The following is a 269869-nucleotide window of genomic DNA, read 5'->3' as shown; positions in this document are numbered from 1 at the left end:
GCCAAACCGGTTTCGGCGATAATGTGGATTTTGAAATACCGGCTGGCTTTATCGCTCTTTGCCACACCACATGGAGAGCATGGAGAGTCACCTTATACCCGGTGCTCCAAGTGCTTAAGAGCTGAAATCCAATTCATCCTTGGAAACTACAGGAAATTCGTTGAGTGACTTTGTTCACAATCCTAAAATGTGACTTCTATGTTCGTTAAGGGAGCTGGGCCATCTTACTGTGTTGAGGTCTTTTTGTGGCAAGAGAATGGAGTACATTTTTAATGATGTGGGGAGCACGTCAAGAGTTCAAATACCAATGTGATTGCTGCATCCCCTGACCACCAGGGTTAGGAAATACTTGATTTTTAAAATAGGTTGGGAAGCCCTAGCTGGTTTGGCTCAGTGGATAAAGCGTTGGCCCGTGGACCGAAGGATCCTGGGTTTGATTCTGGTCAAAGGCACGTATCTTGATTGCAGGCTCCTCCCTGTCCTGGGCCCTGGTTGAGGCACGTGCAAGGAGCCAACCAATAGATGTGTATCAATTACGTTAATATTTCTCTGTGTCTTTCCCTCTTTCTTCCACTCTCTATGAAAATCACTGGAAAAATATCCTCGGGTGAGGATTATAAAAACACACAAACAACAATAACAACAACGAACAACAACAAAAAATAGGTTGGGAAGAAGTTATAGTTACTGCCATATGCTTGTTAAATCCTGGTGAATTGGCAGCTGTCTGCTATGTGACCGGTAATGACAGAGGAATGTGGCTGGAGAATATGGGGACCAACCTAAAAACATGAGCTTCTACCCAGAACCAATGGCTGTTAGAGCAGGAAGGGAACATGACAGTCAGATCTCTAGCCCCTGGGTTTCAGATAAGGACTTCCAAATCTTGAGTAGGTCCCAAACCTTAGGATGCTATAAAATGCAGAGTCCTAGGTCTCCAACACTAGAAATTTTTATTCAGTTGCTCTGGGATGGCATCTGCACCTTTAACAAGGACCTGAGATAACAGGCTGATGGTCCAAAGACTCCACTACCTGTATGCATGTATGCATAACCCATGGACGCAGACTGTGGGGTGGAGAGGGCTTGCGGCAGGAGTGGGCTGGAGGGAGTGGATGGGAGAGAAAAGGGGACATATATAATTCTTACAACAATAAAGATTTAAAAAGTAAAACCTGGCAGTTAAAAAAAAAAAAGACTGCACTGGACCTATTGTCATTAGAGCTAGCCCAAGATCAGTAAGGAGACGGGCAGCCAGGCCCTGATTCCCTGCCCACTGGGCCACCCTGTGCCGGATCCGTAGTCCCTGACATGTAATATAGTTGACATGTAGTCTAATTGAAAGGTCATTGCATTGGGTGTAATGCCTGGACCAAGAGGTCCTACATTCCAGGGAGCCTTCTGAGAGGGAGGGCCTCGCACAGAGAGGATCTCACTTGCCCAGGGATGTTCCACCGCTGCCCTCTCCCTGGGACGGTAGGGGGAGCCTACACATCCATAATGAATATACGTCAATATTTGCTTCACTATTTGTCTGCATGTATTCATCTTGTCTTCAAGATAAAATCAGGGAAAAGGTATGCTGGACTATCTCCATCTAAAAGTAGAGAATCATTGATGAGAGAATCATTGATCGGCTGCCTCCTGGACACCCCCATTGGAGGTTGAGCCCGCAACCCAGGCATGTGCTCTGACCAGGAATTAAACCCTGGACCCTTCAGTCCACAGGCCGACGCTCTATCCACTGAGCCAAACCAGCTGGGGTGCCATTATTTTCTTGCTTAAGCTTTGTCATTCCCTGGAGTTCTAAGAACTAGCGAGACACCTGTGGTTGAGATTGCTCCACAAGGCAGATTTACGGCAGGAGTAGTTTATCAAGAAAGAAGCCTATTTCTTGGGCAGAGAGCCAAACCATTCTGAAAGGGTAGAAAGAAATAGTCAGATTTGTCTTCAAACAGGCTCTGATTGCCTCACAGGTGTGGCTCAGTGGTTGAGCATTGACCTATAAACCAACAGGTCACGGTTGGATTCCTGGTTAGGGCACATGCCTGGGTTATGGGATCCATCCCCAGTGTGAGGTGTGCAGGAGGCTCTCTCATCATTGATGATGTTTCTATCTCTCCCTCTCCCTTCCTCTCTGAAATCAATGAAAAAACAAGACAAAAACAGGCTCTGATGCATTGTCAGCCTCCACTGAACTGGTTACATGTATTTTGGGAGACTGTGTGTGTGTGTGTGTGTGTGTGTGAGCATGGAGGGTGGTGTGGGTGTGTGCACACGCACTTGTGCACACCTATGCAGCAGGAATAGTTTTTCATTAACTTTGGAGGGAAGATGGAGAAGTACTTGAGGCATGGAATATGTAAAATATTTAAAATAACTGTCACCACTTCTGGCTGAGATGCTGCAGAATCTGGATTGTCCATCTTTATTGGAAATCCCTGCCCTCTGGTTGGCTAGTGATGACAAGCTTCGTACCTATAGAAGGAAGACTGAGGAGCTGAGAGAGCCACCTGGGCTGTGAGTGTTCAGTACCCTGATTTGTCCTTTATTGTACAAGAATCTCTGCATTGTATTCATGCTAATATATTAATAAAGGAAGTAAAGGGTGCTCTCATTCCTGATTTTACGTGGGAACCATGGGTAATTTGCCCAAAATAAGAAGGTTTCAGCCCAGGTATGAGGGTCAATAATATGGAAGACAGTCCTCACACAGTTAATCTTCCAGATTATGTGAGAGTTTGGGTGTTCATTAAGCAGACTATTCACCTTCTTTGTTTTCTCCCTCCTGCTGCCTGTCTTTTAGTCTTTACTTGGTTCATTTGCAATTTATCAGAGGCAGCAACAGAAGACAGAACCAAATCAGTTAATTCGGGCTTCCTAAGTAGTTTTGACAAGTAACTGAGTGGGAGAGGGGTGGCTAAAATTAGATTCTAAAAGTATCTGTGATTTTAATTTGTCACTTATGTGCATTATCCATTGCTCTCCCCGATAACTTAAAATAGACTGAAAGCTGCCCAGAGCCCCAGCAGGCAGGAAGCTGCAATGTGAGGAGAGCTTCTCAAGTGTGAGGCCTGCCAGCAAAATTCCAGAAGGGCCTTCAGCAGTGGCACCAAGATGTGGAAGACACAGAAAGGCCAGTCTTGTCATCGAATTTTATTTTAAAGCCCGAGGACTGTTGGTGTGTTACATGGCTCTCTGGTGCGTTTTCTAAGGTTTGGGCCTTGGGCTCCTGCTCTGTTGGGTCCACCAGCTTTGTGGCTGGTACCTGATTTGAAGTTTGTGTCTTCTCTCATGCGTCTATCTATTTCCAGAGACCTTTTTAGTAGAAGTTTCATAAAGAAAAGAATTTTTTAAAGTCTTTTTTGCTCTCAGGTATGTCTCCCAAAACCTAAAACAGAGGCCTAGCATAGAGAAAACAGTCAATAAATATTTGCTGAATGAATGATGATTCTCACTGAACTGATGAGGGAATTGCAGGATAGGGAGATTAACTGCCCAGATTTCTGTGTAGTTTGTTCTCTCCAAGTTTCAAGTAACAGAAATCGGTTTGAGCTTAAAAGGAGGGAGGTATCATACAGGTTCAGGAGAGTCTCGGGGACCCCATGGTCTTCACGAACTGACCCCGGACCTCTGGCTGCTCTGCGCCTCCTCTCGTGGCCCCATGGCTGGCTTCCCTGTGTGTTCTGCAGATCAGCTTCTCTGCCCCTCACAGGGGAAACAGATCAGCCGACAGCGTCGGAGTTAACAAGCTGCAGTTCTAGCCATGAGAAGTGACTCAGAATCTCTTGACCCTTAGCTCCCAGGCTCTCTCCACCATCCCAAGACAATGAAGTGGAGGGGTTGAAGGATTCATGGAAGTGCGAGGAGCCACTCCATCCTCATCCATTTCTCTGCTGAAGGTTGGATAATGGGAGAACGCTTAATCCAGCTTGTTATTGTGCATGGAAACCCCCTAAGTACTTTTCCCCTAGGAATGTTGGTGAGAAGTCCTTGATTTGTGAAAATGCATAATTATGGTACAAGTCCTTAGCTTTTCAAGAGGTAAAGGCCCGGGCCCATTACTGTGAAAGGAAGCCTCCTGCTCCCTAAATAACTTCAGGGTGAGATAAATACCGTTTGTCTGTCTGATAGCGTCAAGGGACTCAAGTTACTAAGCAGACGACTAGACTAGACCCAGGGACCACCCAGACTGACATTCCACCATACAGATTTAGTAGTTTTTAATATTGAGCTCTATTCCTGTTAATGATTTAAATATATCTTCCCTGTGACAGTAGTATTAATTGCTTCCTTCATGGTTTTCCTAGTTTTTCAAGGTCTGAGCACATGCCAAGAAAAACCTGAGTAGGATAAGGATTGCTAAGACTTTTCTGTAAATGTTCCACAGCTTGCGAGGGGCAATGCTGAAAACGTTGACAGTTTACATAAGCCCTGTGGCCAGCTGAGAACACGCGCCATCCGGCCTTCAGACCTTGGGCTGTGGACCAGCTGAAAACATTTGGAAAGTAGGAAGTAACTGCACTCCACTCACCCTGGAAGGTGCTGTGTTCCCTTCCTCATTTTATTTTCTGACTGGATCTGACTGCCGGTCTGGTTTCGGCTGCAGCTCTATCTGGCCACACGGTGTCGCTGTTTCATAAATTATAGCCAAATGCCTGTGGCTCACGTCACAGTTCAAAAGTGGGGCAGTGGGGACCTTGTGGATTGATAACAGAAACAGAATCTGGACAGCAGCAAAGTCTTATATTTTTCATTGGGTCAATTTGGGGAAGTTAGGCCAGTGTTTTTATTACTTATTTTTAAAAGATTGAGTGTGGAAGGTAGTATAGATGAGAAAACCATGAGTGAAATGCCTACTGCTCAGCTGGGTCACCGAGACCTCAAAGATGACAATGGATCATGGGCTTCAGAAGTGCCTGTGTAACAGGTATATGATTCACCATGTTTATTCTCTGCTTCTGAACAGTTTCCAGGAAGCCGGATACTTTGCATACTTGAAGGTTATCCTTGTAGAGGTGAGGATAATTACAGCTACCATTTATCAAGTGCTTACTGTATACCAGCTGCTTTGCATATATTATACTGCATAATTCCCTCAGCACCTCTGCACCGTAGGCATTATTATCCACATGTTACAGATGGGAAAACTAGGACTCAGAGGTTAAGTAATGCCATTTGACTCACACAGCTGGTAATTGATGCTGATTCCAGAGCTCTTTCTCAGTGGGTTTCTGGGTAATTACAGGATCTAGTCACCTGAAATAAGAGGTGCCCATTTCCTTCTAAGCATCAAGGTGTGTAAATAATCTCCCCCATCTTGCCGCCATGAATTTTTAATAAGGAGTGACTAGGGAAATTCTCTTGATCAAGGCACATACACGGCAGAGGGAACATGGCGATCCCAAATGAAAGATAAAAGGACAAAGCGTACAGGGCCAGTGTCATAGAAAATTATGCACCAAGTTGAGAGAATATATATATATATATATATATATATATATATATGATTTTTTAAATTAATTTCAGAGAAGAAGGGAGAGGGAGAGAGAGATAGAAACATCAATGGTGAAAATCATTGATCAGCTGCCTCTGCACATTCCTGGGGATCAAGTCTGCAACCTGGGCATCGAACTATGACCTCCTGGTTCATAGGTTGACACTCAACCACTGAGCCACACTGGCTGGTGAAGAGAGTATATTGACATACATGTTGAAACAGAAGGAGAGCTGGTGGAGTGCTGAGCTTGGGGAGTGCCACGCCTGGGACCAGGGAATTAACTGGGTGACTCCACTCGAATTAAGAGCTGCCTCATGGTAGTTCATTTTACACAGGAGAATTGTTTGGTTTTGGTTTGTTTTTTTTCCTCTGAACATTTAAATTTGTTCTTGGCAATGTAACTAACACAGCAGGATAAGCAAGACATGTTGACCCTTGGAGAAAGCACCAAGGCAGCGGCAGGAGGCAGTAAGATGGACTCCTAGCAGGAAAGGAATGAGCCACATGCTGAACTATGGGAAGGTTTTAGATGTCAGGGCCTGAGCAATAAGAAGGGTAAGGAAGGACTCCTCCAGCCTTAACCTGGTGCTTTAAAAGACAAAATAGCCCAGCCAGTGTAGCTCAGTGGTTCAGCGTCGACCTATGAACCAGGGGGTCATGGTTTGATTCCTGGTCAGGGCACATGCTTGATCTCTAATGGGGGGACATGCAGGAGGCAGCCAATCAATGATTCTCTCTCATGACTGATGTTTCTACCTCTCCCTCTCCCTTCCTCCCTGAAATAAAAAAATAAAAACATGTATTTTTTTTTTTAAAGACAAAATACTCCCCTTCAATTATTAGGGAGAGGTCTGAGGTGGAGGAGCAGGCTTCTAATTGCTTTCCCCTCCAGGGACCGTAGGATCTGAGCACAAAGGAAAACAATGGACTCAGCTGGTGGGAAGAGGGTCACACAGTTCCTGAGTCCATGGCTTCAGCCACCAGGCCCGGAGCAGCATTTCTTCCCTCTGGCGAGGTCACCTGTGCTCGTAAGCCTGGGAATGCCAGCTTTCGTATTTCTAGTTGTTGAAACTCCCTTGTGTCTCAAAGGCTTTGGAGCAGTTAAATATCTCTCCATGATTTCCCCCATGTTGGTGAGCAGCCAGTCCTTTGGCAGAATTGTCCAGTCAAGCGTAGAAATTGCATGTTGCCCTGGAAAGAGGAGCTGGGGCCCGGGACACGGCGGTAGGAAGTGGAGGCAGGTATGACTCCCGCTTCCCCGGGTGCCCCCTGAGGGTGCAAGAGCCGGACCAGCGGCTCCTGCTGCTGCCTCAGAGCTCTGGCCTGGGCTCTTGGTTCAAAGCAGGAGAGGGGTCGGGTGTAGGTGTTAGAACACATGTGTCAAACACAAGGCCCGCGGGCCAAATCCAGCCCGCCAGGCCTTGCAATGTGGCCCGCACCGCGCTGTCATCACTGCACTCCGCTGTCAGTTTATGACATTGTCAGTTTATGACTGTTCAGTAAACCATTCGGCCCGCGATTTAGGCTGGATTTTAGATTTTGGCCCCTTCTCTGATTGAGTTCAACACCCCTATGTTAGAAGAAAGCGATTCGGTGAACAGCTCTTGGGGCTCCTCAGTCTCTATCTGCTCAAAGAGAAACGAGCCAGGTCAAAGCATGAGGTGTTCATGTGTTTGGGCAAGCAAGCTGAGGTGGACATTTAGCAGAGCTTGGATTACAGCTAGGGCTGAGTCTGAAGCCGTATTTTAATGTGTGCAAATGGCAAGAGTGGTATTTTCCCACCCTGTTGGTGGCCAGTAAGGAGGGAGTTTGTTGCTTGCCCTTGATTCAGCTGAATTAAAATCATGGTGTGCCCTGACTGGTTCGGCTCAGTGGATAGAGCGTCCGCTTGCAGACTCAAGAGTCCCAGGTTCAATTCCAGTCAAGGACATGTACCCTGGTTGCGGACACATCCCCAGTGTGGGGTGTGCAAGAGGCAGCTGATTGATATTTCTCTCTCGTCAGTGTTTCTAACTCTTTATCCCTCTCCCTTCCTCTCTGTAAAAAAATCAATAAAATATATTTTAAAAAATAATAAAATAACATAAAATCACCTGGTAACATTTTAAAAATCAGACTCCCAGACCCAGAGCTACAGATGCTGATTGAATGAGTCTGGGTTGGGGCCTGGGAATCTGTGTTTTAGAAGATGCCTTGGGTGAGTCTGCTCAGAAGAGGGTTGGGAACTGCTGATCTCAGTAAACCTTCCAGATGGCGAGAGGGCTGTTTTCAGGAAGAGATGATCTTAGGGGAAGTGTGACCAGGGCCTCAGCCTGGTAGAGGTCAGAGGGTGAGGATTCTGAGTAAGTTATCGACGTCTACACCAAGTGCGTCAAACTTGCCGCCAGTGGGCCGCATATTTAAAGGAGGCATGCGGCCCACCGGCCGCGAGTTTGACACGCTTGGTCTACACACTCAAGGCTGACCCTGGGGGAGGGAATGGTGAGCTGTCCTGAATTAGTTTCCCAGGAGATTAAAATCAGTACAGTCAGTGCTGAGTTCCACCAAATAAGATGTGCAAACATAACTTCCTGGGCCTGCTTTTAATCTGCACTGTGGTCGGCTGCACCACATTATCTGATTTGGTGAGGGGGGGAGTTTTTTAGGCACACCTGAGGCCTAAGCTTGGCCTGTGTTTTTGTCTTCTCTAACTTTGGACAAATGCACAAGACACGAAGTGCATCGAAGTGGCATTGTGTAGCTCAGTTGGTTGGGCGTCGTGTCATGCACCATGAGGTCACTGGTTAGATTCTCAGTCAGGGCACATGCCTGTGTTTCTCTCTCTCTCTCTCTCTCTCTCTCTCTCTCTCTCTCTCTCTCTCTCTCTCCCTCCCTCCACCCCCTTTCCTCTCTCTCCAAAGTCAATAAAAAAGCATATCCTCAGGTGAGGATTTTTTTTCCTCCAAGTGGCATTGCACCAAGATGGTACAAAGCCACAGGGTTTGCATGTAAGACTGGACAGACCCGATGGACTACAGCTCAAGAAAAGCCTCTGCGCATTGCTGGTTCCCAGGCAGGCCTGAGCAGGGAAAGCCAGCAACTGCTCAGTTCACAGCCGGCTGGCTCTGCCCCAGGACCAGCCAGCCCAAGCCAACTGGGGCTTCGTGTTCCCTGTAAGCGAAGCCCCGGGGGAGCGTCTCTGTTCCTGCCAGCACAGTCCTGAATTCAGGGCACCGAATTAAGAACTCAGTGTGAATTCTCGGTGGGCACAGAGACATGCCTTTTAAATTCCAGGGTCAGAGACCAGAATCTAGCCCAGCTCTGGATGAAGCATCAGGCTCCCAAGCTTTAGTTTGCTTATCACCCTGGCGCTGAGGCCGGCTCTGCCGCCCTCAGGGGTCCTGTGAGGCCTAGCTGCCAGGGAAGATGAGGAAGGAATATGGAAAATGTACACAATCCCGGCCTCGAGGTACTATTTAGTTAGTTATTATTTCAGTTGTGCTGCAGACTACTGTGAACTGACCCTGAAATCACCAGCTAGCTCCTTGTTTTTTAAGTCCTTTATTGTGTTTTCTCAACGGAGTAGTAAAAACACTTTTTCTGCCAAATAAACTTTTTTTTTGTAATAAAAGGAACCAAGGTGGAAATAAAGATGTCTTTCTAATCAGAGAGAGGCTATTTGTCACCAGGACAGGTAACTGAGAGTTACAGATCCCGTTCCCCAGGGAAGATTAAGAACAAAGAGGCATTTCAATGTTTCCGATAATTTAGTGGAGTCTGGACATTCCCTGGAGACTCGTTTTAGCTCCCGGACTCTGGGTCCTGCCTCCCTGAGGGGAGTTACCCAACCTCTAAAGCCATCATCAGCACGGACACAGATATGGCTGGCGCACAGACCAGCCAACTCAGGCAGATTCCTTAGCAACAAAACAGGTAAGGCTATCTTTACCTCCAGTGAGATAATAATGGATATAAAAGCGATTTGTAAAACACAAACCTTTAACATAGTAAGATGTTGGTATAGATACCTTGAGCTTGTATTAAGGCAAGATCAAAGAAAACATTTTTTTTAAGTGCAAGATTATGACATGTAAAATCTTGGGAATCATCTCTTGATTAAAGCCAACTACAAACACAAGGACTCTGACCCAGATTTGTCAGGTCTTGGGTACGCCCAGAAATCTACCATTCTTCCCTAGGTCCAAATGGGTCTTTCCTGCGAGGGCCACTAACTGAAAAATGAGTGAAAAATCCCATTCCTCTTCAAAAGGGACCCAGTTTTTAAATTTCCAGTCCATTTGCCATTGTTTTTAGGGTACAAAGACCTCAGGAAGCTTCAGAAGATCAAAGAAACGTTGATCAGAAGCATAAGGAAGCAGGCCTATCCCTGGGGAGCTCAGCGATGCGGAGGGAGCCAGATCCTCCAGGATTTCTGGGGTTAGCTCTGCCCTCGTGGTGCTTGGCTACCCATGCCCAGCTCCTTCTGCTCTGACTCTCACCCCACACCATGGCAGCCACACTGAGGGCTGAGCTGGAGAAGGCCCCACCCAGGGTGTGTGACAGGAAAGCGTCCTAGGTCTCAAGTTAGAAGTTGGGAGGCATTTTCTGAGGGGTCAGTGTTCACCACCCGGTAGAGTTGTTATTACCATTATACAGTCCTTGATTTCAGGGACACAAGCAGTTCTTTCAGGCTATTCTGAATAATAAAGGTTACACATGCCCTTGTTTATCTGGGGAAGTGCTTTCCAGTTCTAAACAATGGACTTATAAATCTCTTGCTCAGAACAATGCTCATTCATAGGTTGGGGACATTCTGTCCAAGTGATGGCTGACTGGGCAGTCACAGTTCTTAGGGGAGGAAGGAGGTAGGGTGTCACCCCTACAGAGTGGATTATGCTTCGAAATTCAAGTCCCAGTGTTTGCTAGGAACACCCCAGGGACACACCCTGTGCATGTGACAGTCACAGGTCCTGCCAGTGCCACTCAACCTTCCCTCTGAGCCAAAGGAGATTTAGGACCTTACTCGACCAAGGTCCTAGTAACACACAGTCAGATATTGTCAGGGCCAAAAATTTTTTAAATTTTGCTTCCAGATGAAGAAACACTTATTGTTCTTATCTTTTACTAATACAGGGGCAGGGAAATTGTTTGGAGATCAAAATACTGAGGCTTATTGGTTTGGTTTGCATTGCATGTAAAAAACTATTTCCTTTATTTATTTGTATTTCAGTGGCTGAGATATCATTGACATACAGCACCTGGGAGTTCAGGGTGTGCAGCTTAACGACATGACTTACGTCTGCTGTGACATGCTTGCCACAGAGAGTTACAAAAGAAACAGAAAGAGATTTTTCCTCATGATGAGAATTTTTAGGATCTGCTCTGTTGCAATGGCAGTCCAGCAGTGTTGTCAGCCGTCACTGTGTTGTACACCATGTCCCAGGACCCCAGCTGGTGGAGTTCCAGGTGGAGGCGGAGGAAACTCCTGGGCCTGCAGGTCGCATGGCCAGGGATGGGGAATGTGGGGAAGCGCACACAGCGATGGGCAGGGCCTTACAAGGCCTGCGGCTCCTGCTGCGTTCGGTTCGTGGAGGACCCAGCTCTGGTTCCAGGGGAACATCCGGAAGGTTCCCTGTAAATGCAGCCGCACGGAGCTTCCCATGATGGTCCCTAAAGCACTCTCACTCCTTGATCTGAGCTCCGGGTTTTCCCAACAAGGTCACTCAGTTAAAACCCTCTGGCGGAAAGGCTCCCTCACATCACGGTTACAGACCTTCCTCAGGAGGCCCCCCAGCCAGACCATCTTCTCCCCATTTTGGCTGCTGTCCTCCCGCCACTTTGGGGCCCCTCTGCAAAGGCACTGGGGACAGAGTCACATGCTACCATGTCCTCTTGTCCCATCTGCGACAGCAAACTCGGCCGTGTCACAGCCCATCAGGCTGGCCACCTCCCTGGGACCTGTCGTACCCTCATTTCTTTATTACCGGCAGCTCCAAAGTCTATATGGCCTCTCCACCCCACCCCTCCACCCCTGCTGTGCCAGCGTGCCTCAGGCCTGCCCTGGGTCTCTTCACACCCCTTTGCCTGAACTGCTCACCCTCTCCAGTCTTCATTCTACTTTCTCCTGTACAGTCCAGTCCTTTCCACCCCGCTCTGCCAGCACCTCAAATTCCCTTTCCCCCGGACCTCCTGTTTAAGGGCACCCTGCCCAGCAGCCTGGGAGTCACTAGGGTAAAGGTGGCAGAAGCCAGCCCTTAGGAAGCACACTCTCCTTTCTCCCCCACTGGGACACAGCCTTCTCGCAGCTGTGAAGCAATCTGACTCCTGACCCCCATGGGGTAATAGCAGAATCTGGCATCTGAAGGCACCCAGCTTTTGTAAGCGCCAGGCGCTGAGTGGGCGTGGCCTCCCCTGCTTCCCCCCTCCCCTGGGCCAGCCGCTGTCTAATTGCTCTCTCCTCTTTTCTCCTGTGCAGTTTCCTGGGGAAAGTCACACATCCGGGCCAGTTCTCCTCATGATATATCCAGATTTCCTGACCTCAGAGGTCTTCACCGCCCTGCTCCTAAGCTGTGTCCCTTTCCCTTCTGTGGTCCCTCTCCTACCCCCGCCCTGCGGTCCTCTCTGCCACCCATGCTCTGCTCTTGCTGCAAAGTGTCATAATTTTGCCACTCCTCTCCCTTCTTGCTCCAAACTTGTCAGTCACTTCACTCTTCGTCCCTGAGATCCTTTGCTATAGAGAAGAGAGAATTCCAGGTTCCTGAGGTGGCGTTTTGTTCAGAGCCCCCACAAGATTCCCTCACTATAGCTGTAGAGTTGTCTGCAAATCCATTTAGTCTCTTAAAATCACGAGAGGAAAAGCAGGAAAGTGTCCTCTTCCTCCGCTTGCCTCGCCCAGGCCTGGTCTACCTTCCCACGTGGGCCCACTGATCTGCTCCCCTGTGGACCTCCTGAGGAACATAAAGAACCACAAGCCTCCTTTGAGTTAAGAAAGCGAAGTGCAGACGAGGAGTGCATTTGCAGTGCCAAAGGAATGCAGTAGCGTCAGTCCAGGAAAGTAGTACGGGGTCAGGAGAGCAGGGGAGGACATTGAAGCAGCAAACAGGTGCCTGGACAGATGGCCTTTAAGCTCTCCACCTGCCCTGACAGTTCCTTTCCCACTAGCACCAGCGCAGCACCTACACGCTCTGTCATCCCAGGCAACCCACCGTTGTCTTCCGTCAAATGCAGATCACAGTGTCTTCCTTCTCCCCTCAGGAGGCTCAATGAGCCAATGCACGTGAAACCACAAAAGTCTCATTTTTTAAAGAATTCTCACCAATGATATGTTTTATTAATTTGAGAGAAAGGGAGAGAGAAACATCGATGTGAGAGAGAAACATTGATTGGTTGCCTCCCCTAGGTACCCTGACAGAGGGGTCAAACCCACAACCTGGATATGTGCCCTGGTGCAGAATCGAATCCATTACCTTTCCGTATATAGGACAATACTCCAACTAACAGAGCCAGGGCTCAATTTTTATTAATATGCTAGAAGCAAGGGCATCAGAGTATTTAAAGCTCTCCCTCTCTCTCTCTCTCTCTCTCTCTCTCTCTCTCTCTCTCTACCTCAGTGGGAGATCCCTCCTTAAGGCTACAGTTGGACCTGCCAGTCACCCCTGTCCTGGTGAGGGATCAGCACTGGAAGGAAGGGCCTGGTGTATTTAGTGATTCACTCATATGCATGTTAAATTATATGCTTGCCAAAGGCAGCGACTGTGTCTGTCAGGTGCAGCACCAGTTCACCATTGGGCTGCCAGGAGCAAGCACAGTGCTGACTCATGTGAAGAGGGATGGAAAGGAAGGGAGGGAGGGAGAGGTGGAGGGTGGAGGGAGGAAGGAAAGAACTTAGGGGTAAAATGGGTGTAGGGATGCAGCCCTGCTCAGAGCCAGCAGAGGTGCAGAATGCCAAACTGCTGAGAAGGGCCTCGAAAGGCAAGCAAGATGAAGGAATGCAGCATCAGTCTGTGACAATAAGTGAGGACCTTTTTTCTTTTTCCCCTCAGTTTTATTTTTTAATTTCCAGTGCCCACATAGTAATATTTTGTGCAGACCTTTATATTCGTGGCAGAAGAGGGTGGTGGAGAGGGCAAAGAAAACGACTGACCATGCCCCTACTTTTACAACCACAGGAGGGTGAGTCATGAACAGGTTGGGGAAGATGTGTGTGTAACCCTTTAAAGAATTCACAAGAGCAAATTCAGAATTTCACACACACCTGTACATCTGTATTTATCTGTGTCTTTATGTATTAGGAATCATGAGTTCACACTGATGCCTGTTTTCTAATTTGACACCGTCAAGTTCATTCTCATTTCCCCCCTTTTCCTTCTCTGACAATGAGAAACCTGGCTCCTGTGGGGCGTACTTTGAAAAGCTGAAAAAAATAAAAAGGAAGTGATAGGTCACCACAGCCCTCACTCCTCTGTGCCAACCCTGCTGCAATGCCTCTGAGGGGGAGGGCGGACTAGGGCAGAGGGAGGCTGAGCAGACCAGCTGGGTGGCGGAGTGCCCCAGGGTGTAAGAAGGCCCAGAAGTGTCGGTGCTTGTCAGTAGTGATTTAGGACTTCCATAAATACACACCAGGGCAGAGCTGATTCAAGGCCACCTGTAGCCTTTGTAGTTTTATTGACCCCAAACCCAGGAATATGAGCTATGATTTGGGTCAGAATGGTATCAGATTAATTTTGATATCTGAGGGAAATGGGAAAGTAGGAGAGAAAGAGAAAAAAGAGAAAGTAACAAGTGTAAAATCACTTTAAACTTTAAAGTTTAAAGCATTAATAAAGATTGACAAAGTTGACTGTATATAAATTTAAAATTTCCACATGACAAAAATAGGTAAGAGCAAAAAGATAAGCAATAAGTGCGGAAATATTTGCATTACATCCCATGATGAAATGCTGATTTCATCACATGCAAAGTACACTTAAAAGTCAATAAGATTATCAACTCAAAAGAAAAATGAACCAAGGAATTTTTAAAAATCATAGAAGAAATAAGCATGACTTTCAAACACACGAAAAGGTGTGCATCCCCATTTCTAACAAAAGAAATAGAAAGTTAAACTAGAAGATATGTAATTTTTCAGGTGAGTAAAGATGAATAATTTTGATAAACTGTGTGGGAGATAATGTGAAGTAGGTACTCCATGCATTGCTAGTGCAAGTAAAAACTGCACCATATGGAAAATAGAGATAAAGGAAGATATAAACAAGTGGAAGAATATATCATGTTCATAGAATTAACATCATTAAAATGTCCATACTGTTCAAAGCAATCTATAGATTCAATGCAATCCTTATTAAAATACCAACAGCATATTTCACAGATCTAGAACAAATACTCTAATAGTTTATATGGAACCCAAAAAGAGCCTGAATAATCACAGCCATCTTGAAAAAGAAGAACAAAGTTGGAAGGATCATAACTTTGTGATATCAAGTTATACTACAAAGCCACTGTAATCAAAACATCCTGGTACTGGCAGAAAAACAGGCATAGAGATTAATGGAACAGAACAGAGGACCCAGAAATAGACCCAAACCATTATGCTCAATTAATATTTGACAAAGGATGCAAAAGCATACAATAGACTCAAGACAATCTCTTCAATAAATGATGTTGGGAAAATTGGACAGATACATGCAGAAAAAGAAAGAAACTAGACCACCAACTTACAACATACACAAGAATAAACTCAAAATGGGGAAGAGATTTAAATATAAGTTGTGAAACCATAAAAATCCTAGGAAAAAAAACATAGGCAGAAAAATCTCAGACATCTCTTGTAACAATATGTTTTCAGACGCATCTCCTAGGGCAGTGGTCGGCAAACCGCGGCTTGCAAGCCACATGCGGCTCTTTGTCCCCTTGAGTGTTCTAACACCACTTCTTCAAAATAGACTCGCCCAGGCCGAAAACCGACTTCTGTGCCTAGGCCACGAAGTTTCCATCGCACTGTATGTGCGCGCCCACACGTGGAATTTTGTGGAAGAGCCACACTCAAGGGGCCAAAGAGCTCGCAAGCCACGGTTTGCCGACCACTGTCCTAGGGCAAAGGAAACTAAGGAGAAAATAAACAAATGGAACTACATCAAAATAAAAAGCTTCTGCACAGTAAAAGTAACCATCAACAAAATGAAAAGTGAGCCCACTGTATGGGAAAACGTATTTGGCAATGATATAATAAATCTGACAAAGGGTTAATATCCCAAATATATAAGGAACTCATATAACTTAACAAAAGGAAGACAAACAATCCAATTAAAAAATGGGCAAAGGAGCTAAATAGATACTTCTCCAAAGTGGACATAGAGAAGGCCAAGAGAAACATGAAAAAATGCTCAAAGTCACAGATCATCAGAGAGATGCAAATTAAAGCAAGGTATCACCTCACACCTGTCAGAATGGCCACCATCAACAAATCAACAAATGACAAGTGTTAGTGAGGATGTGGTGAAAAGGAATCCTAGTACACTGCTGATGGGAATGCAGATTTGTGCAGCCACTGTGGAAAACAGTATGAAACTCCCCCAAAAATTAAATATGGAATTTCCATTTGACCCAGTGACCCCACTTCTAGGAATATATCCTAAGAAACAAAACACAGAAAGAATACATGCACCCCTATATTTAGAGCAGGGCAATTTATTGTACAATAGCTAAGATCTGGAAACCGCCCAAGTGCCCATCAGTAGATGAGTGGATAAAAAACTGTGGTACATTTACACCATGAAATACTATGCAGCAGTAAAAAATAAATAAGTAAAATTAAAAAATAAAATAAAATAAAATAAAATAAAATAAAAAGATCTCTTACCCTTTAAGACAGTATGGAGGAACCTGGAGAGTATTATGCTAAGTGAAATAAGCCAGTCAGAGGAAGACAAGTATCACATGATCTCACTCATATGTGGAATTTAAAGAACAAAATAAACTGATGAACAAAATAGATCCAGAGACATAGAAGCATGGAACAGACTGAGGAATCTTTGAGGGAAGGCAGGGTTGGGTGTGTGAGTGACAAGAAATTAATCAAAGAACTTGCATGCATATATGCATAACCCCATGGATACAGACAATAGTGTGGTGAAGGCCTGGGGTGGGTGGTGGGTGCAGGCTAGAAGGGGGTTAATAGGGGGGGGAAAGTAATACTTTCAATAATAAAGATTAAAAAAAAACTGCATTGCTTCTTTATTTTTTAAAATATATTTTTACAGAGAGAAAGGCAGAGGGATAGATAGTTAGAAATATCAATGAGAGAGAACCATCAATCAGCTGCCTCCTGCACACCCCCCTACCAGGGATGTGCCTGCAACCAAGGTACATGCCCTTGACCAGAATCGAACCTGGGACCCTTCAGTCCATGGGCCAACGCTTTATTCACTGAGCCAAACCAGTCAGAGCTGCACTGCTTCTATAGAACAGTCTATCAAAATTGAAACTGTGTATGTCCTTTGATCCAATAAACACACTTCTACAAAACGTTCATATACGTATGCTCTTTCATGTGCACAAAGATGTATGTGCAAGAAATTTCCTGCAGCATTGTCATCAAAGAGTAAAGGTCTGAAAGAATCTAGCCCTGGCTGGATAGCTCAGTTGGTGAGAGCGAGACTCGATATGTCAAGGCTGCAGGTTAGATCCTTGGTCAGGGCACATACAAGAATCAACCAATGAATGCATAAATAAGTGGGACAACAAATCACTGTGTATCCCCCTCCCTTTTATCTCTCTCTTCTTCTCTCTCTCTAAAAATCAATGAATTTAAAAAAAAAATTTAAAGAACCTAAATGCCTGCCAGTAGAGGGAATGAATATTAAACATGGCTATTATGTAAGTTTTAAAAAATCACACAAAACAATACTATGGGTTGTTCTCAGACACATACTGGTACTATGTATGCGGTCTGAAAAGCTATAACAAATTCATGATAGTGTTCACTCCGGGGACAGCAGGGGAACAGGATCCGCTGTGAAGATCACAGAATATTTGAACTTTATCTGTAACATTTTACTTCTTTCATGTAAGAAACAAAACAGATACGGCTAAACTGCCCTTATCAGCTCTGGATGGTGGGAACTTTGCATATGACCTTCTTGCCTTTCTGTATTTTTCTAAAAGGCACGGTACAATTCAGTGGTTTAAGATCAGATCTTTGTGGGAAAAGGTGCTTGTTTACATGGGGACTGTCTGGAAAGAGAGACAAGGCGACAGTGGCTGACTGTGGAAGGGGAACAAGGAAGTGTACTACTTAAAAATAACAATTATAAGGAGCAAACAAAAAGCATAGATTGAGAAAGAGCCTGCTATGCTTGGAGAGGAGGGTTAGTACAGGCCGGCCCTCCAGGCCAGGAGTACCTCGTGTTCCTAGGAGAAGAAAGGGCTTCTTTTGGTTTTTCTGAATCTTTGCTGCAGGGGGTAAAGGGGGCAGAGTGGAGGGATAGAGAGAGACATGCAGGCTAAGAGCGGGAGCAGCCAACAACACACCGATTATGTAATGGACGAGGCCGGAGAAAGCACTGAAGTATCCAGGGTGGCAGAGATAGGTCTATTTTAGGGTGGTGAGACGGGAGCCCTGTGGCCAGGAAAACTTTCAGGTGGTTACCCTGTGTTCAAAGTCAGAGTGCTCAGCAAGGAAACAAAAAACAAACAGTTCAATTGATAGAAAACAGCCTGGAAAAAATCTAACAACAAACATGGGTGAACCTTGAAGACATGGTGCTAAGTGGAATAAGCCAATCAGAACAGGACAGATAGCATGTGATTCCACTTCTCTGAAATGCCTAGATTACAGGGGTCTTCAAACTACGGCCCGCGGGCCACATGCGGCCCGCAGAGGAGTCTGATCCGGCCCGCCAGGTTTTTTGGGCAGTGAGCGCAGCCGAGGTGTTACAGTAGGAATTAGTAGTTCATATAGTCCGGCCCTCCAGCTCTCTGAGGGACTGTGATCTGGCCCCCACTTTAAAAAGTTTGAGGACCCCTGGCCTAGAATACCTAATTCAAAGAGACAGAAAGTAGAGTGGTGGCGGCCAAGGAATGGGGGGCGGGGAGTGGGAGTGTTTAATGGGGACAGTTTCCTTTGCAGAAAATGAAAAGTTGTGGAGATGGACGGTGGTGATGGTTGCACAGCAGTGTGAATGTACACAATGCCACTGAACTATACACATAAAAATTATTAGAGTGGTACATTTTGTTACATTAATGTTTTTAAAAAGTTACCCATCGAGTTGACTGGCAATTTTGACAAGCCTAAAACCTTTAACTGCACATTTTTAAGGTACAATGCTTAACCATCTTATTATTGCCTCATGGTGTTTAACCAAACCCATCTTTATTTTTCCCTATAAATTTTCTGCCAAGAGTGTGAAATAAACTTTGGCATTCATATATATGTAAGTGCATATATAACACACATGCATTACTAACAACACATAATGCAACAACAAAATAAACTGACCAAACTAAAAACAACCCTTAGGAGAGGGAGTCTTACTCAGGTTTCCTCCACGCAAGGTGGAGACATCTAATAAAAACATTTCTGTTTTCTGCAATGGCCGCCAGGAGAAAAGCTGCAGCTATGAGCTCTGCCCCCTGCGCCACACACACACACACACACACACACACACACACACACCACACACCTTCCATGCAAAGCTACACCTCTTGCTAGCATTCAGGTGAATGGCATTTCTCTGCTTTTTGACCTTTGCACCAGTGTTCTGAGCTGCTGCTTCTTCTTTTTTTTTTTTTTTTTCAAAGACAGTGTCATAATATGTGAGTGGTGTATCTCAAGTTCTGGGCTGAAGGGAGAGTCCTGGGTTTTGGCCTCTGAACAGAACTAGGGCAGAGGGAGTCTGGTATCTGGAAGAGATATTGCTGCCTTACGCCATCAAACACTGGTTTTGTAACATTCTGCAGCGATGGTCCAAACCCTGCGAGCCCCAGTGCTGATCAGCCCTCCTGATTCTGGTCTCCTTAGGAATTAACAGTCTGAGTGAGTCCAAGTGCCCTGTGGCCTGTCACCCCACCAGCCCCACCAATGAGAGGACCCTCCGCTGCGCCCAGAGGGGGCCTGTCCTCTGGATCTCAAGCCTCCGCACTCAGCGCCACAGGATCAGCACCAGGCTAAGGTTCATGAAAATGTCACGGCCATCAGATTCAGATGACGATGGAGAAATGGAAACACCGACACTGACTGGGAAATCTAGCTAAAATATTCCTAATCTGACTTGATGCTTGTCTAGAAGAATTTTTACTTAGCTGTAGTTTATTTGGCTGGCAAATAGGAGCTCTGGCTTAGGGTGAGGGTTGGGGAGAAGTAGACTATTATAATTGGGTACAATTTGAACCCTTGACACTTTTTTTTTTTTTTTGCTTCTATCACCTTCAAATACTCTCCAATAAATTGCCAGGAACATTACAACCTCTTGCTTTCACAGACCAAAGAACCCCTCACCAGAAAAAAAAAAATCTTTTTCTGGTGTTAACAAAAACACACACAAGCCTCATTCTGAAGTCTTATACATCTCCAAAAACAGAGGCTGGAAGTGGTATTGGACTTCTTTGAATCTGACTCTCTTCCTGGCAGAACTTGAAGAGACAAATGCTAATATCACATTCCTTCTGCGGGCTGGGAGTCTGAGTGAAGGGAACCAGCTCCCGAACAGGGGAGAATAAACCAAGACAGGAAGGGAGCCCGCGGGCCTGCTCGGGCCCTCAGCAGTTCTCCTTGGAGACTTGGTCTGGAGGCAAAAGACTCTTCACCTGGGGAGAACCACGGTACCACCGTCTCTTCCCTCACTTTCAGCTTCATCAGTGCCTTTATGTGTTTGCTGCACACACTGGCACCCTCCCCTCTTGTTTATTCCCTCTATTTTTATCCTCCCTCTTTTCACCGTAGGATATATAGGGCTTCAAAAAAAGAAAAAAGAAAAAGGTCAATGGAGGAAATCCCAACGATGTGTTCCGACACCATGCATTAATAGAGCACATACTTTAGAAAGCACTACAGGTTTAGACTTTGTTCCATTAACTTAAGAATTAAATTTTCTGCAATGGCCGCCAGGAGAAAAGCTGCAACTATAACACACACTCCAACCCCCCAGCCCCCGCACCCCGCCCCCCCCCACACACACAATCCTTCCACTCAAAGCTACACGCCCCGCTAGCATTCAGGTGGATGGCATTTCACTGCTTTGTGACCTTCTCACCAGTGTCCTAACCAAACCTTTTCCCCCTGGGTGGAGTGGCACAGGTGGTTGGGTGTTGTCCTGTGCACTGAGAGGTTGCTGGTTCAACTCCAGGTCAGGGCTCGATAGAAGGCATGCACATCGATGTTGTTCTCTCTCTCTTTTCCCCTCTCTCAAAAAATCAATACAATTTTTTTTTAAAAAGCAAAGAGATAATATAATTTTTAAATTTAATTAATTGGGGTAGCATTGTTTAATAGAATTGCATAGGTTTTAGGTATACGATTCTACAATACGTCGTGTATTGTGTGTTCCCCTCAAGTACGATTTACACCTCATTTGAAAATACTTCAACTAAATTATACTTTTCCCCTAAAAATATGTTTTTACAGATTTCAGAGAGAGGAAGGGAGAGGGAGAGAAAGAAACATCAATGCTGAGAGAGAATCACTGACTGGCGGCCTCCTGCACACTCCCTATCAGTACTGGGGATCAAGCCTGCAATCCAGGCATGTGCCCTGACCCCGGAGGTGAGCCATGACCTCCTGGCTCATAGGTTGATGCTCAACCACTGAGTCACATCAGCCAGGCTATCATTTTTTTTTTTTCCAGTATGAAGTTGGTGTGTTATCAGATGATGCCTGGTACTGACTCATGAGTGCAGAGGGCCAATACACCTGCCGCTGGTGAAAGGTCAGCCACGTTGCGCTCACTATAATGACGTAGTCCTGTAAGTGCAGAGCTCATTGTAACATGTGGTTCTCCACCACAGCACCAATGTCTCCATCTGGAAGTGGGAGCAGCATAGCTTTTCCCTGAGATTCAGCTGTGCTTACGTTTTCACGTTTTAAAAACATTTTAAAGTAAATAAATAACATTTTAAGTTTACCAATATAGCAAAAAAAAAGACATTGTTTCTTCCCACTAAGTCTTCTAGATCCTAAAAGGGGATGTTCCCAGAGACCCAGGTCTCCACCAGGCCCATACCAGATTCACAGTAGGAATTAGAAGTACATCGCTTCAGCGGCTTTGGGCTACGATCAAGCGTAGGAATAAGTACACAAAAACTTCAACCTAAGTCCCTCTGCTGCGTGGATGATGAAAGGGGTTCTGGGGAAAGTAACCTCACAGGATGATCTGATCCTAAATTCCTACCTGGGCAGGTCTTAGTGTGTAGTCATGCCCCAGGCATATGTGTAAGTTCTTTAGTAGTAAAAGGCCATCTTTGCCTTAAGTAAGCCTTGTTCATTGTTTCTGTGCACCCAGGTTAATACCTCTTTAAAACGCCTCTTCTCAGACCCTCTTTCTAAAGATGACCACTTTCAAGAAAACACAATCCTGCTAACTAACCTGTAATTGGATTCCACTTTGTTTTCTCCCACATTCATGTGATCTTCTCTACATTCCACCATAGTTTCCAATGCATAAAAGAAGCTGCAAACTGTCATCTCCTAGAAGCATTTTTCTCAGTTCTATTGAGATCTTGCTCCCAGGCATATCCTGTTTGACTCAGATTAAGTCAAAGCATTCGGTACAGGTTTGGGTGGTTCTTACATCATTGACAGCTGTCATCTGGTTCCCCGGGGCTCTGCTGATCTCTCCCTAGTTCTCTCATGTTGATACCTTAGAGCTGGCTTTTTACTTGGTTTCCCTAACAAGGCTTCCAGTTTCTTGCTGAGATTAGAGACTGTAGTGCTTATGCCTGCCCCGTGTTGGTTCCTTTAGCCACCCCTCACTAGTTTTATGTGCTTCTCCCTCTTAATCCTCAGATGGTTGAGTGTGAGTCTGTGACCTAGCATGAATAGTCAGAGGATTCTGTCCCCCATGGCTGTGGTGGCAAGTTCAGGGAGAGCTATAGAGCCATGCCTGACAAATCAGAGCCTTCTTAGACGTTTTCTTTTAAAACTAAAGTTACTGGGGAAATTGGTCTCTGTGCATTAGGGCTGCTAAGCTTGGAGAAGGTGAAACAGGGACAGCTAACAGCCATCTTGCCCTTGGCAACAAAGCCTGCAAGCAGGGCAAAGCCAAGCAGAGATAGCCAAGTTCAGAGATAGTGTTTGGATTGTATTATTTCTTGCAACTTCCCACTGTCTTTCTAAAGAAATATATGGAGAGATCTATTTATCTATCATCTATCATCTACTGTCTACCTAACCTTTTGCCATGTGACTTTGCAGTGCCTCCCAGTGACTAGAGTAAAGGGAATATACTGCCCTTCCCATTAACTTTGGACTTAGCCATGTGACTTGCTTTGACCAACAGATTGTGGATGGAAATGACCAGTGAGCCCAGTCTAAGCTGAGGCCTTAAGAGTTTCCAGCAACCATTTTGTACCTTCTGTTCTCTGTCATGAGAAGAACAGGCCCTAGAAAACTGTTCATCATTCTGCTTTGGATGAAGACATGAAGCACACCTGTGGTTAACTTGAAGCCTGAACTCCAGCTGAGTCCAGCCAACCCAAATCAATACAGTGTTAGCTTAATCATAGCCAATCTGTGGACCCATGAGCATGAAATAAATGTATGTTGTTATGCGCCATTGAGATTTTGAGGTTACTTGTTACATAGCATAGAGATTTAGGGCCTACTCGCTACATAGTATGATTATAGCAAGCCTGACTAACATAGATGATAAGTGAAGATCAGTTCTCACTACATCATTTACCTCTCTGGATCCCACTGCATCTGAAGTCAATGCTACCCAATTATTGAGTTTCTGTTGTTAGGAGCCAAACAAGTCCTCATCAATGCAAAAATCTTTTCTAAGCTCCTAGATGTCTAATCATTATCAAATCCCTCTCCCAGAATGTTGGCTCTGTATACCAGCTGAGATTCCGACATAAATGGTCAGATCATCAGCTATTATACTGCTGCCACCGCCTTACCTTTAATCTCACTCAATAACACTCCTAACCCAGTGACTGTTTCCAACTGTCTGTAATCACATGTCCCTTGACCTCAGGGCTGACATCTGCACTAACTATAGCTGAACTCGTATTACCCCTGGATGTCACCCTTTTCAGGTCCAGCCTCTGCAGCTGAGCCTGTTTCTCCAGCTACTTTGGTCTACTTAGTATTTGGCTACACCCTTGCCCACAAACATACACATCTCAAACAGAATCCATTCTTACTGTGAGAAGGTCAATATGATAAATATCAAAATATAAGTGCTAGATAAAGCCCAGTCGGCATGGTTGAGTGTCAATCTATGAACCAGGAGGTCATGGTTCAATTCCTGGTCAGGGCACATGCCCAGGCTGCAGGCTCAATCAACATTGTAGGGTGTGCAGGAGGCAGCTGATTAATGATTCTCTCTCATCATTGATGTTTCTCTCTCTCTCTCCCTCTCCCTTCCTCTCTGAAATAAATAAAAATATATTTTAAATAAATAAATAAATAAATAAATAAATAAATAAATAAATGCTAGATAAATATTTCTCCTTAATTTAGGATATGATTTTTGACTTTGCTTCAAATAGAATGTTTCTTTCTAACCTACCTGAATACTATTCTGGAGTTAAAATCGTGAAGATAGAAAAATCTGAAAATGTGGATCCATTTTGTCAGAATCTAGAAATGGAAGAATGGAGAGCAAAGATGGTGTGTGTTCCTCCTTGGAGCAGGTGCGTGGCACCAATAAAACTTGTATCTTAGCCCTAGTCAATTTGGCTTGGTGGATGGAATGTGGCCTGTGCACTGAATGGTCCCAGGTTTGATTCCAGCCAAGGGCATGTACTTCATACCTTGGTTGCAGGATCAGACTCCAGTCCAGGTTGAGGCCTGTGCGGGAGGTGACCAATCCATGTGTCTCTCTCACACCAATGTTTCTCTGTGTCTCTTCCCCTCCCTTCCACATTCTCTAAAAAAATTCAATGAAAAAAATGTCCTTGGGTGAGGATTAACAAACAAACAAAATTCATATCTAGCAGGGGATATTTATATAACATATTGTAGATGACTTAGGCCAAAATTATAGATTGCTCTTCAGACTCCAAAGCCCATCTGGTGTAGCTCAGCTAGTTGAGTGTTGTCCCATGCATGGAAAGGCCATCAGTTCGATTTCCAGACATGCCCAGGTTGCAGGTTCGATCCCTAATCAGGGTAGTGTGGAGGCAACCTACTGATGTTTTGCTCTTATATAGATGTTTCTCTCTCTCCTTTCCTTTCTTTCTAAAAAAATCAATTAAAAAAAGAGTAAAAATAAAAATTTAAGTGCAGATAATAATATAAGAAACACAATTATCACAATGTCTTTATTCTCCCAATCCAAGATTTCTAAGGGTTACACTCATATGTGCCTCATCTTTTCTTCTCTGAAGAAATAAAACATTATGGATGTAGCTAAAAGTCCTTTTTACCACCACTCTTGGTCCTATTTCCTTTCTGTCTTCATGCTATGAGCAGATATGTTTTTCTTTCTATTTTGAATTGATACTTTTTTACTGTTAACGTTTTGTTGTTGTTTTTCATGTTGTTTTGCAACTTGTTTTTAGTCCATTATGTTTGAGATCTGTGCAGACTGATCCACATAGACCTAATTTATTCCTCTTAATGAGACACAATATTACAATGTATGCATATACCATAATTTACATATCCTTTCATCTACTGTAGCAATTCTCAACCTTTCATTTCATGGCAAACAAACTAATTAAATTCTGCAGCACACCAAAAACTATATTATAATTTTTGCCGATCTGAAAAAAAAAAAAGGTATAATTTTGGGTCATTCACACTGGACAGCTATTGTTTGGGCTGCTACCATTATTTTTTATTTTTATAATCTAAGGGAAAAGAGGTCAGTGTTCCTGACTAAATAGTCAGGTATTGTATGTTTTAAAAATTCTTTCAGCCGAAACCGGTTTGGCTCAGTGGTAGAGCGTCGGTCTGCGGACTGAAAGGTCCCGGGTTCGATTCCGGTCAAGGGCATGTACCTTGGTTGCGGGCACATCCCCGGTAGGGGGTGTGCAAGAGGCAGCTGGTCGATGTTTCTCTCACATCGACGTTTCTAGCTCTCTCTCTCTCCCTTCCTCTCTGTAAAAAATCAATAAAATATATTTAAAAAAAAAAAATTCTTTCAGTCCTGGGAGGTATGGCTCAGTTTGTTGTTCATTGTCCTGTGCACCAAAAGGTTGTAAGTTCAATTCCCAGTCAGGGCACATGCCCAGGTTGCAGGCTGGATCTCTGGTAAGGGATTGTAGAGGAGGTACAAGAGGCAGATGATGGATGTTTCAGTCTCTCATTATGTTTCTCTTTCTCTCTTCCTCTCCCTCCCTCTCTAAAACTCAATAAAAATGTTTTTTAAAATTATTGTTCATCTGTCCAGTCTAATTAGCATATTATGCTTTTATTATTATAGATTTTTTTTTTTAAATCCTCACCCAAGGAATTTTCCCATTGATGTTTAGAGAAACACATTGATTTTTTTTTTTTTTTCCTCTTTCATGAGCCCAGATCAGGGCCTGGGCCAGGGAGGAGCCTGCAATCAAGGTGCATGCCCTTGACCAGAATTGAATCTGGGACTTTTTGGTCCACAGGCTGACACTCTATCCACTGAGCCAAACCACCTAGGGCTACATTTCATTTTTAAAATTGAGCTACCAGATGTTAAAGTGTGTGTTCATATTTTTTTAAAATATATTTTATTGATTTTTTACAGAGAGGAAGAGAGAGGGATACAGAGTTGGAAACATCAATGAGAGAGATTCATCGATCAGCTGCCTCTTGCACACCCCCCACTGGGGATGTGCCCGCAACCAAGGTACACGCCCTTGACCGGAATTGAACCCGGTACCCTTCAGTCCACAGACCAATGCTCTACCACTGAGCCAAACCGGTTTTGGCTGTGTTCATTTAAAAAAAACTTTTTTTGAGACACCCTGTATCTACACTAATAAAAGAGTAAGATGCAAATTGACCATACCTTCGTGATACCCACCAGCCAATCAGGAATGAATATGCAAGTTAACTCAACAAAGATGGTGGGTTAAGAAATTAGAAACACCAATCAGAAAAGATATATGCACCCCTATGTTCATAGCAGCACAATCTACAATAGCTAGAATTTGGAAACAGCCTAGGTGCTCCTCAGCAAATGATTGGATCAAAAAACTATGGTACATGTACACAATGGAATACTATGCTGCCATAAAAAGAAGGAATTCTCATCATTTGCAGCAACCTGGATAGAATTAGAGAACATCATGCTGAGTGAAATAAGCCAGTCAATGAAAGAGAAATACCACATGACCTCACTCATTTATAGATATTAAAGAACATTATAAACTGATGAACCAAAAGGCAGATATAAAGACAGTAAAGCAACAAGCAGACTGACAAATTACAGCAGGGAGGGTAGGGAGATCTGGGGGAGATAAGAGATCAACCGAAGGACTTGTATACATGCATATAAGTACAACCAATGGGCACAAAACTCTGGGGAGGGAGGGTATGTATGGCAGGGAGGGGGCAATGTTAAAATATGTACACAGCCGAAACCGGTTTGGCTCAGCGGTAGAGAGTCGGTCTGCAGACTGAAAGGTCCCAGGTTTGATTCCAGTCAAGGGCATGTACCTTGGTTGCGGGCACATCCCCAGTAAGTGGTGTGCAAGAGGCAGCTGATGGATGATTCTCTCTCATCGATGTTTCTAACTCTCTGTCCCTCTTCCTCTCTGTGAAAAATCAATAAAATATATTTTAAAAAAAATGTACACAGATAATAATTTAATAATAAAAAAAAGATGGTGGGTTAATTTGCATACACAGGTGCCCAGGGGCAGGGCAGGACACTTGCATCATCACCATGGTGACAACACAGGCATTCCACAACACCCTAGCTGCTCTGGGCCTCTAGGCAGCTTAGAAGATGGAAAGACAGCTCCGGCCAGAGTGTAGGCAGTGCCAGCAGCCAGGAGAAGGAAGGCCCATTCTTGCACAAATCTTTGTGCATCAGGCCTTTAGTATTTAATAAAGACCTAGTATATAGACTGTATAAAGAAATCTTGGAACTATGCAATAAAAAGACAAATAGTTCAATTAAAAAATGGGTAAAGGATTTAAATTGACATTTCTCCAAAGAAGATGTACAAATGTCCAATAAGCACATGAAAATATGCTCAACAACTTAGTTCTTAGAGAAATGTAAGTCAAAACAATAATGAGATACCACTTTACACACAGAATGACTATAATTAAAAAATGAAAACAAACATTCTGGTTAAGATGGCAGTATAGGTAAATATGGTACTCACATCCTCCCACAACCACATCAAAATTACAACTAAACCACAGAACAACCATCATTTAGAACTGCCTGAAATCTGGCTGAATGGAAGTCCTACAACTAAAGAATTAAAGAATAAGCCATATTGAGACTGGTAAGAGGTGAGAAGGTATGGAATGGGCTGAGACCTACATATGGTGTTTTTTTTTTTTTTAATCAGGAGAGATATCTTGGCTGTGGAGGTCTACACGAGGAGTCAGAAGTCCCAGCCTCACACCAGACTCTTCAGCCTGGGGTTCCAGTGCTTGGAAGAGAAGTCCCCACGACTTTGGGCAGAAAGAAACAGTGGGAATCGTGGGTGAGTGACATAGAGGCTTCTGGAGTCCCAGGTGTTCCTCTTAAAGGGCTGGCACAATGAGTTACATACTTCCTCTGAGCTCCAGGGCTGAGGCAGCAGCTTGAAAGGGTTCAGGGACATATGGGGAGGAACTGAATTGTCTGGCATCAGGGCAAGAACTGGGGAGCAGCTTTCTTCCAAACAAAAGTGCTGACAGAGGTCATTGTTTCTATGCTGAAACCTCCCCTGCAACAGAGATGATGGGCAGGTACCATATCTGAGTCTCCATCAACCTGGCTCACACTATTCACATGGTCGTTGTGACTTCCTGAGAACCTGCCCCACCTAATTTTCAGCCCCACCCAAGTTGTTTGCAGTGGTCCTTCCACATGAATAGCTTGTCCTGGCTAGGCTTCAGACTTTTCTAAAATCTTTCAAACAAGCAGCAGCTGGCCTTAGAGTGCCCCATACATATCAATTAGAGGCCCCATACATATCAATAAGAGGCCCCATGCCAGGCACTAACAGCAACTTGCCTTGATTCACCGCTTGGTCTCTCCTGGGCACCTCTACACCAACACAAGTAGCAGCCATCTTCAGATCGCTCAGTAGCTCATGTCAGGTGGCCCCAGACAGGGCACAGGCAGTAGTTATCTTTGAACATCCCAGGAGGTCTCAGAGCCAGTGCTCCTGGTGATCAGCTTCAGACCATGCCAGATTACAACCCTACTATATCCATGAGCAACACACTCAAAGGTCAGATTTGGAGAGTACCAAAGCCCCACTGAAACAAGTCCTGCTCCATAGGAGTGTCACCTGCACAATAGTTCTTCCACTTAGTCGCAGCTTGTACACACAGCCAATTGGCCTGGAGGTCAATCCCTCCCAGTGATGCCAACAGAAAACAAGGCTCAATTACAACAAGACAGTGCATGCATCCCACACAGGGTGCACCTAGAGTACCCACTCAGGTGGCTGGGGAGGCTGAGCCACTGGGTCCTACAGGACATTTACTACACAAGGCCACTCTACCAATTCCAGGGGTCATAGCAGCTCTATCTATTGTAATACACAGAAACAAACACAGGGAAGCAGCCAAAATGTGGAGACAAAGAAATGTCACAAATGAAAGAAGAAGAGAAATATCCAGAAAAAAACAGAAGCAAGCAAATAGATACAAAGTTCAAAAGAATGATTATAATGATCCTCTTAATGAGAACTGCAAGGGACTTAGTGACAACTTCAAGGAACTTAGAGAGTAAGTCAACATCATAGAAAGTATCATAAAACATCATTAAAAAGTTATAAATTAAGCATAAACTAATTGAAATGAAGAATAATTACAAGGACTCAATAGTAGAATAGAGGACACAAAGAATCAAATCAGCTATTTGGAATATAAGGAAGCAAAAAATTACCCAATCATAATAGCAAAAAGAAAAAAGAATCCTCCTCTTCCTCCTGATAAAAAAAAAGGATAATGTAAGGAGCCTCTGGGAAAACTTCAAGCATATCAACACTTGCATCATAGGGGTACTGTATGGAGATGAGAGGAAGCAAGAAATTTAAAACCTGTTTGAAAAAATGACAGAAAACTTCCTTTACCTGTGAAAGAAACAGACATACAAGTCCAGGAAGCAGAGAGTCCAAAACAAGATGAACTCAAAGAGGCCCACACCAAGACACATCATAATTACAATGCAAAAAGTTAAAGACAAACAGAATCTTAAAAGCTATAAGAGAAAAGCAGTTGGTTACCTACAAAGATGCCCCCATATGACTGACAGCTGATATTTCAACAGAAACTTTGTAGGCTAGAAGGGAGCAGCAAAAATATTCAAAGTGATTAAAAGCAAGGACCTACAACCAAGATTACCTACTCTGCAAAGCTATTATTTAGAATTGAAAGTCAGATAGAGAGCTTCCCAGATAAGAAAAAGTTAAAGGAATTCATCACCACCAAAGCAGTATTACATGAAATATTAAAGGGTCTTTTTTAAGAAGGAGAAAAAAAAGATAAAAAACATGGACAGTAAAATGGCAATAAATACATATCTAACAACAATTGAATCTACAAACAAAGTGGACAGTATAACAGAAACAGACTCATACATACAGAAAACTTTTTGTTGGTTGCCAGAGGGGAAAGGGGTTGAAAGTGGGTGCATGAAAAGGTGAAGGAATGAAGAAGTACAAATTAGTTGTTACAGAATAGTCACGGGTATGTAAGTACAGCATAGGGAATATGGTCAATAATATTATAGCCAGGCCTATGTGGCTCAGTGGTCGAACATGGACCTATGAACTAGGAGGTCACAATTCAATTCCCCATCGGGGTACATGCCCCAGTTGAGGACTCTATTCCCAGTGTGGGGTGTGCAGGAGACAGCCAATCAATGATTCTTTCTCCTCACTGATGCTTCTAGCTCTCTCTCCCTCTCTTTTCCTCTCTCTAGAATCAATAAAAATATTTTTTTAAAGGAAGTATGAAGGCATATAACAGGGATAATGTCTGACAGAGGCTCAGAGCTGTTAAATTGACAAAAGCTTAATTGTAGTTATTAACCAAACTGAGGTCAAGAGAAGAAGCCAATATAAACACGTGACCGAATTCTCTAGAGCTAAGTCGCTCCCAATGGAGGGGCATTATAAACTCTTAGACGTACTATTTATAAAATGTCATCTAATTAGCCTTGAACCAGCTGGAGCTCTCCTGTGGCCAAACCTAGGCTTGAAAAGCATGTATCAGTGTGGTTTGAGAAATGGTTTTAAAACAGAGAGATCCAACAACTGTTTTTAGGGTATCAGAGTTTTAAGTAGTCTTCTACTATTTGCTTCTATTGTTAACAAGATCTTCTATAATCATTTCTTTGGAGTTTCTATCTACAGATTTTTTTTAAAAATTAATTTTTATTCTCACCTGAAGATATTTTTCCATTGATTTTTTTTTTTTTTTTTTTTTTTTTTTTAGAGAGAGAGTGGAAGGGAGGAAGGTGGGGAAAAGAAAGAGTGAGAGAAAGAGAGAGAGAGAGAGAAAGACAGAGAGAGAGAGAGAGAGAGAGAGAGAGAGAGAGAGAGAGAGAGAGAGAGAGAGAGAGAGAGGAACATCTATGTGAGAGAGACACATTGATTGGTTGCCTTCTATTCGCACCATGGTCTGGGGTTATGCCTGCAATTGAGTACATGCCCTTGATCAGAAATTGAACTGGTGACCTTTCACTCCAAGAGCCAATGCTCTAACCACTGAGAAAACTTGCCAGGGCCCATCTCCAAATTTCTTAGGCTAATTCAATCACCTTTCCCTACTGGGCTCGATATCCAATCAGCATGGTGGCAATATAAATTAAATATTGTCCCGATTTGCACTTGTTTCACACAACTATGGTATGTTACTTGTTTCTTTTCTTTTCTTTTCGTTCTTTCTTTCTTTCTTTTTCTTTCTTTCTTTCTTTCTTTCCTTCTTTCTTTCTTTTTTTTTTTTTTTTAAAAATATATTTGATTGATTTTTTTTACAAAGAGGAAGAGAGAGGGATAGTTAGAAATATCGATGAGAGAGAATCACTGATCAGCTGCCTCTTGCACACCCCCTTACTGGGGATGTGCCCGTAACCAAGGTACATGCCCTTGACTGGAATCGAAACTGTGACCCTTGAGTCCGCAGGCCGATGCTCTATCCACTGAGCCAAACCGGTTTCGGTATAACTTGTTTCTTAATTGGCTAGATTTAAAGGAACATGAGCTAGTTAGAGATGCCACACTATTTTTTTGATGAGTAATCTAATGAAAAGCAATAGGTCTATGAAGCTAAGAAATTTATTGCAGAACTCGAATAACTTGATTTGAGAATGGATGATTAAGATGTGGGTGTGGCCAAAACCGGTTTGGCTCAATGGATAGAGCGTTGGCTTGGGGACTGAAAGGTCCTGGGTTCGATTCAGGGCATGTACCTTGGTTGCAGGCATATCCCCAGTAGGGGGTGTGCAAGAGGCAGCTGATTGATGACTCTCTCTCATCGATGTTTCTAACTCTCTATCTCTCTCCCTTCCTCTCTGTACAAAATCAATAAAATATATTTAAAAAAAAAAAAGATGTGGGTGTGGAGAGAGGAGGTGATTAGAGAAGAAAGAATCTGGAAAGTAAAGGCAAATATGCAGTTCCCTCACCAAATCTGCAACATCTATATTGATTTTGCTTCCAACCTTTACATATTCCTTTGTGTGCTTCTTTAATTGCTAGTTTTACTCATTATCTGACAACTGGATTTTCACATATTTTACATTTTTGTGTGTATTTATTTTATAGTAACTTTCAAATTCATACCCTTGATGTCTAGCATAGCTCTTATTACATAGTAAGTATTCAACAAATATTATTAAATAAATGAATGAGTGAATGCTATTAAAAAAGTTGAATATTTTGAAATCACATTTAGACACTACTAAAAGGCATTAAGATACTTTTGCCTTCCTTTTCTCCCTTTCCTCTCCCTATCAGCATTTATTGAGCACCCAGTACAAGCCAAGGACCATGTTATATGCTGGAAACTACTGTGATTTACTCTTCCACCTTTACATAATTTGGCAGTTGATGAAAACCTGTAATGTTTGTTATTTAAAAGTAGCCAGTTCTATAAAAACATGATCAAAGTAACTAATCATCCAAGAGATGCAAATTAAAGCAACAATGAGATAATATCTCACACCTGCCAGAATGGCTATCATCAACAAATCAACAAAAGTGCTGGAGAGGATGTGGAGAAAAAGGAACCCTCGTGCACTGCTGGTGAGAATGCAGACTGCTGCAGCCACTGTGGAGGACAGTATGGAGTTTCCTGAAAAAGTTAAAAATGAAACTTCCATTTGACCCAGTAATCCCGCTTCTAGGAATATATCCCAAGAAACCAGAAACACCAATCAGAAAGGATATATGCACCCCTATGTTCATAGCAGCACTATTTACAATAGCTAAGATTTGGAAACAGCCTAAGTGCCCATCAGCAGATGAGTGGATTAAAACACTGTGGTACATCTACATAATGGAATACTAAGCCACTATAAAAAAAAAAAAAAAAAAAAAAGGAACTTTTACCATTTGCAACAGCATGGATGGAGCTGGAGAGCATTATGCTCAGCAAAATAAGCCAGTCAGAGAAAGATAAATATCACATGATCTCACTCATATGTGGGATATGATGATCAACATAAACTGATGAATAAGAACAGATCCAGAGACAAATGGGGGGTGGAGGGGTTAGAGAGCAACCAAAGGACTTGTATGCATATTAGCATAACCAATGCACACATGGACACAGACACTGGGGTGGTGGGGGGTGAGGGGTCAATTGGGGGAAAAGAAGACATATGTAAAACTTTGGACAATAAAAAAAAAAAGAGAGAAAAAGTAGCCAGTTCCTTTTTTCTTTTTTAAATTAAATTTAATTTTATTGCTTAAAGTAGGGGTGTCGAACTCAATCAGAGAAGGGGCCAAAATCTAAAATCCAGACTAAATCGTGGGCCGAATGGTTTACTGAACAGTCATAAACTGACAATGTCATAAACTGACAGCGGAGTGCAGTGATGACAGCGCGGTGCGGGCCACATTGCAAGGCCTGGCGGGCTGGATTTGGCCCGCGGGCCTTGTGTTTGACACATGTGGCTTAAAGTATTACAAATGGTAGTACGTATGTCTTCTGTTTTTCACCATTGACCCCCCCTTCCTCCCCGCCTCCCCTACTCCCCCCTTCTCCCCTGCATATGCCCTCACCCCCGCCCCCTGGGTCTTGCGTTTATTGGTTATGCTTATATGCATGCATACAAGTTCTTCAATTGATCTCTTACCCACCCCTAGCTCTCCCCTGCCTTTCCACTATAGTTTGACAGTCTGTTTGATGCTTCTTTGCCTCTGTATCTATTTTTGTTCATCAGTTTATAATGTTCTTTATATTCCACAAATCAGTGAGATCATGTGGTATTTATCTTTCACTGACTGGCTTATTCTTGGCGGCTCACTCTAAGGAGCATGCCCATGCCTCTCTCTCTCTCTCCCTCCCCCTAGGTATGTTCTTTTTCTTCATCTCTTTCTCCTATGCTCCATGGGCCCTTCTTTTGCCTCTGTAACTTGTTTCCTGAGCCAATTTCTTTTACAGCTCACTTCTTCGACCTCTGTGACTAAAAATAGAACCTTCTTGCAGGGCCAGCATAGCTTATTGGTTTAGCGCTAATCATGAACCAGAAGGTCAAGATTCGTTTCCAGTCAGGGTACATTCCTGGGTTGCAGCCTCTATCCCCATTGCAGGGAGGGGGATGCGAGAGGCAGCTGAGCAATGATTCTCTATCTTCATTGGTATATTTCTCTCTCTCTCTCTCTCTCTCTCTCTCTCTCTCTCTCTCTCTCTCTCTCTCTCTCTCTTCCTCTCTGAAATCAATAAAAATATATTTTAAAAGTTTCAGATATATACATATTGCTAGTTCTTGGATTTGATGACACAGACAGTGCAAGTGTAAGGCTTACAGTTTTATTATTGCTCTGAAGTCCACATTTCATAGAGCCATTAGATTAAAAAAAATGTTTTTATAGTGATAGTTGTTTTACAATTTCAAGCCACCAGTGCCTGGAATAGACATCTTTATCCTGGATTGAGTCATGCAGGTAAATGTACACTCCTAGAGGAGCAGGGGACATCTTCGGGAAGCTTGTATATTTATTTCTCCTGAAAATGTTAATAGCGACTCTGTTTGCTTTGCTACATAGTCTAGTGGTCACGTTCTTGGGTAATTAATAATTATAGTCCTTTTGTTTTAGTCCTGGCTCTGCTGCTTAATAGCTGTGTGATCTTAAACAAGTAACTTCACCCCTCTGCTTCAGTTTCCTCATCTGTAAAATGGAGATAACATTAGTTCTATGTCATATACATGTATGTAATCCTCACCACAACCCCATGGCATAGTACTATTGTACATATATAATTCAGAAAATGCTCAGCACATAGTATTCTTTCTATATTAACTATTGTTATTACAATTATTATGCAGTTGTGGCATTGATTATAATAATGGTGAAAATTGTGATGACTTAAATCTTCCTAAAGCCACTGAAAACTGAAGAGTGAATGAAAATGAACAACTATAAGGAGTGTTGAATAACCAGCTGACCATCCCAGGTATTGCTAAGACAGCCTTTTCCTCCTCATTCTATTTAAGGCAGCCAGATTCTTAAGCCTGGGGAATCTAACTTGACTTCTGAGATGAATTAGGTTGAATTAGAATGGCAAAAACAATATGCTTTTTAGATTCACTAAAATGTATATTGATTCTATTTTTTAGCCTGGATGGAACTGAGTCATTACCATGGTTCTGTGGTTTATTTTATTCCCGGAAACGCACATTGCTGATGCTCTCCCAGTGATAAACAATGATGGGGAAATGTTAACCTTTGATTAGCCGTCCTAAAGCTTCTCTCTTCCAGTTCTACCACATACAATTAGAGAAACGATTTGTTTAAGGCGCCATTTCCACATACCGACTTCCACTGCTGAAAGGGTTCGTCGAATTAGATTAGGTTAGAATTTATTCCAAAGGTTTTTAACTTTTCCTAGCTTTACATGACCAAAGCTTTCTTTAGATAATTGAATTTCAGGGTTATCTGTTTACCTTTGTTGGGTCAATTTTGCCTTCTCAAATACCCGAGAGTGATTTCTTTCCCCCATGTATTATTTTTGAGGTCTCCCCTTTTTTCCCATTTTCCTCTATTTTTCTTTATCCCTTCCTTGCACAAATAACTGCCAATTCTCACAATGACTGCCCCTGGGAATCTGCTTTCTACAATGGCTGCTTCTCTCCCTGGGCTCTGCCTCTGGAAGCAGAGCCACTTGGGAACTCCTAACCCGAGTGCCAAGGAGAAATTGCGCAGTTATTCTATTCAGATGCTGGCTGTCTAGCGGACTTAGAATCCAATAGACCTATGGATCACTGCTTGAACTTTTTTAAGAGTGGAAGATTGAAGTATAAGGCCTAACTCCTATGGCAGTGTTTTTAATTTAATTAAATACTTTTTTTTATTATAAAGAGGGAGAACATGCCTATTGCCTTGTGTGTGGTTTTTTAAACATTTTAAAAAATATATTTTATTGATTTTTTACAGAGAGGAAGGGAGAGAGATAGAGAGCCAGAAATGTCAATGAGAGAGAAACATTGACTAGCTGCCTCTTGCACACCTCCTACCGGGGACGCGCCCGCAACCAAGGCACATGCCCCTGACTGGAATCGAACCCGGGACCTTTCAGTCCGCAGACCGATGCTCTACCACTGAGCCAAACCGGTTTTTGCTGCCTTGTATTTTTAATTTAATTTAATTTTTTTGCTGATCCTCACCCGAGGATATTTTTTTCCATTGATTTTTAGAGAGAATAGAAGGGAGGGAGGAAGGGAGGGAAAGAGAGAGAGAGAGAGAGAGAGAGAGAGAGAAAGAGAGAGAGAGAGAGAGAGAGATATGAGACACATTGATTGGTTGCTTCCTACAACCCTGGTACATGCCCTTGACCAGGAATCAAACCTGCAACCCTTCTGCCAAAGTTCTAACCATTGTAAAACACGGTGTATTTTTGTTTGTTTGTTTGTTTGTTTGTTTGTATTGCTTTCAGAGAAGGGAGAGGTAGAGAGAGATAGAAACATAAAGGATGAGACAGAATCATTGATTGGCTCCCTCCTGCACGCCCACACTGAGGATACAGCCCACAAGCCTGACCAGGAATCAAACTGTGACTTCCTGGTTCATAGATCAATGTTCAACCACTGAGCCATGCCAGCTGGGCCCCGTGTAAACAAGGGGCCTCTTGTTCAAAGTTAGTAAGAACTTCAAGTCTGCGACAAGAGAGCATTAAACCCAGTGGCGGGCCCTTTTGCTCACAGAGCCCTGCGGAATTGCACCCGCTGTGGGTCCGTGAAGCCCCGCCTGCGAGGAGCCCATAGCATCAGAGTCTCTGGAATCTGACTGGTGAAGGTCTGATTTCTGGGTCCTACAAGAGAATTAATGAATTGGAAACTCTGGGGATAATGTTTGGGAATGGACATTCTTAATATTCCCAGAGGTTCATTTTGTACATAAAAGTTTGAAAATCTGTTTTATTTATTTGATTGGAAATTGGAAAAAGCAATTCTGTATTTTAAAAGTATTTGGCTTGCTTTCCTAGGTAGCTATAGGAGCAGCTGAGAGCACCTATCTTGCACCAAGAGCTTTCTTTTCTGCTCTTTCACACTCTTTAGTCTTTAAAAAGTTATTTTTATTTTTATATATTGATTTTTTTCCTGGTATCTGTTCTGCCAATTGGCTTTCTCAGCAGTGCCTGTCACAGGCATCTGAAGACCATTGTGAAAATAGACATCCCCGCTTATTTATTGATTTTAGAGAGAGAAAGGAAGGGAGAGAGAAACATCGATTTGTTGTTCCACTTATTTATCCATTCATTGGTTGATTCTTGTATGTGCCCTGATGGGGGATTGAACCTGCAACCTTCATGTATCAAAACAATGCTCTAACCAACCAAGCTAAGGGCTCCCACTCCTTATTCTTCTTTCTTCCCTTTCCTCTTCTGTTCTGTGTTTGTTTGGGACCTGTCAGTTGTACCCCGGGCATGGTTAAACTTGATTGATGACACCCAAGGCATATAAATTATTTAACAAAGAGAAAGTTCAAGAGGAAGAAGTAAGACTTTCGGTAGTCTGGGCACTTTTTCTATAGGAATTATGTCTTTTTGTCAGAGCCCCCTTTTCTTAACCAGTTTGTTAGGTGGTGGGTGGGGGTGGAGTGCGGGTATCAGAGAAACAAAGTTATGTGAACAACGCCGATTCCAGTCTCACCCTCAGTGACTATTTGGTCACATTCATTGGGCCAGTTGGGTTTCCTCAACACTAAATGCCTGCCAGTTCTGGGAACTTATTCCTGCAAATTGTCACTTGACCGAATCGTAACCCCAAGGGCTCAGTACTCCATCCCGGATAACTCGAGGAAATACTTTTATCAAGTTACCCTGACTAAGCACTTGGTTGTGAATTCTGAATTTAGCTGTATATCATTAAGATATTTCAAAGTTAATAAACCTCATTATATTATGGATTTTGAAGTTTAGCTAAAAAAATGCTCTTCTTTTTCTCACAGTTTCTGTGTGTAAGTTATTGCTTGAGTAGTCACTAAGCAGAACAATTGCTGTCTTGAATTTTTCCTTAATTAAAAGGTACTTTGAAATTACTTATAAAATTGTTTCTTTATTGATTTTAACTTCTTATTTAAAAATATATGTTTTTATTGATTTTAGAGACAGAGGAAGGGAGAGGGGGATAAAACATCGATGAGCATGGCTGGCATGGCTCAATGCTGAGTGTCAACCTGCGAACCAGGTCATGGTTCCATTCCTGGACAGGGCACATGCTTGGGTTGTGGACTTGATCCCCAGTGGGAGAATGTGAGACACAGCAGATCAATGTTTCTCTATCCTTGATATTTCTCTCTCTCTCCCTCTTTCTTCCTCTCTGAAATCAATATAAATATATTTTTAAAAACCTTTGAGAAATAAATATCAATCAGCTACCTTCTTCACAACCCCTACTGGGGATGGAACCTGAAACCCTGCCAAATGCCCTGACCAAGAATCGAACCAGCAACCTCTTGGTGCATAGGATGATGTTCAATCCATTGAACCACACCAGCCAGGCTGATTTTAACTCCTATTTCCTATTCCCCCTACCAATATTTGTAGCTCCCTAAAACAAAGCTTTATTACTCTATATTTTTAAAGTAATAAAATCTTTTGTGTTTCTATTTCTATTCTTGTAGCAAGTGAGAGACTAAATGGAAACAATCCTTTATAACTTTGAAATATCATATAACCCTGGAGTTCTTAAAAATTCTTTTCTGCCTTGGCTGGTATGGTTCAGTTGGTTGGACACTGTCCCATGCACCAAAAGATTGCCGGTTTGATTCCTCATCCGGGCACATGCTAAGGTTGTGTGGACTCCAACCCCAATAGGGGTAGTGCAGGAGGCAGCCTTTTGATGTTTCTCTCTCTCCCTCTCCCTTCTTCTCTCTCTCAAAAATCAATAACAATTTTTCTGTTTGCTTTTTATTTTGGGAAAGTACTTATTGTGCACAGAACTCTTATAATTCAATAATAAGAAGGAAAAAAACAAATTGTTCAATAGGCAAAACATTTAAATAGGTTATATCACAGAGTCAAGATAAGAATGGTAAAGATAAGCACATTAAGAAGTTTCAACATCGGCCCGACCTGGTTGGCTCAGTGGTTGAGCATCGACCTATGAACCCGAGTAACTTTTACTTGGTTTTTAGAGCTTGTATGCTGTTTCTTTTTTAACCTATTTTTATTGATTTCAGAGAGGAAAGGAGAGAGAAAGAGAGAGAGAGAGAGAGAGAGAGAGAAAGAGAGAGAGAGAGAGAGAGAGAGAGAGAGAGAAACCTAAATGAGAAGAATCATTGATTGGCTGTATCCTGCATGTCCTCTACTGGGGGTTGAGCCTGTAACAGAGCCTGTTCCCTGACCAGGAATCAAACCCAGGCCTCCTGGTTCATAGGTTGACACCCAACCACTGAACCACACCAGGCAGACATGTCTGCTGTTTCTTAAAATTAACTGGCCTGGTCCTAGCTGTTTGGCTCAGTGGATAGAGTGTTGGCTGGAGGACTGAAGGGTCTTGAATTCAATTCTGGTCAAGGGCACATACCTTGTTTGCAGGCTCGATCCCTGACCCCTGTTAGGGTGCATGCAAGAGGCAACTAATTGATGTGTCTCTGTTTGTTGTATCAATGTTTCTCTCTCTCTCTCCCTCCCTTCCACACTCTAAAATCAATGGAAAAATACCATCAGGTGAGGATTAACAAACTAACTGGCCTAAAAGAATTAAAAACAAACAAACAAACAAACAAACAAACAAAAAACACCAAAAACTACTGACCTAAAAGAATTCTAAGCTAAAAAGACATATTTTGGGCTGACAAATTCTATTTCCCTACAGTTACTAAGCCAAAAACTTGTTCAGCATGTTACTAGACTGAATACTATAGGCAACTGAATCACAATGATAAGTATTTGTGTAATGCATTGTGATACAATGTTAAGAGGTCTATGATTTATGACCTCACTAGGTGATAGGAATTTTTTAGTTCCACAGGAGCACTATGGTATATGTGGTCCCTCATGAATTAAACATCAAAACAATTGAAAAATGGGATTTTCAAGGGAGACTGGAGGAACCAAACTGCCATCCTAGGTTTCCTATGGGATATTTATTTAATTTACAACCACTGTTTACCCAAAAAACATAAAATTTTTTCAGTCACCTATTTTACAAAGCTTCCTTGCAATTTAGCATAAAAACAAATCTTTTTATGTATTCCAGTGACCCTTCTGGAACATCCTAAAGTCATTCTTACATATATTGAGATTTTAATTATAAAAACTGCAATTTCTAAGAAAACAATGAAAAAAAAAAACCTTTCAATTTCTAAATGAAAACTAAAATGTAAACAATTAGCATTCGTTATCTTAGCAGATTTAAGAAGACATTTTATAACCTCTAGAGTCTAGACATATTTCACAGACATCAAAGTCAATTATTTTTAATATATTTTATTGATTTTTCACAGAGAGGAAGGGAGAGGAATAGAGAGCTAGAAATATCAATGAAAGAGAAACATCGGTCAGCGGCCTCCTGCACATCCCCCACAGTGGATGTGCCCGCAACCGACATATATACCCCTGACAGGAATCAAACCTGGGACCCTTCAGTCCGCAGGCCAATGCTCTATCCACTGATCCAAACCGGTTTTGGCATCAAAGTCAATTATTAATATAAACTTATTTTTTGTAAACCTGGGTAAAATATAAATATTACATTTATATAAACAACTTGAAAGAGGTGTCTGTTCTACTTAAACCACCAAACTTAAACTAGCTTTTGCTTACTAAGAATTAATCTTAGATCGTGTGAACTTGAAAAGCACTTCAGCTAGTTTCTATTTCTGAGTTTTAGAAATTCTTACAAGGGCCTGATTTTAAATTAATTTTAATAATACCATCTGAAGGTAAAAAGTTATTTTACATTTATTTATTTTTAAATATATTTTTATTGATTTCAGAGAAGAAGGAAAAGGGAGAGAGGGGATAGAAACATCAATGCTGAGAGAGAATCATTGATCAGCTGCCTCCAGCACACCCTGCACTGGGGACCGAGCCCACAACCCGGGCATGTGCCCTTGACTGGAACCGAACCCGGGTTCCTTCAGTCCACAGTGGATACTCTATCCATTGAGCCAAACCAGCTAAGGCACATTAAAATATGGATAGACACATATAGGTAGATGCAGACATTCTAGCCATGAATAGTTATACCAAAATTGTTTTGGAAGAAACTCACTAGTTTATAGTATAAGATTAGTTGGATCTAAATTTTGTTTTGGAGGCATTTATAATTTATATCTGTCCTTAACAAGTCCAGTTTCAAATTACCTCCCCCCTTTAAAATAAGGAAAGCTGTTGTTAATACCTTAAAAGAATTGTGCTGATATCATAGGTTGATTCATTTTATAGCAAGCTTTTTCTAATTGTGCACACAAAATATTTAGAAGTATCAAAGGTCCCTATCTTTGCCATCTTAGTATTAATGGGAGACTGACTATCCTTCGGCTCAAAGGCATAATTTTTCTGTGAGATCTGTAGGGTCTCAACAAAGTTCTAGGAAAAATCAACCTTTATGTGCATAACTCCATATGACTCAAATGCAGTGAATATCCCTTGTCAAACCTAAGTACATCCTAGCTTGTTGAGAATTTTTATAATAATTTACTTGGGCCACAAGAAGCTATGTCTAGAAACAAGATCTCCACAGACAAACATAAATCTTCCAAGAAATAAGTTTGTAGCTTTTCTATGCATTTGAAATTAAGGAGGGAACATAAGGACGATTACATGAAGGAGGGAGAAAGCAAGGCAGGGATCAAATTACAAGATAGACAAGAAGATTATGTGTTCTCTAGAAGTGGTCATGCTTTAGAAGGGGACTGAAAGGATGTATTTCAAAGGTATGTTAACCTAGATGCACAGAAACAATGGACAGGGCTTGCTAAAGGCAAAAATAAGCCTTTCCTAAGCCGCTTATAGGTGTGGGAGATGACTACACACCCTGTCCTGCCCTGTCAGGAATTTATGATCAGATGACCCTTTGAGGTTACCTTCTGTCTATTCCCTATACCACATGTGTCAAACACAAGGCCCGCGGGCCAAATCCAGCCCGCCAGGCCTTGCAATGTGGCCCACACCGCGCTGTCATCACTGCACTCCGCTGTCAGTTTATGACATTGTCAGTTTATGACTGTTCAGTAAACCATTCAGCCCGCGATTTAGGCTGGATTTTAGATTTTGGCCCCTTCTCTGATTGAGTTCGACACCCCTACCCTATACTATAGGGCCTATAGGATTGTTTCATGCCCTGGAGGAAATTTTTCACTATGAACCCCAGAAAAATGCTTATTCACCTAAGAATGCCTGAGCAAGGGCTAGTGAGAATTTCCTGGATGCCACCAGAACTATAATGCTTTCCAAGGCAGACCCTTCTCTCCGGGCATTTGCCCTTGAAGAACTCTCCCTTCTGCCAGCTCTTCAGCTTTCAGTGTGTTACCCTGTTTCCCCGAAAATAAGACAGTGTCTTATATTAATTTTTGCTCCCAAAGATGCACTAGGTCTTATTTTCAGGGGATGTCTTATTTTTCCATGAAGAAGAATACGGTACACATTTATTGTTAAATGAAAATAAAGGAAATTTATTACCTGTATATGGTACGGTAGTACGGTAGTTGTCAACACAAACCAGACAAACTGTGAATCCTACAGTATCTAGAATTTACTCATTTATTCAATGACAATCATGTCATCATCTTCTGGAACATCATCATAACAATCCAATTCCTGATTTCCTGGTGAATTTCTTGTGACTCCATTTCTTTCAGAATCAGTGGACCAAATTTCTCATGTTTAGCAATAGCATTCTGAGACAGAGCCTAGGGGGATGCCTTATATTTCACCCAGAAGGAAACCTGTAAGTAGGTCTTATTTTCGGGGAAACATGGTACCGTACTGGATCTGTGAGGAGCCCATCTCACCACTCGAATTCGAGAATCTGCAAGAACCATTGCCACCCATTGGCTATTCTAGCTGGGAAAGCAAGTGCCAGCCGAAACCGGTTTGGCTCAGTGGATAGAGCGTCAGCCTGCTGATTGAAACGTCCCAGGTTTGATCCCGGTCAAGGGCATGTACCTGGGTTGTGGGCCCATCCCCAGTAGGAGGTGTGCAAGAGGCAGCTGATTGATGATTCTCTCTTATCGATATTTCTAACTATCCATCTCCTGTCCTCTCTGTAAAAAAATCAATAAAATATATTTTAAAAAAAGAAAGAAAAGAAAGAAAGCAAGTGCCATACCTATTTTGGAGTTAAAAAGAATTGGGTCTCTCATGTAACCAGCAAAGATTTTGTTCAGTCTCCGTAAGCAATCCACTAAAAAGCTGAAATTAAAAGCAGTCATCCACCAAAACCAGTTTGGCTCAGCGGTAGAGTGTCAGCCTGCAGACTGAAAGGTCCCAGGTTCTATTCCGGTCAAGGGCATGTAAGTTGGTTGCAGGCACATCCCCGGTGGGGGGTGTGCAAGAGGCAGCTGGTGGATGTTTCTGTCTCGTCGACTTTTCTAGCTCTCTATCTCTCTCCCTTCCTCTCTGTAAAAAATCAATAAAATATATTTTAAAAAAATAAAATAAAATAAAAACAGTCATCCATTGTTTTCTTCTTTCCCTGGCTAATCTCAACCTTATTCATTTTGATGATTTAAAAAAAACTGATTTTAGAGACCAAGGAAAGGAGAGAGAGAAACATAGAATTGTTGTTCCACTTATTTATGCATTCATTGGTTGTTCTTCTTGTATATGCCCTGACCTGGCATCAAACCCACAACATTCAGAGAGAAGGTGGTGAGGTGGGTGAGAGATCAACCAAAGGTGGGAATGACTGGGGGGAGGGAGGGAAGAGGTCACTGAGGGGAAAAGGAGATATACGTTATACTTTAAACAAAGAATTAAATAAGAAGGAAGGAAGGAAGGACAGAAGGAAGGAAGGAAGAAAGAAAAATTAGAAAGAAAAATAGAAAGAAAGAATGTCTATGTATCCAGACCACCCAATGACCATGAGTAGACTTCCTGGAGTCCACCTGAGACAGGCTAGTAAATCAGAAAAAGTGGATTAGGGAAACTGAGACAGATAAAAGGCCAGCAGTTACAGCCATCTAGTGAACTGAAAAATCCTATCTTCCCTAACCAAGGTCACTTAAGAATAAACTAGAGGCCCGGTGCACAAATTCATGCATCTTCCCCTTGGTGGTCAGTGTGCATCATAGCAACCAGTCATTCAATCACTTAAGCTTTTATATATAGAGATGGGAAACATAAGAGTAAATGGAGTAAAGTTTATTTTCTTGGCTATCCCAAAGTTGGGTGCGAAGATGTCAATGCCCGGAGGCAGACTTCACTCCAGGCTCCACCTTACAGCGACTGCCTGGGGCTGGAGATCGGGGTCAGGGATTCCTTGGTCCTCAGGTTCATCTGAACCTGGTGGGGAGATGGTGTAAGGGGAGGGCCTGCCACCAGCTCTCTTCCTGCTGGGATTCAGGGATTCGCACAGCACTCACCTCCAGCAGCCGGTGCCTCTCCCTCTCGCTCTTCAGTTCCTCCCAGATGTCCATTAGCTTACTTCTGCAGACAAGAGAATGAGGGAAAGGGGTGGGTCAGCCCTGCCCTTCTCCTTCCCACACCCTCTGAATCCTCCCCGACTTACTCTAGCTGCTCCCCCATCAGCTCCAGGGCCTTCCTTAAAGACTCCACCTCCTCCTGTAGCTTTGTGACCTCCTCTTTGTCATCTTTGCTGACCGTGGGATTTTGTGGGACCTGTGAAGGAAGGGTGGGAGTTCCTTGAGGGCCTGGAGTCAGCTTGGTAGGGTGTGGATGCTTTTGAGCAAGGGCTACCTTTTCGGGGGGTGCCTCCTCTTTGGGGGTCGTTTCATCCTTCGCAGGAGTCTTCTCCTGGAGGGTGGTGGGCTCTTCCCAGGGTTGGACCAGATTCTCAAGGGGCCCGGGCGTAGCCTCCAATTGGAGTGCAGAGCTGTCCCTCTTATCAAGGGGGTGTTCCTCTGGCTTGTGGACCAAGGAAGACTTGCCCTTGGTCTTGGACTTGGACGGGGCTGAGTCCGGAAAGGGATGGGGCTGAGTGTTGTCCCCAGAAGAGGTCTCTTCAGAGAACATCTGCTCAAAGGTCAAGGCCTTTTCTAGGGACAAGGCCTTGACCCCAGCAGAAACCAGCTTTGAGGAAAGGGCTTCATCTTCAGGAGAGACACCTTGAGCAGGGGCTTCATCCAAAGAAAAGACCCCTTCTGGACTGGGGGCCTTGCGTGGAGGCAGGGTGAGTGTCTTGCCCAGAGTAACAGTTTTACTCACGGGAGGGGCCTTTGGGGTGAGTGTCTTGCCCAGAGTAACAGTTTTATTCACGGGAGGGACCTTTGGGGTGAGTGTCTTGCCCAGAGTAGCAGTTTTATTCACGGGAGGGGCCTTTGGGGTGAGTGTCTTGCCCAGAGTAGCAGTTTTATTCACAGGAGGGGCCTTTGCTCGGCTTTTCCGCTCTTCCTCCTGTGGTGATGAGGATAAGGTCTCAGCTGAGGGCTCTCCTCGGCCTGGGATCCTTCACCCGCACATGCCCTACCCCTGGGAAGCAGACTGCTCAGCCTCCCACTCCGCCATATTGCGTGCCTCTCACCCGAGTGTTTGCTGGTCGTTGCCGGGTAGCCTGGGTTCTGGATCGCTTTCTGCCAGTGTGGACTGGACCCCCACCCAAGAGGCTGACTCTGGAGCCTATGAGAGCAGAATGTCAGGAGTCCAGACGTAGTAAGACGCCAAGTCTCTCCCCATCCGTCACCCAACTGAGAGAGGCAGCCAGACTTACCCAAGTCTCGGGAGAGGCGCTTCTGACCATCTCCACCAGGTGGCCTGCAACATATCCCCATCAGACCCAGGGGGGTGACAGGCACAGCATTTCCTCTGCACCCTCACCCTTCCCCCAACCCCACCCTGCACCTTACTTGGCTTTGCTGGGCCCACCGTGGACTGTCATCAGCTTCTTGACTGCAGGGAGGGCTGTTTTGGGCATCATCTTTTTTGATTCCTTAACAGGAGCTGGGAAGGAAGAGGTGAGTGCAGCACTTGTTCTCACTTATCCATCCACCTGGGAGCCCCTGGCCCTGCCCTGTGCTGTGCACAGGGATCAGGGACAGGTGGTGAATCATGTGTGATTCCGCCTCTTGGGAGCTCTGGGGAAGCTGACCACCTTCATGCCACAAAGGCATAGGGGACTGTGGGAGCACCCCAAAAAAGTGGTCTTCGTGGGGGAGATGGCTCCAAATACTGGAAGTTTTTCAATCCATGCTTTTCTAAGGCCTGTCCCTGCTTAGTGTCATGACTGGTTCAGACTTTATTTCTGTCCTGGATCATGGCAAGACCTTCTAGTTCACCCTCCCTTAAACTCCTTCGTCTTTCCATTTCATTTACTCCCTAAGAATTCCACCCAGTCCTAGCTGGTTTGGCTTGGTGAACAGAGCATCAGCATGCGGACTTAAGGATCCCCAGGAGGCAGCCAATCAATGATTCTCTCTCATTATTGATGTTTCTATCTCTCCCTCCTGCTTCCTTCCTCTCTGAAATCAATAAAAATATATATATTTAAAAAGAAAATAAAAAGAGTAAATGGAGGCCCTGGCCAGGTAGTTCAGTTAGTTAGAGAATTGTCCTGATATGCCAAGGCTGTGGGTTTGATCCCTGATCCAGATACATACAAGAATCAACCAATAAACACATAAGTGGAACAACAAATCAATCTCTCTCAAAAATCAATAAAAACATTAAAAAAAAATAGTTTACACCTCTTCCCAACCAAAGGATAAATCACCCTATTCTGGGAGATAAATTTTAAAAAAATCCAATTTGTGCCATAGGTGTCAGCCACACCCAAAGAAGAATGAAGTCAGGGAATAAATCTCATTTTGGTGCATCAGTATAAAGCTGATGAATATTCTATTGAGATCCTCCCCTGAGAACCTCCCCTAAAATTCTTTCCTTTATAAAACAGATAAGAACCTTTAAGACAAAGACCCACCTATCTCTGGAGCATGTCCATGCCTTTCTTCCCCCTCAGGCAGGCATATTTACTTTCTCTCTAAAGTCCTTGCTAGATTTGCACACCATGGCTTACTTTTTTCCTAAATGTTTCTTGAGAGCCAAAGCAGAGCATTGCCTTGGTTCTCTCCTATTGCTTCTTCTACCCTAACTCCTTCCTTTGTTTCATTGTCCCCAGCTTTAATAAACATACCCTCAAAATCACCTGGACTTGTGTTATGAAATCTTTCCTTCAGGAAATCAAGAACCCACACACTACCGGCCAGCCAGAGGCAGGCCTGCTCCAAGCCTGGTCCCTTTCCAGTGACACATCCTCCAGATCAACTGACATCCGTCATTCAGACCTACTGACATCTGGCTGATAACTCTCCTGCTTCAATTCTAAGGCTAAAGAATCATTTGTTATTATCAAGAATAAACTTTTTACTATAACAACTCTTAACCTTTGCCCTAACCAGTTTGGCTCAGTGGATAGAGTGCCGGCCTGTGGACTGAAGGGTCCCAGGTTAGATTCCGGTCAAGGGCATGTACGAGGTTGCAGGCACATACCCAGTAGGGAGTGTGCAGGAGGCAGCTGATGGATGTTGTTTCTAACTCTCTATCCTTCCCCTTCATCTCTGTGAAAAAATCAATAATTTTTTTTTTTATTTTTATTTTTTTAGAACTCTTAACCTTCCTTTCTTGTTTGGAATATTTCTGGGCTTTTGCTTTTCTGTGTTTCTGGTTTGTAAAACCTAAGACCCTTGAATAAATCCTTATCATTTATTTCTAGTCATTTAACACATCCATCACCTCAGAAGGATATTCTTATTGTGGATGAAAAGGGCACTATAATAAGTTTAACTGAAATAAACTCACCGGGTAATCTGAATATAAATTTCTATCTGGTGCCGAGACCGGTTTGGCTCAATGGATAGAGCGTCGGCTTGGGGACTGAAGGGACCCGGGTTCGATTCCGGTCAAGGGCATGTACCTTGGTTGCGGGCATATCCCCAGTAGGGGGTGTGCAAGAGGCAGCTGATCGATGACTCTCTCTCATGGATGTTTCTAGCTTTCTATCTCTCTCCCTTCCTCTCTGTACAAAATCAATAAAATATATTAAAATAAATAAATAAATAAATAAATAAATAAATAAATAAATAAATAAATTTCTATCTGGGAAGGCCATGGTAGGTAGTCTCACCCTCGGCATATAACTTCTTTAGTAAAAAGTTTATTTTTGCCTTATGTAAGCCCTTTCCACTATTCTTGTGCATCTAGATTAACACACCTTTGAAATGCTAAGTAATCTTCTTTTTCAGACCCCTCGAAGGATGACTACCTTCAATAGAGCACACGATCTCTAATTAACAATACTGTAATTATTGTTACAGTACCCCGTCTAGCTTTTCCCCCCTGCCTTCACATAATCTTATTTATGTTCCTTTCTTAATTCCAAATGCATATAAGAAACTAAAAATTGCATTATCTGAAGCACTTTGCTCAGTCCCTTGACATCTTGCTCTCAAGATCCTCTTGTATACTCTGCTTGACTGAAACAAATTTATAAAAATTCTCTACAGTTTGGAAGTTTTTCTATTAACATTATCACAAGAGGCTGAAGTTGATGCCAAATGAACCTGTACAAAGAAACTTATTAAAAGTAGTCATGGCCCTGCCTCTAGCCAGGTAGCTCAGTTGGTTAGAGCATTGCCCAGATATGCCAGATAGTGAGTCAATCCATGGTCAGGGCACATACAAGAATCAACCAATGAATGCATAAATAAGTGGAACAACAAATTGATGTTTCCCTTTCTCTTCCTTCCCCTATCTCTCTAAAAATCAATAAAAATAGAAGAGAGAACAAAAATGGCGGCATAGGTAACCACCTGTACTGGCCGCCTCCCACAACCACACCAAAATTACAACTAAAATCCAAAAAACTATCATTCAGAACCACCTGGAAGCTGGCTTAATGGCAGTCCTACAACTAGAGAAGTATAGAAGAAAGCACATCGAGACTGGTAGGAGGGGCAGAGGAGCATAATGGGCTGGTCTGACACCCATGTGTGCCATTTTTTTAATTGGGAGGGAGATTGTCTCTGCCGAGGCTACCTGTGAGGAGCAAGGGATGCTCACTCCACCCCAAACCCCCAGCCCAGGATTCCAGAGCTGGAAAGAGAAGTCCCCACAACTATGGGCTATAAAAACCATAGGGATTGTGGCTGAGGGACCCAGAGGCTGCTGGAGACCCATGTATCCCATTTAAAGGTCTGGCATGCACAAACTTACTTGGACTCTCTGCACCAGGTGACAATGGGGGACCCAGACACGTATTGGGAGGAACTGGATTGTCTGGCATCAGGGCAGGAATTCGGGGTGGCTCTATTCCAGAGGGGAGTGCTCTCAGGGGTCATTTTTCCTGTTCTGGGACTGCCCCAATGGCAGGGCTAACTGACAGCCATATCCAAGTCTCCATCAGCTTGGAGTACACTGTTTGCTGCTCCTCCCTGGTGATTCTCTGAGCTCCCACCCCATCCAATTTGCAGCCCTACCCAAACTGTTTGCAGCAGCGTTTCCATATGAATGGCGTGTCTTGGCTCAGGCTTCAGACTTTCCTAAAATCTCCCAAACAAGTGGCAGCTGGTGACAACATGCCCCAAACCTATCAATAAAAGATCCAAGAACCAGCACTAGTACCAGTCTGTCTTGCTTCACAACTGGGCCTCACCTAGGCACCTCGAAGCCCAATACAAATAGCAGAGAGCAATCACCTAAAGATCCCTCTGTAGCTCCTGCCAGATGGCCCCAGATAGTGGCTGACTTTGAACCTTCCTGGAGGCTCTAGAGCCAGTGCACCTGGTGGACAGCTTCAGACCACACCAGATTATAACTCTACACATCCACAAGCAACACACTCAAAAGGAAGACTCAGTGAGTACTAAAGCCTCACTGAAGCAAGTCCTGTTCCATAGGGGTGTTTCCTGCACAGAAACTCTCCCACTGTAGTCCAACTGGTCCCCCTAGCCAATTGGCCTGGAGATCAACTACTCCCAATGATAACAGCAATCAAGGCTCAACTACAAGACTGTACTCACAACCCACACAAGGGCACATCTGGAGTGCCAAACTCAGGTGACTGGGGAGGCTAAGCCATTAGGCCCTACAATACCTACTACACAAGGCCACTCTACCAATTATAGGAGACCTAATCTCTACCTAATACATAGAAACAAATACAGGGCAGCAGTCAAAATGAGGAGACAAAGAATCATGTCACAAATGAAAGACATGGAAGCAAGCAAACTACTGGATACAGAGTTCAAAACCATGGTTATAAGGTTACTCAAGGATCTTCATGAGACTTTTAAGGATCTTAGTGAGAATATCAGAGAAATAAAAAAGGATCTGTCAGAAATTAAGCATATACTAATTGAAATAAGGGATAATTTACAGGGATTCAACAGTAGAGGAGTCTGAGAATCAAATAACTGATTTGGAATATGGGGAAGCAAGAGCAAAAAGAAAAATGAATTCAAAAAGTTGAAGATAGTGTAAGGAGCCTCTGGGACAACTTCAAGCATACCAACATTCATATTATGGTAGTTACAGAAGAAGACAGAGAGCAAAATATTGAAAACCTACTTGAAGAAATAATAAAAAAAACTTCCCCTACCTGGTGAAAGAAATATACTTACAAGTCCAGGAAGCACTGGGAGTCCCAAACAAGAGGAACTTAAAGAGGACCACACAAACAAACATCATAATTAAAATTCCAAGGGCTAAAGACAAAAAGAATCTTAAAAGCAGCAAGAGGAAAGCAGTTAGTTATCTGCAAAGGAACACCTATATGACTGCCAGCTGATTTCTTAACAGAAACTTTGCAGGCCAGAAGGGAGTGACAGAAAATATTCAAAGTGATGAATAGTAAGGACCTACAATCAAGATTACTCTACCCAGCAAAGCTCTTACTTATAATTGAGGTTCAGATAAAAAGCTTCACAAATAAGAAAAAGTTAAAGGAGTTCACCACCAAACCAGTGTTACATGAAATGTTGAAAGGTATTCTTTAAGAAGAGGAAGATGGCCCTTCGGGTCCGAGCTGACCCTGAGGAGGGCAGTGTCCTCTCGCAGGCGCTGTGGAGACCTCCACCCCAGGACAGCTCCTCCTCCCCCAGCTGGTCCCCTCTTGCCCGCGAGTCCCGAGTCCCCTTGCCTCTAGGACTTGCCAGATCTGACATTGTGGGCGGAGGTGCAGGCAGGCCCGGGGAGGAGAGATTGTAGCGAAGGAGCCTCATTCCCGATCAAGATGATAGAGGTCCTCACAACAACTGACTCTCAGAAACTGCTACACCAGCTGAACGCCTGTTGGAACAGGAGCCGAAATGCCAGCCAAAGGTCTGTGGCCTGAGAGTCATTGAATCCGCTTATGATAAAGGCCTCAGGATGACTGACTGCAAGACTAAGGGACTTTGAAGTGAAGGATCTCCTTAGTCTAACTCAGTTCTTCGGCTTTGACACAGAGACATTTTCTCTAGCTGTGAATTTACTGGACAGGTTCCTGTCCAAAATGAAGGTACAATCCAAGCACCTTGGGTGTGTTGGACTAAGCTGCTTCTACCTGGCAGTAAAATCAATAGAAGAGGAAAGGAATGTCCCATTGGCAAGTGACTTGATACGAATAAGCCAGTACAGGTTCACAGTTTCAGACCTGATGAGGATGGAGAAGATTGTCTTGGAGAAAGTGTGCTGGAAAGTGAAAGCTACTTCAATTTCTGCTACTCTATTATTCACTCATTCAAGAGAATTTACCATTTGAAAGGAGGAATAGCCTTAATTTTGAAAGATTAGAATCTCAACTTAAGGCATGCCACTGCAGGATCCTATTTTCTAAAACAAGGCCTTCTGTGTTGGCATTGTCTATCATTGCACTGGAGATCCACGCACAGAAGTGTGTAGAGTTAACAGAAGTCGTAGAATGTCTTCAGAAACATTCCAAGATAAATGGCAGAGATTTGACCTTCTGGCAAGAACTCGTATCCAAGTGTTTAACTGAATATTCATCAAACAAGTGCTCCAAACCAAATGTTCAGAAGTTGAAATGGATTGTTTCTGGGCAAACTGCATGGCAATTGAAGCATAGTTACTACAGAATAACCCACCTTCCAACAATTCCTGAAACGGTTCCTTAATTGGGTTATTCCAGCAACAAAAACTTCTCTGAAGCCTTTCACCACAATTCTGAAGGATGGATTCCATACTGTAATAGTGGATTTAAGCTGTAAATTCTCAAAACATCATAACTGGATTAGTATTGATGTTCTCAGATTTGGGAAAACTGCCTAATTAACATTATGCCACAGTGGAATTATGCTTAAATTTGAATTCAGCTGAGGCATACAAACAAAGCCAAGTCCATAATGTGAAATGTTAAAGAAAAGTCTGGGAAGGTAAACTGTGAATCTTCATTTCTAACATTGATCCAACTTTCTATACTGGGTCAGTATATTTAGGAGGTATTAAAAATGGTAACCTACTCAACTTAAATTTTAAATTATGGGGTTTACATCAAAGCCAATATTTCACAAATGAACTTTTAAGACATTATAAGGGTCACTATTTTAGACAGTGAATATGGTTACTTAACACCCATAATGCAATTAATAGGTTATCCAGAGATGTGGACTTGATTTCTACATGGGAATTACATTCACATTTTATATAAAGCAAAACTACATTCCTGTTAATATTGGAGTATTATCTTTTAACATTTTTACTATAAGACAGGTAATGTTTGTGTCCAGGGAAAAAAGTTTTTATGCAAAATCTGCTTCAATATAGTCATATTGAGAAAATTCATTTTATTGTACTAGTGACTCAAATTAATATCACTCTGAAAACTTGATTGAACACTCCAGAAGTTTTTACTAAGGACTGTTTTTATAAAACTGCCATTGCTTCAATTTACAATTCTGTTTAAAATGAAGGGAATATACTTTCACTAATTTTTCCCTACTGTGCCAACAGAAGGTCTTAAGTAAATACTCATCTTTATAATTATGAGGTCGCTGAGATAGTGTTCAGGACTTGCTAGTAAGACAGTGAATATAAGAAATCTACAGTGTTAAAAGTGTTAGAAACCAGTCGGTGCAATGTGTAGCCCGAGACAATCCAAGATGATTGTGCCCAATGCTGACATCATGTTATGGATAAATATGCACTGGAAAATAAACCAAAGAATCACAGTATATCTCATACTTTTGTAAAGAGTATGTTTTGTAGATAACTTTTCAGTTTTCCCAAAAGGCTGATAGATTTCAATATTTTAATTACATCCATGTAATTCTGAGTTTGCAGAGGTAACCTAACCAACTACCATTATGTTTTAGTACTAAGGATGTACATTTCAATAAAATTATTGAAATGCATTGATATACTTTTCAATAAAGTGATTGAAATGCAAAAAAAGAAGAAGATGAAGAAGGAGAAGAAGAAATAAAAAAATATGAACAATAAATTGGTAACAAATACATATCTATCAACAATTGAATTTAAAAATAAAAAATGAAGAAATCTAATGAACAAAATAAACTGGTGAATAAAATGGAGTCAGAGGCATGGAAGCATGGAACATATTGAGGAAACTCAGAGGGTTGTGGGGAGAGGGACAGGAAGAGATTAACCAAAGCTTTTATATGCATACTAGAGACCCCTGGCCTGCACACTATTGCAATCTGGGACCCCTAGGGGGATGTTGGACCACTGGTTTTGTCCTGATCCCCTCAGGCCAGGCAAAGGTACCCCACCAGTGCACAAATCTGTGCACTGGGCCTTTAGTATGCATGTAAGGTCTTTGGTTAATCTCTTTCTGTCCTCCCTACTCTCTTCTTCCCTCTGAGATTTATCAGTCTGTTCCATATTTCCATGCCTGTGTGTTGAGCATTGCCCCCTGGTGGTCAGTGGGTGTCATAACTACCAGTTGAATGGTTGGATGGTCGCTTAGACTTTTATATGTATAGATTAGAGGCCTAGTGCACAGATTCGAATGGGGTCCCTTGGCTTGGCCTGTGGAGATCGGGCCAAAACTGGCTCTACAACATCTCCTGAGGGGTCCCAGATTGCAAGAGGGAGGTTCTCAGGTGACTCACCCTAGAATTAGGCTTCCTCCTCTCTGATTCTGAGTGGGTCACCCAAGAACCACAGCTGCCAAGTCACTGCAGCTCGTCAGCTCTTGCATTGAGTGTCTGCCCCCTGGTGGTCAATGCGCATCATAGTTACTGGTCAGCCAGTCAAAAGGTCAGCCTGTTGGCAGGTCACTTAGGCTTTTATATCAATAGATATGCATTTCCTATGGACATAGACCATGGGGGAAGGCCTGAGGCAGAGTGGGAACTGGGTGGAGGGGGGCAATGGGAGAAAAAGGGAGACATCTGTAATACTCTCAACAATAAAGAGTTTAAAAAATAAAGTCAATAAAAGTTAAAAATAATAAATAAAAGAATAAAGTACCCTCAAACTCTCATTAGTTCCTCCTGTATACTTCCTAGTCATTGTCCTATAGTTTACTGTCCTTAGTCCAAGTCCTTTTGCTTTGTCACATCCCCACAATTTTCCATTCATTTTGTGAAAAGGCTTATAAGCTGTTGAGACTAGCTGCTTCTTTGGGTCTTCATTTTCCTTTTAAAGACCCCTGTGTGTAGATAAAAATATTAAATAAACTTACAAGTTTTTCTCCTATTAATCTGTCTTATGTCAGCTTAATTCTTAGGCTAGCTTCAGTTTCTAAGAGGGTGGAAGGAAGTTTTCCTCTACTACAACATACATAGAAGACAATCACAGAGACTGATTTGACAGTTCTTGCTCTTTTCTGGTCCATTTTCATTTTGTCCTTTAGGCTAGTTTTAAGTATTTTGTAATTATGAAGCTGTTAATTTCCCTTTGTAATTTTTTTTGGAAAAGTTGTAGACACAGCACAAAGAAGATTAGTAATTTTGGTTTTCATTAGCCAAATAATTTGGTTTGTTTTTTCTTCTTAAAATAGTAATTTTGTTAAAAATAATAAATAAAATCTTTTTTTTTTTTCTTTAAGGGAGAAGCAACAAAAACTAGTTACGATCCAAGTTAAATTCACAATGGGGTCTAGGCTTTTAAAAAAAATTTTAAAAAAATATATTTTATTGATTTTGTACAGAGAGGAAGGGAGAGAGAGAATTAGAAACATCGATGAGAGAGAGTCATCGATCAGCTGCCTCTTGCACACCCCCTACTGGGGATATGCCCGCAACCAAGGTACATGCCCTTGACCGGAATCGAACCCGGGACCTTTCAGTCCCCAAGCCGACGCTCTATCCATTGAGCCAAACCGGTTTCGGCAGGTCTAGGATTTTTTTTTTTTTTTTTTTTTTTTACCTTTAAGAATTTGAAAGCTTCAATTCCATTTGCTTGCTGCTTTAGATCAGCAATTTTCAACCTTTTTCATCTCCTGGCACATATAAATTAATTACTAAAATTTTGCAGCACCCCGCCCCCCCCCATTTTTTGCCAATCTGACAAAAAATAGGTATAATTTTGATTGATTTACAAAATAACAATGATGTAATTACCTATCCTTTTTGCTCCAAATAACTTGTCCCTGACTAAGTAGTCAGGTATTGCAGGTTTTAATAATACTTGTGGCATACCTGTTGACAATTGCTGTTTTAGATACATCTCCAATTCTCATTGGCTAATGGCTTGCATATCACAATGGAGGATAAGTCTGCCCCTAGACCCAGCCGAATATCATCATTTCAGCAACATATCATACTGCTGCTGAAGTCTCCTTCTGGGATATCTGCAACTGGATTATGAATGTTACTCACCCAGTGATGTGGTCGCCTTGTCAACATCTGGTAATTGTGCAGGTGACTACATCAGTCTAGCTGTGCCACAGAGCACTGTTGGGTCACTGGTGGCTTGTATGGGGAGCAGGGTGAAAAGAACTTTTCCCTTGGTGCTGCAGAAGATGTAGCACCAAGGTGCTCCACTCCTGTGGAGAAGTGTGACATCATAAAAATGGATCCTCAGATGACACTGGAGGATATAAGATTTTACTGATTCCCTTTGGTTTTAGTCAGAAGAAAGCCTATAAAGATTAGTAGCTGAGAGAAGCCTGAAAAAAAAAATCTGCTTTGGAACATGTAATGGTGGCATCTAGGTATGGGATATGGTGAAGGAAGCCATAGATGTGGGATTGTCCCTCAGGCTAGGGATGGTGGCAACATTCTCATTAGCTGAAAAGGGGTTGGGGTCCAGGTGACAGAGAATGATAGGTAAAATCTTGATGGGAAATATTAAGGCTCATTCTCACATGTTGTAGCACACAACGGAGTGTTCCAGAGGAAGCTCTTTGAGTTAAGTGCATTGTTTTGTCAAAGCAAGACTGAGAGAACTATGCAGAAAAGATTCGAAATCCCCAAATGACCTCTTTCTTAATTGTCTTTTTTCATATAGTCTGTCATCTTTAATAGACCTCTTATTAAGCCTCAGGTTCTTGTTCTCTTTTGTGCCCTATGTGAGTTTGCATACTGGGTCAGATTTTCTATTCAAAGACACCGTATTCTGTTTCTGATTATTGTGGAGGTATATGTCTTCCTTGATTTCAATCTCAAAACTTTGTTTTTACCTAAGAAAATAGATGATGTTATTGTTATGTCTTTACAAATTATGAAAATTAAAAAACATAATTAATATTTTCAACATAAACTACTACTTGAAGGGAATTAGTTCCTTTAAATTTAGTTCTATAATTTTATTTATACTAATTTTATCTTCCAAACTCATCTGGGTGGCCTTTAGCTCTCAAATACCTGTGTTAAGACCACATTGTTCATGTTTTTTTGTGATTTTAGTAAGTTTAATAACTTCTTAGAATTTACATTTCCAGGTTGAAGAGTTCTCCATTTTTATTTTTTCCGCATATGTCAGACTCAAGGTCTTAAACTGATAGGAAGCTTTTTTGTGAAGCTTCTTCGGGCATCCTTTGTTTTCTCTTGCTGTGGTCCAATGGAAGCACAAGCCATGGGCATAGATGTTCTTGAAAGCTATGGATTTCATTTAGTCAATAACAAGAGTTTTGACAATTAAGACAATGACCTCTTCAGAGTATGATAAATTCCTCTTAGAACTGAATGTGAAGAAAACATTTCTCTATGCCAGCTCCTGTACTGTACTTCCTTTTTTCACAGAATAACTATGTAACCAAACCTGCTCTTGTTTTCTAAGATAGAGCTCAATTAAAAGCTCACATGTAGAAAAAAAAAAATGACTCATCTTGGGTAAACAGGCACAGTATTTAATGTTGAAACAGGTCCTGATCTGCTATACATGAAAAACATTTAAAAAATCGTTCTGAATTGTATTTAAGAGTGAGTGGCTCACGTTGATTTTTAGAAGTAGTAGGACATAAATCATAATACCTTAGAAGGCAATAACAGGCAAACGCTTTTGTTTTGGGAAAGATTCGGCTAATGCTTTCGGACTTATTCCCGAAGCTTTCACAGACGCCGTCTAACAATACATTGGCCACTGGCAGAAACACACGATCTAGTCAAAACCCCTACATTTTGGCTTCTGCTCAAGCTGTGAAACCCGTATCCACAGAGACTGGGAAAAGCGTCCACGAGCTAGGAAGGCCTCCGCTTCTTCTGACCTAAACTGCTTTCCTTATCGGTGGGAGGGAAAACAGCCAAGGGAATTTATGTGAGCCCCAGCGGAGCGGTTCCTCTCGTGCCCTCGACGCGCAGAACCGCTTTCATCGAGCCCCAGGCTGAACCACAACTCCCAGGATGCACTCCGGTCCTAGGCGGTCGGAGAAGCAGCTTCCGGTTTTCGCCAGTGCGGCTGCGCTCAAGATGCGGTCTCATTGGGTCCCACCGCCTCGCGTGCGACTCACGGCGACGTGCGGCCGTGGGGTCGGGCGGACGGTCTGAGACTCGGTATCGCGGCGGCGGCAGCGGCACGGCTACACCGAGTTGGGCTCCTTCCCTGTCTGCCCTCCCCTCTCCCCCTCCCCTCACCTGTGGCTCCCGAGGCGGCCGGGACGTGCGGCGAGGCGGCGACCAGCTCTGGGTGAGGGTCTCCGGAGCGGGAGCGCCTTTTCCCGGGCGGAGAGGCAGAGCTCGGGTCGGGAGGACGTGACGGCTGCGGGGACGAGTGTCCGGGTGTGGGCCGGGGAGCGTGCCTTCGTCCCAGCCCTGAACTTGGCCTCTTCACCTGCTCCGCCCGCCCGGGACGGTGTGTCATGAGGGGCCTGGGTCCGCCCTCCTTTCTGCCTCCGCCCGCCTCGCCCCTCTCGGCAGAGGGTCCAGAACCCCCCTCTCTCCTCCCTTCGCCTGCAGTTGCCGTTCCTTGCTCCCCGCAGGGAGAGTCTGCCTTCCGCGTTCTCCTGTCCGTCTCTTTGGTCACTTCTAGTACTTTCCTCGGTGCCGGCGTCGAATGGGTCCTGCTTAGCACTCCGTGGACGGTGTAAGGAGTGGGAACATGTTCCTCACCTGCTCTGGGGCGGCGATCCGGGCCACCCGGTCGGCGGAGTAACTTGGGCTCTGTTTTCCCAATGGGCTGTTCCTCTCTCGGCGTGCTGCCTTTAAAACTGTTGATAACAGGGTGTAAGTCAGTGTTAGGGGATCAGTGAGAGACTTCGGATGGAAAACTGATAGGCACCTTAACCCTCCTCCTGGCTTCTGACCTTATTGAAACGTTTGCTTTTGGAATCTTGACACTTAACGTGATAGCCCAGTAGTGAATTTTGGCAGAAAGTACTCAAATGTCCACCTGGGGTTTTAGTGGTTGATTTGTCTTCATTGCAGGTTGCTGCCATTTTTTTTTTAATAGAATGATTTTTTTTTTTTTTTTTTTAGTAAGATGACTTTATTATTATTTTTTTGTCAATCCTCACCCGAGGATATTTTTTTTTCCCTGTGGGTTTTTAGATAGAGTGGAAGAGAGCGTGAGAGACAGCGAGAGAGAAACACAGATGTGAGAAAGACATCAGCTGGTTCCCCTGAGGGCCGGGAGTGGGGATTCAGCCTGCAACTGAGGTAGTGCCCTTGACCGGAATCGAACCTGGGTCTCTTTAGTCCGCAGGCTGACGCTCCGACCACTGAACCAAACTGGCTAGGGCAGTAGAATGATTAAAAAAAATTAATTTCATAGAGAGAGAGAAAGAGAGAGGAGAGAGAGAACATCGATTGGTTGCCTCCAGTAGAAAACCTGAAACCTGAGTATGTGCCCAGACCATAAGTTAAACCCACCACCTTTTGGTGTATTGATGGAGCAATGCTCCAACCAGCTGAGCCACACAGGCCAGGGCTAGAATGATTTTTAATATTTTTATTTTAGACATAATTCCTCAGCCCTTACCTTAGTCCTATTATATCTTTTTCTAAAACAGTCTTTCCTAAACCATTAGAAACTCCAAGAAAGTAGTCACATTTAAAATCATTTGATCACAAAACTTTTCCCAGTGAAATGTTAAAATTTATTTCCTTCAGGCCTGAGCTTTCTATTTTTTTGGGGTGAGATCATATGTCACTTATGAAGCTTGAAGTGTCCTCATATCAAGGGCCACCGTTCTGCCTCTCCTTTTACCATGCTCTGACATTTATTGTTAGCATTTCATATATTTTTTTTCTTAATTTTTCATTTCATAGAAATTTTATTTCTGATGCTGTTAGTTGTTCATAGATGTTTTCATTCTTTCTCAGAAATCTGTCATTGGTGACTGTGATGAGCTATAACTAAAATCATTTCATCAGTATGCAGGACTTCCTTCCATACGTGTGGTAGCAGCTGCTTGGTGGTGAAATATTATGAACTTTGAAAACTTTCAAATTATTATGAACTTTGAAAACTTTGAAAACTTTCATTTAAATATGAAAGGCATATTTCTCTTAGTCTCTATTTTAACTGCCCACCCACCAGTGTATGATTTTAGGCAGTTTCTGTTATTACTGGGGTTCTGGGCATGAGAGGAGGATTTCCAGAGTGTTTTTCTAACCCTAGACTTGTATGAATTAAGTGGATTTTCCCTCCATCAGTAATATCAATATGGCTGATGCACTTTGGTATAAATCACATTTTGTTTTCCAAAATGAAAATTGTATTCTTCATTTCAGGGGTCAGCAAACTTTACAGCTTATGGACAAGTTCTGCCGGCTGCCTGTTACTGTAAATTTTTTGTTGGCACATAGTTGTATGTGTTTGTTTAGATATTGTCTGTGGTTGCTTTGTGATGTAGTGGTAAATTGAGTAATTGGGACAGAGACTCTTATGTCCTGCACAGCCTAAAATATTTGTTATCTATTCTTTAATAGAAAAACTGACTCCTGCTTTATTTTATTTTTAATTTATTAATATTTTATTTATTTTTAAGTGAAAGCAGTGTTTTATTATAGAAAGCTTTCTGCTTTAGAAGGGGACCCAAACACATGGCCATATTTTAATAATTTTAGGGAGAGGAAGGGGGACAGAGAGAAAGAGGAGAAACATGATGTGGAAGAGAAACATTGATCAGTTGCTTTCTATATGTGCCCTGATTGAGGATGGAACCTGCACCCAGAAAAGAACCCCGGAAAAGAACCCACAGCCTTTTAGTGTATGGGATGATGTTCCAAGCCATACTGGCCTGGGCTCCTGCTTTTTTTTTTTATTAACGTATTCCACGTAGAAAACTAAAGTGATTCAGAAAAATGTAAAGGAGAAAGTAAAAATTATCCAAAATCATACAACTCAGAGGGGTTTGTTTTTGTGATTATTTTTATAGAGTTTGTTAGTGAATATTTATATATATATATATATATATATATATATATATAGGTTCATATTAAGTGTTGATTTGTAATTTGCTTAAAAATCTTAGTTTATTTTAATTTGCAATGGAATACATTTGTATTTTCTGCATCAAAGATTCTATACTAGATGAACCAAGTTTTCCTGATTTGTCTTACTAGTCAAAAATTTAAAAAGTTAGGAATAATAGATGCTTGATGTTGAATAACATACTTGATGATGATGGTGAACACCATTTTTGAGTACTTACCGTATACTAGATAGTTTTCCAATACTTTATGTGAAGTAAGTCATGTAATACCTTCAGCAGTTCTGTGGTGACACATACTATTATCCCTATTTACAGATGAGAAAACTGAGGCATAGAGAAATTAAGTTCCTAAACTTATCAGCTAGTTAATGGTGGAGCTGGGATTTGAATCCATGCAAATCCATCCATTCAGTCCCAAATATGTTACAGAGCCTCTCCTTAGAAAACTGTTCAGTGAAGAAAGTTTAGACAGTCCAGAGGTATATATTATGTTAAAGTTCCTCCTGTGTTCCTCTTTCCATTTCACTCTGTAGAAAACCACTGTTAACAATTTGATATAGAGCTCTTCAGCTCTTTGTCCTCATTTTCATATGTTGATTTGCAAATCTGCAGGTTTTAAAAAAATTAGTACTTTTTCTTTTAAAGTTATTTAAAATTTTTTTTTCTTTTACTTATTTAGAGAGGGAGGAGGGAGAGAGAAACAGAAACATTGATTTGTTCTACTTTATTTACTTGTTAAAATCTATCTTTATTGTTGAAAGTTATTACAGGTGTTTCTCCCCTCTCCCCCTCAGTTACCCCTCTCCTTATTTAAGTATTTATGTATTTATTGATTGATTCCTGATAGGGAATTGGACCTTGGCATATCAGGACAACGCTCTAATCAATTGAACTACCTGACCAGGGCAATACTTTATTTTTTTTAGAGTAGTTTTAGATTTACAGAAATTTATGCAGCTAGTACAGAAAGTTCCCATTGTCCATCCCCCATTTTTTGTTGTTGATAGTATTTTGCATAATGTGACATATCTATAATAATAAAAGTATAATATGTAAATCGACTGAATAGCCGAACAGCAGAATGACCGTCTGGACGACTATGCTGTGATGCATACTGGCGCCAGGCCAGCTAGCCAAGGCGGGTGCGATGTGATTGTTTGGGGGGTGGGGCTGGTGCCTTGCTATTGCCCTATGATTGTCCCACAGAGGGAGGCCCAGGCCACCGTCTGGTGGGCTGCTGTGGGTGGGTGAGGCCTCCCTCTGTGGAGCCATCAGTCATGGCCAGGTGGGAGGGGCCTATTGCTTTGGGGTGATGGATTGTGGGGTTCCAGGATTGTGAGAGGGCGCAGGCCAGGCTGAAGGACTCCTCCCCACCCCACAAGTGCATGAATTTTGTGCACTAGGCCTCTAGTTTGTTATAATTGATGAACCAATATTGTTGCATTGCTATTAAATAAAATGTAGTTTATATTAGGCTTATTTTTGTGTTGCAGAGTTGTTTTTTAAAGAGTGGAATCAAACCAGTCATTGTTTAGCAGTGTGCTTTTTAGGTGGTTTTCAAAATAATTGTGCTTCTCATCTTTTTGATGCAAATAAACTTTCTTGATTCACTAATTTGCAGATTAATCACATATACTTAGCATTCTCCTTGGAGAGAGGAAAACTTGAGAGTTACTTTATTCCTTTTCTCTGCAAAAGTTTATCTTGTAGTGCCAACTGCTTTTCTCTGAAGTAATGCTGATTATTTTTTGACTTAACATTCTGGCTCTTCCATGAAGCTGTTCAGTTTCTTGGAGATTTCTTGTTCATAGGAAGAATGTTGCACATAAACCCATTTACCCACAGTCTTCCTCCTCAATGACACTAGTACTTCCTCAGCCATCTTTATCGTTCTCAGCAATCTGTTCCTCTTCCTTTTCCTCAACTTCCAGAACTTATGTTCCTGGAATGTAATCTCTAGCAGCTAATTGTTCATATTCTTATGCTCTTGATTTTTTTCATGGTCTTTGTAGCCTTATCCCAGAATTTCTTCTGCAACATCTGAGGATTTAGTGTTTGGATGAACCGGATCAGTTCTAGCAGACATCATCACATTCTTATCTTTGTTTGTTTTAGGTCTTGAAGAAATTTTTAAGCCATTAAGCTGTTATTTTTCATAGCAGTGATTCCTACAGCCATGACTTCCCCAGAATTCTTGTCTATACTAAAATAGGAGGCCACAGTCATGAGCAGTGATTGAGTGATCTTTGGGACTGCCAGGCGATGAGATGTTTGTGCAGCAAACAGATCTTGTTGTTTCCCTTTGGTTTGGTGCCATTGCAGAAATTTTTGCATAAGAGGATGGAAGCTTGAAAAAGCTCATGACTTCCCACCATTCTTCTCTCTATTTAAAAGGCTAATATGTAAAGTGTCCCCTCGGGAGTTTGAGTGGGAGACCAGGAGTTCAATTACTTGATATGACATGCGCTGACCATGAGGGGGGCAGCGCAGAAAGAAGGCTCCTGCCTGTAGTCAGCTGCCAGGGAAGGAAGGCCCCAGCCAGCAGCTGGAAGGCCCTGATTGGCCCTGATTGCTGGCCAGGCCTAGGGACCCTACCCGTGCATGAATTTTGGGCACCAGGTCTCCAGTCTGGTTGTAAAGTTCATGAGCATCATCCTCACTTCAACTGTCTTGTTAAGACTTATAGCCACTTTAGCATTTTTTTTTTTCTTCAAAATCTTGGAGATTATGAATCAAATGGAAAACTGAAAAGTTAAACGCCTCCCCCCCCCCCCCCCTTTTTTTTTTTTCTGAAGCACTTTAAAAACCTTTCACCCTCTTCTTGTGTTTGGAGTCTTTCTTCCCTGTGGCATATGGCACTAGAATCTTTCTTTAGGAAGAAAGATGAGCAAGAGTAACAGGCAACAACTAATATCTTGGTAACCTTAGAGAAGCATGCAGTTGTGATAACGTGGCATTTTTGGCATCATTTCTTCTGTAGAGTTCACTTACCGCTTCCAGAAGATATCTTGGAGTGCAGTTACATTGCTGCTTATTGATATGTGTACTTGAAATTCTGTGATACTATATTTACTTTTTTTCTTGTATTTTGTGCTTGTATTTTCACCAGTACAAAAATGAGTATATAAAATCTTAGGTGCTTCTCTGGCAATGTAGAAGTACAAAGAAGAGCTCTAGCAAACAGTTTGATTAGATTCTTCTCAGTGACATCAAAGCTTTGCAAAATGTTATTGAAAGATTAGATTCAAGACAGTGTAATTGTAGGAGAGCAGATCTTTCAGCTTTTGAGGAAAGTTATAGATGTTCTGGGCAACAGTGACCAATCTGTGCCATAAACATCACCAGCTTTGCCAGTACTTTGCAAAGTGTATTTGGTTGCAATTAAAAATCTCCATATTGGATTTATAGTGAGCTAAATGTAGTATTGTAGAAACTCCTCAGTGTAGGCGAAAGGGTCCACTTTTTTAGTTCTATAACTACTGCAGGTTACTGGGAAGCCTATATTTGTTTCTGCGGGGCTATTGGCTGCATATTGGCTCACAGTGAGCAGTTCTCAGGAAACCGCACCACCGACACCCGCCCTTCTCAGGCTGTGGCTTGGAATCCTGCTTCCGGGTGTGGGGAAACAGCCCTTGGCAGCTCAGCAGCTTATACCATCTTGGCTCATAGTAGTGTGCTTTAAAAAATAATTTTCATGGGTAGCTTTCCAGGTCAATACATTTGCTGGGTATTTAGATTGTTTAAGTTTATTGTAAATTGTACATGTGCCTTGTATGTACAGTTGTCTCATGCTAATGACTGTCTCTGTTTTTTAAACAATAATGGCAAGAATTATTAGAGTGAAAAACAATAGATAAACTTTTGAAAGAGGCAGAGTGGATAGGCTAGAGGGTTGAAGCTGCTGCTAATGACTCATTAGGGTAACTTTCTGAGTCTAATTACTGTTTGAAGGAAATATGTTTTTCATTTTTATGTATATTACCAGACTGCCATCAGAAAGGCCTTAGCAATGTAAACTTACCAAAAATGTGGGCATGGGTGAGGTTCTTGCATCTCTATGCCATTGCCATGATTTTTTATTTATTTATTTATTTATTTATTTATTTATTATTATTATTTTTAAAAAATGTATTTTATTGATTTTTCACAGATAGGAAGAGAGAGGGTATTGCCATGATTAAAAACAAAACAAAACAAAACAAAAACTTTATCCAGCCGAAACCGGTTTGGTTCAATGGTAGAGCATCGGTCTGCGGACTGAGGGGTCCCAGGTTCGATTCCGGTCAAGGGCCTGTGCGTTGGTTGCGGGCACATCCCCCGGTGGGGTGTGTGCAAGAGGCAGCTGGTCGACGTTTCTCTCTCATCGATGTTTCTGGCTCTCTATCTCTCTCCCTTCCTTTCTGTAAAGGATCAATAAAATATATTTAAAGAAAAAAAACTTTATCCAATTGGCAATGTATTCCATTTATCTTACTGGGAGATATGATTTAGACTTACTTTAGTGGCGCTTACATTCTGTAGTTGTTCTGAGTACTCCATTAAAGAGAGCTGTTCACTTGTTTAGATTCTCTACCTGGCTTTGAAAGCAGCATGATTTTCTCTCCCTTGTTAAAAGAATCTGGGTGACTTCCCAGTAGGCTTTATATTTCTTGAGAGTAAGGAGTATATAGCTTTCTTCATAGCAAATAGCAACCCAGGTTTATATGAATAAATGTCCTTTTTAAAACCTAAATTGGATCATGTTCTTTTGGGATTACTAATGAGTAAAGTATTGTAACTTTGTTAAGAAATAACCTTTTCAAAGTCTTTGTGAAATTACAGTACAAAATTGTCATCTTGGTGTATATTCTCCAGCTCATTCTTTATTTCTAAATGAGAAACATTGATTTACTATTTCACTTGTCTGCTCATTCATTGGTTGGTTCTTGAATGTGCCCTGACTGGGAACTGAAACCAGTCTTGGCATGTCAATGCTCTAACCAACTGAGCTACCTGGCCAGAGCAATTTCACTATATATATAATCTATATGTATATTGTTAATCCTCACCAGAGGATATTTTTCCATTGATTTTTTTTTTTTTTAAGAGAGTGAAAAGGGGGGAGGGAGAGAAATAGAGAGAGAAAGAGAGAGAGATAGAGAGAGAGAGACAGGCACATGGATGTGAAAGAGAAACATTGATCAGTTGCCTCCTGTATTTGCCCGGACCTGTGATTGAGCTCACAACCTGGTATGTGCCCTAAATGGGAATCTAATCCGTACCCTTTTGGTGCATGGGCTGATTGATACTCCAACCAACTGAGCCACACTGGCTACCATGCAATCTACCCTATTTAATAAATACTTTTGGTATTCAGTTTTGAAAGTTAAGGAATGGATTAAATATGGTATTTATTTCATGGAACCCATGGTTTTGAATTTTCTGTTTTGGAGTATACCTTGTGGTAGAGGGGATATATGCTGGCTAAGTGATATTATAGTTTGTCTTAATTTTATATTGTAAGTTCTGACAGTATGAAAAGGGAAGCTAAATTGTGGGAACTGCCAAAATATCTTTAGGCATGGGGAAAATACCTGTGAGAAAGGACAGTAAGTTTTTTAATGGATGACCACAGACAAATATAATTGTCTTTATAGCTTGCTTAACAGTGTTACATACCATTGGATACTGAATTTTCCACAATACCCGTGCACTGGAAAACAAAGCATACAAAGAGTATGTATGGGCTTGAAGAGACAAAAATAATTAGCTTATTAAAATTTGGCCATCTAGATCTTTTCTTTTGTATTTTGTTTTTGGAGTATATTAGCATATTCACTTTAATACTATACGTATGTCCTTAAAATTTACTTTAGTGAACATGTATTCATAGTTGTATCTACACACCCATTCCTTTGGTCAGGGAACAAGTATTGGCAGTGAAAACTTTTTAGCATTGTAGAACTGAAGGGTTACTTTTTATTTTCTTGGAATTTATTTATATTCTATTTCATTCCAGAAAGAATTTCTAGTTACTTAAAAAATCCAGAAGTGTAATAAAATATATATTAAAAAAAAAAAAGGAGGAGGAAACATTTTGTTTCCAAGTGGCAGCATAGTTCAATGACTAAGAATAAAATTTGGATTTGGATTTGAATTTTCTTGGCAGTAAAGGGAAAAATGGAAATATAGTAAAACACATAGCACTAAACTGGAAAGAGGAATAGAACCAGTTTTCCAGGGGTAAATCTTGTCATATTTTAAGGAAATATTTAAAATGGACATTATGTAAAAGCTGTTTTTGTTATTGACTAGAGGTTCTGGTTAAAAAAAGGTAATGACTAATCAACATTTTAAATCAAAAAAATTAATTTTGTATGGTGGTTGGTTTGGATTTAGGATGCAGATGTGTTTTATTTCCTTAAAATACTTCAAACATATATAGAACACAGAGTCAATATAATTAATATCCATATATCCATACAGCTATGTCAAATCTTAATGTTTTCCCATACTTCCCATTTTTTAAAGAAAAAATGGAAAGAAAACATACAGTTGAAGCATCTTCCTCGATTATATTTTACTTCTCAGAAGTAACAGTTATCCTGAATGGTGTTCGTGTTGATCATTCCTATTGCCTGTTTTTATGTAATTATTTCATAAGGAACATATTTATAAGCAGGTCATAATATTGTTTTGCATATTTAGAACTTTATGTAGACACTTTTCTGCCTATTCTATAACTTATTTTTTTTATGAAACATGTTTTTTTAGTTTCGTAGGAAGTTGATATTTTATTAATAGTTTGACCCACAAAAATAGCTGTTTTCATGTGGTTCAACCTGATGATAGCATCACATTTATTTGCTGTATAATCATATTATTAGAAAACCAGTTTAAATTTATTTTCATGTGATAAGTGTGAAAGTTGTTTATTGTTTTTCATGTTTTAAAAACAACGCTACTGTTAAAATTCTAGATAGGAAAGTATCAGGTTGTACTACAGGTAATAAGGATATATGTTTTGTGAAATTTTCACAGCAGAAAGCTTTTTGGAAATAAAATGTTTATTGAACCAAATATTAGTTGGAAAAAGACAGGTCCTGCGATGTGCAATCTAAACCATCAGCAGCAGGAGCTAGATAAAGAAGGTAACATGTTCTTTGTCTTGGAGTAGATGGCCTCTTTTAAATACAGGGATGGGCAAAAGCAGGTTTATAGTTAATTCAATGCACATATTTAAGATCTTGGGCAAGTTTTTCAAACTGCATGTTGGGAGCCATTAATGGGTTGGGAAATCAGGTTCGGAATTCAAATAAAATGGAAAAGTATCAGGTTGTATTGCAGGCACTAAGGATAATGTTTTGTGCAGAGTGTGTGTGTGTGTGTGCGTGCGCGCGTGTTTGTGCATACGCGCGTGCGTGTGTGCGTGCAAAATTTGAAATTAGTCCTCTAAGGTAAATTACTTAGAAGTGGAATTATTGGGATGGAGGTTATGGAGAAATTGCCAAATTGCTCTCTAAAATTGTCCTATTTTTCTTTTTTCTCATTAAAATGTGAGAATTTGCTCTTTCCAAATTCTTATTCATGGCACGGTCAGATTTTTTTTTTTTTTACATGTTTACAAATCAGATAATTGTGAAATGATATCAAATTGTCTAATTTTTAAAAATTAATTATGAGATTGAGCATGTTTTCAAATGTTGTGTAACTATTCAGTTTTTCTTGAATGGCTATTCTCTCTTTCTCCCCTCCCAATTGGGTTGTCCTTTAAATGGATTTTAGGAGTTTTATATTCTGGTTATGTCTGCAAAGTGAATTGCAAATATCTTCTCCTAGTCTCTATGGCTTATTTGTTAATTTTTTCATATTTCTTTCTAAAAGTTTTAGATTTTTTTTTTTTTTTTTTTTTTTTTTTTTTTTTACATTTAAGTCTTGATTCTGACTGATTTTTTTTGGTATATGATGTGAAGCAAGGATCTAATTTAATTTAAAAATATAATTTTATTGATTTCAGAAAGGAGAGGGAGAGATAGATAGAAACATCAGTGAGGAGAGAGAATCATTGATCAGCTACCTCTTGCCTGTCCCACACTGGGGATGAAGCCCGCAATCAGGGCATGTGCTCTGACCAGGAATCGAACTGTGATCTCCTGGTTAATAGGTAGATACTCAACCACTGAGCCTTACGGCCAGGCAAATTAAACTTTTAAATGTTTTTTTTGTATTTCTGTTAATATTTAATACTTTTGTTAGTTAATATTAATAATGTCTGTTAATATTTAATATTTAATATTTGTTTTTATATGCCTATCCATGTAAATTGTTGTAAAACTTTTAAGTAGTTTCAGTTCAGTATCCTAACAGCCTTTTTTTTAAAAAAAATCTTCACTGGAGGATATACTTCCATTGATTTTTTTTTTTAAGAGAGAATGGAAGGGTGGGAGGAAGTGGGGAGGGAGAGAAAGAGAGAAAGAAACATCGATGTGTGAGATACATCCATTGGTTGCCTCCCAACACACACTAACCCAGACCAGGATCGAGCCTGAACCATGTGCATGCCCTTGACCAGGAACCGAACCGGAGACCCTTTTATTATGCAGGGCAGTGCTCTAACCACCGCAAAACTGGCTAGGACAGCCTTTTTTCCTTTCATCAGACTGCTTCACTTGTTCAAGTTTGTGACTTCTGGGCCAGAGTAATGTGATTGGTTGATTATTTGATCCAGAACTGGAACCCAGAATGTAGAGCATACAGAAGGTGGGCAAAGATACATTTACAGTTGTGAGTATGAGAAACACAGAGTTTTTTCTTGCATTATATATTTTTGCATATGAACAACTGTAAACCTACTTTTGCCTACTCCTGTACAGTGGAACCTTGGTTCTTGAACTTAATTCATTACAGAAGGCTGTTCGAATAGCGATTTGTTAAAAAACAATCATTTTTTCCCATTAGAAGTAATGTAAGTTGAATTAATCTGTTTCAGATCCCCAAATTATTCCGTTTTAATTTTTTTTTATATAGGTCATGTCTAATGTACTGTTTAATCTATGAATAAATGCTTCTTCTCTTAAATTTATCCAACCACCCACTACTAGCTTTAAATGAATCACTTTGAACACTTGGTCCACAGGTGTCTTTTAGGTCAGTAAGCCGCATCTTTGTTTGCTCATATATCACTGCCTGGGAAATGGCTGTCACTGGCTAACTGCTTTTCATCTAAACCAACGACAGTTTTTCTACCTCTTCAGTAGTCTGTGATCATTATTTCTTTCACTCCCTTAGCAACATTAGCACTAAAGATTATAACTATTTACACATTATATCACAGTTTAGCTGATCCTGATATATTGATGGCTTCTTTTATGTTTTAAAATCGTGCTAATTGTTGATTTAGGGCAACAAAAGCATTTTCTTGTTTGTTGCCAGAGAGATCCTTTTTGTCATGCTGAGGTATCAGCTTGAAAGGGTTGTCAGTTTGAAAACCAAAGTTTGGTTTCACAACCCAGACATTTTTGCCTGTGAACAAGTTGGCCTAGAACTGAATTGTTTGAAATGGGAGATGTTGGAACAAGAGGTTTGATTGTGTTTTGTAGACCTCACCCAAATGTCATTTCTCTCAGTCACTTTTTAAATTGAATCTGGCTTGCAAACAGTTTGAGGGTATATTTTTATGAGGAAAAAAAGATTGCTGTTTTGTTGCTTTTTTTTGTTTTGTTTTTGTTTTTGTTTTGCATTGATGGTTAATATCCACAGACGTTGAAAACTAAATACGCATGTATTGGATTGACATTTTGATAGTTGAAACTTCAGAATAATTGTATTTAGTTGTCCAGTTGCTATTGTCATATATATGTCCGGATGTTTGAAACTTTTAAAAAATATATTTTTATTGATTTCAGAGAGAAAGGGAGAGGGAGAGAGAGATAGAAACATCAGTGATGAGAATCATTGATCTGCTGCCTCCTGCATGCCCCTGCTGTGAATGGAGCCCGCTGGGCATGTGCCCTGGCCAGGAATTGAAACTGTGACCTCCTGGTTCATAGGTCAGTGCTCAACCACTGAGCTATGCCAGCCAGGCAAGACTTTTAATTGTGAATTTAGGAGAATTATGTATGTAAGCTTGAGCCTTAACTGTCTGAAATGTTTGTTAGAAATTGCTATAAATCATTTAGTTTAAGAATGAAAACTTTGCCCTGTCCAGTGTGGCTCAATTAGTTTGGCGTCATCCCGAACACTGAAAGAGTGCTGAGTCAATTCTCGGTCAGGGCACAGCCCGGGTAGTTGGCTTCCATCCCTGGTAGGAGGCACGCAGGGAGCAGCTGATTGATGTTTTGCTCTCACATTGATGTTTCTCTCTCTTCTCTCTTTAAAATACATAATAAAAGTATTTAGAAAAAAGAATGAAGACTATTTTTCTTCCCACTTGAAAGGGTTTCTTATTGCATTTTTAATCTGAGAAGAGTTTCTGTGAGGCCTGTAGATACATATTCTAGGTTTTTCTTTTTCTTTTTTTCTTTTTTCCTATTTCTGTCATATTGGCAGTTAAAAGAAGGCCTTGTGCTTTCGTAAAAGAGAGCAATATTGAGAAAGATTGTAGATGGAAGCTTTATTCTAGATTTCTGATTGTGATATTGAAAAGGGAACTATTTCCTTAAAGTCTCCTTCTGTAACATTATAAAAAAAAGACACACAAAAGTAAGCTTGTATTCTAGTGTTACAGAATTTACCAGGTGACCGAAAAGAAAAAAATATGCAGGAGTACCGGAGGCACAGGACAAAACCATTTATTTCCAGTCATTTCACATGTACCAGTACAGTGACCCAGGGGAGTCTGTTTCTCTCCAAACCCCGAGCCCCCCCAATATGGAGGAAGCTTTCCCTTTATAACCCTTTAGTTTCTTTGTTGCCCAAATATGGACCATACTTGTGGACCTTTTGCAGGCTTTGCAAAAAGCCCTATGTACTGGGATGGGGGCAGTGGGACCCATATCTCAAGGCCTGGCCTGGTGCCAGCACTAATAACTCCATCTGGGGATGATTTATGGCTTCTCTAAAATGGGAGTAGTATTTTGGGTAAACAGATCTTTAAAAAAAAAAAAAAAAAAATATATATATATATATATATATATATATATATATTATTGATTTTTTTTTTATAGAGATGAAGGGAGAGGGACAGAGAGTTAGAAACATCTATGAGAGAGAAACATCGATCAACTGCCTCTTGCACACCCCCCACTGGGGATATACTCGCAACCAAGGTACATGCCCTTGACTGGAATTGAACCTGGGACCCTTCAGTCCGCAGGCCAGTGCTCTATCCACTGAGCCAAACCGGTTGGAGCATAAACAGATCTTGCAGGACCAGATAATTAAAGGGGCAGTAACTAGATTCAGATTGCTAGCCTCCCAAAATGTCTCATTTTCCCCATCACAACAACAGCAGTTGACAACCTTTCAGACCTCATGACCACCAATGGTCCTTGGACCACCCTTTGGTGACCGCTGTTCTAGAGGATGTTATACAGGATGAGATAGGACCCTGAATGGTTGTTACTTACTTATGAGACGGATTCTTTACCAAAGTAGGGTTTTGATTTTGCCTCAGAGGTTCACTCTACAGGTCAGGTATTTTACCTGGACAGATTTTACTTATGAAATAGTTGGATCAATAGTGTGGTTATATGGTATTATATTACAGACTAGAGGCCTGGTGCATGAAAATTCATGCACTGGAGGAGGGTCCCTCAGCCCAGTCTGCCCACTCTCAGTCTGGGAGCCCTCAGGGACGGGAGGTGACCCGGCAATCAGGGGAAGGTAATGCCCCCATCACATCTCTCCGGCTGCCACTCAGGCGGCGTTGGGCAGCTGGGCAGCTGGGTAGCTGCCATCCAAGGCTTGCCTGTGCCTTGGGCGTTGGCTGGGCAGCTGCCATCTGAGGCTTGCCTATGCCTCAGGCTGGCCCTGGGCAGCTAGGCAGCTGCCATCCAAGGCTTGCCTGTGCCTCAGGCCAGCCCTGGGCGACTGAGGGGAGTGGGGGACTCTAGAGGCAGATGCGTGGAGTGGCTGGGCCCACCTGGGGGCGGGTCCGACCATGCCATGGACCTGCCGCTCGGCGGGGCTGAGGGGTCTAGGTGCCGCCATCTTGTTGCTGTGGGCGCCACCATTTTTGAGAGGTTATGACTGTCAATTGGCATATTCCCTCTTTATTAGATAGGATGACTTATTAAATTTAATTACTTTTTTCCAAATATAAGCAAAAGTTTATTTAAAAAGGTCAAAGAAGTAGAAGAAAGGGGCTGTAGAAGAAATGGGTTCAGGAAATAAGTTAGATGCAAAAAAAAAAAAAAAAAAAAAAAAAAGGCCCTTGGAGCTTAGGAGAAAAGGAGGATGGTCAGTGGTTGGCAAACTGTGGCTTGTGAGCCACATGTAGCTTGTGAGCCGTGGTTTGCAGCTCTGTTGACTAATGAGTTTGCCCACCACTGCCTTAGGGAAAAACACTTAAAAAACATTTTAATAATGTACTAATGTATTTAACCAGAACTCCAAACTTCTGTGTAAGGGTAATGCCTTATGCAGTGTTCGGCAAACTCATTAGTCAACAGAGCCGCAGTTTGCCGACCACTGGTCTAGACCATTGTCTTTTCCAATATGGGGAAGAAGAGAGGGAATGGGAAGGCTAGAGTGTGCTCCAGAAAGGGAGAGCACCTATTTGCATATTTTACATATTTTGGTTCAGTGTATAACAATTTATATATCCTGGACTTCTCAAGATTTCTCTGACTATAACACTCAGGACTGTTGTTCTTGTAATATACATATGCATTTTTATGTACTATTTTTCATTTCAGGGTTACTATAGATCTGGGAAATGGAAATCACCATTTGTAGTATGGCTATAAGAGTTGGATAAATATTTTTATTTTATTTTAAAATTTTTATTTTGACTTTTGAGAGAGAGAGAGAGAAAGAGAAAGGTTTGTTGTTCCACTTATTTATGCATTCATTGGTTGATTCTTATATATGCTGTGACTGGGTGGGGATTGAATTCACAACCGTGATGCATCTGGACAACAGAGCTATCTGGCCAGGACCAAGACTTTTCCTTTAAAAGTGTTTTTTTTAGCACTTACTATGACCAGTGGCTATAATGCCCTATTGTGTCTTCAATGAAGCTCTCTAAGTATGGTCTTTGGAATTAGAGATACAGATTTGACTTCAGGATCTTTTACTTAAGTTTGTCTTTGATGAGACTTGATCTCTAGTCTTAGTTTCTTTATCTGAAAAATGAGACCCCTTTTCATGAGGATTGTTGGAGAATTAAATGAGATGGTTTAAAAGGCCAACTACTTGGCCTGGTTCAAAGTTGGCTTCAGTAAGTGTTAAGTAGCAGTTTACCTCCCTTGAAAGAGATAACATGACTAGGAAAAAAGGAACCACTTAACTTTTGTGGGAGGTAGTGTTGTGTAATTAGAGAGGGCCCAAGCCGGGCAGTTCTTATTTTTCTCTACTTTCTAATTTGTGTAACCATGGGGAAATTATCTAGACAGTCTCACCCTTAGTTTTCTTATTTGTAACTAAAGATAATGCTATCTATGTAACAGGCAAGGTTTTAAAGTTGAAGGAGAAAACTATAAAAGCTTACCTATCTGGCACATGGTAGCAGCTAAAATTAGCCTCTAAATTTTTTTTTTTTTGTAGTAATAAATAATATTATGCTCTGAAGTTGGTCTCAAGAAGGAGTTTTGGTTGGAGAAACCAGAATGGTTATGAATTAGTTTGTTTATTTTACTTTGAGAGAATAAAAATGAGGGAAAATTCATTGAAGGAAGACTCTTTTTAGGAGGCTACTATTATTTGGTCAAAGTAAAAATAATATGGTTGTTTAGCTCATGGATTTGTATTTTTCCAAAATTTTCAGGAATCTTGGATTAAATAAACTGGCATAATTTATTTTATTTTATTTATTTATTTATTTTTTTAAATGATATTTTTATTGATTTCAGACAGGAAGGGAGAGGAAGAAACATTAACGATGGGAGAGAACCATTGATTGGCTGCCTCCTGCATGTCCCAGAGTGGGAACTGAGCCCAAAACCTGGGCATGTGCCCTGAACGGGAATCGAATCATGACCTCCTAGTTCATAGGTTGATGCTCAACCACCGAGCCATGCCAGTTGGGTGGCTTCATTTACTTAGTATTTAAAATTAATTTTACTGAACTATAATTTATACATAACAAAATATATTCATTTTATTGTTCAGTTAGGTGAATTTTGATCATTTATATACTCAGGTAATCATCACCCCAATCAAAATACAGAATTTCTATTACCTCCCTCATTCCACTTTGCAGTCAATCCACTCACATCATTCTCCCATATATGACCCAAGGAAATGACAGATCTGCATAGTAGTTTAATTTTGCCTCTTAGAATTTCATATAAATGGAATTATACAGTATATATTCTTTAGCATATTGCTTATTTGATTCAATGTAATGTTTTTGAGGTTCATATGTGTTGCTATGCTTTTTTGTTTTATTTTGTTAATCCTCACAGCAGGATATTTTTTATTGATGTTTAGGGAGAGTAGAAGAGAGAGGGAAAGACTGAGAGAAACATCTATGTGAGAGAAACCTATTAATTGGTTGCCTCCTACATGAGCCCTGACCAGGGCCCGGGCCAGGGAGGAGCCTGCAACAACATATGTGCCCTTGATGGGAATTGAACTCAGGAACTTTCAGTCAGCAGACCAACGCTCTATCCACTGAGCCTCACTGGCTGGGGCATCTGTGTTATGTATACCAGCAATTTGTTTCTCTTTATTGCTGAGTAGTAGTCGTCATGGTAATGTTACACTACCATTTTATTCATTCGTCTGATGTTTGGGCTTCCAGTTTTGGGCTATTATTAAAGTTGTTATAAACATTCATGTACAATTGTGAAACAGATCTTCAATGTGGAAGATTGTCCTAAAAGAAAGTGTTTATTGAGTCATATGCTAGCCAGAAAATGGACCAGGTCTTGGGACATTCAGTCTAACCACTAGCAGTAGCAGTAGGTGGAGAAGATGAACATGTTCAATGTCATGGAGCTGACAGGACTCTTTTATACAAGGTTTGGGAAAGAAAGATCTAAGTGGTTTGTAAAGAATTTACATTGGCTGTAAATAAGGGGTAGTTGGGGAAAGGTGAAGTGTAGGCTGTTCTAGGATAGGTGCATAGTCTATGAGGAAGACCTATTTTCTACTTCTGGATTGGTTGTAGGCAATAGTCCTGAAATAAGTGGATGCTGTGTCATCTGGGGTTTGGCTTTTTTTTAAAAAAATATTTTTTATTTATTTTTATTTTTAAAAAATATATTTTATTGATTTTTTACAGAGAGGAAGGGAGAGGGATAGATAGCTAGAAACATAGATAAGAGAGAAACATCGACCAGCTGCCTCTTACACACCGCCTACTGGGGATGTGCCTGCAGCCAAGGTACATGCCCTTGATCGGAATCAAACCCGGAACCCTTGAGTCCACAGGCTGACGCTCTATCCACTGAGCTAATCTGGCTAAGGCTCTTTCTTTTTTTTTTTTCTTTTTTATTGTTAATTCTCACTCAAGGATATTTTTCCATTTGTTTTTAGAGTAGAAGGGAGGGGAAAGACAGAGAAACATCAGTGTGAGAGAGAGACACATTGATTGGTTGCCCCATATATACACCCTGACCAGGCCGGGGATTGAGCCTCCAACTGAGGTATGTGCCATTGGCCAGAATTGAACCCGGGACCCTTCAGTCTGCAGGCCCACATTCTTATCCACTGAGCCAGACTGGCTACAGCTGCTTTTTTCACATAAAAGTAGTTTTTGGCCCAGCCGGTTTGGATCAGTGGTTGTGTCAACCTATGAACAGTCATAGTTTGATTCCCAGTCAGGGCATATGCTGGGATTGTGTGCTCGATCTCCTTTGTAGGGAATGCAGGAGGCAACTGATCAGTGATTCTCTTCAGTGATGTTTCTATCTCTCTCCCTCTCCCTCCCTCTCTGAAATCAATTAAAAATATGTTAAAAAAAAAAATAAAGTAAAAGTGGATTTGGGCATTCTTTCCTGTCATCAAATACAGATTTTTAAAAAATACATTATTGTTTTATCATTATTAGTGATTGCTGAGTATTTCATTGTTTGAGCATATAATAATATAACCTGTTTCTTCTCCCAGCACTCGTTTAATGTGTTTAAAATATGTTAAATTTAAAATCTTCCTCTCTTTAGGGTCAACACACTATCCTGAGAGTTCACCCTCACAAGAAGAAGGACAGAAAGAAAGGTCTCTTTGTAAGAAAGCCTTGTGTATCCCATGAGCCAGACGGCGAAAAACGGATTGGAGTACATCAGGACTCCAGAGCCAGAAATACGGCTCAGAAAAGGACCCCAACTTGATGGTACAAGGAGAGGTGATAATGACAATCACCAAGGAGATTTGGAGCCTGTTATAGAGGCATCTGTTCTTTCTACCCATCATAAAAAAGTAAGTTGATATGTTAAGATGGTAAGATAAATTTACTAGAGTATAGCTGGAGAGAGGATGGGGTTTTGAAAAGGAACCTTGAGCACATTTGTAAGTTTTTATTTAGAGTCATTTAAAGTCTCTTACTAAATCAGGTACATATTACTTGATTTCATTGTTATGCACGGGGCCTTTTCTGTTAATCTTTAAATCATAATCTAATTTATCTTGTTTGGGAAAGGAAATGGATTGTGTAGTGCTTTAGTGATGACATTCTTGTTTATATTTTTGGAGAAATTTTGTTTGCATGCTAGAAATACTTCTACAGATATGGTTTATCTCTAGTGCATATCTTGGAAATCAGTAGAGTTCTGAAAAGAGAAGGCAGATCTTTCACTTCCCAGAGAAAAGAACAGATTTTAAATTATTCAAGCAACTATTCCTAGAAAGAACAAAGGTAGAAATATCTGTAAAGCATTAGAAAGTCATTGCTATGTGCTTTGGTACCTTGGAAATATGTAGCATGCATTCAATATTCTGGCTCTAGTATAGTGTTTCTCAAATTGTAGGTTGTCCCCATTAAGAGTTTATGAAATTAACTTCGGTAATAAAGGCAGTGTTTAAAAATTAAACAGAAAAATAGAATAAATATTGAGCTGCACATATACAGGAATATACATTTAAACAAACTGTTATTTGATGAAATTGTTTATATATATATATATCAGAGGGTGCTCAGCTTGGATGGGTGAGTCTCAGGGTGGAGCAGAAAGCATTGGTTTCCCGTCAGCCCTACCCTAATAGGCCTCTGTGTCTCAGTGTCCCATGGTATTTGCTGCAAGCACCTCTGAGAGAAAGCTGCCCTCGAGTTCCACCCTCTGCCAGACAGTCCAGTTTCTCCCCAAATGAGTCTGGCTCCCCAGAGTCTCGCTCGGAACTGGAGTTCAGTGGAGTCGGGAGCCTCCTGCTTGAGAAAGCCAGCCGCGCACTCAGTTGCCAGTCCTCTCCGTGCACATCTCAGTACCTCTGCCTCCTGCAGCTCCTCTGAGTCTCAGTGTGCTTTTCTCTTTCCTTCTAGTGGTAGAATTTCCACTCAGCCAGCCTTGTGGTTCTGATGTCTGTTTTGTCTTTTAGTTGTAGTTTTGAAATTTTTGTACGAGGCAGCAGTTTAGGTGTTTTCCTATGCCACCATCTTGGTTTCTCCAAAAAATGTATTTTTATTGATTTCAGAGAGTAAGGGAGAGGGAGAAAGCGAGATGGAAACATCAGTGATGAGAGAGAATCATTGATTGGCTGCCTCCTGCACACCCCTTACTGGGGATCCAACCCTCAACCTAAGCACGTGCCTTTGAACAGAATCGAACCCAGGATCCTTCAATCCACAAGCTGACGCTATATCCACTGAGCCAAACTGGCTATGTCTGTATGTCTTTATGTCGGTATCATACTGTTACCGAAGCTTTGTATAATGTTTTGAAGTAAGGACTTGTAATGCCTCTAGCTTTGTTATTCTTTCTCAGGTTTTTATGACTATTTGTGGTCCTTTTTCATTTCATATGAATTTTAAGATTTTTCTATGAGTGCGGTTATATTAAAGAAAGTGGCAATGAATAAACAGATATAGAAGAGGGTTGATCGGGTTATTTAACACAGGATTGGAAAGCCTATCATTTAGCCTTATAGAATAGGCGGGTTATTTAATTTCTCGGAAATTGTTTTTTCACATGTCATAGGTCAGTAGATGATGTATGTGTTCCTTTCCAGTTAAAAATAAGATTCTACATTTTTATCAATTTTTTTTTAATATATTTTATTGATTTTATACAGAGAGGAAGGGAGAGAGATAGAGAGTTAGAAACATCGATGAGAGAGAGTCATCGATCAGCTGCCTCTTGCACACCCCCTACTGGGGATATGCCCGCAACCAAGGTACATGCCCTTGACCGGAATCGAACCCAGGACCCTTCAGTCCCCAAGCCGACGCTCTATCCATTGAGCCAAACTGGTCCCGGCCTATCAATTTCTTGATATTAAGAAATTATGTTCTCAAAGTTTTTCAAAGATACACATTGAACTGTTCTGAAATATACTTATATCCAATTTAAAAAACTGATGTGATAAAGAAAGTAATACTTAAAGAAAGTAATACTTCTGCCAGCTTCTAGAAGTGACTGTGTAATTGAATGCTTAGTAAAGGCTGATCGAAAATAGAGAAGAGGAAAGAAGCAGGGCGTGTGTATAGGGCATTTCAAGTAACAGGAGTAGTGTGTTCAAGGTTCTCAGTCTGATAAGAACTTGGCCTATTTAAAAAGTGTGGTGAGTGGATGGGGGAGGATAGTAAGAGATGAAGTAAAAAAAAATATGTAGATAAGGACTCTTGTAAGCTGTGATTGGAAAAAGTGCCTTGGAGGCCATTGGAAGATTTTAAGCAGGGGAGTGATAAAATCTTATTTACGTTCTAAAAAATGTAATATTTGACTTTCATGGAAAGACATTATATTGGTACATTTTTTTGGTGGGGGGAGAGAAAATTATAGATGTGCTAGAAAGCTGCTACAGAAATTTGTGAAAATAGCTTAGTCTGGGTTGGTGGTGATAATTTAGTTGGCAAGAAGTGGATATATTAGAGCTGTGCTTGGAAGTAGAATTGATAGAATTTGCAAGTGTGATTGGATGTGATGGTTAAGGGAGAAGGAATTGACAAGAATGACTTGGATGCATGATATGAATCCAGTGGAGGCTCGGTTCTTAATTTCCATGGATTGGTACCTGAACTTAATTTTCTTGGAAGGCTGTTTGAGAAGTGATTTGTTTAAAAACGAAATCATTTTTTTCCCATTAGAAATAATGTAAATTCAATTAATCCATTCCAGACTCCAAATGATTCCCTGTTTTAACCTTTCTTCTTTCTTTTTGTTAATCCTCGCTCGAGGATATTTTTTCATTGATTTTTTTTTTAGGGAAAGAGGAAGAGAAAGGGAAAGACAGAGAGAAACATCGATGTGAGTGAAACACATTCGTTAGTTGCCCTCTGTATAAGCCCTGACCAGAACGCTGGCTGGGAAGTAGCCTGCAACCAAAGTATGTGCCTTGACTGGAACCAATGCTCTGTCCACTGAATCAAACAGACTAGGGCTTTTTAACTTACCTTTCTTATATACAGTACATGTCTTAGATACTGTTTAGGAGGTCATATGCAAATTGACCATCATACCCTCACAAGATGGCTGCCTACATCCAGGCCAGCAGGGGGGTTAGTGAGGAACGACCAAATGACTGAACAAGCAGGCTGTGTGGGGAGACCAGGCCTGCAGGGGAGGGCAGTTAGGGGCAATTGGGTCTGCAGGGGAGGGCAGTTAGGAGTGACCAGGCTGGCAAGGGAGGGAAGTTAGGGGTGACTGGGTGAACAGGGCAGGGCAATTGGGGGCTACCAGGCCTGCAGGGGAGGACAGTTAGGGGTGACCAGGCTGACAGGGGAGGGCAGTTAGGGTGACCATGTCTGCATGGGGAGGGCAGTTAGGGGCAATCAGGCCGGCAGGGGAGCAGTTAAGTGTCAATCAGGCTGACAGGAGTGTGGTTAGGGGCAATCAGGCAGGCAGGCAGGCAAGCAGGCAGGCGAGTGGTTGGGATCCAGCAGTCCTGGATTGTGAGAGGGATGTACGACTGCCAGTATGGCCTAAATTACTTAGGCTTCTATAGCATTATAACACATGTTCCATGAAGGCTGCAGGTCAAGTGTAATTGCTCTAGGTTGCCAGTCTCTTGCAGGTCAGCTCCATGTGTCTTTTCATTCTGGGACTCAGGCTGAGGGAGGCTTCTTGGGATATGTTCTCATGGCAGATTGCACTTAAAGTTTTTGCTCATATGTATATTATATCTGTTTACCTTCCATTGAGCAAAAACAGTCATGTGGCCAGATCTAAATACAACGGGATGGGAATTCTATTATTATTACTATTTGGGGAAGGAGTGTCACATTTTTTACATGAAATCCATTGGTGATTAGGGAGGCGGGAGAAAGCAAAGTGGGGGTGGGGGAGACCTCTGGGATTGGATAAAAAGTAAAATGATGGACACATACTTCTTTTAGGCAGGTGCAGGATAGTTAACAGCCAACAATTAACATGATAACAGTAACAATGAAGGAATTTATGGTCTCTGTTCTGCCACCAGGCACATTTGGTTGTGCTCCAAGGGGTCCAGAAAAGGGGAAGTTACAAGTTACCCAGATATTTAATAAGTATGTTATCTTAGATGCAAAATAATGGTAGACTCAGTAAAGATTGAAGTTGATCTTTGTCAGGGAAAATACTGGCCTAGGATATGACTACCTACTATAAACTGCTCTTAGTTAAAATTTTAATTTCAGACCAGCCTTTGTGTTAACTGCCATTCAGGCCTTCCCTGAGCTAGTCAGGTTAGCGTGTGTGTGTGTGTGTGTGTGTGTGTGTGTGTGTGTGTCCCATCCACAAGTGTCTGGAGACATTCTTGGTTGTTATAACTAGAGGAGTTGTGTTGCTAGCATCTAGTGTGTAGAGGCTAGGGATGCTGCTAAACATCTTCCAATATACAGATAGCACCCCCAATAAAGGATGATCTACCTGAATATGAATATGTCAGTAATGCCTACGTCAGTAGCAGCATATTGCCACAGCAGCATATCTATAACTGTTACACTTTTTAATAATAGAAGCATTGTTGCATTGTATTTTTTCAGATTTTCCAGTGCTGTCATTTTGTAAAACTCTAAGAGATTTCATCAAATCATAATCCACGTAAAGATTCATCTTAAGTTGTGCTGTGCACAGCCTGCAAGGTTGAGCACAGTGACCCTATTTGTCTACGCTGGGCCAGGTGCCTTTCTAGTGTTTGTAATATGCTGATTAATAAGATAGCCTGTATAGTGCAAGTGCAGAAGTGGAAAAGACACAGGCAATAAAACCCCGAAACACAAGCTACTAAGATAATTACAGACAGTGAGCGATAAGCTATGAGGGAAAAATATGCTAAGGTAATGGGGTAGTTAGTGATATTCCTTAAATTTTTTAAATTTTGTATTAAGAATTAATTATTTTATTATTTTATTGTTATTACTAGAGGCCCGGTGAATGAAATTTGTACATGGGTAGGGTCCCTAGGCCTGGCTGGCGATCAGAGCCTATCGGGGCTTCCGGCTGCCAGCCAGGGGTCTGCCTTCCCTGGCTGCCAGCTGCCTGCCAGTGTCTTCCTTCATTCTGTGCCGCCCCCTGGTGGTCAGTGATGTCATAGCAATTGACTGAACTAGGGATCTCCAAGTTGAACTCTCAAGGGGATACTTTGCATATTAGCCTTTGGGGTGTGTGTGTGTGTAATTATTTTGATAATTTTAATAAATTTATTTGAATCAAAATCATGGCAATTGCTGGGAAGCAAAGTCTCAGTGGATTGAGAAAATGCTCTGGAGAATAGCAGTTTTGTAGTTTGCTTTATACATTACAGTCAAAGGAAGAGGCCTAAGGATGGTTACATGAAATCCATTGGTGGTAGATTAAGGAGGCTGGAGAAAGAGGGGGTTTGGTGGAGTAATTTCTGTGATTGGCTAGGGACTAAAATGAAGAGACAAATACTTTTTTTAAGTTGGTGGCATAGGATATTTAATAATTAACATTTATAGCACATAGAGATGGTATGTGGGCCCTAAGGTAGCAATGAGCATAACCTTATGCTCTGGTGGGAGATTGTACCCTGAGGGGTCTGGGATAATAGGGAATTACTCCAACATTCCAAAGGTATGTTAGGTGCAAAAAAGACAAACAGGCTCAATTAAGGTAAAATTTGACCCTTGTTAAGGTAGATACCTACTTAGGACATGATTATTGGACATGACATGCTTTTAGTTAGGAAGTTTTAATTTCAGACCACCCTGTGTGGTTACTTCAGGTCTCTGAGTTTGTAAGGCCTGCCATGCATGCCTCCTGTGCTTGTCCAATTTAATATATCGCTCCCTTTTCGCCCATACTTGTCCCTTTTGGTCATAAATCAATTTAAAAGATGCATTGATGACCAACCTTTTAATTGGATAATGTATTCCTATGATGCTAGAAAGGCTCATCATTCCTAGGAAGTCTTAATGTCAGTGTTTGTCTTGCTGAACAGTGGACCATTGGAAATGGGGCAAGACTATAATCTTTGATGGAAGCCAAGGCCACATTTTTCTCAAAAGGGAAAAGCAGGTGCCCTAGCTGGTTTGGCTCAGTGGATATAGCGTCAGCCTGTGGACTGAAGGATTCCAGGTTCCCTTCTGGTCAAGGGCACATGTCCAGGTTGCAGGCTTAATCCCTAGTAGGGGGCATGCAGACAGCAGCCAAATGGTGATTCTCTCTCATCATTGGTATGTCTATTTCTCCCTATCTCTTCCTCTCTGAAATCAATAATTTTTTTTTTTTTTTTTTTTTTTTTAAAGGGAAAAGCCAGTAAATGGGAGGTAGTCAGCACTTCTGGGCCCTCATTAAAAACACTCTGGATCACTTCTAATTCTATAAGCTATCATGATCCAAGTTTTGTTGTCTGTTTCACTTTTTTGTATTTTGCATCTAATATAACATTTACTTATAGTTTGAGGGCACACCATACATCTCTTTAATTTTTATAGTCTGACCATGATATGGGTTCCCATTTACTGTGGTCCATCTATTTTCTATTGGAAGCACTCAAGTGCCCTTCATTTTTAATCTGATTCCTGCTAGTTGGCAATTGGGAACTGTAACCTTAATGTTTAATTTGGGACCAAGGCTGTAAGAACATAATGGTATAAATTACAATTATCAGGAGGACAGTAAGAGTTTCATAAGTAAATATCCTGTGCCCCAGCAGCAGTTATAGAAGGCCTTAAAATATTATAGTGACTTTAGATTCTATATGAATTAACTAGAGGCCCAATGCATGAAGTTTTGTGCAAGAATGAGCCTTCCTTCCCCTGGCTGCCGGCACAGCCTTCACTCCAGCCAGAGCTGCCTTTCTCCTCCGGCCCAGAGCTGCCTTCCCATGCTGCCCATAGGCCCCAACCAGCTGGGGTGGTGTGGAATGCAAGCGTCCCGCCCCGCCCCTGGCTGCTTGGCACCTGCATATGCAAATTAACCCACCATCTTTATTGGGTTAATTTGTATACCCACTCCTAATTGGCTGGTGGGTGTGACTGTAAATAGTCAATTAGCATGTTTCTCTTTCATTAGTGTAGATATACTTAGTAGTCCTTGAGGTATAGGGGTAAGCATGTTCCCATAATTGGGTTCTAGTGTTTATGCATAAAATTCCCTTTTCAGTATTTCTTTTCCATTAACCTTCTACATCTTCCCTGTTCTTCTTAGTTTTCTCTTTTTTACTCATTCAGAAATAACCAACTTATTAGGACAAACTACTACCTTTTAACTTTTACAATCCCACACACCCTGCCTGGCCAGTGTGGCTCAGTTGGTTGAGCATTATCCCATGCACCAAGAGGCCACCTGTTCAAAACTTGGTCAGGGCATATGACTGGTTTTCTGGTTCCATCCCTAGTATGGGACGGAGGCATGCAGGAGGCAGCCGATTGATGTCTCACTCTCATATCGATGTTTCTCTCTTTCCCACTCTCTAAAAATCAATAAAAATACATTAAAAAAAAAAAACCCTACAAAATCCTACACATACCTTTCCTTTCTTCTGCATTAATATTTTTTCTAAATTTCAAAAGAAAAACCATAGAAAGGGTATTAATACAACAGTTATCTTACACACCTTCAGCAGTTATTGACAGTTAAGGTATATATACAAAGTTTGAGAAAAGCCAACAAAAACAGATATAATTATTATATGACTAACATTACTAGCAGACATGTAAAGACAATCAAATAAATGGTGTTTTAAGTTCAACATTAATTTGTAGGTATTTAGGCCTTGTTGACATCCTGAGATAGCTATCTACGATGTCAGTGGCTTCTCATTCTTGAGGAGTCTTTGATAGGCAGATGACTTGGTTAGGCACCTGATAAGGTCCCTTCTTATGAGGTTGGAGAGAGTCTTTAATTGATGTCTTTTCCAATGGACAAAATCTGGTTGTAAGTCGTGGTCTTTGAAGTCTTTATTTCCCAAGTGCATGATATGAAATGAATCAGTTACTAAATTTATTAATTTCTTTAAGCTAGTTAATAATTATTCAGAATGTCTCTTTTTAGTAAGGTTCTTATGTCTCTTCATCTAAATGCTCAGGATGGCCAGGGACTAATGAGGAGAAAGGCTAAGTTTACCAAAAAGAGTAGGTTGAGGAGCATTGTAGGGAGAGCTTTTGGCCAAGACTTATTTTTTTAGAGCAGTTTTAGGTTCACAGAAAAATTGAGTGGAAGATACAGAGATTTCCCACATAACCATTGCCCTCAAAACATCCAAGGTCTATAGTTTACATTACATTTCACTCTTGATGGTTGCACACTCTATGGGTTTAGACAAATATACGTATAATTACATGTATCCATCATTATCTTATTATACAGAGTAGTTTCACTGCCCTAAAAATCCTGTACTCTGCCTATCCCCTAAAAATCCTGTCATTTCACTACCCTCATTAAAAATCCTTTACTCTGCCTATCTACTTCTCCTCTCCTGAATTTTTAGGTATAGTGGTCAAGAAAACCTCTCTAAGGAAGAGCATGTTTGAGGTAAGATTTGAATGATAAGGAACCAGCCATGCAAAGACTTGGGGGAAGACTGTTTCCAGGTAGAGGAAATAGGCTAGTACAGAGATCTGAAGGTAGGAACTAGCTTTTCTTTTTCTTCTTTCCTCTTCCTTTCAAACCGCCCCCCCCCCCTTTTTTTTTGAAAGGACTGAAAGAGGCCAGTGCAATCCTACCTAATAAAAGAGTAATATGCAAATTAACCACCACTCTGCTACACCCACAAACCACACCCATCAGCCTTGCCCACCAGCCAATCAGAGCGAGTATGTAAATAAACCCAACCAAGATGGCTACAGCCACAAAGAGCAGAAGGGAGGCTTCTGTTTCCCAGGCAATGGAGGAAGTCAAGCCTTTCGCCTATTCTTGTTGGCCTAAGTCTCCACTCAAGGCTACAAAGATTCAATTATAGAAGGTAAACAAATCCAAACAGAAATGGCTGCTGGCCACGGAACAAGCAGGAGGCTTGGCTCCACTCCAGGCTACAAAGTTTCAATTGTAGAAGGTAAATAAATTCCAGATACCAGGGTCTCCGCTTGGGTCACCAGGGGGCATGGCTGGCTTGCAAACCACCACAGGTTCCTCGCTCAGGCCGCCCCATGCCCCAAGGGAACCCCCACCCTTATCCAGGACACCCTTCAGGGCAAACCAGCTGGCCCCCACCTGTGCACCAGGCCTCTATCTAATAAAAGAGTAATATGCAGATTGACCATCACTCCAACACAATATGATTGCCCCAATGTAATCAAAGATCCTGCCCCTATGTGGACACAAGATGGCCACCACAAGATGGCCAACAGGGGAGGGCAGTTGGGAGGAACCAGGCCTGCAAGGAAGGATAGTTGGAGGCAATCAAACCTGCAGGGGAGGGCAGTTAGGGGTGACCAGGCTGGCAGAGGAGGGAAGTTGGGGACAAACAGGCTGACAGGGGAGCAGTTAGACTTCAATCAGGCTGGCAGGGGAGTGATTAGGGAGTGATCAGGAAGGCAGGCAGGTGAGCAATTGGGAGCCAGCAGTCCTGGATTGTGAGAGGGATGTCCGACTGCCTGTTTAGGCTTGATCCCAGTGGGCCTAAACGGGCAGTCGGACATCCCTCAAGGGGTCCCAGATTGGAGAGGGTGCAGGCTGGGCTGAGGGACACTCCCTTCCCCTGTGCACAGATTTTGTGCATTGGGCCTCTAGTTAGAGTATAATGTGAGGGAAGAGTGAAATGAGATGAAGTCAACGGATCAGACAGGGACCAGATCATATATGTATACAGAAGGAGTTTAGATTGTACCTTTTTTAAAAAATATATATTTTTATTGATTTCAGAGAGGGAGGGAGAAAAGGAGAGAGAGATAGATACATCAATGATGAGAGAGAATCATTGATCAGCTGCCTCCTGCACGCCCCACACCAAGGATGAAGCCCACAACCTGAACATGAACTGGGACCGGAATTGAACTGTGACCTGGTTCATAGGACTATGCTCAAGCACCGAGCCATGCTGTCTGGATTAGATTGTATCTTAGTAAAATTCACTGGAAAGTAGGCATCCTTTGGTGTGTTTAAACACTAGGAGACATTGGTGATTTTAAAAAGATCACTGAATGTGGAGGATTGTGAGAGGACAGAATGGAAGGAATAAAGAAGCCTGTTAAAATGTTCTAGGTGAGAGATGATGTTGGCTTGAAACAGAGTGGTAGGAGCAGCAGAAATGGAGAGAAATGGATGGATTCCGAGTAATTTGGAGGTCAAGCTAGCAGGACATCTGATGGATTAGATATGGAGAGTGAGGAAAAGAGGAATTAAAGATGATTGCTGGATGTTTTAATTGAACTAAAACTAAGATTTGTAAGGCAAGAGTGAGGAGTAGGTTTAAAGGTGCAAATCAAGAGTTCTTTTTTGTAATGTGAGATTTGAGATTTTTATTAGTTGTCTTGGAAGAGATATTGAGTAAGCAATAACTAAATCACTATGATTTTCACTATTTTTAAAACTGACATTAATCTAAAGAATTTTGCAGCATCAAGGAATTTCAGGCTAAACAATTTAACTGGAACTAAAAATGGCAAAAAGTTCTGTTTATAATATTAATTACTACCTGAGATAGTAAAATGTTTTGTTCAGAATTTTTACACCCAGTCTTTTTTGTGTTAATCACATTAATTGATTATCTATTTCTTGTTATACTGTGTATTTTTCTTTTCCATCTTTATTTGATAATATCCTCTAAGTATATATTTTTTGTTTCATTTACAAGTAATCAAGGAATGTGATTTTTTTCAACCTTATAAGAATGAGCTCATATTGCCCTGAAAACCTGTATTTGGTTTTCCTTTAATGTTAGAGCTAACTCAAAAGCCAGAACAAAAGAACCATTTCTTTCTTTCCATCTCATCTGCTTTAACAGATTTTTTGTGAGGAATCAAAGAGAGGATTTGATCCATAGATTGTAGAATGTGAGAGCTGAAAAGGCTCTATGAAACCCTCTTGTTTACTTATCTCAGTTTACCGATGAGGAAATTGTGTTTTTGTTCCTGATGAAAATCCTTCTTTGTGTATTATTTCTCTTTGGAGGAAGTTCTTTGCTAAAAAACCAAAGGTGGTTTATGAAGAGACCAGTACAAGTGCCTATGCTATGTACTTGGAGATGGTTTTAGTAGAAAACTTATTAGATCATTTAAGTAATGAAATCTCTTTTGCTCTGGCCCTTTCCATTCGTTATCCTATATTTAATCTATATGTAGTACTGTTCCTTGTTACTAATTTTAGGTTATTAGTGTAGAATAATCATGGGAACTAGAAAAGAAGGTGGTAGAGTTACAAAAAACTGTAGTTTTGAGACTGAAATTAAAGACACAATACTAACTTCTTGTGTTCAAGTGAGTTGAAGAGTTCTATATACTACTTTTTGTTGTTGTTTTTTTTTAGAGAAAGGATTCATTTCTTACAATTTCCAGTTTTGAAGTGGAACTATCTGAACTGTTAGCAAGTAGAGTGTATCCTTTTAAATAATTCTCTTAAAAAAAATGTGTCTTTATTGATTTTAGAGAGAGAGGAAGGGAAAAGGATAGAAAGAGATAAATATTGATGAGAGAAAAACATTGATCAGCTGTCTCCTGCATACCCCCTTACTTGAGATTCTGCCGGTATGTGCCCTGACTGGGAAGCTTGGTTTATGGATAATGCTCAACCGCTGAGCTACACCTGACAGACCTAAATAATTCTAATAATGCCTTAAATTTGTATATAGCACTTCCATACATGTTATTTCATTTACTTCTTAAAACTGCATTCTGAAATAGAAGGACAGATATCTCTTTTTGAAAGTGGATGTAAGTAAGATTTAGAAAACTTAGAGTAATTTGCCCAAGGTCACATGACTGAAAGAGCTGTGCTGTCTTCTGATTGCTCTTTCTGCTGAACAAAGCTGCCTTTGTGACAGCTGCCTCCAAGTTGACTTCCGTTTTCTTAACTCCAAGCTCTGCCCTAGTGTTTTATGTTGAGCCCAGAGGTTAGATTCAATGGTTCTTGTTTTTTTTCTGGAATCGATGCTGCACATCTTTGCTTTACAAAAAGACAAATCTCCCTACATGTCCTCTAAAGAATATTTGGGAAATAAAGTTAGATTTCTTTATTTGTTATTTATTAAAGGAAAATGTCACATTTACTCATAGTTGACTCTTAAATTGAGATAAATCACATATAAAATTCACCAACTTAAAGTGTACAATTCATGGTTTTAGCATATTTACACAATTGTGCAACCATCACTACAGTCTAATTTTAGAACATTTTTTCATCCCCAAAAGAAACATCTTACTCATTAGCTGTCACTCCCTATTCTCACCCCCTAACCCTAGGCCACTTCCAATCTACTTTATGTCTTTTCTGGATTTGCCTGTTCTGATCTTTAAAGAAAAAATTAATCCTCACCAGAGGTTATCTTTTCCATTGATTTATTTTTATTTTTTTGTGAAAGTGGAAGGGAGAGGGAGAGATGGAGAGAAACATCGATGATAGCGAGACACATTGATTGGTTTCCTCTCACATGCCCTCCATCTAGGGTCACGGATCGAGCCTGCAATCAAGGAATGTGCCCTTGACCAGAATTGAACACTCGACCCTTCAGTCTGAGGGCTGATGCTCTAACCACTGAGCAACTGGCTAGGGCCTCAGTTATTGTTTTTTGAGGGCATCTTAATTTCCACTAACGCTTGAGTTTGTATTTGCTAATATATCAGCTTGCTAATGCCTTTACTACACAGTTCAGAACTCTAAATTTAAGACTGGATTAACCTGTCAATTTTCTAAAAATAACCTGGTGCTCAAACTAAGCCAGGTTTATACTTACTGCAGTGAGAAGGGAGCATTGCTCTAAAGAGTTCCAATAGTGTTTTAGAAAGAAGAGGTCCTGAATGGAAATTTATAGGGTTTTAGTGTCTCGGTTCTGGTTCTAGTGGCTTAAGGCAGGTCTTTTTTCTTTCTTTCTTTTTCTTTTTTTCTTATTGAATTTATTGGTGGTGACATTGGTTAATAAAATTATATAGGTTTCAGGTGTACAGTTCTATAATACATCATTGTATATTGCATTGTGTGTTCACCACCCTAAGTCAAATCTTCCATCACCCACTTTACTCTCTTCTACCTCCCCCCACCTCCCTATACTTCTGATAGCCACCATACTGTTATCTTTATAAGGTGAAGGAATTGAGCAAAACAACAAACAAAAACACACACACCACAAATACACACATACAAAAAGCCCCAAACCTCATAGACACAGACAAGGCAGGTCTTTCAACTCAGAGAACATATTGGCACTGGGCAAAGCTTGTGGTAGGATAATTTTGGACTCGTTGAGCAAATCTTGATGAGCAAATATTTGTTCGATAAGCGAGCAGGTTTGCTTAGCCGAGCAATTTATTGTACTAAGGGGCTGGTGGAGCAGCCTGTTTAGTTAAATGAATTTTTGAGAAGTTCCTAAAGCAAATAATGAAGTTATGCACTAGTTTTTATCCTTATTTTTCTGGGCAAGATTTTCCTGGAACAATTGATAAAGTCATGTTGATGTAAGTGCTTTAGATTCTTCTTTATTATTAAGTTATGTGAATGTAGCCAAAACCAGTTTGGCTCAGTGTATAGAGCGTTGGCCTGTGGACTGAAAGTTCCCAGGTTCGATTCAGGTCAAGGGCATGTACCTTGGTTGCAGGCACATCCTCAGTGGGGGTTGTGCAGGAGGCAGCTGGTTGATCTCATTGATGTTTCTCTCTCATCGATGTTTCTAGCTCTCTATCCCTCTCCCTCTCTGTAAAAAAGTCAATAAAAAATATATATTTTAAAAAAGTTATGTGAATGTAGAATGACATCTATAAAGGCAGACACATTTTAATTAAATACTATTCCCAGCCCTGGGTATTTTACGGTTTCTATGACTTTAATCTTCTAACTGTAGATGGCATTATGATTATGGATTTCTGTGGCACTTTGTTTACTGACCTCAATTAGTATTTCAATATAATTTATCCCTGAATGCACGCTAAGTTTCAGTTGAACTGAACAGGTTTCTATTCCTCAAAATGGTACTTTTACTTTTCCTTTTCCCTCTTGACTATTGTGTTCATTTTATCTTATCAAAATTCTGTACCTCATTCAACCTTTCCTGAGTCCAACATTTTCTATCTTTAAACTAGCTATACCGTATTTCTCTGTATTCATTTATGTGACTCATTCAGCCCCTTATTAGATTGTACGCCCATGGAAAACAGACTGTATTTTACTCGTCTTTTAAAAAAATCCTTTTAATAAATATTTGTGTTACAGTGATTTTCAAACATTTTTCATCTCATGGCAAACATAAACTAATCACTTAAATTCTCTGGCACACCAAAATATATAATATACTAGAGGCCCGGTGCATGAAATTTGTGCATGTGTGTGTATATGTGTGTGTGTGTCCCTCAGCTCAGCCTGCACCCTCTCCAATCTGGGACCCCTTGAGAGATGTCTAACCACCCGTTTAGGCTCAATCCCAGCTGTCAGATATCCTCTCACAATCCAGGTTTCCAACTGCCTTTCCTGCAGGCTTGGTCCCCCCCAACTGCTCTCCCCTGCAGGCCTGGTCCCCCCCCCCCACCCCCCCACTACCCTTCCCTGTAGGCCTGCAAACCGCCCTACACCCCCCACCCCCCCAACTGCCTTCCCCTATAGGCCTGGTCCCCCTGAACTGCTGTCCCCTGCAGGCCTGGTTCCCCCCAACTGCCCTCCCCTGCAGGCCTGGCCCCCCCCCCCCAACTGCTCTCCCCTGCAGGCCTGGGTCTCCCCCAACTGCCCTCTTCTGCTGGCCTGGTCACTCCCAACTGCCCACCTCTGCTGGCCTGGTCACCTCTAACTTCCCACAACTGCCCTTCATGTCACTTCTTTGAAGTCTGTCAGTGACTGATTATTGTACATCTGTTAACTCATAATGCACAAGATAGGCAAGTGTATAGTTGTGCTGCTTCCCTGTGATAAACATATATGGCTTTTTACAAAAATGGAAAACCAAAAGTGGGAATTGGTTAACAAAGATAAAAGTAAAGAAAAGGAAAAAAAAAGATAATGCTGAAAGTAAAAGTCAAACATAAATGGATTATAGAAGAAATAGCTGACTGTGGCAGTGTTGACACTGCCACTGCTTAAGAGATTTTAAATAGGCAGCAAGAGGAACTTAGTGAAAACAAACTTGTCAACATAAATGAGTCAAGTGTTTGCGACCAAAAAGATGAGGATGTCCAGAGAGATGGTATAGGCAAAAAAGTCAAATTAAAGGAACTCTTAAAGATATTTTAGGACAGAAAAAGTGCAAAGAATAAAATGCTGAAAGCCAATCCCCACTTAGAATGGAGTATGACAATTTTGCCAAGGCATAGAAAAGATGCTCACTTTGTGTTGTAAGTTACACCACAAGAAGGCACTGTTTCATTTATTTCTTGGCAAGTTTTAAACAAATAAATAAATTTTCAATATTTCTGTTTTAAAAAGTAGCATTTGAAATAAACTGACAGCTTTTAGTGTTTTGACAAAGATTTTTTAAGGTTATGGACTAGTCATTTTCCCATTGGCTAGTAAAATTGTTTTTACATGATTTTGGCTTGCAATCATTTTTATTGTCCTGCACTATCATGTAAAGCAAGGTCTGCCTGTATGTGCTGTGGCCTTTGGCCAAATGTCTGTTACCTGCAAAATCAGGCACTATCATAACTAAAACTGGGAGTGGAAGGAATAAAGTATGAACTTTGGAACTATATGGACCTGAATTGAACTCTTTGGTATTTTGGGTGTGACTTAGGAGTCAGTTAACCTCAGGTTCCTCATCTGTAAAATAGTAGCTGCTCAATGAATACTTTTAACACATTAAGTGCCAAGCCTGTTTTGTCTTCCTTTCTGTTTACCTGCGTTATCCAATTTCACCAATATGCTGGCGGCACCAGAGACTGACCAGTCGGACAGAAAGTATGGCGCTTAATGTGTTAAAATATTTTGGATGGATGCTTAGGCCCTGGCACTAGAAACCACTTATTTAGTAAATATCTCACTTATTATTAGCACTTTTCATAGTGAAGTATCTGATAAAATATTTTTTTCTGACATAAACACATAATACTGGACTGTCACATATACAATTTGAAGTGTATAGACCCTCATATCATTTCTTTAGATCAGTTTCTCAAATACTGTTGACATTTTGGCAGATAGTTCTTTGCTGTCGGGAGCTGTCCTTTGCATTGTAGGATGTTTAACAGCATCCTGGCCCTTCCTACTAGATGCTACTGGCATTCCCCCCACTTAGGACTCCATATATTGCCATATTTGAGGTGGGTGGGAGCAACAACTGCTACTGAAACAAACAGGAATGCTGTTGTTATGGTTTGTCAGAGAAAACTTTAGCAACTATTTTTCATTTTTAATACTCATAATTCTATAATAAACTGACTTTACTTTCTGTATTGTTACTTGTTTGAGGCTTTGTTTTGACCTTAAGAGAATTTCATTATAATTCTTCAAGGAAAATATATTGTTTCATTGGTTCCTGATCTCTGTCCCTGACTATTTCTATGATTGCCTTGCAGAGCTCTGAGGAACATGAGTGTAATGATGAAGCTTCTCAGGAAGAGGAGGGGTTTATGGGCATGTCCCCTCTCTTACAAGCCCATCATGCTATGGAAAGAATGGAAGAGTTTGTTTGCAAGGTAAGATGGCAATTTCTTGTGATTTTCGTGTTATATGATCTGCCATTCCCACACAGAAACCTTTAAGGAGTGGGAGTGCCTTACCTTTTGGTTTGCTTTGGGAATAATTTCTGGCAAAATGGAGACAAAAGCAATTTTATGACTTTAATCCTGTTCAAGGCATAATATATTTGCCTGCAGCAGCCATGATAAAGATTTGAGAAAATTAGAACATCTAACTGGTAAAAAAGTTTTTGGGTTATTGGTTAATATGGGTTATTGATAGTTTAGACAAGAGAGAATGAAGCAAAATTGGGGGTGGTTAATGCCTGGAGATACTAAAGTGCCATCTCCAAGTCCCTTGAATCTATTTATGCTGTTGATTGTGATGGCAACTATGAGACTCTTTCTAGGGTAATCAACTACTCTTTATATAGGAACTAGAGGCCCAGGGCATGAAAATTCATGCACTGGAGGGGGTCCCTCAGCCTGGCCTGCCCTCTCTCAAAGTCTGGGAGTAATTAATGTTGAATAGAACATTAATTGCAGTATAATTTGAAAGCACAGCTCACTGGCTCAGTTTTTAGACCACTAGAATGTTTGTATAGAAATAATGGCCAGGTTGGGGGAGGGGGGAGAGAATCATTCTGACATTTTATGCACATATAACTAGTAAGAAACTCAACATATTCTTTCTGACTATAAAAAGGAAAGGAGAATTTGATTATTTTGTCTGTGTGGCAACACAATAGCAATTTTTATGTGGTCACAATAGAGTTGTTTCCGAATTGTGAACTGACTTGAGAATGTAAGGATTTGATGCTCATTTTTCTCTCCCTCTTAGAAAATAAAATTCTCCCGAAATAAAGCGGTAACAGCATCTTGTAAAATTAATCTCAGTAATAGCTGTTTTACCAAGTTCAAATTAGATAAAAGGAATTCATTATCTTGGTGTGTGTCTCTCTCTCACTTTCTCTCAATATAAATTCCATGAAAGCTACAGGTACTTTTACAAGTCATGGTAATATTAGCAGTAGACATAAAAAATTGGATTAGTTTTTTGGCGTCATTTTATTTTGTTGTATTGAATAGTCAGATTAACACCAGTAAGCACAGGGCCATTTCTATTCTTTAAAAAAAAAAAAAATGTATATATATTTTTTGTTTTCAGAGAGGAAGGGAAAGGGAGAGAGAAATAGAAACATTAATGGTGAGAGAGAATCATCAATCGGCTGCCTCATGCACACCCCCAACTGGGAATCGAGCCTGCAACCCAGGCATGTGCCCTTGACCGGAATTGAACTCAGGACACTTCAGTCCATAGGCCAACGCTCTATCCACTGGGCCAAACCAGCTAGGATGGCCATTTCTATTCTTAAATTTAGTCTCCACTTCCTTTGGAGTTACACAGAGGATCAGTTTTTAAATTTTATTTATTTATTTATTTATTTATTTATTTATTTTTTTTTTTTTTATAAATTTCTGGAGACATTGAGGAGAGCAGAGAACAGGAAAATGTTGTGGAGTGAAAGCAATGGACATATTTCTGCATAGTAGAGAGAGAACCAAGTGTCTATGGTCAGCCATGTTTGTCACAAGAATCCTGAGGACAGTGGGTGGAATCATTGCTTGAAGCTGAAGCTTATAGGTAGCTATGTGCCTGATATTTTTTCTTACATCTTTCTGGTTAGCAGAAGCAGGTTCATTTAGGATTAAGTGATCCTTGTGGTGTTGGCTCTCTGGGCTGAGAGACATTAAAAGAAGCAGAATGCAGAGTTGAGAAACTATTTAAAGAGTGTATACTAAACTCCTAATCCTTTTTCCTTTAAAGTTTGATGGGAAGGGACAAACAGGAAAAGGGAGAAAGGGGACAAAGGGACTTAAAAGGCAATTAAAACCAGACTTCTTTGTCATCTCTTCAGCATGAGGAGGGTGGATAGTTACTAATTCTCAGGTGATAGCCTCTGAGATGGTAGGGTTAATTCCACCTTTGGGATGGATGTTGAGGTTTGCTAACTCATTTATGAAATGCTTTGGGTTATTTGATTGATCCTCATATGAAATAATCAAAGCACTAGAATCCTCATTTTATAAATGAGGAAACAGGCGTGGTGATTTTGTGATTAAAGCTCATTCAACTAGTTAGTGGCAGACATCCAAGATTTTCTGACTCCTATGCTCTTTTCTATTTCATCATATTTGCTGTGATAGGAAGAGAAGATAAAGGGAGAAAGAGAAAGCAAATGGGAGCAAAATGATTCTATATAGTTCTTTTTTCACTAACAGAATATCCTATATAATAAAAGCCTAATATACTGTCAGTTGTCCGGGTGTCTATTCAACCAATCAAAGCGTAATATGCTAATGATATGCTAAGACCACTCAACCACTCCCTATGATGTGCACTGACCATGAGGAGGCATATGCTCTGACTGTTAGGTTACCTTGCTTCTGGGGTCGGGCCAATCGGGACTGAATGAGATGTGCTGGACACACCCAGGAGCCCTTCTGTGTTCCCTCGCTGGCTGGACAAACTCCTGTGTCCCTCCATGGCCTGATCATGCACCAGTGGGTCCCTTGGCCTGGCCTGTGCCCCCTCGTGATCTGGGACCCCTTGAGGGATGTTGGTGAGTTGGCTTTGGCCTGATTCCACTCAACACAGGAGCTGTCTTTGGTGGTCAGTGTGCTCCCACAGGGGATTGCTGATCAGCCAGAAACTGGACTCAATAGCTGTCTCCTACCTCCATGGCAACACTAAGGATGGCCGACTGATGGCTTAGGCCGTCAGTAGGACATCCCCCAAAGGCTCCCAGACTGTGAGAGGGCACAGGCCAGGCTGAGGGACCCCCTCCTCCCGAGTGCATGTATTTTGGGCACCAGGCCTCTAGTCAAGTATAAAAATGGTCATATTTAATATCACAGGGGTTTCTTAGAGGTAAAGTCTATTGTGGAGAATGGAGGGGGGAGTCTGTATGGGTGGAACTTTGGACCCTTCATCCTACTTTTAGCCATATTGAAACAAAGTTTGAAACAACTCTTTAGTACATATTCTATAAATGCATTTACTCTTCCCCTTTTTCTTTTTTTTAAAAAAATATATTTTATTGATTTTTTTTTTTTTTCAGGGAGGAAGGGAGAGGGATAGAGAGTTAGAAATATCGATGAGAGAGAAACATTGATCAGCTGTCTCCTCACCCCCCCTACCTCCCACTGGGGATGTGCCCACAACCAAGGTACATGCCCTTGACTGGAATCGAACCTGGGGCCCTTCAGTCCGAAGGCCTATCCACTGAGCCAACCGGTTAGGACTACTCTTCCCCTTTCTTAAGAAAAGCCCGCCTGCCCCATTTAAAAAATATCTTTTTCATCAATCTGTTTTTTAGAAACTCAGAATATAGGACATTGGTTATTTGAATGTGTTTGTAAGTTATTTTTTTAAATAAGAAAATGTAAGAAATTGTTATTTGGGACCAGTGTTGCTAAAGTTACAATGAAAATCCCCAAAATATTTGATACTATTTTTCTTCCAGGTTTGGGAAGGTCGATGGCGAGTAATTCCTCATGATGTCCTACCAGACTGGCTCAAGGATAATGATTACCTTTTACATGGACACCGGCCCCCTATGCCTTCTTTCCGGGCCTGTTTTAAGAGCATTTTCAGAATACACACAGAGACAGGCAACATCTGGACACATCTCTTAGGTATGTAATATCAGTGGTGTAATGAATTGGTGATCTTATTCTTTTTTCACTTACTTAATGGAAAGTATGGAACTTAAAAATGTTTTTATGATTTACCATTTTGTTTTCTGGATTTCTAATGCAGTTTCTCAGTGATTTTCTCTGTGGTTTGCACTATGATTTTATTACAGCTAAGATATATATATATATAAATAAATAAAATATTATATATGGCTCCTTTTTCCCCATTGGTCCCCCAATTGAACAGGCCAAGAGAGAGGTACTATAAAAAGTGTGGTATAATACTTTAATGAACACTGAGAGGAAGGTAGTTATTGAATAGAAGTAACCTGATTTTTCAAAGTCATTACTTAGAATATTCACAATTACATTTTACTTTGTCTTAGAGTGTGATGTATGATATTTTCCTCCCATCATGATTGTATATTAAAGAAGGAATAGAATGGTATTGGGGATAACTATGTAACTACATGTAAAAGGATAAAGCTGGACCCCTACTTCACATCATATAAAATGGATTAAAGACTTAATCATAAGAACTAAAACTATAAAATCAAGAGAAAACATAGATGCAAATATTTATAACTTTGGGGGTTAGGTGACAGTTTCTTAGAATTGATTTCCAAAGCATGTGCAACCAAAGAAAAAAATGGATAAATTGGACTTCATAAAAATTAAAACTTGTATGACAAAGGACATTATCAAGAAAGGGAAAAGGTAACCCACAGAATAGGAGAAAATATTTGCAAAATAAATATCTGATGATTGCTCTGGTAAAGAACTCTTACAACTAAACAATAGGAAGTCAACCCAGTTTAAGAAATGACTAAAGCATCTGAGTAGTAATTTCTTCAACAAGTTCTAAAAATGGCCTACAAACACATGAAAAGAGGCTCAACATAATTTTGGGGAATGCAAATCAAATACTTTGAAAAATACAATACCATACTTACTAGAACATCTGTAATAAAAATGGGAAATAACAAGTCTTGGCAAGGATATAGAAAAATTAGAACTCATATACATTGCTGGTGGGAATATAAGAAGGGTGCAGCCTCTATGGAATATAGATAGCTAAACAGAGTTACCGGCAATTTCTCCTTAGGCATATACAAGAGAATTGAAAACATGTTAAAACAATGAGGACATGAATATTTTTAGCAACATTATTCATAATAGCTAAAAAGTAGAAACAACCCAAAATCTATCAATGGATGAATGGATAAATAAAATGTGGTATATCCATACAATGAAATATTACTTGATATTGATACATACTACAACATGAGTGAGCCTTGAAAACATGCTAAGTGTGGAAGAAGCCAGACATAAAAGGCCACTTATTATGTGATTCATATACATGAAATGTCTAGAATGGGAAAATTCAAAATCAGAAAGTTTGTTAGGGCTGTCTGGGATGGGGATTTGGGAATGAGCTATGACTCTTAACAGGTATAGGGCTTCTTTTTTGGGTAATAATAGTGATAATTTCATAACCTTGTGAATACAGCAGTCTTGTTATCCAAGGGGGATACATTCCAAAACCCCCAGTGGTTGCCTGAAACTGCAGATCGGACCAAACTCTATATATAACTTTTTTTTTTTCTACACATGCTTATCTGATAAGTTTAATTTATGTAAAATTAGGCACAGTAAGAGATTAACAACAATAACAATAAAATATAACAATCATTGTAATGAAAATGATGTGAATGTGGTATCTGTGCTGACATCCCGACCCCTAATAACAAATCTGATAACTGAGACTGCTACTAAGGAACTAAAGGCTGGGAAATGTATACGCATACATTCTGGACAAAGGGATGATTCATGACCTGGGGCGGGATAGCTTGAGATTTCATCACACTAAGAGTGGTGTGCAATTCAAAACATGGGCTGTTTCTTTCTGGAATTTTTTATTTTAATAGTTTCAGATCACTGTTCACCATGGTAACTGAACTATGGAAAGAGAACTGGATATGGGGGGAACAATTACGTACTAAACTAGAGGCCCAGTGCATGACATTCATGCACTAGGGAGTGGCTCTCCTCAGCCCGGCCTGTGCCCTCTCGCAGTTTGGAACCCCCTCTGGGGATGTCCGCTTGCCAGCTTAGGCCCAAATGATGTCGCACTCAGACATTCTTCTTGCAGTCCAGGGCTCTCGTAGACTGGGACTTCTTGCTACTTACTGCTTGCTTGCAGTGGAAGTGGGAGAGGCTCCCGCCACTGCTGCTGCACTCGCCAGCTGTGAGCCTAGGTTCTAGCTGAGTTGTACTCCCCTTGTGGGAGTGCAATGACTACCAGGGGGCAGCTTCTGTGTTGAGTGTCTGCCCCCTGGTGGTCAGTGCATGTCATAGCGACCGGTCATTCTGCTGTTTGGTTGATTTGCATATTAGCCTTTTATTATATAGGATAGTTAGTGGCCTTTGACTTGGATTTTTTTTTTTTTTAATCACATTTTATTTCCACTATGTCTCCATGTTCCAACCTTGTTAATAATAGTGAGAATAGAACAGAGTGTGAAATCAAGTTCATTGCTGATGTCTAACTCAAGGGTAAATGTTTTATTAAATAGATCAAAGAGAATGACTTAGCAAATGTTTGAATTCTTAATATCTGTGCCTTCCTTTTGTTAAGTGGCCCTTCCCTAAGCAGTAAGAGCATAACATCTTACTATGAAGAACAGTTCAAAATTGGTTATGAAATAGCCTGAATTGGCATTTACTATCCTTAATTCTTGAATCTATTGGACCAGTTGGTGAGGACTAGAGAAGCATAGTATTCCTAGACAACTATTTGTAGAGGAAAGCTGTATTTCTTGATATGGTTTGGAGGAATTGGAATTTATTGCAAAGCAAATGTAAAGTGGACCTTTGAAAGCTGGATAGTAGCATAATGTGTCCAAAATGACATAAATGGAATTTCATACTAAACTAGAGGTAGAAGTAGACAGACGCAGTCTTCTAAAGAATAACAGCATGGTGTGGTTTATTTTTTGATTATGCTCTTAGACAAATAGGTGATAATATTTTGTATACTCATTTTATGAAGCTGAGAAGTATATAATGCCAACAATGTGTGAAGTAGCCAAAATTTTGGATAGGCTTCAGTTATTTAGAAAAATTTTCTTATGGAACTTTCAATCCAGATATCATTGTGATTGTGAAGGTTTGAAAACATAATTAGCATATAACTTTGTGTCTTCAAAATAATAATCTTTTCTCTCTCCTCTGCATGCTTTTCCTAGGTTGTGTATTCTTCCTGTGCCTGGGGATCTTTTATATGTTTCGCCCAAACATCTTCTTTGTGGCCCCTCTGCAAGAAAAGGTGGTCTTTGGGTTATTCTTCTTGGGGGCCATCCTCTGCCTTTCTTTTTCATGGCTCTTCCACACCGTCTACTGCCACTCAGAAGGGGTCTCCCGACTCTTCTCTAAGTAAGTATCTGTGAAGTCCACATTTTGATCAATGATTTAGAGTCAGTGGATTAGTGAAAAACATCTAGCAAGGCTGGCAGAATTCTTAATACCACCTCATAGAAACTTTCAAAAAATATTAAAGCAAGCACTCCAGTATGCCTCTTAACTGTCATGGGGGATTAATGTGAACATCAGTGAGCAGTGATTTTTAACATTAAATGCATTTCTTTTCATATCCTAGACTGGACTACTCTGGTATTGCTCTTCTGATTATGGGAAGTTTTGTTCCTTGGCTTTATTATTCTTTCTACTGTAACCCACAACCTTGCTTCATCTACTTGATTATCATCTGTGTGCTGGGCATCGCAGCCATTATAGTGTCCCAGTGGGACATGTTTGCCACCCCCCAGTATCGAGGAGTACGAGCAGGTAAGAGCATGTGGAGGTTTTACATTAAACAGCCATTTACTGAAGGCTTACCATTGTCTAAGCATTGTGCTATGTACTTGTGATGCATACATCATAGTTCCTGTTTGAGGGGCTTTTAATGTAGTCTTTTTTAGAGCTGAGGAACAGTGGTTAGCTATGTGAGCTGATGTACTTGGGGCAGTGTAGTTAACTTGAGTTTATGGCCATACACTGTTGATAAGGGCTCTGTAACTTTTGTAAAATAAACGATTCCTCTTAATCTCAGCATGAAGTGTACTCTTTGTAGTTATAATTTTTGTTATTTTTATTTTAAAATGTGTAATCTGCTTACTGATTGTGTTCTATTACTGTAGGCAACATACATCTCTTCTGATATAGGTATAAAGAGGCTTCTTAATTTTAAGGTAATATCTGTTGAGCTGGAGGTCATATGGAAAGCCAAAAAAAGTCTTTGAGTACCCTTTGTTGAGCCGTCCTCAACCTAGGAAGTTACAGGTTAACAGAGACAGGTTTTTATCTCCCACTGGACTGGAGACTCCTTATAGCCAAGGCTGTGTCTTGAATTTTCTTTTCCTAGTATCAAACCCAGTGCCCACTGAGAATGAACAAGAAGTTTGGCTTAGTGGATAGAGAATTGGCCTGTGTACCAAATGGTCCCAGGTTTGATTCTGGTCAAAGCATGTACCTTGGTTGCAGGCCCCTCCTGGTTGGGGAGCATGCAAGAGGCAACCAATCAATGTGTTTCTCTCACATGGATATTTCTCTGTGTCTTTCCCTTTCTCTTCCACTCTCTCTAAAAATCAGTGGAAAAGTATGCTCAGGTGAGGATTAAAAAAAAAAAAAGTATTTTTCCTTTCAACCCTTAAAATTTTTTTTGAAAGAAAACAACTGTTTGGTATTAACAATTAAGTCATGGTTTATCTGCAGTTACCTAGAAGGTTAGGAGTTAAAATTAACTTTGTTATAACACTCTACCCTGTTTCTTCTTTAAGTGTTTATGTGAGCAAATGAGCAGTGGTCAGGGTTGGCTTTCAGTAGTACTTGACTATGGTGTTAAGCTTGTTTGAGCACAAAAGATAAGAATGTCTTTGCTGAGTAAAGCTGGACATCCTTCTTATTATGCACATCAGAGGCACCAAATTCCTGAGCTTTGACTGAGACAGTGACAGGCAAGACCATTGGCAGCCTTTGCTTAGCATGTAGAGGCACAGAATAAGTGAAAGAAGAAGGTCATGTTGATTTTATTTATTTATTTATTTATTTATTTATTTATCTATCTATCTATTTATTTATTTATTGAGGAGTGGAGGTAAATAGTAGTTTTTATTTTGGCCTACTTGATTTCTTTCTTTTCTGAAATGAGCATTGTCATTTTCCTTTTGTCTATTGATGTCCATTTTAATTGTGAATAGGCATTGTGCTGTTGTTGCATACCAGCAGCTCATATAATAATGTCTGAAGCAAGTAGTATGCCCCTTTCTTTTGAGAAAGCTTACCAAATGATTGTTTTCTAAGGATCATTCTTAAGTCTTTGTGTCAAAAATGTAAAGCAATTACTACTTCTGTAGGGAATATTCGTGTAATGCTTGGTTGATTTCACTGATTTCAAAGTGGTTTTACAACAGTTGCCTTCAAACTTTTTTGATCATAACATTTTTTCCTATAACCCTGAACACACACTCACGCACACGCACATGTACACACACATTGACAGAAACAGCAATTACAAAACTTTGATGGATTAGCGCTTAACTTTCCACTTGTGACACAGTCTGATATTTGTTATTTTAGCCTAATTCTTTTAGAAATTCTGATCCAGACTCAATTGGTCATACCCAGAAGTTTGATAAAACACTGCTGTGGATGATTTTGAAGTCATTGGAGCTTGGTGGAGTGTTCTGATGCTTCTGTAGACTTCTGTACCTGATGGGCACCTTTGGGCCTGAGAACTTTCAGAAGCATCTCCCTCCCTCCCTTTTCCCCCCGTCGTCCCCCCCCCCCCCCTCGGAAATGAAGACATGCCTTAGACTTGGAGGGATGAACCTCTCTAGCTGAGTGTAGTTCTAGCTGTGGTTTCTAAAAATACTTTGGGGATTCATCTGAACCAATAATTCCATGTTCTTTCCTCACCTCCACCTCTAATCTCTCATCTCCTCCCCTTTCCATCTCAGGAATATCTGTTGCTTTAAAGCACATGTGTCAAACACAAGGCCCGCGGGCCAAATCCAGCCCGCCAGGCCTTGCAATGTGGCCCGCACCGCGCTGTCATCACTGCACTCCGCTGTCAGTTTATGACATTGTCAGTTTATGTTCAGTAAACCATTCGGCCCGCGATTTAGGCTGGATTTTAGATTTGGCCCCTTCTCTGATTGAGTTCAACACCCCTACTTTAAAGGGAAGATAAAATATGTAAAATTGCTTTATATTGCAACCTGTGTCTATAAAGAGGCAGAATTTAGGGAGTTTTAAGCCAACTTCTAGAGCTATCTATTTCTAAAACACTTTGCAATGTGCTTTGAGGACTGCTGAGTCCTTAAGCTAAGCCTCTTTCAGCAGGAGGCTCCTTGCATCTGTAAATAGATCTGTATTTTAGAACATAGCTGTGCTGTCTCGTGTAGCAGTATCCGAGTTTGAAGTATCTTCTTTTTCTGTTCAAACAAGAAGCTAATGTTGCATTCTACTCTGAAGTTTTCAATTTATAATATTTTTTAAATTATTCCTTATTTCTCTTTTGCATTTTTGCCTTTTTCTTGTGATTTCTAGGAGTGTTTTTGGGCCTTGGCCTGAGTGGAATCATTCCTGCCTTGCACTACGTCATCTCGGAGGGGTTCCTGAAGGCTGCCACCATAGGGCAGATCGGCTGGTTGATGCTGATGGCCAGTCTCTATATCACAGGGGCTGCCCTGTATGCTGCCCGCATTCCTGAACGCTTCTTTCCTGGCAAGTGTGACATCTGGGTAAGTGTGATCAGAGGTGCCATTGTGTATACATACTGATCTCTTAGTGGATTATTGGCAGACTGGGAAGTGAAATAAATGAAAAAGTTTTAGACAAAAAAACTGACAGATCTGTATTTTAAGCCTAACTCCCCCTCATCCGTATGTTTCTCTGGATGATAAGTACAATAATAGCTGTATTTATTGAGTACTTACTGGGTGCCTGGCACATGTCTGAGTGAGCACTTCACATGGATTACCTCATTTAACATATTAGTTCTAAAAGGTATAACAACTGTTACTAATGTTTTCATTTTGAAGATTAGGAAACGAGGTTTAGGAGATTGGTAACTTGTCCAGTGTGCCTGACTATTCAGTGGTAGGGGTAGAATTGGAATCAGGCTAGTCTAAAAACAGAGTGTAAGCTGCTATATACTGCACTGCACTGGCAAGTCATTCAGTTTTTCTTTGTCTCAGCTTTCTCATTTATGAAATGAGGGTGATGGACCAGATTTTTGCTTAGGTCATTTTGATCACCAAATTTAGTGATTTGTAATGAGAGATTGAGAGTGTGTGTGTGTGTGTGTGTGTTTAGTTGGAACAGGAGATAGAGATAACCAGATTGCAGTTAATGGAGGAAAGAGGAGAGGCAAATAAAATATAAGAGACCAATAATTGGAAAATTTTAAAACAGAAGATGGCCTGAAATGTTTTCAACAGTACAGAAGTGGAGTGTTGTTTGATATGAAGTCTGACCTTTGGAATTCTTTTTCTTAACCTGTCAATTGTTATAGATACGTTGATCATCTAGTCTGTTTAAAGTTTAGTTTAGCTATCTGTAAAATGAAGATAATGATAATTTAGGTAATCTTTTGAAACATCTCTATAGATGTAACTTAAGAAATATATAGTATACACTAAAATCAGTGTCTTTCCCTTGTTTTTGCTGCTGTACTTTTTCTGCTGTACTTTTAATTTTGAGACTATAATGAGAGAATAGTGTAATTTTGAAGTAATTTTTGGTGCACTGAGCACTTGATAATCCGTTTTGAGCATTCAAAAGAACAGATTAAATCAGAAATAATATTACATGTTTGTAGACCAGCTTCTGACTTGAGAAGAGGATAAAAAGCCCTCTTTTGCCGAAACCGGTTTGGCTCAGTGGATAGAGCGTCGATCTGCGGACTGAAAGGTCCCAGGTTCGATTCCGGTCAAGGGCATGTACCTTGGTTGCGGGCACATACCCGGTAAGGGGTGTGCAGGAGGAAGCTGGTCGATGTTTCTCTCTCATCGATGTTTCTAGCTCTCTATCCCTCACCTTTCCTCTCTGTAAGAAATCAATAAAATATACTTAAAAAAAAAAAAAAAAGCCCTGTTTTCCTAGTCTTTCGATATAGTATGTTTTTCATGTAATTCCAGAATCTTCGAGCTGGAAAACGTTAGCCATCATATATTTTGACCTTGTACCCAACCCTGGAAATCCCTTTAGTTTTTCCAACAGAGAACGTTTTTCTAACATTTGAATGACCAGAGCTCAAGAGCATTATTCCATGATAAAAATATTCATCAGCAACGAGGAAAATGCTTACTGCTAAGTATTAGGGAGTTCTTGGGACCTTTGTGCTCTGTCTTTGTCTATAATTTGCCCCTGAGTTCACTAGTTTCATGTCCAAAACTTAGTGGCAGCACCTTGATTTCTGTGGGGAGGCTGGCCTTGTTTAGCAGAATATGATATGCCTAATGTTTATCCCAAGATCTCGAATTTGAGCTCTGTTGCATCCATTCCTTGCCCTCTGCTCAGCATAAGTGATCTTAAGAATCATTAGCAGACTTTTAATAATGCACCCCTCTTTTTTTTTTTTTTTTTTTTTGCTTCCAGTTTCACTCTCATCAGCTCTTCCACATCTTTGTGGTTGCTGGCGCTTTTGTTCACTTCCATGGGGTCTCAAATCTCCAGGAGTTCCGCTTCATGATCGGCGGAGGCTGCAGTGAAGAGGATGCACTGTGACACCTGCAGTAACCAGGGCTGGGGCCCTGACCAGGGCCTGCCGCACCTGCAGGCTTTCCCCTTCCTGGCCATTGATGCCAGTACCAGAGGAGCCCCAAAACTTCGACAGCCTCGTGCGCTTGGTGACACACCAGAGGCTCCATGTGGCACATGACTGAGAAGAGAAAAACAAAAATAAATCATACCTCAAAGGATGGAGTGCATCAATTTGGGGAAAAGGAGAAATGGCCCAAACCCCGGGGTATTCTTGGGATGTACTGATTGAGGGCTCTGCAAGACCCTTGGCAAACTGGCTTCTGATCCATATCATATTTATTTGATGGGGAAACAGTTTAGCTGGTAGTTCATTCTTCTCTCCCTTTCTCTCTCCTTAAAACAATAATTTAAACCAATTTGGGTGAACATTTATATCCTATCAAGGGGTGGGAATGTGATTTTAGATGCTCTTTTGGGAGAACAAACAAGTTAATGTAAATAAGATTTCTAACTTACTGTTTAAATAAGAATTTATATAAATGTTTAAAACATAGGGGTAGGAGAGGGAGGGAGAATTTTTATATAGAATGAAACATGCAAGAACCACACACTGTTTCAATTTTGCACAAAGTGACCATGGGAGGAACTGGCGATGGCCCGGAAGTACAATGCCTTGGTGCACCACGCTGCCTTCTGCAGGCTGTCACACCCCGGCCCGGAGGGGCAGAGCACAGCCCTGCCCAGTGGTCACATCGCCACTCTCATGCCTGAGAGCCTGGGGGATCCTGAGGGAGAGGGAGGTTGGTATGTGTTTTCTAAGGAAGCAGCAAGTGAATGGCTGACAGGATGTTAGTTAAAAGCTCTAGTTCAGGTGAACTTTGAGAGACCCACTTCTTTTTTATGCCAATGATCCCCTAAGGAGCAGAGCCACCTGCTGCAGAATGCCAGTTATGCTTGCAGGAGGGTAGAGGAGACTAAGCTCTGGAAATGTTAGCACAGTGCTGGTCTGGGTGCTTCCTGGCACCCTGTTCTTTTTGGGATGATTTTCATCTGATTGCAGGGATGTGACAGTTTTCCATATCCTTATTGTGGAGCTTTTGGAGTATCCTGGAAATGTCCCTCTATTAAAATCGCTGCCCCAACTACCCTTCCTCCTCTTGGAAATAAAAATTGACCTTTTCCCAGCAGCATCATTCTTGGCATGGAGCCAACCCAAAGAGTCTGCCTCGTCCAGGCTCCTCTCGAGCTCCTTCACCAAGGCTGGGAGCCTGCTTCCTCTGGGTGAGGAAAGACGAGTGCCACCTGGTACACTGTCCTGGTGAACCTTGGTGTGGCAGTCAGATCTGCTCTCCTTGAACAAAAAAAGCCACTAAAACTCTTGGAAAGCAGGGCCTAATACCCACCAAGGAGCAGCAGCAGTATCTGAATCCCAATTTTAAGGGATAGTCTGGTGGGACATTTTAAAAGGAAATTGTGTGTTATTGCCAAGGAGTCTGGGAGAATCTTGAAAACTGTTAACTTTGAAGAGTTGCTAGAAGTAAAAAAAAAAAAATATATATGTCTTCAAGGTTACCCTGTTATGGCATCAGGGAGAGTGTTAGGGGAAGGATCTGGTTCATCTGATCCTCACACGGCTCATAGGCAAACCACACAGATAGCACTAGGATCTCAGGTTACTTACTGTCATCCAAGCTGCAGGTGATCGTTACATCCTGGGACTGTGTGCATTAGAATAAACACAGGCCCTAAGCATGGGGCTGGCATCCTCCACTGGTATTTGAAAATGTGGGAAGGGTCTCCTATTTATTCCGTATGGGGTTTTCTTGGTTCTTTCTCTCCCTTCCAATCTCCAGAAAAAGCTGGCATCCAGGAAGAAAGAATCTAGTGTAGAATTTGGGAGGAACTTAGAGTATTTTGGTTCTGGATAACATCACTACCCTGGGTGCTAGGTGGACCCAGCAAAAGACTCAGTGCATGAACCAGCTCAGTGCCTGACAGAATAAAGAGCAGTATTACTCCCTCTGAGGGACGGTCTATCAGGGCAGTGCCATGTGGAGGGAACTCACTTAGCTCCATGGAAGCAACAGCACATATCAGAAGCCAGACTTGCTCTTCGGTCATGCTCTTTGAGGTGCGGGGTGTAAGACGCAGCCTTGACACAACACCAACAGAGGTAGCTGTCTCTGGGCCCAATCACTCCACACCCCAAAGAGGAGCCCAATCTGGTTCAACATAGCACAAACCCTTAGCAAACAAAAATTTAACATCAACGATGTATAATCCAGTAAAAATCTCTCCTTAGGGTGTGTGTGGGTGTGTGCGTACCCATTTATAAGTGTGTGTCTGTGCAACTGACTACCAACAGCCTCGCTGCACTTGGTCTTACAGTGCTCGCTGAGAACTCTCACCAGGTTGGCGCCTGAATGCCTTACTCTCAGCAGTCCGAGGCTTGCTTGCTCTGTGCAGATTTTTAATTTTCTTTTTTGGCCCTAGGCTGATTAGGACCTCTACAGCTTCATACTATCACCATTAAATAGTGGCCTTTTTCAGTATTTTTTCCTTACCCTTTAAAAATTGCTGAAGCCACAAAGCACATGTTTTTGGGATCATAGAAGTTTGGGGTTTCAGAAAGGCATCTGTATAATGGTTCATTCACCATGGGATTTCCCTATTTGCTGTATACTCAACTTCTAATAAAAGGAACCAAGTGGAAAATGAACTTTTGTGTTGTGTGTCTCTCCCCCCCCTCCCCCCCACTGTCTCAGCTTACCACTCCAGAGCTTTTGGCATTTCTGACTTGAAGTGTTAATTTCTACACTAAAGCTTAAGGAATTATCAGAAACTTTCTAATCTGAATCACAAACCAAAATGCCCAGCTCACTTCTCAACCTTTCTCACCAAGTTTATTTTATTTTTTAAAATAGGTTTTTTATTTCAGAGAGAGGAATGGGGAGGGAGGGAGGGAGGGGGAGAGAGAGAGAGAGAGAAACATCAGTGATGAGAGAATCATTGATCGGCTGTCTCTTGCATGTCCGCTATAGGGGACATGCAACTTGGACATGTGTCCTGACTGGGAATTGAACTCTGACCTCTGACCAGGTTTAGAATGGAGGAGAGGGCTAACTCCTTAATTATGAAAGTTTATGCAACTAATATATAATGAATATGTTATGCAAAGGACTCTTGCTATCTCACATAACCCAACTACAACCCTCTGAACTGCTGATCAGTTCACATTTCATTGGTGCAAAAACTAAATCAGAAAAGCTAAGGCTGACTCTGCCGGTATTCTTTAAGAAGAAAATTCAGATAAGACAGTCTTATGTATATTGACTTAAAAGTTTTGAGGATTGTTAACCCTTTTATGTAACTAAAGATTTTTAACTTTTGTCTTAGATAAATTTAGTTTTGCAGGAGAATTTCCAGTATTGGGGTAATATATCCACTCTGAGTTTTCATTTTAAAGTATAGATAAAAGTTAAAGATTTTCCATATTATCTGCATAGAGAACATTGGATTGCATTCTGTTCTTGAAAAATAAGATGAAGCCTACAAATAATTCACTTCATTTTTTCCTAGGCTTTTCCAAGCTGTCAATATACTCCTCAGGCGAGCTCTGGTTATTGTGAAGGAAATAGATAAGGGCAAGTTTGAATTTTGACTATAGATTGCTAGGGCTCTGGGTAGTCTAGAGCAGTGTTTCCCAACCTTCTCGCATGATGAGAATCACCTGGTGGAGTTGTTAAAACACAGATTCCTGAATCCCAACTAAGAAGTGCTAAACTAGAATTTTTGGGAACATATAGGTAAAATTGTATACTTAACTAGTGCTCTAAGACAGATTTTATATACAGAGCACTAAGTTAGGTATGCAATTTTACCTATATGTTCTCAAAAATTCTAGTTTAGCACTTCTTAGTTGGGATTCAGGAATCTGTGTTTTAACAACTCCACCAGGTGATTCTCATCATGAGAGAAGGTTGGGAAACACTGGTCTAGAGAAACCTCTTGGAAGTGTTGCTTTAAAATTGCCCCAGAAATAATATCACCTCCAGTATTTTGCTTCAGTTACAGCACATTCTGTATTCTCAGTGGGCATGAACTATGCACTGCCACTCCCTGTATCCTAATGTGCAAACATTTTCTGCCTTCAACTATTTGATTTGGTAAAACAAAATCAGTCTGGCTCTTGTAACTCCTGCTTGTGATGGAATGGAGGGGGCTCAGGGACCCAAGGAAGCAGGGGATCCAGCTGCATGAACACTAAAGCCTCTCATTACTGCTCACCGACCACCCCTCCAACTACACTGACCTCAAACAGCTGTAGGTTCAGAGCGCACGTCTGCCATTTGCCAGGTGACAGGTGAGAAATCATTTCCCAGCCCTGTTTTCTCACGTGTTAGGATGGAGTTTCTAACATCCTTTGCATCTTCCTGTGAAATGCGCTCACAGATCGACATTTCTCTTAATTTCCCATGGTGATTGGCTGGGGTTTCTGCCAAACTCTGGCTCCAATTTGTCCCTTCTGTGGTCTTTGACTTTCCCGTACTTACTTTTCTGACTTCATATTTACTTTTCTGACTTTAAGATATGCCCACTCCTTTGCTCTCCTGAACCAAAACTTCACTTAGCAGCAGTAAGTGGCTATAGAAGCTTTTTACATGAAAGCACTTCTATTAAAATACACAAAATTATTAGGTGAATTTAGAAGTTAATATATCTCTACTGAGGAAGGAAGTCCTGACAGCAGCCTTGAATTCTGGGTCACCAAAGATGTGCAACATTTATAGGGAAAGGCTTTCACGATTCTGTACCCGAGTCCTAACCGGTTTGGCTCAGTGGATAGAGCATCAGCCTGTAGGCCAAATGGCCATGGTGGATTCCGGTCAAGGGCATGTACCTTGGTTGCAGACTTCTCCCTGGTCAGGGCATGTGCACGAGGCAACCAATTGATGTGTTTCTCTCTCAGCGATATTTCCCTCTCTCTTCCACTCTCCCTAAAAATCAATGGAAAAATACCCTCAGATAAGGATTAACACACAAAAAAAATTAAATCTTTAAAAATAAAAAAGATTTTGTACTCCAGACTCTTGTCATTTATTAAATAACTTTGGTTTGAACTTTGTCCCTTTGGAAATAAAGGTGATGGCTCTTTAGCTTGAGCCAGGATGCCACCTGCTGTCCTTTAGTGATTTTGTTAACAGTAGAAAGAGGAACAATAGTTCTGACCTCTGAAGGAAGGCAAACTCAAGAGAATGTTCTGTTCTCCCAGGTAAGGAGCAAACTAGTTAATCAGAAATGGTCTTTTGTTCATTGGTTCTGAAAGAGATTTTTAGATCTTACAGTCCACTGCAGGCCAGGCACGCCATGTGGTTTAAGTGGACAGAATGAGGCCAGGATCTGCCACAGCACTTCCTAAGCTTGGTTTTAAAATTATATCGCTAACGTGGTTGCTAGGTTTGCCTAAAAATGTTTGCTCTGGTTGGGTGGGGAAGATAAGCCTTTTAAAAGACAACACTGATTGTCCTAGAGAGAGACTGGGAGGCAGTAGTTGAGGTCAGATGCTGTTGGAGGCCAGGACTAATGCTGAAGGAAGGTACGTGGGTGGCTATGGCCGGTGGCTAGGAAGTGCTTATGCTGCCATGCTGGTCACAGTGAGGTCGTTGCTACATGCTAATTTGGACGCTCTGAGCCATGATAGCCACTGGGCTGGAGAAAGGGCTCCCTACTGCTCACCACCAGCACCAGGTAGGCGACTGTGACTTTTACCTACTCTCCCTGGCATCAAACTAATTTCTCTGTCCCTCCGTGAAACAAGGTGATAGTAGCTAGGCACATTATTACGAATATGCATTCAAACCTCATAATATTCTTCTAATAATTTGGAGTTTTCAACTCTGTGTTTCAGTCTCCTGGTCTGTGATGTGGGGCTGATACTAGTACCTACTTCAGAGAGATGGTACAAGAGTTGAATGGGTTAATAACTGCTTTTATCTGGTACATATGGACCTCAGCTATTCCTACCGTTATTCTGCCACTTAAACTGGCTAAGTGAATCCCTTATCTTCTCTGAGGTTCAATTTCTTCAGCTGTAAATAGGCTTTTAATGTCCACCTCACAGGATTGTTGTGAGATTTAAGTGGTAATGAAAATAATATTGTATAATTGATAGCATAAGGCATTTTATAAATATAATGAATGTGTTTTATTGAGTTGGCTTACTTTAGAGAGAAGGGGGCCAATTACTGGTGGGAAACTTGTACTTTGAAGCGTGGAGGGCTGAGAAGGGTCCCTAAGGCCCGTGCGCTGTCCTTGCCTATGACTGTGGGGTGTGGCTAGACCTCCTCTTTGGAGGTTGGTTAAGCGGAAAGATCTGAGGCCACTCAGGATTCCTGCACAGTCCGGTTTTAATGTTGTTCTCCAATGGAGATTGCTGTCTCTTAGGAGCCAGGTCTGAGAGGGGTGGGTCTCAGGAATTCCAGGGCTCAAGACACCTGAGGAATGTGTATATGGAGAGTGAATTCCCAATAGAGCGCCCTTACCAGTGGGCTCTGCCTGGCAAATTGAAATGTTCCTCAAAGTTCTAACCCCAGGAACAGAGCCAGGCAGTCTCTTTGTAGATCAGTGTGCCTGGACCTCCTGGGGAGCGGGGAGTCAGCCCTCTGGAGACCCTCCCCTGCCACTGTGAGGGCTGCTCTTTCCTGGGACCTTGTTCCATGACAGCCACTCCTGCCGCCTCTGCTGAACCCCATTATCTTCCAACCTGGCCCTGGCCCTCTCACGCTTTTCTTAGATGCAAAAGTTCCTTCAGGCTTTGCAAAGATTTTTCAAAAATATATGTTTTTATTGATTTCAGAGGGGAAGGGAGAAGGAGAGAGATAGAAACATCAATAATGAGAGAATTATTGATTGGCTGCTTCCTACATGCCCCCTACTGGGGATCAAGCCCGCAACCCTGGTGTGTGCCCTGATGGAATAGAATCAAGACCTCCTGGTTCATAGGTTGACAATCACTGAGGCACACTGACGGGACTGCAAAGATGTTTTTAGATGTTTTTAAAATAGCAATAGTTGCAGACATCACATACAGCTATGCTAATATATAAAAAGCCAGGGCCATCATGATCAAAACAGCCAGATAGATAACCAAACAGCAGGCTGCGTGGGATGACAAGACCTGTAGGGGGTTTAGTGAGGGACGGACGACCAAATGATTGAACAGAAGGCTTCAGGGGGTGGCGAGGCCAGCAGGGGGGCAGTTGGGGTGTGACCAGGCCAGCAAGCAGAGGTGATTAGGGGTAATCAGGCAGGCAGGCAGGTCAGCAGTTAGGAGCCAGTGGTCCCAGATTGTGAGAGTGATGTCTGACTGCTGGTTTAGGCCTGATCCCCGTGATAGGGCCTAAACCAGCAGTCAAACATCCCCTGAGGGTCCCAAATTGGAGAGGGTGCAGTCTGGTCTGCGGGGATACCCCCCTCCCATGCACGAATTTCATGCACTGGGCCTCTAGTGTTGGTATAAAAGGATTTGGGGTCTTTTCCATTACTATTCGCTTCCCTTTCTTCCCCCCACCCCCCTTTCTCTCAGAATTTTTTTGAGCATCAGAAGGAAATTGAGGTGCTCCCACCATGCATCTCACTTTGAGGCAGTTTTCTGTGGGGGATTGTTCTTGCCCTTGTCTCATTTGTGCTGTTGCTACGGTTGGTCTAATTCTGCCGCTCTTTCTCAGTATCTTTAAGTCCTTGTTTCTACGGAAGACCAGCCAAGTTCATTAGAACAGCTGACCCTATTTTTGGCTAGGTCTGGGCTTCTGGAGAATAGATGGAATGAAATCCTTTTGTCTTGGTCCAAGTTGAGCTCATGCTAGGCTCCTGAAGAGGAGGTAGGAAGGATGGGAGAATGCCCCTCGAGGTGGGCTGCGTAGTTGCAGGCATCCTGGAAGGTCTTGGGAAAGTGGTTTCTGGTTCCACCCAGCAACCAGGAGGCAGGGTCATTGAGATAAGGATTGACCTGGGTGATAACCCAGCTGTAGTGAGCTGGGCTCCCCATCAATTGCTGACTCCTTAAAATGTCTTTGGAAGGACTATCTTGTCAAAACAGATCAGACTGGGTGGGTGTCACTGCAACAGCTGGGGTGGCAGCAGCCAGGCACACAGAGGCAGCAGGAGCAGGGGGAGCGAGGCACAGGTTTCCGAGGTGCCGCCACAGTCCTGGGCATTCTCCTGGAACACAGAGCAGAGGTGAAAGGGCAGCATTCATGTGGGGTACCAGCCAGAGGAGGCGGGAAGTAGGGCAGGGGTCTCTGGACTAAGAGGAGCCCAGAGCCTGGGGAAAGAGGGAGGTTTCCAAAAGTGGAGGAGACACTGTCTCCTTTCTCAAACCCCCTACCTTTTAGGGGGAAGTAGAGGCTACTATACACTCAGCCCCAGAACTGGGCTCAAGAATTCTCTGCTTGCCCCCTCTTGGAGTGGCTGCAGGGTCATCCTCTTAGAGTGACTTCAGGAAAGCCATTGCCTCTGGGAGCATCTTTGATGTGGGTGATTTGTGGCAGCCATTTCCAGCAAAGACAATACCGAGCATAAGCACCCAGCTCAGGGCCTGCCACAGGGGGGTGCTCAATACATGTCGGTCACCATTAATATTTTGATATAATTATTTCCTGTTTGCTTAGATCATTTGCAGCTAAGTGCAGCAGCAATGAGGTCAATATGGGGATGCTGTATTTGATTCACCGAGGGCCCAAACCCTGGGAGCTGTGTGGCTCTGTTTGTAGAAGGCCCCTCGGATCCTGGTTGACTTAGTATTTGCTGCACGTGTCTGAAGGTTTCCACGTGCAGTTGCATCTTGTGTCCAGATGCACTCATGTTTTCAGTGCACAGGCATAGCCACAGTGCTGAGGATTTGGGGATGAAGTCCAAGCCCCACCTCTCAACCCCCTCCAGCCCCACCTCTGGGTGGAAGGCATGACAGGAATCCGGTCGCCGGCGGAGCTTCTGGGAGCGCATCCGGTCACACTTGATAGAGGCATTATGTGCAGGAGTCACTGTCAAGGCAAACACCTCATGACAAAAGCTGATTCTGGATACTCAGTTCTGGAAGAGCCTGCCCCTGGTAGGACCAACTGCCTTACAAGCGGCTTCCGGGGTCAGGAGGCAGTACCCAGGGGCCTGGGGAAGGGCTGGAGAACAAGTAACGGTGCTCTGTGTGGGAGAGTGGCCTCAGCCTCAAAATCTAAGCTCCACCATCTCTCCTGCACCGCCACTCCTCCATCACCCCGCACATCCTGGCAGATCAGAAGGATATATTTGACTTCTGTAGCCTCCTGAAGGACTGGTGGGAAGATGCTACAGTCACAGCTGGGGTCTGTCACCAGGAGGAGAAGGTTACTATTGGGAATCTGTTGCATCACAAATATCCTGCAGCAAAGAGAGAGGTGGGGCCATGGAATCCATGGAAGGCTTGGCATGGGGCTTCTACAGGGGAACCCCAAACTTGTAGTGTAGAGTTAGAGTGGCAGGGGAAGAAATGGAACAATGAGGCAGGTCAGATTAGAGCAGCTATAGGAACTGACTCAATCCTATTGGCTTATGCCTTTGCAAATGCTCCTTTCTTAGCAGATTGGAGAAGGCGAGGAAGTCCTAACTGGAACATATTTGAGAGTTAAAGTTATTAATATATGCAGGACAACAGGTATAAATCAGGACTGCACCCAGCAAATAGGGACGTGTGGCTCTCCTTGCTTTAATGTGGTGGGGGCAGGCCATATGGGCAAAGTGTAATGCTCAGTCTTGGCCACGAGGTGGCACAGAGCCCCTGCATACTGTGAAGAGGGAGGGAGTAAAGAGTTATTGAATGCCTGCTATGCACAAGGCCTGATGTATTACATAACAGCTGCCCTTACTGACCACTTCCTCCAGGATGGTTTGTTTTGTACACACACACACACACACACGCGCGCGCGCGCGCGCGCACATGCACACACACTCGTACATAACCTTCACCACACGACATGAGGTTATTATTTCCCTTTTGTAGATGAGAACATTGAGGCTAGAATTGGCTAAGTAACTTGCCTAAGGATACACAGCTAGGAAGTAGCAGAGCCAGCCACCTTTTAAACTCAAGTCTGTCTACCCTAAAGTCTTGGCTTTGCACCATACCATTTACTTCATCCTTACAACAAGCCTTTGAGCTAAGTGCACAAATAACAATAGTCACAAGAGAACTGCTGTGGTAAAGTTAAAATGTGTAAACCTGGCATTACACAAGGGTAAGAGAGGGAAACCTGACTGTCTGACTCCAAAGTCTGAGGCGCTGTGCATGGAAGAATTTGCTCGAAGTCCGGGGTCTCTCAAGGATATCCTGGGGAGCCTTGGCGAATGGCAAGGCTGACCAAGGGGACATCCTGGAGGAGGCCATTGCCTCCTGGGCCAGGAGAGCAGTTCCAGGGAGCATGGCCCCTGTGGTCAGGGGTGGGGTCAGCAGGAGGGACCTTTCATTCAGGCCTCCCTGGGCCGGGCTGGCAGAGCGAGTTGGATCTAATGGACTCTCCGTGGGGAAGGCTGAGTCTAGGCTGGGCCCACACGCTCCTAAGAACATCCTTATGCTTCCCCCTTTCTCTGCACAGACAGATTTCTAAGGGGGAGCTGGCTTGTCCTTTCCTCAAAGCTGCCCTTGCCTTCCAAGATCTCTCGATGGAGTTCAGCTTGTGTGGCCCTGACACTGAGCTTCCATGCAGGTGTGAGTGAGATAGACAGTGAATCGTGGGGTCGTTTCTTTTCTATCTGGGATGGCTTTGGGGCCTGGCATGGAGGTGACTTGCTGACAAGGATCTGGCCTTGGGACCACCGTTCCTTAGCCCCCAACTGGCCTCCTCCCTCACACCCTCTGCCTCAGCCTGTTTCCTCCCTAAGGGGCCTGGGAAACAAAGACCCTGGAGCATGCCCTTTCACTTAGAGCACCCCCTCCTTCCTTCCTTCCTCCCCATTTACAGACACCGTCCCCCCCCCCCCCGCCCCCCCAGGTGTGTGACCAAGCCCGGCCCGAGGCTGGGCCAGGAAGAGCTGCCTCAGGCCTTACTTCTGGCAGGCCCCGCAGTCGATGATCCCGTTGACCTCCTGGATGGCCCTCTGGTGCACAAACACAGGGTACTCCGCGTCGCAGGGCTGCAGCAGGTCCTGCCTCCTGTGCTTGTGGGCTGAGGGGAGACAGGTGCGATGGGAGAAAGAGCGTCATGGATTGGAAGGGTCATGCCTGGAGGGATCTCAGCTCCCACCCCTCAGGCCCCAGTCCATTTGCAGGCGGCTCCTTTGCCGGAAAGCTCTCAGAACCCATAAAGGAGGGGTAGGGTGGGAGAAAGGGGGGGATGGCAAAGCAACAGAATCAAAGCAGTGGAGTGGATCACAGTGGACAGGGCAGCAGACTGGGCCTCAGGGTGCTGCGGTTCAGTTGTGTGTGATTGACACACGAGCCTCATGACCTTGCAAAAGCCGCTCCCTGCCTGTGGAAGCCTGCACCCCGCTGTAAGCTGGGGCTGGGGAGGGGCAAGTGCCTTCTCAGAGGCTCCTTTGGTGTTGGTGTGCAGGGTCTGAGAGGAAAGCAGAGGTGGTCAGAGTGCCTGGGGTGGCGCGGGGAAACTTCAGCCCTTCACCCCATCACCCTTCCACTTCACTATGCATGGGTGACATCTCCTCAGCCCAGCTAAGGCGCTCTGCAGCCCGGTCTGCTCTCATCCCTGCTGCTGGTGAGAGCCGAGCAGTGAGGGCCAGCCTGCTGCCGGGCTGGGGGCGGCGGAGCGGCTGGGGGGTGGCTGGGCAGGGACCCTTGGTGCATGTCTGTGTGCACTTGAGTCATTCAGAAAGGACTCGGCACACAGGAGAGTAGGTTCCTGGCCGCCTGCTCTGGATGGCCATGCTCGCTCCGAGGTGAGCAAACAGCAAACAAGGCCAGCTCCCGGGCTGACATTGCTTTTGTTCAAAACAGCAGCGCCATGTCGGTGCTACAGCACTCCTCCTCCTGCATGGCGCTTTCCACCCCTTTCCTTTTGTTCTCAGAGCTCTCTGTGAACAGGCAGGACAGGCGGTATGCCCCCACGTGTAGACATGACCCATGGAAGGTCACACCAAGGTAATCAGGGAGTGACAGGTCTCCTTAACCCCCAGACCCAGAAATGTCCCCGTACAGCCCTGCTGAGGGTCAGCAGGGCCACGCTGACCTCCAAGGGTGGAGCCACGCTGCTGGGATTCGAGAGGGGGTGCTCTGGCTATAGCTGCAGAGGCTCAGGGCCTGGCTCCTCTTCTTCCAGTTCCCCGGCCTCACTGGGGAGTGGGGTGGGGGGCTGGTTCAGGCTGGCCTGTCCACCCTGTCAGCTGAGGCTCTTCGTGTGGCAGGTCACCGCAGGGATAACAAGAGCAACATGCCAACAACAATAGGCGAGTGGCTTCCCCAAGGTCACACAGCCGCCCTCTGCCAGGCCCTGGGACTCTGAGCCCAGAGGACACGGCTGACCGGCTGGGCCAGGCCTGCTGGGCGGGGGAAGGAGCCAGGACAGCGGCCTGAGACGGGACGTTCTGGACCAGCAGGACGAGGGAGCTCACGCTCAGCTCTGTGGGCGCAGATGCTGGCAGAGGACAGAGGGCGCTCCGCCCGCCTGTTCCTGAGCGCCGGGAGGAGGGACCTGGCTGGATGGGTGGTGACACATGGGTCCTGGCTCCTGTCACAAACACCCCGGACTGAGCTGCCCCGGGCAGTCCTGTGATGCAGGCTGCTGGTGTGATTTCCAAAAGGAGTCTGGAAACATGGCAGGGGTGGCCACGTGAGCGGAGGGCCGGAGGTCACACGGGCAGGCAGTGGTGAGAGCAGGCAGAGGGGGAGTGAAGCAGGCCAGGCAGGGACGGCAGTGCAAATGGTTTCTCCATCAGGGGGCAAAAGAAGGGGTGCAGCCCCCATGGGGAGAAGTTGCAGAACTCCAGGGAAAGGCTCTACAGCAAGCAGGGCTGGAGCAAAACCCGCTAAGGGGGGACAGTGTTGCATGGTCCAGGAGCCCGGGCCGCCCAGGGAGGGGAAGTGGCCGTGTCCCTTTGCAGGTAAAGACCAATAGCCTCGCTCTCCTGGGAATGTGGTCAGAATCCCCACTGGCTTTGACCTTGGGGACTTGCTGGAGACGCATTATCCCCAGAGTGTCCCAGTGATCAGATGAGGCCTCGCCTGCCACCCTCAGCCCTGAGCTGGAGGCCGCACTGTCCGTGCCGCAGGCGGACCTGGTGGCCACTCGCTTGCACGTGGCCACAGCCACTGGCCCACCTCCCCTTCCCTCTTGGAACCGCAAACGTCCTCCCCGAGGGGACGGCTGGGGTCCCATCTCCCCGGATAGGACTGTGCTTGTGTGGGATGAGGTCTGGGCTGCACCCCACCCCTGAGGCATGGGGCTTTACACTGGGAGAGCTCCGAGTTGGGTGCCCGGGATGAATGCACCCCTTTGCAGCTCCAGGCTGCCCCCTGCTCCCCCCACCCGGCTCCGCAGCGGGTGCTACTCACAGTGATGGAAGACAGCTTTGGCTGCCCAGAACATGAGGCCCGGCACAGGGTGGGCATGATGCCACACAAGGTCGGGATGTCACAGGTGGTGATGTCACACGGGAGGAGTGATGTCACATGGAGCAGGGGTGTCCGGAGACGGTGTGATGGCATACAGAGGTGGGGAGCCCGGAGGGGAAGGTGACGAGAGAAGGCCAAGCAGGATGAGATATGAACAGTGAGCTGCCCAGAGCCCCTTCCCCTCTGTCCCCCCACCCCCAGAGGGGGAGGTTTCCAGTTAGCTGGCTGAAACGGCACTGGCAGCAAACACAAGGTCATGCAGTCACAGGTGCTCACCCTCAGCCCCGCGGCCGGCTCTCCGGGAGCCCCAGGCGCTCCACTCCAGCAGGAACCTGTCAGACAGGCACCGGACCCGACTGAGTGGCCGGGGCACTGGCGCTCCCCGGCCCAGCCCTGTCCTCCTGGGCACCCTCGTCCCTGCCCGAGGTCCCCCACTGAGCAGAGAGGACACTGGCAGCAGCAGGAAGGAGGCCCCATGCACACAGAACAGCTCCTCCCGGGACCGTCCCTCCTCCCCTGGGCTCCCTCAGAACATACACCTGCATGAAGCCCCCCACCTGCCCCCCTCCTCACCCCCACCCCCCACCCCCACTCACAGCAGGAGCTCATTCACCAGCCATCTGGCTGCAGTCAGGAGGGCAGAGATAGGCTGGGGAGAAGGGAGACAGTCAACGCTGGGCTGGGGGACAGGGATCCATTAGAGGCCACACCCGGGACTCCCCCTCCTGCTGCCACCACCCACCCACTCCCGGCTGCGGAAGCCTGGGGAGCTGGTTATCCAAGAGCCTCCGATGCAGGGCCGGCAGCCTGGGTTAGACAGGCCCCTCAGGAAGGCCGGCAGGGCCTCTCCGCAGAGCCCCTTGGTGCCGCTCCCAGGGCCCCTGGGCCTGTGTGGCCACCCTGTTGCCAGAGGCCTGCGGGTGGGCGGGCGGGAGGGGGCAGGAGGGGCGAGGACTCTTTGGTCAGAGTCAGGGGGCCCCGGGGCTAGATGCCTGAGGCTGGGGGGGGCAGGGACCAGGAAACCTCGGTTCAGGTGGAGGGCTTGCCCGCTGGCGGAGGAAGGACGGGGTGACACTCACGCTGACCAGGGGCCGGGCGGCGCTGTGGTGGTGGTTCAGGGGCTTGCACATGGCCTGGTAGTCATACATGGTCACTCTGAAAGCCAGAGACAGGAGGTGGCGGGCCTGGACCCTCCCGCCCTGCCCTGCGCAGGGAGTCCCTGCAGGTTCCTTCTCCCTGATGCCCGACAGTTCCGGGGTTAGGACGGCAGATCCGAAGGGAGACACGCCCCAAGTCACATTTCTGCACTGGGTGTTAAAGAATACGAACGGTACATTTGGTTTTCCTTCTCGGGGCCCACGTGTCCTCATGCCACTCCCCGCCTCTTCTCAAGTCCCGGGCTTCAGGACGGTTGCTTCTGGAGAACACTTGGGGGCTCTCCCGATGGGTTTTGAGGTCAGGATCACCAGGTCTGTCTGGACCACTTAGCATCAGACCCTGCCTTTCCTGTCAGAAGGAGAGAAGCACGTCCCACTTACCGGCTGAACGCCCCCGTGCTGAGCAGCTGGGTCAGGAGAGCACCGTCCACCTCCCCCAGAAACCTTCCCACCTGGGAGAGAGGGAGGGAGGGAGGGAGAGAGGGAGGGAGGGAGAGAGAGAGAGAGAGAGAGAGAGAGAGAGAGAGAGAGAGAGAGAGAGAGAGAGGGGACTTTTAAACCATCTTGGCCCAGACTTTAGCTGCCTGTGGGTTTTCCCTGCAGCTGCCCTTTAACACAGTCACCCCCTCCCTTTAATTCGCACCCCCGCCCTCCCGCCGTAGTCTCATCTCAGTGCTTTTAAAACTCTAAGTTGTAATCTATTAATTGTCTATGACATCAATCTGGGGGTTGCAATCACATTTTTTAAGGTGAAGAATTCCTTTGAACAAATCAGTGGGGATCACCCACAGCAGGTTAAATAGCGTGCGCGTGCGTGCTGGTGTGTGTGTATGTATGTGTGTTGATGTGTGTGTGTGTGTGTGTGCTGGTGTGTGTGTGTGTGTGCGCTGGTGTGTGTGTATGTGTGTGTGTGTGTGTGTGTGTGTGTGTGGTGGGTCAGATGCAAGACGTGCTTCTGTGGGTCAGGGTCACGGGCCCGAGGGCAGTGCTGTCTCCCATGGGCATCCTTATCGCCCAGCTACACCAGGTCTGAGAACACTGGCGCTGTCCTTGATTTCCCCTCCTCCCGCCCTCCCCTCTTTTCTAATTAATCAGTGTTTCCTGTGGATCTGTCACCATCCCGAATCCATGAAAAGTGACTTAACCTAAACCCGTGTTCTCGCCGCAGCCACTTTGCCCTCGTAACTGGGCCCCCCAGTCCCCACCCACCGATCACTCTCTTCGTTTCCTGAACGTCCCTCCTTCATTACCCAACCAGCCAACACCAGGTGAGCGCCTGTGAGCTGGGCATCCTCCGAGCCAGCAGGTCGGCTCACCTTCACACCTGCTGAGCTGCCCCCGCGCCCAGCCTCAGTGCTGCACCCCTCCCATCGCCCGCCTCTGCTGCTGCTGGTCCTCAGCAGGCACAGAGGCTGGGACCCAGGGTTTGATTTTGATTCAAATCCTGGCTCTGCCACGGCCTGCAGTGTGACCTGGGCAGGCGGGAAGGAAGATTGGGGATCATGTGTGCCAAGTATCTTGCCCACAGAAAACGCTGGGGAAGTGGCGGCCAGTCTGACAAGAAGACACAGGACTTCTCCCTGCCGTGATTACCCTTCCTCACTCCAAGGAGCGTTCCTTCTCATCCTCTCTAAGAAGGACAGCTCGGTTTCTCACTTTCCCAGCAGAATGAATGCCTCCTTCCTCTGTACTGAGACACTGACAGGCTCACCACAAAAGCTCACCGGGGGAGCGGGGGGAGGGGGGGGGGGGACACGACAACGTGGGGAGAGAATGGAGCAGGCTGGTCAGCTCTGCTCTCTCTGTGTCCGGAAGGCCCATGTGTTCTGCCTGGAAGGCCTGAGAGGCTCCTCTGCAGAGGGCAGCGGGCCGCAAGGGGAGAGCGTGGAGCTGAGGGCAATCCAGGGACAGGATGACAAGCAGGGAGGTGAGAGGCCTCCAGTCCTGCCTGTGCCTCTAGGTGCAGCCCTGAAGCCACCTGAGGTTCCTTTGGGTCGAGGGCTCCCTCTCAGGCCGGGCTTTCTTCCTGCTGTTGCGGTTACTGTGTGTGTGTGTGTGTGTGTGTGTGTGTGTGTGTGTGTGTGTGCGCGCGCGCGCGCGCGCGCTGCATCACCACACAGCGCCATCCTAAGGGCAAAGATCCACCTCCGTCCCCACAGCAGTGTCCTGCTCATGGCGTGACTCGGTGCAAAGCTGCTGGAGGAAGGTGCGAGGGAGCAGACGAGGGAATGAGTGAATGGTGTGAGTATTCTGCTCCCTGGGAAAGTGCAGGGGGGTGGAATTGGGCCAATTCTAGGCTTATTCCCCCCAAACCCTGTTGTTTAGACACTTGATTCTGAGAAGGTAGGTCCCTGAGAGTAAGACAAGCTGCTAGACACCGGAAATAATGTATCCTTCTCTGTAAATAAGCAACTGAGTTGGAGGAGATGTCACTCTGGCAGAGACTATCCATCCTCTCCTTCTTTGGTAGGCAGTAATATGCTCAACTAAAAGACTACATTTCCCAGATTCCCCTGCGGCTGGGCCTGGCCAATGAAATGTGAGCAAAGTCCTGGTGGGCCTTCCAGGAATCTGTTAAAAGGGAGATGACTCTGCAGGAGGGGCTCCATGTCCAGGGCGGTTGCAGGTCCCCTTGTCTGGAAAGTGGACACGAAGGCAGGCGCTCCTGGATCCAGGTGACCCTGAGGACGGGCACCTGGTGACCCACCACACCCAGGCCTTCAGCCATTCCTTATATGAGAGAATAAGCCTTTGAGTTGCTTAAGCCACTGTAGTGGGGACTCTATTCCTCACAGTAGAATGCAATTCCTAACTGATACAATTTCATTTGAACTTAGACTCAAATAGGTTGAGCAATTTCATTTGGATCAGTGACTCAAATAGGTTGATAGAATTTTCTGACTCAGCAAAGCCGAGGTCCCACCATTCAGTTCTGGGCACCCTGTCAATTTAGGTCCTCAGACTGAAGGTGGGGGGGCACCCAGCACAGCACGGCAGGGGCACTGTGGCTCTTTACAGCCACAGCGTGCTGAGGGGGCGCTGGGAGCTGGCTCTGCCTGCCAGCGAGGTGTGCTGACACAGGGCGGGGCCCCGCTTTCGCTGAGGATAGCCCACACACAAGCAACAGGCCACGGGGCTGCCGAGCAAAGGGCTGGGCTTCCTGAGGTTCCAGTCTGCAGAGGGGGGAGTGAGGTGAGGTCCTGGGAGGCACACCCAGGAGCCCTGCGCAGGAAGCAGATGGGGCAGGGGGCGGCCAAGGACTCACAACTGATGAGCATCCTCCTGGCCAGCAACATCCCCTTGGCATGGGCTGATGTGTATGCATGTGTGAGTGTCTGTCCCCAGAGAGAAGGCGGACCAGAGAGCGAATTAAAGCAAAGATTCACTCTGGTATTGCGAGGGAGCAAATGTAGTGGCCTCCTTACCTAGGTCAGCCTCGGTTTCTTCTCTAAAAATGGGAAGTTCATCCTCTGAGGGATGTGAGAAGCCACTGTGCATGGCTCCTAGTGAGGACCAACCCTTTCCTCCCTGCTGCATGGCCTCCCCTGAGTCCCCGAGCTGCCCCATCTCTTGACAGGTGCCTTAGGCTCACAGTGGGGCCGGGAAGATTGTGGGGATTAGAGTTCTGCACTCCTGGGGGGCCTCTGCTACCATTGTCTCAGGTCAGGTGACCTACTCAAGATGCCCAAATGAGGGTGCCCTGGCCCCAGAAGGTTGAGCATGGGGAAGCCAGAGATAAGCTGAGGTCGGCAGTGAGGGGGGGAGGGCTGGAGAGGCAAGTGCCAGAGCACATGCAGAGCAGGAAAGTCAAGGTTTCTCCTGCACCTCCTGCACCCACTGCACCCCCTGCACCCTCTGCACCCCCTGCACCCCCTGCACCCCCTGCATCTGCTGCACACCCTGCACCTTCTGCACCCACTGCACCCCCTGCACACCCTGCACCCCCTGCACCCCCTGCACCTCCTGCACCCACTGCACCCACTGCACCCCTGCACCAACTGCACCCACTGCACCCCCTGCACCCACTGCACCCACTGCACCTCCTGCACCCACTGCACCCACTGCACCCCCTGCACCAACTGCACCCACTGCACCCCCTGCACCCCCTGTACCCACTGCACCTCCTCACCCCCTGCACCCACTGCAACCCTGCACCCCCTCACCCCCTGCACCCTCTGCACCTCCTGCACCCCCTGTACCCCCTGCATCTCCTGCACCCACTGCACCCCCTGCACCCACTGCACCCACTGCACCCCCTGCACCTCCTGCACCCACTGCACCCCCTGCACCCACTGCACCCCCTGCACCTCCTGCACCCACTGCACCCCCTGTACCCCCTGTACCCACTGCACCCCCTGCACCCACTGCACCTCCTCACCCCCTGCACCCACTGCAACCCTGCACCTCCTGCACCCACTGCACCCACTGCACCCCCTGCACCCCCTGCACCCATCGCACCCCCTGCACCCATCGCACCCCCTGCACCCCCTGCACCCCCTGCACCCATCGCACCCCCTGCACCCATCGCACCCGCTGCACCCCCTGCACCCCCTGCACCTCCTGCACCCACTGCACCCCCTGCACCCACTGCTCCCCCTGCACCCCCTGCACCTCCTGCACCCACTGCACCCCTTGTACCCCCTGCACCCATCGCACCCCCTGCACCCCCTGCACCCATCGCACCCCCTGCACCCATCGCACCCCCTGCACCCCCTGCACCTACTGTGCCCACAGAACCGGACTTGAAGCCTGCCCTGCCACGATGCAGGGAGGACAGAGGGCTTGGGCGGGGGGGCGGGGGGGTAGGGAAGGAGGAAGGGAGCAAGGAAAACAGGGAGGCCCAGGACAGTGTGTCAGAGGCCCTGTGCTGGCAGAAGAGGGTGCCCTGGACTCAGGGCCTTGCAGGCACCGGCTCTGTGGGCTGCGGCCAGGGAGGGAGGAGATGCTATGGCTTCTGGGAGACAGCCTTAGGGAGAGACACCACAATGGGGTGTCTGACTGCAGCTCCGCTGCCCCTTTGAGGTCCATTCCGAAGCTCCCGGGTGTGCGGGTGCTACTGACAGGCCAACGGCAGGACCCAGAGCCCAGATCCAGGTGACAGGTCCCTGGAAACGTTACACAGAGCTGTTGTCACTCCCGCTCTCTGCTCTCGCTCCAGGCCCCAAATAGGTGGCTGGGATCCGTCCTTCGTCCTTCGTGGGTCTTTATTGTAAGACGGAGTCCTGAGCTGGGACAGAGGCGCAGTGGGGCCAAGTGTGTAACCCTCAGGCTGGAGCAAAGCCGGGGCCAGGACAGAGCCAGCGCCCTGCCCTCCGCAGGCGCAGGGGGGCCTGGGGCTCCCACACTGATGCTTGCTGGGCGAGAGGCCCATGAGGAAGGGCTGGGAGGACTTTGGGAAGACTCCGGCATCTGGGACAGCGACAGGCTTCTTTCCCAGAGCCTGCCGGACGCTGGCAGGGACAGGAAGTGGCCTGGACCTTTTGGCACTTAGCCCCGCCCAGGAGCACACCCGGATCCCCAGCAGCTGGCACGGAGGCCGCGGCCGCGGGTCTCCGGCTTCAGCACACGCAGGAATCACCGGTGGGCTTGCAACGGCACCGAGGGTGGCCATCCCCAGAGCCATCCCCTTGGCCCGGGGTGGGGCTTGGGAGCATGTGTTTCTACCCCACTGAGACTCTCTTCCAGCTCAGGACTCCGTCTGACAATAAAGACCCACAAAGGGCGGATCCCAGCCACCTATTTGGGGCCTGGAGAGAGAGCAGAGAGCAAGGGCGTGGGAGTGACAACAGCTCTGTGTAACGTCTCCAGTGGGCCTGTCACCTGGATCTGGGCTCTGGGTCCTGCAGTTTGCTTGTCAGTAGCACCCGCACACTGGGAGCTTCGGAATGGACCTCAAAGGGGCAGCGGCTGCAGTCAGATGCTGCCTCTGTCCTCCCAGTACACCGTGAAGCCTCAGGATTAAAGGGGGCAGGAGGAGGGGTTGCGTTGGGAGGGCCCAGGCTTGTGGCCCTTCGTGGCACCTGGGTGTGCTCAGGGAGGGGCCGGTCTGGGTGGGTGGGCAGGAATGTGTGGTGGAATGATCCTGAAATGGCCACAACGGTTCCAGCCTCTTCGAGCCATGCCCTGTGGAAGCCCATCCCCTTGAGGGTAGGCTGGATCTAGTAACTTGCTCCTGGTGAATGGAATATGGTCTCAGACCAGATGTCACGTCTGAGATTAGGTTTCCAAGATTCTGACCTCTGTCTTGCTCTCCTCTCTCTGCTCGTCTCAGCTCTCTTGCTCTGATGAAGCCAGCTGCCGAGTTGACAGCTTCCCCCTGGAGAAGCCCACCTGGCAACCGATCTGGCCAGCAACCATGGGAGTTTGGAAGCCCAACCTCCTCTACTTGAGGCTTGAAATGACTTGAATGGAGTAGCCTTGGCTGATCCCTTAATCCAGCCCCATGAGAGACCCTGAGCCAGACTCACCCCACTGAGCCATACCCAGCTGCCTTACCCCAGAAACGGAGATGGCAAGTCTTGTGGTTTTTAGTCATTACATTTTGGGATAATTTGTTATGCAGCAATAGGTAACTGCTACAGAGTTATTGAATGCATGAATTAAAAACCCCACAAAACCAAAAATGGGTGGATAGATGGCTGGGCCTGGATATCTGCCTGGTGCTGCATGTATCACTGGTGTCTCTGGCGGGGGTGCTATCTCCCTCGAGCCCTCTTATCGCCTCACACTGCTCAGGCCCCGGGCGGAGAGGTCCAGAGCGAGGAGAGAGGAGCACTGTCATGACGCTGCTGCTCCCAGAGCCTGGTCACGGGCCTCGGACCTACCCAGGAGCCTGGATCCGGGGCCTGGAGCTCAGGGTCCTAGGGCATTGGTCCTAACTCTGTGGGACTCAGACCAGTTTGACACAGTGAAAAAACTCAGCCCTGAGCATGGACAGACTGCTCAGCGGATCCAGCCTGCAGTCCGCCGCTCTCCCGGGCTCACTCCCTTTGCCCAATGATCCTGCATTTCCTCCAGGACCCAGCTCCCCAGTTGGACATCCCTCCCCAAACCTTGCGGAGCCTCAGTCCTCCTCTGGTATAAAATGAAACCAGTAACATCACCAGAGCCTCTCTCCCCTCTCCTGGGGCTCCCAGTGCTGTGGGGTGGGGGTGGGCGCACGGCGGGGGAGGGGAGCATGGGCTGTGGGAAGCCAGGGTGACCGGGCACAGCAGGAGCTGGGGCTCTGAGGAGGTCCTAGGGGTCACACCCTATTAATGAAGATCCCCTGTGCCCTGCTTCATTATACAAAGGACTTATAAAGCTACACACAATGTTATACAATAACATTAGATGAGAAGATAGATGAGAAGACAGGGGTAAATAAGCTAGGTAAGCACATCCTTTGTAAAACAGAAGAGTCTAAGTAGCTGTTTGCTACCACATATTATCCAACGTTGTGCCTCTGGTGTCATGATTTGAGAAGACCTGTGAGCGAGTGTGCAGAGGACCGCCGTGTGTTATACCAACGGCCCCTTGGGGGTGCCTGCCCCGGGCCCCTCCCTGCAGCTTGTCCTGCTGCCTCTCAGGCCGGGGTCACAGATGATGGCCCACGGGCCAAATCCGGCTCTTGCGCTGAGAATGTGTTTCTATTTTCAAATGGTTGGGGAAAAAATCAAAAGATTAATAATTTTTCATGAGACGTGAAGATTATGCAAAATTCAGATTTCAGTGTCTATAATTACGCTTTTTTGGAACAAAGCCACGCTCATCCCTTGCATTCTGCCTGCAGCTGCGCCCCTGCTACAGCAGCCTGAGCAGAGTGAGCTCTGGTCTGAAAGGCCTAACCCCGTGCTCTGCCCCAGGAGCCGTGGCTTTCAGCTGCTCCGGAGCTCGGCCTCGGCCTCTCAGGCGTGGCTGTGGCTGTCCCCTCCCCAAGTGTCCCGCCTTCGGCACTCTCCCTGGAACTCAGTTCCCCCGGGCGCAGGGCAGCGCATGAGTGATGGGGAGCACTAGCGAGGCCCAAAGCCTCTTCCCAGCCAGTGGTTTCATTTCTGTCATCACCCGTTCCCCCTAGAGCAATTGGGAAATACTAAATGAGCTGGGCTCTGTCCAGGGAAGAGTGGCAAGTCCAAGAGGGGGCATGAAAGGGACGGGAGGAAAGGCAGCACAATGAATGGTTGGCAGTTCGCATCTTGCAAGAGACGCCATGATGTCAGCCGGCCCTCAATTCCTGCTAAAGAGGAAAACGGACAAAACCATCTTCTTCTTCACGCCTGCTGCTGAGACAGGCTCCGCAGAAGCCAGCCATTCAGTCTCTCCTCAAGGAGTTGGGTTCCGTGACCCCCTGGTGCCCCTCCTCAGCTGCCCTCTTTCCCACACCCGCTTCCTATGCCCTGGTTCCTGCCAAGTTCTCACGACTTCTGTGGACTCCGAGGCCAGAGCAGAGCCACGGCCACGGCCCCAGCACCCCCGCCTGCTTCCCCAGCTCTGCCCATCCCCCCGGCAGGGAGAGTCCGGGGCCTCAGACATCCTGTGGTGCAGCCCCCTCCCTTTAGAGAGGAGGAAGCTGAGGCATGGCTAATGGAAGCCGCTTAACCCAATCACAGAGCTAGTTAGGGGCAAAGCTCACTTTGGACCAAATGCTATTTCCCTTCCACTGAGGTTCAGCTTGGAGGCCATTTCGATGCTTCTGGCTTGTTTCAAGGAAATATTTCATGTGAAGCTATTCAGCTTGATTAGCTATTCAGTGAAGCTTCCTTTTAGTTTGATTCCTGACTACATAACTAATATTGGGAGCCAGTTTCGACTTGGCAAAACAAAGTTATGATTGCACCTTCTCTTTTGCCTTTGTGAGCACAAGCAGGGTCCGAGGAGCCATCACCGGTCGGGGGGACATTATATGTGTGAGCCGGGCTGCGACAGGAGAAGGGTCACCCCATTCCTGTTTCCCCGCTAGCAAACCGAGGCGCAGGGCTAGAACAGAACTTTCCGCGAGGGAGGTCCGGGCAGGAAGACAGCACAGAATGGGAAGATCTGGCCCCCGGGGCCCAGGAAGGTAGAAGGGAGAGCCTACGGTCTGAATGTGTCCCCCAGATTCACACATGGACACCTCACCTCCAAGGCGATGGCCGAAGGTGGAGCCTTTGGGAGGCGAGTAGCCATGAGGGCAGAGCCTCAGAAACGGTTTCAATGCCCTCCAGAGCCGGAGAGCTCCCTTGTCCCTCTGCCACATGAGGATGCGATGAGAAGTTCGCAACCCGGACAAGGGCCCTCATCCAACCACCCTGGCTCCTGACCTCGGATTTCTGCCTCGAGGACCTTGAGCAATGATTATAAGCCCCCCCCCCCCCCCCCCGGCCGGCCTGTAATTGTTACAGCAGCCTGAGTGGACAAGGCGGGAGGGGAATGCCACAGAGGGGTGAGCAAACGGGAGGAGCCCCCCTGAGGCCAGGCCCTCAATGACAGCCGCGCACAGAACACGCGGCTCAAGAGGTGGCTGGGCCGAGCCTCTCCTCATTATGTGGGCAATTTCCCACCAAGGACGGGAGAAGGCCTGAATTGTTACAAAATCAAGAAGTAATATTTTCTGTGACCATCTGAGTTGAAAAGAGCCTGAAGTTCGTAATCTTGCTGTGTTGACTTCGGGATCCCATTTTCCGCAGACCTTTCACTCTCATGGGCTCTGAGGCAAGAGTGCTTCCCGGGCCCTTAGCCCTTCCTCCTACACATGGCTGCCGGACTCGGCTTATTCCTACCCCACCTCCCAGCATCTCACCTCCTGGGGTCGCTCTGAGATCAGGATGAACCCGTTGTTGTCCACGACGAAGCAGTCCAGGTCCTGAGGAGAGACCAGAGGGAGGCGAGCTCTGGCCCTGCCCGGCCCTGGGTCCTCCACTGGCCCGGCCTTGGGGAAGGAGGCGGCCATGGCGAGGGAGAAGGTGCCTCCCTGAGCCAGCGGGAGGGAGGGCACTGGGCGGGAGGGAGCTGGCTCATCCGGAGGACGTGGGTCCAGGGGCCCATGGCTCCCACTCCCCTCTTCACACTGGGAAGGACTTACGCCGTCCTGGCAGCTCTGTGGGCACGGCCCATCCCCCGCTCTGCACTGGAAGGAAGAGAAATTGTCAATCGGGTATGCCCTTGTGTTTGTGCGGTAGCTATTTGGCGTGTAAGTATGGGAGTGCTGTGTGCATTGTACATCTGTGTTGTGTGTTGATGTGTGGGGACTGGCAGATGTGTGTCTATGGTATGCTGGTGGTACCTGCACATGTGGGTCTATGGTATCCATGTGTGGTGTGTGCCCAGGTATATGTGTGGTGTGTGTATGTGTGCATGTATTGGATTGTGTGTGTGTGTGTGTGTGTGTGTGTGTGTGTGTGTGTGTGTAGCGGTGTGGGGTAGTGGGCAGGGCACTGAAGCAGGATCCCTGCTGGCTGGGTCAGCCTTCTGGGAGGGAGCCAGGGCCCTGCCGCTGAGGCTGAGGAGAAGGGGGTCTGTTGCTGGAGGCCTCATGGGTGGCTGCCTTCTGCTCTTGGTCACCCTGCAGGACCTGGTGCTAATCCCAGCTGGTGCTCCTTCCCCCTCCCCTCCCTTCCATCTTTACTCTCTGGTCTCCTACACTTACTCAAAGTGGGGACTCAGAGGAGGCTCAGTGCCAGGGGCAGATTTGGGGCTGGAGGAGCTTGTGGAGGGAAGTGAGGAGCCCTACGCAGCCCAGGGGAGCCAGGTCTGAGGGCTCTGGGAGGAAAGGAAGGCTCGGGTGGGAGGGACTGTGGTAAAGCACAGCTCCTAGGGTGGGCCACAGCCTGGGCTGGATCTTGGGTGGGGGGGCGCAGGGCATGGCGGCCCTCCCCCCCCCCAGACGTACCCCCCTTCCCGAACCTCCCACCCCTAAGGAAGGCAGTTTCCTTACTCTGCTGTGGGGGGATCTGGGCAGCAGAGACTAGTGACAGACAGTTCAGAGGATCAGTGTCCTGCCCTTTGCCCCAGATGGAAGCTGAGAGCGAGCACTGGTGGGGAAGGCTGGGACCAGGCAGAGGAGAGATCCAGCAGGGCTGACAGAGGCCTAGCAGGCGGGCTGAGAGGCTCTGGGGAGTGGGTCTGACGGGGCCAGCCCTTCATCACCGTGGAAATGTTGGGGAGCCTTCTGACCCGGAATTGACCTCCATCACACCCACCTGCTGCGTGGCTGCCCAGAACATGCGCTGCAGGAAGTCCAGCCTCATTTGGATGCCCACCGCTGTTTGGGGGTAGGGGGTGGGAGGAGGGAAGAGACAGTGAGAGGAAAAATAGATACAGTTAGAGAGAGGGGGCCTATCAGCAGGAACTGAGGGGAGAGGGAGCACCAGGGCAGCGAAGGGGTGGGGAGAACTGAGTCAGGCGGCAGCGTGTGGACCGAGGTTGCTGGGTGTGGGGGAGGGAGAAAGGAAGAGACTGGTGGCTTCTGTCTCTCCACAGAGAACGGTGCCAGAAAATGGCCCGGGAGAAAGATGAGGCCTGGGCTCTAGAGAACAGTGAGGATGGCATTCATCCTCGGATCTCGGGGACCCAGGGCAGGTGCACTGGGCAGACCATGCCCCCTTTTCCACAGATGAAAAGGTAGAGGCTGAGGGACGGAGCCATTTGCTCGGGTCACGTGACCCAAAGTGGCGGCACTCTGGCCTCTGTGGGTTGGGTAGCTCAGGGGCCTCCTGGTCTCCAGCCTGACCTAACAGCCTCTCTTGGACCCAGAAGGCTTGAGACCGTCCATTCTGCAAAAACTACTCTTTTGATGATGCCACTTACAAGGGCCACCAGGCCTCTTTGGTTCCCAAATAGGGGTAGGGAACACAAGCTGGTGCTCACATCCTGAGAGAAATTTGGGGCTAAAGAATAGAAGAAAAGCAGCTTATATTGAAAAAGAATTTAAAAACTAGGCCGACTTCCTCCTGCCGGGTATAATAATACCGAAAATGTGTTGAGTGCCAGGGACGCTTACGTCCGTGAGCTTGTTTCATCCGCACGGCAGCCCTGTTCTATTATTACTCTGACTTCACAGGGGAGGAGACAGAGCTTACAGAGATTACACGCTCGGCCAGTCACCTGGCCCCTTGTCTCTGAGGCTCTTAGCCTCGATATTCCCTAGGCCTGGCTCGGTCCCGGTGGTCAGGAAGAGGGAGAGGCTTCGGTTCCCTCATCTGTAAGATGGGGACACACCTGGGTTCCTAGCCATGAGGCTGTTTCCATGAGACATTCTGCAGTCACCCCAGTGACATCCATTAGAGCGATTTTCCATCACATCCATTCTGACTGCCTGAGATTTGGGGGCTCTTCTTAAGGGAACTGGACTCCCAAGATAGCGCAGAGGTACAGAATTGTATCCTTCCCCCCCCCCCCAATATAAAACAATCCTAGAGAAATGTAATTGGCGGGGGAGGGGAAAGGGAGAGACCAGGGAAGGGTCAAGGGGCCAGATTCCAGCCCTGGGTTGCACTGGAGCCTCGATTTCCTGGCTTTAGCATCAGAATCACCTGGAAGTTTTGTTAAAATCTGAGCCCCAGAGTTTCTCATTCTGGGTGGGGCCTGAGAATTTGCATTTCCAAAGTGCTCCCAGGGCTATTGCTGTTGCCCAGGCACCACATTGTGGGGACCACTGTTGTAAACCATCACTGACTGCGTGCACTTTTGGAGATGACGAAGCTGTTCTAGATCTCCATTGTTCCACACAGCAGCCACTCGTCACATGCGGCTTTTGAGCCCTTGAAATGTGGCTACTGTGATTGAGGACGCAAGTCTTAAAATTTTAATTTAATTTAAATTGAAATAGCTACATAGCTGGTGGCCATCATATTGGACAGTGCGAGTCTAGGCTCTGAGTTTACAGATGAAACCCAAGCCCCTGTGAGCCCCTCCCCACCCTGCAAGTCCCACAGCAATTCGGAGGCTGGAGCTCTGGCCAGCCTGCTTGAACAGACCCTTCGGTGTGGGAACATTTGAATTTAATGGGGGTTTCTTAGTTGCTTCAAGGCCCAGGTGGTTGAAAGGCATAGGAGTGAAGGGGATGGTAGACCCACTCTTTGGTTCATGAGAGGGACAGCAGGTGTGATCAGCAGCCCGGTTGGCCATGCCCCTCCTCCCTCTCACATCTCTCCCTCCTCTGAGGCCGCAGGTGGACCTCAATCACTCCCCCTTCTTCTTCCTTTTAAGACCACTCTTGATATTAATTTTAGATAGATTTTCCTTTCACCTGAAGAAAAAGGCTGAGTGAAAAAAGAGGAATCTCCTCTAAAAATTCTCTGAGGGGAGTCACTAATACGTAGAATAATAGGATCTTTGGGATTTAGGAAAGCTTATTTACCCTGGCCTTTGGCCCTTGTAGTCAAAGAGCTCTCAGACTATTCCTAGAATGAGACTGCCTCTCTACCCACTGGTCAGTGCCAGGTCTCATAGAATCATGACATTTCTGAGCTGAAAGAAATTCCATGATTTTAACAGAGGGAGTCTCAGAGAGTGGGGTTCATTTTCCCCTAATGAAACAGGGTTTTGAGGCTCTTGGGTAGAAAAGGTAGGAGTGGGGCACAGGGCAGATGCTCTCCCACTAGGTTCCATCTCACAGCTGGACCAAAAGCTCCTCCAAGGTAGGCTTTGGTCCTGTGTATCTGGGAATCCTTTGCAGAATTTAGGACATTCCAACAACTTACTGACATCTCCCCTGGAGTCACATTTTAAACTTTGCATGTCTGGGGTTTCCTCCTTGAGATTTCCCCATTTGGAGGGCACATTCTCCACCTGATTGTTATCATGTTTCCCCATCCCATCTGAGTTCTGTAGACCTTATTCCAAAACTTCATCAGTCTGTCTGTCCATTTCTATCCCCCTCCCCTGCTACCAGTCTGGGTCAAACCATCATCTCTCTCACTTGAATTAATGTAATTAACCCCTAAGGGGTTACCTTTCTTCATGATCTGTTCTTCACAAAGTCACGAGAGTGCTCTTTCTGAAGAGCAAATCATGTCACTCCCTTGCTTAAAACCTTCCAATGCCTTCCTTCCCACTGCTCTTTTTTTTTTTTTTTTTTTAAATATATTTTATTGATTTTGTACAGAGAGGAAGGGAGAGAGATAGAGAGTCAGAAACATCGATGAGAGAGAGTCATCGATCAGCTGCCCCTTGCACACCCCCTACTGGGAATATGCCCGCAACCAAAGTACATGCCCTTGACCGGAATCGAACCCGGGACCTTTCAGTCCCCAAGCCGACGCTCTATCCATTGAGCCAAACCGGTCCTGGCCCCACTGCTCTTTAAACAATATCTAAACTCCTTTGATATTGCCTTCAAGACTCTTAAGAAGCTGGCCCTGCTGATGTCTCTGATTTCAATGGGGATCCCTTCTCCCTTAAACATTCTAAGCTCATTCCTACACGGGGCATTGTATCAGCTGTTCTGTCTTCTTGGAATGTTCTTCCCCTAAAACTTTACATGGCTGGTTCCTTCTTGTCATCACATCACAGCCCAAACATCCCTGACCTCCCAGGATAGAGCAGTCCTCTCCTTTGCCACTCATTCTCTATCTCATCACTCTTTTTCTTTATTTCTTTTTTTAAATCCTCACCCAAGGATATGTTTATTGATTTGAGAGAGGAGGAGTAGAGAGGGAGATAGAAAGAGAAACACCGATGTGCGAGAGAAACATCAATCAGTTGCCCCACCCCACCCCCGATGCTCCGATGGGGAATCAAACCCAAAACCTAGGTATGTGCCTCAACCAGGAGTGGAACCTGTAACCTTCTGGTGTATGGCACGACTCTCCAATCAACTGAGCCACCCAGCCAGGGCTACTCTTTATTTTCTAAGCAACATGGTTTATTTATATTCTCATTTATTGTCAGTCTCACACCATTAGAATGTCTAGTAGCAGGCAAGGGGGTTGAGTTCTGATCTCTAGCACCTAGAATAAATAGTACCTAGCACATAATGGGGTGCAATAAAGAAATACTTGTGAATTCTATGTGTCAGCCACTTGAATGGGAAGCAAATTCTATGAGATCTCTTAGTTCCTTGCCTCTGGGGTTTAAGACCTTGTTGAACTCCCTTTTGCCATACAGAGCCCTGTCTGTCCATTTCTATCCCCTTCCCCTGCTACCAGTCTGGGTCAAACCATCATCTCTCTCACTTGAATTAAGTGATGCTGGGCTTAAGGTCCTAGAGATTGAGCTGTGCTCTGATTTGTTGTGAGGATGAGCATGGGCACTTCCTTAACAACAAATAGTATGTGTCCTGCCATGCCCAACACCTGTGCCCTTGGCTTTAGTAATTTCAAATCTTCTGTTCAACTCCAGCCTCACAACCTGAACAAATCCTGCCTTTCTACCCCAGACACTGAGAAAGCCCAGCCTTCTCCCCTTGGAGACTCACCAGGGCAGCTTGGGTTCTTCTTCTGGTTCATTTGATTGCTACCTTGGGTGGTTGGCTATTGTCAGAGCCTCAGTGTACCTTCAGCTGGGGGAGCACTAGGCTGGCTGCCCTCCACCCAGCACCTCCTAATAAGCCTACTGTGTGCAGGAGGTAATGCCTCATGACATTGTTCACAGGCAGGCTCAGAACTAAGTCATGGTGAAGAGAGAAACCCAAGAAAAGGGGCACAGGGAATGAGAGTCACTTAGCCTGTTAGGGTGGCTTCCCCCCAACCCTCATGAATTATTAACCACCCTTGAGAGAACCAATATGGTGGTGTAGTTAAATGCAGGTACATGCTGCCTTCCACAACCACATCAAAATTACAACTAAAATACAGAACAACTACCATTCAGAATCACCTGAAATCTGGTTCAATAGAAGTTCTACAACTAAAGAAGTAAAGAGGAAAGCACATTGAGACCTATAGAATTTGTGAAATGGGCTGGTCTGACACCCACGTGTGGTGTATTTTTAATTAGGAGGGATATCTCCAAGACCTACCATGAGAAGCAGGTAGTCTAAGACCCCAAACCCAGGGTTCCAGAGCTGTCAAGAAAAGTCCTCATAACTTCAGGCTGTAAAAACCATCAGGGATTGTGGCTGAGTGATGTGGAGGCTGCTGGAGACCCAGGTGTTCCTCTGAAAGGGCCCACTTCCCCTGAACTCCAGTGCCTGGTGGCTTTGGGGGAATCCAGGGTTATATGGAGGAACTGGACTGTGTGGTATGTGGCAGGAACTCAGGGGTGGCTTTCTTCCCGACAGGGGTACTTACAGGAGTTATTCTTCCTGTGCTGGGACCTCTAACATCACAGAACTGAATGGCAGCCATATTTGAGTTTCCATCAGTGTGACCCACCTTGTTTGTTTCACCATGGTGATTCCCTGAGACCATGCCCCATCCAATTTGCAGCCCCACACAAGCTGTTTGCAATGACTTTGCCATTTGAATGGCTTGTCCTGATTCATGCTTCAGACTTTTCTAAAATCTCTCAAACAAGCAGCAGCTGGTATCAGCATGCCCCAAACCTACCAATAAAAGGCCCATGACCTGGCACTACCACCAGCTTGCCTTTCTGTACAGCTGGGCCTCATCTGGGCATTTCTTAGCCCAATATAATTAGCAGCCATCTTTAGATCTCTCTGTAGCTCCTGCCACGTAGCCCCAGGCAGTGGCTGACTTTGCACCTCTTGGGAGGCCCTAGAGCCAGTGCACCTGGTGGACAGCTTCAGACCATACCAGATTACAACTCTACATATCCACAAGCGACACACTCAAGGTGCAGACTCAGTGAGCACCAAAGCCCCACTAAAGAAAGTGCTGTTCCATAGGGATGTCCCGTAAAGCTGCTCTTTGATTGTAGTTGCAGCTGGTCCTCACAGCCAATTGGCCTGGAGATCAATTCCTCCCAGTGATGCCAATAGCAATCAAGGCTCAACTACAAGACTGTGCACACAGACCACACAGGGGTGCACCTAGAGTGCCCAGCTCAGGTTAATGGGGAGACTCAGCCACTAGGCCCTACAGGACACCTACTACAAAAGGCCACTTTACCAATTCCAGGAGACATAACAGCTCACCTAATACAAAGAAACAAACACAGGGAAGCAGCCAAAATTAGGAGAAAAAGAAACATGTCACCAACGAAAGAAATGGAAGCAAGTGAACTATTAGCTACAGAGTTCAAAAACAAGGTTATTCAAGGATCTAACAGAGCATTAAGGGACTTAGTCAGAGCTTCAAAGGACTCATAAGAGCTTCAAGGGGCTTAGTGAGACTTTTAAGGATCATAGTGAGAATGTCAAAGATATGAGAAAGGACCATTCAGAAATTAAGCATTAAAAAAATAATTTACAGGAATTCAACAGCAGAATAGAGGATTCTGAGAATCAAATCAATAATTTGGAATATGAGAAAGCAAAAAACACCCAATCAGAAAAGCAAAAAGAAATAAGAATTCAAAAATATGAAGTTAGTGTAAGGAGCCTCTAGGATAATTTAAGTGCACCAACATTCACATTATGGGGAGTGCCAGAGGAGAAGAGAGTAAGATATTGAAAACTTATTTGAAGAAACAATGACAGAACACTTCCCCTACCTGGTGAAAGAAATGGATTTATAAGTCCAGGAAGCACAGAGTGTCCCAAACAAGAGGAACTCAAGGAGGCCTACACCAAGACATCATAATTAAAATGCCAAGGGCTAAAGGCAAAAAGAATCTTAAAAGCAGCAAGAGAAAAGCAGTTAGTTACCTACAAGGTATACTGACTGTCAGCTGATTTCTCAATAGAAACAATGCAGCCCAGAAGGAAGTGGCAAGAAATATTCAGTGATGAATAGTAAGGACTTACAATTAAGAATTTAGAATTGTCATTTAGAATTGAGAGTCAGCTTTATAGATAAGAAAAACCTAAAGGAGTAGATCACCACCAAACCAGTATTACGTGAAATGTTGAAGGGTATTCTGTAAGAAGAGAAAGTAGAAGGAGAAAAAAGATAAAAAATATGAACAATAAAATGGCAGTAAATACACATCAACAATTGAATCTAAAAATAAATGAATAAGAAATATAATCAACAGGATAAATGCATGAATAAAATAGAATCAGAGGCATACAAACATGACAAAGACAAATGAATTTCAGAGAGAAGGGGTGAGTGGGGTGTTGGAAGTGATTAACCAAAGATCTTACATGCATCTATGCATTACCTATGGAAACAGACAATAGGGTGGTGAAGAACTGGGGTGGAGCAGAAACTGATGGAGGGGACAATGGGAGAAAGAAGAAGGACATCTGTAATACTTTCAACAATAAAGATTGAGAGAGAGAGAGAGAGAGAGAGAGAGAGAGAGAGAGAGAGAGAGAGAGAGAAAGAAAGAGAGGGAGAGAGAGAGAGAGAGAGAGAGAGAGAGAGAGAGAGAGAGAGAGAGAGAGTACCACCCCCACCTCATGCCTCTGAATGTGGGCCTTTGTTTTAGACCCTGACCTTGAGCCCCTGATAGAGGAGAAATCAGACTCCTTTCGCCTCGCCTTAGCCCAGCCTGCCCTTCTCCCTCCTTTCTCTCGTCTGCTTCTCCATAATCTCCTGCTCTCTTCCAAAACAGTGTTTCTTTAAGACTTCCTTGGCTGGCAGACAACCTAACAAAGAGCCTCAATAAGGCCATAGGCGGCAGAAGGCTTATCAAGATGAACCTCTTTGCTCTTTATCCTGCTGTCACCTCAGTCTGCTTTGTCATCACAGAAGGCAAAACAAAACAGCTGTGCACACACACTCATGCACCCCCCCCCCCCCAAATGATCCCTGTCAGGGGCCCGACTCCCAAGGAGTTAGACGCTCAGCTTTTACCCACTCGCTCTCACATCTATTTTGTCCTCCCTTCTTCTCTGCCTAGATTACCATTGGGTGAGGAGGGGCCCCCTCTCCTGATACAGGCTGGGAAGTCTGCAGCTGCTCTGTGAAATCTTGGATGATAGAGTGCCATTGCCAGAAGGGAAACCAGACATCTCAATCACTCTGCTCCCATTCCATAGGCAGGAAACTGAGGCCCAGGGCTGTCAATTAACGGAGTTCAGCGATTTTTAACCAATGTGCCACAAGAGGCACAAGAGGCACACTGGTGTGCCACAAGAATTGTTAAAACATGCAGGACCTGACTATTTAGTCAGGGGCACTGACCTATTTCCTCCTGGATTGTCAAATAAAAAACGATGGCAGCCAACACAACAGTAGCTGTCCAGTATGAATGAATCAAAATTATACCTATTTTTTTTTTTGTCAGATCGACAAAAACTGTATTTTCTGGTGTGCCTTAGAATTTTAGTAATTAGTTTGTTTTAGTGGCTAATGTGTGCCGTGAAAAAGGCTGGAAATTCCTGAGCACTTAGTTATCGGGCAGCAGCGTTGGACTCTGCCCATCCTCTGGGTCCGGCTTGGGCTTTCCCTCCCATCCCCCATCAGCTCTGGGCTGGGCAGGGCAGAGGCTCTCTTCTAGCCCTGAGCCCAGCATGGGGAAGTGGGCAAACCCACTGCAGAAAGCTGCCAGACCATTTTCTGTGATCACCACAGGGTGGCCCAAAGAAAGGCCATAGCCCAGAGGAGAAGGTCAAGTCTGTGGACTAAGCAGGGTCACCTTACAGAGGAGTCATACTCATTGGATTTTTTCAGGAGCTCATTCCAGCCTCAGGGAAGGACACGCTTTCTGAGGCTGCAAAGTGGGAAGTGTGTTTAGGGGTAGGTAGATGGGAGTGTGCAGCTTGAAGGCACCTGGCATCCGGGTAGGTAAGAGGAGGTAAAAGATGCTCTCTTCTCCTGCGAAAGCAGCCCAGCCCCCCACTGCCGTGTTGCCCAGAGAGCAGACAGAAAGGAGTGTCCCAAGTGAAGGGGCGTTTCTCAACCCCACCCTCAGTTCTGCTGGCGAATCCCCCAGGAAAGCATGCAAAATGGAAGTGGCACACTAGCAGACCCCTGACATTGCCAACATGCCACACTGTTTGCCATCTGCTTGTCAGGCCAGTTTTAAGGACTTCAAGAAAGGGTCATTTAGGGGACGGTTCTCAGGCCAGGCTCCTCCCTGGCTTAGTTTCCTTTGCCTTTGGATGGGACACTGGCCATCTCTTGGCATATCCAATGTCATCGTCCTGACTGGTGAGTAAAGAGGCCGCTGAGCTCTGAGCACCAGTCTCCCCTCACCCAGGGCACACAGACACCTGCCTGCCCACACCAGCAGATCTGACACTGCTCCACCGAACAGCCTGGCTCTGTGGGGCTGAGGCTCAGTGATCCCAGCCCCCATGTGACCCTGGCTGGGAGGCTCCTGGCTCCTTCTGAGGACAGCAGGCAGTTGCCCCTCTCTGAGCCCCCCAATTACCCTGCCTGAAATAAATGCCCCTAGTTGGACCTAGAGAAGGGTTTGGCTTTCCCTTCTGCACAGGCAGGATGGGAGATGCCGCCCCACCTGTCTGACCTGAGACAGACCTGCCGCTGGGTCCTGGCCACACCCTGTCCCCACAGGGGCAGGGAGAAAGGGGGGGGGGGGGGGAAAGCTGAGAAGGTGCGCAGCCAGGGGTGGGGAGAGCCAGGACAGCGCCGGGAAGGAAGATGGAGGGAAGTACACGGGAAAACAGCTTTCTCCTCCCTGGAGTTGGGAGCGATGAATCCACAGGCCTTTTTTTCCACTGAAATGTGAGCGTTTCAAGGGTGAGCGCTGCCCTCCCCGCCGCCGCGAGCGCCCGCGGTGTGTGTGCGCCCGTGCGCGCGCCTCCGCCTGTGTGTGCTCCTGTCGCTGTCATCACAGATGTGCCCCCAGCTGTCACTCCATTGCTTCGGCTCTGCGCTCGCGCCTGCTCCCTCCTCCTCTCCCCTCGCTTTCCCTCTCTGTCTGTCTGCCTCGGTCCCTCCCTCTTCCTCTCGCAGTTTGTTATTGACCCGGCAGCCCCGTCCCCTCGGCGGTGGCGGCGGCGGCGGCGGCATTCCTTCTCCCCGGGCTGTGAGCTGCGTGCCAGGTCCCCGCTCGCGGCGGCGGACTGGAGGCTCGGTGCCCACTGCGCTCCCCTTGGCTGTGTGTCTGGCTTCCTCCAGGAATCCCAGGAGGGCTCGTGGAACGGCTCACAGCTACTTGATTCAAGGCGCCTGAGGTCAGGGTGGAGAAAGGTGAGTGCTGTGCACTCCTGGGAAGAAATAAAGGATTCCCGGGCACAGGGTGGCTGGGGCATGGGGACTTGGGTCCTGTCTCTGCTGGGTCTCTGCCCTGCACACATGGAGAGCTGCCGCCGCCTCCCGCCTGGGGCAGTTGCTGGGGCTGGGGCTGGGAGAGTGCTCAGGCTGGGGCATCTGGGCAGGCCACAGAGACAGGACACAGGGCACTCTGACCTCACAGTGTTGAGGACATGAGCTAGGATTCTACTGGGGAGGGGAAAAGCAGGGGTGAGGAGGGCAGTGCCAGTGCCAGATGGCAGGCCTGTGTGGCATAGAAACCAGTCCTGCGGTGAGGGGACAGACAGCCAAGAGCCCTGTGCCGTCTGCATGCCTGGCTCAGCAGACAGCCTGAGGAAGTTGGGTTCTGTGGGGAAGGAGGTGCTGGCGACATGGCTGGGACAGGGCCTGGTGGCTGGGCATGGGGGTGGCAGGCTGGAGCGCTGTGCTGTCTGGGGCACAGGAATTGACCTCATGGTCCCAATCTCTGCTCAGGATGCTCTCAGGGTGGGGCGGTGGCCTTAGGCAGCTGTCCTTGGAGGAGCCCTTTCCAGGCTGGACATGGGTCCCCAGCGCTGTGGGGAAGCCCTGGTGGGGGCGTGGCTGGGAGTGGAGGGGGGAGAGAGCCTTAGCTCTTCCTGGGCAAGCCCCAGGCCGGGCTCCTAGCGGTCCTGAGGCTCAGTGGGGGCTGTGGGCTTAGCTTAGGGGGATCGGGTGGTCTGCAGCCAGGCATGCCTACCTGGCTTCCCGACCCAGTGGGGCACGGTACCCTGAGTGGGATCAGGACAGCTGTTCTCTGCAGCCCCGAGGCCTGTTTTGAGGGTGCAGGGAGAGGGGGCCTGACCAGGAGTCCCGACCTCCCCCTCAGTTCCGGGCCGGCTGCTTGGTCTTCCCGGAGCTGTGCAGTCTGTATTTCAGGGGTGACGGTGGGGAGGCTGGCTCCTGGCTGTCATGGCATGTTGGGCATCACCTCGCTGTGACTCAGATCGACACTCTGCCACTTAGATAATAACTACACCGGCGGGGGGCGGGGAGGGCAGCCAGCACGTGGAGATGGGCGGGGGAAGTCCAGCCTGAAGGGAAACCCACAGCAGCTTCCTGCGCTTCCCACCCCACCTCCCATTGGCACAGTCCCTGGCGCTGCCAGAGAGGGAGACCAGGAAAGCCAGCCGGGGGCGGCGGGAGAAGGAGGAAGGTTTTTAAAGAAACCGATCTGGTTTCTTTGGGATTTGGCTGGAAGCTGTGTCTGGGGCTCGGATAGGCAAGCTCTGTCCCATTTCCTAGGTACCAAAGCCTGGGGGGGGGGGGGGGGAGCTACTTTGGGCTGGGTGGGCAGCATGCTGAGGGGGCAGGGATTTATGAAATGTTGGGGTATCTGGGGACCTCGGGTGGGGAGAGGAGAAGGAGTCTAAGCAGAGGCAGTCTCTCCCCTCTCAGGGCCTCCCTCCCAGATCAGGCCTCCTCTGGCCCTGCCAGCCAGGCCCTGAGCCCCGATCCAGGCCTCAGTGACACGCAGCTCCCTCATGAGGAGTGACGAGGGGCTTTTCCGCTTCCTGAGGGTCTGTCTGGATTGAACGCTCCACGAGAAAACCAGGTGCGGGAAGCCAGGGGTGAGAACGGGAAGTGCATCTGGAAATGAGCCAGAAGGCTTTGTCTGTTCCAAGTAGAAATAGAGATTTAAGCCCGCTTCCGTGCTGCTGGCAGCGTGTTTGGGGATGGCCGGCAGGGAAGATTGAGATTGTTTCCTGAGAGGCCCTGACCGCCAGGCTGGAGGCGGCAGGAGAGCCCAGCTCTGCACGGTCTCTGCCACACGGGCTTAGCCTGGGACACCCCACCCCAGGTCTCTCTGCCCTCCTGGAGGGGGTGGGGGCACTGAAGTGGCTCCAGCCCCGGCCTGCCTCTCACTAGCCGGGGGCCTTCACCTCTCTGTGGAACAAAGGAGGGGCAGAGGAGGCAGCAAAGGCCCCTTTTGCTTCTGGGTTCAGTGAGTCTGGGGCACCCTTAACCTGATCTAGGTGCCTTGACCAAGGGGAGAGACCAGGCCAGGTGTGCTCAGCAGGGCCAGCATGCTGTCTCAGGGGCCGAACCCCAGGTCCAGGCACAATGGGCGTTTGCCGGCTGCGTTTGGACACGTGACTTGGGGGGGGGGGGTGGACAGGCAGAAGCATCAGAGGAAGGGCATGGATGCCAGGCCTGTGGGGGGTTTCTCAGTGGTTTCCAGCTGGAGTCTGAGCCCACTCCACTGGAGGGTTAACCTCACCTGTGGGAGGGATGGCTGGGGCGGAGGCACGGAGGGGCCAGGCTCCCAGCCACCCTAACCCCAGCCCGGAATGCGAGCAGGCAGGCTGCTCCTCGCCATGGGGGCTGAGGTGAGGTGAGCCCTGGGGTAGCAGATCCCACCCTCCTCTCCAGGGGTCGCCACACCCACTCAGCTCGGCAGGAGTATGAGGAACCTTCTGCTCTCGCTGCTGCCTCCTGTTCCATCGCTCCCTTCCCAGCCCTGGCTTCCCTGAGCTCCCAGCTTACCCTCCTCACCTCAGCACTTAACCCTCTGCCAGAAGGGTTTCTAGAAAGCTCCCTCCACTCCCTTGGCCAGATTTTGGCCCCTGGAGCATCCCTGCTGCATCTGCGATATTTCTGGACAGACTGGGGACACTGGTGGCATCTCAGTCCAGCAGGGCACAGAGCTCACATCTCCATCAGCAGGAGGGGTCAGAGCACACGTCTCCTCAGCTCCAGGGAGAGCAAATGAAGAGACGCGTTAACTGTGAGATTCTGCACACGCGGAAGGAAGGCCGCATCTGCCCCCCCTGCCCTTTCCTTCCACCAGGACCTCGGTGTGCGGGCAGACCCGGGGCAGGACAGACCTGGGCCTGCAAAGGCAGCGGAGTTAGGAGCTTTGCCCCAGACCACTCGGGCCCAAAGCTGTATTCTTCCCTTACCTAGCCTGAGGGAAGTTACCTAACATCACGTGCCTCAGTTTCCCCATCTATAAAATGGTGTGAATAGTACTACTAACCTCAGGAGTTGTTATGAGGACAAAGAACACAGGCGTTTGCGGCTACGGTGACAGCTTCTCCCCGTCCAGAGGCTTCCGGAAGGAGGTGCTAATGTGAATACCCTCACCTCTCTGCCCAGGTCACTGCCACGGCCTGCCTGGGACTGGCTTCCAGAGACTGACCAGCATGATCTCCTGGACCTGGGGGTGCGGGATTGGCTGGGAGAGATGTGATTGAGCCCAGCCTTCTCAAATTTAGATAGGCATACAAATTGTCTGGATCTTGTGAAAATGCTGGTTCTGATTTTTAAAAGATCTTCACCCAAGGGTATTTTCCCCATTGACTTTTAGAAAGAATGGAAGGGAGTGATGTTAGCAGGGGGGAGAGAGAGAGAGAAATATTGATGTGAGACACATTGATTGGTTGCTACCCGCGCCGCCCCCCCCCCCCCCCCCCACCAGCCCCAACCAGGGCAGGGGATCAAACCTGCAACCCAGGTAAGTGCCCGTGACTGAGAATTGAACCCTCTACTCTTTGATGCATGGATCAACACTCTACCACTGAGCCACATCAGCCAAGACATTACAATGCTGATTCAGGCCTGTGTGGGGCCTGAGACTCTGCATTTCTAAGAAGTTCCTAGGTCAGCCCAAGCTGCCGGGCCATGGACCACACTTTGAGCAGCAAAGGGCTGGAGCACACAGCCCCGTGTTCTCAGGGAGTTCCCCATTTGACTGCTTTTAGCTCCTGAGCCCTATCATCCAATCCAAGTTCTCCCAGAAAAGCCCATGGAGGAGGACCCCTGGGACTGGGACAGAAAGTCCTATGAGGATTGGGAGCAAGCCCAGCATCCAGAGCTACAAGGCTGTGCACTTGGAGGCAGGAGATCTTTCTGGCAGGACCCCTGACTCTTCCCACCTTCACTCCCCACCCTGGGTGGGGCTGCCCTCCTGATGGCATTCATTTACCCAGCAGCTGGCCGTGTTGCTGCAGCCGCTGCTCCCCGAGCTTCCTATGTAGGCCACCCCCTTCCCAATGAGGCAAGGAGACTTTGGGGGCAGGGAGGAGTCCTTTGGATGGAGGTGAGCAGACGGGCAGAGGGCCAAGGAGCTAGAAAGTGCTGGGCTCGAGCCCATATTTCCTGAAGGGCCACTTCTCTGGTGCCCCAGGAGGCAGGGCCAGCGCCCCAGGGCATAGTCCCATCACATTTCTCTAGAGAGGCCAGGGGCAACAGTGTCCTGCAGCCTTGCAGCACTCTGCCTGCGAGCCTGCATTGTGGAGACCTGCCTGCCCTGCCTTGTATAGGGATACCATTCTGGGGATGGGGCAGCAGGACCTGCGCTTGAGACCACTACCTCCCCCGAGTGGTGCTTGGGGGCTCCTTTCTGAGAGGACACAGGCCGGGTAGATGAGGAGTCTACAGGAAAGGGAGTCTGCTTGAAAGAGGAGCCCTAGCTGGTCTGATTCAGTGGTGAGAGAGTCAGCCATGGACGGAAGGGTCGTGTGTTCAATTCCAGTCAAGGACACGTACCTTGGCTTCAGGCTTAATCTCCAGCCCCTCGTGGGAGGCAACCAATCAATGTGTCTCTCAGATTGATGTTTTCTCTGTGTCTTCCCCTCCCTTCCACTCTCTCTAAAAGTCAATGGGAAAAATACCCTTGGGTGAGGATTAACATAAAAAAACATAACAAATAATAACAAAACAAAACAAAACATAAAAAAAAAAAAGAGGGAAGAAGAGGAGGCTCCGGTGGAATAGGGCCTCGGCTTGGGGTGGGGGTTCTCCACCATCTGCTGCCCTGCAGGAAGCTGGAGAGAGTGGGAGCAGAAGGTTGGATTGGGCCCCATCCCTGCGTTGGTCTGCGCAGAGAATATGTTGTGGCGTGGGGCTTGCTTTAGCCCTCACTTCTAGGCCGGAGGGGTCCCTGTGCACCTGTCTGCTGGGGGCTCTCACTCCGCTGCCCGCATGCTGCATGTGAGGAGGAGTGCAGACAGGCTGCCGGCAGGGCAGGCACGTGTGTGTGTGTGTGTGTGTGTGTGTGTGTGTGTGTGTGTATGTACGCACGTGCCTAACTACACGGCTTTCTGTGGGTGTGTGTTTGTACCACGTGCTGTGTTGGGAGCTCCAAGCATGTGTCTGGGAGCCTGTGTGCCCCCCTCTGTGCACACTTAAGTGTCTCCCCACAGAGGCCATGCCAGGTGACAGTCATCGGGCAGTGGAGGAGCAGCCAGGCTCCTGATGTGGCAGAGGGGCAGAGGAGAGACAAAGCTGCAACTCTATTCCTGACCTAACGTGTGACCTTGGGCAAGTTGGTCATTGTCTTCTTACCTTGGGTGGCCATTGACCTGCCTGATGTGTGTGGGTACTGTGAGCTTTTGCTGTGAGGGATCTTGCTGGAGTAAGATTGTTCTGAGGGTCAGGGCCTGAGAGGCAGAGAGGGTGGCCACTACTGTCTGTGATGGGGGTGTGTGAACCTGTGTGTGTGTGTGTGTGTGTGTGTGTGTGTGTGTGTGATCATGCCCTGCAGTGAGCACCACATGATGTCCACAGCCTGGCGCAGGCTCAGGAATGCAGCACCTGCTCAGAGCAGAGAAGCGGGGCCACGTGTGAGGTTGGTGGGGCCACGTGTGAGGTTGTGGGACAGGAAGGAGATGTCTCATAGTCCTGTTGCAGGCTGCTGGGTTTTTTTCTCATCTGTCAGGGGCTCAGCTTTCACCTGAATTATCTTCTAAGGTAATTTTTGTGTTTAATAGAGTAAATGTTAACTCTCCTCCTTTAGTTAGGTTGATCCTCACAGAAATTCTGCCCATTGAGTACTGCTGTCATCACTTTTAGAGCTAAGTGAGGCCCTGAGAGTTTTGCTGTTCGTTTAAGGTAATTCAGGGAGGGTTTGGACAGAGCCCTGTCTGACCTGGTCATTTGAACCAGGATCCTGCCGAGGACAACACCAGCCCTGCCCTGAGCATCTATCCCACGCCCCAGCCCAGGGCCGAGGGGCTGTCCAGTTGTTGAGACACACTCTGCCAGCCCCTGCGGGGCCTTCACACAGAGTCCACCTCATGTGGCAGAGGGGCAGAGGAGAGACAAAGTCAAGAGAGGGCGGCCTCCCCCGCTGAGCAGGGCTGAAGGCCCTGCGGGGGCCGCTGGGTTCTAAGTGGGCTCTGCCGCTCTCCAGGAGGCAGCTGTAACCCAGGGCTGCGGACAGTCTCTAGGAGACACCGGAGCTGCAGCAGGACCCTAGATGCCTAAAGGAAACTCTGCTTTGCCCAAGATTTCAGAGCGGAGCATGCCAGCGTCTCAGCAGCTCTCCACCTCCTCAGCTGTCTGCTGAGCTCTGCCTGGCTTCTCCGGCTCCCAGAATTAACCAGGCCTGTGGGAGGGGGAGGGGGAAAGATGGCAACCAGCTAGCACCCAGGGATGAACTTGGCAACCAAGACAGATGGGACTCCAGGAGCACCCAGGAGCACTGGGGCAATGGGCTGGCAGGGCTGTGCTTTGGGAGCAGCAGGAGGCTGGGCTGTTGGCAGGCTCCTCTGTCCCTTTCCCCACCTCCTTTGCCCTCTCTGTTGTGGCCACCACCACAGTCCCATGCCCACCCCTCATGGGGCTAGGGAAGTGGAGGCCCCGGGCTCTGTCTCAGGGCCCTTGGCCATGCCCGAAAGGAAGTGGGGACAAGAGGAGGGCCTGTGTCTGCTTTATGAGTCCCTGCGTCGGGGCAGGGCAGGTCCTTGAGACCCTAGAAAGGGCGAGTACCCTCTTCCATCCTCTCTGGAAGGGAAGCCTGCTTCCTGCTCCTTCTAGTTCGCAATCTCACCGTCTCCTCCCTGTCCCTGTCTCCGTGCCCCTGTCTCCATGTCCCTGCCTCCTGCTGGAGCAGCTGCTGCCGCAGCAGGAACCCCTGAGCCGCTGAGTCTTATTATAGCCGGCGAGGAAGACACACACTGAGACTCACCTCCCAGGCGACCGTGGAGGGGAAGCAGGCCCCCCAGCAGCAGGAGGGGGACCTGGGCTGCACACCGGACGCAGCGGCGGGCTGCGGAGGGCCTGCTCTCTGCCTCCTCGGGGCCATGGTAAGTGTGGCAGTGGGACTGTGACCAGCGGTGCCCGTGGCCTCACTCTGCACCCGGCAGAGATGTCCCTTCGTTTCCACAGCGTGCCCCCGAAAGGCCCAGACAGAGGAGGCCCTTGGGCTCTGAAAACATTTTAGAGACCAACACACAAGAAAGGGCTGGGGAGGGGACGCTGGGGAGAACAATTCCCAGTCCCACAGCCCAGAGCTCAGCACCGCACCTCAGACTGGGGGCCCCTGGGACGCCTGAGCCCCCCATCACCCCGACCACCCCGGGAGGCTGGCGATTCGTGGTTTCTCTGCCCTGCAGGCCTCTCCTCCCCCCACCCAGGGATCAGAGCTGGAACAGGAGAGGGAATGACTAGAAGTGTAAAGAGACACCGGGCCCTCTCCCTAACCCCTGGGCCGGATGGGCCTGTGCCTCAAGTGCCTGCTCTGCCCAGGGAGTCCTCTTTCTCTCCCCCAGGACTGACAGGGAGTGCCTACAAGGGCTCCTCCGTCCCGGCGGTGCAGGGCTGCGAGAGCTGCTGTGTCACCATGCTGGCCCCCGGCGGCGGCCCCGAGCAGAGGACCAGGCTGGCCCTGCCGTGGAGGCAGGTCTCCTGTGAGTATGGAGGGGGTGGGGCCGGGTGCAGGGTCAGCATGGCCAGGGTCAGCATGCGTTTGGACCGCCAGGAGGTCTGTCTCTTTCCGGGAGGCCCAAGGCTTGGCTCTGGGAACCCAGGAACCACCTCGTGCAACCTGCCGTGCCTTTGGCATCTGTGAGGGCTGAGAAAGAGTCGCCGCTGAGAGCCTCAGTGGTTGGAGCAGGAGCTGGAGTCCTGTTTCCCCACGTTAGTCTCCTCCGGAACCAGGAAGTCCACCCCACGCCCAGAGGTTCCAGCTCCTGGGGCCCCGATGCTCTAATGTGAGCCTCCCTCTTGTCTCCTGTCTCTCCCGCTGGGTGAACACGGAGACCCTCTTATGCCTCAGTCTTCCCACCTCTGAAATGGGGGATTAGTGGGCTCTTGGGATGTGGTGCTGGAAAAGGTATGAGGGACCGGCCCTGTGTATGAGGAAAAGGCCCTCTATTTCCCATAAGGAAACTCACAAAGTTGTCAGGGTGCCAGAAGCCCTGAGAATTCTCTTCGGGTGCGGTAATGGGAAAGGTTGGCGAGGACCGGGCTGCCCATGGTGAGAGGTAAGAGAAGGCCCTGAGGACATACACTGCCAGGCTTCTCCCTCGCACGGCCAGCCCTGTCATGCAGCCGCCTCACACAGCAGCCTGAATTATTCACTACATGTGTGGCTGATCCCGGCGATCAGCTCCCCTTTCAGCCTCATTCTGGAATCACTCCAACACTTCGCAATAAGGATCCCGTTTTCTCATCGCCAGGACATTCATGCCACTCTGAGTTTCTTGAGGGTGGGAAAAGATGGCTGCTGAGGATGTGGGACTTTTTGAGAGGGAAGCTGAATGGGCTGGGAAAGTGAAGCCTGAAGAAGGCGGTTTTTAAAGGGCATGGTGGGGCCGTGTGGGGGAGGCTGACCTGGCAGCAGCTGGGCTCAGAGGGGTGACAAGGTGAGAGGTGGCAGCAGGGGCCCCCACGTGGCCAGGAAGGGTCTCCAGTTGGCCTCTATGGCCGTGCCTGTGCTCACTTCCCCTCGAGAACAAAGAGGCTCAGGTGTCAGCCTTGCAGTGTGTCTCTCAGCTGTCACTGATCCCCCACCAGGGGAGGGATACCGCCCCATCCTGTTCCTGCCACGTCTGCCCTTTGGAAATCCAGACGACCAGACACCTACCAGACACAGACTCAAGACCGTCCCTGCTGCTTCTCTGGGTGGGGCCAACCGGGCCAGGACCTGGGTCTGGGCATCTCCATCACTTCTCCAGCTGGGCCTTTCCTCTGGCTTCTTGGGCTGCCTTAGCTTGGATGAGCTAGTTTGAGCTCATCCCCTTTCCCTTTATAGTGAGCAGGCTTCTCTGACTATTCAGGGGGCAATTAAGGTTTTTTTCAGTCACTCTCAGAAAGGGTGGCTGGACAATGGAATGACCTGCCCTGTTGTGATCATTCTCTGAGGCCCTCCAGCCCTTCCACAGACCAGGCCCTGTGCTTGCTACTCAGAGGGTCCCGGGCAAAACATGGGACCACGAAGGGAATTATGTTAATGGATCCTTTCTGCAGAAATGCTGCCCTGCAACCCTCAGGGACAGGAGTTCAGGCTCTGGGCATGGGTGCCTTTGAGAATGAATAGGAGCTTGTCCTAGGCCCCATGGTTTGCAGTGGCTTGGGCACACGTATTCTTCAGTGTGAAGTGGACCTGCGTGTGCTAGACTCCTTGCTGGTCCTCATGCTAAGTTAAGGGCCCCGTCTTAGATGTGGACTCATGCAAATCTGACACACTGGGAGGTTTGGGGGGCACACTTGGAACACCCCTTTGTGCCCTTCCTTCTGTGTGGTATGTCTTAGCCTAGTGCAGGTGCAGGTTGGGGGTGCGGTGAGGAGGGGGAAGGAAGCAGCAGTGTGGCCATTTTCTTTTGGAAAGAGAAGGTTCTCCTGGCAGTGACTCTGGGACAGGGCCCTGGGTGCAGGTTTCTCAAACATCCCTATGTTCTTCATTTTGTCAACATCTGTGGTGTCAGTGGGCCCAGCTCCCAGGAGATCAGCTGTGGGAGGCCACATGAGCTGAGACATCTTTGTGGACCAGCCTTGTTTGTCCTCTGGACTGAGGCCTACCGTTCTGCAGGGTCATACTGGTCATACTGCAGGGTCATGGGAGGGGTTCTTTTGCCAGATGTGCTGCGGGCAAGGAGCCCTGCTGACACCGTGCAGTGTCCATTCACATGGAAGTACTTGGGACTTTAAAATTATCTTTTTATGTGGCCAATGAGTGTTTGTGCATTGGCTGTGGCTTGGGCCATTGTGGCATGAACTAGTAAGGCGGGAGTAGAGGCAGAAGGAGCTCTCACCTGCCACTTTCTTTCTCCCTGTCTGCCCACCTCCCTGCTTCCCCACCAGGGATCACCTGCTGGATCGCCCTGTCTGCTGTGGAGGCCCTCCCCGCCTGCCCTTTCCTCTGTAAGTGTGACACCGGCCGCCTGGAGGTGGATTGCAGTGGCCTAGGCCTCACCATGGTGCCCCCAGACTTGCCTGCTGCCACCCGAACTCTCTTGCTCTTGAACAATAAGCTGAGTGCCCTACCAAGCTGGGCATTCGCCAATCTGTCCAGCCTGCAGCGGCTGGACCTCTCCAACAACTTCCTGGACCAGCTGCCCCGCTCCATTTTCGAGGACCTGACCAATCTGACTGAGCTGCAGCTGCGCAACAACAGCATCAGGACCCTGGACAGGGACCTGCTGCAGCACTCACCCCTGCTCCGCCACCTGGACCTGTCCATCAACGGCCTGGCCCAGCTGCCCCCGGGCCTTTTCGACGGACTCCCTGCTCTGCGCTCCCTGTCACTTCGCTCCAACCGCCTGCAGAACCTGGACCGGCTGACGTTTGAACCCCTCGCGAGTCTGCAGCTATTGCAGGTGGGGGACAACCCCTGGGAGTGTGACTGTAACTTGCGTGATTTCAAGCACTGGATGGAGTGGTTCTCTTACAGAGGTGAGCACAGCCAGCCCTGCCTGGGTGTGAGGAATTGGGAGGGTCACTCCTAATCCAACACATTTCCTGGAGGCTGGGCTAAGGTCAGGGGAGAAGGGCTGGCCCTGCCTCTTCACCAGCCACTCTGAATCTCCAAATGACCAGCAGGCAGGGAGCTGGGGTGCTGCTCTCCCTCCTCCCCCACTGACCCCCTTCTTCTCTGTGCCTCCCTCCCTTTCTCTTCTCTTTTTCTTTCAGATTGACTCATGGTAACTTGATCTTCCTTTCATAGGTTTCATGAGGGAACTTAAAGACACAGTATACTTTTTCTCTGCATCCCACTAGATATGGCTCTGGGATTCCATAGTATGGTAGAAGGAGAAAGGAAAACCATTTTTTCTTCTCTGAATACAGCAATCTCTTAAATATCCATCGTATCTGGATGGTGGAATGTAATGTAAATCCACAGATAAAACCAAATTTTTGTTTTGCTGATGATCTCAACTCCCTCTTCCAAGAACATTTGTCGTCAACGCTTTAATAAGAAGCCAAATGGTTTTACTTTCTTTCCCTTCCCTCTTTCATTAACTGATTAAGTTCTATAATGACCTATGAAATGATGAAATGAAATGGGAAAGGAGGGCAAAGAATTAAGCGCAGTGGCTAAAGGTGCCAGATCTGGGTTTGCTTTGTGGCTCTGCCACTTACAAGCTGTATGATCTTGAGGAAGTTGATTAATTTTTGTGCCAGTGCACGCATCTGTAAAATGGGGGGTGACTAACATATCTATTTCATAGAATCGTTGTGAGGATTAAATAGGTAATACATGTGAAGTGTCTGAAAACGTGCTCAACATAAAGTAAGTCCTCAATAAAACATATGCATTTGTTCATTGGCTAGTAGTAGTCATTATATTAAATGGACTTAGTAAGATACAATTTGGTGCCCAGCACGAAGTAGGAGCTCAATGAATATTTGCTGAATGAATCAATATGAAAAATCTTGGTGAAAGGAATGCTAACATTTTTCATCAAAGTCTCACTCCTTTCACTTCATATGTAGCCAAAATCTCAATTATTTGCACGACATTCTCATATGCTAATTATTAAAAAGATTTTACATACTGTAAAGTGCCAGATCTTGTTAGTCACTTTGATAATTTTCCCATTTTTGCGAATGGGGAAATAATACTTGCACAGTACCTACTTTACAAGCATTATTTCATGTATATTATCTATTGTAATCCTCAGATCTAATTGAGATGGCCTTATTTTTTAGCCAAGAAAGGTACAATTAAATACAATAAGTTGTACAAGATGACACACTCAGGTCTTTGGAGCAGGAAGATAAGGTTGCCCCCTGTCAGCACCCAGCTCCTGCCTGTGGAAAGGCTGCCCCGGGTGGAAGACTTGCTAAGGCCACCCAGCAGTCAGCATCAGGGATGGGGTGGGGGCTAGAGGCCAAGCGTCTTCAGACCCAGACCCATATGCTGTCCCTAGCGAACATTCTGCCCTTTCACACAGCCATCAGGAACTAAACTCTCAGCACAAATGGGTAAGGAATGGGAATGTATATTTTCAGAAATTTTCAATAGTAGAGTTGTTGTCAGCATTGCACTCCTTCAAAAAGAAATCCTGGTCTGTTTTCATCAGCATCCTGGGGGAAGATTGATGCCTATTGTACACAGCAGCTGGGCTGGGAGAGGGAGCTGGCAGTGAGGGGTGGCAGCAGCCAAGTCCTTGCACAGGCTCTATTGCCTGCATCTAGATTTCACTGGAACTGACTCTGGCTTCCAGGGCATGTCTGGGCAGCTCATTCTCCTTAGCTGCTCCCTCCCTCCCTCCCTCCCTCCCTCCCTCCCTCCCTCTTTCCCTCCCTCCCTCTCTGTGTCCTGCTTCTCCATCTCCCCATGGTGGAGCAGCTTCACCATTGTCATGATAAACCTGTGCACCAATTGTTGCCTCCTCCTTCCCCCCACCCGCCCCATTAGCACTGGTCCCTCTCCTTTGCTCTCAAAGGTCTTCAGGATTTTCTCCCAAGATGCCTCTGCACTCAGAGATGCTGAGGTTGGGGTGCTGATGGGCCATTAGATTGCTCTAAAGGGGAGAAGAGAAACATTCTCTCCCAACCCCTTTTTCTCTGTACTCCAAGGAGGTACTTGTAGGCAACCAAAAGGTCCTGTATGGAAGAGTGGTGGCTTTGGCAGTGACTTTTGGCTTTTGTCCTTTTTGTGAGGAAAGAGGCCCGGAGGGATAGGATTGAGCACAGTGCCCTGGGCACACAGCAGGTGGGAGGCAGGCAGATGCAGGGAGAGGAGTGGGACTGCAATCTGGCAGGGCTCTTGGCCCTCTCTTGGCACTGACAGCTCTTTCCTGAGCACTCCCACCCATCAGCATTGTCTTGCCTGGTGGGTCAGGTTGGCTCCGGAGCAAGTAAGCATGACTGAAATGGTTGTGTGCTTCTCTACAAAATGGGAATCATGACAATACCCACTTTACATGGATCAAATGATGCGATACATGTGCCTCACCCACCATGGTACTTGGCTCAGTGGATGCTAGTTTCCTCTTCCCTCCCTCTCCTATCCACATGATCCCAGGACTGACCACATTGCTCCTAGAAACTAGAACTGGGCCTTCCATTTCTGGAACCTGGGGATGGGAGAGGGAGTCCAGCTTCTGGATGCCTGGTCATCTCCTTCTTTTTTCTCACCCAATGCAGGGGGGCGCCTGGACCAACTTGCCTGCACCCTCCCCAAGGAGCTGAGAGGGAAGGACATGCGTGTGGTCCCCATGGAGATGTTCAACTACTGCTCCCAGCTGGAGGGCGAGAACAGCTCAGCCGGGCTGGACAGTCCCGGGCCACCCTGCACCAAGGCCAGCCCAGAGCCTGCGAAGCCCAAACCGGGGGCCGAGCCTGAGCCAGAGTCCAGTACAGCCTGCCCCCAGAAGCAGAGGTACCGGCCCGTGAGCGTGCGCCGGGCCATCGGCACCGTGATCATCGCCGGGGTCGTCTGCGGCATCGTCTGCATCATGATGGTGGTGGCTGCTGCCTACGGCTGCATCTATGCCTCCCTCATGGCCAAGTACCACCGGGAGCTCAAGAAGCGCCAACCTCTCATGGGGGACCCGGAGGGGGAGCATGAAGACCAGAAGCAGATCTCCTCGGTGGCCTGAGAACCTGGCCACACCTGGCCCAGGTAGGAAGGGCAAGGAGAGTGCATGGAGGCTGCTTCCGGAAGAGCTGGCTCTTCTTTCTGCCACAGTCCCGGGCTCCTCTCCCACCACTCCCCTCCTCCCCCCAGCCCAGCCCTCCAGCACACCAGCCACAGGGGGGACCTCCAGTCTCTGGGGAAGCTGCCATCATGCTGAGGCTCCAGTGGATGCTCCTTCCTGGGCCACCAGCTCTTTGGGTCCCCCTGAGCCTCTGGTCACAGAGAAGGAAGACTACGTGTGCAAGTGGAGGCCTCTGGGCTGAACACTCCCTTGCCCTTCCTGCCCGGGTGTGGTCCACCGCTAGGTGACTCTCAGACCTCCTGCTCGACCTCTCTCATCTGCGTCTAGGGGCTGGGGAGGAAGTAATATGAGGGCAAGGGATTCATTTCTGAGACTCTCTTTTCAGCCAGGAAGATATTCTTAACCACCCTTCAGTGTGAAAGTTGGGTCCAGCTTTCAAAAGCTGGTACTCACGTGCAAGCCCACCAGCCCTGTCACCGGGATCTAGCACTGACTAACACACTCCCGCGGCTGCAGCCCTTATGCCCCTATATCTGCTAGAGACCAAGCTGACCACCTTGCTCCTGGATTCACTAATTTACTCTGACACTAACTCATAGCATCACCAGCGAAATCACATCAACTGACAAAAATCCCACACACGTGCACACACAGTCACATGGAGGCAGAGGTCAGGAGACCTCGGGGAGCGGAGCACGCTTCCCCTTGGGTGTCCAGCCCTCAGCACTGAAACCTCTGCTTGCTCATCGCCATCTTCTCAAGTCAACAAGGAGGGAAACCCAAACTGACAGCACAGGATGCCTTTGAGATCCTCTAAAGTAGGCCAAGTGGATGAGCCTGCCTGTCACCATGGTAACCCTCTCACCTGTCCTGCTGGGTTTTCCAGGGAACCAGCCCAGAGGCCTTGAGGCTGCAGCGCCTGTGGATGGCAGCCTCCTGAGAGCCCAGGGGGCCAAAGTGCATCATCACTGCCAGCCCCGTGGGGACACCCACCGACCCCCCTCCTACAGCCCGCAGCCCGAGAGCCATTGCTCCGCACCTCTCCCCTCCTTCGGCACCTCTGGGCCTGACCTCGGGTGGGGACTGGCCACATCTTGGGAAAGCAGGTGCCCCCATGAAGCTCACACAGAGAGACTGCGGCACTCTGCTCAGAGGCTCCCGTGATGGGCTTCCTCTCCCACGGTTTGGTCCGCTCAGGCTGGCTCCCCAGAGTTCTCCCTTGCACCTGGACGGGCTCCAAACCAGACCAAGGGCAGGGTCCTGTTTGTTCCTTGCTTGAATCTACACCACAGGGACAGAGATACCTGCTGGCAGAGTTGTGGGAATGGCAGTGAGAAGGGGGCTGTGCAGGGTTTGAGGGTCGCTCAAGGCGGCCCAGGTAGAGGTTGCCAGAACACGAGGCCCAGGGTCTGAGGAAGGACAGGGAAGCACAGGGCAGGCCCAGATTAACTTGCACCTCTCACCCCCTGTATCTCACAGAAGAGCATAGTGGGGGCGAGGGCTTGGAGGAGAGGCAAACTTGCCTTTGAAAAGACCATTCTCCAGGAAAGGGGGTGCCAAGGGCACCCCAGCAAGGCTGCTAAGTGCCCTCCCTTGTGTGGGGCACAGTCTTCCTTCTTTTGGTTTGCCAGCTGAAACCAGATGTAGGGGGAGGGGTGGACATTGTCAATGGTGGTATCTTCACCTTGAGACAGAGATTTTTAAAGGCAAAATTATATTTCTGGTTTGTTGTTTCAGAAGACCAATAAAGACTGTATTTTCCTATGTACTCCCTGGCTTCTTTGGGTGGGGAGGGGATGTGAGTGCTGGGAGATGGCTTCCGGCCCCCCACGCCCGGGCAGCTGCACAAAGTGCTGCCAAATGTCACCCTAATGTCCAGAGCTCTGTAAGGCAGGGGGAGCCTCCATGGCCTCGCCTCCGGGTGCCACCGGGAGGAGTGAGGGCTGAGCTCAGCAGCCTGGGCCTGTCGGTGGCCTGTCAGGAGGTGCGTGAGCCTCAGGCTGGTTCCACTGGGCAGCAGCGTGGCTGATGGAGAGACCCATCACTGCTCCCTTCCCAGGTTTGAGTGAACCCACCCTGACGGTCCCGGGCAGATGGGCCGGCCCGTGTGGCAGGAAGGCAAACTAGCACATCTGCCCAGAGGACCCCACTGTGTAATGGAAGGTGAGGAGCTCCCTAAGAGCAGTTAGAGGACTTCTCTGCCCACTGGGTTTTATCAGCTTCAGTGAGTTGGTGAGATTTGCTGACACGAAGAAGGAACCCCGTTTCACCTAATACCATCTTGCACCTTCAAGACTGACTTCAGGGGCAGGCAGATGATATTCTGGGCTTACAAATAGGACCTCTCCACAGGGCTCAGCAGGCAGGGAGTCAGGATTATGGATTGGGAGGCTGGGATGGGGGAGGGGGCGGGCAGAAGAGGTGATGAGGGAGAGAAAGAAGCTTCTGGGGTTGCTCATTCATCCCAAGCCCAAGTGACCCTCCTCTAGGCCTTGACTGGCCTCTGGCTGAACGGGCCTGGACTACATGGTCTGTAGTCTTCAGAGACCAGAATGGAGTTTTCTCCTCCCCAGCCTTCCTTTGGATGCTACTCCAGTGAGCCTGGAGCAAAACCCAGGGAGAAGCGAACCACCAGGGACCCATTTTGGAAGCTCAGCAGGACTCCTGGCAGAGACGGGCTGTTCCCCTTTCCAAGTGGTGATATTTCCCTCCTTCCAGGGGCATTTCCCTCCTTCCTAGAGCCATAACAGCTGTAGCAGCCCCGAGCCCCCAGCAGGAGTGAGGACAGGCCCCTCACAGAGTGGTGCACTCTGGGCCAGGAGTAGACGCATTATCCACGTCCCGTCCTGAGTGCGCACAAGGTCTTCGGTTGTGCCCACTCCCTGGTGGGCAGAACCCTAAGGAGAGGAGCCTCGTGCAGCTCCGGGCAGCAGGCCCACCACCAGCTCTGTTGGGGGCACGTGTGTATCACAGAACGTGTGGTAGATAAACACACTTGCAGAGTACGGTGCCCACCGGCATTGTGTTTGCCAATATTCCCAAACTCGGGCTTGGAGAATTGAAAATAGATCCTGACTAAAAAGTAAGGTTTATAGAAATTTTGCAAAAACTGTTGCTAAATCCCCTGCTTAGAGATGAAAGGAATCCCTCCTCGTTCATCTGCCCTCTGTACGAACCTCTGCCTGGCGCCTGGCTGGCCTCTTTGGCTGGTCTGAGTGCCCTTCTCCCAGGGCACAGAACCATGCATGCTCCTCCCTCCTGGAGCTCACACCACACACTGCCACCGTTTCCAAGGGATGAGACTGCCAGGTCAGCAAACAGGCTGCTTACCCTGCCTGGTGCTAGAGGCCCCCACCGGCCCAGGATCAGGGAGGCTGAGCCATATGCCAGAGAGAGGAAATTAAAAGAGAAGAGCCCCAAATAATTGAAGGTCTCCGGAGCCTCATCCTTTTCCTGTCACATCTATGCACCCAGAGCGTCAGAGAGACTGCCTGCAGAGTGTTAAGCCAGAGGCACCAGGACACCGTTTCTATGACAACCCCTCACAGCTCCAAATCAGCTCTGTGTTAAAAATGATTTCAAGTAATTGGAGAGTGCAGGGGAGCCCAGCCAGCAGCCTGACCCTGTGCCCCTTCTCTTTCCCAGACTTCCAGGTATGCAGGGGCTGACGGCCCAGGATAGGGAGGGAGCAGGGCAGGCACAGACTCAGCTGGGACCACAGAACAGCCTTTAGGGAGACACGTTTGGGGTAAAAATTTGTCCTAGAACTGGATTTCGAATAAGCTTTGGACTAAGAAAAAAGAGGCGCCTGAGACAGCCTGGTGCCTTTCAAACACTGGGCTGGCGCATCCTAAAGCTAGTCCATATGCAAGTGCTCCTAACGTGGATGCTGAACAACATCAGGCCAAGTCACTCCTCCACCCCCTCTCCCAGGTGGAAAACAGCCAGGAGCCTGACCTGTGCCCTCCTTAGCCAGGAAGACAGGGATGGACCATCTCTGCCTGACCCCAGCCTACTCCTCCATCCTCTTTGCCCGGAACTCAGCCTGAGGGGAGAAAGGGCACAGGCCCTGCCTGCCTCACCCCACTCAGCTGCTGCGTGCTTCCTCGTGGCTAAGGGGTGCCCGGAAGCAGGACAGGTGCCAGATTCAGGGAGGCATGATGGCTGATGCTCGAGTGGACATTGATAGTGCAACTTTTCAGAACTCAGCTGAAGTTGAGACGTGGAAGCTGAGCCCAGGATAAAGAGTGTGTATCCCAGGACATGGTGGTTGTCAGATAACGAGACAAGTGCCCGGGGCTTTTAGACACTAAGAAACTGTGAAGTCAAGGGCGCTTGGAAGAGTCATTCATCACATTTGAGGCAAACTGCAACACAGGATAGTGAACCTGGGCCTTAAAGAGAGGTGATCTGAGTTCCAATCCTGGCATCATTATGCACTAGCTGTGAGACTTTGGGCAAATAACTTTTCTATGTCTCAGTTTCCTTATCTGTAAAATGGAGCCCAAAGTCTTGGTTTCACTGATTTCCCTGAGGGCTGAATGAGAGTGCGCGTGGGAAGCAGATTCCCAGGGGCTCAGCACATGCTGCACACATATCGAGCTCTCACTTCAGGATTTTATAAAAAATATAGGATAATAAGGTTTTATTTACTATTATTATTATTATTATTATTATTATTATTATTTTATTTTGAGTCCCTGCCTGCTGAGCCCTGTGGAGAGATCATATTTGTAAGCCATTTTCTCTTCAGTGGGACACTAGGCCTGAGGTGGTAGAAGAGGGAAGCAGTAGGCTGGGGAGTGGAGGGGGCGGGGGTGGAAGCAGGTCTGGGTTGCAGTCTCTGTCCTGTGTGACCTTCAGCAGATCTCGTCGTAACTCTCTGGGCTCCGTTTTACTCACTTCATAAGTTCTTTAGGATTCAAAGTGGTTCTGTTTAATAAATGAAATGGCTCTTGAGGACTCCACTACCCTCAGCTCCACATGTCACCGGGAAACTACAGCCGGGGACTGCGACCCTGCAGCCCACAGGAGGGGGGTCCTCCTGCTATGGCCATGAGCCTTATTCCTGACATCCACTCACGCCTTCCCAGCCCTGCACAAAGGGCGCTCCTACCTGCAGCAATGGCTGTCTTCTTGTCCACTGTCACGGCTACAGCTGTGCTCGCTGTGACTACCACAGGCTCCCCCGGACCTTCTGGGGAAACAAAAATGGCAAGTCACCTTCTCAGCAGCTGGGGAAGGCCGGGGTTGCAGGGTTGGGGGGGGGGGGGGGAGAATCAAGAAGAAAGTATAAATATCAGGTGAGGACATTCTTGGAAAACTGAGGGGCTATTTGAGCAAGCTGTTGCTGTGAAGGCTGTTACCACCAACCACTGGCCGGGGCAGAGCGCCTCCTGAGGCCCAGGCACTGCCCCCTTCTGTGCAGACCTGAGCCTGCTGGATAATACGTGGTGGCCCTGGCCGCCGGGACAATGCTGCGCTGTCAGTGTCCCTAAGACACCGGAATTGGATCCATCTCAGGAGTAGTCTCATTTGAACTCAGGGAGCCTGTGGCAACCGTCCTCCTGACACGAGTTCCACCCAGAAGAGCTGTGTCACATCGAATGACTTTCCAGCAGAAGGAAGGCTGCATTCCAGAACTCGGTGGTTGCAGACCCTGCATTGTCCTTCATCAGTCACACGAGTCAGAGTGACCTTGACAGCCCCTCCAGGAAGCCAGACACCAGAGCTGCATTGGGCTCAGACGGCTGGCTGGAGCTGAGGACTGAGGACTTCACACATCCTGGCCATGGCAGCACACACACCACACACCCTCATCAGCCATGCCTTTCCCCGGCTGAGCAGCTGGTCACTGCCCTGCTGGGCCTCTGCCAGCTCCTTAAGGGCGGGGGCTTTCCCTGAGTTTCTCTCTCACCTCTTTATGAACCTGGCCGCCAGAGGTGCAGAATGCAGGGGGCAGCTAATGGAGGGTGGGGATAAAAGGGAGAGATCAACCAAAGGACTTATGTGCATACATATGAGCCTAACCAGTGGTCACGGACAATAAGGGGGTGGGGGCATGAGTGGGAGTGGGTGGGGGATTGGAATGGGGGGTTGAGGACAAATATGTGATACCTTAATCAATAAAGAACTTAAAAAACTATTCAAAAACAAAAATAAAATAAAATAATAATAATAAAAACAAAACAAAACACCCAAAAAAACAAAAAACAAACCAGAGCGTCCTGGCTCTGAGCTGGTGCTGCTAGGCCATGACCTTGGGCTTCTTAATTTTCACCCGTCCATGGACCTGGATTAGCTTTCAAAAGCGCCCTTATCTATGGGTCAAGCTCCATTATTAAACAGCCCAAGAAAGGGGAAATGTTACCACGTGCTCTCGCACTAGAGCATCATCATGTGAAATGTTGGAGCAAACGGGCCTGAGGCCCTTGCTGTGTGGTGATGGTTATTACGGTGTCCGCTGAAATGGAACGTAAATGAACACAGGTTGTCTCACCTGCTGTTTTGCTGATTACCCATCCCACCTAGCTGTGATCAAACAACCCACAGAAATGTAACATTACTCCGATTCTAGGAACTTACAATATGGGAGGCTGTCCGTGTTTGTAGGAATTTGCCATGATAAAGCCACAAGGGGCCACACAGAGAAGTCTGCGTCCTCACCTTGCTTCTAGCAACGTCCGGAAGGTACTGCTGTGGCCGATCCCCCGGGGTTCTCCAGGCCCACAGGCTGCTTTCCCAGACACACTTCTTCTGTGTGTGTGCCCCAGAGGCTTGTGGGGCACCCCCACGTGAAGGTGTGGGGCCCTAATAACACAGTCTTTGGGGAACATCAGGAATTTCAGCTCCTGGGTCACCTCGCACCTGGGGTGACTGAGCACCGGGCCAGGCTGGGCAGGCCTGGGAAGAAGGGGGCTGTGGAAGGGTCATTGGTCACACGAGTCAGAGTGACCTTGACCAGGAACTGCAACCACCGAGTCCTGGGCACCCGAGGCTGCTCTGTGCTGGCGGGTTCTCGGGCGCTGACAGAAGCCAGAGCTGTGGGCAGAGCTCAGCCTCTAGGCCCAGGCCAAGGGCAACTGAGGGAAGCCCCCACTCCCCGCAGCTGCCTCCTCTGCCTCCTTGAGACCCCCCCTTCCCCTTAAAATAAATTTGTTGTTGTTGTCTTTGGGGAGAATGGGAGTGTGCAGAGGTGTCTATGTGTCTCTAAGCATATGCATGAGCGAGGGTGTGAAAAAGGAGTGAGTTCCTGCCTCCCAACTCAGCCTTCCCTCTTTTTGGGTTGCCAGCTTCCCTCTCTTCTTTCGGCTCAGCTCCCACCCACCACCTCCTACCTCACCGCCACAAAAAGCTCCCCCAGCAACCAGCAGGCACGTCCCAGTGACAACGCTGGCGCTGGCAGGAGGCAGCAGCACCCTGGGCTGGGGGCAGGGGCCAGACCACCTCCTCGGGTGGGAGCTCCTCTGTGGGGGCCCTCGGTGCCGCTGTGGCTGGTGCCCGAGAGCAAGAGCGGCTGCTCCGGCTCAGAGTGGACGGTGTGAGAGGGGACTTCACCTCGGCTCCGAGCACCTCCCTCCGAGCTTTCACCAGGAGTGACAGCATTCCCTACGCTCTCCCCTTCCTGCCTTCCACTCAGTGCCAGGCCCTGAATTAGGGAGAGATCTTGGTTTTGGCATGGCTCTGTGGCTCCCTCTCTGTATGAAAACTGCAAGACCCAGAACCTTCTGCACCTCAGCTGCTCCCTGTGCGAGGAGGGGTGTGTGTGGTTGGGGGGGAGCTGACAGCACTCACTGTAGACAGGAGTGCTCTCTGTGGAGAAGCCGTCCGTAGAGCACGGTGGTGATGGTCAGGTGGGAGGAACCGGCAGGCACAGGCTGGAGGGTGGGCTTAAGCACAAGGTGAAGGTGCCATCAGAGGGCACAGCCCAGAGAAGCCGAGGGCACCGGGGCCTCCTCAGCAGTCAGCTCGGGGCATTTCTCCACCAGAAAGCTGGAGGATGGTTTTGATGGAAGGGGCGGCTGGAGGGTTTGGCGGGGACATCTTGAAGGGGAAATGCAACTCTTCATTCCAATGGACTCCCAGCCCGCCCCTTCCTTTCTGATGTCTCCCTCCTCCGCCCTCTTCCTCCTTCTGTACCCCTCCTCACGGGCTCCCTCTGGCCTGGGTGTGACTCTTTCCAGGCCCCCTTGCTCTGCGGCTGGGCTCAGGCTGCCCCAGTGGTGACCTGGTGGAGCCCCAGACCAGTCCTCCCGCCTCTGAGGCCACAGTGTCCTCACGTGGAAACCAAGAGTGCGAGGCTGTGCGCCTTCCAAGGTCCCTTTCTGTTGTAAACATTTTACTATTTCCTTGGTGCTCTGTCAAAGTCACTTAATTTTTACTTTTGGAGCATTTTTCAGGGGGCTGGGTGGAGCTGGGTGCCTGCAGCTCTGAGATCCTGGTCCTTGGACGAGTGGGGGTTGCTGGCTTGGTCCATGGGGCCCAACCTTGGCTGCCCTGACTCCGTCTCCTCAAGCCCCCAGTGGCCCGCCAGGGGAGGTGTCCCTTTATTATGGGGTGTTTCTGAGGAGCAGGCCAGGAGCTTGGGTTGCTGCCACGGGAGACCCCAGGGAGTGGAGCCTAGGCTGCTTTTCTGTATGGGAAGAGCCGTGGGGAGCAGTGGCCTCAGCAAGTATGGGCGCCCAGGAGGGAGTGAAGTGCTGCTCTCACCCGGGAGGTTTAAGAAAGTTTCAAAGATATTCAGATGTTTAGAAACAGAAGAATTTTAGAGAGAAACTCATCCAATACCTGTCTATTTGAAATTTGGGCTAAAATTAATCTTTTCTAGATTTTTGTTCAGTCTCTTTCCTCTGCTCCATGCTAGAGTTTTAACCACCAGCTTTGTCAGCTGGTCAGGGAGTGCAATGACCTGCCCTATGCACAGCGCAGGGACCAGCGGTGTGGTAAGGCCCCAGCGAGCCCTCTCAAGTCGCTACTGTGTACCAGGAGGAAAATAGGAAGGAACCCGGTGGTCTGGACCTGCTGCTTTATATCACAGGAGGGAGAGGGGCGCCCTGGTCCCGCCCGGCCCGGCCCGGGAGCATGGGGAGTGGATTACCTGGCCCCTCGGGGGCACGGAGATTAAAGACAAAGCTGCCAGCAGGCTGCTCAGCGGCCTGGCGGTACCACAGGGGGAAGTGGTCCATGGTGAACACGCTGGCCTTGTCTTCAGGCGTCAGGAACTCCCTGCCAGGAGAGAGATTTGGTTCCTCCCTTCATATCTGGGGACATGCTTATCCCCTTTTCTTTCATACACAGCTGGCGTGGCTGGGCCAAGAGAGCAACTCACCTCTGTGTCAGTGGACTTGCAGGTAGAATATCTGAGCTTCTAATTGGTGGCGCCCTAGACGATGCCCCCGGCCATGCTTGCCTCTTCCAGAGTCAAATGCTGTTGCTTTCCATTTTTTTATTTTAACTGCTTTGCCTGCAGGGTTTGTTTCTTTTGGATATAGTCTAATTTCTTTTTGTCTGGCTAATTAGCGTTTCTGAATGGAAATTGTATAGTCACCTCATCGCTGAGCTAATACAGGAACGTAAATTCCCCCCAAATGGTTACTGCAGAAGCCCTTGCCTCTAGGTTTTAGAATGCATTATGAGGTTTCTCTTTTTGAGCAGCTTTATCTTGCTAATTATGGGTTAGCATTCCCTGAGCACACACCGCCAGCAGCAGGGAGCACCTGTCCAGCAGCAGAGTGGGAGGCAGGAGAAGCTGTGGGGAGTGAGAGCGGCACCTTGGCCAGCCCGTGAGGTGGAGAGTGCGGTGGACCCTGCTGCCTGGCTTACGTGTTCCCGAAGCAGACCTGCCTCGTTGCCAATCCCTAGCTGCCAGTCACATCACGGGTGGGGTGCGGGGAGCCCTGGAGCTGTGCAGTGCATGTGAGGCCGGAAACAGTGGCTGGCTCATCGCCAGGAAAGCCCGTGTGAGGTCTCCCTCTGCCGCTCCCGGGAGAGTAGAGAGAGAAAGGGGAAGATGCTTTCTTCCTTCACACTGTTGGGCAGGGTTCGCTTGTCCAACCTTGGCCAGACAAAGACCTCTGTGATTTTCAATTCCGGTGGAGTTTAAGGGGTGAGGAAGTATGAGTGGGTAGTAAGCTTGGGAGGAAAGTTTCCCACACTGTTTGAGGCCTCAGAGTGAACCCGCAGTTTACCTATCAGTCCAGTGCATCTGAGCTGTCTGCTGTGCCTCTGACCGGCCATGGGAAAGGGTAGAAGCAACTTCATTTGTTTCCTAGGAAGCCTCAGCTTTCTAGCAAGCGTGGACCTAACACAGAGTCCAGGGGGAAGCTCAAGATGGCACGCCATAGCTGAGCACGCTTGGGTTTAGCAGAGGAACAGCCAGTGGGTGGGAGGTGAGAACAGGGAGCCCAGAGGGGGGTCTGGAAGGGAGGGAGCTGACCAGAGCCCCTGAGCTCTGCAAACCACCAGGCTCAAGTAGGTGGGGGAGGCGGGTCAGCCATCTGGAGGAGAAGAATCTGACCCTGTTCTCGGGCTCCCACTCCCCTTTGCTGCAGCTCTCAGCAGGGAGGACAGTGGGCTGGCTGGCCCCTAGGCAGCAAAGCTGGGCTTTGCTTGGAGCAGGGTTTCCCAGCCTCAGCATGACTGACAGTTGCCAGGGGCTGTCCTGCGCACTGCAGGAGGGTTAGCAGCATCCACCACTAGATGCCAGTAACAACTCCCTCCAGTTGCTGCAACCCAAACGTCTCCAGACATTACCCAATGGCCCCGGGGGTGGGGGCGGGGTGGGTGCAAATCGCCTCCAGTTGAGACTTGCTGGCTTAGTGGATGTGGAAAGTGTCAAAAGAGAAGGGGACACAGAGGAAGATTTAGCTTGTCACACAGAGACTTGCCCCAGGGTTCCTTCAGTGAACCTCTGACCAGCCCTCCCACTTCACAGTCTCCGGGGCTCTCTTGCCCCACTGGGCTGCCCTCCGTCCTCTCCTGGGACACCTCCAGGCTGAGTCCGAGCCTGGGTGGAAGGTTACTTCTCTGACCCCCCATCTGTCAGCCCCAACCTCCCACCCTCTTGCACTTGAGGGGTTCACACATGCCCTGCCAGCACACATGCCCAGGAGCACCCCACAGGGATCCCACTCCTGCCCGGCGCACTCACTTGCTGGAGACCTTCTCAGAGCCCACGAACAAGCTGCTTCTGAGGAGGCCGGCCCGGGTGCCCAGGAAGGCCATGTCCGCCACGCGCTCAGACTCCCTGTGAAGCAGACAGAGCAGGTGGCACCTGCGCAGCACAGTGGCAGGTCCGGGAGGAGGACTCAGGGAGCAAGGGACGGGGCCTCAGGGTGAACCCACAGTTCCGATCAGTCCAGTCCATCCGAGTTATTTCTATGTCTCTGACAGGCCCCTGGGAAGGACAAGGCAGCAGCCCCTGGCCCTCCTGGCTGGGGGTGGGGCTCCCCTGGTTGGAAGCCCCTTTAATTAATTAAAAAAGTTTTTAAATCCTCACCTGAGGATATTTTTTCTATTGATTTTTAGAAATAGTGGAAGGGCTGGGGCGGGGAGGAGAGATAAGATAGATAGATAGATAGATAAACATCAATGTGAGAGAGACACATTGATTGGCACCCCAACCTTGCCAGGATTGAAGCTTCAACACAGGTATAGTATCTTGACTGGGAATGGAATGCCTGACCCTTCCATGTGCGGCTGACACTCTAACCACTGAGCGACACCAGCTAGGACCTGCATCCCCTTTAATAATGGGGTTCCCTTGTCCTCTGCTTCTCTGCTTCTTCAGATCTGGCTCCTGATTCGTCCACTCAGCTTTTGGGGGAGTTGGCTAGAAGCCAGAGGGAGCTCGGAAAGAGGGATTTCTGTCCTGGAGCCAAAGGGATAGTAACTTCTCGTGACCAGCGCATGCATAGCCCCTCACAGTTTCAAAGCCCTTTTCATATAGTCACCTTATTATGAAATGTAAAAGGAGGAGGAGCAGACTTGTCTACCGAACCTAAGCAATCCTGCTGGACTTCATGACCTTGCCAACAGATTTGAAAAAAAAAAAAAATCCATTAGCCAGCTGGAGTGGAACTAATTTTTTTCATGGTCTCAAAGCCACATCGTTTTGATGATGCACCAGGGGGCAGTCATCACCTCTTTCTTTATTTAATTTCAGCGTATTGAGGCATAATTGACATAAAATTGTAAGGTATTTTAAGCATACTTTGTCTGGGTTTGCTGTATGTCTGCATTGTGAAAGGACCTTTCCACCCAGTTAGCTAACACATCCATCACCTCACATGTTTATCTGTTCTCTGTGTGTGAAAGTTCAGTTCTACCCTCCTAGCAAATTTCAGTTACACAACACAGTGTCCCACTGGAGTCACCATATGTCACACCAGATCCTCAGACCTTGTTCACCTGAGAACTGAAAGTCTGTACACTTTTACCAGCCTCTCCCTGATTCCCCTGCTCAGCAACCACCTTTCGGCTCTGTTTTAGTTCCTTCCCCACTTTCCCCCCTAAAGATTGCATGTGTTTGGCATATTTCACTTAGCTGCTAGTCTGGTGTGTTTTTTTTTTGTTTGTTTGTTTTTTTAAATTTGAGCCCCGTTAACAACCATGAACCCTTCTTGTAGGTTTCTTTTCTCAGGGTCTACGCCATCAACAATGCCAACACTCTTGTCTTTTTGGTGACATTCTATCAGGTGATATCTCTTGTGGTTTTGGTTAACTTTTCTCTGATGAATAGTGATGTTGAGCATCTTTCAGTTCCCACTGGTCTTTTGTACATCTTTGGAAAGATGTCTGTTCAGATCTTCTGCCCTTTTAAAAAGAGACACTTCTTTTTTTTGCTATTGTGTGAGTTCTTTATTTTGCATATTAATAACTTATCAGATATGCAAATATATTTTTCCAAATATATGCAAATATATTTTTCCATTCATTTTGTGCTTGTTTCCTTCGCTGTGCAGAGCTTTTTAGTTGCATGTAGTTCCACTTATTTATTTTGCTTTTGTTTCCTTTGCTGTTGGTGTTAAACTCCTGAAACCATCGCCAGCTTGATGTCCAGGGATTCACCCCTTATCCTTTCCTCTAGGAGCTTTGCAGTTTCAAATATTATGTTCAAAATATTTAATGCATTTTTAAAACAATGTGCTTTTATTGATGACAGAGAGAGGGGGGGGGGGAGAAAGGAGAGGGAGAGAGAAACATCAATTTGCTGTCTCCTGTACTTGCAACCTCTCCGTGCATGGGTTGACACTCAGGCATCTAAACCACACTGGCCAAAGCTGTTTAATACATTGTGAGTTGATTTTTGTGATTGATGTAAAATAGTGAACAGATTTCATTTTTTTGCCTATGGCTGTCCAGTTTTCCAAACACCATTTGTTGAAAGACAGACCATCCTTTTTCCATTATATATTCTTGGCTCCTTTGTCATGAATTAATTGACCGTATATTCATGGGCTCATTTCTGGGCTCTCTATTCTGTTCCATTGATTTGTATGTTTGTTTATATGCCAATATCATACTGTTTTGATTACTATAGCTTTGTAATATAATTTGAAATCAGAAAGTGGGATGCCTCTGGCTTTGTTCTTTCTCCTGTTAACCGAGCGGGATGTATAAATACGTCAAACATAAACAATATCGGGTACCAGTAGGACATATGAATACGTCCTTGAAATATACGTTGCGCCCTTAAATATATATATTTTTTGTAATCTTTATAATTGGTTGTAAAATTTATAATTTTTTAATTCGATGTTTCCATTTTTTTGTTAGTATTCTTTTCTATTTGTTTGTATTTTTGTATTTTCCTTTGTGCTTTATATATAAATAAATGAAAAATATATATTTCATAGTCTTTTCATTTATTTTAATTAAGTATAAATTAAAAAAAATAATAATATGAAACTATGTCCTCTGGGCGTGATGTACTGACACGTCTTAGTGAAAGAGTACGCTCCTGTTATATGTTGCGTAATTAAAAAGGGAATTCCCCGGTTAACAGGTTAAGATTGCTTTGGCTATTTGAGGTCTTTTGTTGTTTCATATAAATTTTAGGATTGTTTATTCTATGCATTTCTGTGAAAAATGCCCTTGGAATTTTGATAGATATTGCATGGAATCTTTAAATTGCTCTGACTAGTATGGACATTTTAACAATATAAATTCTTCCGATCTGTGGGCATGGAATACCTTTCCATTTATTTGTGTCTTTAATTTCTTTCTTCAATATTTTATAGTTTTCAGTGTTCAGGTCTTTCACCTCCCTGGTTAATTTTTTTCCTAAGTATTTTATTTTTTTGATGCAGTTGTGAATAGAATTGTTTTATTTCTTTAAAATATATTTTTATTGATTTCAGAGAGGAAGGGAGAGGGAGAGAGAGAGAGATAGAACATCAATGATGAAAGAGAATCATTGATTGGCTGCCTCTTGCATGGCCACTACTGGGGATTGAGCCTGCAACCCTGTGCCCTGTCAGGGAATCAAACTGGGAACCTTTTGGTGCAGGTAATGATGCTCAATTCACTGAGACACTACAACTAGGCAGGAATTGTTTTCTGAACTTCTCTTTCTCATAGTTTGTTGTTAGTGTACCAAAAATTTGAGTTTTGTATGTTGATATTATATCCTGAAACTTTACTGAATTTTATTAGTTCTATTTTTTGTGTGTGGAGTCTTTAGGGCTTTCGAAATACAGTATCATGTCATCTGCAAATAGGATAAGTTTTATTTCCTCTTTTCCAATTACAATGCCTTTTCTTTTATTTTTCTTGCCTAATTGTTTGGTAGGACGGCCACTACTATGCTGAATAAAAGCGGGGAGAGTGGGTATCTTTGTCTTGTGTCTGATCTTAGAAGAAAAGCTTTTACGGTAACTTTGAACCCTTTTTACCTTTAAAAATGCTATTAACTGTGGGCATGTCATATGTGGCTTTATTTAATAACTTTTAACTTTATTGTTTTTGCTCCTCGTCCAATTTATTGCAGACTATTACCCAATTTCTCTCTGTGCTTGGATTAGTGTTTTTGGTGATTGTATAAGGTAGACAATAACTAAAGCATTGACAAGTGGAATACTTTTTTTTTTTTTTTTTTTTTTAAATAAAGGCACAGCTGTGTGGCTGTTGGAGTTTCCCTAATGGAATTCTGTACCATACACTGTCACCTGATAGTACCCAGTGCTGGATTAAAACACGTGGTCTACATGGGAAAAGCACTGAGGAAAAGGTCTGGGGTGCACATGGGGCCTCTCCGCTCCAGTATTGTAGAGACCAGGAGATCTGGTGGTGAGGCCTAAGCACCTGTATATATTTAAAAAGCTTCTCAGTGCATTTATCTATTCAAAAGTAGAGAAGAGTCTGATGAGACTTCTGCACCATAACTCGGCTTCAACGATTACCAACCCATGTCAATCTTGTTTCTTATACAGCCTCCCAAGCCCCTCAACTAGATTATTTTGAAGTAAATCCAAGAAATAATTTCATTGGCCAATAATTTCTATCATCCTAATATAGAAAAAGCCAGGGACCATCACAACCAAAACAACCAGACAGACCACAGAACAGCAGGTTGTGTGGGGTGATGAGTTCAGCAGGGGGGTTAGTGAGGGACGACCAGATAACTGAACAGCAGGCTGCATGGGATGACCAGGCTGGCAGGGGAGGCAGTTGGGTGTGACCAGGCCGGCAGAGGGGGGCAATAGGGGGCAACCAGTCAGGCAGACAGGTGAGCAGTTAGGAGCCAGAGATCCTGGATTGTGAGAGGGATGTCCGACTGCCGGTTTAGGCCTGATCCTCAGGATTGGGCTTAAACTGGCAAACAACATCTCCCAAGGGGTCCTGGATTGGAGAGGGTGCAGGCTGGGCTGAGGGGATAAATTTTGTGCACTGGGCCCATAGTTAAAATATAAGGAATAAAAAAAATCCTCAATGCCATTATCACACCTAAGACCTCCTCACAATTCTTTAATGCGATTAAATAATATAATAGCCTTATGCATTTAAAAAAAAATTGTTTAAATTAGAATCTGACTAGGGTCCATGGTTGTTATGTCTCCTCTCTCTCCCTCCCTCTCTCCCCCTATCTTTTCTTTCTCTCAATATAGATATTTAGTTATTTATTAAACTGTATTTCATACACCATATAATTCATCCATTTAAAGTGTAAAATTGAATTTTTTTTAGCATTCGGATTTGTGGAACCCTCATCACAATCAATTTTAGAACATTTTCATCATCCCTAGAGAAACCCCATACCCATGAGCTGTCCTTTTTAGTTTCTTTAAACTTTTCCTCTCCTCTCTTCCTCTCTCCTTTCTTTACCTTGCAATTAATTTGCTGGACTAGGCCATTTGTCCTGTAGAGTTCTTTGCATTCTGGATTTGGCTGATTGTGATCTGTGGTGTTATTTAGCATATTTTCTTGTTCCTTGTATTTCTTTTCTTTGCCTTTTTATAAATCTTTATTGTTTATTTATTTATTTATTTATAATTTTAAGTTTCTTTATTGATTAAGGTATTAAATATGTGTTCTCATCCCTCCATTAACCCCTCCCCCACACTCAGGCCCTCACCCCCTGGTGTTTATGTCCATTGGTTAGGCTTATACTCATGCACACAAGTCCTTTGGTTGATCTCTTATCCTTTCCCCATTCTCCCCTATCATCCTTTGAGGTTTGGCAGTCTGATCGATGCTTCTCTGTCTATGGATCTGTCCCTGTTCATCAGTTTATGTCATTCATTATATTTCACAAACGAGTGAGATCATGTGGTATTTATCTTTCTCTGACTGGCTTATTTCACTTAGCATAATGCTCTCCAGTTCTATCCATGCTATTGCAAATGGTAAGAACTTATTTTTTACTGCAGCATAGTATTCCATTGTATAGATGTACCACAGTGTTTAATCCACTCATCTGCTGATGGACACATAGGCTGTTTCCAAATCTTAGCTATGGTAAATTGTGCTGCTATGAACATAGGGGTGCATATATCCTTTTTGGTTGGTGTTTCTGATTCTTGGGATATGTTCCTAGAAGTGGGATCACTGGATCAAATGGGAGTTCCATTTTTAGTTTTTTGAGGAAACTCCATACTGTTCTCCACAGTGGCTGGACCAGTCTGCATTCCCACCAGCAGTGCACAAGGGTTCCTTTTTCTCTGCATCCTTGCCAGCACTTGTTGTTTATTGATTTGTTGATGATAGCCATTCTGACAGATGTGAGATGGTACCTCATTGTTGTTTTAATTTGCATCTCTCAGATAATTAGTGACTTTGAGCATGTTTTCATATGTCTCTTGGCCTTCCTTCTATCCTCCTTCAAAAAGTGTCTATTTAGGTCCTTTGCCCATTTTTTGATTGGATTGTCTATCTTCCTTTTGTTAAGTTGTGTGAGTTCTCTGTAAATGTAGGAGATTAAACCCTTATTGATTATGACATTGGCAAATATGTTCTCCCATGCAGTGGGCTTTCTTGTTTTGTTGATGATTTCTTTTGCTGTGCAAAAGTTTTTTATTTTTATGTAGTCCCATTTGTTTATTTTCTCTTTAGTTTCCACTGCCCTAGGAGCAGTATCGGCGAAGAAGTTCCTTCGGCATATGTCTGAGATTTGGCTGCCTGTGGATTCCTCTAGTGTTTTTATGATTTCCTGTCTTATGTTTAAGTCTTTTATCCATTTTGAGTTTATATTTGTGTATCGTGTGAATTGGTGGTCTAGCTTCATTTTTTTTTTTTTTTTTGCACGTATCTCTCCAATTTTCCCAATACCATCTGTTGAAGAGACTGTCTTGACTCCATTTTATGTTCATGCCTCCTTTGTCAAATATTAATTGGGCATAGTGGTTTGGGTCAATTTCTGGGTTCTCTATTCTATTCCATTGATCTACATGTCTGTTCTTGTGCCAGTACCAGGCTGTTTTGAGAACAGTGGCTTTGTAATACAGCTTGATATCTGGTATTGAGATCCCACCTCCTTTGTTCTTCTTTCTCAGGATTGCTGCAGCTATTCGGGGTCTTTTTTTATTCCAGGTGAATTTTTGGAAAGTTCGTTGTAGGTCTGTGAAATATGCCGTTGGTGTTTTAATGGGAATTGCATTGAATCTGTAGATTGCTTTGGGTAGTATGGACATTTTGATGATGTTGATTCTACCATCCATGAACATGGTATGTTCTTCTATCTGTTTATGTCTTCCTTTATCTGTTTTTTCAGTGTCCTATAGTTTTTTGCATATAGGTCTTTTACCTCCTTAGTTAAGTTCATTCCTAGGTATTTTATTTTTTTTTGTGCAGTGGTAAATGGGATTGCTTTTTTATCCTTGTATTTCTTATAAGCTAGCAATTAGACCTTGGGCCTGGTTGGATTCTGGTTTAATTTTTGGCAGGTGGTATATTCTTCATCAAGATAGACACCATCTGATTGACTAGAGGTTTCAAAATAGGGATATTCCTCCTCAGTATTTGATTATTCTTAGGTATAATTTGTACAGGAAAGGCAGGATAAATAATTGAGTCCTTACTTATTTACCAGTTTTTAGAATAATGAGTTGGTTTCCTTACATCTTCCAATGATGACCAATAAGACCTTTTTACCCCAGTATAATTATGAGCACAGGAATTTAAATATATTTATTGTGTTTTCATCCATTGCAGTTATTATGACTTTTGCTGCTTGAATTGTCCTTGCTTTGGCCAGTGAGAGCCTCTTCATGATGGTGCAGGGTCCAGCTGGCACAGCCTCATTAGCCTCTAGTAGTGACTTCTTGCTTCCTGGTAGGAGGAGGTGCTCCTGGATAATTCTGTACATTTCCTGCTCCTGTTCTGACATTGCTCCAAGGTCCACTCACTCATTTTAAAGAGGACTTTTAAATGTGGACATTAAAGTTCACAATATAGATCTAAATAGTTCACTGAGGTTGGCCCTTGAGCTAGGACACTCTTTTTGTTTCTTTCAGAGAAAATACATCATGAGCCCACTGATATTTTCAATTCATATTTAGCATCACATCTAAACTTAACTTCTTTTAATTTATTTTATTAAATTTTATTGGGGTGACATTGGTCAACATGAACATATAAATTTCTTTGGTTTAAAAAAAGTGTATGTCTTTCCTCTTTTGCTGAAAATATTGGTTCCTAATTACATTAATATTATATATTGCTTTATCAATTAATATAGTTTGTGACTAACAGTGTCAATATTGTTTCTACAATATTGTGATTGAACACAGTTTAAGATTTTATTTATTTGGTGTTTACAGCTCTGTTTTCAAGTCCATTGAAAGAATTCACTTATGTGTGGGTATTACAGGAATTTTTTAAAAAAATATATTTGAGGATATAAGTTCTATTGTATGTAATGATAATAGTTAAATATAACATATATAACTTAATAGACTCTTATTTTATATATACAATATAGGTCCCAAATCACTTAATAAGTCTCCTTTTTCATGTTGTGACAGAATCCTTTGCTGCTTCTTCCACAATAAAGGTAATATGAGGGGCTGATCAAGGAAAGATGCCAGCCCCATCACCCCGCTGCTGCAGCCACTGCCAGTCACCACAGCTGCCAAGGTATTTCCATCCCTTCACCAGTCCCTTCACCATGAAAAAATGACAACTTTCTTTAAGCATTTTCAAGATGTGTCTTTCATAGGATATGACATTTCTTTATTTTTCTTTTTATCCTCACCTGAGAATTTCCACTTATTTTTTCCCCCTTCCCTCCAATCGCTGGCTCAGCCCCTTCTCAAGCCTAAAGCCTTCACCCCAGGCTTTAGGCTTGGGACCGCCCCCCCCCCCACCCCCCACCCCCCTGCCCTGCCCCTCTGATCACTGGCTCGGACCCTTCCCAAGCCTAAAGGCTCTGCCTGATGGCCCTGCTGAGAGTGACCTGGGTGACAAGGAGGTTCCCAGAACATAGGTATGTATGTAAATTAACTGCCATCTTTGTTGAGTTAATTTGCATATTCACTCTGATTGGCTGTGGGCATAGCAGAGGTATGGTCAATTTACATGTTTTTCTATTATTAAGTAAGATGAAAATATATTTGCATTTCCTTGTTTTAGGTAAACAGTGGAGGTATTATACAGGCTTTTCTCCATTGCTAAGATCATTCCAGAAGGGTATGTAGAAATATTTCTCATTTTCCTCACTCAATTATTTATTTTAAATTTATTTTTCAATTATATTTGGCATACTATGTTAGCTTCAGATATATAGTATAGTGATTAGGCATTCATATACCACATGAATTATATAAGTCTAGTAGCCATGATAAGTCTAGTATTTATCTGGCACCATGTTTAGTTATTACACTATTACTGACTATATTTCCTATCCTGTACTTTACACCCCCATGACTATTTTCTTAACTGGCAATTTGTACTTAATCCATTTTACTTCTTTTACTTCTTTTTCATCCCTCTATTTGCTCTCCTACATGCCAACCATCAGTTTGTTCTCTGTATCTATTAGTTTATTTTCATTTTGTTTGTTCATTTATTTTATTTTTTCGGGCCTACATATAAGTGAAACCATATGATATTTGTCTTTCTTTGTCTGACTTATTTCACTTGGCATAATACCTTCTAGGTCCATCCATGTTGTCACAAATGGCAAGCTTTTATTGTTTTTTTATTACTGAGTAATATTCTATTGTACAGTACCACATCTTTTTTACCCATTAGTCTATAGATGGACAGCTAGATTGCTTCCATATCTTGTCTATTATAATAATTGCTGCAATAGCGGCCCAAGACTGCTGCTGCACTGAAGTGGATGATAGAAGCCCTGATGGACAGGGGGGCGATCATGAGGAACTTGGAGAACCTATCGGATCTCTGCCCACAGCCAGCAGCACAACAGGGGAGGATTTTTATGCACCAACAACTGTTGAAAGCATGATGGAGCACTTGTCTCGAGACATTGATGCAATCAGACCTAATATTGTAAAACACCCCTGCCCCAGGAAGTAAAGGAGTGTGAAGGGGTTGTCCTGGTCCTACTTGAAGAAAAACTGTATTCCACAAAGAGGAGGAAATGAGTATTCTCCAGATTTTAGCTTTCTATTCAGTTCTCTCACTTTTGAGCATCATGGATGAATAATTTACAAGCTTGACCTTTACATAAAAGTGTGTTAGGTGCCATTTGAGTGTTCTGGGTATTTTTAGCTCTTGATCCCCTTTGCTGGGAGAGATGCAGGAATGGCTTGCTTGGAGCACTGTGTAATCTGTGGGGTCCCATTCTCCAAGTCAAATATATCATTCTTGATTTTGTTAAATTAAATGTAATTTTTTGGCCCTACAACACTAACACCATTTTGAAGAACAAAACTTATAAAACTATCTTGGATTGTTTTAATCACTCACACTGTATAATCATGCAAAATAAAATATCATTCAGATTGTTAAAAAAAATAATGCTGCAATAAACATATGGATGTGTATGTCTTTTAGAATTAGTGTTTTCAATTTCTTTGGATAAATATCCAGAAGTGGAATTGCTAGGCCATATGATAGTTCTATTTTTAATTTTTGGAGGAAGTTCCATATTGATTGCAGCACCAGTTTGCAATCTTGCCAATAGTGCATTAGGGTTCCCTTTTATCCATATCCTTGATAATGCTTGTTGTTTGTTGATTTATTGATAACAGCCATTCTGACAGGTGTGCGGTAGTATTCATTATAGTTTTGATTTGCATTTCTCTGATGATTAATGATGTTGAGCATATTTTCATGTACTGTTGGCCATCTGTATGTCCTCTTTGGAGAAATTCATGTCCTTTGCCTATGTTTTAATTGGATTGTTTGGGTCTTTATTTTTTTATGTTGAGCTGTAGGAGTTCATTATACATTTTGGATATCAACTCCTTATTAGATATTTCATTTGCAAATATCTTCTCTCATTCAGTGGGTTGTCTTTTTTTTTTTTTTTTTTTTTTTTTTTTTTTTTTAAATGTTTTCCTTTGTACTGCAAAAGCCTTTTAGTTTCATGGAAGTCCCATTCATTTATGTTTGCTTTTGTTGTCTTTGACTTAGGAGACATATTTAAAAAATATTACTAAGAGTGATGTCAGAGTATTGCCTATGTTTTCTTCTAGGAGTTTTATGGTTTCAAGTCTTATATTTAAGTCTTTAATCCACTTTGAACTTATTTTTTAAATATAGTATAAGAAAGTGGTCTAGTTTCATTTTTTTTGGCATGTATCTGTCCAGTTTTCTCAACATCATCTATTGAAGAGACTGTCTTTATACTGTTGTATATTCTTGCTTCTTTTATCATAGACTAATTAACCATATATGTGTGGATTTATTTCTAGGGTGTCTATTCTATTCCATTAATCTCTAAGTCTGTTTTTATGCCAGTACCATGATGTTTTGATTACTATAACCTTGTAGTATAGTTTGATATTGGGCAGCATGATATCTCCACTTTGTTCTTCTTTCTCAATATTGCTGAATCTATTCAGGGTCTTTTGTGGTTCCATAATAAACTTTAGTATTATTTGTTCTAGTTTTGTGAAAAATATCATTGGTATTCTAATAGGAATTGCATGGAATCTGTAGATTGCTTTGGGTAATATGGAAAGTTTAAATATATTAGTTCTTCCAATTCATGAGCACTATATAGCATTCTGAGTGCAGGCCTTTTACCTCTTCAGTTAAATTTATTCCTAGGTATTTTATTCTTTTTGATGCAACTATAAGTGGGATTGTTTCTTAATTTATCTTTTCAATTGTTTGTTATTGGTATATAAAAATTCATCTTGCTTTTCTAAGTAGGTGATTTTTCCTATAAAATTCTGTTAATGTTTACATTAGGCTAATATTAATTAACTTATCAAGTGTCTAGAGATTGGACATTTTCAATCCTATTCAGAATGAGGTATGGCCCACCCAAGGATAGGTTTTCATTGCTTTTTAGAGAGAGAGGAAGGAAGGAGAGAGAGAGAAAGAGAAAGAGAGAAACATGTATGTATGAGAGTTACATTGATCAGCTGCCTCTCTTACGCCCTGGACCAGGGGATCTAACCCCACAACCTAGGTAGGTGCCCTGACAGGGAATCAAACCTGCAACCTTTTGGTTTACAGGTTATTGTTCCAACTAACTGAGCCACCCTGCCAGGGCCCCACTCTATTTTTAACCTCTTATCTTACCCTCTCCCAACATTCATGTGCTCTTACATGCACGTGAACACACATGTACATGCAAATGCACACACACATAACCCCCTCCACACACACACACATTCAAACTGTTCATCTCTTCTTTCTATCTGTCTGCTAAGCACAATAGCACCAGATAAAAGTCAGCAGAGACAGTGAGGAAATCTAAGGCGCTGGGACCCACGAAGGAGAAATTTGCACTTCTTAGTGTCTTGAGTTCAGCTTCTGGAGACGAGGCACTGATCTGCTGACCTGCTTCCTCAGGGCACTGTGGTAGAGGGTTCTCACAGTGGGAGCCCAACCTTGCGTCAGGGGTTCTTATTGTAGAATGGGGCTTCTCCAGTGTGGGCTGGGGGCTTTGGTCCTGTGATGGGGATCTGCTAGGGGTGTTTCTCCCGAGGGGTGTGTGGTGTGCAGAAGCTTTGTAAAGCCACTGCATAACCTGGGACTGTGTGGATGTTGCTCTCACTCCCCTGTCTTCCCACTCTCATCACCATCCCATCTTAGGCCAAAGGACTTGGATGATCTCCTAAGCTCCTTAGTGGGAGGGACCCTGATTCAGCTGAGGGAACGCAGGGGCCAGGACCTCTTCCCCTTCTGGGAGCCCTCAGCCCCAGTCTGTACATACTCAGAGGCATTGAGAGCCAGCGCTGTCCAGTAGGCTTCCATGGGGGCTGTCACCACGGCATCAAACAGTACCTCCCGCACCAGCTCCTCGTCACCTGGACGAAAAATCAAAGAAGACCAATCTACTTACTTCCTCCATGATTATAAGCTCATCTGCCCTTTTGAAAACCCTGACCTTCAAGGAACAAGATGTGCCTCATAAACCTATGTCCGGAACACCTACGTGAATTTGAGGAAGTCACTGCACCTCCCCCAGCCTTCATTTCCTCAACCCCAGACAACATGTGAGTGGAACCAAACGATCTCTAAGGCTCTTTCCAGTCCTAATGCTCTGTGCAATTAGAGAATCCCTCAGCGACATCAGACTTTGTTGATGGGCAGCCCGCCCTCCATCTCAACTCCCATCACTCTGCTCCTTGGCCATTGCCCTCACACTCGCTGGCCGAGGCAGTTCTGTGAATTTGGATTTGCCTGAGAGCCTCCACGAAGGCTCTTCCCTTGGCCAGGATGTTCTTTTCATGGGTGGCTCTTTCCCCCACCTCACTCCCTTTAAGGTATTTACTTTTATTGCGGTGAAATTCATGGAACATAAACTCCAATTTAAAGTATGCAATTCATTGGCATTTTGTACATTCTCAATGATGTGCAGTCATCACATCTCTCTAGTTCCACAACATTTTCATCACCACCATCATCCTGTACCCATGAGCCACTTGGGTGGTAAGTGACACTGGCTGTCAGAGGTGGCCTTCCCTGACGATTTGTTTACAGCAGGCTTCATCTTTTTCTATACAGCACAATCTGTTACAACCTCCACCTCCACACGTAGGTTTGCTTCTTCATCGTGTGGTTTCCCCACGAGAGTATGAGCTCCCTGAGTGCAAGGGCCTCGCCTGGCTGGGGCATCTCTAGCTTCGATGCTTGCTCCAGGCCTGGCACAGAGGACATACTGAGCATGGATCATTCATGGAATGAATGTTGGGACAGCGTAGAAAGTGGAGTCTTCTCTTGCTGGTGACGTGTGACAAAATGACCTGCTCCTTCTTCCAAAGAGAAAGAAGGAGTGCCATGTTGAGGGTGTAATTTCACAGTTGAGTTAGTGGAGAGGAACTTGAGGTTAGTCTGAGAACCAGGTGTTAGAAAACATTCACAGACACGGGCTGTGAGAGGCTGGTCAGAGATGAGTGTCAGCTGCTGGCCGGGGCCCACTGCCGGGTGGTGGGGGGACAGATCTGATGGTTAGGCAGATGCCTTTACACTGTAGGAGTGTCCTTGGGAGCTGTATAGCGCTCAGGTGAAGGAAGTTTGCAGAGATCCCAGTCCCTGACATGGGGATGTGCTCATGTGCCCCATACCAGGAGCACTTAGTCACCAGGCTGTCTCTGCTTTGTCTTGGGAAGCCTCCCTGTCCCCCTAGGCCTGTGGATGGCAAACTGCAGCTCGAGAGCCACATGTGGCTCTTTGGCCTCTTGAGTGTGGCTTTTCCACAAAATACCATGGCCTGGGCGAGTCTATTTGGAAGAAATGGCGTTGGAAGAAGTTTAAGAAATTTGGCTCTCAAAAGAAATTGCAATAGTTGTACTGTTGTTATTTGGCTCTGTTGACTAACTAATGAGTTTGCCGACCACTGTACCTAGGCTATCAGTGAGTTTCCCGGATAGAGCTACCTGACAGCCCTCCCCTAGCCCCAGCCCTCCTTTCCTAGCCCCAGCCCTCCCTGAGCTGCAGGGTCCCAGAGGGAAGCCCTCATGGGTGGGCAACACGCACACTCCAGGTCTGGGTCCTGCCCTGTCAGAAAGCGGACCATGGCCTCCAGCTGGCTGAGCTTCCGGTGGTCGGGGTCGATATCCGTGATGCAGTAGATCCTGGAATCCAGAGGAGTCAAAGTTACCTCGAAAAATCCTGCTCCGTTTCCTTCCTCCCTCCCGCCTTCTCCTCCTCATGTGCAGTGACTTCCCCACTTACCAGTCGCTGGCCAGGGTCAGGTCTGGGTGCAGCAGGTCGTGCAGGCCTGAAACCAGAGCTCACACTCAGTAGAACGCTCACCCCAGGTGAGTATGTGACCAGGACTGTTTAGAAACAACAGCTGGGAAGCTTCTTCAGGGAAGGGCTGGGCTTACTCTTCCTTTTCTCAGCTCAGAGGTTACACAGACCATGCCTTTGTTCGAGTTGCTCCCCACCCCCTGAAATGTTCTTTCTCCCATTGCCTCATGTCCACATCCTAACTATTAGATCTCCCCTGAAGGAGCTAATACTTTGAAACCAGTGATTTTATCTTCATTGTACCTGACTGAGCTAAATGTCCAGTCAAAAGGTGACCCCAGAGATGGGACATGTCTGTTTTGTGTAATCTCTGTGGCCTCATGCCCAGCCCAGCCCAGCAGCTACACTGACCAGGGGCTCCATACATTTATTGATTGAATGAATGAATGAATGAATGAATGAATGAATGAAAAAGCACCCCTATAATAGGTGCTCAAATTGAGATTCATCAAATTGATGGCAAGAATGATGGAAATGCGGAGGGGGCATGCCTGCTTCCCAAAAAGAGGTTCTGGGCTGACACAGACGCAAACAGCCAAAGGTGCATCCTGTCCCCACAGGAAGTCCAGGAACCCAGCTGAGTCCATGATTTTAAGCCCTTGGATCACTGGCTGGTCTCACCCACTGAGGTGGGTGACGGAGGGCACCCAGTCCCTGCAGCAAAGAGATGGGCTATCTGGGAGGGGAAGAAGAGCACAGGGAGAAGGAAGACACCATACTGACCAGGGGAGTCTGTTTTGGGGCCTGCGAAAAAAGGAAGGAATGTTCCAGCGTTAGGACATGGCTGTGAAAGGGCGAATTCAGGGCACCTGGGAGCACACCGCTGGGCACAGAGCCCAGCCTGGGTGTGGACAGGGGTCCGGGGGGCTCCTGGGAAAGTGAGGTGTACACTGGGCCTGGGGAGTGGGTCCGAGTTAGCTGGGGTAAGAGGGTGGGGCTGGAGAGGAGAGCATTTCGGGGGAGAGTGCAGCGGTGGGAAGCCTAGTGTGTAGGGAAATGAGAAAAAGCAGAAGGCCAGTGACACAATCCAATCTGGCAGTTCTAGAAAGTTCCCTCTGGCAGAAAGAAGTTCAAAGAAAGGAAGAGGCAGGAGACCCGCGGGAGGCTGCTATGGCTACCTAGGAGAGAGGGGACAGTGGCCGTGGCAGAGCGGAGAGACAAGGTACATTCAAAGATGGGAAAGGGGAATGGACAGAATATGGGCTTTGGATAGGGTTGTGACCACATCTCTCAAGGACACCCTGAGCCCTGGGTATGGGTTTTGTTCTCTCCAGGTACCCAGGCAGCTGCCAGCCATGAGCAGGTGCTTTAGGGAGGGTGGGCCCTTCTCTGCCATCCTCCCCGCCATTTCCTGCCATCCTTCTCAGGTTCACTTCCCATGTGCTTCCTGTTAGGGGTTGCATTGTATCCTTCAAAATGATATATTGAAGTCTTAACCCCCAGCACCTGTGAAGGTGATCTAATATGGCAATAGGGTTTTGGCAGATGCATTCAAGTTATGATGAGGTCATTAGTGCTGCCCTAATCGAGGGTGCCTGGTGTCCTCATAAGAAGGGAAAATAGAGACACAAGGGGAGAAGCCATGTGGTGATGGAGGGCACATGGAAGAGCTTCAGTGCAAGCCAAGGATGTGGGGACCACAGGAGCTGGAAGGGGCCTTGGAGGCAGCCTGGCTGGCAGAACTGTGAGGGAATACTTCGTTGTCAGGGCCACCCAGTTTGTGGTACTTTGTACAGCAGCCCAATCAAACGGCTACAGATGTGCTTCCTCACTCCTCCCCTCCTTTCTCACACCTTCCCCAGTCTTCTCACAGGTTAAATTCAGCTTTGTTCAGAGAAACACATCCCTGGAGCTCCTCCTCCCCCCCCCCCCCTTGCTCCCCTCTGGTCCAGCAAAGCCTCCCAGGCTCTGGCAGTGTGAAATTGGCATGTCTTAGGCTCTGTCGGTTCTGATGGCTGACTGGCAGAGGCTGCACACCCACGGTGCCCGGACACACAGACCATCCTCCTCGCAGCCTGGCTCTGAGAGTCTGTTCTCAAGCCCAGGACCTGGAGCCTGTCAGACCAGTGGGTCCTGCTCAGTATCCCCAGGAGCATCCATTTCCCCTCTAAGCTGTCCATCTGTACGTGGCACCGACCCACCTTCTTCCACAGATGTGTTCCCCAGGAGGATGTATTCTCCGTGGCCCTGGGACAGCACCACGCCCAGACTGTGGGGAGACAGAGAACCCAGGTCCTCATCAAGAGCAAGTGCAAGTCAACGTCCGGTCCATGTCCTGCCCGTCACCAGCTCTAAGTGTACGAGCTGTCCACACCCACGATGAGAGGCGCACCAAGCTCCTTGGTCCCCTCAGAACTGAGGCAGCACCTCTATTTTTACATCAGCCTTTCTTCCTGAGAAGGACCTGGAGATCCTACAGGCCAAAGAGTCTCCTCAGCACCTATTTTAATCAAGTTACACCCTGAACCTCTCAGGAACCCCCAAACAGAAGAATCCTTTCCCAACTGGTGAATCCCATGATGTCTTCCTCTCTCTCCTGGCAGAATGTTGCTTTTGAACCTTGGCCAAATATCTGAATCACTGAGGGAGCTTTAAAAGACTTTAGTGTCTGGGCTCCATCCTAGAAATTCTGAGTAAGTTGGTTTGATGGGGCCTGGACATTGGCAATTTTATAAAATCCCTCAGGTATTCTAATGAGCAGTCGGGGCTGGGAACCATGCTTTATTGAGAAATGAGATAATTCAGAGATAAAGACTATTTGTTTCCTAATCTGTATATTACCTGAAGTTAAATATTTATACTGCTGGAGGAAACCTAGGAGTTCTTTAAATTTGATCTTTCATTTAACAATTGCTTACAACTTCATGCATTAAGATCTTTAAGTAGATTATGCCAGTCAATGTTCACAACACCTCCAAGAAGTAGCTACTATTACAACCCTCAATTTACAGATGAGGAATCTAATGCACAGAGAGGTAAAGTAACTTGACAAAGGTCACACAGCTTGAAAGCAGTGAAGTTGGGATTTAAACTCAGGCAGTTTGGTTCCAGACTCTGCACAACAGGCTACACTGGCAAAGCAGGACTAGACCTCTTAAGTTTCCTGGATGCAGAACTGGGTCTTTTTCTGTTGCCACAAAACTGCCATTTACTCTGAGTAAATGCATCCACCAGCCTGAATATTCTCCCCCGTGCTGTTGATATTCATGTTCTACTCATCCTTCCACTCCGCAAACAAACCATGTGTCCTCACCTGAAAGGTGTGTCACTGATGTCTGTGAAGAAGTAGTCATTGGTCAGGAAAAGGACTCTCTTCTGAAAGAGAAAATAAATATGTTTGCTCGAGAGAAGAGTGGCTGACCACGCCACCCACCTCTTTACCTAAAGCCCTCGGGGTTTCACCAGCTCTGTGCCACTTCTCTCACTTCTTACCTCTTCCCTAACCTGCACCAGCATGCCTCATCTCTGGACACCACAGGCAGACTCTTCATCGCAGGCCCAGCAGCCTTTGGGGTGACCTGACTAAAGGGCCAAGGGCTAGACCTGTGCTGTCCCATAAAGTGGCCACAGCACGAATGGTACTGAACCTTGATATATGCAAATAAGGAAACGAACCTTCAAACTTTGGTTAAGGAAAATTTAAATTGAGATCACCAATGTGGGAGTGACTATTGTATTGGACAGTGCGGGTGTAGATTGATTCTAGGCTTCATATGGGACCAGAATGGAATATTCATACAGTTGGAGGGAAGCTATGTGGTGCTAAAAGCTTCTGTCCAATCCGCCCACAACCCTGCCCTTTCTTGAATACAGCCGAGGGAGAGTGTGGCCACCATTCTCTCCACTAAACCTCTCCCAGTCCATGTCACTTTTTACAACTCTTTTTTCCTTTCAAAGCTGCCTTCTTTCAGGTTTAACTTGCATTTGCATAAATTAGAGCATCAGGAAGTGTATACAGAGGCTGTGAATCCAGAGACAGATCTGGATTTAGGCTGTGTGCTCTGAGGTAAATCACTTCACTTTTCTAAGCATCAGAATTCTCGTTTGTGAATCAGGGTTAACAATGGCATCTCTTGCCTATGGTCGCTCTGAGGTTGGGAATGTGTTTTTAATAGATGGGAGTCGGTCCAGGGAGCAGCAGGATTTGAGCAGGGCTCTGAAGTTCACCGAGTGTCTGGTCCACAGACTGAAGTTTATGTCTTTGGGAAAGCCACATGTTCCAGTTGGCTCAGGAGCTGTTCTTATTTCCCTCACTGCTTTCTGGCATCTTGAAAATTTGAGCAAGATATTGGAAGAGAGCTCTGTAGTGGTTAGAGCATTGGCTGGAGCACCAAAGAGTCATAGGCTCCATTCCCTGTTAAGGCACATACTAGGGTTACAGGTTTGATCCCTGGCCCCAGTAGGGACAGGTAGGAGAGGCAACCAATTGATGTGTCTCTCTCACATTGATGTTTCTCTCTCTTCCTCCCTATGTCCTTCCCACCTGGCAACCATCAATTTGTTTTCTGTATCTATGAGTTTATTTCTGTTTTGTTTGTTTTCTCATTTTTTTTTAAGATTCCACATGTAAGCGAAATCATACGATGTTTGTCTTTCTCTGACTTATTTCATTTGCATAGTACCCTCTAGGTCCGTTCATGTTGTCACAAATGTTATTTCATTATTTTTTATGGATGAGTAATATTTCATTGTCTATATGTACCCACTTGATGAACACTTAGGCTACTTCCATATATTGGCTATTGTAAATAATTCTGCAATGAGCATAGGGATGCATATGTCTTTTCAAATTAGTGTTTTGGACTTCTTCAGATAAATACCTAGAAGTGGAATTGCTGCGTTCTTCTTTGTCTCTTATTACAGCCTTTGTTTTAAAGTCTACTTTGTCTGATATAAGTATTGCTAACACAGCTTTTGTTTCATTTTCATTTTCATAAAATATCTTTTCCAACCCTTCACTTTTAGTCTGTGTGTCTTTCAATCTGAAGTGAGTCTCTTATAGACAGCATTATGTATGGTTCTTATTTTCTTATCCATTCAACCATCCTATGTCTTTTGATTGGAGCATTTAATCCATTTTTATTTAAAATAATTATTGATAGATATGTAATTATTGCCACTTTATTATTCATATACTAGAGGCCCAGTGCACAAAATACATGCATGGGGGCAAGGAGTGTCCCTCAACCTGGCCTGCACCCTCTCCAATCCCTTGAGGGATGCCTGATAGCCAGTTTAGGCCTGATCTCACAATCTGGGACTGCTGGATCCTAATCACTCACCTGCCTGATTGCCTCTAACTGCTTCTGCCTGCCAGCCCGATCATCCCCTAACCACTCCCCTGCCAGCCTGATTGATGCCTAACTGCTCCCCTGCTGGCTTGATTGTCCCCAACTGCCCTCCCTTGCTGGCCTTATCTTGCCCCCAACTGCCCTCCCCTGCAGGCCTGATGGCCCCAATTGCCTTCCTCTGCCATCCTGATCACCCCCAACTGCCCTCCCATGCTGGCCTGATGGTCCGATGGCTCCACTGCCAGCCATCTTGTGGTGGCCATCTTGTGATGACATGAAGGTGGCCAGGTTGTGATGACATCGCACAAGGACATGATGCCATCTAGGCTTTTATTATACAGGATTATTCATATATAGTAGGTTCTTGGGTTACATCAGAGATCCGTTCCTATGGTGCGACGTAACACGATTTTCACCCTAGGTTGGAATCCACCTACATAAGTACCTACATCACTCACATGGAGCACATACAGAGAAGTAATGAAGTGGAACACTAAAAAAATTTAAAAAAAATAATAATTCCTGACCTTTACTTATGGTAAATAAATAATAAAAATCATTAAGCACATGTGAACATATGTCGAAATGATGGAACTTTTTTTTTTTTTTTAATAAATAAATGGGAGATAAATTTTTTTTTCAAGAGATGGGAAACATAAAAAATGACATATATCAAGTTCAATTTAACCTGAGGACTGCATGTATTTGATCTTTTCTTTTTAATGAAGTCCCTTTAACATTTCTTATATAACTGGTTTAGCTTTTTTTTCTTTTTTCTTTCTTTCTTTTTTTTTTTTTCTAGGAAGCTCTTTAGCTGCCTTTCTATTCTAATGATAGCCTTGCTAGGTAGAGTGATCTTGGTTGTAGGTTCTTGTTTTTCATCACTTTGAATATTTTGTGTCAATCCTTTCTGGTCTGCAAAGTTTCTGTTGAGAAATTAGCTGACAAAACTATGGGAGCTCCCTTCTTATTTGGGTCCCATTTTATTTGGGACTCTGCACTTCCTGGACTTGTATGTGTATTTTCTTTGACAGGTTAGGAAAGTTTCCCATCATTATTTCTTCAAATAGATTTTCAATCCTTTGCTCTCACTCTTCTCCTTCTGGTACCACTCTGATGTGAATGTTGGTTTGCTTGATTTTACCCCTGCGGCACCTTAAACTATCCTTATTTTGTGGGTTATTTTTTATTTTTTTCTGTTTTGATTGGGTGTTTTCCATTACATTGTCTTCAAAATCGTTGATTTAATCCTCTGCTTCATCTAATTTATTGTTGATTCCCTCTAGAGTATTCTTCATTTTAGTTATTGTACACTTCATTACTGACTTGTTCTTTTTTATGTTTCCCATCTCTTTGTTCAAGGTCTCACCAAATTCATTTACTCTTCCCCTAAGACTTGAACATCCTTATAACCAGTGTTTTGAGCTCTGCATTTGGTAAATTGCTTGTCTCCTATTGTTTTAGTTCTTTTCCTGGAGGTTTGTTCTGTTCTTTCAGTTGGGACATGTTTCTTTGTCTCCTCATTTTGAGTGACTCATGTTTATTTCTATGAATTAAGAAGATTTGCTATGTCTCCTGGTTTTGATAGAGTAATTAATGTCGAAGGTGTTCTGTGGGTCACTGTGGTGCAGTCTCCTGATCATCTGAGCTGGGTGCCCCAGACCTGTCCCGTGGGTAGGTTGTGTGTCCCCTCCTGTTGTAGTTGAACCTTGATTGCTATTGGCACATCAGTGGGAGAGATTGACTCTCAGGCTGATTGGCTGTGAGGAATGGCTATTGTGTTTGGCTGACCCCACCAAATGAAATTCACTTTATTGGGGTTCTGGTGCCTGCTGAGTTCACCCTTTGGTATGCCATTTGTGGAGTTGTCGAGGGGTGTGTGTGTGTGCTCTGTTGTGTTCTGAAGCACGCCAACAGTTTCTGGGCCTCTTGGGAAGAGATCTGGTACAGGCCAAGGTCAGCTGTTACCTATGCCCATACTGGGGTCAGTTGGTATGAGTTACAAAGTGATCTGTAAATTATTGCTGCTTGCACTGGGCTTAGAGGTGCCTGGAAGAGGCTAAACTGCAAATGAAGTCTGGCTGTCACTAGTGCCAGGCTTGTGACTGTTTAGCAACAGGTATGGGGCATGCCAAAGCCAAATGCTGTTTGTTTGAAGTTTGTGGAGCTTTGAGAGATTTTTAGGAAAATCCACAACATGAGCTGAGACAGGCTGTTAGTATGGAAAAGCTGCTCAAAGAGGCTTGAGTGGGCCTGCAAGTTGGGTAGTACAGGATCTCAGAATCACCAGCATGAAAGTGCAGTATTAAACAGGTTGATGGAGACTCAGGCTTGATGCATGCTTGCTCCTGCAGGTTATGTCAAGGGAAGGCTCAGCAAAAGAACAATGGCACCTACCAGCTGCCTTTTAGTGCTAGCCCTGAAGCCAGACAATTCAGCTCTTCCCCTTTTGTCCCTGGTGTTTTTTGAGCTGCTGCCCTGCGTCCAAGCATGGGCCCTTGAAGTCCTGTAGTGCCTGACTCCAGCAGCCCTTGCCTCACCCAGTTGCAATCTCCACTGTTTTTCATAGCCAGGAATCATGGTGACTTCTATTCCCATACTGGAATCCTGGGCTGGAGAGCCCATTGTGGAGATGGGGCCCCTGGCTCCTCATGGGAGACCTCTGCACTGAGATATCCTTCCTGATTCTGTCCCACCACACATGAATGTGGGAACAGCCTCTTCTGTGTCTCCACCTCTCCTACCAGTCTCAACATGGCCTTTTCTTTACATTTTTGGTTGTAGGACTTCTGTTCAGCTAGTCTTCAGGTAGTGCTCAATGATGGTTGTTCTGTAAGTATTTGCAACTCTGAAGTGGTCATAGGAGGAGGTGAGCACAGCATTTATCTACTCTACCATGGTGAGCAGAATTCCCATCCAGTAAATATTTCATTTCAGATACTGTACTATTTGGTTCTAAAAACTGTATTTGGTTCTTGTGGTCATTTCATGCTGTGTCAAAATAACTAAACTGGAACTACATTTCCAAATTCACTTCTTTATATGATTCCAAGCTTGGGTTGGCAAAAGAGAAATTTGCAAGAGATTTTCTGGGCAAACATGAAGCAGAACCATTTTGCACACTAAAGGTAAGTATCAGGCACTTGTAGCTTGCTCTGAGCTGTTGGCTTACCTTCTTGGCCTGGGTAAGCAGCCACACTCAAAGCTTCCTCAGTTGGGTTAGGTATGTTTCAACTTTGTCTTTAGGTTTAGGGTGAATCCCTGAGTCTTGAGACATGGTTTTCACTCCTGAAGTGTAGCTCTTCTGTGCTCGTAAAGGAAATCCTGTGGTGTTTACGAAGCTTCTTCACCTTAGTGTGACTTGGACTCCAAATTGTTCCCACTACCATAGGCGGCAGCTAAAATCCTCTTCAGCCTTAGTTTCTGCCTGCTTTTAGTCACTTTCATGTGCCTTACATTTTTTTTTAACAAGAATATATTTTCCATATTTATAATTGTCATCTGCTGGAAGGTTAGTCTAAATACAAGCTACTCCCTCATGACCGAAATCAGAACTTTGAGGTTTTCTTTTAAGTCTAAAGCTAAAGGAAAGGAGAAAGAGGGGATGGGGTATTCATGAATCCTATTAATAGAAAAAGAAAGCTGGAGAGGTTTGGAGGATGAAAGTAAAGAGATGTCATAACAATCTCCCCTTCCAATAGATTGCCTCTCTTTCATGGGAAATAAAAGTGTGTGTGTGTGTGTGTGTGTGTGTGTGTGTGTGTGTATGTGTGCGCGCGCGTGAGATAGAGAGAGAGAGAGAGAGAGAGAGAGAGAGAGAGACCACAGGGCCCTTTAATCCTGTCTCCTTAGGATCCTGTAGGAATTCAGGGCCAGTCCTCATCCAGTGCATAGGGATTAGAAGGCAGAGGAACATGCGGTGAAGCTGCTCTAATGCTGGTGCCAGCTGCTGGTGTGTGTGTGTGTGTGTGTGTGTGTGACGTGTACTCTCCAGCTTTCCATAGTTCCCAGCACCCCCAGGATTGAGGCTTATTGCTTCTCTTACTCCCATTTCTGAACATGACCTATCTGGACCCCTAGGTTTTTGGGTTTGTGCGTTCTGCTCTACACCATGCTGGGTTTACTACTATTGTCCTTGGTCATGTCTCCATGGTCACCTGTCTGAAGTTTAGGGGAGATCTAGGAAGGACTAGAATAATCTGTGGGAAATAGGGATGCATGCAAAATCCCCTGGAGAAAATGGCAAAACAAGTTATCACCTTCTAGGACGACATGCAGGAGACACAGAGCAGTTGAACCAAGTGGAGCACCACTGGGAAGCGGGGCATCATTGTAAACCAGAGAAGTGAGAGGCTGGACTCCACCATGGTGGCCTTTACACCAGCAAAATGCCCCCCTCTCCCCTCTCCTCACACAGTGCAGGTGCAATAGCTTCTGGCATGAGAGTAGAGAAAGGAAAATTTAAAGAGGAAAGTTCTGGTATGATGGGGTAGAGGGAGAGGAGAAGATAATGAATTGTAAAGGTAGAATAGCAATGCTATTCTAAAGAGAGTCTTGAGAAATCTTTAAGGTGGGTGAGTGAGTTGAGAATTCAGGGCCAGTCCTATAACAAGGCCTTATAAAGTGGTGCTCAAGAGTGTGAGGTCTAGAATCTTTAATCTCTGAATCTCCTCAAGTGTAACATGGGGATAGGATAGTACCTACTTTATAAGGTTGTGAGTATTGGGTGAACACATTAAGTGCTTAGTACGGTTTCTAATAAATGTTAGCTGCCATTATTACTATTATTTTATTATTAATGATAATAGTAGCAGTAAGGCATGAATGCATCCATGTAATGAAATCTCCATCATGGTTGTGACCATGATCATCATCACCCTACTTCTTTATGTCAAGAAGAATTTGTTAAATTGCAAATGTCACTTGGATGATTTATTAGCAGCAATGGACACATTTCAAAGGGAGGGCCTGGGGTTTCAGAGAAGCTCAGGCTGCCTGAATCTGGTTAGGACTCTCCCTTGGTGGCTTTGAGAAGTGGGAAGGCAGCATGAGAAAGAAAGGACAGTAGACAAACCACACCCACTTCATAAGCGGGTCTATGTACCACATAGTATAGTCACACTCAAATCTGTCTAAAGTTGCTGAGTACCATGGGCATTTAACGCTTTCATTGTAGCATAAAAATAAGTCCTACTTAATACTCTGGCATGGTTGGGCCAGTGAGAGCGTCCTTGTGCCCTTGTGCTTGTGAGTGGGAGTCTGGTTGGGATCAAGGTGGGGACTCATTGAAGAAACCTCTATTTTTTGAAGTAGGAGAAGCAGCTGCTGCAATTGATGGTCTCAGGTCATTGGTGCTGCCCAGTCTGCCTAAAGGAGGCCCTTCCCTGCCCAGAACCTATGAAAAAAGCAGCTGCCACGGAAGTCAGATATTGGTCCCAGGGAGAGTTAGTCTGTGCATCTCAAAGAAATACAACAAATTGCTTTTCCTTCCCAGTGCTTTATTTGGCTTCCATGGAGGTCTGTGTTTGTACAAGAACGTGGGTCTAATTGTTGCAGACAAATGCCTGTGTTCTTTTAGCTGAGACAGATGGGCAACAGGAGGAGGAGGTGGGAGTGGTTGTGAGGGAGGAGGTGACATTTGTAAATATGTCAAGGGACAATGAAAATTCACTGAAAATGCATTGGAACCTTTTAAGTGAGAAGGTGAAATGATCTTTTATAAGCGATGTGCAGATCTGTGAAGACAGTAATAGTGTCAGTGAGGGTATCGATTCTTGAGCATCTGTGGTTACAGTGGATAAAAATCAGCTATAGGGAATAGCAATCGTTTTTAACCTCTTCCCATACAACATGTTTTACAGGAGCTGCTAGTAATTTGCAAAATTATTTGTAATTTTTCTCCGTTCCATCGTAAACAGCAAAAGGGCCAAGCAGTAGGCAGCATAAAAAAGGAGGAAGAGCTGTAAAAACTTGGGCTACCAATGGCCTTGCTCAGGAGTCTCTTAAGAGCCCAGCCTTGATGTGAGTGACAGTTTCTTGGCCAGATGCTTCTCTGGGGCCAATGCACCCTTGGCTATGCTTGCTAATCAAGCCCTCTAGGTACAGCACGCTCTCAAGTCTTAAGCTCTAATTTATCTAACTCCAAGTTCCTTGTCACCATCCCAAATCTCAATTAATGGCAATGCTGCCTGTTGGGACCAGAGCCTGGTTCTTTCTCCCTGGCACCTTACCCTTTTGTCCAGCGGAACCTTCACATCCATAGAGAGAGAACCTGTTTCCCCATTGATCATGGCTGTTCTCAGCTTTAAGAGGAGAGAGCGGAATTAGTTCCTTGACTTATTTTGCTGTGTGGAGCTTTACTGACCAGATTGGAGGTGATCTTAGGAACACGTTTGGTTCTTCCCCTTTTCCTCTGAGCAGACTACTGAGAGGGACTAGAGACTAACTTCTAGGTACCATTTATCTTATAATCCTGGAAATTCACTAAGTTAATGTTCCAAAATGGACTGATATATGCAGGAACATAGTGTCATGTTACTGAGACATAATTTCCTCTAGGGGGAGCTACTGACACCAAAGCCAAACTAAAGCACCACTCCAACTCTTCCAACTCCCCCAACTCCGTAGCTTGTAGACATGAACTCATGCAGCCTCAGTAATCCTTGTGATTCAGAAAGATATTTTTTATAGTTATTTAAAGAATTGCCCATTATAGAAATGATTTCTGGTTTGGGCTTGAAAAGGCTCCACCAAGAAGTATAGACGGCCATGTAGCTGGCTCACATATTGGCCAGAGAGCTATTATAAACCAACTCCTCCTTTTCCCACTTTCCCCACTCACGATTTCAGCTCGGTCCTCCCATTCCACTTCAGAGAGATCTACGCTGTTGTAGTTAGGTTTGGGTTTTAGTTTCTTCCCCTCTCTGTACTAGAATGGGCAGGTCAGAAAAAAACAAAACAAAACATGAGGTTAACCTAAGGACCTGCTCAAGTTTCATCTCTTCAACAAAGCCTTATGGTTATATTTATAAGATCCAAGAACCTCAGTGATTTCTTACGATTATCTGGACCAACTTTTAACCCAATGCAGAGCTTCCCTGTCAATGTTTGTGATAGATGGTCTCATGGCCTCTGAATGAATATTTCTCATGGGAGAAGCTCCCTCGTTTTGAGTCAGCTTGTCATAGTTGTGGACAGCTCTCACACAGAACTGAAATCTGCTTTCCTGTAACTGTTACCCACTCGTCTTAGTTCTTTCCCTGGAGCTACATAGACTGCCTTCCCTTTGATAACACTTGATATTTCTGAAGGTGCTTGTCATCCTAAGACTTCACTTCTCCAGGCCACACTTTCTAATTTGCAAATGCCTCAATGCCCTCTAACCATGCTCTACTATGTCAGTGTAGACTAGAGTGTCCAGGAATGGAGTGCCCAGGACAAAAGTCAGTATTTCAGATGGGGTCAGACCAGTGTGGTGTGTGGCCCAAATATTACACTGATCTGATTGATGCCTCTGATTCTGATGGACTTTCAGGACACCCATGAGACCCTGACAGCACAAATAGAGTTTTCACTCTATTAAATTCCCTGGGCCTTCCTCTCGAGACACACTGTTAAATTACATCTTTACAATCTTACACTTGAGCATTGAGTATTTGCAGAAATTTCCAGGCATCCCTAATATATTTCTTTTTGTTAGTTTCATCCCATGGTTTTAGGAAAATTCTTTCTGAGTGCTAATTTTCTCACTAATGTGTTAGCAACACTGTCCAAAATTTGTGGAATCTTTCTGTGTTTTCTTTTGTTGATAAAATTTTTGAGTGGTCAGAGCCAGGACAGACATATTCTGAAGTGCCCCATAAAGGCCTCTTTCCAGCTTTACACAGAGCAATTAATCAAAACCCTTTGAATGTTGTTATTATTTTATGGCCATTACTTCCTCCCTCCCTCCCTCCCTCCCTCCCTCCCTCCCTCCCTCCCTCCCTCCAAGAAGTTATCTGCTATTAGATGTGTACCAGGTTTAGTTTAGTTGTCATAGGTCAAATAAAGGAAAGACTCGGGTTCCAGTCAAGATGGCAGCATAAGTACTTGCAGTACTCCCATCCTCCCACAACCACATCAAAATTACCACTAAACTACAGAACAATCATCATTCAGAACTACCTACATGGAAGTCCTACAACTAGGTAATTTCATCAATTAGTCCTACAACTTAGGTAATTAAAGGACAAGCCACATTGAGACTGGTGGGAGGGGCAGAGACATAGAATTGGCTGGTCTCACACCCACATGTGACAGATAAAAATCAGGAGATCCTGCCCTAAGGAGCAAGGGGTCCCAGCCCCGCACTAGGTTCCCAAACCCAGGGTTCCAGTGCTGGGAAGAGAAGTCCTCATAACTACTGACTATAAAAACAAGCTGGAATTGAGGCTGAGTGAGATGGAGGGCTGCTGGAGTTCCAGGCATTCCTCATAAAGGTGTAGTACACAGTTACTCTAACTTATTCCATCTGAGCTCCTTAGCTGGGATAACAGCTCAAAAGACACCAGGGAGGAACTGAATAGTCCGGCATCAAGGTAAGAGCATTGGGGCAGCTTTCTCCAAGACAGAATTGCTGACAGAGGCCACTGTACCTTTGATGAGCAGTCCCCTCATAGAGCCAGCAAGTGGGTACCATATCTGAGTCTCCACCAACCTGGTTATTACTGATCATCCTGCTCTGGTGATTCTCTGAAACCCTGCACCACCAAACTTGCAGGCCTATTCAAGTTGCTTCCAGTGGCTTTTCCATACAAATAGTCTGCTTTAGACTTTCCTAAAATCTCTCAAACAAGCAGCCTCTGGCCTTAGTGTGCCTGTACCTCTTGCTAAGTGGCCTCAGGACTGGCACTAGCAGGAGCCAGCCTTGGTTCAAAGCTTGGCCTCTCCTAGATACTTCCAAGTCCAGAAAAAGTAGAAACCATCTGCAGATTACTTTTTAGCTCATGCTGGGTTGCCCCAGGCAGAACACAGGCAGAAGGAGTTGGCTTGCACCTCCTGGGAGACCTCAGAGTCAGCTATAGTAGCCATTGGACAGCTATAGACCATGTTGAAGCACCATCCAGCCACTTACACAATGGCGCATTTGAGAGACGGACTCAGTGGGCACCAGAACCCTGATGAAGTAAATCCTACTCTGTGGGGTGTGTCTCTGCACAGCTGATTCTCCATGGACAGTGATCTTAGCCAGTTCTTGCAGCCAATTAGGCTGAGGGTAAATCCTATTGGCATTCCAACAGCAATCAAGGCTCAATTACAACAGGAGGGTGCACATAGCCCATACGAGATATTGGGGTGCTCAGCTTTGGTGATTGGGAAAGTTGTGCCATTAGACCCTACAGAACACCTACTACATAAGGCCACTCTACCAGGCCCAGGAAATGTAGCAGTTCTACCTAATACATAGAAACAGACATAGGGAAGCAGTCAAAACGAGGAGACAAGAAACATGTCACAAATGAAATAACAGTATAAAACAACAGAAAAAGAACTAAACAAAATGGAGATAAGCAATTTATTAGATGCAGAGTTCAAAACACTATTATAAGAATGCTCAATGAACTTAGGGTAAGAGTTGTTGAACTTAGAGAAAACTTCAACAGAATAAAAAAAAAAAAAAAACCTTAAAAAGAATATGGAAACCATAAAAAAGAACCAGCCAGAAATGAAAACACTATTTGAAATGAAGAATAATTTACAGGGAACCAACAGTAGAGGGGATAAAGCTGACAATCAAATCAGTTATTTGGAATATAAGGAAGCATAAAACACCCAATCAGAACAGCAAAAAGAAGAATTTTTTTTTAAAATATATTTTATTGATTTTGTACAGAGAGGAAGGGAGAGAGATAGAGAGCTAGAAACATCGATGAGAGAGAGTCATCGATCAGTTGCCTCTTGCATACCCCCTACTGGGGATATGCCCGCAACCAAGGTACATGCCCTTGACTGGAATCAAACCCGGGTCCCTTCAGTCCCCAAGCCAACGCTCTATCCATTGAGCTAAACCGGTCCCGGCAAAAAAGAAGAATTTTTTTCTTTCCACATTTTATGACCTGAATTTATTTCTTTCTTTCTTTCTTTCTTTCTTTCTTTCTTTCTTTCTTTCTTTCTTTCTTTCTTTCTTTTTAAAGTCATATATTTATTTATTTTAATTTTTTTTATTGTTTAAAGCAGTGTTTCCCAAACTTCTCTCATGATGAGAATCACCTGGTGGAGTTGTTAAAACACAGATTCCTGAATCCCAACTAAGAAGTGCTAAACTAGAATTTTTGGGAACATATAGGTAAAATTGCATACATAACTAGTGCTCTAAGACAGATTTTATATACAGAGCACTAAGTTAGGTATGCAATTTTACCTATATGTTCTCAAAAATTCTAGTTTAGCACTTCTTAGTTGGGATTCAGGAATCTGTGTTTTAACAACTCCACCAGGTGATTCTCATCATGAGAGAAGTTTGGGAAACACTGGTTTAAAGTATTACATAAGTTTCCTCTCCCCCAACCCCTTGACCTCTCCTCAGCCATTGATACCCCCAGCACATGCCCTCACCTCCCTAAGAATTTTCTTTAAAGTGAAGACAGTGTAAGGAATCTTTGGAATAACTTCAAGTATACCAACATTTGCATCATGGAGGTGCTGGAAGGAGATGAGAGAGAGCAAGAAATTGGAAGCCTATTTGAAAAAAATAATAATAGAAAACTTCACTAACTTGATGAAGGAAATAAACATACAAGTTCAAAAAGTTCAGAGAGTACCAAACAAGATGATCCCAAAGAAGCCCACACCAAGACACATCATATTAAAATGCAAAAGGTTAAAGACAAAGAGTGAATCTTAAAAGCAGCAAAAGTAGTTATTTAGTTACCTATAAGGGAGCTCCCATAAGACTGTCAGCTGACTTCTCAATAGAAACTGTGTAGGCCAGAAGGGATTGGCAAGAAATATTCAAAATGATGAAAAGCAATGACCTTCAGCCAAGATTATTCTAGCCAACAAAGCTATCACTTAGAAATGAAGGACATATAAAGAACTTCCCGGGCAAGAAAGAACTAAAGGAGTTCATCACCACCAAAGCAGTATTACATGAAATGTTAAAGGGTCTTCTTTCAGAAGGAAGAAAAAAAGATAAAAAAATATGAACAATAAAATGGCAATAAATGCATATCTATTAACAAATTAATCTAAAAAAAGCCCCAAAATAAATGAAGCAGAAAGAAACAGACTCATAGATACAGAGAACATTTTGACAGTTGCCAGTTGGATGGGGTTTTGAGGGAATGCTGAAAAGTTGAAGGGATTAAAAAGTAAGAATTGGTTTTTACAGAATCATGCAGGGGGTATAAAGTACAGCATAGGGAATAGTCAATAATATCATAATAACTATGCTTGGTGTTATATGGGTGTGAGATTTATCAGGATGATCACTTCTAAGTTATAAAATGTCTAATCACTGGGGTGTACACCTGAAACTAATGTAATATTGTATGTCAACTGTAATTAAAATTTTAAAATGATTTAAATTAAAAATAAAAAGAAAGGGGAAAGTTTCTCAATAGGATAAGTTAAGAATTAATCAGAGGTTTACATATACATATATTTATCCTCACCTGAGGATATGTTTATTGATTTGTGAGAGAGAGGGAGGAGAAGTGAAGGGAAGAGAAAAAGAGGAGAGAGAGGACATCAAATCAATTGACTGCCTCCCATACACACCACGACCAGGGATCAAACCCACAACCTAGGTATATACTTTGACTGGAAATTAATCCCACAACTTTTTTGGTGTAGGGAATGATACTCCAACTAATTTAGCCACCTGACCAGGGCAAGAGGGTTTATTTTTAGCAGAATGAGACACCCCCACCATGCCCCCTGCAGATGCTTAAATATAGAGGTTCCCTATCACTGTACATGTTGCCTCTGCCAGTTTCTCCCCCCTTCCCCCCCAAGAAAGCCTCATCTTTATTTCTTGCCTGTGCAGGAGATCTGTAGTAAAACTGCCACAACAGCATCTTCCTTTTATTCTCCTCTTTTCCTCCTTGTCCCTGCATAGATAATGCTCCATTCTTCGCCTTATGGATGTCTACACTCATGACAAACAGCACTGTCCTGCCACCTTCAACACTGGATCTGCTTCTTTTGAGTAAGCTGCAACATTCTTTATTCATTACCACTTCCTGATTTCTGATAATACCTGAAAGAGCATCTTTAGCTCCTTAGATTAGGACCAGAATTTCACTTTGTTAATTAGCCATATATTGGGCTCTTGACCCTCTTTCAATTTATTACTAAGCATATCCTTTATTATTTTTCTTTTTAAAAACCCATCTATTGTTTTCCTTAATACCTATCAAAAATCAATAGTGCCTTCCTTAGGGATCTCATGAAGTTGGTTTTCCCATATCTTTTGTTATGCAATAATATTCTACATGGTGTTGTTCTCTAATTATTTCATTTGGGTAAGTGTGTTTATGTATAGTCTATTCTTTTAATCCTATATAATAAAAGCCTAGCAATCAAAACAGTGGAATGACCAGAACGACCAGAGACCAGGGTGATCAGGCAGGCAGGTGAGTGGTTAGGGGTCATCCAAAGGCAGTTAGGGGTGATGAGAAAGGCAAGCAAGTGGTTAGAGGTGATCAGGCAGGCAGGTGAGTGGTTAGGGGTAATAAGGCAGGCAGGCAGAGGCAATTAGGGGTGATTAGGCAGGCAGGTGAGTGGTTAGGGCCAATCAGGCAGGCAAGCAGAGTGGTTAGGAACAATCAGGCAGGCAGGTGAGCAGTTATGAACCAGTAGTTGTAAATTGCAAGGAGGATGTCTGAGTGCCAGTTTAGGCCAGATCTACAGGAATCCCTGTGGGATCGGGCCTAAATCAGCAGTCAGATATTCCTCAAAAGATCCTGGATTGTGAGGTGCAGGCTAGGCTGTGGGGAACCCCCTCCCCTCTATACTGTGCACAAATTTCATGCACTGGATCTCTAGTTAGACTATAAATATCTATTTATAGCCTTCTCAGAGCATTATAAGGTTAGGCACACAGTAGGTGTACAATATAAATTTATTATTTGAAGTATTATATTTATTTAGATTACATAGGTGATAATAGATGGATTTCTGACCAATGCCCTTCATTCTACATGTTAGCTCTAGGACTAACACATTTATTATTTTCTTAGTGAGTTATTTGTTGGCACTGGGGCTGTCCCAACAGAATCCACTGGTAGAGCTTAATGGCCCATTATGGATTCATATGCTTGTCCTTCAGAGTCTGTATTGGGAAGACAGAGGGGGTTTCAGTGTGCCCTGATCTCTTTCTACTCTGAACCCTTATAGTTTGCCTTAAGTAACTCAATCAGTTTCCTTATTGCCACTTTGGTTCAGTAACTATCTGAATCAAATGGAATGGAATGTGGCTTAGACTGATCTCTCCAAATGGCATCTGGGTAAGTTCTCAGGAAGGTGTTCTTCTAGTTACTATCCTTAGCTATCACCCACTTCAGTGTAAGACTGGCAGAGGAGAAAGGGTTAAGATTTCTCTAGGACTGGCCGGGACCGGTTTGGCTCAATGGATAGAGCATCGGCTTGGGGAGTGAAGGGTCCCAGGTTTGATTCTGGTCAAGGACATGTACCTTGGTTGCGAGCACATCCCCGGTGGGGGGTGTGCAAGAGGCAGCTGATCGATGACTCTCTCTCATCGATGTTTCTAACTCTCTATCTCTCTCCCTTCCTCTCTGTACAAAATCAATAAAAATATATTTAAAAAAAAAAAAGATTTCTCTAGGACTGTAACACTATCCCCTCAGTGCTCTCAACAATCACACTGAGAGATGTGGCCATTATTGCCATAGATTGCCATAGACAGTGGCCAAGAGGCATGACCAAAAGTAGAGCAGTAGGGAGCCCCTGGCCCTGAAGGCAGAACTTTGACATGAAATTATGGAAGTTCCTCTCTTGGCCACCTGTTGTTCAGTTGATGCAGATGAAAATACCCCCAGTCCCTGTATCAGGATGGAAACAGGCAGGAGCACTCAGGAACACAAACTCTGGGAACCTCGTCTCTCCTGCCCCTCACTCTCACAAGTCAGCTCCTCTGACATTTTTGTTAACTCAACTTTCATACCCCTTAGGATCTATTGATGCCACTGTCGGACTTCAAGAGGGCTCATGGAGCCTTTGGGGCAGTGATGGGAGCATAGCATAGCTGTGCACACTTTATCACATGCTCACTGGACTCTTCATTGATTGGTTATGTATCTTTGCCTGTCTCTTCTGCTGGATTATGAACAGTTCAAAACAGGACCATGGTTTAATTTTTTTTCACATAGTACCCACTGGGTTCCTGGGTGGAGCCCAGCATGTGCTCATTGTTTTAACTGTTTTATGAGGCACCCCAAATCCCACAGGGCTAAGATCCTAAGACAGATAAGATCTGTACCTACCAGGGGTCGGAGGTCAGGATGTGAGAGGATGTAGCCGTTGTTAGTGTTCAAAAAGGCATATCCATGTACTCCGAGCTACAAAGACAGGGTCGAGGGACATCAGAGCTGTTATTGGCATTGGGGAACTGCAGCTGAGAAGGGGTTTGGGGCCACAGGATGCTAAAGATGGCAGCACACAGCAGTGATGTTTTCAGATGGGATATAACTGAGCCAGTGCTATGCTTCTAGCCATTGATTTTAAATCTCACCCTCCCCTCCCCCCAATTCTATGGTTTTTAGCATCTATAATAATGTATATCATTACCTGGCTTCTTTCTCACCATATGCTCTAGATCATGGGTGGGAAATGACTGGACCATGAAATCATTTGGTCTGGCCCTGCCATAGCATTAGGGGTGAGTTAATTAAATTTTTGACCAAATAGAGCAGGCTAATTTTTATGTTGATAATTTTGTACAGGCTGGGAATGACGTTATAAAGATCCAAATGGCCCTTGGCAGAAAAAAGGTTCCCCACCCCTGCTCTAGGTACTTTGATGATAATCTCATTTGTCCCCCAAACAGGACTGGATAGCATGGAGGTGCAGATTGAGAAACTGAGGCACCAGCAAGGGAAAGCACTTGCTAAAGGCCACAGAGCAAGTTCGATCTGGTGGTAACACAGGGCTCCAGGAGGCTAAGCCACTGTTCCCAAGCTCAATGCCTGCACTTCTCTGGGGGCCAGAGTCAGGGCCCCGTCCCAGCTCTAGGTTTGGCTGCCCTGTCAGCAGAGAGGCTCCAGAGCTTGCTGGGGCAGCTCCTGGGGAGCCTGCAACCCCCACTCAGGGCCCTGACCCAGGCTCACCTTGTAGCGGGGCGCCAGCTTCATCAGCTCTCTCAGGGCCACGTCAGAGCCCGCCACCCCCAGCAGAATGCCATGGGACCGCTGGAAGGAAACACACCGGGGTCAGGGGGAGATCTGGCTTCCCCGAACCCAGGGCCGGACTGGGAGAGGAAGCCATTTGGGCTTATGTAGTCCTTCCTCCGCAGTTAGATTTTAGGCTGAGGTCCCTGGAATAAAATCAAGAACCAAGCAGAGAGGTCCCAGGAGTAATCTCAGCCGCTCAGAGGATTAATGTCCAACATTAATATTTAAGTTGTAATATTTAAATAAAGTTGAATGAAATGTTCACCTTCATAGCAGAAGCTGAAGGGTCTGGATCTAAGGGATCCTAATGTACGAGTGGAATGAAACACACAGTGCCTGTAAGGTCATGTTTCCTGACCAGGTGGAGGATGGAAGGCTCTAGAAATGTCCTCACCAGAGGCCTTTACCAACAAGTTACAGTTTGCTCAAACTGGTAGGGTAAGTGTAGTTTTCTGGCAGGTGACCCCATTAGTCCTATATCCCTCAGGCAGAGCAGTGGGACAGCCCTAGGTTGGCTGGGCAGAATTGCCAAGGAGTCTTAGGAAGTCAGACAAAACCCTGCTCCTCCTGACCAAGAGGTTCTGATGTAGCTTGATGGCACAGGCCTGGAATCTGCATTCACAGCTCTCCCACAGGGCTCAGAACAGTTGGTCTAAAGATGCTGCCACTTTTCAGGCAGTGGCCACTCACCGTTTCATTCTTTCTGCTGAAGACTGGCATGGCCACTGTGGTGAGGAGCACCAGGCTCTGTGCCTGCGAGGCGAAGAGCTGCCAGAGAGGAAAGAACAGAAGACAGAGGGCTCAGAGTCCACAGTATGAGGACCCACCATCACCAGCGTCAACTGTCGAGTCACCTTCCAACGGGAGGAAGCAGACTCAGATGAGGTTCCCTTTTCTGCAAAGAGAGCTGGCAGAAACGCTGGGGCAGAGCGGTGGGCTGGGGAGGAGGACGAGGCAGAGGTCACACAACGTAGCCAGGGGGAGTCTCAGAATTTCAGAGCTTACGGCCCAGCACCTAAGCAGGCTCACTGGCTCCTTTGTCTTGGATGAGCGTGGGTCCATGGAACAGGCCCATCCTGAGCATGCCCAGAGGCAACGAGGTTTAGCATAACATGAACTCTTCCAAAACCCAAGGTTGGCACAAATTACAGCTCAGGCCAGTTAAGAGGGAGAGGGACATTGACACGGAGCCACAGGCAAACACAAGAACAGTGAGGAGCCACAGCGCGAGAGCAGGCCATGGTGTGGTTTTAGTAGCCTCCCCTCCCCCAACGGGATGAACCACAGCCTCTTCTTCACTCAGGACACCAGAACCACATCATTTCCAGCCTCCGAGATGGCCCTCCTGTCTGCCTCCTCATCTTACTGTGCTGGCTCATCCAGTTCCTTCAAGAAGGGGCTTCATACGTGTGCCCCACTTTACCTCAAAGACAGGCCCTGAGGGTGGTGTGTGCAGGCGTGTCTGGTAAGTCTGACCTTCCTCAGGCCCAGCTAAAGGAGACTGGCTAGCCAGGGAGGTCCAGGAGAATGAAGAACTTTGAACCATCAAGCCCTCTACCCCTTCTTCCTCTGATGCTTCAGTTTTGAGTTTGGAAGTAAGATTTCCTAAAAGTGAGCGGTTTCTGTGATGGGAGTTGCACTGTCCACTTGGAATGAGAGTCCGTAGGGAAGACTAAGGGGGGAGCAGCAGGAAGGGGTCTGGGTCCCTGGTGACCAGGGCGCTCCTCGTAGGCTCTGGGCCAGCCACCTCTAGACATCTTTTACTTTACATGAGGGAGAAAGGCACTTTTATTTAAGCAACTATTTCCAGGTCCCTCTTAATCCTAGCCGGGTGCATCGGCACTGAAGCAGCTGTCTGTGGTGTGATTTAAGAGGTGCCAGAAGGTCCCTATTCCTCCAACATCTCATCTGACATCTCTTCCTTCATGTAAGTCATTGCTGCCCGCAGGCAGCCTCTTTGTGAGTGCAGGGCTGTGAAGGGGACACTTGATAAACCTATAGGGTCCTGAATTACTGGTCGGAATTCTCTTTCCTGTAACAGGAGGGAGAGAGGACAGTGAAGGAGTGAGGTCAACAGAAAGGAGGGAGGAAGAAGTTTGGACAGAAGAGCTCTGTCCATGAAGGGCAGCCCCGGGCAGGCCTACTCGCTGGGTTCCTGGGCCTCTGGGGCAGCAAACAGGTGATGGTGTGCAAGTGGGTGAAGCGCTCACTCCCTCATGTTTCCCAAGGATGCGATCTGCTCCCCACCCCCGCCCCCATTCCTCATCCAAGAAGTCACCTCTCATGCCTGGGGTCCCTCACCCTGGGATGGGGTCAGGGCCCACCTTGCTGTCCATGTAAGCTTCTGTCCAGATGATGTCGTGGTCGTGGTTGATGACCATGGGGCGGCTGAGCACATGCAGGTACTCCATCACGTTCTCCTGGGCGTCTGCCAGGGTAGAGATCTGCGTGTAGTAGCCTGGAGGAGAGGAGGGGCCGTGTTGTGTGGGAGGCTGGCTGCTCTACCTGGAACCCTTCTGCAGGGCCCTCACCCTCCCCAGCTGCTGACTGGCCCCTCACTGGGAGCTGCTCTGGGCCACAGGGAATTGCTTTCCCCAAGGCTGTACCTCTTCCAGGGGGTGGTGGGGCCAGCGCTGATGATGGAACTCTTGGGCCCAGCCCTGTCTCCACTTGGGGAACTGGAAGCCCCCTGCCCCCCAGCTCCAGAGCTGCCACAGAAACAACAGGGCCTCAGCAGGGTCTGCTTCTCTGGCTTGCAGGGCTGCCCTCCTCACTTCTTACAGCCCTCCCTCTCCTCACCACACCCTGCATGCAGCTCTGTCCCAGGGCCTGCTTTCAGGGACCCCAGGCTATGACAGCTGTCACAACCCTGCCTCCTCCCTTCTCTGACTACTGTTTCTCAGTTATGGAGCGGGAGCCATAGCCTCTATTGTAGCCACAGGGATTTAAAAGAGCAAATGGCTTACAAGGCCATGAATGATTTAGCATGCATTTACCTCTCTGGTCTCATTGCTCGTCACCGCCCACAAAACATTCACTCCACACCCAGGTAAAGTGGAGCAGCTCTCAGATCCCAACATGCCTGTCTCATCCTTCGACATGCTATTCTCTCTGTCTGGGCCCCCTTCCCTGCTCTCTAGGTCTAGCCAACTCCTACCAGTTCTTTACGTGTCAGCCTTCCTGTCGCCTCCACTTGGGGGAAGTGCCTCTGCCGTTGTCCCCCAGCTCCCAGTATAGTCTCTGCTCTTCCGTCCTCACAGGGCAATCAAAATGACGTTATCATTGATGATTCATTGCTTTGTCTCCCTAGCTGGACAGTTGCATGAGCAAGACTGAGTCCAAACTGACCACAATTCGGAAAGTTTGCCAGGTAGACACTCAATAAATTGTGGTTGAACCAAACCCAGGTCCAAACCTGAGGCCCAGGTCTTAGGTTCTGGCCAGAGATAGATGAGGACTGTTTGCACACAAAACACTATGCTAAATAAAATGATGACCGCCTGCTTTTTGTTTGGTGATAGAATCAGTGTAAATGGGCTTAATTTACAGCAAGAAGAATGGAGGCTGGACCCAAGAGAGAACTTATAAAGACAGTCTCTGCCTCAGTGTCTATATTGTGGTTTCTCTCTCTTGCAAACACTGGAGAGATGACCTCTAAGTTTCACTTCAGGTGGCTTTATGACTTAGAGTCCCTGCAGGAGTAATCAAGCATTGACTCAAGGCTTCATGGAGCAATTTTCATTTTGTCTTGCTTTCTCCAAGTGAGAAGGAGGGGAAGATACTGTCATCTCCACACAAGGCCCCATGCAGGAGCCGCCGCTCAGCACCCCAGTGACGGGGCAATGCCGTTGCACCTGCACTCGGGTACAGTCTGCCAGCTGCTCTGCCCGCTTGTCACCTACCTTTGTTGTTGCACGCGATCCACTTCATGCGGTCAGCAAAAGTGACTTCTCTCCCAATCAGGTAAGTGAAAACTCGAACCTAATCCACAAGACACAGATGGACTCAGCAGCCTAACATGGCCGTGAGCGATGCTAACATGATGCATGTGAGTCTTCGATGTCTGTCAAGCACTTTGCTGACTTTTCCAGTCCCACTCCTTTGGGTCAGAAAGGGCCCAGGGCCCAGGCAGCACCAGGACTTGCCAGGACATTTTTCACATCTCACCACCATGGTCTCTCACCTGATCCCTCTTGCACGAGTCCTCTGTGTCCAGAGTCACCATAGCTTTGGAACATTTGAATTTACTGGTGGGCTAATGGGTAGACTATTTGAACTCAGGTCAGGCCTGGCTTTTCTGGGCCATCCCATCATGGCAGTAGAAGACCACGCCCCTTGGCACCCCCTCCCTTCACCCCTTGACCACCACCAGGGAGTTACCTTGCGGTCCAGCTGGTTGTACTTCTCAAACACTGGCTCGTAGTCCTCCACGGCCCCGTCGGTGAGCAGCATGATGGCCTGGTTGCAGAGGCTTCCTTGCCTGGCCTCTTGGAACTGTGCGGAGGAGGGGGCTCCATAACTGCAGCGGGAACTGCCTTCCCCCCACCTCAGCCTGTCTCCCACCCCGCCACGCTCCCTCCGCTTCCCCAGGTGCAGTACCTGCTTCAGGATCTGGAAGGCTTCCCTCAGGGCTTGGTCCACGACCCCCACACCTTTAACCACCAGCTCACTCACCAGCTGTTTGAAATGCTGTAGTGGATAAGAAACCAGAGGAGTGTCAGTGGATGGAGTGGGCCAGGGAACCTTTATCTTTGGTTAATTTCAGAGGCTGTTTAGAGCTATTTGCCAATCTCTCCAGGGTCTAGCTGACCCCCACAGCAGACGTTTCTCCAATGCCCCCAAGATAAACGGAGAGATTGTGAGTGGCTGGGTGTAAATCTTTCCCCACTACTGGAAGGAGATGCCAGTGTGAGTTCAACCCCAGCAAGGAGGCCAGGCCAGGCCAATGCCCAGGCTCCCAGATCCTCAGCATCCCAGCTCTTACCCCAGTGGCGAGCATTTCACAGGAGAAACCATGGAGACTGCCAGGGGCTCCAACTCAAGGCTGGGGTTCAAGAGGAAGCCAAACCCAAATTCCCCAGCCACAGAGGGAAGGGTCTGTGACACTTAGACTCCCTTTAAACAAAGTTGCCACTTCCTTTCCTCCTAGTGCTTTGAAAAGGACTCAACACAATGGGTTTGAGTTTCTCCTCCTTTTGGGAAGCTCCTCATGAAAACTGACATAGTGGAAAGGCCAAGGGGAAACAAAAGGGAAGACGAAGTCCTTGATAATCCACAGAATAAAAAACTAGTCCTGAAGAAATGAGATTTCCTCAGATGGGAGGTCTCTCTCTGCTCACTGCTGAGATAGTCAGGCAGCGGGTTCACGGGGGCAATTTCCTGGGCTTATTTGTGTGGGTGACTGCAGACCTGCATTGCCCCTTTCCAAATGCCATGGGAATGTGTAAAAGGGCAGCCAGGAAGCTACACAGATAACTCCCACCCTTCCAGGCAGAACAGGGGCTAAGAGGCACTGGGCCCTTGCCTGGCGTGGACACTCACCTCGCGGTTGTCTCGATCCGCCTGAACAAGGATCCCTTTGAAACAAGGCTCGATGTAATGGATGTAGTCATTGTACTGCAGTTGCAGAGGGAGGAGGGAGGAGAGAACAGACAGGGCCCAGTGATGAAGCTCAGGCAACTCACAGAGGGTCCAGGCTGGGGTCACCTGGGCACCTGTGCACATTATCTTGGGGTACCCTATGCTTTTGGCAGTTTTTCTGAGTAGAGAGGTGGGAGTACAGAGAACAGCAGGGCCTTCACTCTCTCAAATTCTGGTCTGGACTCATTTTTTTTGGTGGCTGAGTCCTGCCCATCTCCTGGGGCACACAGGGAACTGGAGATTACTGTGAGAATCCCTCCGGTCTCTGCTGTAAGGACCTGACTAAGTGCCTGGGTCCGGGGATGAGAAACTCTGCTCTTTTGCCTCTGCCCTGCATCGAGGAAGAAGGTCCTTTAGCTGTCAACAGGCTCTGTGACAGGAGCAGGAGCACACCCCACTCTTGTGAAGTGGTGGGAACTGCTCCCCTGGCTGTCCTGTCTCTGCTGCAGGTCAGGGGCAGGGATGAGAGGTGGGAAGAGGGGAGCTTGGGGCCCAGGAGATGCGGGTGGGTAAGTGATGTGGGCCTTGGGAGCAGCTCAGGGAGGAGGGGGCCATTCGCATAACCCCAGGATGACCTGTTAGCAGTGAGACCATTGTGCTTTGATGCTTCTTTACCAGAGAAGTAAATCCCACTAAAGATAAGCATTTTCAGCAATGTGACAGGGAGTGGAGGGAAGGTTTAGATCAGGTAGCCTTCAAAATGGTACCCCGTTGGCCGTCAGCTCTGCCTATGCGGAGGGCTGCGCTGGCCCACTCTTCCATTGCCTTTGAGAGCATCTCCTGACGCATGTCCCCTTTCTTCCTGCTGCATCTCCCACCATAGCCTTCCTGGACAGGCAGGGCCAGCCTGGGGAAGACCTGTTCTGAAAGTAGGACTAGGGTTTGTTGGCTCCTGTCTAGGCGCCCCCATGTACTTTCTCCTTTCTCCCAATGCATCTGGATTTGGGGTGAAGGGACTGGGAAAACTGGGATTGTTGGAGAGCAGGCACCCAGGGATCCTCTTCCTGTAGCAGAAGGGAGAGGCTGCTCAGCAATGGGCCTCAGTCAAGAGCATGTGGTGGGGTAAGTTAGGTGTCTACTCAGTGTCTGAGCTTCTCATCTTGGTTCTATCCCAGACTTTTCTGAATTAATAAAGTCTGTGGACTCAGAAGAATGGACATACACATAATTCCAGAAACTCTGCAGGCCTCTTGCAGTCTGTCCTTGGACCTGGGTTAGGCCCAGCTTCAGAGAGATCACTCTAAGGCATGGTGTGGTGGTAGCCATAGGTCACTGCAGTGCAAGCTGAGGAAAGTTTCTCTAGAACAAGGGAGAGCTATTCTAGGAAGGAAGGACACTCACTGCAATGACATTAACAAAGTCATTCTCTCCCAGTGTGTCCAGGATGGTGGAGATGGTGTGCTTGGCGATGGCCATCCGCAGCCCCTTCATACTGCCACTTGTGTCCACCACAATCACAACATCCTTGGGAGAAGTAGCAGCTTGTATGTACCTTTAGCAGAAAGAAAAGGACAGGTCAGCGATGGGGAAATCAAAGCCAGAGAAACCACCCAACCTAGTGTCATTATTTCTGTTTGGATTCTGGCTCAAGTTTATCCGGAGTTCAAGTAGTTGCCCCATTGAGACTAGGTTATATCGTGTTCCATGGCCACTTAGCATAGTTCTGAAGCCATTTTGGGGGCAACAGCTGGGCCCGTGCCCATCTAGTGGGCCTGTCAGGTGGGAGAAATGTCAAGTTCTTGTGGTAACCTTGTCCTTTTGTTTTGGACTGGCCAGGGTCCTGGAGGGATGAACAGCAGGATGAACTGGATTCCACCCTCAGATTCTGTTATAAATCTGCCAAGGGAGGGGAGTTGGGGGAAGGAGAGCCTGAAAGAAGGGTGATTTGGAGCAGCTCAGTGTCCTGGAAGGAGCTGGGGGCAGGAAAGACAAATGTGATCAGGCCTGCAGCAAGGGCAGCCATGGTGAGAAGGGAGGCTTCTCCTACTCTTGTGTCAGGTTAAGGTTCTACCCACCTGAGACCCTGGGCCTGGAGGCAGGGACTGGAAGAGAACTAGGTAAAACCCACAGGTTCGAAGAGGGGGGCCAGCACTGACCCCTTTCCCCTGGGAGCTCTCACCAGGGACGGTTCCGGCAGTCGAAGGTGATGACTCCATTCTCATCAGGTGTCCACTTGATGCCTGGGGAAACAAAGGCTGGTCCATTCACTGGCTCAGTGAGGCTGCTCCAGAGCCCCAACTGAGTGTTGACATCCAAGAATGCCATGACCCCCAGGGAAGGGCCAGCCATGGACCTGGACAACAGGGTGAGGGGCCACTAGAGCACCCTGCAAACTGAGGCAACAGGCAAGGAGGGGGCCAGCTCGATGGAGGGACACTCATCATCCACACTGCCCGGACCCAGAGTTGAGGTGAATTTCACAGTAGGACCCCTATATGCTGTGTGTGGAACTCACTTGTGAGCTAAACCTCACATCAATCTGTGGAAGAGGAAATGACTTTTAACATTCATTACCATCCATCAAAGCATGGACAGAGTGAGGGAGATCCAGGTGGTCTGACTTCTAGCCCCTCTGCCTCTAGTCAGGTTGCCAGTTAGTGCCATGGTCCTTCCATTAGCTGGCTGGGAGAAAGGATTGGCTACAGGACTATAAGCTCCTTGAGGTCAGGGAATTCAAGTACAGGCACACCCCATTTTATTGCTCTGGGCTTTATGGTATAATACTTGAAAGATGCTGCAGGTTTTGTTTGTTTTGTTTTCAAATTGAAGGCAAGGCCCTCCACCAGCAAAAAGATTAGGACTCTCTTCATTGAGAAACTGACTTTGTTGTGGTGGCGTGGCCCAGGACTGCCTGTACCTGACAGTGTTTTACATAGCACCTCGCAGGCTTGATGCTCAATAAATGTTTGTCGTATGGATGGAATAAAGAACAAATGAATGAGTATGGGAGATCTTGCCTTGACCCACCAGCAGGGTGCTGGGGTGCATTTTGTCCTATTCATTGAATCAAAAACTTGGATGAATGCACACAAAGCAAAGATAACATTGACATGCTCCACAATGGAATCTCTATTTGAAAACACTGTAGAGATTGGGAAGAGTGGGCTCACAATACAGAAATTAAAAATAAGCGGTGCAATTGTATTATGTTGTGTTTGGGCTAGAAAAATATCATGGCCATACCGTGACTGCCTAGAAGCTCTGAGGGACTCCTGATCCACAGCAATTAGACTTCAGATGAGATACACACTCTGAGGCATTGCTGGTCTGTCAAAATGAGATACACACTCCCCAAACCAAACAAATGGGAGCGGAGCTCCAAAGGTGAGGGCAGGGGCCAGAACAGGCAGGAGCCACGGCCTGGAGGGGAGCAGGACAGAACCACGGGCTGAGCTGGTGTCGTGGGAGCCTGGGTAGCATGGTTCTGACGTGGACCTGCGGCCGCAGTGAGCAGTGGGGAAATGAAGGCCATATTCCTAGAGCAGCATGGTTGTGGGGGATTTGACCTTATAATAGTAACAGGTGTTCTTGGCTGTGCACCAGGGTTTGGTGGTCCTGGGTGAGGGTGCCCTCAACTCCAAGCAGAAGCAGAAGTGATCCTCTTGAAGGGAAGCTTTCCCAAATCAGGCCTGCAGAATTCCCACAGATTACAAGTGGCACGGCCCCAGGATCAAAGATTACCAGACACCAGAAACAGGGCCCCAGGAGTGAGAGGCAGCAGAAGCAAGAACCACCAGGTGATCCTCCCAAGGGTTACGGTGTTGGAACCGCCAAATACAAATTACAGGATAGCTATGTTGGAGAAATGACAAGGAAGAATATACAACAAGAAAATGATTAGGGACAAAGAAATAGCCTTAAAAGTATGGAACTTTTGTAAGTGAAAAAAATGTTTAAGTTGAAAAAAAAAAAAAAAAAGCATAATGGATCATTCACAGGTAAAGAGAAAATTCAGGCATTTGAAGGATTTTTCCAGAATCCTGTGGAAGCCAGAATGAGAATGTCTAATACAGGGTGTCTCAAAAAATGTATACACTTTAACAGCTGATAGCTCAATTTTGAAAATGAAATGTATTTCTTTTATCACTGCCTTTATAATTATTCAAAGTGTGTATATATGTTTTTTGGGGGGACACCCTAAATATGTCTGACCAGAGACATAGAAAGAGAAAAGGGAAAGCACAATGAAACACCATGGTACAAAGACAATGATGCAAATATTCCAGGACTGATAAAAATGCGAGTCCAGACATCCAGGAGGCACAGTATATCCCTAGTGGGATAAATGAAAAGATATCCCTTTCTAGACACATTGTAGTGAAACTGCAGAACTCCAAAGGCAAGTAAATAAATAAAGACCTTGAAAGCAGCCAAAAAAAAACAGAACATTTACTTTCAAAGGAACAGCAGTTAAGCCAACAACAGAGTTTCTCAACATCAGTGGAAGTCAGAAGGCAGCAGGGAAAAAGTTGGAAGGTGTTGACAGAGAATAATTATTAACTCAGAAGTGCATCTCCAGCAGAACTATCACTCAAGCATGAGCATAGAAGACTTCAGTGTTACTTTTGGAATTCCACTTGGGAATTGAGTTCCCCAGAGCTGTTGTTTTTTACTGGGAGCTATTTCTCAGGGTGATTCATCAAAGGGGGGCTTAGTCAGTCACTTATCTTATATAATAAAAGCCTAGGTGGTGTCACATGATGCCCCCATGTGACTTCGTCACAAGATGTCCACCACGATGTCATCAGAAGATGGATGCCACAAGATGCTCGCATGCACAGCAGTGAGACCTGGGGGTGCCATGACTCCACTGGCAGAGGAGTGGTTGGGGGCATTCAGACAGACTGGTAAGCGAGCGGTTAGAAGCCAGTGGTCCTGGATTGTGAGAGGGATGTCTGGCAGTCAGACATCCCCTGAGGAGTCCCAGGTTGGAAAGGGTGCAGGCCAGATTGAGGGACACCACCCCCCAACCCCACCCTACTTTGTGCAAGAATTTCGTGCACCAGGCCTCCAATAAAAAAGAAATAGGATGTGGTCTTTTCTGTTGAAATAGGATGACAACAGGAAATGATCTGTGAAACTTGCAAAAATAAAAAAGAATGAATTTAAATTAAAATAAAAAGAATGAGAAGAAAATAAAGCATGTGTAGATGAACACAAGCTGAAGCAGCTTACCACGAAGCACACAATAAGGGAACTTGTGGAAGATTCATCTGAAGAAGGAGCAACAGTTAGGAAAGGAAAGACAGCTTGAGGTGCGTGAAGGAGTGGTGGGCAAAAAAGGTAAACAAGTAGCTCTTACCAAACAAGCAATATTTGCATCAAATAGCATAATAGTATCTAACCTGGGATAAAAAGGAATATATTAGATGACAGGAGAATATAAATCAAAGTGGGAGAAGGATATGTAAGTGGAGAAGTTCTAAATTTTTTTTGACTGGAGAAAAGGTAAAATTATTATTTAATTTTAATCCTTATTAAATATGACTGGTAAGGGGTAATTATTAAAAGAATAAAAACAGAGGAGTAAATCCAAAATTGATAGAAATAAAAAGAGAAATAACAGGAGATTTTAAAAAATTACTCATTTTAAAAAGTTATAAAAGGAGAATGGGAAACAAAAAAATGAAGGGACAAATAGAAATTTTAAAAATAAAGCAATTTAAAAAATAAGATAAGCATGTTTAAATACATCAATACAATAAATGAAAATGTGCTGAACTTGCCAATTAGTAAAAGAGGTTGCCAGTTTGGATAAAGGTATAGAAGCAATAGACTATTTTCAAGAGATATGACTAAAACAAGATTGGAAGAAATGATGAAAAAATATGTCAGGGTAATGAAGGGCATATTGGTATTTCTTATAATATCAGACAAAAGAGACCTAAAAACAAAGTGTAGTAAAGGCTAACAAGACATAAAACTAGCAAAGATACAGAAAATGTAAATAATGCAATTAACAAGTTTGAGCTAATGACATATGCAGAGTTTTTCATGTGACAATTAGACTGCACATATTCTTCTCAAACACACATGGAATATTTATAAAACTTGATGTCATACTAGGCTATTAAACAAAACCTCAATTTCATATAATCAGTACCACATATACCACGTTCTCTGTCTACAAAGCAATTTGATTAGAAATCCTATCTAATAAAAGAGTAATATGCAAGTTGACACTACCTTCACTACACCCACAAGTCATGCCCACCAGCCAATCAGGAGAGAGTATGTAAATTAACCCAACCAAGATGGCTGCAGCCATGGAGCAAGCAGGAGCCTTGGGTTGCCCCAGCAATGGAGAAGCCAAGCTTCCTGCACACCCTGGCCAGACCAGTCCTCTGATCAAGTCTACAAAGTTTCAATTATAGAAGATAAATAAATCCCAGATACCAGGGCCTCCACTTGGGTCGCTGGGGGGTGTGGCTGGCCTGCACACTACCACAGGCCCCTTGATAAGACCACCACACACTCCAAGGGAACCCCCACCCTGATCCAGGACACCCTTCAGGACAAACCAGCTGTCCCCAACCCATGCAGCAGGCCTTTATTCTATCTAATAAAAGAGTAATATGCAAATTGACCATCACTCCAACACACAAGATGGCTGCCCCCATGTGGTCAAAGATGGCTGCCCCCATGTGGACACAAGATGGCCACCAAAAGATGGCCAGCAAGTGGGGGGAGCAGTTGTGGGTGATCAGGCCAGTAGGGGAGGGCAGTTGGGAGGAATCTGGCCTGCAATGGAGGGTAGTTGGGGATGATCAAGCCTACAGGGGAGGGCAGTTAGGGGTGACTAGACTGGTAGAGGAGGGAAGTTGGAAACGACTGGGCCCGCAGGGAAGGGCAGTTGAGGGGCACCTAGGCCTGCAGGAGAAAGCAGTTGTGGGGGACGAGGCCTGCAGGGGAGGGCAGTTATGGTTGACCAGGCCTGCAGAGAAAGGAAGTTGGAGGCCACCAGGCAATTGGGAGGAGGGTAAGTGGAAGGGAGAGAGGGTGGAATAGAGGAGCACATGTGTAAATATAAATTATTGGTAATTTAATTTTTATGTTGGTGATATATATACAAGCATTATTATGTTATAAATAAAATTTAAAATAGATAACAGTGGGCCTGCATGGACTCATGGGGATAGTGTACTGTAATAAAGCATTATAGCCAACCCCATATTGTCCACCTGAAGGCTGGTACGCACCTGTAAATGTGGGTGAGAGTGTGAGAAATACCCTCTCTACTAAGGCCAATGGCTTATAAAGAAGCCATTGGATTGTGTTGTTTGCACACAAATTGACTTATAGGGAAGCCCTGATGTAGCAAGAATATTTACAGGAATTCTATCCTGGAGAAGACTTGAGTGACCTGTGAGTTGTCTTCGAGCATTTGAAGGGTCTGTCTTGGGAAAACGGCAAAGTTAAGACTTTGAACAGTGTGCTAGAATATAAAAGTAGGTTGGAGTAAAATGTGGAGGTAAATTTTTTTTATAAACAGGAAGTTAAAAAAACAGAACTCTTGCAAATTCTATGGTAGATTTTGTTTTCTATTTTTATTGGTATTTAATAGACAAGGGAGCTTTCCCCATTGTCTGTTAGGTTGGCCACTGATTGCATAGTGACCCAGGTCATCTCTACACTGTGGCTGAACATGTTAAGTGAGTAAGCCCCATTTCTCCAATTAAGATGTGAACATCTAAGATCAAGAATTGTTTTATCTTCTCTTGCATCTTGCACGGTGCTTTTCATAGGACAAAAGTTTAATGGGGGCATTCACTGGCTGGTTACCATGGTATTTATTTATTTATTTATTTAGTTAGTTAGTTAGTTAGTTAATCCAACACCTATTTGTTGAAAATGGGCATATTATGGTGTGAAGAGTGTCAAAATGTGGGTTGGAGGTACCTTTGGATGTCAGGGCCACCCCCATTCTCCAGGGGTCTGAATGTCAGCGTTCATCCGTAATACCCTTGTGGCCTTATTGTCAGAGAAGAAGCTAAGAGGATGTTGGTGATATCTCCCATGTCCTCACCTGGATATATCCTAAAGAATCCAGTTGAGCTGCCAAAATATTGCCAGGTCAGTGTCGGGTCTCTCTGGAAGTTCTCCACAAAAACAGCGTTCAAGGCTTCAGACATGTAGACTCCATTTAAAATATCTGGGTCTAAAGGGTGAGATTGTAGAAGGAACTGCAGGTACACTCAATCAGGAGCAATAGTGACTAACTCTTCACCTGGGAACACACACACACACACACACATACACACACACACACACACAGTCAGCAGTGATGCTGTTCACACTTCCCTCTGCATCTCACTTGGAGAGCCACAAACCCGGTAAGCCAGGAGCCCTGAGCTTTCTCCAGCTCAGGCTCCTGTGAAATGATTCCCCACCCTGAGTCAGGGAGGTTGGAGAAGGGATTCTCAGGAAAAGGGCCAAATCATTAACTTCCTCCAGCACCACCCCAACAACCATGCCAGGCCATGGGGCGAGGACTACCTTTGTTGTACACGTTGGTGGGCAGCTGCACACTGCTGAGGGACGTGTTCACCCTCAGGTTGCTGAAGTGTGTGTTGGACTCCAGGACAAACTCAGCCCCCAGATCCACATACTTTCCACTCGCATCCTTCTCGTTGATCAGAACCGAGTTGTAATAGTCAAACTAGAGTGAAGGAAAATGGGCCAGACAGGGACCAGTGGACAAAGACCCACAGAGTGTGAGAGAAAGAGAAATGGTGCAATCAGGGGACTCAGATGTGAGAAACCTGAGGTGGACTGACCACGTCCACACAAGCTCCTCCCAGGGGATGCAGGCAGTGATCCACAGGATTCAGATTTGGGGCAAATATGTATCCAAATAATTGGAGCAGGTGATTGATTCAAGTAGGGTTTGACATAGATTTTTCTGGATTATTGCTCAGGTGTCCACTTTATCATGTGTGGACACAACCAGAGATGGTGACAGACACAAGCAGATTCCAGAGAAGATAAAGGCAGCCTTGTCAGCACCACCAGCTTCTTGAGTGCAGGGCCCGGATAGGTGGGGGTTCTCTCTTTAACAGCCTGCAACCTGTGTCCCTGTAACCCCCAGGGAGCCAGCAGTCTGCTCTGTGTTCTTACACACAGTGCTGGATCCACTTGGATTACTACCTTGCAGCCATAAACAGACCCTCTTCCTACTGTCTAGAATCTCAATCAAGAAGAATATAAAACTGAATAGGCTGATAACTACTAAAGAAATTGAAGCAGCAATCAAAAATCTTACAGCAAACAAAAGCCCTGATCTGGATATCTTTACAGGGGAGTTCTATTAAGCATTCAAAGAAGAACTAAAATCTATCCTCCTCAGACTATTCCAAAAAATTCAAGGGGAAGGCACACTTCTAAGCTTTTTCTATGAAGCCAACATTACCCTAATCCCAAAACCAGATAAAGACACCACAAAATAAGAGAACTACAGGCCAATATCCTTCATAAACATAGATGCTAAAATCCTCAACAAAATTCTAGCAAATCAGATTCAGCATTACATTAAAAAGATCATACACCAATAACAAGTGGGATTTATTCTGGGGATGCAAGGATGGTACAATATCTGCAAATCAATAAATGTGTTACATCACATAAACAGAGAGACAAAAATCACATAATCATATCAATCATTGCAGAAAAAGCATTTGACAAAATCCAACACCCTTTCTTGATTAAAACTCTCAGCAAAGTGGGAATAGAGAGATCATGTCCCAACACAATAAAAGCCTTAAATGACAAACACACAGCCAAGATCATATTCAATGTCAAAAACTAAAACAATTTCCCCTAAGAACAGGAACAAGACAGGGATGCCCACTTTCACCACTTCTGTTCCATATAGTACAAGAAGTGCTAGCCATAGCAATGAGAGAAGAAGAAGAAATAAGAGGCATCCAAATTGGAAAAAAAGAAGTAAAACTGTTCTTATTCACAGATGACATGATACTATACATAGAAAATCCTAAAGACTCTATAAAAAAAACAAAACTACTAGACCTAATAAATGAATTTGGCAATGTAGCAGGATACAAAATTAATAACCAGAAATCTATGGCCTTTTTATACACCAATAATGAATTCACAGAAATAAAACAAACAAACAAAAAATCCCATTTACCATTGCAGCAAAAAATTAAGATACCTAGGAATAAACTTAACTAAAGACCTGTACTCAGAAAACTACAGTACATTGCAAAACGAGATAGAGGAAGACATAAACAGATGGAAGAACATACCATGTTCATAGATTGGTAGAATCAATATCATTAAAATGTCCATACTACCCAAAGCAATCTACAGATTCAATGCAATCTTCATTAAAATACCAACAGTATATTTCAAAGATCTAGAACAAACTCTCTAAAAATTCATCTAGAATAAAAAAGACCCCAAAGAGCCACAGCAATCCTAAGAAGAACAAAGTTGGAGGGATCACATTACCAGATATCAAGCTATATTACCAAGCCATAGTTCTCAAATCTGCCTAGTACTGGAACAAGAACAGACATATAGACCAATGGAACAGAACAGAGAACCCAGAAATTGACCCAAGCCATTATGCTCAATTAATATTTGACAAAGGAGGCAAGAACATACAATGGAGTCAAGACAGTCTCTTTGATAAATGATGCTAGGAAATTTGGACAGATACTTGCATAAAAATGAAATTAGATCACCAATTTGCACCACACACAAAAATAAACTCTAAATGGCTGAAAGATTTAACCATAAAAATCCTACAAGACTCCATAGGCAGTAAAATAGCAGACATATGTTGTAGCAATATCTTTACAGACACAGCTCCTAGGGCAATGGAGACTAAGGAGAAAGTAAACAAATGGGACTACATCAAAATAAAAAGCCTCTGCACAGCAAACGAAACCATCCACAAAACAAAAAGAAAGCCTACTGCATGGGAGACCATATTTGCCAATGATATTCTGATAAGGGTTTCATCTCCAAAATTTACAGAGAACTCATACAACTTAACAAAAGGAAGGTAAATGATCCAATCAAAAAATGGGCAAAGGACCTAAATTAAGGTGACCAGATTTTAACATTGTTAAAGCAAGGGGGGAGGGCAGGGGATGTTCCTTGATAAAAAATTTGGTCTATATGGAGCAACAAAAATTTTCATAAAACACAAAAATAGTATTGTAATATATTTTTTAAATTTCAACATAAGTACAATTTACAAATATAATAAATGAAAAAAATTATGCATAGTATTATCTTATTCTTTGGCATATTTCTATTTTGAGTGAATTTTTTTTTTAGTAGATTGCTGTCGTTGTTTAAAAGATCATGAAATTTGTTATATTATATTTCACACATAAAAAGGCTTTCAAAGAGTCTCAACAACTTAATTGTGATTTTTCTGATGTCCACACTTCATTTACTGTAGAAAAAACGCATTCAGTTGCAGCATTAGTTCCTGGTAAGGACAGCGCGTATTCCACAATTCTAACTGATGAACAATGCGAACTTTGATAAGCAGTTCTTGATAATCAGTTCTCAACAATTATTTGTTATTATTAAAGTTTAACATTATAAACTTAACAAAAATAATATAAAACTCATATCCTGGCTAAATAGCCACATGGCCGCCGAAAACCGTATATTCCCTTCCCATTCTCCCGCTGTTCCCTAGTTTGTCATTCATTCTTTCCAAAAATCAGGACTTTTTTAAAACGGGACGTGGGACAAATTGTTAAAAATTGGAACTGTCCCGCCAAAAGCAAGATGTCTGGTCACCTTACCCTAAATAGACACTTTTTGAAAGAGGACCTACAGAAGGCCCAGAGACATATGAAAACAAGCTCAGTCACTGATCATTGGAGAGATGCAAATCAAAACAGCAATGAGATACCATCCCACACCTGTCAGAATGGCTATCATCAACAAATCAACAAATGACAAGTGCTGGCAAGGATGCGGAGAAAAAGGAACCCCCTTGCACTGCTGGTGGGAATGCAGCCACTGTGGAAGACAGTATGGAATTTCCTCGAATAGTTAAAAATGGAACTCCCAGTTGACCCAATATTCCCACTTTTGCATCCCAAGAAAGCAGAAACATCAATCAGAAAGGATATATTTACCCCTATGTTCATAGCAGCACAATTTACAATAGCTAAGATTTGGAAACAACCTAAGTGCCCATCAGCAGATGAGTGGATTAAAAAACTGTGGCACATCTACACAATGGAATACTATGCCACTATAAAAAAGAAGGAACTTTTATCATTCACAACAGCATGGTTGGAACTGGAGAGCATTATGCTCAGCAAAATAAGCCAGTCAGAGGAAGATAAATATCAGATGATCTCACTCATATGTGGGATATAATGATCAACATAAACTGATGAATAAGAATAGATCCAGAGACAAATGTTAGGGGCTGGGTCGGGTTAGAGCTCAACCAAAGGACTTGTATGCATGCATATTAGCATAACCAATGGACACAGACACTTGGGCAGTAGGGGCTTGCCTGGGGTGGGAATGGCTGGGAGTAAGGGGGTGTCAATTGGGGGGAAAGGAGACATATGTAAAACTTTAGACAAATGTAGTACTGGACACCTGTCTCCCTCTACTCCTCCTTATCCTGCACTCAGGAGCCACTGCCCATCCCTGGGGCAGGAGATTAGCCAGTAATACCCTCTCAGCAGCGGCTACAGGAGCAGGAGGACTCACCACCAGCGATTCATTGAATTCATGGTCCAGGTCAGCCTCCTCAGCCGCCTCTACCAGATTCTGAGGGATGGGAACACAGAGGGGAGAATGAATGGCCAAAGGAGACCAGTGGGTCCTCAATTCCACTCCCAAGAATATACCCAAAGAGAACTGAAAACAGGGACTCAAACAACAACTTGTGTGTAAATGTTCACAGCAGCACAATAGCCAAAAGATAAGTGCACGTTTCCATGTGAAAGTAGCCAGACTGAAAAGGCTACCTACTGTATGAGTCAGACCACATGAGGCAAAAATGGAGACAGTAAAAAGATCAGTGGTCATCAGGGGTTGGTGAGGGGGAGGAGGGAAGGGATGAATAGGTGTAAAATAGAGGGTTTTTTAGTGCTGTGTGACTATTCTATATGGTCTATAGTGGTAGATACATGTCATTGTGCATGTGTCAATGGTAGATACATGTCATTGTGCATGTGTCAATGTACAACACCAGGAGTAAACCTTAATGTAAACCATGGACTTCGGGTGATTATGATGGGTCCTGTAGGTTCATCTATTGTAACCACTCTGGTGGGGGCTGCCGATAGTTGGGGAGTCTATGTTTGAGAGGTTATATAAGAATTCTCTGTACTTTCTTTACAAATTTTCTATGAACCTAAAACTGCTCTAAAATAGTCTGTTTAAATGTGTGTGTATATATGTATATACATTTTAGCCATATTAAAGTGTGCAATTCAGTGGCATTAGGTACATTCCCAATACTGTGTAACCACCACTGTCTAGTTCTAGTTCTCATCACCCCCAAACGGGAACCCTGTGACAACCAGGCAGTGGGTTCCTAGCAGCCACTAATCTGCTTTCCATCGATGGATTTTCCTGTACCAGATATTTCACACAAATGGAATCACACAGTAGGTGACCTTTTACAGCTGGAGTCTTTCACAGAGATGTTTTTAAGGTCTGTCTGTGTTTTAACACATAGCAGAAAGTCATTCCTTTTCATGGCTGAATAGCATTTCATTGTATGGATATCTCATATTTTGTTTATCCATTTATTAGTTGAGGGACATTTGGGTTTTTCCACCTTTTAGCTGCTGAATATAAATACACACAGGGTTTTTGTTTTTTGTTTTTGTTTTTGTCAAGGGAACCTCAATAAACCGGGGGGGGGGGGGGGGTGGCGGGGTGTGTGGTGAGAGGGAAGAGGAGAAGAGCTGAGTTCTTATTCTGGCTTTGTCAGGGCCAGCCACTAAGCCTCTCTGGGCTCCATATAACTGTACCTGGGGTAGAAGAGTCTCCAACTTCCCTAATCCCAATCCCTAATTCCTAGGGTGCCATGAAGAAATTCCACAGAGCCAAGATTACTGGAGTGTTGCTTTGCAACAAGTGTCTCCATCCTGGTCACTCCCACAGAAGGGTCATGGCTATGCCATGCCCCCCCACGGGGCCTTCATCAGGGAGCAGAGACTAGTGCTTGGAGAGGTCTGCAGAGCAAGCATTGGTCTGCTTGATTTTCCAAGGCTGAGGTTGGGAGAAGGACACAAGTGCATCTGAAGCCCCAGGGAGCCCAGGGCCTGGCCTCTGGGGGTGAGCCAGGACTGCTGGGCTCTAGAACCGGGGGACCAGGGCCCACAGTGGAGGGCTCCTGCATTCCAGCACTGCAGGGAGTGGATGACCCTGCTGTGCTGCTTGTGTGGGGCCAGTGTCCCCCTGCTTCCACCAGGATGGGATCTCCAGGCCCCAAGTGTCTTCTCAGTGGTTCCTAATGCTAAGATCCCCTGCCTCTAGGCCTGGAGAAAAAAGGCTGCAACTTGTAACGTGGGAAGGAAGGAAGGCCCCAATGGTTTTACACAGGATGCCTCCCAGATGGTCCTTTGGATGGAGGATGTGGCGCATGCTGGATATGCCATGATGGAATCACCTGAGCAGAGGCTTCACTAAAAGCACCTGTGCTTTCTGGGTAGCCCTCAGAGCACTTGGGATACATGGAGGGTGGGTCTGTATGGCAGGAGTGGAAAGACTAGGGAGCAGTGTAGGAGAAGGAGAAAAGGAGAAAGAGGAGGTAGGGAACTTTACTTTGTATGCACTCTATCCCTCTTTACTCCCATCCATCCTCCACTCAATATCACTCATCCATCCATCCATCCACCCATCCATCCATCCATCCATCCATCCACCCACCCACCCATCCACCCACCCATCCACCCATCCGTCCATCCAGTCCATCCATCCATCCATCCATCCATCCATCCATCCATCCATCCATCCAACCATCCAGTGGCTCCTCAGCCCTCATTTTGTTCCTGCTCTGCAACAGTCACTGAATATAACATCATGATGCAGAGTCCCCCCAACACTGCAGGTTTCCTATTGCACTGGACACTGTTCTCTAAGGCAGAGAGGGCTCCAATCCCAGTCCTTCCTCTCCCCTTGCTTTCCATCATTTCTTCCTTTACAAGGACTTTTTGGCTCCTGGGGATGCTAGGCCACTGCTCGTGAGGTAGTAAAAGGATGATATGGGAGAGAGGTGCAGGGCCATGGCATCATTTTGAGGGTATTTTTGTGTGACAGGCTGGGCAGAGTCGCCCTCCCCCAGATCACAGGGTCTGAGCACCTTGACAGCCTCCACTTTCCTGCGCAGCATGGCCTCCATATCCTCTGAGAACTTCTTCACCAGCTCCAAGCCATCCACCTCCTGGATCCTCAGATTGGGCTCCGCATCCTTGTATTTCTGTCGAGGGGAGTGTGGGAGAGATGGCACTTGCCATCAGCACCAGGAGTTCGGTACCTCCATCCTCTTGGCCAGCGCATTCACACCTCGAGGCCTTGCTCACTCAGCTGGAGGCAGGACTGGCCCTCCCTCTCCTCCTCCGGTAATCTCCCCACCACTGACAATGGTTGCCTCTTATCACATGTTCTCTCGTTCCAGGGGCTCTGGACACATTCAGTCAATGTCCTCAAGAGGAAGTAGCCTGGGGCTCAGAGGGGTCAATGAACTTAACCAAAGTCACACAGCCAGATCTCTGAGACTTCTGTGTGCCGTGCCTGCCCCCTCCCTGGGGCGGCTCACCTGGACTGCGGCTGCCCTGAGCATCAGTTCAGTCCCTCCCCCATCCCCACTTCCCAATGTGCATCCTGTCCAGCCCAAGCTCAGCAGTGATGGGTATTAACGCCGCCTGACAAACTGTTCAGAGAGCTGGATTCGAATTCACTTTTTGGGCCCAAGGGAGACCATCTTTCCCTGAGTGTGTCTAGAGGCTCAGGTCAGCAACCTATTGACCACGTGATCAGAGGGAAGTTACTCAGTTTCCTCGTCTGCAAGATGTGACATTAGCATGGGTTAGAGAATGTTCTAGAATGCATAGACTTAGAGACTGTTTTTACCCCAGTCACATAAGGACTGCTCCATGTTTCTCACTGGGTTAGAGGGCACAGATGAGAACACGGAATGAAATGGTGCTTTGCAGAGTAGGAGTGTGGTAGGGCAGTGAGTGGGAAGTGGGATAGTGGCCGGTGGGGGTCCCTGAACAGGGGCGGGCACCCTGGCTCCGCCTGCTCCCTCCTGTGGGCTGTGGGAAGGGCAGACAGGAGGGAGCAGCTGATGGTCACATGCAGGCATAAAAGCCCGAGAGTTGCTTTTAGCGTCATTTAGAAAATGGCAAATGTCATAGTCACCTCATGAGGTTGTGGTGAAAGTTAGACCCTGAACATAAAGCTCTCAGCAAATGGTGATAATAGAGAACAGCAAGCTATTATTAAAACTGCTCTGGGAGTTATAAATATCAGAGGGAAATGAAGTTGTTTATAATCTCATTAGAGGACAGGCTAGGTGTCAATCTCACACAAAGCAACCAACCAGGGGAGTGGGACTTGCTGGTGCCCGTCCTCTCCATCCGGCCCTGCGTCCTGCCCAGAAGCAGGCGCAGCCCAGACCTCTGCCTGGGCTCCTGAGACTCAGCAGCCCCCAGACATGGGAGCCCTGAGCTCCAGAGGTGCAGAGCTCGCTGTGCACAGAGGCCACAGGCTGCTGATGCTCATGCTGCCCAAGCGCCTGCAGGACTCACCCCTCCTCCTGCCCCGCCTCTTTCACAGGAGCCAGGCCTGCCTCCCAGCCTGCTGCTTCTGCCCCTCACCCCTCTGTTCCTCACAGCTCCTCCCTCAGTGAATCCCTCTCGTCTGTCTAGTTCCATATTGACCTCCGCTTCCCAGGGATCTGAGCTGACACTATGCTCCTGACCACCCCACTGACTTGCTCTGTGACTCGGGTCTCAGTTTCTGTGTCTGACGATGGGGGGATTGGAGTAGATGATCGGTAAGACCCCTCACAGCACGAACATGCAGGGGTCTGGGCCTCTGCTCCCTGGCAGGGCTCCCCGGCTGACCGCCCACAGGCCCTGGGAGCTCTGGGAGGTGTTACTCACCTTCTGCAGCAAGAGGGAGCCTGAGTATTTGGTCACCGTGTCATACAGGTTCCCGCCAAAGGTGTCTGCCCACAGCTTCACTCTGCCGGGCCATGAAGGTACATGTGTGTCCACACACAGACACACACACACACACACACACACACACACACACACATAGATGTGTATGCACATACACAGGCATAGACAAAACAAGTGTCTACATAATTAGACACCACTGATGCATACATAGACACACACGATACACAGACTCGCATACTAACACAACGTACACACAAACATGCACACTGACACACACCCACAAGGACACATATGGCAAGGCAGGGGACTCTGAGGACCCACAGGGGCCCAGCAGCAGCACTGAGCGGGCTGAATGCCCTTGGCTGGATCTCTCGCTGAGGCAGGAGGGGCAGGGGCAAATGAGGCAGAACCAAGCCTGACCTCAGGCCCCCAAGGGCTGTGGTTTGTGGGCAGGAGCGGGGAACAGAGGAGGGGAAGAAGCTGTGGACATGCCGGAGCAGGGTGGACCCTGAGGATAGACAGGAACTGCCTGGGCACAGCTGCAGTTCTCAGTGAGTCGCTCTCCTCGTGTCCTCTGATCAAGGTCACTGCCCGCTGCTGCATCCTGCTGAAGCTTCAGAGGGAGCGCGAAGCGCAGGGCAGAGGGAAAGGCTCCCAGCTGCTTCTGCGCAGGGTGGGCCAGGCAGGGCGGGCCGAGAGGCCACACCTGACCCCGATGCAGGCAGCCTCTGGAGAAACCCTGACCTTTTGTCCGTCCCCAGAAGGATGTGGAGATCTCACCATCTGGACAGCCTGGAGGGGTCCCGGGGGTAGGCACAGGCTGAGTCTGAGCCTGTCCAGATGGCTCACATGATCATTTCAAGATCAGCATTTATTCAGCCACTCAACCAACATCTACTCATGTCCTGCGTACCGGCATTGTCCTGGAGCCACATCACAGTCTTCACCTTTGTAAGACCTTCCATTAGAGCAGTGATGCTCAACCTTTCTAATGCTGTGATCCTTTAATACAGCTCCTCATGTTGTGGTGACCTCCAAACATAAAATTATTTTTGTTGCTACTTCATAACTGTAATTTTGCTACTGTTATAAATCGTAGTGTTAATATCTGTGTTTTCTGATGGTCAACCACTGCTGTAGAGCCTAACAGGGAGTCAGGGCTAAGAGTCATTAGGACATGAATGGCAGTTGAACTTCTGAGCGTAGGTGGGCTCCCTCAAGGAGAGAGTGTGTAGCATGGAAAGATCTGAGTGGGTGATGAGCCTGGGGAACACCAACAACAATCCCAGGGGCAGGAGCACCGAGAAAGACAGAGGTAACAGAGGCCCAAGGAGGCCCAGGTGTGCACAGCGATATGAAAGCTGAGGCATGGAGACTCAAGGAAAAGGGGGAAGCCAGTGTCCGAACAGTCCAAAGAGAGAAGCCCAGAAATGTCTGCTGGATTGGGCAACGAGGGCCTTCGATGACTTGGCTGAGAACAGATTGTGGAGGGCAGGAGAAGCCAGGGCCGCACTGGAGGCTGAGGGCTGAGTGGAGGGATGGGGTCGCTTCATAGGAGAGAGAGGGTCTTGGGGTGGGGAAGAGGAGAGGGTCAGGGTCCTGGGTGGAGACCTGGTGCCAAGGGAGTGGACAGAGGCAGGGTAGAGAGCACTTTGCTCAAAATTTATTTGATAGGTACACCAGAGCCAAGGACTAAAAATATACATGCTCAGAGGGGTTGCATAGTAATTTAAATGTATACCAAAGTGTAAACGACTGATACCAAGTCTTCATGACAGGGTGTAATGTCGGGGCCTAGAGGGAGGCAGAAAGGCAGAGGAAGGGAAGACCGAGACCACCAAAGTACAATGTGACCTGGTTCCTGGTTGCACGAGCCATTGGTTGATTTAGAACTGCTTTGCCCTTTCAGAATATTAAAACTAACTTCCTAGCTAACCCTCGGGGAGCCGCAATAATCTGTAAATCAGCACAGCTCCCACTCCCAGGCCCCTAATGGCAGCGATTTTCCTGGGAGGAGCACGCCTTGGTGCTCCCTTCGCTGCTTTCACCCCGGGAGTGTGAGCCTGGCGAGCAGGTCAGCTTATAACCAGCAGATGGCTGGGGAGGGCCAGGCAGGACTCCCAAATGGAAGAGAAGAAAGTGAAGAAAAGGTCCTCATAACCAGAAAGGGGGCATGGTCCCCATGGAGGTGGGAGGTGCAGAGGATTGAGGTCAGCCAGGGGAAAGGAAAGGAGGGAAAGGGGAAAAGGGTTTTGTGGGGAGGGGCTTACGTTTCCAGAGGAATCATGGCCTGCCCCGACGTGGAGGACAGAGAGGTGCTGGACAGCAGCAGACACAGGATGACTGCAGTCTTCCGCAGCGAGGGCCACAGGCAGCCGGGCATCCTACTGCAGGTGGGGCGGGCTTGGGGGTGGGAGGGTCCGGGCCTGCGCTCCTGCTGGGGTCAGGGTGGAGGGGAAAGAGCAGCCTCAGACCGTGACTCCGTCTGCCTGTTGGCCAGATCCTTGGGACGCCCCAAGCCTTCTGCTTTTTGGGTCCTGGTAAACCCGGGGTTCCCAGCGTTCAGTCTGGTCTTGTCTGCAATGCCTAGTGGGAGAAGGGGCTTCTCTCTGTCCTGCAGAGAACAGGACAGGGGAGCCTCGCCTTGCCCGACGCGCAGGCTTTCAGGAGAGGGGCTGACTGGCAGGGGAGGCTGTGACAGACAACCCCTTAATCCCCTGGCCTCTCCTCTAATCCCGGGCTGACAGCAGGGGGCGGGCGGGGAGGAGCTGGCAGGATTACTCTGATTTCAGAAGACAGGGCTCGCCCATTCCATCGGGGTGGGAGCGCATGCTCCTGCTGTAAAGAGGCGGTCCTGCCGGACCCAGGGCAGGAGCGCACTGTGACCCTGGCTCAGGGCCATGGCTGGCGTTTGCCCAGAGCTCTGATTTACCGAGAGCTGTACAGCCTCCCTTTAAACTGCAGAGCCGTCCTGGCAGGTCGGTGTCACCCTCCCTGTTTTCAGGGCTGTGAGACCAGGAAGGCTTGGGCACAGGGTTGAGTCTAACTCTGGCTCGTGGCTCCAGGCCTGCTGCCTTTGGCTGGTTCAGAGGCAACGTCAACATCCTATGTTCCCCCCCCATCGCACGCACCTGCTCCTGGTTCCAGTCTGGGGGCACATTTGCCAAGAAGCTGATGAAGCGTCAGGGTCCCTCCCTGTATAGCAACATGCTCAGAGTAGACTCTAGGCAAAAGGAAGATTGACCACAGCTGGTTAAGAGTCTGTCTCTTTCCATTTCAGTGCTTCTCTGTTTGATGTCCCCTCAGTGGTTGGTGTTTCGTGGCTGTGTGATTTTTGGGGATCCAGCTAAGAGGAAGATGAGTGGGGAACCATTTAATTTGGATTTAGTGGGATATGTTTATGTAGCTCACAGTTACTTCCTTGTATAGACAAGTTACATCCTGGATGGGAACACTGTTACCACTTACAGCGCAGTCTGGCCCTGCGTGGGGACACGGGGCACAGCATGAGCTCATCAGGTGTGAATGTCTTACAGTGCACCCTGCTGGAAGTACATGGGAGAGGAGGAAAGATAAGGTTTAAAATACACTGAGCCAGAAGCTGTCTGGAAGAGCCTTCCAAAGATAAAACAACGTTGCCAGACCCTGGCTGCGTAGCTAAGTTGGTTGGAGTGTCGTCAGATACACCAAGGTTGCTGGTTTGATCCCTGGTCAGGGCACATTCAAGAATCAACCAACGGCCGAAACCGGTTTGGCTCAGTGGTAGAGCGTCGGTCTGTGGACTGAAAGGTCCCGGGTTCCATTCCGGTCAAGGGCATGTACATTGGTTGCGGGCACATCCCCGGTAGGGGGTGTGCAAGAGGCAGCTGGTCGATGTTTCTCTCTCATCGGCGTTTCTAGCTCTCTATCTCTCTCCCTTCCTCCTCTCTGTAAAATATCAATAAAATATATTAAAAAAAAAAAGAATCAACCAACGAATGCATAAATAATGTTTCCTCTCACATTCTCCCTCCTCTCTCTCTCATCTATAAATTAAAGGAGAAGAAGAAGAAGAAGAAGAAGAAGAAGAAGAAGAAGAAGAAGAAGAAGGAGGAGGAGGAGGAGGAGGAGGAGGAGGAGGAGGAGGAGGAGGAGAAGAAGGAGGAGGAGAAGAAGAGTGAAAATATGTAAAATTGCCAGCAGAGGACTTGGTTCTCTCAAAGCTGGCCAGAACAGCTCTCTCCTGTGAAGAAAGTAGCTGACAGTGAATGTGGGAGTTATAAACATGCCAAACATTGTCTTCTCTCCCAGTGGGAATTACACAAACAAATTGATCAAAATTCTTGTGTTTGTGAGTCCAAATTGGTAACAGTGCCATATGAGCACTATATGTGATGTCACATAAAACATCCCGGGTGACAGAGTGCTTCTTAGTCTATCGGAGGCCTCAGGTCCCAGCAAAATCTGCTGGTTCCAGCGGAGTGGCACACACAGTTGCCACCAACACAGAGAGATGTCTGAAGGAGTGTGCCGGTGACAGAACTACACTCTCACGGGGAAGCCCATGTTGTAGCACTGGAGGCATCCTGTCACACAATTAGGTGGCCCAGTACACGTGGCAGCGTTTTTTAAGTGTGTTTGAATTCTTGCTACGATTCCCTCCATTTCAGATATTTTTTTTTAATATATATTTTTCAGAATTACAATTCACACAAAATTTAGAAAAAGTACTGTAGAGATGTGTGGGGCAATAAGAATATTTAATTTTCTAGGTTTTGTGATTTTTGTGTTATTTATCTTCTTAAAATTTGTATTTTGGAGTGATTTTTTTCATTCTAAACCAATATTCTCATTTATATCTATTTTTGAATTTGTAATTTGTGTTCTTTTTCGTTTATAGATGACTGCCTCCAAATAATGCAAGCCCCCGACCCTACAGAACCCGGCCCCTGTGCCCCGTAGCAGCGCCTGCTCATCGAAGCCCCTGACTTCCCTAATGTGCTGAGCACGGGAGCTTCTGAGAAAGCTCTACACGCTCGTTGTGTTCATCTCACAACACAGCGGTGGCCTAGATCTGCGTGGGAAGCCCTCAAAGTACTTGTAAAGAAAAATGCTGATGTCAATTTGGTGAGGAAAGTAATATTACATCTTTTCAAAGACTGCTAAAGAACAAAAATTCAATCAAGTAGATTTGAGGATCTAAATGGTTTTATTAAATGATTCATGAATTGGGCAGCATCCCACCTCTGGGAGTTGTGCAGAATGGAAGGTTTTTATAGGCAGAAACTGGATGGGACAAGGAAGTTATTAATGAAAGAGAAGAAAGGATTTTTCTGGCAAGGTTTCAGGGGGAGGCGGGATCTCCTCAGGCAGGTTAGCTCAGCTTCCTGTGGGGGATGGAGAGGGCTCACGTAGTGACAACTACCTCATTGGCACAGACCAGAGAGTTCCTGACTAGGATTACATTCCTGGAGAAGGTGGAAACTGTACTTAGGTCGGCTGCTAAGTCTAGGTTCAGTGGCATGTCTTTAGCACAAGTGACTCCATTTTGGTCCTGTGGTTTTTTTTCTTGAACAAGACCTATCAAGGTATGGCACCCTGTAAGTGTACCCTAACCACTCACGGTACAGAGAAAAAAAGCCCTTTAAGTAACTCTAAAATATATGTATTTTATGCTCTATATGCTATGTATGCATTATTGGCTCTACTAATTGTAGCATGTTAAGACCGTAGACCCTCTCCTGTATGTGAAACACTAGGGCCTGCGGTAGGGGTGGTGGGGGCGGTGGTGGGGTGAAGGCCTGGGGTAGGGGGGAGGGTGCACAGAGGACTTTAGAGCTGAAATTTTTCAGAGAAGGATTTCTTAGCAGGAATAAAATGAAGTGTGGGAGCAGAGCTCAGAGCGAATGGAGTTATCAATCCTTAAGAGAGATCTTTGCAACTCAGAGCTTCAGTGGCTCATCCCTCAGCTGTAGCCCAGGATGGCGGGTCATTCCTGCCCTTAGCAATTAACTTATGTTGTGGCTTTATTTTTAAGGGCTCTGAGAGGAAGAGTATTCCAACTTTCTCTTGGTCAGTGCTTCATCTTAAATCCTTTAAATGTAACCCAGCCTGACCCCCTTTCCCGGGGCCTCTTCTTGGTGCGCCAGCCTCTCACCAGGCTCCGGGGAGGTGATGCCTAGAGTTGGAATGAGGATTGGGCATGGTGCTTTAGATAAATACTCAAAGCCCATCCAGGAAGGCTGGTCTCAAAGACACTCTCCGCTAGCCCGGCCAGTGTGGCTCAGTAGTTGAGCTTCAACTTATGAACCAGGAGCCACAGTTCGATTCTCAGTCAGGGCATATGACCGGGTTGCAGGCCCTACCCCCAGTAGGGGCCATGCAGGAGGCAGGTGATCAATGATTTTCTCTCTCATCATTTATGTTTCTCTCTCTCTCTCCCCCTTCTTTCCTCTCTGAAATCAATAAAAACTCTCAGCTAAAGCAAGCTAAGCACTGTGATGCAGAGGGAAGTATTTGGCAGCATAGGGGAGGGGACAATTATTTTTTCCCCTTAGTGGGAGGGACATTTCAGGGAAAACTTCACAGTAAAAGGGACATTTGAATTGGGCTTTAAGTAATGAATAGGAGTTCACCAAATGAAGACTATTGAAGGGATAGTTATAAGGAACAGATGGTACAAGGAACAAAAGTAGAAAACCACAGGCATGTTATAGTGTGTATACCTTTTGTGGAATGGTGAGAGTATCAGTGTCTGTTACTGCAGACTAAGCTACATTTAGTGGCTTAACATAAAAGCAATTATTTAGTTGAGGAATGTGTGTTTGGGGCAGGGCCCAGTGGCAAGGCCCTTCTTTAAGGCAGTGTCAGGTGAGGCGGAGTCAGCGAAGATGGTTTACTCACAGGGCAGGCAGGCGACAGGCAGGCCCGGGCTGTGGGCTGGGGACTTGCTGGCTGAAGACTCCATTGTACTCCACATGGCTGCTTGGATTTCTACATATCACAGACCTCCTCCTGCCTTTCTCCTTCCTCTGGTCCCTCCCTGCCTGCCTCTTTCCTCTGCTCCCCTCTTCTACTCTCTCTTCCCCCTTGGCCTGCTCCTTTCTCCTACTCCCTCCACCCTCCCCCACCACCCTGCACAGACTTTGCTCTGTTCTTGCTGCCCATCCACATGATGCACTGGGTCCATTGGCTCCTCAGGAGCTAGGCTGTAGGGCACTCATCTCTGAGCTCTCCCTGGCTGAGCAAGTGCAGAGCAGACCAAGGAACTAACCAGAGCGCCAGGCTTAATTCTGCAACAGAATATAAGCCATTATTTCTCAGTACTCCATGTCATTTTCTTCATTCACAAACAAATATGTATGAGCTCTCATAAGCATGTGTTTGAGGCCCTGTGCCTGGGTCTAGTTTTCCCTTTGGTCATCCAATACCCCCACCTGCTTCAAGGGATAGTGAAGATCATATGGGGCAATGTAGGCATATTTTGTTGACAGACTATGAAACATCATAGAAGAAATTCAATAAACTTTTATTTAGTAATTGAATTAAAAAAAAATAATTTCTGTAGAAGTCAAAGAAAGCTATTTGCTCAGGGCCCAAACCTTGGAGTCAGTTGTGACTCCTCTTTCTCAGGCCTGCTCCATCCTGCTGGCTCTGACTTCCAAATAACATCCAGAACCTAACCATGCCTCCCCTAGCCATTGCCACAACCTGGCCAAGCCTCAGTGTTTAGTCCCTGGATTATGGCAACATCCTTCCTGCTGCTCATTCTGGATGTCTTCAGTTTGCCCTCCAGAGCTCAGCTATGCCCTCTGCCCCTTCTCCATGCCCTTGGAGTTTCACCAGCCCAGACTGCCTCTGCCGGGTTCTGTGCCCTCTGGCTTCCACTGAACATAGCCAACAGCGAGCCCTGGCAAGAGCCGGGACAGAAGGCAAGATTACCTCTGGCTGGTGGCATCCCTCCACCCAGCATCACTGCTGCTCTTCAGGTGGCTGCCTCTCTTTGTGTTAGTCAAGTTTCCACAGAGAAACAGAACCAATAGGATGTATATGTAGAGACAAAGATATTTTATTACAAGGAATTGGGTCACACAATTTTGAAGGCTGATAAGCCTCAAGCTCTGTAGCCAGAAAGCTGGAGACTCAGGAGAGCATGTGCTATAGTTCCAGTTCAGTCCAAAGGCTTGCAACCTGGGACAGCTGATGGTGTGGTTTCGGTCCAAAGGAGGCAGGTGTGAGACCCAGGAGGAGCTGGGATGTCTCCATTCTAGTCCAAAGACAGGAGAATCCCATGTCCCAGCTCTAACGCTGTCAGGCAGGAGGAGTTCTCTCTCACTCACGGGAAGGGCCAGCCTTTGTTCTGTTCAGGCCTCACCTGGCTGGACGAGGCCCACACACATCAGGGAGTACAGTCTGCTTTACTCATGTCCATGGATTTAAATGGTGATCTCACCCAGAATCACCCTCACTGACATGCCCAGAATAATGTTGACCACATATCTATACTCAAGTTGACACATAAAGATGCTCTCTCCATTAAACCAAACCAGCCAGGGCCATGTGTTTTCATTAAGTTCTGCATGGTTGTAATGGTCCCCAAATCCTATATAATAAAGAGGCAATATACAAATTGATCATCATTCCAACATACAAGATGGCTACCCCATGTAGACACAAGATGGCCACCACAAAATGGCCTGCAGGGGAGGGCAGTTAGGGGTGACCAGGCCTGCAGGGGAGGGCAGTTGGGGGTGATTGGGCTGGCAGGAGAATGGTTAGAGGATAATCAGGCTGGCAGGCAGAAGTGGTTAGGGGCAATCAAGTAGGCAGGCAGGCGAGCAGTTGGGAGCCAGCAGTCCTGGATTGTGAGAGGGATGTCTGACTGCCCATTTAGGCCCGATCCTGGTGGGCAGTCAGACATCCCCTGAGGGGTCTCAGTTTGGAGAAGGTGCAAGCTGGGCTGAGGGACACATAACCGCCCCCATGCACAAACTTCATGCACCTGCCTCTAGTCAATACTAATAAAATGGTAATAGGCTAATTAGTGTGGACATCTTCTGGACGTCCTCCCAAACAAAGCCACAGCAGCTGCAAGGGCAGAGGTTGAGAGAGCTGTGGGTGGCTGTGAAGGGCTGAGGCTCAGGCCAGCCGTGGCAGCAGCAACAGGGTAATGGGGGCAGTGCCTTCCCCTGATCCACCAGGTCGCCTCCCACAGAGGGAGGCCAGACTGGGGGCTGAGGCAGAGGCAGTTAGGGGCAAGTTAGGGTTGATCAGGTTGGCAGGGGGGCAAAGTAGGGGCAATCAGGCCAGCAGAGGGACAAGGTAGGGGGGTTCAGGCTGGCAGGCAGAGGGGTTAGGGGCAATCAGGCAGGCAGGCAGTTTAGGAGCCTGTGGTCCCAGGTTGTGAGAGGAATGTCCGACTGCCGGTTTAGACCTGATCCCCACAATTGGGCCTAAACCGGCAGTTAGACATCCCCCAATGGGTCCTGGATTGGAGAGGGTGCAGGCTGGGGTGAACTGTCCCAGAAACCCCCTCTGTGCATGAAAATTTCTAGTGTGTGTGTCTGTGTGTGTGTGTGTGTGTGTGTGTGTGTGTGTGTATTATATAGGATGCATATATGTTTACCAGGGTTATATCCTCTTGTTGAATTGATCCCTTTAGTGTTACCTTTAGTGTTATGTACTGACCTTTGTTGTCTCTTGTAATGACCTTTATTTTGAAGTCTATTTTGTCAGAGTATTGCTACTCCAGCTTTTTTTTTCCATTTGCATGGAAATATTTTTTCCATCCCTTTCCTCTCATCCTGTGTGTGTCTTTTATTCTTAGGTAGATAGCATATAGTTGGTTCACATTTTTTTATCCATTCAGCTACCCTATGTCTTTTGATTGGAGCATTTAATCCATTTATATTTAAGGTTATTGCTGATAGGTACTTAATTATTTCCTTAGGTAAGAATTATTTAATTCTATATGCTTATGTTTCTCTCTCTATTTCTCCTTCTCATTACAGAAGTCCCTTAAGCATTTCTGTAAGGCTGGCTTGGTGGTGATGAATTCCTTTAGCCTTTTTTTGTCTGGGAAGCTCTTTATTTGACTGACTATTTTGAATGATAGCCTTGCTGTATATACCGTATTTTTCGGACCATAAGATGCACCGGACCATAAGACGCACCAGTTTTTAGAGAAGGGAAATGAAGAAAAAAAGATTCTGAAACAAATAGTGTCCTAAAATATTTTATGTGCATTAAAACCCAACATCACAGTCATAAACACATGTAATCAACCCTGTAAAGTAAACAGCAGCATTTAGAACCATTTTAGAGCCGGGCAAGCACACAGAGACCACACAGAGCCAGGCAAGTAAAAAAACTTTTTTTTTTACAGTATATGTGTAGGCTATATTTGGACCATAAGACGCAGGGACTTTTCCCCCCCACTTCTGGGGGGAAAAAAGTGCATCTTATGGTCCGAAAAATACGGTAGTAATCTTGGTCTCAGATCCTTGCTTTCCATTACCTTGAGAACTTCATGCCATTCCCTTCTGGCCTGTAGAGTTTCTGATGAGAAATCAGGTGTCAGCTTTATTGGAGCTCCTTTTTAGGTAAGTTTGCTTTTCTCTTGCTGCTTTTAAGATTCTCTCTTTGTCTTTAATTTCTGGCATTTTAATTATGATTTTTCTGGGCATGGGCCTGTTTGGGGTCTTCTTGCTTGAGGTTCTCTGTGCCTCATGGAATTGTGTTACTTTTTCCTTTATCAGGTTAGGGAAGTTTTCTGCCATTATTTCTTCAAACATGTTCTCCATTCCTTTCTTTCTGTCTCTTTTGGCACACCTAGTATTTGAATATTGTTACATTTCACATTGTCCCACAGCTCCCTAAAGCTGTCTTTCTCTTTTTTAATTGTGTTTTTTTTTTTTTCTTCCCCCTGCTTGGTTTTCTGATTGAGTAATTTTTTTTAATCCTGTCTTCTAATATACTGATTCAATCCTCAGCTTCATAAAATCCAATGTGTTCTTTATTTGTGCTATGTTGTTTTTCATTTGTTTTCATAGTTAACTATATTTTTTCTCATGCTGTTGAGCATCTTTACTATTATTATTCTGAACTCTGTATCAGATAAATTTCTTATCTCCAATAAGAGATTTCTCTTATTCTTTCATTTGGGGGGGGTATTTCTTTGCCTCCTCATTTTGGCTACCTGTTTGTATTTGTGACTCTTTATTAGGTAAATCTGCTATGCCTCTAAATCTCTAGTCAGGACAGTGTCAACTGCTGACTAGAGCAGTGGTCAACAAACTCATTAGTCAACAGAGCCAAACATCAACAGTACAATGATTGAAATTTCTTTTTAGAACCAAATTTTGTAAACTTAAACTTCTTTTAATGCCACTTATTCAAAATAGACTCGCCCAGACCGTGGTATTTTGTGGGAGAGCCACACTCAAGGGATCAAAGAGCCGCATGTGGCTTGCGAGCCTCAGTTTTCCAACCACAGTTTCTAACCCAATATCTTCTACTCCCACTGCCCCCTACAAATATTTGAAACTCCTACCAAACAGAATAACAATCTTGCTTCCAATCTTACTCTGCGGCTAGTTTTAATCTCTCAAAAAGAAACTTTTTTTTAATGTCCTACTTCTGCTCCTGCCTCGCTTCAGTCTTTCGTTTTTTTTGTTGTTGTTAATCCTCACTGAAGGATATTTTTTCATTGATGTTTAGAGAGAGTAGAAAGGAGCAGGAGAGACACAGAAAGAAATATCCATGTGAGAGAGACACATCGATTGGTTACCTCCCACAAACAGCCTGACCTGGACTAGGAATTGAGCCTGTAACTGAAGTATGCCTTTGACCAGAATCAAAGTTGAGACCCTTCAGTCTACAAGCCAATGCTCTAACCATTGAGAAACCAGCTAGGGCCTTCAGTATATTCTTAAAACAGTGCAGACTAAAATGTAAGTCAGACCATGTCCCTCCTCTGCTTGGAAGCCCACAGTGGCTGCCCACCTTACTTAGAGTAAAAGCCAGTTTCCACCACAGTCCACAAAGCTCAACACGATCAGGGCCTGGCTCCTCCCTGCCTGTCTGCTGCTCCTGCCCTTGCCAAGGGCCCCCACCACAGCTGCTCCCTGAGCACCCTAGGCCTGTTCCCTCCTCAGGGCCTCTGAGCTGGAGTTTCCTGCCTGCCCTGCTGTCCCTGTGCAGCTGGTTCCCTCATCTCCACCAGGTGTCTGTCAATTAGGGTCCCTGGCAGGAAGAGATGATACACCTGAATTGGGTGACTTGAGAAAAGTTTAATAAAGGGGCTACTTACAAAGGTATGGGCAGGGCATCTCGGGAAACCACAGGGACAGTGCAGTATCCTGACTGGAAACAGCAGGAGTCACCTTGGGCCTGAGAGAACAGGGGAAGGGAAAGTCACAGGAGCCCGGAGAGAGGGAGCTGTTTAGAGAGCTGTCCCACAGGAATGCCGCCAGCCGGTGGCGACCCCACCCTGAGTGGGCAGGAGGATTGTGTCCTTCCTCTTCCTCCTCCTCCTCTCTCAGAGCTCATGCTGGTGCTCACATCTGTGAAAGCCACAGAGCCTGTGAGGAGAAGCCCATGGATAGAAAACTCAGGTCACCTCCCAGGCTGAGGGGGCAGAGAGCTAACTCGAGAGCAGGTGGAAGACATCCAGCATGAGATCTTCACCCAAAAAGTCACCTTTTACAATGAAAATGCTCTGAAATTAGATAGCAATGGTGCACAGCTATGTGAATATACTGAAAACCACTTAACTGTACACTTTAACGTGGTGCATTTTATAGTATGTGAGTTACACATGTATTTTATTTATTTTTTTAATCCACAGTTGAGGATAGTTTTTTATTTATTTATTTATTTTTATTTTTAATAAATCTTTATTGTTCATATTATTACAAATGTTCCTCATTTTCCCCCCTCCATTGCTCCCCTCCTGAGGTTCCCACCCCTCCCTCTTCCCTTTCCCCACCCCTTATTGTCCTCATCCATAGATGCACAGTTTATGTTCAGTCTCTTCCCATATCCCTCACTCCCCTTTTCCCTGATAATAGTCCACTCCCCTTCCATACCTCTGATTCTATTATATTCTCCAGTTAATATTGTTCATCAGATTTTTTAATTCCCTTGGTTTTTAGATTCACTTGTTGATAGTTACTTATTTGTTGTTCATAATTTTTATCTTTATTTTCTTCCTCTTCCTAAAGAACCCCTTTCAGCAATTCATATAATTCTGGTTTGGTGGTGATGAACTCCTTTGCTTTTTATTATTTGTGAAGCTTTTTATCTGGCATTCGATTCTGAGTGATAGCTTTGCTGGGTAGAGTAATTTTGGCTGTAGGTTCTTGCTATTCATCACCTTGAATATTTCTTGCCATTCTCGTCTGGCCTGCATGGTTTCTGTTGAGAAATCAGCTGACAATCTTATAGGTGCTCCTTTATAGGTAACTACCTGCTTTGCTCTTGCTGCTTTTAATATTCTGTCTTTTGCTCTTGGGATTTTAATTCTGATGTGTCTTGGTGTGGTCCTCTTTGGATTCCTTTTGTTTGGGGTTCTGTGCACTTCCTGGACTTGTAAGTCTAATTCTTTCCCCAGGTGGGGGAAGTTTTCTGTCACTATTTCTTCCAATATGTTTTCGGTATCTTGCTCTCTCTCTTCTTCTGGGACCCCCATAATTCTGATGTTGGTTCGCTTGAAGTTGTCCCAGAGGTTCCTTACACTATCTTCAACTTTTTGGATTCTCTTGCCTTCTTGCTTCTGCAGAGGAGTGTCCTCTGGCTCTTTGTGTTCCAAATCTTTGACTTGATTCTTGCGATCTTCCATTCTGATTTTAGGACTCTGTATAATATTTTTTATTTCAGACAATGTATTCTTTATTTCTAGTTGATCTCTTTTCATATCCTCAAAGGTTTCACTTATTTTATCAACCTTTTCTAGGAGATACTTGAAAAACCTTATAAGAGTGGTTTTGAACTCTATATCCAGTTGCTTGTTGTCCTGCATTTCTTTCATTTGTGATCTGTTTCCTTGTCTCAGCATTTTCGCTGTTTCCCTGAGTTAGTAGGGTGGCTTTGTGTGCTAAGGTGTCCTATATGGTTCTGTGGGTCAGCCTCCCAGTTACCTGAGGTGGACACTCTTGGTGTACCCCTTTGTGGACTGTGTGTACAGCCTTATTGTAGTTAAGTCTTGATTGTTGTTGGTATCACTGGGAAGAACTTACCTCCAGGCCAATTGGCTGTGAGGATCAGCTGTGTCTATTCTGGGAGACAGCTTTATTCAACTAGACGTGGAAAATTGCAAAAGCCTCTGTGCTCAGCTTGGATGGGGCAGAGTTTCAGGGTGGAGCCTACAGCCCCTCCCTATGAGGTTCCTGAGTCTCAGTGTTCCTCAGTGTCCTCTGGTACTCACTGCAAGCATCTCTGAGAGAAAGGTGCCCTCGAGTTTCGCCCACTACCAGACAGTCTAGTCTCTCCCCCAATGAGCCCAGAACTGGGGTTCAGTGCAGTTGGAAGTGAGGTTGGAAGTGGGGTTCAGAGCAGTCTGGAGCTTCTGTCTCCTTCCTGCTGGGGCAATCCAGTGGCACAGTCAACAGTCAGTCCTCTGCGTGCATTCATGTGCATGCCTTCAGAGCTCTGCCTTTCACCGCTCCCCTGAGCTTCCACCTTACAGCCCAGATTCCTCCGTATGAGCCTGGGTCCCAGGGTCTGGCCTAGAACTGGGGTTCAGTGCAGTCAGAACTGGGGCTAGCACAGTCCGGAGCTTTTGTCTTCTTCCCGCTAGAGCAATCTAGCAGCACAGTCAACAGTCTGTCCTCTGAACGCATTAACAGGCATGCCTCCGGGGCTCTGCCTTTTGCCACTCTGCTCCCCTGAGTTTCCACCTTACAGGCCAGATTCCCTCTGTATGAGTCTGGGTCCCCAGGGTCTGGCCAGGAACTGGGGCTTAGCACAGTCTGGAGCTTTTGTCTCCTTCCTGCTAGGGCAATCTAGCAGCAGAGTCAACAGTCCATCTTCTGCCCGCATTCACATGCATGCCTTCAGGACTCTGCCTTTTGCCGCTCCCCTGAGTTTCCACCTTACAGTCTAGATTCCCTCTGCATGAGCCTGCAGTAGGAACTGGGGTTCAGCACAGTCCGGAGCTTTTATCTCCTTCCCGCTAGGGAACACCAGCCAGGCACTCAGTTGTCCCTCCTCTCCGACTCCGTCCTCTCCCCACACGCACACCGTGTCTCCATACCACAGGGTTTTATAGCTCCTCTGATTTTCCTTCTGGTTTTCTCTGTCCTTCTAGTTGTAGAATTTCCAGTCAGTCAACTTTCCTGTAGTTCTGGATAATGTCCATTTTGTATTTTAGTTGTATTTTTTGAAATTGTTGTGCAAGGCTGCAGTTAGGCATTTACCTATGCCACCATCTTCGTTTCTCGAGGATAGGTTTTTATTGATTTTTTTAGAGAGAGGAAGGAGGGAGAAAGAAACATTTATATGAGAGAGAAACATTGATCAGTTGCCTCCTGTATACTCTCTGACTCAAGATCAAACCCACAACCTAGGTAAGTGCCCTGACCAGGAATCAAACCCACAACCTTTTGGTGTACTGGACGATGCCCCAACTAATAGAGCCACTCAGCCAGGGCACATTTTTATGTTTCAAAAATGCTTTTTTAGCATTGCTGTTTCAATGTTGAAGCCTTGCCTGGTTGTGGGATTTGAAAATTTACCTGGTCCCCACATTTCACATCCTTCTTCCCAGCATCGTTCTTTCCTTTAGTGGTTGCCATCAAACATACCACATACAGTATTTCCTTATGTCCTATGCTCATGTCCCGTTTCCTCCACTAGAGCATAATTTCTGTGAAAGCAGGGGTTACGGCCTGATTGGTTCTCTCCTAAAGCAGGGCCCAGCACAAGTAGAATGGACGACTGGGTGAAGGTGGGGTTACTCTTGTTGGAGGTGAGGGTGGGGGCTCAGGCCAAGTCCTACCTGTTCCCATACCTCCCGGGGCCTTTAGACAAGTCTCCCAGCTCTCTGCACTCAATCGGGAAACCACCACATAGCCATGCAAAGGCATTCCTTTCCCCTCCATTTTGCAAATGTGTTTTAGGGGCCCATTCTTCTTCAGATGACAAAATGGACATTCCAAAGGGCATCCATAGTATTTGCACACAGGTCAGGTTCATAACAGCCTGTGCAATAACTGAAAGCTGGAAGCCATGCAACTGTTCATAGAGATGCAATTGAATGGATAAACAGAATGGGGTCTATTAAAAAGACTTAAAAAGATAAAATTCTGACACATGCTGCAATGTGGATAACCTTGGGGGCATTATGAAAGAAGCCAGTTACAAAAGGACAAATTCTGCATGATTCTGCATATATGAGTTGCCTAGAACAGTCAAATTTATAGAAACAGAAAGTAGAATGGTGGTGGCCAGGGGCTGGAGTTAGTGTTTAATGGGAACAGTTTCGGTTTGGGAAGATGAAAGCGTTGTGGGGATTGGTTGCACAGCAATGTGAATGGACTTTACACTCAGAAATGAGCTGTATACTTAGGTTAAATGGTAATTTTTAAAATATTTTAAAAAGTGGGGAAAGAAGGGGAGTGTGGACCCCTGCTATGTCTTCCAGAGGTGGCCTCCATTTTTAAAACTTCCATTGCTACACAATCCCAGTCCTGGCTCGATTCTAGAGTTTGAAAGGGAGAGGAAAGGTTTAGATTCCGAATGTCTTTAATCATGGTTCCGGCAGGTTTTCCTCTTAACGAGGGAGAGGAAAGGAGAAATGAGGCCACTGAGCGAAATGCTGTGGTCTAACTCACACACACCGCCTCCAACCCACGCATACACTCTCCCTGCCGACCACAAAGAAACACAGCTTGGATACAGGTGATAACTCAGGCATCTGCTGAGTGTCAGCCTAGATTTGCTATCGTGGTTGCTGGAGAGACATCAGGCCCCTGGCTTGTCCCTTCTGCCAGGAGAATCTGAGGCACATCAAAGGCCCAGGCAGAAATTAGAGGCAACCAGGCAGCCAGCTGGCTGCAGGGAGAGGGCCCTGTGGGACCTGCTGGGTCTATAAATAACTGGAGGGTAACTTGTTAGAGGAAGTGTGTGTGTGTGTGTGTGTGTGTGTGTGTGTGTGTGGAAAGGGAGGTAAAGATGAGGCAGGAAGAAAGGGGAGAGGAGGCTCTGAGGGGTCTGGGAGCTGGGGGAGGCAAGGAAGGTAAAGGAGTTGGTGAATTTGCACAGCTGCCTGCATTGCTCTCTGGCTCACAGCCCAGGAGGATGTGGAGAAGCCTCAAGAGGAAATCCACGTCTCAGGGAAGTGGCTTTGAGAGAGAAGGCCAGAGGAAGTGCCTGCTGACAGGCACCAGCCACAATCCAGTCATCCCCGCACTTGACCAGTAAGTGAGCCAGGCTCATGTGCTCCTGGCCCTAGGACCCCCACATACACACAGGGAAATGGGGACATTGTGGCAATTTGACAGGGGCTATGCCAGAGACTGACCAGCATCTACGGGGACAGCAGCTTCACCGGGGACCTGGATGAGGAACACAGAGGCTCTCTTCTCCGATCCGGTCCAAGTCTCACCCAGGTGGGCCGGGAGCTGTGGCACCGGGAGGAAACTCCAGAGACTACTGGGGAAGCTGGAGCGCCCACCTGGGAAGGAGGCCTGGCACTGGGTTTCAGCTCTGCTTTAACTGGAGGTGACTTTGGGCCAAGCGCTTCATCTCTGGGCCTGTTTCTGCATTGTAAGCTGGAGGGGCTAATTTGGACCGAGCTGCCCTTGACCTCTTGCCCCACTGCAGATGGCCTCTGTCTCAGCCCCGGAGAGTGCCCCTCCTCTCAGGAGGGGCTATCCACGTGACTAGGGCCAGAGAGGGATACCAGCAGCTCAGGGAACAGGGGCTACTGCACTTGATTTAATACGAAGATAAGCCTGTAAGTGTCCTCTTTGAAATCTCAAGTATACTAGTAATTTGCTTAACAAACTCTTTATAGGCAATAAGAGAGCTCAGCTGAGGTGTCCAGGTTTCTGGATTTGAACTCTAGTATGACTTATTCCTTACTTAGTTGTCCAAGGCATCTCGTTTTCTTATCTGTGAAATAGGGCAATGCCTGTGTCAGGCAGGCATTCAGCTGCAAGTAACAGGAAACCCATCTAACATGATAATGACCTGTTAACACAGAGCCAGGGCCTGGAGTCAGCAGTTGCTGGTCTTGGTTCATGGCTCAGTGAGGCCCCAGAGGTCCAGGTGCCCACTCTTTCTTCCCTTCTCTCCTTGGCATGCTGTCACCTCATTGTCAGAGGATGGCTGCTGCCATTCTAAACCTCTCATCCAACGTGGAGAAAAAGGAACCCTTATTCAGGGCTGGTGGGAATGCAGACTGGTACAGCCACTGTGGAAGACAGTATGGAGTTTCCTCAAAAAATTAAAAATGGAACTCCCATTTGACCCAGTAATCCCACTTCTCAGGAATATGTCCCAAGAAAATAGAAACACCAATCAGAAAGGATATATGCATCCCTACATTCATAGCAGCACAATTTACAATAGCTAAGATTTGGAAACACCCTAAGTGCCCATCAGCAGATGAATGGATTAAAAAACTGTGGTACATATACGCAATGAAATACTATGCTGCTGTAAAAAGGAAGGAACTCCTACCATTTGCAACAGCATGGATGGACCTGGAGAATATTATGCTGAGCAAAATAAGCCAGTCAGAGAAAAATAAATATCACATGAGCTCACTCATTTGTGGAATATAATGAACAATATAAACTGATGAAGAAAAATAGAACCAGAAGAAAAAAATATTTTCTACAGCTACGTGATAATATGCTATGTTAGCACAGTTTTGGTAATAATATTTAAAATCTTTTTTTCTTGAAATATTAATGTTTATTGCATGTAACATTATGTTTAAAATATTTTTTCTTGAAAAAAATTAAAAACAAGTAAAAGCTAAACTACACATCCGAATTCAAGGTAGGGAAAGGAGAAGGGCCATGCCCAAAGCTTCTGTTCTTTTTAGAATGAAGGTACAACCTTCACTCACTCAACACCTCTGCCAGCAAACCTATGTTTATGACCCACTGGCCAGAGTAGACTGTGTTGTCCCATGAGCTGCAAAGTTGGCTGGAAAATGTAGAAAGGACATCCCACCTGGTCTAATCATGATGTCCTGCCTGGGGCTGGCAGTTATCAAGGAAAAATAAAAACAATGTAGCAGGATACAAAATTAACACCCACAAATCTATGGCCTTTTTATACACCAAGTAGTGCATAAAAAGACCATAGACAGGTATGTGTGTGGGGGGATGGGGGGAGGGGGTCCCTCAGCTCAGCCTGCACCCTCTCCAATTAGGTACCCCTGTGGGATTGAGCCTAAACTGGCAGTCAGACATCCCTCTTGCAATCTGGGACTGCTGGCTCCTAACTGCCTGCCTGATTGCCCCTAACTGCACTCCCCTGCTGGCCTGATCTCGCCCAGTCTCTGTCTCTCTTTTCTCAGCAGTCCTCCAGGCCTCCCTGCCTCCTTGTCTCCCTCTTCTTCTTTCCTGGCTGGGAGGGGGCGGGGCCAGTGGGGGATGCTCCACCCTCTACCTGCCCTCCCTTCCATCCAGGCCTCTTCAGGCCCAGTCTGTTTTGTTTCCTCATTCTGAGAGTGCTCCTGGAGCAAGCTGGGTGGGAGGGAAGGAAAGGGAGAAACTGGTGGGAGGGGTGTGTGTGTGTGTGTGTGTGTGTGTGTGCGTGAGAGTGCCGGCTCTGCCTTGCCTGTCCCTGTCTCTGCTGCCAGAAGTCCCCACCCACCAGAGCCTGCTGTGCATGCAGCCTGGGCGTTAGGTCGAGCCTCCAGTCAGCGTGGATGTGACGGACCCAGGGTTTTTATATATTAAGATAACAAACTCACAGAAAGAGAAATGAGAAAAAAAATCATATTTACCATTGTAACAAAAAAAATAATATATCTAGGAATAAACTTAACTAAGGACGTAAAAGACTTGTGCTCAGAAAACTACAGGACATTAAAAAAGAGATAGAGGTAGACATAAACAGATGGAAGAACATACCATGTTCATGGATTGGTAAATCAACATCATTAAAATGTCCATAGTACCTAAAGCAAGCTACAGATTCAATGCAATCATTAAAATACCAAGACCATACTTCAAAGACCTAATACAAACTCTACAAAAATTTATCTGGAATAAAAAAGGACCCTGAATAGCCACAGCAATCCTGAGAAAGAAGAACAAAGTTGGAGGAATCACATTATCAGATATCAAGCTATTATTACCAAGCCACAGTTCTCAAATCTGCCTGGTACTGACATAAGAACAGACATATAGACCAATGGAACAGAACAGAGAACCCAGAAATTGACCCAAGTCATATGCTCAATTAATATTTGACAAAGGAGGCAAGAGCATACAATGGAGTCAAGACAGTTTCTTTAATAAATGGTGTTGGGAAATTTGGACAGATACATGCAAAAAAATGAAACTAGATCACCAACTTACACCATAGATAAAAACAAACTCAAAATGGCTAAAGGACTTAAATGTAAGATGGAAAAACCATAAAAATCCTACATACTCCATAGGCAGTAAAATAGCAGACATATGTCCTAGCAATATCTTTACAGACACAACTCCTAGAGCAATGGAAACTAAGGAGAAAGTAAACAAATGGGACTACGTCAAAAAGCTTCTGCACAGCAAAATAAACTATCAACAAAACAAGACAGCCTACTGCATGGGAGAACATATTTGCCAATGATATTTCCCATAAGGGTTTAATCCCCAAAAGTTACAGAGAATTCATACAACTTAACAAAAGGAAGGTAAACGATCCAATAAAAAATGGGCAAAGGACCCAAATAGACACTTTTCTAAAGAGGACATACAGAAAGCTGAGAGACACATGAAAACATGCTCAAAGTCACATTGAATGATGCAAATCAAAACAACGAGATACCATCTCACACCTGTCAGAATGGCTATCATCAACAAATCAACAAACAAAAAGTGCTGGTGAGGATGTGGAGAAAAAGGAACCCTCTTGCACTGCTAGTGGGAATGCAGACTGGTGCAGCCACTGTGGAGGACAGTATGGAGTTTCCTCAGAAAATTAAAAATGGAGCTCCAATTTGACCCAGTAATCCCGCTTCTAGGACTATATCCCAAGAAACCAGAAACACCAATCAGAAAGGATATATGCACCCCTATGTTCATAGCAGCACAATTTACAATAGGTAAGATTTGGAAACAGTCTAAGTGCCCATCAGTAGATGAGTGGATTAAAAAACTGTGGCACATCTATACCATGGAATACTTTGCCTCTATAAAAAGGAAGGAACTTTTACCATTTGCAACAGCATGGATGGAACTGGAGAGCAGTATGCTAAGTGAAATAAGCCAGTCAGAGAAAAATAAATATCACATGATCTCACTCATATGTGGGATATAATGATCAACATAAACTGATGAATAAAAATAGATCCAGAGACAATGGGCAGGGGAGGGTGTATTTAGAGAGCAATCAAAGGACTTGTATGCATGCATATTAGCATAACCAATGGACACAGACACTGAGGCAGCAGGGGCTTGCCTAGGGTGGGAATGGTTGAGGGAGAGGGGAGGGAGATCAAGTGGAGAAAAAGGAGACATATGTAAAACTTTAGACAATAAAAAAAAAGAAAAAGAAAAAGGACAAGCAAGAGACCAGTGTTATGTGGGCAGCAGGTAAGCCTCACTCCCTCTAATAGTAAATGAGATTCTGGGTGAAAACAGAATCAGGACGTGGCACCCAAAACATTCTCTAATATTATTTGCATATAAGTTCTCTTCCAACGCAAGGATTGATGGCAAACCTTTACTCCCAGGGCACTTTAAGGGGAGCTGGCAAAGGCATGACTCTCTTCCCCACATGACCTGGCTGTAGGGCCATGGTTTCTGGGAACCGTTTCCTGGCCTTTGTGGTTTGAGCTGCACCATGTAGGGCTCAGAAGACCTGGCTTCGCACCCTCACCTGATACTAATCCCCTGCACCACTGGGGCCTTTCATCTCTTCATTTTGTCATCTGTGTGCAATAATGTATAAGGTTCTTACTGGACAGGACCATACAAGATGGTGAAGTGAGGACATGATGTTCTATACAAATGCAAGCCATTTAAATCCTGTGGGAAGGAGCGAGGCGCCCTCCTTGGGGAGCACAGTGGTTGGGGTGGGGAAGTAAGCACACACGCATGCACACACACCCTGCCAGGTCCCATTTCAAACACATGTATGTATAAGTGCCGGTGAGTGGAAATTTCACACATTAAAACATTAATTGTCCGCCAGAGTGGTCCCGCCGGCAAACAGTGTAAAGGCTTGTAAAGGACCCGGGCAGGGCTGGGGCTGAGGATGGTGGCCTTCGCAAAGGGGTCTTGGCAATTCTCATCATGTCAGGCCAACAGGAAGTTTCCAGAGCTGTCTCCAGGTAGAAATGTGTAAACTGTGACAGCTGCCCCTCGGAACACCCACACTGTCCTCTAGAGGTGGCTCTCTCCGTGATGACCACATCGCTACAGAGACTGCCACTCCCACTGTCCCACCTCCTTCTGACAGTCTGGAGGCTGTGACTGAGCCCTGAGACCCTGAGGAGGAGAGCAGGGAAGCAGGGGGTCTGAGCGGCACTTCAGGGAGAGACCTCTGGGTGCCCTAGGAGGTCAGGGAAGGAGGAAGCCCTTGGCTACTTCACCTTGAACTTGTTCCTCTGCAGCCACGAAAGGTCAGACCCCTGAAGAGGTGGGGGCAGCCTGCAGCCCGCTTGCCTATTGTCCACCCAGGAATGTCAGAAGGAGCACCTGGCCAGGCAGCCACGACTGGAGTGGAAATAGTCCCCCAGGCCACACCATTGCGTATGTCTGAAAAATAACAACTTAAATTTAGAATCATTCAGCCGTATCCTGGCAATGTGGTTCTCAAAATGCGGCCCTATCGTTAAAAATACTGGGGCCCATGCCAGCTAGAATGAAGTGTTGGAAGCCAGTGCTGAAACGTAGCAATGTTCAGCAAGTAGCACTGGTGCTAAACCCCGCAGGCCACCGAGGGCTGGAGGAGTGGAGGCGAAAGCAATTAGGAGCCAGAGGCGCTGGGCCCGGCAGGGAGCAGACTGCATCCTCGGGAGCCAGGTTGTGTGAGGAAGCCTGGTCCAGCTGGAAGCTTGCTCAGACGTCGCAGCTCAGTGCTGCCCAGAGACAGCATTCCAGGAAGGCCAGAAAGGGCTGTGGCTGACTCCCAGGGTCAGCATTATCCAGGGAGAACAGTTGAGGAGCCCTGGCCGGAGCCAGGTCTGCTGGCCAGAGTGTTCTCAAAGCAACCTGTGAGGAGAACACTGCCTTACCTATCAACCCCGCTGGGGATGTGCAACTCAAATGACCCCCCCAGACATCAGGGAGCTCTCCTCTCCTCCCCGCTGAGGGAAATACAGGAGTAATGCAAAGCTCTGTCAGCTTCCTCCGGTGAAGAAATTGGACCAGCACTTCGGGAGTGGTCCCTGGCACTCATCAGTGGATGCTCCTTCCCTTGGCTGGCCATCCTCCAAGGGACAGTTCTTGGTTCCAATTCACAGTCCAATCCACTCAGAGGACCGGGGAAGGGGCTCCTGCCTCTAGCTTGGAGACACTAAGTCCCAGGTCACTTGGCAAATGAGAGTTGGAGTCGCTTTCTGTTTTGGACTCTCAGTTTCCTCTTCAGTAGAATGGAGGGCAGCTCCCGCAGGTGCCAGGAGCTGAGACGATGCCCATTACGTTCCTCACGCTGCTGGCACACGGCACACTCAGGAATGCTGCGGCTGTCATGCTTCTCCTCATCACTGCCAGCACCCCCACACCGTGGACCAGTCACCCGGAGGCAGGACTGTCTGCAGCCGCAGCCCTGGAGGTGGGGGCGGCGACATCTGTGCAGCCTTCCCTCTACTTGCGTCAGCAGTTATTCTGGAGCAGCAGAGTGAGAGGTGGAGTTAGAAAACCAAAGTTATTGGTTTGGATGAATCTCCAAAGCAGGTTTAGGAATCACGGCTGGACCTACACTCAACCAGAGGTTTATCCCTCCAAGCCTAAGCCATGTATTCACTTGAGAGAGAGAGAGAACAGGTGGGGTGTGGGGTGAGGAGAGGGAGGAGGGAACAGATAGACATCTTGATAATGGTTTGCTAAGGCTCCTCATATGTCTGAGTGGCCACTGACCTCTGAGGCCCCTAGGCTCCATCCTTCTGCTTTACAGCTTCTGCTGGGTTTCCTGAGGAAGCCACACTTTCTCTGCAAACCATCCTAGGAACCTCCCTCCTCATTTTCTCCCCTTCCCTAACACCGTTCACTTCTGCTAGTGCCCTCTCCCCTTCTCCTCTTCTCTTCTCAATTACTCTTCATCACTGTCCACACTCAGCAAACCTCTGTTGAGCGCGTCCTCTGCACCTGGCATTAGGCAGAGCCCTGAAGACTCAGAGCCTCGGGGATGGTGGTAATTTCTTGCCCTGGGGAAGCTCATGGGCTGCAGAGGAGGCCACCACAGAAAACCCCAAGAGATGAGTGTGGGGACCCAGAGCTGGAGTAGCTAACTCACCCCGGGTCTTTCCTTTTGTTCCACACAACTTGCTCTGTGCCTGTGACAGTAAAGTAGTGGCAGTGAGTCTGAGCACATCTGGAATGCCCGGTGGTCCTGAGAGTACAGAGCTGACTCTGAGTAGCCCCTCTCTTCAGGGAACTATCCGAAAAGTGTCCTAACACGCTGAAGGGGTGGGAATGGAGTGCATATCAATTAGTGCTTGTGGCTGAAAGTAAAAAATAACCCCTAGGCAACTGACTTAAATAATGCCTCACATAAGAAGTCTAGATGGTTTCAGGGTTGGTTAATGCAGCAGCTCATCAATATCACCGAAGACCATCTCTCTTCCTGTCATCCTCAGTATGTGGACGGTCCTCAGGTCAGCGCACCTCATGGCCACAAATGGCTACTGTTTTCCAGACATTCCACTCAGACATGACAATATCTAGGAGAAGAAGGTCCGATTTACCCGTGCCTCTCCGACCTGTGAGGAACGTTCACTGCAGAGATCATGCAGCAAACTTCCTTTTTTTTTTTTTTTTTTTTTTCCCCAACAGCCAGATTTGATCCTATCCCCATGCCTGAAGGAGTCATGGGCAAAGAATGGGGACTGCCATGACCAGATTAAACAAATCATGATTCCCTTTTTGTCTGCTACTGGGCCTCATCTCCCCAAAAGAATGTGGCCACACAAAGGATACCCCAAAACTTGAGATCTGATGGAGTGGAGAAAGGGGATGGTGGATGGTTGTTTGTGACCAGCCAGCATGGTCTGGAGTGCCTGGAATGTGGGTAGCAGGATCCATGTCCAGTTAGTGGATGTCCTCTTCACACGTTTCAGGAATATTTGGGCACAGAAAGTGATGCCACAGATGTAACCCATGGGTGAGAGGCAGTAAAGCATCAGCAAGGAGAGGGGTGACAGTGGGGTCCTCTGCTAACTGATCTTTTCCTGGATTTCCATATGGCCCCCGAAGCTCCTTCAGGTTTCTCCTCAATTGTTTCCTTCTCAGCGAGACCTTCCCTGGGACCCAATTACAAAGTGCAAACATTGCCATTTGTGGCAGCGTGGATGGAGCTAGAGGATATTGTGCTCAGTGAAATAACTCAGTCAGAGAAAGACAAATGCCGTATGATTTCACTTAGATGTGGAATCTAAAAAACAGTCATATAATCTCACTCATTTGTGGAATATAATGAACAACAGTTCTGACTCTGGCACTCGAAGTTGAAGGTTCTCATGCCCAGTGTCTTCACTAGCGAAGACAGACTAAACCCGAGCTGTGCATTTAGCAGCCCATCCATGTACACCACGGCCAGTTTGGAAGGATCTCATACACAGCTATGTTTGGGTTCTTTGGCTAGGAAACCCCAGCCACTGGTCAGTGGGTCTTGGTATCTGAGCAGGAACATGTCTCATGGGAGTCACTCAGGCCACCAATGACAGACACCAATTAGCCGAGGAGGACCCTTGATTTGTAGAATTTCAGTAACATAGCGGTTTGGGTTGAATTGTGTCCTCCAAAAATTCAAATGTTGAAGTCCTAACCCCAATATCTCAGAATGTGACTTTATTTGGAATTAGAGTGTTGTGGCAGATGTAATTAGTTAAGGTGAGGTCATTCGGGATTAGGGAGGACCCTGATCCAATACTACTGGCGTTTTTGTGAAAGGGGGAATTTAGACAGACACAGACAGGGGGAGAGCACCATGTGAAGATGGAGATCTCGGAGTGATGCTTCTGCACGTCAAGGAACTGAAGATTGGCAACAAACCACCAAAGACAAGCAAGGGTCACAGAACAGACTCTTCCTTGGTGTCGGAAGGAACCAGCCCTGCTGACACCTTGATCTCAGACTCCCAGCCTTCACAACCTTGGGACAATCCATTTCTGTTGTCTAAGCCCCTGGTGCACGGTGCTTCGTTATGGCAGCTCCCGGAACCTGACGCAGTGGTCTAGCACAGGCACTGAGGTACTTGCCTTCTCAGTCCTGGCCTTCCCCTGTGAGCCTCTACCAACTTCACAGGAGAAAAAAGGAAGGATTATTTCTCCACAGCGTGGAATATGACTTGAGCTGAAGTGTGTGGGACATTCAGGAATGGGATTTTGGGAGAGGGGAGCACAGTGTGAGGTTGTATGAGGTGGACATCCACTGGGCTGCTGGTTGGGATTAAACTACTGGGAACAAGGCTCAGGGATGCCTTAGAGATGCAGTCATCAATGGGGCTGGCAGAACTTTGTTGAGGGATGTAGCAGGCCACTGGAAATGGGCTGGTGCGTGTGTGTGCACACACACACATGTGGACATGTGTGTATGCATGCATGCACATGTATACACGTGTGCGCATGTGTGAGTGGATGTGTTCTGGAGACTGAGAAGTCACAGAAAAAAAAATAGGAGAGGCCCCCAGCAGGGGAAACTGGCCCTTTAAAGAATCCTTCAAACTCTTCTTTCCTTCTTTCCCTCTTGGGCTTGCTGTGTACCTTCCTTAATTAATGCCTGTAAAAGTCTTCAAATGCTGGAAGAAACACAGCAGCTTTATAAATACACACAGACTTCTAAAGGCTGACTAAAGACTCCATCCCCTGGGGAGAGCTGTGCTGTGCTGGGGGCAGGAGCCACTGCACCCAGAGGAGAGGCTGCAGTGCAGAGCCAGGGCCATGAACTTGGGCAGGGCAGAACTGCCCTCTGGGCCTATGTCTTCATCAGGAAATGAAAGGGCTGGATTGTCATCCCCAAAATCTTTCCTCATGCTTACTTTTTATAACAGTGCCTCTGGCCAAGGTCCCGGGGGTCTCAAGCTGCACACAAAAGGGCACAGAGAGAAGCAGGCCTGGCCCACTCTACCAGCTGAGGGAGGCCCAGTACTGGGTTCTCTGAGGCTTAGAAACGGTCTGTAACTTGCAGGGCCTCAGGAGCCAATGGCAGAGCTAAAATGGGACTGCAAGGCCGTTCCACCATCCTTCAAAGCATCCCTGTCCTAGCCATGGAGGAGCCGTCTGCAGGTGGTAGTGGAGGCAGAGAATGTGGGGGTCAGTTTATACTCACGTCCATAGGCCACCTTTGGCAATGACCGCCCCTGAACTTACATCTTAATCAAAAGGGAAGGGCCCAGAAGGAGAAAGAGGGCCGGGTGTTGAGGCTGGAAGAAACCACATTTTGTTAAAACCCTTCATTTGATAGAGGAAGCTGTGGCTCCGAGTGTTTACCTGACCTGGCTCTAGTCACATACAGCAAATTAATGGTAGAGCTGGACCAGAGCTCGGCCTTCCAACTTTAGGGGTAGCTGTTTGTCTGCAGTCTGACTTCTAAGGCGTGCTAGCTGAATGGCGGAACCAGCGGTTCCTCAGAGCTGGATGTTGGCAGGTATGCATGGTGACACATGCCGTTGGTCCCCATTTGCCCAGAATGCTCCAGGTTTATGCCCACTGTCTGCTGTCCTTATTAATAGTTCATTCTCACAAGTAACCTAAGGTAGAGGGGCCATCCTATGGATGACAATTGGGTGACATTAAAGAAGAAAGAGGGCTTGAACCACCAGAATCCTAGGTTGTGAGAACTGAAAGGGCCTTTGCCTACTGCAAAATCCCTCCGCAGTTGCAGGCCCAGCTGAGACCGCGCTGTGGGCTGCATCCTCCACTCTTCCCTAGTGGAGTGGGTGTGATGGAAAAAAGGCAGGTGCCCAGTGTCTGATTATAGAGAGGCCCCCAACCTCCCCCAACTCAGGGCAGTCCCACTAGACCAACAGTGGTAGCAGGCCCTCATGCATGGAATGGCCTCAGCGGGGCCTGGTTCACAGGGTGGCTGGATCTGGAACTGCAAAAGCTCATGTGGAGCAGGATTCTTCGTTGTCAAGTCTTATTTTATAAAGACCGACACTGACGTCCACAGAGGAGAGAAGAACTCAGGTAGCAGGTTAATAGCAAACTGTAAACTAGAGCCCAGGTCTCCTGGGCCTTACCCTGCTCTCCACAGGAGGCTGCCTGAGTGCCCTGCTGGCTTCACAGAGGGGAGGGCACCCTGTTGGCAGCTAGGCTTCGGTAGTGGAGTGGAGGGGATAGCAGTCCCTGGCTCCTAGTCCTTTCCATACTCACCCCAGGTCCATCCATAAGCCAGGGGAATGTCTGTAGGTTTATAGGGAAGTGGCTGCTGCTGCTCTCAGAAGGCCGAGGGAGTGGCAGCTGGAGTGGGTGAGAGGCTCCCGGGGCTCGCTGAGGGGTCTGCCTGGGAAACACTGGCAGAGGCACAGCACCTTCGGCCTAAGGAGGTCAAGAAGCTTTCAGGAGAGACTTTGTGAGAGCTGTGGACACCCAGGGATGCAATAGCATGTTGGGGTCAAACACTGGTAGGTTGTCGATCTGGGCCCATGGGACCCAGATGCCCTCATTCCTATGACCAGCCCTGTACTGCTGTCAGCGGCTCCAAGGAGGATCTGGGTTTGGGAAAGGCATGTGTAGGCTCCCCTGCCCAAAGCCCAGGATATCTGCAAATGGCCATTATGTCTCATCCTGCCCATTCCAGCATTGAGCTACGCTGATGGGAAAGAACAGCTCTGCCAATGGACCACCAGAATCTGCATAGACTGAGTAAAAATGTACAATTAAGAAGAAATGAACTTAATTCCAGGTTCCTTGATCATAAAATATGGGACACTTTGCAGGGTTTTAGTAAGAAATAAATGAAATAATGTACTAAGTGCCACGAACAGTGCCTGGTGCATATAAAGAACTTATTAGGTGCTCTCTGTTATCAGTATTAACTCCAGCCAGCATTTCCTCAGTTCATCTCATTATCTCTGACCCAGGGTCATCCTTGACTTCTTTACTATTCAAGATCATGACCAATTAGGTCTTAGAAATTAAACTTCCTAAATATTTCTTCAATCTGTCTCTTCTCTCTATTTTTAAATTTCAACTACCATGGCCTGAGGTCAGGCCATCATCCTTCCCCATGGCCTCCCATATCCGCCCCCCACCCCCCCACCCCGGCTTAAGATCTGACCATGGGTTCTGTGCTCAAATTGTCAATGAGTCCCCAATTGTCTAGAGTCTGGACTATGCTTCCTACCCCTCTATCTCTTCAATAAAGTTCCAGCAACTGTACATGGCTTGAATTCTACCTCCTCACACCCTTCCCAACTACACACACACACACACACACACACACACACACACACACTCCTTTGTTGTTTCTTGCTTCATATACCCTGCCATCTTTTATTTACCTTGAACACCTGCCTACCCCTCTCTTTGTCAACTCTCACCTATCTTTTAAGACCCCGGTTATGCACCCTCCCTCTAGAAGCCTTCTCTCAATCCCCCGTTTGCCTTAGCTGAGCCATTATATCCCAAGCATATCAATTATTGCCCTTACCATGTTTTATAACTAGTCTCCCTCCAACCTAGACTGTGAGATCCTTGGAGCAGGGACCAGGTCTGATTCATCTCTGTGTCTCCACAGAGAAGTTGGTACATGCTTGCTGAATGAATACACGCAGAAATGAATGTATGAAGTGGCCCCCTAAAATGGCATGTGGGAACAAGTTTGGGGAAAAGCAACTCATTCCCAATGGATGGGAAAGACAGATAGGCTTTCTGAATATATGAAACCAAATGCAGCACATTGCTCTGACATCTCCCTTGAAAGAAGACTAAGAGAGAAGAAAATGCTTTGAGGAGGCTGAAAATTTTTCAGGAACTCAACACTAGCAATAGCTCTTAGCTGTCATTACTTAGTTTGGTTTAGGGAAGACAGATGCTTCTTTAAAAAAAATACTTTTATTGATTTCAGAGAAGAAGAGAAAGGGAATGCTAGAAATATCAATGAGAGAAAATAATTGATCGGCTGCCTCCTGCACGCCCCTAACTGGGCATGTGCCCTGATCAGGAATTGAACCATGACCTCCTGGTTCAACCTCTGAGCCACACCAGCTGGGGCAAAACACACTTCTGACAAGTCACAGGCTGGCATTTCACTGCAGGACAGGGTCCCTCATCCTGTAAGGGTCTGTTATTCATGGATTTTCTGTCAACCCACAGCTTCTTAGTCCCTGGGCATGCTTGGTCAACTACTATGTACACAGAAGGGAATAAAACTTCAGAAATGCATAACCCTGGGAAGTGCTATGGGCAAAAGGACAGAGGCATAAAACAGAATTCTGGACAGATTTATGACAGAGCCATAAATGGCAATACAGAGAAGCTGAGCCACACATCCCTTGAGGCTGATGGGAGTGAAGAATAAGCTCCTCCCATGCATGTTCCATAGACGACTGTCCGACAGACAATGCCACTGCACAAAACAGATGGTCATTCTGATCCAAAGTGCCCGTTTCTAAGTTGGCATGATAACCACACACAAAATAATTTTCACCCTGATACTCACTTGGTTGAGGAAAGAGACAGAAGGTGGTGGGATTAGAATCCAGATCTCTTTGACTCTAAGTATATGTGGGATAAGGAACTCATATCAACCTCAAGGTTGACACTGCCTTCTTGGTTTTTGGAGCTCCTAAGTGGATATTTAGACTCTAGCTGTGCTGAGGGAAGACATACTTGGTGTTACATGTCAGCCAGGCAGTAGGAAATGGAAAAATATCTCTCAGAGGAGCTGGGGCCTCCTTTCCCTGGGTGATGTCTTCCATAGTCGTGTGAAGACCCAGCTAAATGGGACTTGCAACCTCCATCATGGGACCCCTGCAAATATCTGGTCTCCTAGGCAATGGCCTTCTTGTGGCTCAGCATCACGAAGGGCGGCCACTTCCACCTTTTCTAAGTGTCTGTTTCAAGGCCGGCCAACTTCTATGGCATGTTCTACAACTTTCACTTTGATATTTAGTGCCTTTCATCTTCATCCTCAGACTTGTAGGGGAATTCTGATTTTTGACTTACAACTGTGGATCTCCCATAGTTTCTCTTGCCTGTTTGGAACATCCTTTGCTTCTTTCCTGTTGTGCCCTTAGTTAATTGTCCAAGAAACCCGGCTGCATAGCTTGTGCGGTGCTAGCTGGCTCGGAGCCACATTGTCTGTCTGCACTGTCCAGCCCCTGGAAAAGCTTCTGCCGGTGCTCTGCTTTCAACCTCCCCCTGGTGTTTTAAGACTACAATCTGCACATACAGTTTTTATTTGTGTATTTTTCTCAGGGCTCTGAGCTGTTGGAAGGCATTACTCACAATTCAATTTAGTAGAAATCTATCTGGATACTCAAGGTTGAGTTAAATTTACCAAGTATTTGTAAGTGCCTCCCTCATGCTCCTATTTATAAGGGGGCTGGGGGGAGATGGAGAGCAATTGAAACCTAAAAATAAAGTATTCAGCAAAACATTAGTGAGACCCACCTGTCTGTGTAGCCAAGCAACTTTACGTGATGAAGTGATGCCATACCTGCTGGCTGCAAAGGGTAGATGCAACCTTAAAGATGGCTTGGCATGCCAAAGCCTGTGAGGCAAGCTGCTTTCTTTGAACAAGGAGGAGGCACTATGAAAAAAAGGCTTCTCTCTGGCTAGGAGGCACCACAGAGTCTGGAGACATCACTCCTAACACTGCACCCTCACCCTACCCCACCCAGCCCTGCCTGGCAAGGAACTCTCTGCAGTTCATTCTCCTTCCCTGTGTCAGCACTGGCATGTGAGGTGAAGCCTCGTGTCAAAGGCCTCGTCTTTGATTGACACCTCCTATCTTTAGCTAAGCCTTCACATGTGTTAACTGAGGGTTTTCTCTTTAACACCCAAGGAACTAAAGAGGGCTAATGTTATTCAACAGTTGAAATTTCTTTAGGAGGAAGGGCACTTTCTTCTCAGATTTGCACCCTGCTCATTCAAGAGCAAGGAAGCAGAGTCCTATGTGTCTAGAAAAGTGTTGGGCTAACAGTGTTTGAGGGAAGAGTAAAGTTACCAGATATAAATAACGTGTGCCTTCCTTGGAGAGCCTCAGCCTGGGAATTTGCTGCCCTGGCCTATCTTTTGTACAAGGGGGAAGAAGCCATTTGTGGTACCAGCAATGGTGGGTCTGCATACCAGGAACTTCTTAAAGATGCTACAAAAGAATTTTCTCACTCTCCAATTACACCGTGCCCAGCATCCTAAGTGGGGAGACTGAGCAACATGTGTATTTTCAGACCATTCAGGGACCATAAATTCTACCAAACAACATCGGCTTTGCAATGAAAATGGCACTTTACCCATAAATGTAGGGCAGTAACAATAATACTATCTCAGATTAAACTGGCATCTTTGTCTTAAAGAGCTCATGCACTTCTTTCGGATGGAAGGGATAAGTGTAACTGTTTTCATCTTAGTGACAAAGAAGTGAAGGGAGGAGAGGATGTAGCACAGTGACCATAGATACATATCAGTATCAGACTAAGCACAGGCCACAGTAGCTGGCAAATGCAGGGCAACCCAGTAGCTGCTGGCCTCACCCTAGCATAGAGGACTGGCACAACAGATAAGGCAGAGGGACAGGCAGGAACTTGTACTCAGAGGGCACGGCAGGAGCAGACATGTTACAGATGGGCTCCTACTCAATCCTCCTAAGGACCCTGTGAGTGGGTATGGCTTTCATTCTACAAATGAAAAAACAGTCCCCAAAGTTCACCTACCCAGGAACTGAAGGCAAGTTTGTCTGACAAAAGCTGTGTGTCCTGCCCCCATACCAGCAGGACTTCTGTGACTTCACAAGGCTGAAATCCCCTGCTGCCCTTAGCAACAGAGCCTCAGGGCTCCACCTGACATTCAATGAGCTTAAAACCGCTGCCCGAGCCACTGACACCTCAGGGCAGGATCCACAATGGTCTCAGATTTTGGGAAAAGAAAAGTTACTTTATATATGAAGTCTAATTTGGGGTGCCTTAGTTAACCTTAATCCATTTCTTGCACTCTCTAGAAAGCTCCTGTACAAAGAAGCTCTTATCTGCATCACCATATATAGAATAAGCACCCATCATCAAATGTCTTTTTTTTTTTAAATAAATCTTTATTGTTCATATTATTACAAATGTTCCTCATTTCCCCCCCTCCATTGCTCCCCTTCATCAGGTTTCCACCCCACCCTCTTCCCTTTCCCCACCCCCCACTGTCCTCATCCATAGGTGCACAGTTTATGTTCAGTCTCTTCCCACATCCCCCTCTCCCCTTTTTCCTGAGAATCATCAGTTCACTCCCCTTCCATACCTCTGATTCTATTACATTCACCAGTTAATATTGTTCATCAGATTTTTTAATTCCCTTGGTTTTTAGATTCACTTGTTGATAGTTACCTATTTGTTGTTCATAATTTTTATCTTTATTTTCTTCCTCTTCCTAAAGAACCCCTTTCAGCAATTCATATAATTCTGGTTTGGCGGTGATGAACGCCTTTAGCTTTTTTTTTTTATTAGTGAAGCTCTTTATCTGGCATTCGATTCTGAGTGATAGCTTTGTTGGGTAGAGTAATTTTGGCTGTAGGTTCTTGCTATTCATCACCTTGAATATTTCTTGCCATTTTCGTCTGGCCTGCATGGTTTCTGTTGAGAAATCAGCTGACATTCATATGGGTGCTCCTTTATAGGTAACTACCTGCTTTTCTCTTGCTGATTTTAATATTCTCAGTCTTTTGCTCTTGGGATTTTAATTCTGATGTGTCTTGGTGTGGTCCTCTTTGGATTCCTTTTGTTTGGGGTTCTGTGCGCTTCCTGGACTTGTAAGTCTAATTCTTTCCCCAGGTGGGGGAAGTTTTCTGTCACTATTTCTTCCAGTATGTTTTCAGTATCTTGCTCTCTCTCTTCTTCTGGGCCCCCCATAATTCTGATGTTGGTTCCCTTGAAGTTGTCCCAGAGGTTTCTTACATTATCTTCAACTTTCTGGATTCTCTTGTCTTCTTGCTTCTGCAGAGAAGTGTCTTCTGGCTCTTTATGTTCCAAATCTTTGACTTGATTCTTGTGATCTTCCATTCTGTTTTTAGGACTCTGTATAATATTTTTTGTTTCAGACAATATATTCTTTATTTCTAGTTGATCCCTTATTATTTCTAGTTGATCCCTTTTCATATCCTCATAGGTCTCCTTTATTTTATCGGCCTTTTCTAGGAAATTCTTGAAAAACCTTATAAGAGTGGTTTTGAACTCTATATATTGCTTTTTGTCCTCCATTTCTTTTGTTTGTGATCCGTTTCCTTGTCTCGGCATTTTCGCAGCTTCCCTGAATTGGTAGCCTTAAAAGTCTCTGTGTTCAGCTTGGATGGGGTGGGGAGTTTCAGGGTGGAGCCTACAGCCTTGGCTTCCATCATCCCCGCCCTATGAGGTTCCTGAGTCTCAGTGTTCCTCAGTGTCCTTTGGTACTCGCTGCAAGCACCTCTGAGAGAAAGGTGTCCTCGAGTTTCGCCTGCTACCAGACAGTCTAGGCTCTCCCCCAATGAGCCCGGAACTGGGGTTGAGTTCAGTTGGAAGTGGGGTTGGAAGTGGGGTTCAGAGCAGTCTGGAGCTTTTGTCTCCTTCCCGCTAGGGCAATCCAGTGGCACAGTCAATTGTCCGTTCTCTGAGCACAATGTGTGCGCCTCTGGGACTTCCTTTCGCCCCTCCCCTGAGTTTCCGCCCAGACTCCCTCCTTACGTGTCTGGGTCCCCAGGGTCTCGCCCAGAACAGGGGTTCAGTGCTGTTGGAACTGGGGTTCCGCACAGTCTGGAGTTTTTATCTCCTTCCCACTAGGGAACGCCTGCCAGGCACTCAGCCTCCACCTCCTCTCCGGCTCCGTCCTCTCCCTGCGCACACAGTGTCTCCGTTCTTTAGGCTTTTGCAGCTCCTCTGATTTTTCCTTCTGGTTTTCTCTTTCCTTCTCGTTGTATAATTTCTAGTCAGTTGACTTTCCTGTAGTTCTGGGTAAGTCCATTTTGTATTTTATTTTTTTTTTTTTTTTGAAATTGTTGTGTGAGGCTGCAGTTAGGTGTTTACCTATGCCGCCATCTTGGTTTCTCCCCACCAAATGTCCTTTAAGAGGTGGCTTAGTCTTTGGTCCAAATGAATTGGGCCTATCACTTTTAAAGTGTATCACTTCAGTAAAGGATGGAGAATTTCTTATTTTAAAAATGTATGGCTGTGGTATTGACCTACAAAGGCCTGAGTGAGGCCTGCAGTGTGGTCGGACTGTGCTGGGCTGGGGTTCATGGCTTTCACACCACATGCATCTTTCTCATTAACTGCTGCAATTGATATATTTTTTATTTTATTTAATGCTGAGGTAAAAACATATTTCATGTAATTAGCCATTTCCTACCACAAATATACTAGAAACATTTAAAATGGAATTAATTTCTCCTTAGCAACTCTTAACATGTAATAAAAATAAAAGATGTTTTTTTAAAAAAGATTGGCCAGCAGTTGAGTATATCACTGACTTTGTTCCAGGTTTACTGTATGTATTGCTGAAGTGAGCATTCATTGATTTTGTCTCTCTTCTTGCCCTAGAAGAATAGTAAGATACTAGAGGCCTGGTGCTAGAAATTTGTGCATGGGGGGAAGATCCTCCTCAACCCAGCCTGAACCCCCTCAAATCCAGTACCCCTCAGGGGATGTCTGACTGCCAGTTTAGGACCAATCCTGGGGATCAGGCCTAAACTGGCAGTTGGACATTCCTCTCACAATCCTGGACCACTGGTTCCTAATCGCTCACCTGCCTGCCTTCCTGGTTGCCCCTAACTGCCCACTGCCCCCACCGACCTGATCACCCCTCACTGCCTCTGAGTGCTGGCCTGATTGCTCCTAACTGCCTCCCCCCCCCTGCTGGCCAGGTCACCCCCAAATGCCCCCTCTCTGCCAGCCTGGTTGCTTCTAACTGCCCCCCTGCTGGCCTGGTCACCCCTTACTGCCCCCTCTCCCCCACCAGCCTGGTTGCCCCACACAGCCTGCTTGTTCAATAGTTTGATCGTCCCTCACTAACCCCCCTGCCAACCTGGTCGTAGACAACCATCTTGTGAGGGCATGATGGTCAATTTGCATATTATGTCTTTATTATATAGGATATTATATAGGATTATATAAGCAGTTACCAATCCAAAGTCTTTTGTTAGAATATCACATGGGTTTTCCACTATGTTAGTGGTTGTAGGATAAATCATAGAGACAAAAGAAACCGTCCCTTCCCAAATATAGCATGACATTAGACTCCTCCACCTTGAGCATGGCACCTAACAGGTTTCAGTAAGAGTCACTGCCTTGCTGGTCAGTGTAGCTCAGTAGTTGAGTGTTGACCAGGAGCTCATGGTGTGATTCCTAGTCAGGGCACATGCCCGGGTTGTGGGCTAGATCTCCAATAGGGGGCATACAGGAGGCAGCTGATGCAATCAATGATTCTCATCATTGATGTTTTTATCCCTCTCTTTCTCTCCCTTCCTCTCTCTGAAGTCAATAAAAAAAAAATTTTTTTTAAAAAAGTCACTGCCTTTCCACCCACCTCTTTTCCTCAGAAGTACCCTCCTGCGGAAGTGGGGAGGTGGTCTTGTGATAAACCCTTTGCTTGATGGCCTAAATAAAGGTCTAAAGCCAGAGCCCCGGTCTCAGCACCTACCTTCCCCATGCCTCCCTTTTTTTTTTTTTTTTTTTTTTAATAATATATTTTATTGATTTTGTACAGAGAGGAAGGGAGAGAGATAAAGAGTTAGAAACATCGATGAGATGAGAGAGAATCATCGATCAGCTGCCTCTTGCACACTCCCTACTGGGGATATGCCCGCAACCAAGGTACATGCCCTTGACCGGAATCGAACCCGGGTCCCTTCAGTCCCCAAGCCGACGCTCTATCCATTGAGCCAAACCGGTTTCGGCCCCATGCCTCCTTTTATGACCTATAAAATGAGAATAGAACCTGCCTTCTGTGCAGTCATCCAGAGATCTTTTTATGATCCAGAATAAAAAGGGCGATAGAACTGCAAAGTTTTATTTATTACGATTACTCAGCAGGGAGTTATTCCCAGGCCTTCCCTGGCAAGGGCTCTTCTGACTCTACCCAAGATTGAGCTCAACTCTGAACATAGAGATTAGTCTGCTACATAGCTTGGAGAATCCTTATCATTATGCTCTGAACCATCCACTATCCATCCTCAGAGGTTAAGAAAAAGCTTTAAAATCCTCTGTGACCTTCTTCTCAGCATGATTTTCTAAAAATGGTAAAATGTTCATCTTGAAACATAGGTGGGCATACTCTGCTGGTTGGGTCTAAAAGAAATAGCATGAGCTGGGATAAATGAGGTGTTGCTAGAAACTTGGGCTATTTGCGGACTCCTAGAGAACAACTGCCCTCTAGAAAATAGCTATAATACCTTTAGAAATAATTTCCCTTCACAGGCCCGGGAAAAACATGCCAACTGAACTTTTAAAGAAGAAAGGTTTATTTTGTTTGGTACAAGCAAACCAGCATTAATTTCAAAGGCTGGGTAAGAGCTGTGCAGGTCAGTCTGCGGGGTGACACTGCCACCTTGTGGTGGGCACACTGCAGCACGCGGAGCTCAGCAATGGGAACATTACACATTCTCTCTGTTCACAGTATAACCAGAACTATTAAAAAAGAAACCACGTTTCCAGAACAGCCCACTCAATGGAGAGGCTAATTCTTCTAGAAATGGCCCAAAGTAAGAAAAAAAATTAAGCTTGGCATTTACTGTGTGATAAGCACTTTTTCTACCCACTGAATCCTTAGTTGCCAGGTGTACTGAAGCATGTATTTTTTAAAATTTTTTTTAAAGCTTGACTGAAAAAAAGTTGGAAACATTTTACTTCATATTACACATACTTTTTTAAAAAAAGGCAGGAACATTTAAGGTAACAACACTTAACAGGAAAAAAACCTTGAGCTGGAGGACCTTGAGAATCAGTTTTTAAATGTTTTGCTTTCACATAGTCTTTTTCATGGCTGCTTGTGTCATGTTGAAGAGATAAGCTTCGTAGATTATGTTTAAGAAGTTGTCATCATTCTGGAAAACAAAACCAAAAGACCCAAAGGAATGTGATTGGTGGGCAGGAACAAAAGGCTCCCCAGTCTCGAAGCTGGCCTGTTGAGCCCAAGATGCTCATCTCTCCTTGTCTGTCTACCAGCCGGCAGCTGTAAACTGCACATTGAATGGTAAGTGGGGCTGAAGCCAGGTCAGATGAGTCCGCTGTTGTTTTTCCACGGTCAGTATGTTACACACAGCACAGCCAGGCTGCCCCGCTATGTGTGTATGAACAAGGCTCACTCATGAGGAGCCTGGGTTTGTTGGCTGGATAGGAAGGACTTGATCCAGGTCAGTGGTTCTCAACGTTTGGTTAGGAGATTGCTAGCAGATACTTTGTTTTTGGAATGAGTTAAGATTTTACTTGCAATGTGCATCACTGGTATAGCAAAGCCGGTGTAATTCTCCGTTGGCTATGGAAAGTTTCTGGCCTTGGCAAGTGGACAGCAGTTAGACCGGCAGTCACTGGGCTCTTCTGCCTGGCTAAGGGCTGATGGAGAACCACGGGTCTAATCAGTGGTTTTGTTTTTAATTATGGAGACTTCTGCTTCCCACCCAAATCCTTTAAAGCTTTAGCAATTCACCCACATTGCACATTCCCTCTTGGCCCCCACACACAGAGTTAGCATTATTCTCATGCAATCAAGGAGAGCTACATATCCCTATTTTTCTTACCAACTCACTGCAAAGTCCCTACTGTGTCCTACCAACAGGCAAACACTAAAAACAAACTGCTTAGTGACTTCAAACAGTTCACCAGGAAAGTATGTCTAAAACGTGGGGAAAGTATGATGTGCGCAGAGAGTGGAGGAAGCAACGCCTAACACTGTGCAGGGACTGCTCTGGGCTTTCCTTCTGGGCCCTGCACAGAGATCTTTGGAACAATGTGATTAAATGGAATGAGCCAGAAGAAATATGAAACTTTAAAATTTAAATATTTTCAATTTATTGTTCTCAGATGGTCTATCTAAGTCCGCATGAACTTATCATAAATGGCTTTAAAAGGAGGAAACCATTGGCATCCTGATATTTGTGACCTAGTAAAGCATGATCATTTGTTACCTCTCTTGAACAGATAGTCTTCCACTTTCTAGCCCAATTCCTTCCATTCTCTCTAAAATACGTCACCTTAAAAAAATGTTTTTACTAATAGAGACCATTTTCTTCTTAAGATGAGACAGCTGCAAAAGTGCTAGCCTGCTCTCTAAAAGCCATCTGAAGCTTAAGCCAAATATCACAAAAGTTTTCTTAAAGACTGTCTAACGAAAAGTACCTAAAGATGTTAGCTGAAGTGTGTGACATCTGGGAAAAGCATCCCCTGTTCAAGGCCTGCCACTTATCTGTGGATGTGCTTTGCTGGGCAGACAGCCCGGAGGCAAGTTACTGCTGCAGCCCCCCCTGCGGGCAGCGGGAAGCAGCGCTCTGGAGCCAGACTGGGGTTGGAGCTCAGCTCTGCTATTTACTAGCTGAGTGACCTCAGTTTCCTTGTCTCTAAAATGGAAAAATGATAGTGTTGCTGTATAAAGACTTGATGACTTAATGAAAGTAAACATTGTAACAGTGCCTGACACAGTTCTGTGTGTCAGCTGTTATTATCTCATAGAGACAAACTCATGGCTGCCAAAGAAGTCCCATCACTCTATCCTAGCAGGCTTCGAAATTATCTGTAAAATAGCCCTAATATCACAGCCATTACTTGCTCCTCTACCTGCTGGCTCCTTGTTCAACAGTCTGCTTGAACTCTCCGCTAAGCACCGTGCTTGCGCAGGCAGCATCACTGCTACTCCCAGAGGTGAGCTCTCGTTTGGGTACCCGCAGCAGCATCCAGTCCTTCTTTTCTGACAGGTGACAGACTGGAGGACTTAGTCAGTCCTCCTCCAAATTACAAAACCTTTAAGGTGTCAAGTCACCTAAAGCTGCAGTTAGTATTCTGAATCTCACCCAGCCAAGTGGATGAGGGAGAATTCTTACATCGCTCTCTTATTTCTGGGCAGTACCAGGGGTCTTCAAACTTTTTAAAGTGGGAGCCAGATCTCGGTCCCTCAGAGAGCTGGAGGGCCGGACTATATGAACTACTAATTCCTACTGTAACACCTCGGCTGCGCTCACTGCCCAAAAAACCTGGCGGGCCGGATCAGACTCCTCTGCGGGCCGCATGTGGCCCGCGGGCCGAAGTTTGAAGACCCCTGATAGGCACTCGCTAACGGAGGCCTTATCTCAGAGTGGCAACTGTCAGGCAAGCAGGATTGGCAAAGGTAAGAAGAGAGATGTGGCCTTCCTACCTGGATGAGGAACAGCAGTGCTTCCTGGAGCTGCAGCTTGGTCAGTGGGCTGAGCATGGAGGGCTCTGGGCTCTTCAGAGGCAGGAAGAGGCTGGTGGAGGCGGCAGCTGGTTCCTGGCTTCCCAGGGACAAGAGCCGGCCGTCCCTCTCCTTTGATGGGCTACAGGTAGGTTGTGTGAACAGCATGGGGCTCATGAGCAGAGAAGAAGCAACTGTGGCAGAGATGCACTGAGGCGAGATGACCTGCTCGTACCAAATACATACAAAGAGGGCAGGTGTAAGCAGCAACTCACTGATACAATGGGTACAGAGACAAAGAGGCCACTCGCTTGCAAGAGTGGATATCGGTGAACTTAAATCCAAATTGTTCAAAATTTCACTAGACAGGAAAAGCTCAAGGAGAACTGATTCCTGTCCAGTTCCCCACATAGTGCCCTTGTCCTTCCTCAGCAGCTCCGCTCAGGCCGCTCTGGTGACTGTTGTTCCCTCTGCAGAGAGTGCTTGGCCTCTGAGCAACACTTTATTTTCTGCTTTACTATCATCACTTGGCAACATGCATTTAGGACTGCTGGCCTTTTCCTCAGGCCAGCTGTCTACTGCGCTGGCCTACAGTTCCAACAGCATGCATGAGTTGTTGGAGGCACACACATTTCCACTCCATTTTTCTACGGAGGAACCGCTGTGAGTGGTCCTCCTCCCTCATTTCTCACCAGGAGGGAGGCATGATTCCCGGGTCCATCCCCATGGGATGTGCCTGCCTGCAGAGGGCACACACTTCCTGCTTCTCCGTGCTCCAGAGGCAGGAGCAGGTCCTGGGGCTGGCCATGCCAGCACTGCCAGTGACTTGTCTGTCTGGGCAAGTCTGTCTACCTCCCTTGGGTAACAAACATAACACCAAGTCTTCCAACAGCTTTTGCAGTTATGCCAGTGACACTTAGATCCCTGTTTCACTGATGCCTACAGCCCTCCCTGTTTCTAACTCAGGTGAGAAAATGTTATCATCAGCCTAAAACTCCGTAAGAACATGAGGAGGGCTGTAAAGGCCAGTGATCAGGAAGCTGCTGTAATTTTTTAATCACTCCCTTGGTATCTTTTTGGGCAGAAGTCAGCCCTGAGGAAGGCAGGCTGTTACCTATCCCACTGCTGTTCTGAGAGGGGCTGAGGCGGAGGCTCCGAAGGAGGATGTCAGCACCACGAAGCTGACGGTGTGCACTTTCCTCTCGGCTCCACGCCTGTGAGCACTGCAAAACCAAGAGAACTGTGTGTGCAGATGTTTATGTCTAACTATAAACCCCAATTTTCCTAGTGTCCAAACTAAACCATCAAAGAGAAAAGGGGACAGGATTATATTATAATGAGGATGAGTGACAAATACTGTTTCCATAGAAATAGGTCCTCAGATTTGAGATTTTAGAAAAAGTAAACACAAGCTCTCTGACTCAGCGCCACACAGACACACTTACGCTCCATGCTTATGATCCTGGTTTCCAAAGAGTGGAAGGTTTTGTTATCTACTTGCCAAGACAATGACAAACAACCAATGATGAGATATGTAATAAGGAGAACTTCCTAATTTTTAAACCTATTGCATTTTCAATGAATTTGTACCAATCCAAATGAGAAAATAGCCCAATCTCCACATGTTACCGATGGGCAATGGAACAGCTTGTGGTTTTCTCTGTTCTAAGCTACTGATGAACATAGAGATCATCTTCCTTAAAGGATAAACAACTTCTAAAAATTACAATATTTTCCCCTCTCTGGAAATGTGTGTGTGTGTGTGTGTGGGAGCGGGGTACATGACATATTTATCCCTCTCTCCATCTTCATTAAGCTATGCAGAGGGTGCAAACTAGAACAGGCCGGCCTTTGCAGAGTGATGGCATGTTTCTCCCGTTGACTCCCGGCCCCAGGCCTGTGGGCTCTGCAGAGGCAGCATCTGTGCTTCTCACTACTCTGCACCCATGTGAAGCACAGTGCCTGGGAGGGAGCAGTGCTCAGAGATATTTACTAATTAAATGAAAAAGCAACAATTACTTAGACTAAAATAAAAGAGGAGGTCAGACATTTCATATCCCAGAATGAAGATTAGGATCCCTTTCCATGTCTATGTTCTTTCCCACATCCATGTCTTCACGCCTGACAAACTGTGAAGATTTAACGCTACAAATAAAGTATCTGAAAGGAGGGAAGCTCCTAGATTGCTAAGCAAATCAGACTCTCTTTCCAGCAGGAAGTTAAGGTGACATACGATGCACAGAATTGGCTTTGCAACACTGTTCAGGACAGACATGTTCCTACAGCACAGAAGGGGACTCTGCATTTCACCGCTTCACAGTAATGACCCCGACCCAGGGGATACTTACCTGGAAAAGGGGAGTCTGCTTTTCCGTCCTGGATGTCTTGTCAACCCAGGGTTCCCAGGGCTTCCCTGCTCCAGAGCTGTGAGTTAGCACAGGAAACTTCGCTGCCAAGGCTGGGCGGTTAGACGTGTGCAGCTGCTGCTCCTGCTGCACAAGCTGAAGCTTTTGCAGTAACTCTTGAGGGGAGATCACTCCAGAACCACTAGTCTGACTGCCAGTAAGGGCGAGCATTTGTCTTGGGCACGAGGACTGGTCTTTTTCATGAGCCTGATGTCCTAGTGCCTGAGGTGGAAGGGAGCCATTGAAATGTACCAGTGGCGGCTGAGCCACCGCCTTTACGGGAGCCGCAGGGGTGGCCGCGGAGAGGGCTGTGAAGTTCAGGGCTGCTGGGCCGGCAGGTGCTGGTGCACCAGGGTCGTACTTGT

General features: G+C 45.8%; 5 protein-coding genes, 1 long non-coding RNA gene and 1 pseudogene across 24 annotated transcripts in view; 3 read left to right on the top strand and 4 right to left on the bottom strand.

The window, feature by feature from the left end:
* Window positions 1–44764: 44764 nt before the first annotated feature.
* On the bottom strand, window positions 44765–58226 carry LOC311619977 (SH3 domain-containing protein 21-like). The gene is made up of 9 exons (XM_084878824.1): window positions 57971–58226; window positions 56375–56541; window positions 46445–46538; window positions 46309–46352; window positions 46123–46217; window positions 45339–45995; window positions 45151–45260; window positions 45005–45068; window positions 44765–44924 (listed from the first exon to the last, which is right to left on the bottom strand). Exons 3-9 carry the CDS (start codon window positions 46513–46515, stop codon window positions 44859–44861), a joined length of 1107 nt encoding a protein of 368 aa, XP_084734950.1. The 5' UTR covers window positions 46516–46538; window positions 56375–56541; window positions 57971–58226; the 3' UTR covers window positions 44765–44858.
* Window positions 51816–52978, top strand: LOC311620722 (cyclin-G1-like; annotated as a pseudogene). The gene has a single exon. The product of its transcript is annotated as a cyclin-G1-like (transcript).
* A 122-nt stretch (window positions 58227–58348) lies between the features above and the next one.
* Window positions 58349–109922, top strand: ADIPOR2 (adiponectin receptor 2). Its single transcript, XM_084878802.1, has 8 exons — window positions 58349–58622; window positions 77619–77874; window positions 94637–94756; window positions 98266–98437; window positions 101686–101872; window positions 102096–102283; window positions 105047–105240; window positions 107099–109922. The coding sequence occupies exons 2-8, from the start codon at window positions 77704–77706 to the stop codon at window positions 107225–107227; spliced, it is 1161 nt and encodes a 386-aa protein (XP_084734928.1). The 5' UTR covers window positions 58349–58622; window positions 77619–77703; the 3' UTR covers window positions 107228–109922.
* Window positions 109923–114787: 4865 nt separating this feature from the next.
* CACNA2D4 (calcium voltage-gated channel auxiliary subunit alpha2delta 4) lies at window positions 114788–228650 on the bottom strand. Its single transcript, XM_084878828.1, has 37 exons — window positions 228518–228650; window positions 226227–226308; window positions 224420–224536; window positions 221812–221871; window positions 217588–217750; window positions 217118–217249; window positions 211211–211271; window positions 210433–210583; window positions 208993–209067; window positions 208051–208140; window positions 207832–207945; window positions 207354–207432; window positions 205776–205909; window positions 204142–204219; window positions 203389–203469; window positions 202546–202620; window positions 194904–194990; window positions 194293–194364; window positions 186025–186086; window positions 184913–184980; window positions 182694–182739; window positions 182496–182593; window positions 180730–180823; window positions 168085–168180; window positions 166033–166160; window positions 162052–162132; window positions 133111–133172; window positions 131994–132038; window positions 131712–131774; window positions 122336–122406; window positions 121877–121952; window positions 121394–121446; window positions 121074–121129; window positions 118281–118398; window positions 116505–116617; window positions 116150–116232; window positions 114788–115423 (listed from the first exon to the last, which is right to left on the bottom strand). Exons 1-37 carry the CDS (start codon window positions 228628–228630, stop codon window positions 115319–115321), a joined length of 3282 nt encoding a protein of 1093 aa, XP_084734954.1. The 5' UTR covers window positions 228631–228650; the 3' UTR covers window positions 114788–115318.
* LRTM2 (leucine rich repeats and transmembrane domains 2) lies at window positions 142431–158703 on the top strand. 16 transcript variants are annotated; one of them, XM_084878804.1, is made up of 9 exons: window positions 142649–143019; window positions 144513–144655; window positions 148248–148365; window positions 148841–148935; window positions 149939–150131; window positions 150597–150734; window positions 153130–153720; window positions 156421–156898; window positions 157822–158703. In XM_084878804.1, exons 6-8 carry the CDS (start codon window positions 150668–150670, stop codon window positions 156873–156875), a joined length of 1113 nt encoding a protein of 370 aa, XP_084734930.1. In that variant the 5' UTR covers window positions 142649–143019; window positions 144513–144655; window positions 148248–148365; window positions 148841–148935; window positions 149939–150131; window positions 150597–150667; the 3' UTR covers window positions 156876–156898; window positions 157822–158703. The 16 variants fall into 16 exon arrangements, with proteins under 16 accessions (XP_084734940.1, XP_084734938.1, XP_084734942.1 ...); XM_084878807.1 differs by lacking the exon at window positions 142649–143019 and adding an exon at window positions 144186–144345; XM_084878814.1 differs by lacking the exon at window positions 148248–148365 and adding an exon at window positions 142431–142551 and having other exon boundaries at window positions 142948–143019; window positions 156421–158703.
* A 5360-nt stretch (window positions 228651–234010) lies between the features above and the next one.
* LOC311618723 lies at window positions 234011–245004 on the bottom strand. Its single transcript, XR_014794355.1, has 3 exons — window positions 241480–245004; window positions 238537–238616; window positions 234011–234828 (listed from the first exon to the last, which is right to left on the bottom strand). It is a non-coding gene; the product is annotated as an uncharacterized lncRNA (long non-coding RNA).
* Window positions 245005–263439: 18435 nt separating this feature from the next.
* Window positions 263440–269869, bottom strand: part of DCP1B (decapping mRNA 1B) — a 63565-nt gene continuing 57135 nt past the window's right edge. Inside the window, exons 7-9 of one of the 3 annotated variants that reach the window (XM_084878779.1) lie at window positions 269448–269869; window positions 267082–267324; window positions 263440–264781 (exon numbers count right to left, since the gene is read on the bottom strand). The exon at window positions 269448–269869 is cut by the window's right edge and continues 415 nt beyond it. In XM_084878779.1, coding sequence (XP_084734905.1) covers window positions 264701–264781; window positions 267082–267324; window positions 269448–269869 — 746 coding nt within the window. In that variant the 3' untranslated portion in view covers window positions 263440–264700. Of the gene's footprint in view, window positions 265290–267081; window positions 267325–269447 lie in introns of all 3 variants that reach the window. The other 2 variants (XM_084878780.1, XM_084878778.1) reach the window with 2 other exon arrangements.

The sequence above is a fragment of the Pipistrellus hanaki genome (genome assembly GCF_964339955.1).
Source record: "Pipistrellus hanaki genome assembly, chromosome: 3".
Lineage (NCBI taxonomy): Eukaryota > Metazoa > Chordata > Mammalia > Chiroptera > Vespertilionidae > Pipistrellus > Pipistrellus hanaki.
This window is presented reverse-complemented; position numbering and strand designations above follow the sequence as displayed.

What these genes read in the sequence shown, in the direction of transcription:
- CACNA2D4 (XM_084878828.1), bottom strand. Translation starts at nt 228,630, where the DNA reads ATGCCCGGCTGCCTGTGGCCCTCGCTGCGGAAGACTGCAGTCATCCTG. An exon ending in ACTTTGTTAATGTCATTGCA is followed by an intron (nt 209,068 to 210,432) that starts GTGAGTGTCCTT and finishes CTGCAACTGCAG; the next exon opens with TACAATGACTACATCCATTA. An exon ending in TCAGCAGAAAGAATGAAACG is followed by an intron (nt 203,470 to 204,141) that starts GTGAGTGGCCAC and finishes GTTTCCTTCCAG; the next exon opens with CGGTCCCATGGCATTCTGCT.
- ADIPOR2 (XM_084878802.1), top strand. Translation starts at nt 77,704, where the DNA reads ATGAGCCAGACGGCGAAAAACGGATTGGAGTACATCAGGACTCCAGAG. An exon ending in TTTCTACCCATCATAAAAAA is followed by an intron (nt 77,875 to 94,636) that starts GTAAGTTGATAT and finishes ATTGCCTTGCAG; the next exon opens with AGCTCTGAGGAACATGAGTG. An exon ending in CATCTGGACACATCTCTTAG is followed by an intron (nt 98,438 to 101,685) that starts GTATGTAATATC and finishes TGCTTTTCCTAG; the next exon opens with GTTGTGTATTCTTCCTGTGC.
- LOC311619977 (XM_084878824.1), bottom strand. Translation starts at nt 46,515, where the DNA reads ATGATGCCCAAAACAGCCCTCCCTGCAGTCAAGAAGCTGATGACAGTC. An exon ending in GGTGGGCCCAGCAAAGCCAA is followed by an intron (nt 46,353 to 46,444) that starts GTAAGGTGCAGG and finishes GATATGTTGCAG; the next exon opens with GCCACCTGGTGGAGATGGTC. An exon ending in AGGAGGCACCCCCCGAAAAG is followed by an intron (nt 45,261 to 45,338) that starts GTAGCCCTTGCT and finishes CTTCCTTCACAG; the next exon opens with GTCCCACAAAATCCCACGGT.
- LRTM2 (XM_084878814.1), top strand. Translation starts at nt 150,668, where the DNA reads ATGCTGGCCCCCGGCGGCGGCCCCGAGCAGAGGACCAGGCTGGCCCTG. An exon ending in GCCGTGGAGGCAGGTCTCCT is followed by an intron (nt 150,735 to 153,129) that starts GTGAGTATGGAG and finishes CTTCCCCACCAG; the next exon opens with GGATCACCTGCTGGATCGCC. An exon ending in GGAGTGGTTCTCTTACAGAG is followed by an intron (nt 153,721 to 156,420) that starts GTGAGCACAGCC and finishes CACCCAATGCAG; the next exon opens with GGGGGCGCCTGGACCAACTT.